Source organism: Saccopteryx bilineata, chromosome 10, assembly GCF_036850765.1.
Source record: "Saccopteryx bilineata isolate mSacBil1 chromosome 10, mSacBil1_pri_phased_curated, whole genome shotgun sequence".
In the NCBI taxonomy this organism is placed as follows: Eukaryota; Metazoa; Chordata; class Mammalia; order Chiroptera; family Emballonuridae; genus Saccopteryx; species Saccopteryx bilineata.
Window position 1 is genome coordinate 10,532,940 of NC_089499.1, and position 288,358 is coordinate 10,821,297.

Here is a 288,358-nt window from a genome sequence, read left to right on the forward strand (position 1 = left end):
AGAGCAACAGCCTCCTACGGGCAGGAGGGCAGGGGCGCAGGAGGCCCCCTTCCTCCGGAATGGGGACCCCAGGGGCGGCAGCCAGCTTCAACCTGGGGCACAGGAGCTGGGCCAGTCCAGGCCTCTACTGGCTGCGGGCTCTTCTCGGGGCTACAGGATCTTGAAACCGAGTAGCAGGGCTTTTAGTGTGGGCACTGCAGGGCCCACTATGTCCACTGTGCCATGGGCATGGTTCTGCTGCCTGAGTGGTGGGTAGGGCTGAACCACATGGGTGTGCCACTGCTGAGGGGCATGTCACCTCTGTGTAGTGAAGGCATGTCACCACTGTGGAGCATGTAACCTCTGAGAGGCATGGCACTTCTGTGGGCCATGTTTCCCAGAGGGTTATATCATCTCTGATGGGGACGTTACCTTTGAGGGATATGTCAACTGAGTGGAAGATGTCACCTCTGTGGGCCACACTGCCCCTAAAGGGATGTGTCACCCCTGTGGGGTGAGATGCAAGTCACCTCTTCAGAGCACCTCACATCTTCAGAGTATGTATCATCCCTGGTATGTGACATAGCTTCTGAGGGATGTCTCATCTCTGACGGGCGTGTCTCAGGACTCAGAGTCCCTTGATGCCTTTCTGTCACAGCTGGAAACAGGGCCAGCCTGGGTCCCTCCTGGGGCCCATCCTGCTTAGAACAGAGCCAGGGAGGAGAAAGACCAGCCAGCCGAGCGCCCGAGATGCCAGGTGTCTGTGCCCCAGCCCGGGAGGAGATAGATCCCTGCCCTGCTCTCGGGCACGGCTTCCCTGCAAGTCTGAAAGCCTCTACCACCCGAGGAGGAAGGAGCCAGGGCTACATCGCAGGGGGCCTGGGAGGAGCCGGAGGAGGCCTGATCCCTGATCCGGCTGGGCTGCAAGGGAGTGAACCCAGGAGGACTGTAGAGAAGGACAGGAGAGAGGTGCCTCCCCCTGCTGGCCACAGTGGGGAACAGTTAAGCAAGAAGCGGGTAGGAAGTGATCAAATACACTCAAGCTACTGAGATGTTTAGTTTGGTAATGCGTGACTCCTACTTAGGCCATGGGTCAGGGACACCCCAGCAAACAGCAGTCTGTTTGTGTGAGGAGGTTTTCCTAACCGGAGCTTACTGGGACTGTGCAAAAGTCACCCTGACATCTTCCCTGTCCTCTGAAGGGCTACTGTGTTGCAAAGGGGAGAGGAGGCTGGAGCAGAAGTGGGGACGGGGTGGTGAACTGGGGAAGTGAACAGCTCCGGGGTGTGCTGGGCCCCTACCAGCAGGAAGTGGGCACAGGTCCTTACATCACAGGTGAGTGCCGCGTGCTGCAGGCCTGCCATGTGCCAGCTGTACCCGCGCTCTCCGAAGCCGGCGCAGACCCCATACGCATTTCACAGATCAGGAAGCCGAGGCCCCGCAAGGGACTTGTCCAAGCAAGTGGCTGAGCCAGATTTTATCCCAGGTCTGAAGAGGTTCAAAGCCCATGCTATATTCACATTGCCACGTGACCTCTGAATTTGGGCCCGGAGACCCGGAGCGAGCTGTTATCTCTCTGTGGCCGGCTGAAGCAGGTGTCTGCAGCGCCCTCTTGGTCTTGCCACACTGTCCTGGCTACGCAGCTGTCCTAACTGGGAGCAAGGTCAGATTTTTCCATATTCTCAGTATCCCAATTCATGTCCACTTTGATTCTCGGATTTGATCACTTCCCACCCCTGCCTCTTGCTTCACTGTTCCCTGGGCGACATTCCAGTCTTAGCCAAAAGGGCACTGTTCCCACTGAAGCCAGAAGTCAGACCTCCTCCCTACAGCTTACCCAGCAACCACGCAGCCGGCTCACAGACTCCGCCTGGCCCGTGGCTGACATGCAGAGATGGGGTCCCAGCCTGTCACAGGCACTCTCTGGGACCTCACAAGCCATTTGACTTGACGCTGATTCTTACAGCTTTGCAAATAGTTGCCTTAGTCCCCTTTCCTCTGAATGCATTATAAAGTTACAGGGAGAGAGAAAGAAGTCTTTTAAGAATCCCACAGCTCTCTTAATTAACATGCAGAATGCCTTTCTGGCAGTGCGCAGGCTGTGATAAAATGGGAAGCTTCTTCACACAACGTATATTTAATCTGTGGCACTCGTTTGCACATGAAATTCAATCAGATATTTTCAGGGCGTTAACAAGGGCTCTCAGAGCGAACTGTGAAACAAATGCAGGTGTGACAGAGACACCCAAGCTGCTGAGGGGCTTCATCACAGGAGGAAGCTGCAGCGTGGGGTGGGACAAACCTGAAGGACAAACCTGACTTCTAATTCTGTACGTGGTCAGAGAGGCTGCGAGAATTTACTAGACAATGCCCAGGCATCTAATGACCCACTGCCTTTGAGAAATCAATGGAACTTGCTCATCCGTTCTGTTCCTCTCATAACTCTGATTCGGGCTGGCTGAGGCCGTGACCGATGAAGCATGCAGTTCAGGTCTCTGGCCCTGGAACTCATATTCTAATCGAGAGAGATGGACAATATGCAGGTAAACAGATGAAAGCAGTAATTTCCCAGCGGGTTAAGTAGCAGGCAAATGACAGGGCATTCAGACCAAGCATCGGTGAGGAGTTATTTGCGGAGCGACCTGAAGCATGAGGAAGAGCCTGCCTGGCAAAGAGGGAACAGCCTCCGCCTGTCCAGTGTCCCTGAGGCTAGAGGTCCTGGGCAGGGAAGCAGAAAGGAGCCCAGTGGGGCTGGGCGTGGTGAGCGCTGAGAACCAGCACGCGGCTGAGGAAGAGAGCTTCCAACCTGTCCTCTTCTGTTTTCCAATTAAAGGTTCCTTCTGCTACAAATCCGTGGGGGAAAGGATGGTCGGCTTGGCTGCTGGTGGGAGGGAAGTAGCTCATTATGGAGAGGAAAACAAAACTGCGTGGCACCCAGAGGGGAACACCTGAGTGGCCCAGGGCCTCAGCTGCAGTGAGAGCCGGCAGAACTAGGGAGTTCATAGGAAGCAATCAAGTGCGATCTCTCTGTGTGGTTGAGATGGGAAAGGGGGTTTTAACATAATCCTCAAAACATAACCCTGCAGCGGATAGTGAACAGGACTACATCAAAATTAAGGATTTTTGAGGGAAAAAAAAAAAAAGCTTAGACAAAGCTAACGGCTGGATAAAGACTCAGAGAAGATTTTTGCATTGTCTAAAATGAAGGGATTAATATTTAGAATTAGAGTTGGCAAACTCCAGCCCCCAGGGCCAAATCCAGCTGGCTGCCTGTTTTCGTAAACAAAGTTTTATTGGACACAGCCAGGCGCATTCACTCATGCCTCCTCGATGTCTACCCTTGGGCCACATCGCCTAAGCTGGGGAGTTCTGACACACCCTACATTTAATATCTCACCCTTTACCAAAAAAAAAAAAGTGTGGACCCCTGATCTAGACTTATATATAGGGAATGGGCAGGAAATACACCAGAAAAAAAATGCAAAATCTATAACTAGATAAACTAGAGAGAAAATGGACTGGCCACCTATACCTGATAAAATGAAAATCCTGGCAAGAATTCAAGAGTACAAATTAAAACAACACTGAGATTAGAAAGGTAAGTAATACCACATGCTGGTGAAGATTAAAAAGAAAAAAAGAGGCCCTGGCTGGTTGGCTCAGTGGTAGAGCGTCGGCCTGGCGTGCAGAAATCCGGGTTCGATTCCTGGCCAGGGCACACAGGAGAGGCGCCCATCTGCTTCTCCACCCCTCCCCCTCTCCTTCCTCTCTGTCTCTCTCTTCCCCTCCTGCAGCCAAGGCTCCATTGGAGCAAAAGATGGCCTGGGTGCTGGGGATGGCTCCTTGGCCTCTGCCCCAGGCACTAGAGTGGCTCTGGTCGTGACAGAGCAATGCCCCGGATGGGCAGAGCATCGCCCCCCTGGTGGGCGTGCCGGGTGGATCCCGGTCGGGCGCATGCAGGAGTCTGTCTGACTGCCTCCCCGTTTCCAGCTTCAGAAAAATACAAAAAAAAAAAAAAAAAGAAAAAAAAAAAGAAGAAACCGTCAAGCCCTCAAGCCTTCAGGTTAGAATGTAGTTGTATAACCATTCTGCAGAGCACCCTGGCTGTGTTTGATGGGGCACCTTGAAGTTGCAGACATCAAACCTGAGAAGAAATCCCTGGGAAAGCCACCCAGGCCCGGCCTCCACCACAGCCACGCCGACAGCAATGCTGTGTGTGAACACAGACAGCCGTTCGCCCTGCACGAAGCCGGCCCCGCCCTCATTTGTAGGGGAACCCTATGCACTGTTCATAATTCCCCTTCCATAAGCAGCACGAGTGTGAGAGAGGGAAGCAGGCCCCTTTCCAGCTCCAGGCTGGACCAGATTGGCTCAGAAACGGCCATGTGGCCATTAGATTTGAAGCAAGGTTCTCAGCAGACATGGGGGAAGTTTTTCCTTCCTCTGCTGGAAGAGCTCCAGGGGTTTGTCTCTGTTTCTCTCCTTCCTTGGACGTGAGCTGTAGACAGAAAGGCTGCAGCATTCCGGACCTCACCTCTGCTTCTACAGGAGATGATGCCACTGCCTGGAAGAGGGTAAAGCAAAACGAACCCTAGGAATCTGAGTTGGACTTAGACTAGGTTAACATGAAAGTCCAGGCCCTGGCTGGCTGGCTCAGTGGTAGAGCGTCGGCCCGGCGTGTGGAAGTCCCGGGTTTGATTCCTGGCCAGGGCACACAGGAGAAGCACCTATCTGCTTCTCCACCCTTCCTGCTCTCCTTCCTCTCTGCCTCTCTCTTCCCCTACTGCAGCCAAGGCTCCATGGGAGCAAAGTTGGCCTGGACACTGAGGACGGCTCCGTGGTCTCCACCTCAGGCACTAGAATGGCTCTGGTTGCAGCAGAGCATCGCCCCCTGGTGGGCATGCCGGGTGGATCCTAGTCGAGTGCATGCGGGAGTCTGTCTGTCTGCCTTCCCTTCGCTTCTCACTTAGGAAAAAAAAAAGTCCACCCATCATTTGAGCTTCTAGTTAAATGATCCAGAAATGACTGAAGCTGGTTTGTGTCTGGTTTTCTTATCTGCTGCTCAAGGTGTAGGCGCAGTTTGAGAGCTGTGGGGATTTGAGAGGTGAGGGAATCTACGTTTATTTCCAGGTGGAGATCTGAAGGTAGCAAGCCTCAGAGACCCCTCCACCCCACAACCAACACACACGCACACACACGCACACACGCATGCATATGCACACACACATACAGGGCAGCATGATAAGGGAGACAGAGAGGAGAAATGGCTAAGGGTGCATCTATGCCTGAGAGCTCCCTGCATCCCTTGCCCTCATGGGATAGAACAGGGTCTCAGCTCAGGCCTCTACAGGCAGAGATTAAGAGGGGATTCTTGTGGCAGCCATTTATCCACAGTGTGACACCCATAAGAAAGTGAAGAAAGCAAGACAGGGCAGAGGAAGGAGCCACGTCAGGACGTGATCCCAGCTGGTGTCCAGCTTCCTCCTGATCCCACAGGGAGCTCTGAAGCATGAAATGCACCTCAGACGTGGTTCTCCCTGTAGTATAATAAGAAATACACATTCGATCCCGGTTCCTGATGCCTGGCACAGAGCTCCTAACACCCACAGAATCTCCAGAGTGACAAGAGTGTCTTTGGTATACTAATGTGATGACCGGTGAACTGGGGCCCCCAGGTGGCTTCAGGATGTGTGACCAAACCAGGATTAGAGGGTTGGAACTTTCAGCCCCACCCCAGACCTCTGGGGACAGTGTGGGGGGAGGGGGAGAGGAGCTGGAGATAAGTTCAATCACCATTGGCCAATGATCGCTGCAATCATGCCTATGTAACAAAACCTCCCGGAGAGCTTCCTGGCTGGTGAACGCATTGCATCGAGGTCCTGGGAGGGTGGTGACCCAGAGGGGCGTGGAAGCCCTTTCCCTCCATTTCCTCGCCCTGTGTATGTCTTCCACTTGGCTATTCCTGAATTGTATCCTTTATAATAAGCCAGTACAGTAAGAAAAGCACTTTATTGAGTTCTACGAGTCATTGCTGTGAATTATTGAACCTGCGTGGGGCCGTGGGAACCCTTAAGTTTGTAGTCAACTAGGCAGAAGCGTGGCGGCCTGGACACTCCATTTGTACTTGGCGTCTGAACTAAGGGCGGTCCTATGGGACTGAACCCTTCAGCCTCATGGGGTCTGCTGTTAGCCCGGGGAGTTAGTGTCAGGATTGAACTGACTTGTTGGTCACCCAGTTAGTGTTGGAGAACTGCAGAACTAGTGTTGGAAAAGACAGAGGTATTTGGTGTCAGGAGAGAGGTTATCACACCATCTTAAAGCAAGGCTTTCTGTGCACTGATCAATTAGTCACGTCCGTAGGCTGCTCTGGAGAGGAAGACCTAACCCAGGTGATGTGTCTGTCATTGGCTGAGGGCAATTCATGAGGAAGACAGCTGTCAGCTTTTAGCTTCCAGTGCCCAGGCACCCAGAAAATGAGTGCACGGGGCCAGAGAAAGGGTCCTGGGCGGGGCACAGTGGCATCCAGTGTAGTCGGGGCAGTCACACATTCCTGAGTCCCTCTGAGAAGGCACTGAAGGAAGTCACAAGAGAAACTGGTGGTAAAGCTTTGTGGTCAAAACAAGGAGAACACTGCAGTAGTTCAGAGGATGTCTACAGGCCATGGAGGACAAGGACACCACAGCGGATGTCAATGTGCATTGTCCCATTGGGAGGGTGTCATCCCAGGGAGTCCAGTGTGGACCAAGGAAAGGAACCAGATGGCCGCCTCTCCACCACCAAGGCCTGGACATCACATACTGTCCCCTGTGGCACTCCTGCAGGGACAAAGGGGAAAGAAGGAAAGGCCTGAACTGACTAAAATTAAGTTTTTCACCACCACGCAGATTGGAGCTCCAGGACAGAAATGGGAAACAGTTAAAATAGAAGTGACGCTGTTCTGCCTCGGCTCTGATTGGCAATCACCACGTGTGCTCCTACTAAAACATAAAAGAACGTCATTAACAGGAAAACACTATTAGCAAGTTCATTAATCATGGTCATTTTCACACTTCCATGATCAACTACAATCCTGGTGACTTAAACCAGGGGCCTCCCTATTTAATGAGAGTGTTTTATCAATTAACAGCTCATCCCCTACCCTGGGCCTGCCCTGGCTTTCAGTAAAAGATAAAGTGCTTGAATTTCACGAGTGCTCTTTGTAGGGGTTCCCGTTCCTTGGGCAAAGGGCCGTGTTTGGTGTTACTAGGACAATCATTTGTGGCTGAGTGAACAGGTCCGTTTTCAACAGCGTTGCTAATGACTCGGCCTTGTCTCTGAACCCCGAGGTGATTAACAGCGTCGGTGATTTCCGCGTCCCACACAGGTCAGCTGGGTGACCCCAGAAAACTGCTTTCCTTAACCTCAGTTCTCTCATCTGGACAGTGGGGCGAATAATAGAACCTTCCTCAGAAACTCAAATGCCACAACGACATAAAGTGGGAAGGAAGGTAGGAAAGGGCCTGGCATGTACGCTCACTTAACGCTCGGTATTAATGTCGTCCGTGTTAAATATATTTGTAAAACTTTTAGTGGTGCACCCAGACAGAAAAGTGCACATCCGCTCATTGTGCAGCATGACGACTCTTTCCAAACAGGACACACCGGTGTCACTGGCACCCAGGCCACGGACGGGAACAGCCCAGACACGCCTGCTCCTGGCCCCTCCCCTCTGTCAGAAGTCCCCGCAGGGGCAGCGCCTCTCCTGACCCGAACAGCACAGACTTCTGCCTGGTTTTGTAGTTCTATAACTTATATATAAATGGACTCATCCCGCGTGCACTGTTTTGAGCCCGGCTTCACTCGCATTGCATCGAGTTGTACTGGGTGCATATTCGTTGTTTTATACTGGTCCATTGCGTAAACACAACTTAATTTACCTATCCCTGCTCCGGTTTTGTGGGCTTTGAGGAGGTTTTAAGTTCAAGGTGATTATGAATAAAGTTGCTATGAAATCCTTGCCTTTTTAAAATGTAAACTTTTCATCTTGAGATAACTGTAAATCCACATGCAGAGAGGGACCCGGTGAGCCTCTTAACCAGGTTCCCTGGGTTGTAACATCTCGCAAAACTGTTGTACACTGTTGCCACCAAGACATTGGTGTTGACATAGCCCACCGCCGACCTTGTTCAGATTTCTCTGGTTTTACTGGTATGTGCACATATGAATGTGCGTGTTACATTCTATACATTTACTTAACATGTGTAAGTCCACGTATTCACCACCAACCACCACAGTTAAGGCCCTGAACAGTTCCATCACCCATAGCCAGTGAGGAACACGTAAGCCACGTGACGGTGAATGACATGTCGACTGTCATTTTGTGAGAAACCTGAGCCAGAACCACTCAGCAAAGCCACCCTGGATTTCTGACCCTTAGAAATTGGGTGAGATATGTTTTCTTGTTTTAAGCTGCTAAGCATTGAGGTAAGTTATTACACAGAGATAGAGAACTAATAAAGATCCCTTGTATCAGACGCTTGCTAAAAATGCGGACTCTGAGCCTCGCCCCAGACCTAGAATCTACCTCTTATAACTCCCCCGGGCAATTCTGACACGCATTCTGTATTTGAATCAGGCTCTGACGTTAACTTCAGGCAATTTACTCTCTTACCCTCCGTTCCATACCTCAGAGTAGGCATACTCATGCCTGCTTCTGAGAGCTCTCGTTTTTGTTTGGTTTTCTGTTTGATCTTTGGGGTAGGGATGACACACATACAGCAAGGAGCAGGCCTTCTGGGTGCCCTGCCCAGGTCCCCTCACCATTTCGATGCATGCCTGCCGGGTGGTGGGAGGCTGAGATCACCTGCTCTGCTTTGTCTGAGACCTTTCTCTTTCTTCTAGAACTCATGTTGCTGCCTCCTCCCACAGCCAATAGCAGCTCCCTTGTCCCTCAGATGGGGTGACCCAGTGCGGCGAGTTCTACACTACTCCCAGAAGTCTGCAGCAGGACCAAGCTTCACTCACCTAGGTGGCACCTTGCTGGGCAGCATACCATTTACTGACCGCCTGTCCTTCTCCTGGTCAGGCCCCATGCTCCCGCAGCAGCTGCCTTCACTACCCAAACACGTGACTTACACCTCCATCCTGTCTCAGGGTCTGCTGGGGAATCAAACTAAGACAAGTACCTCACACAGCGTTGGCACATAGTACGTGCTCAGGTAACGTTTTTGACTATATTTTTTAACCTGCTTGTCCGGTTAGTGAAGGACGCAAGAGGATATCACTAGGCTAATGACAAACTTTGAGAAGGTAACTGCAATGTCAAAAACTCAAGGGCACCTATCCAGACTTTCAAATATACAAAGTCAACTACAAGCCAGCACCAACAATAACAATTTCAAGAAGAAATAACTAGAAATTGGTCATCAGGCAAGTGCAGGAGAGGAGACCAAATGGTCAAGAACTATGAGAAGAGAAGTTCCAGATCAGCAGTGATCAGAGGAATCCAACTTCAAACAAGATGTCCTCTTCCACCCACCAGGAGGGCAAAAGTTAAAAATGAGGGCAGGTGGGAACCTTATACTGCTGAGGGGTCTGAGCTGGACCCACTTCTCTGAATAAGTTTTGGGCAGCATTTAGCAAAATTTAAATTCCTTGGCTCCATCACCTAGCAAGCCCACCCCTGGGCACAGAAATCTCATGGAAATTCTCACAAAGTACCAGGTGGTTCGACGTGGTAGTTACACGTTGGGGAGTTGGAAGCAAGCTGGTGTCATTCACGAGGGAAATGGATACGTAAACTGTGATAGTGCATACTTTAGAATTATACACAGCACCCAGAAGAAGCAAAGCAGACATCTAGAGATCGACATGCAGAGCGAGAAAAGAGGAAACCAGGATGAGATTTATAGCGAAATTCCATTATGCAAATCAAAAACGAACGCAAGAGAGTCCTGCATATTTTACAAGGCAGTATACATATGCAAGGACATATATCAAACACATCGGAAAGGGCGGCTGAGGGTGGGGTGGGATGGAGAGTAAGCATCAAAAAGTTTTAAAATGACCCAAAATAAGAAGAGCAAATTTTACAACGTAAGATGACAACATAGGAGAGTCCCTTTATGACCGTGGAGTAGGGAGAGATTTCTTAACTAAGACAGGCAGAGCACAAACCGTAAAGGAAAAGACTGTTAAATCTGGCAACATTAGAATTTAAAAACTTCTATACAATAATTACCATGTAAAAAGCGAAAAGCTAAGCCACAGCCTGGAAGAAGATCATTGAAATGCATGTAATTGAAAATGGATAGGTATTATTTATTTCTTGGTATCATTTTCTTGGTATTATTTGGAGAACCCCAAATAATAGTTAATATTTGTTAAATATTTACAAGGCACTGGTCTAGGCATTTCATGTGGATTGGATTAATTATTGTACATGCGATAAGGAAGCTATAAATAGGCAAAAGATATGCACAGACAGCTCATAAGTTACTTTGTCACACTGTGTCCTAATATCACAACACAGAAATTGTTTCCTCCTTGCTTGGCATCTCCTAATTCTTCCCTAGATCTTAAGACATAACCAGACTTCATGAAAAAGAGCAATGTTTACCTTAGGGATCCAGTATCTCCACCCAAGATCCTGATCCACTCTGACCCTCTGTCTCCTCTTTGGTAGGATGGTAAGAATTGCAGGTGTGGTTTAAATTGCTTAGCACAGAAGTCAACACACAATAAATATTCAGTAAATGATAGCTATTTTGATGATGCAAAATAATAGTAGCTTACATGTAGTAAGGACCTGGTCCTGATACATATATTCTCATTTAATTTCCCACAGCAGTTTTCTGGGGTAGGTGCTGTTATTCCCATTTCACAGATAAGGAATTTGAATCCTGGGGAGGTGAGCAGGCCACCCAGGTCCTGTAGTGGGACCTGAAGCCAGGCTCACACCCCGAACCCCCAGACGGCACCCTTCTTCTGTTGCAAACGTGTAGGTTTCCTAAGTCCATTTCCTCAACCTACCTTTTCTTTCTTAACATAAAAAGTATCGGGAAGTCTAGAAATTTTGTTTATGAAGTTAGATGTGTGTCTGAGTTGGTGCTCCTCTGACTTTAATGTGCAAGTGAATACCGGGGGAGGTGGGGAGCTGTCCTGTTAAAATGCATATTTTAATCCAGTAGGGGTGGGGGAGGTACATTTCTATCAAGCTCCCAGGCGACTGGAGGCTACTGGTCCTCACACCTCACTGTGGATATGGTCCTCATAGTCACTAACCCACTTATTACACACCCAGATGGACTTGTGTTACTATGGTAATCACAATGTCTGTGCTTGTATTGTACTTGGGGACAAAAAAGAGTTCTACAAGCTTTTAAATAATGGCTTGGGTCATCTCACAATCAACAGAGGCCCAAATTCAACGCACCGAACAGCAGATTAAGTAAAGTCCTATAGAAACTGTATTGTTGGGATACAAAATTCCTCAGGGTGACATGGTGGGGGTGGGGGGACTATTCTGGGCCCTGATCGGGTGGCAGCTGATTTACAAGATGAATAAAGTGACTTGAGAGAGTCACACAGTCTGTTCACCAGCCCCTGGTCGTCCCACCATGAGCCAGACCCTCAGTCCGGACAGTAAAGGCCAGGACCAATGCAGGAGCCTTTACGTGTTTGTAGAAATGCCCATGGTGGACAAGATGAAGAGAGTTGGAAGGTCAGGCTGTCCTGGGCTTTGCCCGGGGGGAACAGAGTCAGGGGTCACCTGGACTGTGAACCCTCTCAACCTGCACCCCGGACGGAGAGGGGTTAGCTCAGGGAGGAGAGGCGCGGCTCAGGGAAAACCACGCAGACACGGTGCAGAGAGGCCCCAGGGCCTGGCAGGAGAAGGCGCTGTCCAGCCCGCCAGCGCTCTCAACTCTTCCTCCTTCCCTCCGGCCCTCCGGCCTGGCTGGCCCACCTTACCCAGGTTCCTGTGACAGGGCCACGCACCAGCCTGGCCACACCCCCGCCACCGACAACTGAGTCTGTGTCTCCTTGTTCAAGTGCAAAGCTCACTGGCCGTTCTGCACGGCGGGCAGGGTAGCTGAGGCAGGCCAGGCTCGGACACCTGTCCACCACACCTGCCACCACACCTGCCACCACCTGTCCTCCGCCGGCCAGGCCCCCGCCCCTCCCACACCTCGCTTCCGAAGCGGCCCGAGCGCACGCACGCGCGTGAACACCCACCTGCCGGGGACGGTGCCCGCCAGTCCTCGCCGGCGACCACAGCCAGGGGCGCTGGTCGCCCTTCCTCTCGGAGTCCACGAGCTCCAGGGTCTGCTCCTCTCTTGGCTCTCAAACAGCCAGACGTGGTGTGACCGCCTCCCCGTTGTGCTACCGAAGGCCTACAGAAATTAATTTAACCTGCCCGAGGACAGCTGACCCTGCTCGGACACCGTGGTTTGGCCAGGGCAGGCCCACCGACACGCACTCCGCCCTCGGCAGATGCGGGGGTTTCACAGCTGCCGGTTTCGCATCCGCAGATTCAACCAACCGCGGGTTGAAAACAGTATTTTTGCATTCCCAATCGCAGATTCCGTGTGTGTGTGTGAAGGACCAACCACAAAGTCAGAACTTACAGGCAGGTTTTCGGCTTATAGGGGGCGGGAGGGGTTGGTGCCCCTAACCCCCAGCGTTGTTTAAGGGTCAACTGTACACCCTAAATACAATAATAAAATGCAAAGAAGGCAAGTTCAGAAACACTTCCCACTTGGAAAGGAGGGAGGCAGATAAATCGCCAGGACTGCACCTTACCCTGGCCCCTAGTTCACAGTAAAGTTCATACTTTCATACAATATCATACAGCAGCATGGGTCCCGTCAGCCCAGCTGTCACTGAGGTTCTAGTGAACAACCAGGAGTGTAATTGGACTAGGCCGTACCATGAGCATCACTTGATGACTGGCCTCCATGGCAGAGGGTGGGAGTGGGGGTGGGGGTGTTCTTGGTCAGCAAACCTGGCTCCCCAGTGGGCCGGGACCGTATCCTAGTCATCTTTATATTCCTTGCAGTGCTCACTAAGACATGGTTCCCGTTCCCATGGGCTTTGGTACATTGTGAAAATATCTTTGGCAGAAAGGTTGAGAAAGTGCAGAAACTCAGTGCTTGGTGTTCAGGATGGAGAGAAGAGGAAAGGAGAACGGCTGATGTGTGAGTCGCTTTCTGTTGGGCGGTGGACAGATGCCTGAACCAATTAATTGCCAGGGAAGGAGGCAGGTGTGGGGTGGAGAGCTGGTGCCTGCCTCGAGCTCATCTGCACTGCCAGGGGCCAAGCGAGGCAGAAGCAACGAGACTTTGAACCTGTCTCCCCCGGGACAAGCACCCTTCAACTTCAGAGCCAGAAAATGGTTTCTGTCCCATCTGGCTCAGGCAGGTTGATAAAGGCTGCCAGGATTCCAGCCCTGGCAAGGACGTGGAGGCCACGTGCTGGGTCAGGGGAGGGATACCATGACTGATTAACAGTGTCTTCCATGAAGACAGGAGAAGGGGTAGAGCTCACATCTGCCATCCCCCCGCTAGGGTCAACCTTACAGGCTACAGACCCAGAATTTGTCTGTGCCATTGTTCGACACAATCATAATATTATTTAGTGAGTGTTTACTGTGTCCGTGTATGTATCATCTCTTTTAATGATATCCCAATCTTGTGAAGAAGCTACATTATTATCGCCATTTTCCAAATGGGTCTCAAGGACCTGGGTGGATTACTGGAGGTCACCTGTAGCAGACATGGTCAGCGCCCATCAGCTGTGTGAACGCCATCTCCCATATGCCTTAACTTCAACAACAGCCTCTAATCACTTGGCACCGCTAACTTCAGAGTGCCAGAGCCCACTCTGTCTACCACAGAAGCGCCTTGGGGCATTTAGGAGTTTAGATCTTCTGGGGAACCCCTAACCTGGGACTGTTGGGTGCAGAGGTGTACATATTCTAGCTCCCTTGCTCTAGATAGGGATACTCTGAGGTATGATTTGCACAGACCAGAGTTCCTTGTGGAACTAAGCCACGTGGGAGCCCTCCTTCTGTGGGACGTTGTTCCGTGCACCACCTTGCAGCCCTACCTGGCTCCTTTTCTGCCTGATCCCACTTTCCCTACTGGCTTTTCCTGGGAACATTTCCCATTAAAAAACTTGTATGCAGCCCTGGCCGGTTGGCTCAGCAGTAGAGCTTCGGCCTAGCGTGCGGAGGACCCGGGTTCGATTCCCAGCCAGGGCACACAGGAGAAGCGCCCATTTGCTTCTCCACCCTTCCGCCGCGCTTTCCTCTCTGTCTCTCTCTTCCCCTCCCGCAGCCAAGGCTCCATTGGAGCAAAGATGGCCCGGGTGCTGGGGATGGCTCTGTGGCCTCTTCCTCAGGCGCTAGAGTGGCTCTGGTCGCAACATGGCAACGCCCAGGATGGGCAGAGCATCGCCCCCTGGTGGGCAGAGCGTCGCCCCATGGTGGGCGTGCCGGGTGGATCCCGGTCAGGCGCATGCGGGAGTCTGTCTGACTGTCTCTCCCTGTTTCCAGCTTCAGAAAAATGAAAAAAAAAAAAAAAAACTTGTATGCAAAAGCTCACTTGGGGGTCTGCTTCTGAAGAACCAGACCAGAACATCACTTGGCTGTAAGTGTCAGAGCCTGAATTCAAATTCCGATTCAACGATTCACTGTATGAACTGCCTCAAAAAGAAACCACCACCACCCCCGAAACGACAACAATGTAACAGCAAACCTGCAAATAGAAAGAAGTCCTACGCTAGAACCCTCACCAATGTCCTGCAGATGCTGATGTGTCTTCCTCTGACAACACACCCGGCATAACGATGGTGGAAAAAGTCATTAGAGTTTTGGAAGCTAGAAAGACTTTCCTTAGCCTGGTAATTTTTTTTTTTTTCAAACGTCTCTGCAAAGGCTGTAAGTTAATTGATCAGTCTAAAGCTCCATGCATTCTGTTGTTCCCTTCTCCACAGCCAAATGAAAGTGTGCATCTCTGATGTGCGAATTAACATCTTCCGCTGCTTCTCCCACTCACGGAGAGGAGAAAGAGACACACCCGCCATGGCACTTGCAGTTCCTAGTCTCACACCAAAGTGGCACTAAAGAAAATGCCTCGAGTTGGGGGGGGGGGAGGGTCAGAGTGAGGAGGGAAGCATTTCCCCTGTCTCACCATTCTGGGCAAATTATCCCAGACACAGAAACAAATAGTATCCTTGTTAATAGGACTTCTCATCGAAAGGAGGAAACAAGACTTGTGACTGTCACATGTGCCTGAAACTCCAGGACACCCTGGATCCACGTGTCTGTTTTTCTAGCCGTGGGGGCATTGGCTTGCCTGTGTCCCCCATGTTTTTATGGATCCAAGAACAGTTATTGATTTTTTCACTCTGTTCCGCTTTCTGCTTGTTGTTAGGAAGGAAGAGCAACATTCAAGCTCCTTTCACATGGGGCAGAAACCCCAAATCCCTGCGTATTTAGAGAGAGAATTTTCTGATAAAGTGTTCGGGAATGGACGTAGAAGACGGTGTGGGGTGGTATCCATGCCCCTGTTGTTACATGGTTTTTATGGCTTTCGGAGGCTCCACTCATGGCTGCCTGAGCCCCCTTCCACCCCTTCCACCCCTTCCACTCACCACAAGCCGCTGTGTGGGTGGAGTGCCATCTTCTCCCCCAGAAGGCAGTGGCAGGAGCCAGGAGGAAGCCATGATGTGTGGGGACAAATGGCTTTCTCTGTGCTTTGAATAGATGTCAGTTTTCTTTCCAGACCCTGAATCAGGTGGTAATGTGGAGCCCCCTGCCCGGTGCTGGATTCATTATGTGGCCTGCTAGCAGTTAGGGGTTGCAGGGTCAGGAAGAGGAGACGGACAGGCAGCCAGAAGCTGAAGGTGAACTTGAGCATGACTTAGCCAGGACAGGAGGTTGCCTGTTCTCCAGAAGTCCATAGGTCACCAGGCCCGAGAACTCTGCCTCTCCCTTGTCAAGAGACTCACATGTGTAAGCAAACCATGCCTCACTCTCAAAAGAGAGAAAACAAATACTACAGGAAGTATTCAAGTTGGGGAAGCCCCTGACTCGTTTTTCTGTGCTAATAACGAAAGCAGCATGGAGAAGATGCTACGTAGAAAGCAAAGCTCAGCTCCCAATCGCAGCCTCCTTCTCCAAGAATGGTCCTCACTATCCAAAGACTTGATCTGGTCTGCAGAGGGCTCTGCAGTGAGGATCACATGGCGGCATTCCCACCAATGGGAGCTGTGCTAGGGGGCGACCTAGGACCAGGCAGGTGCGAAAGAGCCCACAGCCAGAGGCTGCCGGCCACAAGCACACAAGCGCACAGCTGCTTATCAAGTCTCGCTCGGAAGGGGATGTGGACAGCTCACCCCCGTGTCCACCGGGCAAACTAGCGCACGCCGATTCTGTGTTTTGGACTGAGGTTCTTCTCAGCAGGGCTTTGCTTGCCTCTCCGAACAGACAAGAGTTTAAATGCTCGCTTCATCATTTCCAGCTGTGGGACCTGAGCAAGTTACTTTATTTCTGACTCGAAGCCTCTGATTCCTGTTTATTTTGTAAAACAAGATATGAAGGCTCCATGAGCTCAGGACATTGGAGGCCCTGGGCAGACGGGTGCACCTTTGTCCTCCTCCTCCTGTCTCTTGTCCTCACTCTCCAGGAGGTGGCCAAGACCCTCCTCTAAATTCTCTGCAAACAAATTCTCTCCACCCTCATTTCTCTTACTGCTTCGGGTCCAGAGACCTACCGGGGCTGTGGGCCGAGGGCTCTGTCTGCAGAGCGGCTGCCCGGCTCCCCACGTCCCAGGGTCAAGATCAGGGGTCCCCAAACTACGGCCCGCGGGCCACATGCAGCCCCCTGAGGCAATTTATCTGGCCCCCGCCGCACTTCCGGAAGCAGCACCTCTTTCATTGGTGGTCAGTGAGAGGAGCACATTGACCATCTCATTAGCCAAAAGCAGGCCCATAGTTCCCATTGAAATACTGGTCAGTTTGTTGATTTAAATTTACTTTTCTTTATTGTAAATATTGTATTTGTTCCCGTTTTGTTTTTTTACTTTAAAATAAGATATGTGCAGTGTGCATAGGGATTTGTTCATAGTTTTTTATATAGTCTGGCCCTCCAACGGTCTGAGGGACAGTGAACTGGACCCCTGTGTAAAAAGTTTGGGGACCCCTGGTCAAGATCTTTAGAAGAACAGTTGACGAAGCCCCCTACCTCTGCTCCTCCCCGCTCCCCACTTCACTCCTCAACGGAGCCCTAGAACTCATAGGCTCTGTTAGCCCCCTCTGGCTACTGTACAAATGGCCACAAAGTCAGTGGCTTAAAATTACACCAATTCATTATCTTCTAGTGCTGGAGTTCAGAAGTCCAAGATGGATCTCTCTGGACTAAGATCAAGGTGTCCCCAAGGTGACGGCTCAAGGGAGAATCCATTTCTTTGACCTTTTCAGTTTGTGGGGGGCCACCTGCTTTCCTCAGTTCACGGCCCCTCCCATCCTCCGAGTCGGCAACGGCAGGTCTGGTCTCTCTCATCCCATCCTTGTGACGTTGACACTCTCATCTTCCTCTTCCACATTGAAAGAGCCACTGGGCCCAATTCCACCTGTCCCTTTAAGTTCCCATTGCCATGTAATTAATGCAAAACAGTCCCAGGTTTTAGGGATTAAGACGTGGACGTCTCTGAGGGAACTCTGGTTCTGTCTGTCACACAGGCTAAGGTCAGGATGTCCTCCCTGGGGGCTCTCCACACACACACAGCCAGAGGGAGCTTTCAGGAGCTGAGTCTGTCAGTCGTCCCCACGTTACACCCCTCCACTGATACTGAGAAAAAGACCTTTAGCCAAATCCCCCAGGTGTGGACTCTCTAGCCTCTGCCTCTCCCTCTGGCCACATCTCGGGCCACTCTCTCCTCTCCCTCCTGCTGACCTCCGAGCCCTAGCTAGTCCCCGCTCCTCACCTGGCCCCATCCTGCCGCCTGTTCCCCTCCACCTGTTGCGTCTTCCTCAGCCTCCGGGTCTCGGCGCAGGGTCACTTCCTCAGGGACGGCCCTGACCTTCCTCACGAGACCCTCCACCTTGCATTTGCCACGATTTCTTTAACTACTGATCACAAGTGGAAAACTGCTTTTGGGGACAGTGTGGCAAGCAGAAAGATGCGCCCCTCCCCGACAAATGCCCACATCTCAATCCCCTGAACCTGTGACCATGTCACCTTAATGACAAAGGGGCTTTGCAGATGTGTTCAAGTTAAGGCTCTTGCGATGAGGAGCTTGGCCTGGATTACCCATCACAAGGACCCTTATGCGAGGAAGGCAGGAGAGTCAGAGATTGAAAAAGGAAAGGTGAGGCCAGAACCGGAGTTTGGCGTTTGGAGTGGGAAGGGAAGGATGGGGGAAGGGGCCCCAAGCCAAGGAAGACACTCTTCCCAGCCTCTTTCTAGACACAGACTCTCCCCAGAGGCCCGCAGAAGGGATCAGCCCTGAGACACCTTGATTTTAGATTTCTGACCTCCAGAATGATCAGACAGTAAATGTGTGTTGTTTTAAGACCCAAGTCTGTAACAGTTTGTTACAAGAGGAAGAGACAACCAATCCAGGCAGGAGCTGATTCTGTGTCTGCTCAGCACGGTACAGCCCCAGCCCAGAACAGGGCTTCCTACAGAGCAGAGGCCCCACAAATCTCTGATGAATGAGCACACCCGGCAGGCACTCATGAACAAGACACCCAGCATTGGTGGGTCAGGCTGTCACAGCCCCTGGCCCTTTCATGAGTCTGTGCTTCCGTGACACTCCCAGTGCCCAGAGGAGGAAGTGGGGGAAACCGCCTGTCAGAGTTAGCATGAAAAACACAAACAACGGAAAATTAGGAAAACAGGTGCACTGTTGGCAGGGACCCGGAGATGCTACCTATCTTACTACTCTTCAGGCGGAAGGGACCACAGCTCACAGCCCAGGTTCCTCTGGTTCCAAGGAGGAGGCTGTCCTGCAGGTGAAGACTTTCCCAGGTCACACAGTTATGGCAGCGGAGCAGGGGAAGGTTTCCCTGTGGGGGCGCCCTTGAAGTACATGGTCACGGGGGGGGGGGCACCTGGCCAGGTTGAGGTTCCCCTCATAAACGGGCTGGAGGTGGGGGCGCCCCTGCACACCACCCCCCACCATATTGGAAGCACCAATGAATAGAGCTCACAGCCTGAATTTTGCCAGCACCTTCTCCCAGGTTTGGAGAGCAGAGAATTGACACACTGGTTTCTACAGAGGCTAACAGCCCGCCCCTTCCTCCCTTCTCTGCCATTTCTAAATGATTTTCTCTGTGTGTAGAATTTATATGATTACAGTAAATAGTCATCCTGTTTTTTTAAAACTCAATGAGTTTTCTTATCAATTTAATTATTTCAACACATTGTTCCAGTTAATTAACTTTCCTTAAGTTGATTTACTTTTACCATAAAAAAAAAAAGGTTTTTAAGCTCAACAACAAAAAAGATTTTTTAAAAGTCAACAGCAAAAAAAAAGCATGCTTATTATTGAAATTCCAGTTTAAAAAGATATTTATCTGTCTTTTCCAATCACCTTACCAGCCACTCCCCAGACATAAATTTTTTAATATTTTGCATATTTCCCTTTTATTGCTTTTATTTATTTATTATTTTGGTTTTTTATATTTTTCTGAAGTTGGAAACGGGGAGGCAGTCCGACAGACTCCCGCATGCACCCGACCGGGATTCATCCGGTATGCCCACCAGGGGGCGATGCTCTGCCCATCTTGGGGTGTCGCTTTGCCGCAATCAGAGCCATTCTAGCGCCTGAGGCAGAGGCCACAGAGCCATCCTCAGCGCCTGGGCAAATTTTGCTCCAGTGGAGCCTTGGCTGTGGGAGGGGAAGAGAGAGACAGAGAGGAAGGAGAGGGGGAAGGGTGGAGAAGCAGATGGGCGCTTCTCCTGTGTGCCCTGGCCGGGAATCGAACCCGGGACTCCTGCACTCCAGGCTGACGCTCTACCACTGAGCCAACCGGCCAGGGCCTTTATTGCTTTTAAATACAGGTGAAAATATGTGATCTATACAAATTTGTATTCCCCCCCCACTTCACATTGCACCATAAGCGTGTTATCCTATCATTAGGAATTCTTTTTAAGTGTAATCTTAAGGGCTCCTCAATATTCAGCTTAATGAGTATACCATGAACTGTTCGCATGCCCGTTGCTACTGTGCTGAGGCAAACATCCGTCAGTGTGAATCTTTGACCCCATCGGTGTTTATTTCCTCGGGCAGTTTCCTAGAATTGGAGTTACCAGGCGAAAGGGTGTCCCAGGGCTGAAGGTCTTCATACCAGAGGCCAAATTGCCTTCTAGAAAGAATGTAACAGCATAATGTGGCCACCAGAGAGAGTATCTGCGCTCCAGTCAGCTCTGTTTAGTTATTTATTTATATTATTTTTTGGCAAGAATTTTGGAAATCTACGTCATGGGTCAAATTTGCTTTTCGTAGCTCATTAGTGAATTTGAACATTTTTTCCCCCAACTGTCTTGAGCATTTTTGTCTACTTTTGCATGTTTTTTTGTTTTGTTTTGTTTTGGTTAAAAACACTTTATTGCTAAAAAGTGTTCCCCATCATCTGAGTCTTTAGCAAGTCAGGGTCTTTTTGCTGTTGGGGGATCTCGCTCTGATGTAGATGGAAACGCGGAATCAACACGGAGAGTCAGGAAGAGAAGCCGCGCTGGAGAGGCCAAAGGGGAGTTTGATTTTGCATATTGTTGGCAACGTAAAAACCGTCCAAACACATAGAGAATTTCTGTAAGGGTTTACCTGGGCCAAACTGACAACATATACTGGGGAGAAAGATTTCGAGTGGTCCTGCTTTTGCTTGTTCGTAGTCTGCCCACGCGATCTCTAGAGACTGAGCTGTGTCCTGAGTCACAAGTGGAAGCTCTTTATCTACCCAGAATGGCGTCCCTTTGTCTAATTCATCTGTGAAAGTCCTTTTGCCTCAGTTTACCTTCTGCTTCTGCATTGAGGTAAACAGATCTGGACTGTGATTCTTTGGGTTTGCCTATCTTTCCAGATTTGGGGGTGGCAGTTGGTTCTGGGACCTCAGTTCTGTGATGGGTCCAAGAGAAGTCACTGATTTTCTGATCCCCTCCCACACACACACTTTTTCTTGGTTAAGGATGGAAGTAATAACTTGCAAGTTCTTTGCATGTCAGAGATGAAACCAGAAGAGATTTATTTTTTTCAGGAGCATTTAAATTCTGAACTCAATTTCTCGAATGGTTTTAGGACTATTCAACCATTAAAGAAGCTGAATGTGTAATTAAAAATCTCCCAAAAAGAAACTCCAGGCCTACATGGCTGCACTGGAGAAGTCTCCTAAACATTGAATAGTTTTGTAACTTTTTTTTTTAAATGCTCTGCCTGAATGGTTTTGTAGATCTAATCCTCTTTTTCCATTACCACAAATTTTCATTTTTACCTAAAATGAATTTCTCGTTTGTAGATCTAGTAATGTATTTCTTGATGGCCTCAGTGTTGACCGCTGGGTCGGGGGCGGTGATTATTTTAGCTTGGCCCACTTCTTAAACCAATCACCACATTCCCTTCACAGTTTAGCATATTTTCTGAATCTTCCATTGGAAGCTTAATTTCCTTTCTCTTTCTCTGTTATACACTAGGACTTTGCTTTTAGACTTTTACACCTATGAAGATACAAATGAATAAGTGGTGTGACGTGGCCCCTTTGGATTTTCACCAGCATCAATTAAAAAAATAAAATAAAAAGAGGTCAGCAGGACAACTCTTAACCATGGGACTGCTTCACCATGTTTACTCCATTCAAGGGTGGGTTTCCCTAACTTGCTCTCTGTGGCTGTGGAAGGGCATGTTCCTGGTGCCATGATTGAAACATTGCACTGGGGGCGCCAGGAGTCGGGATGTCCTAATCCTGAGTACTTGGTCTCCCTCTTGTAGACTGGGGGGGTAGCACAGTCAGGCAAAAAGGCCAGGAGCAGGGGGCAACGTGGGCACCATTTGGAACAGTCCTTTCAGCTCTGCTCTATGGACACCAATGGGACCTTGGGTCAACGTAAGAGATGAAACATTTGCTTGAGAGGTCCTAGCCAGGTGGCTCAGTTAGTTTAGAGCATCACCCTTGTATACCAAGGTTGCGGGTTCGATCCCCGGTCAGAGCACACACAAGAGTCAACCAGCAAATGCGCAACTAGGTGGAACAAATGGATATCTCTTTCTCTCTCTCTCTTGTCCTTCCTCTCTCACAAAGTTGTGGGCTTTCTATCTCCCACTAGGACCTGCCTTTCTGGCTCCTAGGCCATTTGTTCAGCCTTGTCTAGTTAACCCCCAACTCCTGAGAATGGCACCCTGTCCTGGCATTTGCTGGGCAACCTCCCACCTAAAACAGAACTCCTCGAATTGGTGTTTGCCAGCAGCCTGAAGCTTGTCAGATAAGTGGGTTTGCCATGTTCCTTATTCTGAGCAGTCCTGATCAGATCTGTTCAAGGCAGCATCTGCTTCCCTCTCGCTCCTGCCCTTTGTCCCACTTTTAATCTGCCTGAGCAGTCAGAGCCCAGAGCAGCCAAAGGTGAACTGGGTTCACAGCCCAGCTGCCAGCCAGCTGCCCTGGCAACCCAGGAATGGAGTTCCGAGAAAGTGAAACTCACGACCTTCCTAGTCTATTCTTAGACGTGTGGTTCTGCCTCACAAGGGTTTTCCTTCTGTCACCAGACCCAGCCACACCCAGCTGCCACGGTGGCACAGTGCTGGCCAAGCCCCACGAAGCAGGGCAGCCAAATTCCATGAGCCCGGGTCACCAGGTGTGTCTGTCTGCCCTCCTCAGCCCCAGAGACACAGGATATCACATGCTTTTCTCGGGATGGCATCACCTTTGGGCAGCTAAGTGGCCCTTCCTTTTTTTTTTAATATCTTTTTTTTTTTTTCCCCTGAAGCTGGAAACAGGGAGAGACAGTCAGACAGACTCCACATGCGCCCGACCAGGATCCACCCGGCACGCCCACCAGGGGGCGACGCTCTGCTCACCAGGGGGTGATGCTCTGCCCCCTCCGGGGCGTCGCTCTGCCGCTACCAGAGCCACTCTAGCGCCTGGGGCAGAGGCCAAGGAGCCATCCCCAGCGCCCGGGCCATCTTTGCTCCAATGGAGCCTTGGCTGCGGGAGGGGAAGAGAGAGACAGAGAGGAAGGGGGGGGGGTGAAGAAGCAAATGGATGCTTCTCCTATGTGCCCTGGCCGGGAATCGAACCCCGGTCCTCCGAACGCTAGGCCGACGCTCTACCGCTGAGCCAACCGGCCAGGGCAGTGGCCCTTCCATTTTGCTCTCCAAGGCCCTTTCACAAGCTGTCACCCATCTGGCTGAGGAGAAGGGTGCTGTGCAGGGCCCAGCACTTGGCCATTCTCGGGGTTGGACAGTCTAGATGGTAAGGCTCACCCTCGGGGCTTCCACATATGGATGTGTGGTCTATGCACGATGCCACTCCCGGGCTGCCGTTTACACAGACTGAAGGCCCAGCTAAGCCCAGGCCTTCACACTTCTCTGTCTCAGCCAGGTCCCTCCTGATCCATCTGTGCCATGTGACTCTAAATCAGGGTTTGGCACACAATGGCACACAGACCTGCCACCTGGTTTTGTAAAGTTGTGTTGGCAGGTGGCCACACCCATTCATTCACATATTGTCTATGGCTACTTTTGCACTAAAAGGGCAGAGTTGAGTCATTCCAGCAGAGACTGTATGGCCCCTACAGTTTTTTGGTTTTTTTTAAAGAAATTATTCTCTGGCTCATTACAGAGAATGTGTGCCAGCCCCTGGCACACATAAATGCAGGGGACCGGTGTCTTCGTTCTCTCACCCGGGCGTCCCGAGGCCCCTGCCGACCTCCCCAGTGCTCCCAGGTCACCAGGGAGCTCAGACACTTAACTTTGTCCTTAGGCTCTGATTACATCTCACCTTGCAAGTCACTTCAGCTCTCAGGATTCTGTCTCCTCGTGAGGATGGTGACAGCAGGCCACGCATGGGTGCTGGGAGGATCGGGAGAATGACCTACGAGACCTTCACCTGGTTATTAAGCACACGTCGTATGTGACAAAACTGAGGTCTGAGAGGTGATTTCTCACCGAGGTTGAGAAGGGCAGGCGCACGACGGGTCGTGGAAGCACACGTGGCCTGCAGCTGTCACTCACTCTGTGTCTCTCGCTCGCTCGGTGCTAATTTGCTTAGTTTCCTTCCTCTGCCTCCTTCCCCTCGCCCCAGCTTACCATCCTCACGCGCTGCATGAGGATACGGCCAGGGACCCCACGCCTCCATTTCCCACCACGTGGCGGGCCGACCCTACACTATTATTTATAATGTTTGTGGAAACCATGCAGGAGGAAGACCGAATGAAAATGACTCTGAAGGGGATGGGCGGACTTCGGCTCCAAGGTCCTGGCTGACTCCTCAGGAGCGGGGTGATCTTGCGCAGGTCCCTTGGCCTCTTTCGTCTTCATTTTCTTCCTTTGTCAAATGTAGATGATTTGGCCCTGGCCGGTTGGCTCAGCAGTAGAGCGTCGGCCTAGCGTGCGGAGGACCCGGGTTCGATTCCCGGCCAGGGCACACAGGAGAAGCGCCCATTTGCTTCTCCACCCCTCCGCCGCGCTTTCCTCTCTGTCTCTCTCTTCCCCTCCCGCAGCCGAGGCTCCATTGGAGCAAAGATGGCCCGGGCGCTGGGGATGGCTCTGTGGCCTCTGCCTCAGGCGCTAGAGTGGCTCTGGTCGCAACATGGCGACGCCCAGGATGGGCAGAGCATCGCCCCCTGGTGGGCAGACCGTCGCCCCATGGTGGGCGTGCCGGGTGGATCCCGGTCAGGCGCATGCGGGAGTCTGTCTGACTGTCTCTCCCCGTTTCCAGCTTCAGAAAAATGAAAAAAATAAAAAAATAAAAAAAAAATGTAGATGATTTGGGGAGGTACCTTTCCAGTGTGCCTGGTCCCATCCCCCACCTTCCCCTTATGCACTTTCATGTTTGCATGTTGCCCTTGGGATAAACTTCAAAATCTTCAAGTACACAGACCGCGGTAACCGGAAGGATGAAAGAAGGTGTTTGGGAACCTGTGCTCAAAGAGCTGTGCATTCTCTGTTCCTCTTCCTCAGTCATCTGAGATGACTTTCCCATGACTCCCATGCACCGGGTTCTCCCTGTGTTCTCTGCCAGCCTCCCCGTGAGGTCACCGCCATGGTGCATCCTTTTAACTCTTCATGACCAGGGAGGGGAGCCGACTGCTTTTCCCAGGGAGATCTCTTGGGAGCTCCGGCCAGGGCCCATTATAGTTAGCCATGAAAGCTTCAGAAAGCTCCTGTTTCTAGAAGAGCCAGCTTGTCTCTGCTGCTCTTTGCTGTGCAGTCTCTCTCCCAGCCAGCACGTTAGAAACCGGGGGACCCTTGATGTTACATGGCAATTTGAAGCCACCCAGCAGGTTAAAAAGAGCAATTTGGAAGTGTGGTGAGAACGCCCGCTGCTTGAAAGCTGAGGGAGGGGTCCCCACGACTTCCTGCGCCCCGGGCTTTACGAGCAAGGCTCGGGGTGTCCACTGGAGGGCTCAGGCTGTATTCCTCCTCCTTGGTTCTCTCAGCTGTGTTCTCGATAGTGGAGGTTGCCCAGCGGGGATGTGCGTGTGTGACACCTGGCTTACTTAATGGCTGGCTGCCGTCTCCACGGGCCAAAGATGAATGGATGATGAGACAGATGTCAAACTGCCAATTTTCAGGTCACAGGGCTGTGACTCTCAGAATTCCAGATCCCACTTCCTCAGCCTCAGCGTAGTAAACAAACCCCGTATTAGAGTCAGCTGATGATTTTCAAATTCCTTCGTTATCCGTGTCGGGGAGTGGGGACATGAAGGAAATATATATCAGGAGCATCGCTTGTAGGGATTTTATGGGCTCGTTTTAGGGAATCATGAAGAGTTTCCATCAGCAACACACACATTTAAAAGCACGTATCCCTCAAGGTCTTTGCTGATTTCTGGACTACTAAAACATCACTAATCATATCTGATCGTCGGTGCCATGGGGTTCTGAGTAATGCAGAATATTGAGGTCCTGGACTATCTAAAGTTGTTGGAACCCTCCTGAGTTATGGGCATTAGGCATTTCTCAAGAATGTAGTCACTTTGCTTTGGTTGACCTAGTAAAAATCTACAGCAGTAAGGCTATTAGATTACAGTGAGGCAGCCTGGCTCCAGTTGGATGGGAAATACAATTCCAGACGGGGCAGAGGCCTCAGGCACCGCCGACCGACACCGTGCTGCAAGCGGCCAGCGAGGCCAGCGAAAGCTAAAGAGAGAAGAGCTTCAGAGGAAGCGGCTTTCCAGAGATGAGACAGAAAGGGTTTCCAGGCAGGGAATATATCGACTGCAAGCTATATTTGGTTTTCATGTCAGCTAAGTTGGGGGCTGCTTTCTCTAGGAGCAATGCAAATCGCCCCATTGCTTTTCCTGCATTGGCTAATTAATCCCTGTTTACATTTCTGCAGGAAAGTGAACTATCCACAGATTGCTGTATGTGACCACCACTGCTAATACGAAGTGTAGGTACAAAAATACGATGCAAGCACGCCTTTGAGCGAGACAAGCCTCCACCCGGCCAAGTCTCAAGCTTGTACAAAAAAGAACGCTAGAAAACATTGATCTTGAAGTCCAACCCAGGAGTTCCATTTCTAGGACAGCCAGGCAGGATCACATGGTTGGAGGTGGGGGCAACCCAACTGGGGGGGGGCACCCACCCGGGGGGGGCCACCCACCCACTGATGACAATCATAAAGTGGACAACTAAAGAACAAACACATAAAGGCACTAGAGAACGAACAAAAGCAAGCAGAATCAGGGAGGGACTTGACACTTGAATTAGAACATTTTCACAGCTCTTAGCCTGAGAGAAGGTCACAGATCAAGGCCACAAGGCAGGAAGGGGACCTGGACTCCGGTAAGAGACCAGCGGTCTTTCTGGCTTCAAGAACCAGAGGACAGAGTTCAGGACAAGCACAGCCGCTGAGAAATGAGGCAGCGTCTTGGAAAGGAGAGAGCCAGGAGCCTCCCCGTCTAGATCTAGTTCTGCCCACATTTCTGACTATCTGGATGGGACGGACTCTAGCTCAGGATAAAATACTGGAACTGAGATTTCAGCTGCCACAGAGAAACAGCATTTGTAGCTTGAGCCCAAGCAAATGAACTGTCAGACAAACCAAACAAACAACTGACACTCCCACGTCAGATGTATGGGGGGGTGGGGAGAGTTGGGATGCTTGTTGAAAATGTAGATTCCCAGGCCCTGCTGGCTCACAGACCTGCAGCATCAGGTCTCTTGGTGTAGGGCCTCAACTCTGCATTTGTGATAGGCGGCCTCGATGACTCGGGCACACTAGCGTCGGAGGCGTGCTGCTCGGAGAGTTGTGTCGTCCACATCCCATGCTCACGTTTTGCCGAAACAGGCTGCCTGTCGCTGTCCGCCAAGGAACATGTGTCAGCTGCCTGCATCTCTGGTGCTGGCCACGTGCAGCTGAGAGGTCACTCAGACACGCGGAGGATGAGCTTCGCTCCTTAAGATCTCCACTGAAAACTGCTTGCTATTAAGGGAGGCTGCGTGGAGACTGGACAGCTGTCAGTCATCTCCTGTAGGTCAGCCTGAGGCCTTCCCCTGCCATCTCATTCTCCATGTCCCCTAGCCACACTGCCCCCGCCACCCCATGGAAAAGAGCAATTTCAAGTCTCAAACAGATACACGTTAGAGATCTGCGCCGGGGTTTCCACAAATCAGCAGAAATACAGCAAGCCGGTTGGCACAGGACGGTGACATACGTCATTTGCGTCTGGCATCTTGGTCTCAACCTTTGTTTCTTTCGCTGTAACTTCCAATTATAAAAACATCCATCAATTATAAAAACAGTCATAGGTAAACACTAGGGAACAGCTCTTAATGAACATGACAAACACAGCAGCAATGTTTGTAATGCCCTTCTGTCCCTGCCCTGGTCACTGTGGCTCTAAGTCTCCTCCCATCACCAAGGAGCAAATGAGCCCACAGTCATTACCTGTCTTGCGACAAGTGTTCATATAATGTGGCAAACTGGAATCAGAACTCTCAGCCTTCACGTCTGTGAGCCAAGTGACCCCTCTCTCCAGTGCTTGCAATGTTTAATAAGGAAAAAGTAGGCTTGGGTTATTCTAAATTTTCAAACAATTAATGGGCACTTCATGGAAACCTTTAAAGCCTTAAGGGAGGATATAGAAACTTCCTTAAGGGTTAAAATATATGGTGCAGTCAAATTTCGTACCCATTCATTTAGATAACAACCTGCTAAGAATGATTTTCCAATCTCAAACCTGGGCCTGATCTAATTAAGGGATCCTAATGTCAGTTTACAGCCAGAAAACACAAATAAATATACAGTAACCAAGTTCTAATTTAATGTAACATTACATTGTTTTGTTTTGCTTTGTTTTTCCTAAGGAGAGTTTTCAGAGGAACTAGCAGGAGATACATGGTGATACAATCTCTCCTGAGATGGGCGAGGTAGAAATAGTTAGTGGAAGAGCTTAATAGATCTGGGGAAATACATATTCTAATTCAGGTGCCCCTTTTAACAAGTTTAAGCAAAAGAAGGCAAATGAAGAGGGTGGTTTTGTGTTGGGACTGGGTTTCTAACTTAGAGAGAACAGGGACAGACCAGTTATAACTTCGTAGTATAATTTCCGATAACTAAATTCCTGAGGCTCCCAGCCTTCCGTGTCTGAACACCTGTCCCTCTTCTCCTAGTCCGGTCTGTACAGCCACACAGGTGACACCATGGCCGGCACGCCCCGTCAGTCATTTTCTTACCTATTGCGTATTAACCAAGATCTTTTCCCCTATATTTTATATGGTTTCCATTCAAACATAATGAATGCACAAGAAACCAAAATTTACAAAAGCATATACAACAGCATTGTCTCTCTTCAAAACGAACTGCTGTTAACAAACTCACGTACATGTTCCTACTCCCCCAAATGTCTATTTATATGAGCACGTGGGTATCTTTATATAACCGCAGAGACACACACACACACACACACTATTCTGTTTGTATATATTTATATATGTGTGAGTACAGATATATAACTATATAGGAAATACTATTCTGGTATCTTTTTTATTTTCATTAAAGGTATTTTGGAAGTTTTCCATATTGTCACTTGCTAAGAATGATTTTTTTCCCATTTTAAATATGGGTCTAATCTAATTAAGTGATCTGAAAGCCAGGTTACAGCCATAAAACAAATAAATTTAACCAGTTCTAAGCACAGACTGTCTCATTTCTTTCCAGATTATATTGAGATATGATTGACATATAAGTAAGTTTAAGGTGCAAAATATGATGACTTGATACACATATATATTGAAATCTACCTCATTTTTAAAGCTGCCTAATATTCCAGTGTATGAGTGACTGGAATTCACTCATTTTGAATGCCAGACTTTTAGTATTATCGTGTTGCAGTGAACCTCTTGTAGATGCCTTTGCACATCGGTGCAGATGTATTCATGGGACTGAAACCTAGAGACAGAACTGCTGTGTCCAGGGGTATGGAGCGCTGAATTTTTCCATCGATTGTAAATTACTTGTCAAAGGGGTAATACCTGTGTAGGGAGAGCGCAGAGCATTTACCTGGCAGCTGTGGCCGATGCTATGCTGTGAGAACACTCCATCCAGTAAGGATAAACCCTCCCCGGCACACCCCGGAAGGAGCTCGCCCGCTATACGGAAATGACTCGGCGCTAGCCAGGCAGCCTCCTGACCTTTTTTGGCCATTTGTCCTAGTATAACATCCTATTGGCTGAACCCATGTATTATATATAAGCTAGTTTACTTCCTGAATAAAGTGGATCTGCGTCACTGAACCTGGTCCCCGGAGTCGGGTCTCTGTGTCTCCGTCGTCCTCACCCCCGGCAGGACTTGTCCACATACCTGTCCCACCAACACCTCATAAGAGTCCCTATTTGCCCTTAGCCTTGTGAATACGTCACCCCAACCGTTCTCTACTCAGGAGGTTCCCCCTCTAGCTGTTGCCCCTTGTGTGCTCCTTCTTTACTAGTCCCCCCACCTAAGTTGTCCATACTAGCAGTCTCCAGTCTTTCTCCATATTCTTTCATCTTTAAATTCCTATTGTGGAAATGCCCAAGCACGCAGACAAACAGAGGAAACAGAATACTGAGCCCCAGCCTGACCTGTGGTGGCGCAGTGGATAAAACGTCGACCTGGAAATGCTGAGGTCGCCGGTTCGAAACCCTGGGCTTGCCTGGTCAAGGCACATATGGGAGTTGATGCTTCCAGCTCCTCCCCCCTTGTCTCTCTCTCTGTCTCTCTCTCTCCCTCTCTCTGTCCTCTCTAAAAATGAATAAATAAAAAAAATTTAAAAAAAAAGAATACTGAGCCCTATTCTCTGTCATTCAACCTCAACCTAACATTCTGCTCATTTTATCTATTTCCTGCCCCTATGTTTTACCCTGGAATATTTTCAGGTAAACACCAGTCATAATTTCAACCACAAATATTTTTAGTATGTATCTCTGCTAAGGGCTTTAGAAAAAGAAATGGAGTCCGTACACGATTATTTCTCAACAAACAAAATGATTAATTTAATATCATCTGACATCCAGTTCTTCTTTAATTTTTTCTCTAACTGTCTCAAAAAATGCCCAACTTGGTTTTGGTCAAGTCAGGATCCAAACAAACCCTTTACTTTTGTCTAATTTTTAGGTCCCACCATCACCATCTTTATTTGACACCTTCAATTTGTTGAAGAAATTGAATTATTTGTCCTATGGAATTTCCCACACTCTGAATTTAGCATGTGAACATATTCCTCAATATCTCACATTGCCTGACCAGGCGGTGGCGCAGTGGATAGAGCATCAGACTGGGATGCGGAAGACCCAGGTTCAAGACCCTGAGGTTGCCAGTTTGAGCGCGGGCTCAACTGGCTTGAGCAAAAAAAGAAAAAAAAAAAAGCTCGCCAGCTTGGACCCAAGGTTGCTGGCTCGAGCAAGGGGTTGCTCGGTCTGCTGAAGGCCCACGGTCAAGGCACATATGAGAAAGCAATCAATGAACAACTAAGGTGTTGCAATGCATAACAAAAAACTAATGATTGATGCTTCTCATCTCTCCGTTCCTGTCTGTCTGTCTCTGTCTATCCCTCACTCTGACTCTCTCTCTGTCTCTGTGAAAAAAATAAAAATTAAAATTAAAAAAAATATATCCCACATTTTCAAAAAACTGATATAGAGGCCTGATGAGATAGATTCAGGTTCAATTTTTGTGCTGGGTAGTAATTCCTCGTGGCTGGTTGTTGAGGTCTTGCTATCGTAACAAGTCAGAAGCAAGTGTCATTAGACTGTCCCTTTTTCAGTAGCGCTGACATTGATCACTGGGTTCAGAGGTTATCAATTTGAACCATCCAATAAAACACTCTCCATCGTTTCACCTGATACTTTTCACATTAGCTCTATTATTTCACTAGAACTGACAAAGTGGTCATTTCTTAGTCCAGTTGTTTCTCTGGCATTTAGCTGATTCTCAAGTAAACTTTCCCTTATCAGGTTACCCTGACAGACAAAGTCAGAGTAAAGGGTTTTCAGTTAGAAATTTTCAAAATAATGGATTGTTGCTTAGTAATCTCCAAAGGTGACCAATAATTTGTATGTGTGTGTGTGTGTGTGTGTGTGTGTAACTATCATTACGACCTCATGGATTTTTGCCTATTTCACGTTTCAGCCTATTCTTTTCGGTGCTCAAACTGTTCTATCTTTGGTGAATGAGGTGGGGGTGTGGGGGGGGGGGTCCCTTCAAGTTGGCTCCTGGGTCTGTTTGACATGACCTGACTGATTGCTTCCTTGCTTTCAGACACAAGACATCCAACCTCATGTTGTCCTTACCCTACTCCTTCTGGTGGGACAGTCTGGGTGCTAGGGTGGGCCACACTGCCAGGTTGTGATCGCTTCTAGGCCCTTTCCATGGACAAGACTACGCAATATGTGTCTTTTAGAAAGAGAAAACTAGGTCACCGTATTTTACTGGTATTTCCAATTGAAATATACAATGATAGGATTTTTACTTGATTTTATTCTTGTATTTCTTCTCTCTTGTGCTAAAAATCTTGGATCTGAATTCCATTGACACAATATTCACTTAATAATTTATAAACACACAGTTTCAGTTACCAATACCACTGCTAAAAATAAAAATATGGAGTTTAAGATTCCTTTATAATTTTTTGGTCTGTAGGGTACACTCCATTAGGAAATAGGCTTTAGAGGCACTTGAAGTAATTCTTCTAAGTGTGGTTGTACCTCCAACATGAGAGATACATTTATTTTAGCTTTACTAGTTGCTTTTATTTTTAAGTGGAAAACACTGGCCAGGTCCCACAGCAAAGTATAAAACAAGATTCAGATCTAGTTGCCATCCCTGTCCTGCCCCCTACTCCCACTCTCAAGGGAAGCGATTTATTAGTTACTGATATAAATAATCCTTTCATTGCATTAAAAAACAAACAAACCCAGGAGCAAATGCATACTTTTTTTTTCTGTATTTTTCTGAAGTGAGAAGCAGGGAGGCAGAGAGACAGACTCCCACATGTGCCCGGACCAGGATCCACCTGGCATGCCCACCAGGGGGCAATGCCCTGCCCATCTGAGGCGTTGCTCCATTGCAACCAGAGCCATTCTAGCGCCTGAGGCAAAGGCAATGGAGTCCTCCTCAGGCTCGGGCTAACTTTGCTCCAATGGAGCCTTGGCTGAGGGAGGGGAAGAGAGAGATAAAGAGAAAGGAGAGGGGGAAGGGTGGAGAAGCAGATAGGCGCTTCTCCTGTGTGCCCTGGCTGGGAATCACACCCAGGACTTCCACATGCCAGGCCAATGCTCTACCGCTGAGACAGCCAGCCAGGGCCACAAATGCATACTATTATCACTTGCTTCCTCCCTTCCTTACACACAGCCTCTTCTGTACTTTGACTCTGGAGATAACTCAGAATAGTATACAGAGTCCTCATTTCTTTTTATACCTGGGCAGTATTCCATTGTATGGATGTACCAATTTCCTCCACCAGCCCTTTCTCAATGGGGACTTGGGTGGCTCCCAATCTCTAGCCGTTATAAACAGTGCTGTTATGTTCTCTGTGCACACACCATTTCATAGTTTTGCCAGTGCATCTCAGATTCTCAGTGAGACTGCTGTGGAAGGATAAACTCGTATTTAATTTTGCTAGTTATTAACAAATTTCACCCACAGAAATGTGTGGTTTAGAGTGCCTGTTTTCCCACTATCTCACCAACAATGGGAGTTGAATTTTTCAAAACAGTCTCAGGAGTTCCAACTTCTATTTCTCTTATTATGCACATTTGCAAATATTTAAGGGCCATTTGCATTTTATTTCCTGTGAACTGTCCATATCTTTATCCCCATTCTTCTCTCGGGTTCTTCTCGGTTTAGAAATTCTTCCTTCAGTCGGGTTCTATTTGCCTTTTGTGATAAATGCTGCACTTTTGTCAGTTTAATACTTTTTGCTTTTTATGGCCATCCAAAACTCCATTTTCAGTTAAAAATATAAACTTCCCTTTTATTACTTCTGAATTTTCAGTCACAGGGAAGCTGTCCCTACTTTGATTATAAAGGAGTCCACCCGTGCTTTATTACTCAGAAGGTTGCATTTTTACGGTTGGGTGTCTGATCCATTCAGAGTCTGTGTATGGCATAAGAAATAGTTTTAATTTTATTTTCTTCCATCTAGTTAACCACATTTGTCTCAAACCACACTTGTCTGAATTTCATTTTTTAAGTCTTTTTCTCCATCAGTAAGATACTTCCTTTTTCATACACATTTCTGGACTTTCTTTATATTGTTTATACGTCATCCTTCCCTCCCCACTGTTCTTTTCTAGGGTTCTTCTAGTATTATTATTTTTTCCAATACCTTTTTATATGTTTTATTGGATCTAGTATGCCCTTCAAATATAAAGAATACTACATATAAAAATATATATAAATGAAGATGTCCCCAAATGTTCACTAGATAATATTCTGAAACCAATTCTAGACAAGTTTAATAAAAGGAACATTAGTTTTAGAAGAGAACAGAAATTATACAATGGGACGTGTGGACACAGGTGTAGCCCGGTGCAGCTCCACAGCGCCGCAGGGCCGCCCTCCCTCCGAACGCCAGCGAGCAGTGCTGCACTCTCACCGCCTCCACGGTCCTGTTCCCACACTAGAAACAGACCGGGCCGTCCTGAAAACTCAAGAAAACATACAACAGTTGTGACTATCAGTAAAATTTATTCTATAAAATAACGTTGAAGTACATTGTGCATGAGTTCGCAAAGATCAAATACTGTAATAGATTCAAAAAGACATTTAGCACCCGCTCTATTTCCAGGAATTTGAGGACTGTGACTTTGTGCTAGCTCACCTTCAGAAAATTACATATGCTACAGCCGAGGTAACCTTAACTTTTAAAAAAAGAATTATGACAATATTTTTCTAATAAAGCCAAGTCAGTCAGTAGGAAAATGAGTTCCACCTGACATCTGGGCACATCTTTTTCCTGAATCAATTGGCACATTTGTGGTCAGATACCCCATTCACTAAGTGGACCCAGAAACTTCCCTCCAAGGACTGAGACCAAGTTTCCTGCACAGAAACCCTCCTGTCAATGAAAGCTGTCATTTGTCCAGCAGAAAATAAAAGCAAACACAAATACAAAAATAGTGCCCAAATTATTTGTACCACATATAGTTTTGAACCTGGTCATCAGAAAGACAACTAAAAAGTAAAGGCTATTTTTGTTCTCAAGGTAGAGAAATGTGGCATCTTGGCTCGCGTGTTACCTTTTGCACTAAGCTACTTAATCTGACCAGTGAGACCAGTTCACTGGGAATCCACCTATTGTAGTTCACTATGTATATATTACCCATTCTTCTGTGGAGGGGATAATGTTGAAAACAGGACATTCGGAGTTTTTGGCAGTTAACCAACAGTGATACAACCTTTCTTCTAACAACTAGAAATTTCCTAATTAATTGGGTTAAAAATGCAACAGTCAAAACCATTAAATCATTATTTGCTCTAGGTTACTTGTTTTTATTTACATAACCACCTTTCTCCTAGACAAGCAACATTACCAAAACATAAGTTAAAAATGCCTTGTTGGTGACAATCTGTTTTCTTTTTCGGAGGCTGTTCTCAGCAGCCCACTGTTCCCCAGCCACTTTTTAAAAAAATTTATTGATTTTTAGAGGAGAAAAAGGGAGAGAAAGGGGGAGGGAAAGAGGGAGAGGAAGGAAGAGGAAGAGAGATGGAGGGAGGGAGATGGAGGGAGGGAGATGGAGGGATGGAGGGAAGGAGGAAGAAGGAGATAGAGGGAAGGGGGGATGGTGAGGGAGAGAGACATCAATTTTGTTGTTCCATTTCTTTATTCATTGGCTGATTCTTGTATGTGCCCTGACCGGGAATAGAACCCACAGCCTTAGCGTGTCGGGGCAATGTTCCAACTAACAGAGCTACCCAGTGAGGGCTGCTTTTTCAGTTTCAAAGAGGTTTTCTTCATTTTAAAACGGCAAAAAAGTATGACAGTTGATGGTAGTTATTGTTAAATAGATCAATCAACCTTATAGAATTTTAATATAACTTCAAGCATGTAAATTATTTAATCAACACACAACTCTTAAAAAAAAAACAAACCACCCCAAGAGCTAGCCCATCTCTGGTGCCCTGAGACATACCAGCACTAGCTACTTATGTATTTTAGTGGTAAAGATACAATGGAGTCCTAGCACCCATCTAGCAGAGTTAGAGGTGAGTGAAGATACATGGTGTGGCTTACTGGAAGGTAACAGTCAGCACTCCCTCAGCGTGGAAATCCGCTGTGCTGATCCTGGCTCACAGGAAAGACCAGGACTGATATGAGGAAAAAAGACAGGCTTTCCCTTAAGGCTTCCCAGCACTCGGATCACTTAAGTATTAATGCAGTGTTTTGCTGAAGTGTAGAACTGTATCACACACAGAAGATTCCCAGGAACTTTACAGATATGTCAGGATAGACCACGTTTAAAATGCTGACCATGGCTTTGCAGCCTTAAGTGGAGAACACAGGAAAATAAGAAAAATTAATGCTCGTAAGCAATTCCTATCTTTTTAACCAAAGTGCTGACTCATCACTCCATTTGAAAAGTGAAGTATTCTAAAGAGGTGACAAATTTTTACATAAGAACACTGAATTCTGATGCACTGTATCAGTTATTAGACATGGTAAATTCAAGCAGAGAAAATAAAGTGCACCTTTACAGTATATAAAAGATAGACTCAGAAGTCACTTTTGAAAATAGGCAATACAGACCAATATAAAAAACACCTGACATAGCAAAGTTAGAAATGAAAACCATTTCCGTTGAAAAATTACCCTTTTCAGTACAGCAGAGGAACAAACAACCTTTTATTAAAGCTATTGGACTGGGAGACTCCTGCATATTCTGACTGTGTAGGAGGCAGGAAAGGTAGTCTAGAAGGCACTAACTGGGCTAAGTGTGCAAGCAGCTTCATAGAGAAAACACGGGCGAGGACAGTCGAGAAGACCGCCCGGCTGTGCGGACTCTGCACCTTCACCGCGGAGGGCGCTGCTGCAGGAGCCGAGCAGAGTCAGCTGGCAGGCTCCTGGGTCCCCGCCGAGGCTCAGTCCACAGTGTCACAGATCTCCTTCACTTTGTGGTTGAAGTCTTCCGGCTGATCTGCGTACACATAATGCCCCGCCCCGAGGATGGCCTGGGAAAGGAAAGGCAATCAGATGGTCCACTGCAGGTAAAAGCATTTACTCCTTGGACAAGTGACTTAGGGTATTAAGTGTCGCCCCAGCTGTGCCACTGGCCCCGAGTTTGACCACTGTTAAGGGTAAGGAACCTACACGAAGCAATCAATGAGTGCACAACTAAATGGAACAACTGGGTGAAACGAGTTGATGCTTCCCTCCCTGCCCCCACACCGTCCCCCATCTCTCTCTCTCTCCACCACCCTTCTCTCAAATCAATGTGGGAAAAAAGCATTTACTAAAGCAATGACATAAGCAAAGACACTGAGCAATGAAAGTGAGAACTGCTACATATAAATAATGCATAAAAGAATGAGCAACACTCTTCTGTGGCAACTATTATATATTTCTATAAAATAATCTGGGAATAAAGAGAAAAATCCATTAAACTTTATTAAAAATTTTTTTGACAAAGACAGAGAGAGGGACAGATAAGGATATACAGATAGGAAGGGAGAGATGAGAAGCATCAATTATTCATTGCAGCTCCTTAGTTGTTCATTGATTGATTTCTCATATGTCCCTTGATCGAGGGGCTACTGCACAGTGAGTGACCCCTTGCTCAAGCCAGTGACCTTGGGCTTCAAGCCAGCGACCATGGGGTCATATCTATGATCCCATGCTCAAGCCAGTGACCCTGCGCTCAAGCTGGTGAGCCCCCGCTCAAGCCGGATGAGCCTACACTCAAGCCGGCAACCTCGGGGTTTTGAACCTGGGTCCTCCGTGTCCCAGTCCAACGCTCTATCCACTGTACCACCTCCTGGTCAGGCTAACATTATTGAAATTCTAACATGCAAAAAAATAACCCATTGCAAACTGACCGCAGTGAGAAGGTGCTGCCCCATGAGGTGGCAGCCCGTCACAGCCCCCCTCCAGACTCCCCCCCCTTCAAACACTACGCTCCAGGGCCAGGTGGGGCTCGTGAGAAAGGCAACTCCCTGCCTGGACAGGAAGACAGCCCTACGCCACCACAAGTGACCCAGGCCTCGGGTGGGGCTGCAGTGTGCAGTAGGTGTGAAGCCCCGGGGGGGGCCTGCGTCTCGCTAAGGCAAAGGGACAGACCTGACCCACAACCGAAAACAGCAGCCACACACTTACTATCGTCTTCACGTACGAATGTGGTCGCAGGGACTGGATGCTGGTGCCAGAATTGCCGTCGATGCAGGACCGCGCACCGTAGATCACCGAAACTGGAATGTCAGGGTCCATTTTCCCGATTCGCTGCAGCATTGGCCGCTTTGCCCACCCATAAGGAATAGTCATGTTTTTGAATGCTGTCTCCCCACTTTAAGGACAAGAAGAAAAGCACATGAATGACTTCTGGGGTCCAGCGTGCATCACACACCACCCGTCAGAACAGACTCATTAAGCTTCTGCCCACTTACGGAAAACCTCAGCTTAAACACAAAACAATTTATCAGGAAGTACAAGGAACAAACCCCAGAGAAGATACATACTTTGTTAGATAAAAAAGTATGTTCAAAGTCTAGTTAATTTTTAAAAAGTCATCACCTAAATTGAAACATGCTACCCTAACTCCCTATCACTAAATGTTTAAATTTCCTATGAAGATGGTTAAAATGTATCTTTTCACTCTAATTCATTTCAAATGTAGAAGATAGCTTTTCCACAAGTTCAGGGCACCAGCTTTTATAGAACAATGGCAAAGACTGTACCAAGATAAGAAAAAATTCAAATTAAGTCTTCTTCGTGTATTGTTTATATTTTTAATTTTCTGCATGTTAGACATTTGACATCTTAAAACCTTTCTGGCTGAAGACTGTCCCTCCTGGAGCTCCTCATTTCTTAGAGATGGCAGAGGACTCAACAGGGGACATGCCTTTGATATGCAGACGAACCAGTGTGGAGCCCGCCTCCCCTGCTGGCCCCAGCACCCAGGAGACAGCCCTTCTCTGCCTCCATCAGCCCAGCACCTGGCCCAGGCAGCCGGAGACTCTCCCGGGATCTTTGAGACCGAAATCACTCAACAGCCAATCCCGAACTGCTCGCCCTGCCCTGTCTTTCCCTCTGCTCCTGTCTTCTGTCACCTGACCAAACTCTGCTTTTTCTGTGCCTCTCTGGCATTTGGTGACCCCCTCTCTAGAACCTGTGTGAATGTAATAAACTTCGTTTTCTTGAGCCTTTCCTGTGTCTTCTCTTGTAGCCATGCCTGACTGAGTGATCATCACAACTCCCTTTTGCTGTCATTTCTGCTTCCCGTACAGTCCTAGGCATAATTTTGAACTGCCTTTTATGAAGACAACACAAATAATCACAAAGTGTAAGTTAAGTGAAGAATAAGGGAAAATATTTATACATGCTATACCTGGAACAGACACTAGAAGAAACTATTGGAATAAGTCAGTAAGGCATGAGACCTAATCTACCGGATCCAACTGCCTCTGAGTCACAAAACCCCTTGAGGACCCCAAACCCCTCCTGCCTTCCTCTTAACCTACTTTATTGAAAAGACTGAGGCTGCAACTCCAGCTCAATAGCTCCCAGGGCCCCACTCTTTAATGAAGTAAGTGTGTCTACTCTGCCTCTCATCTCTGGGTCTTTCCCCAAGTCTCCATCTGAGAAGGGATGAGGCCCCACTTCTGTGCTGGGTGTAGACCTGGTCCACCCACTCCAGAATCCCCTGAAGTATCTGTAGAGGATGCAGCCCAGGACTGCTAAGTCAGATGGGACCCGGGGCTCCGGAGTCAGTTCCCACAAGCCCCCTAGGAGTTCCAGTCCGGTCTGCGCACTGGAAGGCAGCGAGCTGCAGCTCCGCCCTCACACTCCGCCCTGAGCCTCTCCCTCCCGGCTTGCAGGCTCCTTACATATACATATATTTTAAGTCATATTTAAAAAAAAAACAATACCTTTGGCTCTCTTGCTTCCTCTGGCTACTACACCATCTCTCCTTCTACTTACTGTCAGATACATGCAGACCCCTCCCCACGGCCTGCCTGCACTTACTCCTCACCCAGGGCAGGCATTAAGAGCTGCTGCTGAGTAATGAGAGGTGCAATCAGCAGATGACCTTGAAACCCGAAGCACAGCACCTCCTGCTCCTGGGAGACCTAGTCCTCCCGGTAGAGCACACGGTCTGAGAAGACCCAGGTGCAGAAGCCACTCACATGTGTCGGCCAGCACCCCCTTTCTGGGAGAGCACTCCTCCTCAGTTTGGGAATGCTGATTTATCTGAAATCTTTCTCTCTGAACCCTAACCACCTCCTAGAGATGCCTGAGACTAGGACTTCCTTCAGTGACCCATCAGCACTGTAGGGGGGAAACTATGCCTTTTTCCATTTTAATCTCCCATCAGGCCCAGGACAGTGTTTGACACAGAAGCTGCTCCATGAATAGATGAGTAAATTAAGAATTAGTCATTTAATTGCTGATAGTCTCTTATTCACATATTTTCAAAGCAGAAACGTCTGACACAGAAGCAGAGCGCACGAGGACCGAGAGCCCTTACCTGGGGGTCTGCACGTTGCAGTGGTAGATGTACTCCGTCACGGTGTCGTCCTCAAACATGGAGGAATACTTCCGCTTGAAATCGGGCCTCAAACGCTGCACTAGGCTCAAACCTAGGAAATAGAAAATGCGTGCTTTAAATGATAACTGACGTGTTGACTAATACAGAAAGTTTTAGTCTCTGCTTATGTAATGAGTACTGTGTGCTTACAACATATACTATACATTGAAATAAATACTTTAGGTGGAAGAAACCACCTCTCTAGAAGCGCCTCTCAAATTCCCTAAGAAGAGCTTCAAGTGCGAAACTCAAGGTCTCACACACTGACTTACAGATGTGCTTTGGTTTAAAAACATGTCAGTTTTCTAAGACTTGTTTTTGTAGGAAAATAAATTCTATTGAACATGGTAGATGAACAGAGCAGCTGGTCCATAAGATTAATTTATTAACTTGTACGTCTCCCACAATATATATATTTCTATAAAAAAAACAAATTCTGGGTTTCTGCTCGGCACACTAGCATACTCCCTGCTCAGGCACCCCGTGGCTCCCGCCCCCGCATCCTGGGGCCAGGAGAGGGCGGGGCCAGGCAGCCGAGGAAAGAGGCTGCAGGGCAGAGCAGCCAGGCCCTGGTCAGGTCACTGCCAGTCACTGCCATCCGGGACTAGCCAGTTCCCCTTCTGCTCTCACTGCCTACGATTCCAGCAAGGCCTGGCTTCCTTAGTGGGCTTCCTTCCTACTTCTGAGGGAATCACACAGCTCCATCGCCTGGCCTGTGGTGGCACAGTGTTAAAAGTGTAGACCTGAGCACTAAGGTCGCCAGTTCAAAACCCTGGGCCAGTTAACGCACAGACAACAAGCAACCGATGAACAACTAAAGTGAAGCAACTATGAGTTGCTACTTCTCGTCTACCCTCCTCCCTCTGTAAAATCAATAAATCTTTAAAAGAATCTTTTATGAAGCGGCTGACAGTCTACACTGCTCTCCACCACCACCAGCACCATGTGCAAGCAATAACGACAGGCACACTTCCTCTACCACGTCTCCTTATTTCTTTTCGTGCTTTCTTCTTACCACAATTGCTACTTGTGTAACTGTGATCAAGTCAAATCCATTACTGCACAGACTCTCCGGTGGTTCGGTCCGGGGAAGACCACACTCCTGAGGAGAGGGGCTCTCCTGGGGGGGGGGTGTGTGAAAGGCTGTCTGTGAGAGCAGGAGGCTGCAGTGTGGACAGTCCGGTCCCTGTGCCCCGGTTCCTGCAGGCCCACTGCTCTCCCACCCCACAGGGACGGCCGGCCCCAGGGCAGGGAGGGCCAGGCCGGCAGAGGGGGCAGAATCTGCAGTCCCCGACGCAGCACGTATTTCCACCCCTCACCCACCCCCAAGCCTCTCTTTTCTTGCGAGCGGACCCTGATTCTTGTATATTGATTAGGTGGCAACGTGCCCAAGAAAGCAGGCCCCTCACTCCAGCCTGACAATGTATCATGGTTGATCGTCCCAGAAATGTTTCTTTTTGCTGGTGAAAGAATCAGGTGGGCAGACACATAGGGGAGGTCTGTTGGGACCTTTCTAGGAAGGCTTCTTCCCTGACACAAAGCACTGTGGAGAAAGGCCATTTTCGTGTTTCCCCTTCCTGCTCAGAGCGAGACGATGCTTCATGCTACTGTAGCCATCCAACAACCGTGAGGAAAACGTCAGGAGAATCCCAGTTGCAGGCCGAAGCCCAACACCAACGAGCTGGCTACCAGAACAAATGCTAAGACCACCTGCCTCCAGACTGCTTGCTAAGGAAATAAGGAAAGGCCTTCCAGTTCAAACCACTTAGGTATTCACCGACTTGCAGCTGAAAGTACTCTTAACTGATACATGTTATAAGAGGGTAAGACAAGGGTCCAGACCATCAACAACTGTGACAAGGGAAGAAAACTCCCTTGGCTTGAGGACTGAAACAGAGGAGCTGAGTCAAATGAACTTAAATCAGAGATTAAACACTGGCCTAAATATATGACCAGAAACACAAATCAGGAGTCCCTAAAATCTTTGTGGAAAAGAATGGCTTCATGTTCTTAACAATGACGTTATGGGACAAGAAAGGAATCCGAGTATGATGGTGCCCGCTGTCGCCACGGTCAGTCAGGTCAGGCTTGTGATCTGCGGCTGGATGGCACCAACCCGACAAGTGCTGCCCACGCTCACCAGCAGGTGCACATGCGCTTCTCCCGGGACCTGGGCTGACTAACCTCATCCTCGGCATTTCCACCTTCTCGGCTTTGCTAATTACCTGTAACGTTGACACTATAAAGACTCCTCTTTGAGGAGAAGGGTCTAGTTTCATTCATTTTTCGGCATGGACTGGTACTTTTCAGAGGAAAAGAAAAAGGAAGGTTCAGTTTTTCTGCTTGTTTTAAGATTCCGACTAGCAATGGTGATAGTAAGCACTCCGCTACCACTATCTATAAGCACATTGCTTTCCTGGGCACAGAGCTAAGCACTCACCGAAGGGTCCTGCAATCCTGAGGCCAGCTAAAGGGTTAAATGGAGTCAGTGCTGCTCCCAAGGCCCGGATCCACACTGGGATTGGTCTGTCCTGATCAGCAAGGTCCGGCCGCTCAGGGAAGCCCCAGGGCTCCACTAAGATGAGGTGACTCACCCTGTTGGGAGACAACAGACTTCAGTTCATTTGGCAAATTCACCCTAGGATTGTGAAGAATTAGACAATTTATAAAGTAAAGACAAAATGAAACACCTTCTAAAACCTTCACAATGAAGACAAGACTATGGCTGGACAGGTCACACCACGTTCTTCTCACATGTAAACTTGGGATGCGGCAGGATCTGCGAGGTGTGTATGTATCTGTGTATGTGGTAACTGTGTGACTCCTCCTCACAAATTTGTTTTTTAAGCTACACTCTGGCAGACAACCATTCAGAAAATCCAATGGTCCCATCTAACTCAGAGCTAACACTGCAGAAATGACAGTCACAAAATAGTTTCACCAACAATAGTTATCTCCTATGAACCAATCATTCTAACAATTTAAGAGGCATTAGGGCTTTAAGTGGGTACAAAAGAACTTTAAAAGGACTTCTCACAAATATAAGGATAATGTAATAATATGGGCTGAAAAGATACCCCTTAGTTTTGGGTTCCAGCTTGGTGAACAGGAGCACACTGACCCCTACCCATGACATCACACTAAAGTGGCCTTGGACGCTATCCTTTCCTCATTTTCTTCCTTACAGATAAGAGGTAGAAAACCTTCAGCCCAACCGCATATAAAATTGTCTCATATCACATATCCTGCAGTCCTGAGGCCAGCTAGAGGGTTAAAAGGCAGGGGTAGTCAACCTTTTTATACCTACCACCCACTTTTGTATCTCTGTTAGTAGTAAAATTCTCTAACTGCCCACCAGTTCCACAGTAATGGGCATTTATAAAGTAGGGAAGTAACTTTACTTTATAAAATTTACAAAGCAAAGTTACAGCAAGTGAAAGCATATAATAATTACTTACCAAGTACTTTATGTCAGATTTTCGCTAAGTTTGGCAGAATAAATCTTTATAAAACAACTTACTACAGTTAAACCTATCTTTTTATTTATACTTTGGTTGCTCCGCTACCGCCCACCATGAAAGCTGGAACGCCCACTAGTGGGCAGAAGGGACCAGGTTGACTACCACTGGTTAAAAGGAGTCAATGTTTATTTTTCCATCCTTCAAAACTGCTTCTGCTGAGGGAAAGTGGCAACTATCCGCAGTGCTTCCTCCTGTGTGGCCGCGAGGTTACACAGCCTGCAGAACCCAGCACAGCAAAAGGCTCCTCCAGACAGAAGATGACTGTCAACTGTGAACAGCCAACAAATGCCAGCAGAAATCTCCCAAGGAGAAAGTGACAATGATTCTAAAGTCCTTTTCCTAAGTCATAACTGAAATAGAAAAAAACCAGAACATGGGTAAAGATGGCTATTATTCCCAATAGAAAATGTCTTACTAGTTTTGCCAGTATGATGCATTTTTTTTTTTTTTTTTGTATTTTTCTGAAGCTGGAAACGGGGAGAGACAGTCAGACAGACTCCCGCATGCACCCGACCGGGATCCACCCGGCACGCCCACCAGGGGCAACGCTCTGCCAACCAGGGGGCTATGCTCTGCCCCTCCGGGGCATCGCTCTGCCGCGACCAGAGCCACTCTAGCGCCTGGGGCAGAGGCCACGGAGCCATCCCCAGCGCCCGGGCCATCTTTGCTCCAATGGAGCCTTGGCTGCGGGAGGGGGAGAGAGAGACAGAGAGGAAGGGGGGGGGGTGGAGAAGCAAATGGGCGCTTTTCCTATGCGCCCTGGCCAGGAATCGAAACCGGGTCCCCCGCACGCACGCCAGGCCGACGCTCTACAGTTGAGCCAACCGGCCAGGGCCACGATGCATTATTAATCAGCCATTTGTTTGCATTTTCTCTAGCAGAAAGTACCCGGCACAGACCCGGAGCATAGAGCTCCAAGGGCCCTTGGAGAACTCAGCCCAATCTTTCTTCACAGACGAGAAGGGAGCTGAGATGTACTATGTGACCTGCTCCAGGATAAAGCTAGATAATGTAGAACTAGGAGTAAAACCCACATTTCCTGAGTCCAGTATACAAACAGATGCCAACGAGCGACTGGCAGAGAAGGTAGTCTCTCCTAAGGACAGGCTAAGTAACATATAAGAAATATAATGACAAAGCACCTGACTTTTATCAACTCTGGGCCACTATACTCTAGATTTTATAGCATCAAGATTTGTAGACTGTAACCACAAATCTGTGTAGAAATATGTGACGTGAGATTTCCATAGACTCTGAGTGTCTTTGCTCACAGAAGTTTTATGAGACTCTTACTTTCTAATAGTGTATAGAACAGGAATGAAAATAAGGGCTTTTTTTTTTTAATGTAGAAAAGAGTTTGTTTTAATGGCAGAGACTATCTCTGATGCTCTTGACTTCCTCCTTAAATTCCTCTTACACAGCCCACTTTGAAATCTGAGAAAGGGGGAGGTGTGTTAGAGGTATGAGTAGAATTTATGATACAGCCACTGTGTTGAAAGCAGCAAAAATTCACGTTAGAAAAGAATATTATTTACTATTGACTTACCTCTTAAAGAGAAAAATTAACTCTATTAAAACATACTGTACCCTCAAAGATGACTAAATTATTGTTATAAATCTGTAATGGGATCTTGCCCAATCTACTCCAGGCTCTGCGTGCTAACTCACGCAGGAGGAGGACAAAAGAAAACTTGAGGGAAGGAAAGTCTAGTTAGTCTAGTTGAGTGACTATTCTATTTGTGCCTTAGTTTTGGCATGCCTTGTTTAATAGGGATCTGCAAAATATCATCTCCAGGTAAAAAGGTCACCTTAGCAAATTATGCAAAGTATGTATACTGGAGTACATGACCTTTTTTTGTTTTGAAAGAGTAAATTGTTCCAATAATTGTTTAATCCTGAGTCACCCGCCTAGCATGGTGCTTAGCACATGATGATCGGTAAACATTTGGAATATTGTTTTTCCACATTTCTGTTTGGTTCTTATCTATAAGGATACACAAATTTTATAAAGTATAATCAAATAGTAAGCAAAGGAGTTAGTCCAGTCTGGATTTTTCTGGTCCCCAAGATGGCATCAGAACATCACCGCAATTTCCTACATTAATCTAGCAGGTCATTACTCAATACTTGGTAGTAAAATCCATTTAGAGACTCAGAGCCAGTCTGATTGTTTTTTAATAAAATTATATAATGTGGAATAGAAAAATATGTAACAAGTGTATCATTCCACAAACTTTGTTTCAGACACACATATAGACATATAATTCTGAGGGTTATAGTAAAAAAAGCTTGAAAATCATTTTTTCAAATGTTCTGCAACAATATCTGCTTTTACTACATGCAAAAAAAGTCTCAGAAAATAATTGTTCCCTATTTTTGGTTGTACGGCTTTTAAATGAGATAGACTGTGTAAAACTATTAAGTAATAAATATGCCATCAAGGTTAGCTAGCCACAGTAGGCAAAATAGAGAGACTAGCAGAGAACTCATTCCAGGGAATGTGGGAAGACAGCGGCCAGAACCACGTGAGCAGTGAGTCATCTGACTCCCATTCTTTATGAAGGCCAGATCACAGGACTTGTCTCACAGGTTATTATAACCTTGCAGGAGACCAAGTTCCCAAGCTATCTTCTCACCTTCTTTTCCAACGAAAAAATTATCTCATTTGATAGGAGTTATTTGGTTTTGAAGTGTATGTAAATTAGTATATTAATCCAGACCCTATCCTCTAATATTCCATAGCCGACAGCACTGATGGGTTGTTAGCTCATATATAGGATCTTAATGGGTCTGCCAAGACACCATATGTGAATCACTCTACCAGGCATCTTTGTTAAGAATCAAAGACTGATTCAAATTACAGGAAAAACAAATAACCAGCAGAGCAGGTACAAGAAAACAGCCCATCAGTTTCAAAACAGAGAGAGGCATTCCTCTCCAGGTTAGTCACTAGACAGGTCTGGAGCTGGAAGAAGGTGAGCAGACTCCAGTATAAAGGACAAAGTGGTGGACAACACGCAAACTCTACCATGGGACCACCAGGTCTAAGCACTAACAGGGGTGTCTAACCTGACTTTCATCAGTGTTAAGTTCAGCCACCAACAAGACATAACAAGGAGAATATTCCATTAGAACTAAAATGCACAAGGGAGTCTGCAGGACCTACTTACGGAACAAGGCCAGAAACAAAAGGACCAGAAAGAACTCGAGTCAATGCACAAATGAGGAACTCTCAAGGTGGAGCTAGCCACAGGTACTTCCCATGATGTGCAAGCCACTGGGGGAATGGGGCAGGTCCAGAGCACAAACTAAGTACCTCCAACTTCAGATCAAGTCAAACAGCCCTTCTCAAGAAAAGCAGAAGTGCTCAGCCCAGCTCTGCAGTTAGAAGATAGAGCCAGGCAAGGTCAAAGGTTAGATGACCTGAAAACCCTTTTAATGGAGAGGCAAAGACCAGTTGTAACCTATTCTGTTTAACTTGGATGAAATGGATCTCTTTGCTAAACACTTTCTAGGTAATAAAAGTTCTTTTCTTTCATTTTTAACAAATACCTGAAAGTTGGATAAGAGACATACAGAGTAGATAGTTCCATACTTGCTTAGTTGATACTGGTAAAAGATAAAATGAAGCACATTAAATTTTTAAGCGTTTATTTGAGCAAAAATCTATTTTAATCAGGCAGCATCAAACCAGAAGTAGTTAGGAGTACTCCACTAAGCCAGATGAAATATTGGTTCTGTGTGATTTGTTGTCCTTACGTTTTTGTTCTTTTCCAAGTGAGACGAGAGGAGACAGAGAGACAGACTTCCGCATGTGACCCACCCGGGATCCATACAGCAACCACCATCTAGGGCCAATGCTCTGCCCATCTGGGGCCATGCCTCAACAGAGCTATTTTTAACACCCGGGGCCTATGGGCTCGAACCAATCGAGCCATGGCTGTGGGAAGAGCTAGAGAGAGAAGGGAGAGGGGGAGAAGTGAAGAAGCAGATGGGCGCTTCTCCTGTGTGCCCTGACCAGGAATCAAACCCAGGACTTGCACACGCTGGGCCGAAGCTCTACCACTGGGCCAGCCAGCGAGGGCCACCCTTAGGTTTTGATTTCATAACCGTGAGGTGCTTATAGGTTTAGATTATGGTTGCTTACACAGGTCATGGTATTAAGAGCCACATCAGTCTAGTGGCCTCCTTGTTTCATTCATTTAACATTGGGCACCTGTAATGTGCCAAGCACAGAGTTCTGACTGAACTTCATTTATAATTTGGGATATCTGGAAATCCAGAGAACCTTGCTAATTTGAAATTAATTTGTATTTAATAATTTAAGTTAAGTGCTTAAGAACATAGGCTTGACTATCCAACACTCTACATTCTGTAAAGTTCCACTTAATATCTGGTAGCGATCAGTCAATTTAAACATGCTATTTTTCAAGCATTCTCATATTCTTTTATTGTTAATATTTGGTGGTTCTTGGTCCTGACACCTTAAGTATTGTATTTCAGTTTTATTTCTAATATTAGGCACAAACATTCAAAATTCATTTTCTAGAAATGTAGTCAGGCCAAGGCAGGGATCACTGGTTTTGTCTTAGATACTCGTTCTGTCTACATGTCATTCAAAACATGTTGTTATTCTCTTTCATAGGTAATTTTAAAGTGTTCATTCCCTTCTGAATTAATGAAATCCCATATTTCTTCAAATATTTCACAACTGCAAATTAAAATCTTCCCAACTAACCTAAACAGCAGATTGCCATGAAGAGTCAGGATTCTAAGACTTAGGGGTTTCAAAACCAGAGCGAGGCCCAGAGACCCATGTCATATCTCCAAGGGATAAATACCACAGAATAGACATAATAAATATCTGTTACAAAACACAGGAAGTCCAACCCTCACAAATAGCCCTATTGTCTTATACCAGAAAAGTTGCTTTTGTCTCTTACTTTCGCAACAAATGTTTGTCACTGAGAAGAGGACACAATCAAAGCCTACCCCAACCAGCCGACCAGGAGAGGAAAATCGGAATTTCTTTTGAAAGAACGGGTCTGCTAGTTGACAATTACAGCCTAGCACACACAGGACTCTGCCTCTTCCCAGAGGTCCAATGTAAATGCTGAATAAAGAATCTGCAGAGGAAAATTTGGCTCTTCCAGAGGAAGAAATCCTCAGGTACAAAAGGGCTGATGTCAAACTCCATGTCAACAGCACATCTGGAGTGACGCAATAGGCAGACTCACAGGTACAGGAATGCACTCTGGAAATGACCACCATCCACTGTCTCATTCACCAACCTCCATGTTACAGTTGGCTGCAATTTTGGATTTAAAAAGGAGTCCAATGGAAAAAGTACATTGGCAAGACAAAAATGCTGATCTTTTTTCTTTCCAAAAGATGAACAAAAATGAGCTTTTCTTCTCATTTTTTTAGCACTCTAATGTGATCTTCCCTCAGAGAAGTAACAAATAATAGGAAACAGCATAAGAAAATCATAGTAAAGGAAAAAGGAGATGCTATAAAGATCTTGAAGCAAACATTCATTAATTTGATGACTATAAAAAATAGTTCTATAACAATAAAGGCTAGGGCACAGTATATTAAAACCCCTGTATGATACACTATGCAGGTCTATTTTCTGTAGTGTAGAGGAAACTAAAGCTTACAGATTAAGTGACTTTACTCTAAGTCAGAGATAGCACTAGGTCTTCTAATTCCTAACCTCTGGTTTCCAATACAGCTTATCATAACCTGGAAAAGGTTAAGAAAAACCTATTGGATCCAAAGGCCTAATGATAATAACAACAGTAAGCAATACCACAATTTTTACTTGTGGCTTCAGTTCTATACATTCTAAGTTTAACAAATAGAAAGTCCTTTCTCTTCTATAAATGTGTAGCATGTGTAACAGAAAAATCGACATTTCAGCTACTAAACTGGCCACTAGTTGTGACGACTGGTCTATGGGGTCCTTGAAGAGGATCTGTCTTGTAAGGCTCTGATACCAGCCACCACCAAAGATGGGAACTAGAGACTAGGGCTCGGTGCCTCTCTTCTGTCACCATCGCTTACCTTGATGGGTACTTCAGGGAGTAAGCAGCAGCCAAGAACCCACCCAGGTTGTGTCCAAGCAAGATCATTTTGTCCAGTCCGAGGGCACACCTCCACTCCTCAATGGAGTCCACGAACTGATTCTCGGCTTCCTCTGCTTCGCTGTCAAACACGGGTCTACTACTTCGTCCAAAGCCCAGCAGGTCAAAAGCATAGACGGGTCTATTGGTGCAAAGGTCTTCAAAATTCAGTGCCCAGAGTCCAAGACCTCCTCCAAAACCATGGAGCAGGACAAGTGGAGTCTTATTTGAAACATTATGAGATAATTTCAGTGTCCATATTTTATTTCCATTGGATATACGAACAGATTCTTTTTTGTACGTGCAGGGGACACCTAAAAAAACATAAAAGAGAAACTCTGCTTAACTTCACTACCTCTTAGAAGAGGAGTATTCTCAGAGCAATCTGAAATTAATAATCTAGAAATCACCTGGTATCCATTCATACGATCTTAGCCTTTATTATGTCATCACTAAAACATGTATACATTTCAGCCCTGGCTGTAGCTCAACTGCGTAGAGCAAGACTCTGATATGCCAAGGCTGTGAGTTCAATCCCTAGTCAGGGCACACACAAGAATCAACCAATGAATGCATAAATAAGTGGAACAACAAACTGATGAATCCCTCTGTCTCTCCTCCCCACACTTCTCTCTAAAATCAATAAATTTTAAAACAAAGTCTACATTTCCCTGAAGCAAAACAAATCATATTTTTTACATCTAAGTGAGACAATCCATCTCACACAAGTCTCAAGTTCCCATGGTCAAGGTCTTCTGTAAGTCATGTTGCTCTTCGTAGTTCTTTCCACAACTATCAGAGAGGGTGTCACACCCCTAGAACTGGAGAGGAACTCAGTGTTCACTGAATCCATTACTTGGAGGTCTCTATGTTTGCAAACAAAACAAAAGAATGCCACCTTGAATTTACCCAACACTTAAAAATTAAGCTTTGAAGACTAAAGTTCAGCCTGACCTGTGGTGGCAGAGTGGATAAAGCATCGGCCCAGAACAGGGAGGTTGCCAGTTTGAAACCCCTGGGTTTGCCCAGTCAAGGCACATGCTCCTGCTCCTGCCCCCCACTCCTTCTCCCTCTCTCTCTGTTTCCCTCTCACTCGCCTTTCTAAAATGAATGTTTTTTAAAAATATTTTAAAAAATATTGAAGACTAAAAGTTCAGATTCAAAAACTTTTTCCCTAAAAAGTAAATCATAAATTAGGAAGGATTGACAGTATCTGTATAACATACAACTGAGATGTGAAGTCATTTCAGAGCCAGCAGAGAAAGGGGACAGGTTATGGTGGGGCCTCCACTACATCTCTCTAGAAAGTGCAAGCAATCGAGTCATCATCATTTTGTAGAAAAAACTCCTACTTTCCTTCAATGCCGTGAGACTAAATACTTTAACTCTCCCCCAGACTAAGGATGAAGCAAATCTGGAATGGATTTATATTAAATTATCAACTGCATAGCGATACACCTAAGACACACCCCTTAGTTGTCTGTAATAGTCCTCTGCTGTGGACTAAGCTGGAGAGCCAGGGGTTCCTGCCCTTTAACTAAAGAAAGAACCTCAGGTTTTGTACCCACATAGTGGCAGTCAAGAGGAAACGCAGCATTCATTCAGAATGTAACAGAGTCCATGGCCCCAAGTGGGGGGAAATGCCACCCATTTAGAAGAGGAGAGGGCCCAGCATTATAGTGCCAATCAGACCACGTCAGCTTTGTGAACACAATGCCTGCAGACTCGCACAAAATCTACCTGTGCCCTCCACTGCAGAGCTCAACCCCTGCAGCAGGCACGTGCTTTATGTCTGATACTGGACCAGGGGCCGATTCTCACTCCTGTTTGCATCCCTAGTACCTAGCAGCAGGGAATCGGTGTTTGTTACATGTATGAATTGAACATCGACTACCCTTACTCATCTCCTGACAAAGATTTTCATTCTGTTTTACTTCTGAACTTTTAATGAGGAAAATAAATTTAATACTGAGCTCAATAACAGTGTGTTTACTGTGTCACTGGGTCAAGGTATGGGGACACATGACAGGACATGCATATACAAAGATGCACACGGCTACAGAATAAAGAGCCAACGCCCAGCACCACTAGGTCTCGCAGTCCTCACTCACAGTCAGCAGCATGCTGGGAAGTCCGAGCTATGGCAAACAATGTCCAGACTCTGGACACTGCGGGGTGACCACCAACACATCTACTTCCTGCAGCACCTGGCACACCTTCCTCAGAAACCTCTCACCCCACTCATACCCCTGAGTCGGCCCTTTCGGTACCTCGACCAGATGCAAGGTTATCAGTCACCTTGAAGTGCCAAGAACACAGGGTCCGGGCTGAACTCCACAGGGTGACGAGGGCCTAGGCAGCCTGAAGGCACAGGGGAAGCCACGCCCTCCCATGTGCGCTCAGCAGCTTCTAAGAATTTTTTTTATTTGAGTAAACCACAATGACTTTCCCAGCTTTGTAGAGAACCGAGATTACTCAAGCAAACAGAGTAAGTAGAAATTTATTTTCATGCTAAAAATCCATACAAGATGACTAATTGTTTCTTGCTTTGGATATATCCAGTAATGATCACTTACTGGATATATTCACTTACTGAGTCATTCAAATGCACAAAAGAGAAAATTCATCTGTGGTAGGAAGGATAAAAAACATACACTACAAACATTACACACATACATAATGATCACCTAAGTGAACTGCACTGCTCTACCCATGCCTCTGAATTGTATCAGCAGAACAAAACTGTAACAGGTGCTATCGCTCATAAGGGTACTCACAGATACCGGAACTTCAGTGTCCATAAGAAACAAACAGTTTCCACACCAGTATAAATGTAGAATTAAAGGACTCCAGAGGCCCTGGAGGTGGTTCAGTGGATCAAGTGTTGTCTTGGTGTGTCAAAGGTCATGGGTTCACCCCCAATCAGGGCACGCATGAGAAGTAATCAACGAGTACACAACTAAATGGAACAACTAAGTGAAACAAGTTGATGCTTCTCTCTCTCCCTTACCCCTGCCCATGTTCCTTCCTCTCTCTCTCAAATCTATAGTAAAATTAAAGAAGAATCCCAGAATACTGGAACCAAAAGGAATTTTAAGGCTCATCCTACCCCCTTGTTTCACGGTAGAAAATCAGGAAGCTGAGAAAAGTCACTTGCCCAAGACCCTGCGCCCTGACTGCAGATCTGGGCCTAGACCAGGTCACATTGTTCTGATCCGGGATGTGCTCCCCTCTACAAGACTCCCTGCTCTGGACTGCCTAGAGCTTATCTCTGAGCGATCCCTGAGGCCCTTTTAGGAGATCTACGAGGTCAAAACTATTTTTATAATAATTCTAAGACTTTATTTGCCTTTTCACTCTTATTTTGATGGATATATAATGGAGTTTTCCAGAGATCACAAAAGAAGTGGTGATCAACAGTCTGAACACAGAAGCAGTTACAAGACTCCAGAGGCCTTATATTAAGCCAGATAGTAAAGAGCTGGGCATGCAGACAATGCTAGACTTCTTACTACAATTCTGTTTGAAAACATATTTTTAGAAAATATGTTATTTATTTTAACCAGTAATGAGTTTATAACTATTATTTTAAAATTAATAAATTAACATATTTTAAATTATTCGGTTTTAAATTCAAATACTGTAAATGATGGCTATTACCTATAAACAAAGCTCCTTTAGGGTCCTTACTAATTTAAGAGTGTTGGCCCTGGCCAGTTGGCTCAGCGGTAGAGCATCGGCCTGGCGTGTGGGGGACCCGGGTTCGATTCCCGGCCAGGGCACATAGGAGAAGCACCCATTTGCTTCTCCACCCCGCCCCCCTCCTTCCTCTCTGTCTCTCTCTTCCCCTCCCGCAGCCGAGGCTCCATTGGAGCAAAGATGGCCCCGGGCGCTGGGGATGGCTCCTTGGCCTCTGCCCCAGGCGCTAGAGTGGCTCTGGTCGTGGCAGAGCGACGCCCCGGAGGGGCAGAGCATCGCCCTGGTGGGCGTGCCAGGTGGATCCTGGTCGGGCGCATGCGGGAGTCTGTCTGACTGTCTCTCCCCATTTCCAGCTTCAGAAAAATACAAAAAAAAAAAAAAAAAAGGAGTGTAACAGACACCCAAGACCAAAACATTTGAGAACCCCTGCCCCCACAGTCGAGGCACTTGCTGATGACACAGAAAGGAGGAAAGTTCTTTGGCCAACCACAACCACTAACACACCGCAAAATCTTATGTTCAGTTTCAGGACACTGTGAATACTGGACCTACTTTAGCAAAGAACTCAGTTAACTTATAAGAAGAAAACCTTACATTTTAATATTTTCTCTTCAGCTTCTTTAAGGTGTGATGTAGACGTAGGGCACCACGTGGGAAGCCAAGCAGTTAGCCATCCTGACCTAGAGCATCGAAAACAAAATACAAAGAGGTGAGGTAATGTCCTTCCCAACTCCCACCTGTTACACACAGAGAAGAAAGCAGGCTGGGAGACTTACTGTCTGTGCGACACTATCTAGGTGAGAAATTCACCTAACAGGTACAAAGCATTGCGGTCAATTGCTGGGATACAGACATTCAACTGCAGCTGTAAACCTATGAGTAGATATCAAAATCCACCTTATCTTCATAGTCAGGTTCCAAATAATCAAGCACAGATTTAAAATGGGCAGAACAAGAAAAAGACAAAAAAGGCATTCCCCTGCCTCACTGCAAGACAGCCCCGTACAGGGTGGAAGTGCAGAACAGCCAGAGACCGAGAGCACTGCGACGGCAGAGTCGCAGCAGGTATAAAACAGGCCTGCTATGAGGCTCGAGAGAAATCGTATTACCATGAGCTTGCTTTTATAAAAAGGCTGTGAATCTCATAGTTACCAGTAGAACAGAAAAGTCATTTTCTTTTTGTACTTCCCCCATTTTTGCAGGGATGGGGGGGAGAGGTAGAGTAAACCTATAGGTGCCCTACGGTGGCAATTTCCAGAAAACCCCTTTCAATGCAGCTGAAACGATAATGAAAGTTACAGGCTCAGAGCTTTAAGTCCAGAAGAAGGGGACCTCAGGACTGACCATGTCTGGTGGCTCTGGCTCCATTTCTCTGTACTCCTCTGTTCTCTGCCCTTCCCAGGGATTGGCCCATATACAATGTGCCTAGGGTGAACTGTTCAAGGAAAGGCTTTGGGTTCCAGTAAACAGTAGATGAAAAGAATGACCCACACATCTGGCAGAAGACAGCTGAACAAAGAGAAAAAGGAAGCAGGCCTGAGGCAACAGGTGAGGAAAGGTGTGGGCAGGCTGGAACAGACAGGCTTTGCTAGTAGCCAGCCAAAGAGAGGGTGAGCCTTCAACTCCTGCCCTGGAGTGAGCAGACCGCAGGCTTATTACAACCATCTGAGGCCATGCAGAGCTGCAGCAGTTGGCTGACAGCTAGCAAGGACACACGACCAGTATTATTTAAAGTGAGCACTTTCTGATGAAAGAGAAAATGGATTAAAGGAGGAAGAGACTAACTATTGCAAATTCCAGATGAGAGGAATGGGTCTGAACCAAAGCTGTGGCAACAGAAATGGAGACAAGATGAGGCCAAGGATTATTTAAAACAAAACAGGCAAAGGGTGCAACCTTACAGCTAGAAGATCAATAAGTTCTAGAGATCTAATGCACAACACAGTTGTATAGTCAATACCATATTCTATACTTCAAAACTGCTAAGAGAGTAGATCTTAAGTATTCTCTCCATTATAAAAAGCCTACTATAATTATGCGACATGATAGAGATGTTAGCTAAAGCTATAGGTGGTAATCATTCTGCAACACATAAATGTATTAAATCAGCATGCTGCACACCTTAGACTTACACAATGTTAAGTCAATTATATCTCAATTAAGAAAACAAAAGAAAAAATCTAATAGGGAAAACAAGTTATTCAACAACTATAACACATGATAGGATGAATTCACTCCACAAGTATTTACTAAGAACTTACTATTTGCAAGGAACAATTCTAATCACTTGGGACATACCAGCTACCAAACAGAGGAGAGATACAGTCTATCCTAGTTCTGGAGACCAGAAGTCTGAAATCAGTATCATCAGGCTAAAATTAAGGGTCATGCTCCCAACGGAGGCTCCAGGGGAACATCTATCCCTTGCCTCTTCTGAGTGCTAGTGGCTGGTACCCCTTAGCCTGTGGAAGGGTCACTCCCAATTATCTGTCTCCGTTACCACACTGCCTTTTCTTTCCTGTGTGTCTTCTCTTTCTGCCTGTAATCTCCCTCTGCCTATCACTTGAAAGAACACTAGAGAATGCATGCAGTGCCCACCGAGATTATCCAGGATCATCTATTTATTTTTTTCTTCTTTTCGAGTGAGAGGAGGGGAGATGATAGACTCCCGTATGCGCCCTGACCAGGATCCAACCAGCAATCCCCTTCTGGGGCCATACTCACAACTGAGCTAGTTTTAGCTCCTGGGGCAGAGGCTCCATGGAGCCACCCTCAGCACCAGGGCCAATGTGCTCAACCTAACTGAGCCATGGCTTGTGGGGGAGGGAGAGAGAGAGATGGTGGAGGGGTGGAGATGTGCCTGGCCAGGAACTGAACCCGGGACTTCCGCACACCGGCCTGTCGCTCTGCCACTAAGCCAAGAGGCCAGGGCCATCTCACAATTTCTAACTCAATCAGTTAAAATTCTGCAAAGCCTTTGCCACGTAAAGTAACATTCACAGGTTCCAAGTATTAGAACAAGATCATACCTTTGGAAACCATTATCTTTGGGGACAACTACTACAAATGGAAAGCATGGAGTGTGTGCCAAGATAAAATATGCAGAAACTTTCAATAAATGGTAGTTGACATTTTACAGATGACAACAATAATTCACTAAAATTGTGCAGCATTAATTATGAAGTAATTCCTAAAATAAGAGTTTTAGCTAAGGTTTAGAGGGGCTTCAAAAATAGGAATTAACAAAGAATTGTCATTGTGTCCTTGCCTCAAAAAGCTAAGGCTACTTTGAGTTGACTTACAATGGGTAACTCAGCCTTTTACTTGACACTCGGTATCATTTTTGTCAGTTCTTATTCTCTGTCTACTCTCTAGCCATACAATATAATATACCCTGTTCTCTTGCTTCTTGCTTCTGAATATCCTTGGAATATGCATCTCCCCTTCCTTTCATGATTATACTCTCACCAACCTCAGATTAGATTTCACTTCCCCAAACAGGATTAGATCAAGGCCACAGGATGGCACCCTGTACTCAAACTTTATTTTCTTCTCAAGTTGTTATAAAGTTCTCATTTATTCATCAGTTTCCTTACCCAACTGTAATATCCTTGAAGGAAAGGACTTTGTGCTCATGACTGTATTTTCAGTTTTTATTCCAGTACCTGGCATATTTTCACTGATGATATGAATGGAAAAAATTACTGTTTCATCTAAAATTAACTGGTTACAATGAATTACAAGTGGATCACTTGAGCAGTAACAGAATTTTCTGGAATGATAATGAATTTCTCTATTTTAAAAGGTGACTGAATGACAGATGCATGCATATGCAAAAATTCAACACACAAACACTTAATATTTAATAAGCAATTCAACATTAAAATTTTATACCAAAAATTAAGATAAAACAGGCTGGATCTGATTACTGGTTGGGTATAAATGTACAATAGAGGTTTCCTAGCTTTCTGAGGCGCCACTACTCACATCACAGAACAGAGTAAGAACGCGTGTGGGAAGAGAAATGTGCTGAGTTTTGGACGGGCTGATCCAGAACCCAGCTTTTTCTCAGCTCTGTAGCTCATCCTTTTACATTTCCCTCCCTGTAGAACTCCTCTGGGCGTTATGTATAACAGGCAATCAATAAACGTTTGCTGAACAATTAAGTCACTCCCAATCCAGGGTCTTCTCAGTCCAATTTACCCCTATTTCACAGATATGAAAACTGAGGTTCAGAAATGGTAAGCCCCAGGCAGGTCCAAGAGGATACAGCTGTCAGTTAAGTGACACAAGTAGAGATTTGAGTTCAAGCCCCTTTTATCTCAGGTGACTACCTTACTTAAATATATGAGGCCTTCTCATTACCTACAGGATCAAGTCACATTCCTTAGACCTGGATGGGGTGGAAGATAACCTTATAGCCTGTATTATAATGAGGCTCTACTCTAACGTTCTCTGCTGCTAGTTTCAAACCTTCTGCATTAACAGGAAAAGATAAGACCTCTCGCATCCCCCAAAATGTTCCATATAACTTATTATCAAAATATAAATGAATAAAAAATTTATTAGTATTAGCCTATTTATAAATATATAAATCTATTTACAAATTATCAAGGAAAGACAATTTAAGGCTTCAGCAATGAATTGGTCAATTTACTGAACAATATTTCAATTGTTGGAAAAAGCAGTTAACAAGCAGTTAAAAGAATTTCATGATCTTTAGAGCTTAAAATTTTTAAGTAAACCATTACTAAAATGAAGCTCTTTTGTCCTTGCCCAGAATGGTCATCAAGTTCCCGGTGTAGTCACAAACATGAACTAGTACCAAGAAGTTAGTTACAACTCATTATCATCAATTTTCTGAAATATCCCTCAACTCGTCCACAGTTTTTTTGGCAGACAGAATCAAGTCAGTACAAAAGAGGGAAAATTAAGGTGAAATAAACTATAATCTACTATTACTCCAACTGACATCATAGATATGTTGGGGAAAAGAAAATACAAATGAAATCTTTGTTTCAGTCTTGAAAAAAAATCACCTTCTTTGAATACCTACAGTGTACAAGGCACTAGCATTTCAAATGCTATATGCCGGCCTGCAATACAGGATTTACGTCTACCTCTTGTCATAAAGCCAGCTTTCAAAGGATAGGATGTCTTGTCCATGCATTCATCTCCTACTGATGGGCAAAGAGACAGGGAAAAATAATGTTTTTATGTTTGCAAGTCTAGTGCATGACATTAAAAATTAAGGCTTTTCAACTAGAAGAGCCGCTAACCTCTTATGTTTTCACAACCTATTCATCAAAGCAGATAGATAGTTTTTAAGTGGAATTTTTAAAAAGTATATTTAAAACTAAAAAAAAAATTTACATTTAATAAAATATAGTAAAATATTTTCTTTTCACCCATAATGGAACTGTAAAGATATATACCTTTCTTCCCCTAAGTCCTGACGTTTCTGTCTAATCAGCTTTGCCTTAACCAAATTTTATAGAAACTGTCTCCTACTTCTTTCTTCTAGGTCGGTGGTCCCCACCCTTTTTTGGGCCATGGACCGGTTTAATGTCAGAAAATATTTTCACGGACCAGCCTTTAGGGTGGGACGGATAAATGTGTCACGTGACCGAGACAAGCGTCAAGAGTGAGTCTTAGATGATGTAACAGAGGGAATCTGGTCATTTTTTAAAAATAAAACATCATTCAGACTTAAATATAAATAAAACAGAAATAATGTAAGTTATTTATTCTTTCTCTGTGGACCGCTGTTGGTCTGCAGCCCAGGGGTTGGGGACCACTGTTCTAGATAATCACCAGAATTGAGCACTCTGCACATTATTAGCTCAAAGGAACATTTCAGAAGGGTCAGGGCTCTATCTTTTAGTTGATCACCCTTTGTTCACAAGTTCCCACCCTTAGCTTGCTCCCTCTAATGCTCTAAAACACCCATACAGCCTCATCTATTCTTAGGGCAAAACAACTTCAGCCTCAAAACAATTTTGCCCCATCCACATGATCTCTCCTGTCACTCAGAGTTGTTCTGCATTTCTAGTCTAGGAAGACTACAACTAAGGACATGATGTTGTAACTAAGGACATAAGACTGAAGCTTGTCAGATATACAGCCAGTCATTCTTCTGAGATCACAAAACCCAAAGTAAAAATTAAATTCATGTGGCTCACATATAAGAGTGAACAAAATCCACAGATGCTGCTTTACAGCTTTGGAAAATAAATAGAAAAGCAAATTTTAACTTCCCTATTTTATTTCAGCAGAAGATATCAATAAACACTATCATCTCCTGCTGAGGATCTACCATAATTTCAGAAGTGACCCAAGTATCAGACACAATATAAAGAAAAGCCATTCATTAGAAGACATTTGGAGATCCTATATATAATAAGGGGTTAATATCTGAAATATATAAAGAAAAGATATAACTAAATAACAAAAAAAAACCCCAATCAAATTACAAAATGGGCAGAGGATCTGGATACACATTTTTCCAAAGAAAACATACAAATGGCCAACAAGCACATGAAAAAATACTCATTGCAACATTATTTACAATAGCCAAGATATGGAAACAAGCTAAGTGCCTAATGGTGGATAAATAGATAAAAAAGATATAGTAGATACTGCCAATGGAATACTGCTTAGCCATAATAATAAAAAAAAATTAAAAAGCATTAAATCTTGCCATTCATGACAAGATGGATGAACCTTGAGAGTATAATGCCAAGTGAAGTAAGTCAGAGAAAGACAAATATGGTTTCACTTATATGTAGAATCTAAAAAACAAAACAAATCCATCTCTTAGATACAGAGAACAGGTTGGTGGTTGCCAAAGGGGAGGGGAGTTGGGTGGAATGGGTGAAGGGATCAAGAGGTACAAGTTTCCATTACAAAAGAAGTCAGTCATGAGAATGTAATGTACAGCATGACTATAGTCAATAAAATCATAAATTTGAAAGTTGCTAAGAAATTTAATCTTTTTAAAAATTTATTGTGTTTACATAGATTCTAGTGTCCCCCCCCGAAAACATCCTCCCCTCTCCCCCGTGTTCCCCAGTACATCCCCCTTGTCCCCCTCCCCATAACGCCCCCCTGCCCTCCAGGGTTTGCTTTTCTGCTCTCATCCCATCCTATCCTCCTGTCATCCCCTTTCCCTCTGTCCGCCTTCCTTCTGGATCCTTTGATCCCACCTCCGTCTCTATTCCGCTCCTCAGTTCATATTGTTCGTTGGATTCCTCAGATGAGGGAGGTCATTTGATATTTTTCTTTCTCTGCCTGGCTTATTTCACAGAAATTAAATCTTAAAAGTTCTCATCACAAGAAAAAACATTTTGTAACTATGTATATGGTGACAGATAATAAACAGACTTTGTGTGATCATTTTACAATGTACACAATTGTCAAATCATTATGGTGTAAACCTGAAATTAGTATGTGGCATATCAATTATACTTCAATTTTTAAAAAAAGCCATTCACAATAGGGACCATACCTATCTATAACAACAGAAAGGCTCACCAATGTACATGGAAGGTTTTCTACACAACCCCATGAATTGAGCACTGACCTTAGCACAGTTGAGCATTCAAGCCCTAAAGCATCTAATCAAAAAAAACAAAAGGAAATCTTGTTTTATAATCTCAGTGAAGAATCTTTCCAATGAGCAGACTTCTGAGTAAGAAAAGTTTTAAACAACTATACTAGATGTGGCAATTCTAAGGAAAGCCAAATAGTGCTTAACATAAAATATATTAACTTGAATGATTTTAAGTATCCTGAATTTGAGAGACAATGGAAATCTTCTTTTAACTTTCTATTTAATCTTTGTTTTTAAAAAAAGAACATTAACATTGTACTTATGTCCTATGCCATCAACATTTAAGTTTCCTGGTAATGCCTGTTTTGTTCTCTAAGACACTGGACTATCTATAGTATTACTAAACTTGAATTGCACAATCTAGAAATATTGTGAAACCGTGAAAGAGGTTTCAAAGTATTCTGAAGAAAATATACAGAAACCTGGCCCATTTCCACACACTCTTGGCCACTTAAATAACATTTCTAATTAGGTTATAAGTAAGGCGAGTTTCATTATATCACACTTTTATAAATGGTATCCCTCCCTGTGCTGGCACTGTAAAGAGAGAAAAATTAGGTTTATGCTTGCTCTCTGTAAGCTACTCTAAGCACAATATTTTCTCATTTAGAAAAACTATGAGGTTTTGATTTTTGATATAAATATTCAAATTAGAGGTATATATACACACAATCCTCTGAAATAATTCCTCAACCAGTGAATGACTGAAAACTTCCAAATTGGACATTATGAAACTTAGACAAATAAAAGCCTTTTCTGAGAACTGACTTTCTAAATCCCATTCTAGGAAAAGAGAGGGGAAAAAAAGAGTATGTCTCATATCACCACACTTTAAGGGATGAATATGTCATTTTATTTTACATAAATGCTTAAATTTAAATACTTAAATGACTTAACACTAACCATTAGATTATGACAACACAGGCACTCTAATATATTTTAACACATTAGTATTCTTTTAACTTTTTTTTTTTCATTTCTAACCTGTAACTTTTAGAGACCCAGAGTTGGAGAACCAGTGCTTTAGACATAGCCCTGTGCTGGTAATACGTTCTCCCAATTGTTTCCGACCTCTTCTCACACAGTAAGCAGAGCCCTCTGGAATCAGACACAGCATCAAATATAAATAACTACAAGGCCTTGGCAGGGTAACTCAGCTGGTTAGAGCGTCATCCCAATATGCCAAGGTTGTAGATTCAATCCCCAGTCTGGGTACATACAAGAATCAACAAATAAATGCAAAAATAAGTGGAACAACAAATCAATGTTTCTCTCTCTGCCATCCTCTCTCTAAAAGCAATAAATTTAAAAAGCTACACGTGCAACTGTGGATTATCATTGTAATTTAAATTGCTTAACAAATTCAAGTGGCATTGTTAGTTCTAAAATAAGTTCATCCACTAGATAAAGAATTAAAATCCTGAGTCTCAAATTGAGTAATATTTCTTAATAAAATCATCTTTCCACACAATTTTTTATGATTCACAATCAAGAGTGGAGAATTATAGAACCATGAGGCTAGACTAAAAACCTAATAATATAATGTTTCTGAACTGCTATTATAAATAATAAATAATACAAGTCACATTTTAAGTACTTGTTCAAAGAGATATATAATTCTAAAATGCATTATCCAGGGTTCTTTTTATTAAACAGACCACCCTGGGACTTTACAATTTTTGTTAAGTTCTTTGTCACAGGACTGAAATCTGTATTTGCTGGTCTGTGATTGGCATTTTGGAGAACAGGCAAAACAGTGAAGCACAGGTTGGCTCATCCAAGGTCAAGAATAGAATCATATTCCCAATCTCCCTAATATAATTTAAGTTCATGATCCTAACTGTTGTTCTAGTCAAATTCAAACTTTGAATTCTTATGAATATATATTTGATGTTCTTTGAAAATCTTAGGGACCTGTGGTGGCGCAGTGGATAAAGCGTCGACCTAGAAATGCTGAGGTCGCCGGTTCGAAACCCTGGGCTTGCCTGGTCAAGGCACATATGGGAGTTGATGCTTCCTGCTCCTCCCCCCTTCTCTCTCTCTCTCTCCTTTCTAAAAAAAATGAATAAAAAATAAAAAATAAAAAATAAAAAAAAAACAAAACAAAAAAACGTTAAAAAAAAAAAAAAAAAAGAAAATCTTAGGATGAAATAATTTAAGTCACACAGATGCAAAATATATAATCAACTACTAGGCTTTTTATCTTTATGTTTGTGCCAGCACAAATTTATTTAATTCAATAAAAATTTATTGAACTTTAATATTTATAAAGCCCCTTTAGGCTCCTACCAGACATTTGAGTAAAACAAAAGCTGTGTCCTCAATGAGCTAACAAAAAACTATACAAATAACTACACTAGAAAATATGGTCTAGGCCCTGGCCAGTTGGCTCAGTGGTAGAGCGTCGGCCTGGCGTGCAGGAGTCCCAGGTTCGATTCTCGGCCAGGGCACACAGGAGAAGCACCCATCTGCTTCTCCACCCCTCCCCCTCTCCTTCCTCTCTGTCTCTCTCTTCCTCTCCCGCAGCAGCCGAGGCTCCAATGGAGCAAAGATGGCCCGGGTGCTGAGGATGGCTCTGTGGCCTCTGCCTCAGGTGCTAGAATGGCTCTGGATGCAACAGAGAGACGACCCAGATGGGCAGAGCATCGCCCCCTGGTGGGCATGCCGGGTGGATCCTAGTCAGGCGCATGCGAGAGTCTGTCTGACTGCCTCCCCGTTTCCAGCTTTGGAAAAATGCAAAAAAAAAAAAAAAAGAAAGAAAGAAAATATGGTCTAAGTGCCATAAATAAAGTTTAGGAAAATACCAAGCACCTTTAAAGAAGGGAGATCACAATCTGTTTCGTATCTGAGACACTGACTTGAACTAAGCCATGAGGAGTGGAGGCGAGCAAGGAACACGTTTAGGAAACAAAGACATAGCTTGGCTGGAACCCAGTACACAGAAGGAAATACGACACCAAAGACAGACAGGAGGCACGCTGCCTGCAAAGGTTCTGAAGTCAGGCTAAGGGCATAGAATAAAGCCACTGTGTGTAGCTGTAATACAGACAAGGCTGTGCCTCCTGGGGATTAAAAGTATGTAATGAGATAAACCATGTTCAGAGCATACCAACAGAATGTGTTGCTAAAGCCTGCAATAATCCAGGAAAGAGATTAAGGAGGGTCTGAATGAGGTGGCTCCCAGGTGACAGTGGGAATGGAAAGGTGATATTGTACTTAGAATCTACTGGACTTGGTAACAGATTTGGCACTCAGTGCAATGGGGGGAGGGGGTCTGAAAGATCATGCCATAGTTCTGAATCTGGATGACCAGAAGAACCCTAATAAAAGTGTCCTAATGAAAACAGGAAAGTCAAAAGGAAGAACTGAGCATTCTGTATTGTTCAGTTCAGGGAAAGGAAGGTGGAAATAAGATCCTGGTCTGGACACCCATTACAGGAACCAGGTGTAAACATCTGGCACACAATTAGACATGTCAAGAGGGCTCCATAATGAGGATGAGTCAAGGAGTGTGAATAAACAAGACAAAAAATGGGAACGAAGATGAAGATAGAATCTTGGGAAATGCCTACTTTTAAAGAATAAGAAAAAGAGAACCTAATAAAAGCAACAAGCAGAATGTCATGAGTTAGGGAAGTCTGGTAAGAGTTTTAAAAGGAGTAGCCATCTTTGAGTGTCAAACACTGACGTGGACCCGAGAAAGATAACTACAGAGAAAAATAAAAGCCCACTGGGATAGTAGTTCTGTGATTTTTTAAAGAAACAGACAGTGAAGGTCTGGGAGATAGCAACAGAGAAGAGTCACTAAATTTAGCAGTCTTTTAAAAGACAGAAATCCACTCTCTTATCTCCAAGAACTACAGTTAAATTCTAACATAAATCCTGTAGGGGACTGGTAAATCCAGTGGAAGGGAAGAGAGGGGGAAAAATCCCTTATTTATACTACTTGATGATTCCCATGGTGTAAATATTACCACGTGGCCGATTTCAAGCTGCCAATGGGTGTCAAAATTCCTGAAAATTTAGCAATGGCTGCCAGTACAAGCCAACTACAGCACCGCAAACCACCTATTTTATCGTCTACTCTGCCACTGAGCAAATCTGTGACAGCTTTCCTCAACACTCAACTGATAATCATTCTCTGGGACAACTGTACGGCAATTCACAGAAGTCTACGTTACTCTCGTTATATTTAGCTCTCTGAACTGTATTGCAACTAAAAAGGACCAGATGTTGAAAGCCAATGGCTCCCAGGCATGTCTGTCTGCACTAAGTGAATCACAAAGGAAAAAATAAGAATCATAGGCTCCAAAAGACATTCCTAAGACTTTTATAATTTTTTTCTTTGTTAGTGTCATCTTTCCATCTAAACCTGAAATGTCTTAGGGATAAGAAACTTGATTCAAGACTTCTGTTTTTCCACAATCCACTTGCCTGTTGAGATAGTTCTATTGTTGATTAACCAAAACACTTCTTTTAAAAAGAGAGTTCTGTCAATGCAAGGGTTATATAAGTGTCAATTGAGAAAGCTGAAGAAACAAGAACCAAGTACCCCAAACGAATTCCATCCTAGTAAGAGGCAGCAGAGATATGGGGAAAGCACCTTAAGACTAAACCCAACCCTGGCTAGTTGGCTCGGTGGTAGAGCATCGGCCAGGTGTGGGGATGTCCTGGGTTTGATTGTAGATCAGGGCACACAGGAGAAGCGCCCATCTTGTTTCTCCACCCTTCCCACTCCCACCTCTGCGCCTCTCTCTCTCTCTCTCTCTCTCTCTCTCTCTCTCCTCTTGCAGCCATGGCTCCATTGGAGGGAGTTGGCCCCAGGCACTGAGAATGACTCCACGGTCTTCCAGCTAAGAAGAGCTTGGTTGCTGAGCAATGGAGCAACACTCCAGATAGGCAGAGCATTGTCCCTAATGGGCTTGCTGGGTGGATCCCAGTGGCAGTGTATGCAGGAGTCTGTCTCTGCCTCCCTCTCACTGAAAAAAACAACAAAAATGACTAAATCCAGACACCTAGGGGCTCCAATTCAGCCCTCCTACTTACGAGCAGGGTGCTCATAGCCTCCCAGTCGCAGGTGTAATTGAAAAAGGGGAACAGCAATACCTAGCACACAGGGTCAACCTTAGGTTTAATATGAGCACATTCAGGGAACACCCAGCAGGAGCACGTACTTGCTGTCCTTCTTGGTACAGTTCAGAAGGCCATACTAGTTTGGACACTGCATACTGCTCAAGTGTACTTATTGCCAAGAGTACCAAGAAGGCTCACTTGAGTTGTGGCACTCTAACTAGTCAGCTGCTAAGAAGTTTTTATAGTCTGTCCCCAGTGACCTCCAGCCATCACCCAAAGCCACAAATTCCTTTCATGGTTGAACCCTGGACTCCTGAGCCCCACAACAAGGAGACAAGAGTCCACATAAAAACAGTCTCAAAACAGCTAAAAACAGTATGACAAACTACAAGGAAAGAAGCAACCAGTTAGGTTCCTACTTGTGTCCACGTGACATTCAGTAGCTCACCTGAATAAGGAAGTTCAAAACAAACCAAAACAGTGGACTTATTTACATTAATTGAAACGCAGGGGAAGAACTTACATAGTTTCTAATATTTCACAACTCCCTCTCCCACATAAACATGTTTAAAAAAAATTTTATTGATTGATTTTAGCGAGAGGGGAGAGAGACAGACAGACAGACAGGAATATAGATCTGTTCCTATATGTGCCCTGACCAGGGATCAAACCAACAACCTTTGCACCTGGACACGATGCTACAACCCACTGAGCAATCCTGCCAGGGCCACACATCTTTCTAAATACCCTTCTCTTCCCAGAACTTCACGTTATTTTCTATCATTTAGATTATGTTTCATATGCAAATTTATCCAGACATCAGTAAAATTGCTATCAAAATTTTATACATAGGGGAGCACAGAAGTAGATTCACTCTCTGACATAAACAACTAGCCTTGAGAAATAAGGAACTAATGTTCTTGGTAGTTTACCTTTTCCACTGATTAGCTACTACTATACCACTCACAAAAATTAGGGGATATTTCAAAATGAATATGAAGCAATATAAAAAAAGCAGCATTTGATTTTTTTTATTAAATAAGAACATCAGAAAAGCAAATGACAAGATAAAGAAAGTTGTTCAATTATGCAAATGTGATGCAAAACCAACTTTTATTTCATTGGTGAAAATGCACTAGACAAAAGCCTGTAAGTACTACCTGCCCGTTCCCCATCCCCTAATTTTTGTGAGTAGTGTATTTTGTCTACATGAAATTAGTTCGAAGTAGAAAAGAATAACAGTATATTTGTATAGCCAAGAGCTTCACATTTGACATGTCTTCCAACTTTCATATAGTTTTCTGCTATTTGTGGGGCGCGCGCGCACACACACAGTTCTCTAGTAAGCCAGAACACTTACTTGGAAGCAAAGGGGAGATAGCGATTTGAAAAATTATCAATTCTGAACCTGCTATCCACCTTGTGTTAAATCTAAAACGTATTTGTAAAGTAAACGTTTTCTGAAACCCAAAGCATATATCCACTCCCCTCACGCCCTTTCCCTCACGACGGGCTCCGCCTTCCCGGGACCCTGCTCCGGCCCCGCGGCTCCGAGGCTGAGCCCGGTTCTCCATCCTCCGGGGCCCCCAGGGAACGCCGGCGCTCCTCCAGGCGGGGGACAGGCGCGGCCCACGCGGCACTTTCTGGCGGCCCGGGCGGGACAGAGCACAGCGATTATCTGAAGAGGGAAGCCGCGCTCGGAGGTGGGCAGAGCGACTCGGCCGTTTCCTGTGACCGAGTCAGGTGCAGGGACGGCCGCCGGCCGCGCTGGGGCAGGGCCGGGGTCCGAGGCCACGGTGCCCCGCAGGAGCGCCTCCGCGGGCGCCGAGCCCGGGCCTGGGTCCCGGGCCACCCTCGCCGCCGTCCCGCGGAGACGCTTACGCAACAGGCGGCGGTCCCTGCACGCTGGGGTCCAGCGGCCGAGCGGGCCGGACTTCTCCCCCGGGCGGCGCGAGGGACGGCCAAGCGAGTCCTCGGCGCTGCCCGCCCGGCAGCAGCCCTGGCTCACGTGGAGGACCCGAGCCCCACCAGTCCCGGCCGCACTCACCTTTCACCAGTGTCCTCGTCCTCCGCCGCCATTGCCGCCGTCGCTACGCAAGCACGGAGCCGTGTCTCCTAGCCGGCTCACAGGCCGACTGGGCCGCTCCGGCCACCGCCGCCGCCCTTAACGCCGCCGCCGCCGCCCACGCATGCGTCGCCCCTCCCCTCGCACTACCCAGCGGCGCGGCCGCGCGCAGGCGCGTGCCTGGCCATCCTCCCCCTGCCCCCAGCCACCTGCCACGCCTGCGTCATCCTCCCTTACGCGCTCTGCTGTGGGCGCGGTGTGGGCCAGTCAACCGGAGGTTCTGGTGGGACTCACCTGGCAGTTATGTAGTAACTAATTTCAATAATGACTGTATTAATGCATCATCCGCTGGTACTGACTGTCAGGTACCAGGCAGGCATCTGCTCCTACCCTGGGACTGAGGCCCGACCTTGCCCTGTTAGAGCCGAGATAGTATCCGATTGATGCTTAATGGCGAATGGAAATGTTGAAATGGAAATGATAGCGGCCTCTGCCAACCCTTCCCTGCAGGTGGGTAGCCAAGGGGTGGAGGAAGACTCCCAGGACCCTTCAGTCAGTCCATATCCACTGCGCTAGACGCTGAGGATACAGGAGTGGTCAAAACCAACTCCTGTCCTCCCCTGCTCTGTAAACACGGAGGGGTGTAAAGAATGCTTATAGGCACTAGAGTTCTTGAAGGGGAATCACTAAGGTAAACGTCAACATTTTTTGGTCTGTTTTAAAGTCGCTGAGCCATCGCACAGTGCCTGCTTTTGTAATTATACCACGCCTTACCATTCATCTGTTGTATTTACTGTGTGCCTGCTATGTGCCCACTCTATTCTAGGTGCTGAGAAAGTATTGAAATAGGGGTTGTGCTTTTAGGGAACCAGTGCTAATGTATTACCCTTTATTTTATTTTATTCTAATTTTTACTTATAAAATTTAGAGGGAGAGACAGAAATATCAATCTGTTTCTATATGTGCCCTAACCAGGAATTGAACCTGCAACCTCTGTGCATCAGGATGATGCTCAACCTACCGAGCTATCCGGTCAGGACACCCTTTATTTTTAACGCACGCAGTTCATTGCTCTCTTTCCCTAATTCTCCTCCCTCACTACAGCCTTTCTCTCCTCTGAGTCCCCATAATTCAGACTCTCTTTATTGCCCTTAGATTCTCAGCCTCTTACCTACTTTTTAATGGACATTAGTGAATATCCTCCCAGCTATACTGCAAGTTCTTTGAGGATAGAGATGGTGTTTTCTGTGATATAGAGAAATAAACCACTCATAATCCTTGAGCACATAGTCATAACATATATTTTGTGGTATTTGATCAAATTTATAAATATCTTAGGGAAGATTAGGACATACAAAAACACTTTTATGGTATTACTAGAGACTTACAGTGTATCTGCGCTATAGAAACTGACCCTCTACAATCTCCACCTCTCAGAATGTATCTAGATTAGGGGCACCTTCTTCTCTGTTGGATAGGCTGGTTGTTGGGGTTACTATTGCCTGGAGTACAGTCTGAGCCCAGTGGTACTGAGTTCAGTAACAAAACCCAAAGATGTGGTGGCAATTCTTGCAGCACCTTAAGACAGAGATCTTTGTGGACCTGCAGAAAGCCACAAATGGACGATATCAGGTTTGAAAAAGGATTACGGATCCTACCAACATTAAAATAATAGTGAAGCAATATTACAAACAGCTTTATGCCAGTAAATTTGACAACTTAGATAAAATAGACAAAGTATTTAAAGGAAATAACTTGCCAAAACTGGCCAATAAAAAAGAAAATGTGAATAGCTCAATATCTATTTTTTTTTCAATTCCCACAAAGAAAAGATTTTTGTTTTTTGTTTCTCAAATAGTTCATTAATTACTCCCTGTGATGGAGTTAGATGGTCACAAGTTCTTCCGGCCTTTAGCTCCTTCCTGGCACCATACCAGCCTCATGCCCTTCTGAGGAAGGCGCACATCTAATCATGGACTAGGTTAGGATAGAAAGGACCAACTATTTCCACTCAAATCAGAACGAGTCTGATGAGCCAGTTTCTGCTCCAGAACTCTCTGTGGCTGAGGCTGTCAAGCCTGTGTCGCAGCTCAACTTTTCTCTCCCCATCCCACCCTCTCCCTCCTTCCCACAGCTGCACTCCCTGAACGTGACATTGTGTCAGAGACCGCTTCCTGCGGGTTCCAACCTGGGACGCACCTTCTCATTTTTATTTAATGACCAGCACGACCATGGGGCTTAGGTACCGAGAAGGGTGGAAAGGTTATGAGGTGTGGTTTGTATATATATTACTGTTAGAGTCGGTCACAACAGGCCGACGTTCATAGGAAAGTGTGCTCTCTCTCACAGCACACGCCTGCAAAGGAGGAGAGTTGCTGGAATGTAGGGGAAGGATAGTTGGGAGCGGTTAGATGAGCACAAGCGTGCATGTGGGAGAAAGGGATCCCAGTGACATAGAGTGACAGTTGCATGATGCCGTGTCCTCCTCTGCCACCACAGTTTGTAGCAGTTCCGACTCTAAGAAGGGAGGTGTGTGGTTGAGTGTCTAGAAGTACAGCGGGGCCCAAATCTTTGCCATGAACACCTGATCAAAAATCAGCTAGTCATGACCCCGTAATCGTCCCCAAGCTTGTACCAGCTCCCATTCTAATGTCCTCCTAATACTTCTCATGACTCCTAAGGAAAACCAAACTTAGAGAAGAAAGTCATAGAAGTGTTTGTCCTGTTTCAAGCTCAAATGCCAGTGGAGAAAAGAGAGAGGCAAGGAAGGGACCAGAGGGGCTAGCGTTCCGTTTCCAGCCCTATCGCTCGGCCCCAGGAATTTGACGTCATGATTTGAGGAGTGAAATTTAAGTGACCCTTTTTCTCCACCTTTCATTTCCTTTGATTAAAATGAGAAGTTCTGGGTTTTTATTTTCAGTAGAATTAGTGCTTTTTAAAAGGAGTTTTTCCTACAATATTTCAGCTTTTATTTTTTCTTCTGGTTGTTTTCTTTCTGATCAGTCCATGCTGAAATAATAGGCATCCTCATTAATCAGGAAAGTGTTGCCCTCCAAAATGTTCATGTTGAAAATGTCAGTTGCCTTTCTCTGTATCTGAACTCCCAAGAGCAAAACCTGCCTATGTGGTCATTATTTATGCCACAAAACACTGTAGCAGGGGCAGGTTTATAAAGTAGCGGGACGTGTTCATACGCATAATTCTCTCTGACATTAATGTTGCCTCACCATTTTGAAAATGCATCCTTCGGTTTAATACAGCTTATTGACTATCCATTCTGTTTAGTCTGCACTTGTGGCAGGAAGCAAACAGCAATTGTTGTCTTGGCTCTATTACATTTTATGACAAGTGGGAAATATCTGTTTGTGATGCAATAAATGCTTGGTTTAAGTAACTCAGCAAATTGGCTTATTTGGCTTTAGCTCTGCAGGGATGCACAGAAGGAACAATTTTCACCCACCATCGATTCCACACTGAAATATGTTATGATTGCTGATACCCATATCTGGAAGAACTTTGTGGTGGTCTGAGTGAATGAGCAGTTACTGAAAATGCTATTCTAAGTCAGTGCAAAACTAGCCAGGATCTTGTTGCTTACCTATGTGACCGGAGCTGGCTCTTGTCAGTTCGTGAGAGTCTATTGTTAAATAGTCAAGAACTTTGTGAACTAGATGTTAAGCCTTGGAGCTTTGAAATTAGGAGTATTTACACCACAGAAATTGGCAATTACTTCAATTGGTGGGTTTTTTTTTTTTTTTGAGAGCTGGTCACCAACACACCACTGCCTATTCTGCCTCAGTGTAGCGGAGCTACAAAGGAGATGGCAGGCTAAGGAAGTTAAGTTTCACAAGGAAAAGTGAATAAACAGATGTAGACTGAAAACACAAAGAAATAGATGACAAAGGTATAACGACTTTCTGTAACAGTACCCAGGTATAGATAAGTACATTCAAGCATTTGAAAGGTAGATACTGGTTATTAGAACAAGCCAGTATGGTAATGACTCATGAAAGTGAGTCTCAAATAAGGCTTGTTCTCTTTTAAATACATAGCACAAAGCACAGTGGTTATCACAAACTAAACACCCACATAAGCACAGTCCAGTGTTAAGCAAATTTTCTGAAAGAAAGGACACTCTAGTAGAAAGTAATGGAAGGGGCAGCCCAGGCAGGAATGCAATAGAAAAAATGACTTGTAGCTCCATAACAATGATGAGCTTCAAGAAATTCAGTCGAACAGCATAATTTGCTCTGCACTTTTATTTTGATAGATGCTACAAATCAGTTTATGAAGACTTTTTTAGTTGTGCTGATGAATGTACATTTAATAGCTAAATTTAGGGCTTTCCTTCTTTGAAATCTGGTGTTACTTAGCTACCCTTCCCTCTTCTTAGTGTAGTCTCTGATATAACCTTTCAGCTGCAGCTGGGGGAAATAGACTGTTATTAACTATCTCTTGGGTTCAGTATAACGTACAGTGTCTGTATTGATGTATGCTACTTTTGTACTATTAACTAACTCATCAGTTTCATTTAGGCCATCATTTATGTGCACATGTTCATTCTTGTCCTGGGGGAAAGTTATCTGTACACAGAAGTGATAATCTTAGTCATAACTAACACATGTAGCTATACTATATTTTTGTATTAAAAGTTCATTTTTTAGGCCCTGGCCGGTTGGCTCAGCGGTAGAGCGTCGGCCTGGCATGTGGGGGACCCTGGTTCGATTCCCAGCCAGGGCACATAGGAGAAGCACCAATTTGCTTCTCCACCCCCCCCCCCACTCCTTCCTCTCTGTCTCTCTCTTCCCCTCCCGCAGCCGAGGCTCCATTGGAGCAAAGATGGGCCCTGGCCGGTTGGCTCAGCGGTAGAGCGTCGGCCTAGCGTGTGGAGGACCTGGGTTCGATTCCCGGCCAGGGCACATAGGAGAAGCGCCCATTTGCTTCTCCACCCCTCCGCCGCGCCTTCCTCTCTCTCTCTCTCTTCCCCTCCCGCAGCCAAGGCTCCATTGGAGCAAAGATGGCCCGGGCGCTGGGGATGGCTCTGTGGCCTCTGCCCCAGGCGCTAGAGTGGCTCTGGTTGCAACATGGCGACACCCAGGAGGGTCGCAACATGGCGACGCCCAGGATGGGCAGAGCATCGCCCCCTGGTGGGCAGAGCATTGCCCCCTGGTGGGCGTGCCAGGTGGATCCCGGTCGGGCGCATACGGGAGTCTGTCTGACTGTCTCTCCCTGTTTCCAGCTTCAGAAAAAATGAAAAAAAAAAAAAAAAAAAGATGGCCCAGGCGCTGGGATGGCTCCTTGGCCTCTGCCCCAGGCCATGGAGTGGCTCTGGTCGCGGCAGAGCGACGCCCTGGAGGGGCAGAGCATCGCCCCCTAGTGGGCAGAGCATCGCCCCTGGTTGGCGTGCTGGGTGGATCGCGTGCTGGGTGGATCCCGGTCGGGCGCATGCGGGAGTCTGTCTGACTGTCTCTCCCCGTTTCCAGCTTCAGAAAAATACAAAAAAAAAAAAAAAAGTTCATTTTTTAATATAGTAAAACCTTTTGAACATGAGATTACACAAAAATGATTTACCAAAATAATTAAACTCTCAATAATGAACTTGTCTATAAACCTAGTGTTCCTTCCTGAGTCCAGCCAATCCAACAGATCACTACATCTGAATCTGGTCATGGACCATTGAAGAAACATCAGCATCCTTGTCAGTGGCTGCAGTTGGTTATACTTTAATTAATATGCTTACCAGCTTTGACTGGGTTGTTGGTCCTATCTCACTTGAAATATAATAATTCCTTAAGAGTAGAGATGTGTTCTCCACTTCCTTTATAAATCCCAGAAGTACTTAGAACTATATTGTCATCTGTATACTGTGGGGACCAAATCAACTCTTTTTATTGAGTTACAGCTCAAGTTTAATACCTGCAAAGAATTAAAAATGCTACCTGATTAAGACAATTGATCTTTTCATCACTCTTAACAGCTAATATTATTTTCATTATATAAATAGGAAATCAGAGAATAGAGAGGTTCTCTTACTTATCAACAATTATACAAGAGAGATGATAGCAAGAACTTAGAAGACATTTCTGTTTCTTTTATGCCCTAGAATGGTGGTGGCTGTCCCGTGAGGTGGTAGTGGGTTGATAAAGGACTGTCCTACTATACATCCCCGTTACTAAGTGTCGGGATCAAGGGAGCATCCAAAAGAAGTCACTCACACACGTTTGTGTCTTTCTACAATGCCAGGTTTATTAGGGGAGACTTCTCCAATAAGCCAATAAATTCACACACAGAGGAGGGGAGCTTATGTGATAGAAGCCAACAGAACCAACATCTGGTGTGAAGTCCTGGTCACTGGCAATGTCCACAGGTGGAGGGGGCGGCGTGGGTTTCAAGCCAGGTAGCTAGAGTGGCTGCACACATCAGGTGGAGTGGAAGTTGGGCAGGTCTCTGGGCATGACCCATGGTACAGTCAAGCTCCAACATGGAATGGTTGGAGCTCTGAGTTCTGATAGCCAATAATGGGTGGAGAGGTCCCACTCCTATTGGTCCAGATAGAGTCCTTATCTGGGTGTCTAGACTTGTGGTTTTGGGCGTTCCAGGCACCTCCCAACGGCACTCCTGTTATACCTCATTACCTTAGTCTTGATATAGCACTTGACATAACTGTCATGGCTGACAGTGACTCTATATTGGATTGTCCAAAGTCTCAATAAGTTCACTCTGCTCTTGTCCTATAAACTAAAGCACTCTCCTGGAATTGTGTTTCTAACAAGGGTGACAGATTTGCCTCTTTTGCAGGGCAGTTGAAAGGAGTGAGCAATGTGACTGTGAACCTGACACGACTAGTTTCGTCAGCCTTCTTAATGTGGAGCAATAACCATTGGGCTACCAGCCAAACATATACTTTGGAGCCATAATGTGACTCTCACCAGCCAGGCACTCTCATCCCATTGCCAGTCAGCCCCTCCAAGTAATGCTGTAACCAGTAAATTAGAAAAACTGAGACCACAGCTATCGTTTACGTTTGTAAATACACGTGGGACCTTTAATTGTAAGAATGCTGCGTCCACTGTTTTTGCCCAGATTCAGTTCTGAGGATCAGAGCCAACGGATTCTTTTTCACCCTAACTGGAAACTTGGAAATCAAGTTGGTCCAGTCATATAAACATGTAAAAGTAAAACCAAATTCTGCTAAAAAAAAAAAAAAAAAAAAAAAAAAAAATTAGGCTCCTAGCCATAAATCTTCCAACCTATTAGGAAATTAAGAATGATCTCAGATTTAGGCCATAGAATTTCATTTAAAAAATAAACTAGCCTGACCCATGGTGGTAGTAGATAAAGTGTTGCCCTGAATGCTGTGGTCACCGGTTCAAAACCCTGGGCTTGTCTGGTCAAGGCACATACGGGAAGCAACTAGTAGGAGTTGATGCTTCCTGCTCCTCCCCCCTTTCTCTCTCTCTCTCTAAAATCCATAATAATAAAAATAAAATAAAATAAATTAAAAAAACAAAATTTGCTTTGATTATGATAGATGATAAATAGATACATAGGTATAGCCTCTTTTTTTTCTCCTCTCGAGTATTTTCCAAATAACTGTAATTATGTTATTTTGTTGAAAACAAATGAAGAGAAAACAATTGTCACTCTAGATAAAAGATATTAAATTCCAAAGCAAGAGAAAATAAAGGTCTCGTATTAATTTTTAACCATTTTATAACTTATGGAAGAGTGATTGCCAGGCTTAGTTAACAATTCAGGCCCCTGAATCCAGAATGAGATGTTTTATTCTTCACGTAACTGCAATTCTTAATCTCTTCTTTTCCAGTTGTGTGAATTATTCCTGCATCTTATTCTTTTTTCAAATGGAATATTTTTTTTCTCTTGAGAGAAAAACAATGAGACATTAAATACTTCCTTTTGAATTATTTTTTAGCACTTGAAATATAGATTTAATTCCAAAACTAATGTTTGCACTTCAAATAGCATACAAATCAGGATTTGAATTAAAAACCCTGGAGCTATGACAGAAATATAGTATTGTTTTAAATTGAAATGTTTTTAACATGTAAATGACTTAAATTACATTAATATAATTTTTTGTCATCTATGTATACTCCTGCTTCTTTGGAGTTGTTAGAATAACAATGTATTAAAAACAAAAAAACAAAAAACAAAATATTTAACATTAAAAGCACATGTTAGTACCTCTTTATAATTATATAATTAAAAATATAAAAGTAAACATATCATAATCAGTTTCCCATTGCTGTTCCCTATTGTAGACTTTATAAACACTATACACATAGGCTGCACTGAATTGATAAAGTTTTTCTTCAATAATTAAATTAACCTTAGCTTACTATACCAAATTCTATAAACTTGACATTTTTTTAAACGTTCAACTCTTGTAATAACACTTAACCCTAAAACACAAACACACTATTTAGCTGTGCAAAACTATTTTCCTTAGCTATATTATTCTATAAGCTTCTTTCCTATTATTTTTTATAACATTTTTCAGGGTCAGGATCTCAGTATCCCTGTCTTCCACCTCCACATCTTGTCCCCCTGGTCTCCAGGGGCAATAACACACATGGAGCTATCACTGCCAAAGACAACAATGCCTTCTTCTGGAACACCTCCCGAAGGACCTGCCCAGGGCTCTTCTAGAGGAGGTGTCTCTCTTTCCAGAAATATGTCCATGGTGGTCTCCTTGGTTTGTTTCTTATTTCCATCGTAGACTTGCTTGTCAGCAGTTAGTGCACCATGCACATTCCTCTTTATTCATGAAAACCTTTCAGTGTTGGGGTCCATGTTTTCAAACTTTTTTTTTTTTTTTTGTATTTTTCTGAAGCTGGAAACCGGGAGAGACAGTCAGACAGACTCCCGCATGCGCCCGACCGGGATCCACCCAGCACACCCACCAGGGGGCGACGCTCTGCCCACCAGGGGGCGATGCTCTGCCCCTCCGGGGCGTCGCTCTGTTGCGACCAGAGCCACTCTAGCACCTGGGGCAGAGGCCAAAGAGCCATCCCCAGCGCCCAGGCCATCTCTGCTCCAATGGAGCCTTGGCTGCAGGAGGAGAAGAGAGAGAGAGGAAGGAGAGGAGGAGGGGTGGAGAAGCAGATGGGCGCTTCTCCTGTGTGCCCTGGCCGGGAATCGAACCTGGGACTTCTGCACTCCAGGCCTACGCTCTACCACTGAGCCAACCGGCCAGGGCTGTTTTCAAACTTTTAAAGGAGATTCTTGAGGTCTACGAAAGCTCCTGCTAAATCCTTCACTGTGCATTTTCTTGCGGGGGGGGGGGGGGGGGGGGGCGAGGTGTCTTCTTGTCTTCTTTTTCTTTTGTAGTCTCCTTTTTTCTTGCCTTTTCTTCACATTCCTATTCCAGTTCCAACAACTTCTCATTATTCAGTCCGTCAGGAACCACCTCTAGGAACTCCTCAATGTCACCATCATCCACACTCAGGTTAAAGTCGTTTGCCGCCTCAACCACAGACTTGTTGGTTTTTTGCAACCTCCTCATCCTTGGCCAATCCTTTGAACTCATGGACAAACTTCTTGAGTGTTTTCTTCCAGATGCCATTCATACATTCCTTGATGACATCACCCCAAGCACAAGCAAGGTTCTTGATGCAGCCATCGATGTTGTAATTCTTCCAGAATTGCATCAGTGTCTTCCTCCGTTGCAGCAAAAGCCTGGGCAAAGGTTGTCCCCAGGTAGCAGCCCTTGAAAGCTGCTTCGATCCATTGGCTGGATCAAGAGGTACTGTTTGGAAGGGGAAACACACTTTCGATAATGGGATGAAGATCACCAGTAAAAGGAGGCTATCTGGAAGTCTTTTCAACAATGTGTAACATCTAGAAAGGCATGTTCTCTAAACAATACTTCTTCATTTTGTTGGCATAACAGTTCAGAAGGGCATCTTGGAAGAGCAGCCAGGTCACCCATGACTTCTTACTGCCCCTGCAGGACCCTGGCAGTGTGTGCCCACTGATTCACTTGGAGGCCCTGGACTCTCACTGCGCCAGGTGACAAAGGGTTTCAATCTGGAGCTGCAACACTGACCCCAAATAAAACTCTCATCCTGTCCTTAAAAGCCTTGAAACCTGGCACAGACCTGTCCTCCTCATGGATGCAAGACCTTCCCAGCATCCATTTCCAGAACAGGGAGTTCTCATCCATAATGAACATTTGCTCCGGCAAGTAATTTTCCTCCTTGATCGGCAAACATCTAGAGTTTCCAAAAATTATTCCGCTGCCTCCACATCAGCTCTCACAGACTCACCGCTCACTTTCACGTGATGTTATGAATAACAATTCTTGAACTATTTAAAACCCCCAACTTCATAGTCGGGTCCAGCCTTTTTGTTCAGCATGGCAAACAGACTTTTTGCTGTGGCTGTGATTGTCATGACGCTGAGAGGGACACGGTTCCGGGTCAGGTCCTCAATCCAGGTCATCATCTCCATGTCTGATACAGGCCCTTCTCAAATGTCTGATGGTCTTATTGCCTCAGTGAAGCCTTATTGACTCAGTGAGGCTGATCCTCTAACAGCTCCCATAGCTTAGTTCTTCAAGGGTGGATCTGGGGCGGAATGGGACACACTTGAGTGGTGAGCAATAACCATCACTGGTTTTCCAACATTGTAGTCCTTAATCAGTTTTAATTTTGTTTCCAAGTCAATCACTCAATGTGGCCTTACTGGCAACATTAGTGGTGCGTTTTGTATGCTAATGATGAACTGAGCAACACGAGAATAAATCAAGCACAAGATAAAATGATGCAATCAAGAGACAGCACACGATGTATGAGGCTGCTGCCTCCGTAATATAACTAGAGTACACTCTAAAGTAATGATGAAAAGTATGGTGAATCTATTAACCAGTAACATAGTCATTTAGTATCATTATCAAGTGCTATGTGCAGTACAAAACTATGTGCTATACTTTTATACAACTGGCAGTGCGGTAGCTTTGTCTACACAACCAACACCAAGCACACTGGAGTGTCGTGTTTCATTGCAATGTTACAACAGCTACAATGTCACTAGGCAATAGTAATTTTTCAGCTCCCTGATAATCTTATGGGATCACTGTTGCTGATGGAAACGTCATTATGCAGCACATATCTGTATTTGAATAGGTTTTTTTTTTGTATTAGCTTATTGTTCTTGTGCCTTGGTGACCTATTCATTCCCATGGGCTTTAAAAGTACACCTTAATTTAAGATATATTCATAAAGACGTAATTTTTAAAGTTAATGTTTCCAATGTAACCTATACTATCATTAGTACGTATTTTTTCCAAGACTGTTTAAATAGAAGCACTTGTATGCTTTTACAGTGGGTTCTGGCTGGCTGGAAGGGGGGCTAATAGGCAAAAGAGAGAAGAAAACTCAAAATACAAAACTAAATATTTATAACCCGAGGAAGAAACACCAAACTGTCCAGACTGAATACACATCTTACAGGAAAGAAGTAGGGGCTGTGTAATTCGCTGAAATGCTTGAATCGTCCCATCAGATGAAAGGCATAGCTGCTCTCAAAGTGGAATTTGTGAGGCACCGGCACTCTCTATTAGTTTGTTTCTTTCTAGTTTGTTGGGTTCAGCCATAGTAACCGCCTTGGGCCATCTTAAGTAAGAAGACATGTGCCCAAAGGATGCCAGCAGCAATAGGCCAAATGGGAGGCTGGTAATGAGGTCAGAGTGAAGGCCTTCCTAGAACCTGGAAAGATAAAGCCTTGGTAGCCATCTCATAGCAAGAAGAAGATGACTAAGTATAATATAAACAGTCAGATGGAATTAAGCTAGTTTTCCGTCTCTTTATTCCGCAGGTAAAGATCCCATAGTCCAAGAAGCGAGCAAAGAATTGCTTTGACTTGGGTCAAATACCTACCCTTTAGCTGGGCAGCGGGGTGGTTGGAGGAGAACTGCAGTGACAACCCCACAAGACCTAGTGCAGTGGTTGAAGGGAATCCTAGTAAGGGAAACTGAAGGGCAAATAGGAGAGAGAAGTTGATGTAAGGAAGCCCCAGACCAGTGATGTCTACTGCATCCTCCTACAGCACCTCTTCCATTCGGGACCCAACATGGGCCGACGGAAATTGCAGCCCCTGCTTTATATATAGATAGAGTTTGGGAAGTGCACAATTATGTCATTATATTTCCGCCTTCTTCAGTCTTATGGACTGGATCATTGCTATTCACAGACTTCAGGGCATCTCTGTCCTGATCATTCAGACGTACGTACATACGTACGCATATACATTATACATTCATACATACATACATACATACATACCAGAAGTTGCAAAAAGTCAGTGGAGCTCCTTGTAGAGAAGGAAAACTGGAGAAGGAACCCATAATAATTATTATTACACTTCTGTCAGTTTCATCCAATCGTTCTTAAAATGGAAAGATTCATTTATTTTTGGATGGAGAGAGTATTTTCTCTTAAGGTTTTGTTTACAAAATACTAGTAAAAGATTGAAAGGCAGGCTTTGTCCTGTAGGCTTTAACTATTACCTATAAAGAGTGAAAGCCCTTTCCTTTTATTAGTATCATTGTGTGACCTTTAAAAAAATTTCTCTGTGATCTCACTGTGCATACATGTAAAAAGAAAATGATTGTTAAGAACCTTTCTAATGTAAACAAAGCGTGCAGTCTGTGATCACTGTACTTTATGGAATTAATCTGAAGCCTAGATTTTCCTTCCTGGAAAAAAAAAAAAAAAAAGGTGACCGAAGTAACATTTTTCATCTCTGGTGCCTCAGGCTATAAGGCACATAATCATTTTCCTTAGAGCAAACTGATACTTGTGAACACACAGACACAAGGAAGAAAATCCAAGGGCTGTGGCCCATAGAGTGAAGTCAGAGGTAGGACCAGTTTTTGCCACCAGTCCGGTGCATTGGTTGTTTATGGCAGGGATGTATTGTGCCGAGTCACTGCCTGTTCTCGCTGTGGGAAATCAATGAGCATGACCATCACTCCTCCCCACCCATCTTCTGGCTCTCCCATAGTCAGACTAGGGATATGGAAGAGTATAAGGAAAAGGGCAATTGTGTTACTAGTGCTTGCTTGACTGATGTTGGCTGGCTGTCATGACTTCCATTATGGCAAGCATCCAATACCAGCTCTTTCATAAGAAGCATCTGTAGTTCATTGGAAACCTCTACCCAGGGGACCACCACATTGCGATATTTCCTGATGTAGGTAATGTTAACTTTTAGTTAGAGGTCAGTGAAAATAAAATGTGATTCTTTTTCTCATTCAAGCTCCCACCCTCTGACTTCTATCCTCATCTAAAAAACAATAGTGTCTGCCTGAGATGTTGTCCAGGGGTGTTTTTGTGTCTTATTGACCCATATTTAAGTGTTGTGCTTATCCATAACCAACCCACTTACACAGTCTGCCACCTTCTGTCTGAGGGGTTGGGGGATCCTCTTTTCTGGACCTTTGGCACTTCTTCAGATTCTAGAAATTAAAAAAGAACCGACACAATATCCACTCTTAATATCCCTCCAAACCACTTTCATGGCTAGATCTAATGTTCTATTGTTAGGCATTTAGATTCTTTATAATTCTTCACAAGGATATATAACCCTGTACACATTCTTGTGAATACCTCTTGCACTATTTCTTGGAATATAATTCTAGAAGGTAGATAAAGTATTTATATATTTTTAAAACATTTAATTTATATTGCCAAATTACCTTCAACCTGGTTATTGCAAGTTGCAGCCCCACTGGAAATGTGTGAGACTCCTGTTGTGCCAGGTGTTCACCAGCCGCGGGTAGTCTACGTCTTCTGAATCTTTACCGGTCTAATGGGTGAGGAGAGGCATTTCATTGTGCTTTAAGTAACATTTATTTGACTGTCAATGAATATGAATATTTAAAAATATGTTTATTGGCTAGTTCTATTTCTTATCTTTTTAATTGTCTGTTCATATCCTTGACTTATTACTCTATTAGGATGTTCATGATAATATTGCTGATTTTAAATACTCTTTATATATTAAGGATGTTATTAAAATTGTGGTACAAATTATAAAATTTTAGCCTGACCAGGCGGGGGCACAACAGATAGAGCATCAGACTGGGATGCAGAGGACCCAGGTTCAAGGCCCCAAGATCGCCAGCTTGAGCGCGGGCTCAACTGGTTTGAGCAAAGCTCACCAGCTTGGACCCAAGGTCGCTGGCTTGAGCAAGGGGTCACTCGGTCTGCTGTAGTCCCACAGTCAAGGCACATATGAGAAAGCAACCAATGAACAACTAAGGTGTTGCCACGAAAAATTGATGATTGATGCTTCTCATCTCTCTGTGTTCCTGTCTATCCCTCTCTCTGACTCTCTGACTCTCTCTCTGTCTCTGTAAAAAATAAATAAATAAATAAATAAATAAATAAAATTTTATTAATGGTAGTTTTAATATTGAAATGATAAAAATAATTTATAATTAAGCATAAACATTTTTTTACCTTGGTAACAAGCTTTAAAAGTCCTTTGACTCTAGGTTATTTAAATATCCAACTGTATATATTTTTTAGTAACTCGTTTAAATCCTTTTTAGCAGTTTTATTGAGCTATAGTTCACAAACCATAAGTCCTCCCATTTAAAGTGTAGTATCCAATAGTTTTTAGTGTATTCATGGAGTTGTGCAATCATCATCATCATTGTATTCTTTTAAAACATTTTCATTACCCCAAAATGACTACATTTAAATCTATGATTCATTTTGAATTAATTTTTTAAAGACTTTATTTATTTATTCATTTTAAAGAGGAGAGAGAGAGAGAGAGAGAAAGAGAGAGAGAAGGGAGGAGCAGGAAGCATCAACTCCCATATGTGCCTTGACCAGGCAAGCCCAGGGTTTTGAACCGGCGACCTCAGCATTCCAGGTTGATGCTTTATCCACTGTGCCACCACAGGTCAGGCTTGAATTAATTTTTACATATGGTGTTAGGTAGGGATACAACTTCATTCTTTTGCCTGTGAATAGCACCATTCGTTGAAAAGCCTATTCTTGGCATTCAAATCAATTGACTAGAAATATGATGGTTTATTTCAGGACTCTCTATTCTGTTTCGCTGATATATATGTCTATCTTTATGTAGGTACCATACTCTCTTGATTACTATGTATTTGCAGGAAGTTTGGAAATAAGGAAGTGTGAGTCCTCTACCTCTGTTCTTTTTCAAGATAGTTGGCTATTATTAATCCTTTCCACATGAATTTCAGGATCCACTTACCAGTTTCTGCAAAAAAAAAAAAGGCAGCTAGTGATGGAGAGAGAGCAAAGTAGGTCAACAGGGTCAAATATCTGGCAATGGAAGGAAACTAGACTGGGTGGTGAGCACCCAGTAGAGTACACAGATGTTGAATTATCATGTTATACACCCGAAATCTATATAATGTTATTAACCAGTGTTAACCCAATAAATGTAATAAAAGAAAGAAAAGAAAAAAGATAATGGAAATTCTGATAGAGGTTACATTGAATCTATAGATCAATTTTGGGATGTTGACATCTTAACAATATTAAATCTTTTGACCCAAGAACTTAGGCTGTCTTCCATTAATTTAGATCTTTAAAAAAGGTAGCCAGTTTAGTAAGAAATGCACTTTCCTTATCACTCCTGGCCCCTTCCAACTTCCAACAGAAGAGCAGAACCAAAAGAGATATAAAGCAATCTTGCTTCAGCCAGCTTTAGCCAGTGCAGGGGAAGGGAAGAAGTGATTTGAATCAGACATTAAGCTCTGGACTGGGTTGGACTAAGTATTATTCGCTAAAAGGGAGTGGAACAAGATAGAATCTACCCCCGATGTTATTAAGGGTCAGGCAAGGAAGATTTGAAATGGAATGATTGAAGCATGATTGGGAAAAGTTAAAAAAAAAAAAGGTTTTCACATTTATAACTCAATGGCTAAAGACCTCAATAAACTTGCTTGCACAAAGCTGAATAAGAGAAAAGCGATGTTCTGAAGACTTTATCAACTTGCCGGCACCAAATGACCTTGCTCAGGCTGCCTCTAGCCCCTGTGGCATCTCTGTGCTACTTGGAGCCCCTCCTTCCTCAAGACACTTTACTTCCATCTTCCAAACGCTGTTGTAATAAATTACAAATCTACCGTCTTTCCCACATGAATGGTGCCCCTTTCCACGTGATGTAGCCGTGCACCATACAACTGAACAAACAGCTATTCTTGGGGCAGGAATTTTGTTAACTTTTACATCATGTTTTTATGGTGTGAGTTTATATACCTTTTTATCTTGTTCTTTTCATCGTCTTGTGTAAGTTTTCTTCTGCGCAAGACTTGAGCTTGTGAAGGTGAGGACAGTGTAGGACACATAGTGTTTATCTGTTAATTATTTGTAGATTTGGGTTAGATAAAACTGAATAACATCTTTTGAAAGATGCCATGAATAGTGTGTTTATCTTAAACTTTGTCCAAAGGTTGCATCCATTATTTCATCTAAATTTTACTGTCCTCCAAAAATATGACCTTTATTGGCACACTGTTTTGTGCCAGTAACAGAGTGTTAATTGAAAGGAACCACATTGCTGGTACCTCGGAGGGACAAGGAATAAATGATGTGATGAGCACGTTAGTATTCGTTTTGCCAAAGTTGCTGCTTCGAGGAGGATGCTAGTGTACTTCTTGTGAAAGGAAATTAACACAGGTGTTTCTTATTATCAGTACACTTGCACAAGTACATTTGCGGCTGTTGACTTCTTTCAGAGATAGTAAATTGCTCATTTATTCCATTAATGTTAACACACAACTTAATGCATGTGTTTTATCAGATAGGAAGTAAAAGGAGGCAAATAAACACAAACAATACACACCTTACCTAAGATAATTATTTCTTGCATGTGTACTTTTCCCTAAGACCTGCTCTAATCCCTACTCAGAAATCCTTCCATGACAATCTTCCTTTTTACTGAAGTTGGGTTTTTTTGACATCTTCAAGTATAATTTCCAATTGCAGTTTTTTCCCATGATTCTTCATAATTTACAGAAGAACATCCAAGCATCTGCATTTTGGTTTTTCAAGGTTCATTTCCTGTTGCTTCCTTTTCTTATCACCCAAAAGAGACACCAGACTTGATATCCTTGATGACTTTGCTCAGTAACTCCATATCTTTTCTCAAATTTAAAAGCAGTTTTCTTTCAACCACCTGTTTAATTTTTCTTATCTTGCACCCGTTAAAGACCTTTCAGCTAAGGACATTCCTAACACTCCTTGCCTCCTACCCAGGTTCTATGGCACTCAAATTCCAAATCCCCAAAGAACCTCTCAGCCCCACTACTTCTGATAGTCGCTATCCTCAGGTGGGTGGAGGTGTGTCAGCCACAGAATACTGTGTATCTGTATGGGTGAGGGGGATCTTATCACCATATGTGTATAGACAGCACATAACAGGTGTGTAGCTAAGTCAAAGTGGAGTGGACGAGGGACTAATCTTACAGGCAGACATCAGCCTGGATACTTTAGTAGAGAATACACATTCTTCTTTTTAATAAAACCAGATTTATTGCATATAAGCTACATGCCATAAAGTTCATCCTTTAGAAGTGTCCAGTGGTGTTTAGTTTAATCACAGTGTTTTGAGTGTATCACTACCATTGATTTCAGACCATTTTTTATCTTCAAAAGAAATCATTAGCATCTCTCCCACTAGCCTTTGCCGACTGCTAATCTATATTTTGTCCCTCTAGATGTACCTTTTTTTGCATAGATCGTATAAATTTAGCCACATAATTTGGCCTTTTATGTCTACTTTCTTTAACTTAGCATTCAGCCATGCTTTACCATGTATCAATATTTAATTCCTTTTGAAGGCCAAATATTCCGCTGTACGGGCATATCACAATTTATCCACTTGAAGCTGATGGGCATCTGGGCTGTTTTCATGTTGTGGCTATTGTGAATAATGCTGCTAGGAACATTCATGGGCACATTTTTATGTGGCCAGAGGCTCTAAGTTCTTGAGTGTGTACCTAAGAGTGGAATTTATGAGTTATATGGTAACTCTATTTTGGATATTTTGAAGAATTGCAAAAAGGTCTTTCAAAGTAGATACAGCATTTTACATGCCCCACCAGTACTATACATTGTACAAGGGTTCTGATTTCTCCTCATCCTTAGAAACACTTGTCATTGTCCTTTCTGATGACAGCCAAATGGTATCTCCTCATGGTTTTTTTTTTTAAAGTGTTACTTGTTTTTTTTTTTATTTTTTATTTATTTATTCACTTTTTAGAGAGGAGAGGGAGAGACAGAGAGAGAGAGAAAGGAGAGACAGAGAGAGAGAGAAGGGGGGGAGGAGCTGGAAGCATCAACTCCCATATGTGCCTTGACCAGGCAAGCCCAGGGTTTCGAACTGGCGACCTCAGCATTTCCAGGTCGACACTTTATCCACTGCGCCACCACAGGTCAGGCCTCCTCATGGTTTTGATGAGCATTTTTCTAAGCACTGAGGATGTTCAGTGTCTTTTCATGTGCCTGTTAGCTATTTGTATACCTTCTGTGAAGAAATGTCTGTTCAAAATCTTTGTCTATTTTTAAGTTGAATTGCCTTTTTTTTATGTTGACTTGCAGGAGTTCTTTATAAATTCTTGACATAAGCCTCTTATCAGATAAATGACTTGCAAATTCTGTCTCCATTATGGGTGAAAGCTTTATTGATGATATCATTTGCAGCCAAATTTTTTTAAAAAAAATGTATAAATACCAATTTATCTGTTTTTTTTTCTCTTTCTTTTGGTTATGTATGCTTTTGGTGTCACGGCTAAGAGATCATTTGTAATCCCAGATCATAAAGTTTTACTCTTATGTCTCCTAAGAGTTTCACAGCATTAGCTATAAAATTTTAGTTAATTTTAGCAAATTTTTAGTTATTTTTTATATATGGTATGAGGTATGGTTCCAAGTTTATTCTTTTGCATATACCTGGCACCATTTTTTGAAAATAATTGTTCTTTCCTCATTGGCTGTCTCCTTGCCAAATATCAATTACCCATAAATGTAAGAGTATATATCTAGATTCTCAATTCTATGCCACTGATCTGTCTGTCTAGCCTATGCTAGTGCCACACCATTTTGATTACTATAACTTTGTAATAAGTTTTGAAATCCAGAAATATAAGTCCTCCAACTTTGTTCTTTTTCAAGATAGTTTTGACTCTTCAGGGTTTATTGCATTTCCATATGAATTTTAAGATTTCTTGTCATATATGGTAAAAAAAAAGGGGGGGGGGCAACTGGAATTTAAATAGGAATTGTTTTAATCTGTGATCAATTTAAGGAATAAAATATGAAAACAAGATCCATTTCCATTTATTTAGGTCTTCCTAATCTTTTTCTGTGATATTTTATAGTTTGTAGTGACCAATCATTGAACTTCTTTTGCTAAATTAAATCATAAGTATTTTATTGTTAGGTTTAGTTGTGTCTGAAATTGTTTTTGCTAGAGGATAGAGAGACCATTGTTATTTTTGCATATTAATCTTGTATCCTCTAACCTTGCATCCTCCTAAGTAGTATTAGTCTAGTATTAATTCTAATTGTTTTATTGTGGATTTTTCAAGATTTTCAATATAACAGATCATGTCATCTGTGAATAGAGATATGTTTACTTCCTTCATTTCAATATGAATCTCTCTTATTTCTTTTTCTTGCGTAACTGTCCTGATTAGAACTTCTAAGGCATTGTTGAGTAGAAGAGGCAAGAATGGACTTCCTTGTCTTGTTCTTGATTTAAGGGTGAAATGATCCAGTGTTTTATCATTAGGTGTGATACTAGCTGTGGATATTTCTTACATGTCCTTTATTAGGTTAAGAAACTCCTTTGTATTTCTAGTTTGTGGAGTATTCTTATTTATAAAGAACATTGGCCTTTTCCAAATGATTTTTCTGTATTCATTGAGATGATCTTGTTTTTTTTCTTTACTCTATTGATATCATATATTACATTGATTAACTTTTATATGTTAAGCCAATTTTGTATTCCTGGGATAAATCCCAGTTGCTCATGGTACATATTTCATTTATATGTTGCTGCATTTGATTTACTATTTTGTATGGAATTTTTATATCTACATTCGTAAGGACTGTAGGCCTAGTTTTTTTATAATGTCTTTTTCTGGTTTGTTTTGTATCATGATAATATTGACCTCATATATTTAGTTGGAAAATGTCCCTCCTCATATTTTTGGAGTTTATAAAAGATTAGCACGAAAACTTCTCTGAAGTTTGGTATAATTCACAAGTAAAGCTATCTGGGCATGAGATTTTTCTTATAGAAAGTTTGTAAAATTACTAATTCACTCTTTTTATTTGTTATTGGTATAATCAGATTTTTTTTTTCCCGAAGCTGGAAACGGGGAGGCAGTCAGACAGACTCCCACATGCGCCCGATCGGGATCCACCTGGCATGCCCACCAGGGGGCGATGCTCTGCCCCTCTGGGGCGTTGCTCTGTTGCAACCAGAGCCATCCTAGTGCCTGAGGCAGAGGCCACAGAGCCATCCTCAGTGCCCGGGCCATCTTTGCTCCAATGGAGCCTTGGCTGCAGGAGGGGAAGAGAGAGACAGAGAGGAAGGAGAGGGGGAGGGGTGGAGAAGCAGATGGGTGCTTCTCCTGTGTGCCCTGGCCAGGAATTGAACCCGGGACTCCTGCACACCAGCCGACGCTCTACCACTGAGCCAACCAGCCAGGGTCTATAATCAGATTTTTAATGTCTTCTTGAGTTAGTTTTTGTCTCTCTAGTAATGTATCCACTAGGTTATCTGATTTGTTGTCATACAATTGTTCATTGTATTTTATATTCTCTTTTCTATTTCTGAAAGGTCAGCAGTAATAATTACTTTTCTGGTCCTCAAATTGGATAATATCAATTAGCTGAATCTTCTTGACCAGTTCTAATATTATTGAGTCTATCTGGTGATTTTTTAAAATTTTAGTTATTGTACTTTTCAATTCCAGAAATTCTATTTGATTATTTTTGATAATTTCTATTTCTTTTTTGATATTTCTTATTTGGTAATACATTTTTCTTTAATTTTTTTAGACATGACCTTTAAAAAAAACTACTTATAATATATTTATGATACTTGATTTAAAGTCTTTTTCCAGTAAATCCAACATCAGAGTTTCCTCAGGCACGGTTTCCATTGACTGCTTTTCCCCCTCCCCCTTTTTTCTGTTTGTAGATTATACTTTCCTGTGTTTTTCTTTGTTGTTGTTGTTGTTGTATTTTTCTGAAGCTGGAAATGGGGAGAGACAGTCAGACAGACTCCCGCATGCACCCGACCGGGATCCACCCGGCACGCCCGCCAGGGGCGATGATCTGCCCACCAGGGGGCGATGCTCTGCCCCTCCGGGGCGTCACTCTGCCACGACCAGAGCCACTCTAGCGCCTGGGGCAGAGGCCAAGGAGCCATCCCCAGCGCCCGGGCCATCTTTGCTCCAGTGGAGCCTTGGCTGCGGGAGGGGAAGAGAGAGACAGAGAGGAAGGAGGGGGAGGGGTGGAGAAGCAGATGGGCGCTTCTCCTGTGTGCCCTGGCTGGGAATCGAACCCGGGTCCCCCGCACGCCAGGCCGACGCTTTACCGCTGAGCCAACCGGCCAGGGCCTTGTTTTTCTTTCTTTTTTAGATGGCATATTTTGTGTTGAAAACTTGAAATTTTATAGAACATGGCAGCTCTGGAAATCAGAGTCTTCCCTCCTTCCCCAGGGTTTACTATAGTTTCTGCTGTTTACTGTTGTTGTTGCTGCTGCTGCTGCTGTTTGTTTCATGACTTTCCTGACCTAATCCTGTAACACTGGTATTCTCTGTCATATGTGGCCATTGAAGCACCTGCTTGGCTAGCTTAGCGGTGAGCTAATAATTGAACAGCGACTTCCTTATATTCTAGGATCCAATAAGTTTTCTGGCCTTTCCCCAGGGGCCTTTGTGTGTGTGCTGGGACAGGCACGTGGGTCTTAGTCTTCCTCACTACACAGCACCTCACGCTCACCTCAATGCATGAAGTTCTAGACTCCCAAGAATATGTCAGAGCTTTACAACACCCCCAGTTTGTATCTCATTTCCGGTTTTTCCTTTTAAGATTTTTGGTTGGCCCTAATGTTATCTGTAAATGACTTCCAGAAGCTTTAATGTTAAATAATTTTTTGTTGGCCTTAGCCAGTTAGTTCAGTTGGTTAAGTGTTGTCCTTGTTATGTTGTCCATAACAAGGTTATGGGTTTGATCCCCGGTCAGCACACAGGAAGCAACCAAAAAATGCACGACTGAGTGGAACAGCAAATGCCTCCTCTCCCCCTCCTCTCTCTCTCCTTTCCTCTCTCTGTCTTTCTGAAAATCAGTAAAATTAAGCCCTGGCCAAATGACTCTGTTGGTTGGAGCGACGTCCTAGAGCACGGAGGTTGCCGGTTTGATTCCCCAGTCAGGGGCACATGCAAGAACAGCTCAGTGTTCTTGTTTCTCTCTCCCTGTCTTTCTCTCAGAATAGATTGTTAGTCATTGTATTTATCAAATCCTTTGTGTTTGGCTATTTGCAGAGTGAACTCTGAGTTAAGTTAAATAACAAATCCTGAGAATGGACTTTTCATTGTGCTGCCAGGCAGGTCAAATAATGAGTTCTGTGGGGATAGGGCTTTTGGGAAGCTCCATCCCTGTCCTTCCCCGTTAGTGGCCGTTCAACTGCTAGTTTTCATGGCTAATGTAGTTGCAGGGCGGTTGGTTTTCAAGGCTCCTGTGGAGTTGGGGAAACGGAAATGGGATTAGGGCACAGATCTTACTTTTTCTTACTGTGACTCAGCTGTTTCTCTTGTATAAACACTCATTAGACTGTTACAAGGCTTTAGTTCATTTCCAGAATTTGAAAGAGATTTTGATTGTTTTTGCCAGTGTTTCACTGGTCGTGGAGAGCAGATTCTCAGAGCTCTTTTCTCCAGCAGTCCTGGAGTCCGAACAGGTTATACATTCCCGGTACTTCACTCTCCACCCGATTCTCCAATCCGGAGGTGGGTCACAGTAGCCTGAATTCAGGAAAGGCAAGTATGTGTGTGTGTGGTGGTGGTGGTGGGGAGTTTATCTTCTGCAGTGGAGCAGGGAGGAGGTGGCAGGCAGGAGCTATGTAGGTTCTTGTCTTGGCTTTAGCAGCTGGTGACATTGTATAAATAACTACCTGCATTTGGCTTTCTTCTTTTGTAACACAGGGGATAATGTTGTTTACCTCACAGAATACTAACTGAGAGGGTTAAATAAATTACCTCATGTAAGAGAGGGAAGACACAGTGTAAACTAAAAAGCAATTAATAGATATTCTTTCCTAATCCACTTGACACAGTTGCTAAACAAATGTTGCAGAATGAAGAAATAGCTAGAGCATGTGACTCCTAATTAGCACAGTGATTAAGGTTTGGGATCTGAAGCCCTGACAGCCTGAGTTCAAATCCTACCTCTGTCACCTACTCCCTATGTTGACTTTGGGGAATTAGCTACTATTACTAATACCTGTTTGCTTTAATTTTGCTCATATGTTGGGTGCACTGTGGTCTCCTACTCTTTCATTTCCCTGCTTACCGCCACCTGGAACAGTTGTGTTAGGTGCCTAAGGGAAGGTCAAATAATTTGTCCCTTACATGAATGCCCAGTGAATTTATGCCATTTATTCAGGTAGCGCATCGGGTTTTCTAAGTTTTGGCACACTGTTTCCCTACAGAACTATGGCTTCTGTCCTTTTGCTTACATGGGTTTGCATGGGGAAAGATAGAAGCAGCGACAATAAGCATACATTATCTGACATTTTTAATAAAGGTTAAATTTTTGTATTTATGTAAATAAAATATAAAGTATTTAGTAGGATCCTAAAGGATGGTCAGATCCTGGGGACTTGCGTGGATGATGAGGAAGGCGTCCTGGGGAGACAGGCTTCAGCCTGGCTCTGCAGTCGATAGGCTGGTTCCCCAGGGAGAGGGGATGCAGGGACCTTACGATAAGGGGGGCCCAACAGCCGGAATGGAGACATGGGTGAAGACATTTAATGGTAATAAAAGTAGTTGTTGAGGCTACCACTATGCTAATTGTGAGGTCAGTCAGCAATGGGGGAAGGTCATGTGAGGAACCAGACCTGGGAGGTTCGGCTGGAACCGCCCACACCCATGTGCATCAAAAGAAACTTCCCAGGAGTCCTTTGGAAAACAACCCTAATGACCCTTTAAATTTTCCCCACACGGTTTCCTCCATGCGATTTCTCTGGCCCCTGTCCCCGGACAAGAAAACTTTGTTGGGTGGGATGCGCTGTACTAAATAAAGCTTTTGCTATTCCACACTTGGTGGCTACGCCCTTCCTTCTTCCTCGGTGGGGAAATTACCTTACACTCATCACTGTTCATGTATTAGCCTCATTGAATCCCTATACAGATCTGTGCGTTCTGAGCTACTATGATCCCCAATTACAAATGAGGAACCTGAGACCCAGGAAAGTTAAGTCTATGCATACGCGTCCCATGGCTGGTGATTGCATCAGCATCTGAAATTATGTCTCCTTCCAGAGCCCCAGAGAATAAGGCTGCAAATAATTTGGAATTGGTAGCAGCATCTGAATACTTTAAATATCGAGTAGTCCAGCCTCCTGGACTGGACTCAGTGCTTGAAGGAATGGTGCTCCAATGGCAGGATTCTAGACATCGACAGCTGGAAGGTGGATGGCGGTTTTCTCCTTCGGGAAGGCGGAGTGCTTTTCCTCTTCCCACTTTTCACAGCAAACCAGACTACCACCCAGACCTTGAACCTGCCGGGATGACTCTGCAGTACTTGAAAGGAAGGGTTTTGTGTCACCAGTGCCAATTTCCCCTTTCAGAGCTGTAAGTAAGCACTGGAGGTAAACACTCATACTGGTCCATACCGGAAGCCTCTTAACTCGGCGTGACTATGACTCTCTGAACGATGTTCTCTGAGGGCTGCTGTTTCCTCCCTGTGAAACATGGAGACTGGATTCTATGACTTCTAAGGTCCCTTCCACCAGAACATTGTTATGTTAATCCTTTAAGTCAGAGACAGATTCAGAACTAGAGTGACACCCACTGTAAGATTAGGGCCCACCCACTGTAAGATTAGGGCATAAAAGGAGCAGGACCGGTAGCTGGCAGGAGCACGTGGTGTTTGCTCTCTCCTCCGTCACTCCTGTTCCAAATGGGGGGTGGAAAGTGTCCTTCTGATAAGCACAGGAAATAGAACTCCTCGAACCTTTCGTTTTTTACATTATATTATAGTGAGACAAGTTAAAACTTATTCCCAAGGTTAGTATTTACTAAAACAAAGCTGTTATAACTTTGAACATGACTCAGCATGAAAGTTTCCCACCAATCAATGAAGCAACTACTACTATCAGGCACAGGCACTTAAATAATTTTGCCAGAGACTTTTAAAAGCTAAATACAAAAGAAATGTTTGTAGGAAGTAACACTCGGGGCCTGGCTGTAAGAAATGGGAATAGGATGTTTTGTTTTTTAAGCCAATGGACGGGAGCCTGCACATGCTGGAGTCTTTCAAAGTAGTCGCCCCAGCAAGAACACCAGCTCAAGGCATTTTAGGAATGCTTTTAGTGGGATCGTCTTCAGAAGTAGAAAACATGATCTTTGATGGCCTAGAGGAGGAGTTCAACCATAAACCTTTGAGGATGGGCTTGATTTGTGAAACTAATCACAAATTACCCCAGAACCTTGAGGTGCTAAGGAAGACAATTAGGAGAAATGATACCACTCTGGATTTCTAAGTGAGGTGTGACTTCATCGAGCGTTGCTGGCTTTACTCAGTTCACTCTCCGGTGTGGGGATGCTGGAGTTGGAACCCTGTTGTGCCTATCTTTTTGCTGATAGGCCACTATGTACTTGTGATCTGTTGGGATCAGTCAGGCTCTGGCAGGACACAGAAAGCCAGTCAAAGGCCACAAGGGCATAAGAGGAAAGGGTTTAGGAAGTTATTCTTCCAGTGGTGTGGGTGGAACCGAGGAAACAGCTGGTCAGGGCACTGGACCCAGAGAGGCCAGTAGAAGATGGTGCGCATGTACGTTGTGAGCATTGTTCCCTCTGTTCCAAATCGCGAGGGCGCAGCTTTCTACTCCAGGGTAGAGTCAAATGCCTATTTGTGGGTCGCATGTTCACCCAGATGTTTGCTCCTCAGTCTCCATGTGCGGCATCATATCACATTAATGTCCAATGGTGAATCAAGTTATTCCTGTCTGAGGAAAAGTGGGCTTTTCCATAAATGGTTGTGGGACAAATAGAAAGCCACTTAGAAACCTCACACCGAAGTAAACTCCAAATGGATCAGAGATACAAATGTAAACCATGAAACCAAAGTATTATCGCATGGGTAAATTATAACCTGGAAGTAAGGAAAGCCTCTCAAAATCTAGGGATAAAAATTGAAAAGGGATTGATAAATTTTACTACCTAAAAAATAAACAAAATGGAACAGCATATAATCAAGTCAAATAGACAAGTGACAACCTGAGAGAGAACATTTGCAAGTTATCCACGGGTGAGGGCAAAGGGCAAGCACCCAAAGTGCTCTTAAAAAAAATATGAAGCTCCCAAACTGGACATAAATAAGCACAAGAGTCACGAAAAGAGAGAAATGTGAGAACGAAGAGGAACAGAGCTGTCAGTCTCCCCTTACACATATGAAAGGATGCTCACTTTTCCTGAAGAGAAATACGCATTAAAACTCCCAAATCTAAAACGTTGATAGTATTCTCCGTTGAGAGGGGAAGCGCAAAACAAGACAAAACCTTTGAAAGGAGATGGGGCAAAATTTAGCAGAATTACACATGCATTAATTAATCTTTGAGCCAGCGATCCCACTTTTAGGAATCCACCCTGGAAGTGCATCTCCATAGATGTACACGGTGTATGCGACACGACATTGTAGTAGCTAACCATTAGAAACAACCTGATGTCCACCAACAGGAGACGGGGCGCGCACACTGCGGTCCATGCACACACCGGAGAGCAGGCAGCCATAAAAAGACAAAGTACAATGTCCGGGAACTGAAATAAGCTCCGGAATATACTTCTAGACTTGAAAAGCGAGTGCACATTATATATAGTACATAGAGTCTGTGATATTTTATGTTTAAGAAAAAACCCCACAGATATTTATTTAGGTGTTTGCATATATATATATATATATATATATTTTTAAAAAGAAGCAATAAAAATGGTTACCTGTAGGAGGTGGGGGTGGGAGGTGGGATAGAATGAGGGAAGAGGGTTGGAGGTGAAACTTCTGTGCATTTGGTTACCTTTTCATACAGTTTTTACTTTGGGATTGTGTAAGTGTTTATCATAGGCAAAAAATTAAAATGAAAAAGAAAAATAGATTTTTTAAAAATGAAAAATAAATGGGACAAATGTGCCTAATTTTATTTCAGATGTGTCAGTCAACACAGATAGATACACAGAGAACAGAATTATTTCAGTATTCTGATTATACACCCTTTGTGGGATATGGTCTAAGGGTACTTCACTAAGAAATTTATTGTTAGTAAAGTAGAAATCAAATGTATGATTCTGCAGTAGGAGAAAACAAATATATTATTACAAACCAAGATTTTTTTCAGCGTAAAAGAAAGAAATGCAAAAACAAATATTAAATCAAAGAAATTAAAACACAGCGAGGTTAAATTTGAATTGTGAATATCCACATGAACTTGTCTTTTAAAAATGTATTTGTCGCCCTGGCCGGTTGGCTCAGTGGTAGAGCGTCGGCCTAGCGTGCGGAGGACCCGGGTTTGATTCCCGGCCAGGGCACACAGGAGAAGCGCCCATTTGCTTCTCCACCCCTCCGCCGCGCCTTCCTCTCTGTCTCTCTCTTCCCCTTTCGCAGCCAAGGCTCCATTGGAGCAAAGATGGCCCGGGCGCTGGGGATGGCTCTGTGGCCTCTGCCTCAGGCGCTAGAGTGGCTCTGGTCGCAACATGGCAACGCCCAGGATGGGCAGAGCATCGCCCCCTGGTGGGCAGAGCGTCGCCCTGGTGGGCATGCCGGGTGGATCCCGGTCGGGCGCATGCGGGAGTCTGTCTGACTGTCTCTCCCTGTTTCCAGCTTCAGAAAAAAAAAAAATGTATTTGTCTTTCCTAGATCTGGCCACTGAAAGGACCTAGAATGAATGCTACCCTAGTGGGAGTGAGCACATCTTGCCCCCAGATCTTGGTTTCTAAGTACCATTTCTCACCAATAAAGAGAATGTTCTTATTCTTAGGAAATGCATGTTGAAATATTTAGGAATGAATTAGGGTGAGTCTACCATTTATTTTCAGAAGCTTCAGCTGTATGTGTACACGTGCATGTGGGTTGGTGGGTGGGTGGGTAGGTGGATGGGTGGGTGAGTGATAAGTATCTAACTGTTGCACAAAGCAGTCCCCTTTCCTGCACCTGGCCTAACCTCTGGAGAACTAGCTCCAGCTGCCCACACTTGTTTGTGGACATGGCCTCCATTCTGAAGACGCTCCGAAGCCTGAAGGGACACTCCTGAAAAGACCTAAATGACTAACCTGCATGTCCCCGGTGCTTAGAGATCCTAAAGACAGACAATGTCCTGTGTATTCTAATTTTTTGTTTAAAGCGACTTAAATCCTTTCAAATCAGGTATTCAAAATAGAACACACAGTAAGTACTTTAGCCTTACCGGTCAAATGAGTTTATTGAAATACATTGTTTTGTTTTCCTGGGCTATGATAGGTGAGAGCTTTCGTTAGCAGTTACTGGCTTTTCCGTGGAGCTGAGAGAGGGGTCATAAACTATGACTGCTCCCCCCAAAACACAAACCTAGAAGGCTCCCTACCTCCACTTTTCTTTACCCCTCCCTCCAGCTTTCCCCCCCCCCCAATAGCTGTTGCAGCAGGACCATCCGGTCCACACCCGGCTCGGGATGTAGGTCAGTAGAGAAGCCAACCTGAATCTCAAAATAAGTAAGTGAGCAGCTTCCAGTCAAGATGGCGGCGTAGGTAAATGCGGTACTCACATCCTCTCACAACCACAAAAATACAACTAAACTATGGAACCACCATCACTCTGAACCGCCTGAAATCTAGCTGAATGGTATAGTCCTACATAAAACAGAATATAAAGAAGCCACGCTGAGACCGGTAGGAGGGGCGGAAAATGGAACAGGCTGGACTCCTACCCACTTGTGGTGGATAGAAATTGGAAGGGCCGTCTGGGCTGCAGAGCTCCGCCCTCCACTGAGGTTCAAGGGTCCCAGCCCCACACCAGGCTCCCCAGTCCAGGGGTCCAGTGCTGGGAAAAGAAGTCTCCATAATTTCTGGTATAAAAACCAGTGGGGCTTATGGCTGACTGCGACCGAGGGTGGCTGGAGTCCCTGGCATTCCTCTTAAAGTAAGGTGACCCAACTTTTTTACAATGAAAAGGAGGACAAAAATAAAGAAAACAATATTGTAAATAAAGAAACATTTTATTCATTGCAACAATAATACACTATAATATAATAAATGCATAAGACATTTGTAATATTTTATATTGTATAATAATTATGCTTACATGCCTATTAAGCCTTAATAGTAATTGTAAGAAAAAAGTACTCATTTAGATACAAATACGTCACATCACATGCAATGGATCAACTCTGCATCGATCGAATATGGACGTTTACAGATCAGTCTTCCAATATCAAAAAGGAGGACATGTAGGAGGACACTTTTCGAGGGAGGACGAAGCTTACAAAGGAAGGACTGTCCTCCCTAAATGAGGATGATTGGTCACCTTACTTAAAGGGCCTGTGCACAGAGGTATCCGGACTCACTCCCACTGAACCGCAGCGCTGGGGCAGCAGCTTGAAAAGAACCAGGGACATAGGGGCAGGAGCTGACTTGTCTGGCATCAGAGCAAGAACTGGAGGGTTAGTTTTCTCCCAGACAGAACTGCTGGCAGAGGCCATTGTTCCTTTTCTGAGCCCTTCCTCCACAGAGCCAGCAGGCGGGTCCATATCTGAGTCTCCATCAACCTGGCTAACTTTCGTCCTGGCCTCGCGGTGCCTTGAGACCCCGCCCCACCAACTTGCCGGCCCATCCAAGCTGTGTCCAGGGGCTTTACCGCTGGAATGGCCTGTCTCGGCTCATGCTTCAGACTTCCTTACAATCTCTCAAACCAGCAGCATCTGGCCCTGTACCTCTTGCTGTGTGGCTCCAGGCCCAGCGTCAGTGGCAGCCAGCCTTGGTTTATTTTTCACTGTATATTTTTGTGATTTTGACTTTTCTCCAAACACAGTTTTGCATCTAAGCATAACAGGAGTGGTGTGTGAGAGAGAGAGAGAGACAAGAGTAAGGCTTCATTGGGCTATGTGGTGGCACTGGGAGAAGGATAATTTTTCCAGATGACTTTTTAATTTTTATTTTATTTATTCATTTTTTTTTTTAGAGAGGAGAGAGAGAGGGAGAGAGAGGAGAGAGACACAGAGAGAGAGAAGGGAGGAGGAGCTGGAAGCATCAACTCCCATATGTGCCTTGACCAGGCAAGCCCAGGGTTTCGAACCGGCGACCTCAGCATTCCAGGTCGACGCTTTATCCACTGCGCCACCACAGGTCAGACCTCCAGATGACTTTTTGACATCAATCTTGTGTCATTATCTTTAAGCATGTTAGAATGGATAAGGCTGACAAATGGTTTTTCAATTATAAGAAAAACATTTTGGTATGTGATTTTATTTATAACAGTCCTTAATTCCGACAATTATCATTATTATTTTTAATCTAGAAGAAAAAGGATGGGTCCTGAGTGGTTCCAGCTATACAGCACTTACCCACGGCTGCCACCCCCAGGGTACTCTGTACAGTGGGGCAACGGATTTGTAACACACCTCAGGTTTGGATTTCCTATGTTCCCGGGCATGTGGAATAACTTAGCATGGCAGGACCGTTGAAACGCGGTAATTCCTCCGTTTACTCGCATGACTGCGGATAGACAATCAATGGTGACTATCTATCAAAAGTGTTAGAATACAAAACGCACCAAGCATGAAATCCTATTGAAAGCCATTTCATCCTCTTAATTATTCATTAGGGTTGCTCAGAGACTGACGACCTTCAAGGTTATTATTGTGAACATTAATTATCACTGTAAATGTGACAGTGGAAAAAAGTGCATTTTAAAAGCGATCTTTCCATTTAGTAGAAGATTACAAGTAAAAGAAGTCACCATTTTATGTGGGTGTATGTGAATCCAGCCTTCTGCTACATGGTGAGAAAATGGGAATACTGGAGGCAAACCTTCCAAACCTTTTTGATGCCCGGGGTGGTTACCCACGCTCCATAAATCCCTGTGCAGAGGCCTGATTGAGGTGGGGGAGGGGCTTTGTGCTGGCTTGCAAATGTCATCAGAATGGAATTGGTTAAGTGGAATAGCTTCAAATGAACTCTTCACAGTATAAGCTGGAAGCACACTTTTCAACCATTTTCCCCCCAACCCCCTCAAAGCACACAACGGGTAGTGAGAGGTACTGCAAAATTCAAACCCACTGAGGCCCTGGCCGGTTGGTTCAGCGGTAGAGCGTCAGCCTGGCGTGCGGGGGACCCGGGTTCGATTCCCGGCCAGGGCACACAGGAGAAGCGCCCATCTGCTTCTCCACACCCCCCCTCCTTCCTCTCTGTCTCTCTCTTCCCCTCCCGCAGCGGAGGCTCCATTGGAGCAAAGATGGCCCGGGCGCTGGGGATGGCTCCTTGGCCTCTGCCCCAGGCACTAGAGTGGCTCTGATCGAGGCAGAGCATCGCCCCCTGGTGGGCAGAGCGTCGCCCCTGGTGGGCGTGCCGGGTGGATCCTGGTCGAGCGCATGCAGGAGTCTGTCTGACTGTCTCTCCCTGTTTCCAGCTTCAGAAAAAATACAAAAAAAAAAAAATCAAACCCATTGAATATAAATGTATCTAATGGCTGAGATGTTTAAATATTAGTTCTTCAGGCAAAGTGTTGTGAAGTGGTTCATTTTGGAGTGACTGTCCAGCAACACTATTTTCAGGCTGCCTCAAGTGTCCTCCCCTCCCGGGGCTATAGAATATACACTTCTATAGCCCCAACTCTCAGGACTCGGACTGCTCAGGTTAGGGACACTCCTATGGGTTTAACTGATTGTGTTGATTACATAAGGCTGAAGTCCTCTGAACTGGGCTGCCATCCAAACAAGCTCACTGTACTAGCAAGCTAGAGTCTGTTTTCTGGAAAAGCAGAGTTGTCTGTATTTCCATCACAAACTGATTCCCTACTGATTTTAGATGTGCGGCATTAGGGTCTATGACTTAAGCATTAGTTCTGGGAATGCATCATAACATCATAAATACCCAGAAAGGTATGGATGTGAGTGAGTGATTGGTATGGTGGCAAAGCTGGCAGAATCATCTGATGCCTGGGCTTTTTGAGTGACTTACAATGTCAGGTTCTTTGACCCTCCCGTCAAAAGATGGAGCTGAATTCTCCTCCCCCTGCCTGTGGGCTGGACTAAGTGCCTTGCTGCTAACCAGGAAAAGGGAGCATACACTATGGTGTGACTTTAGAGGTCAGGCCATTAAAAGGTGTTACAGCTTCCTGCCTGCTCTCTCTCTGCTGCGTCCCTCTGCTGGACACCAGCACAGGCACAGCTGTTCGATGAAGAGGCCCACCTGCAAGGGACCAAGGCCTCCTGCCCACAGCCGTGTGAGAGAGCCGCCTTGGAAGGTGATGACCCTGCAGCCCTGCTGATGCCATGACAACCACCTCAGGAGAGACCCTGAGTCAGAACCACCCAGCTAAGCCACTCTTGCATTCCTGACTCTTAGAAACTGTGTGACATAGCAAATATTTCTTGTTTTAAGTTGCTCTGTCTGGGACTAATTTGTTAATCAGCACCTTCTGGATAGCACTGTTTGTTACACAGCCACACACACTGAAGAGAACTGTCTCACCCTGCAGAGGATGTACTACTCTGGCCCAGTGCACTCTGGGAATTGGGCTCTTGATCATGGTTTCACACTGAGTGACAGGCAGCTGCTCTCTGGATACTCGTGAGTTAGGTACTTTAGCCCTTTAAAGACACATTTCAATTTTAAGAAGCATTTTATTTTTCAGAAATACTAAGGAAAAAAAGATTCGTCACCACTTCCCATCCGTATCCCATTGAGCCAACTAAATATCCAATATTATTAATATATGTATTTATTGTTTTGACTTTGACAGTTAAAAATTCCATTAAAATGACAAATGCTTTGATAGGAAATCCAAATTGTCCACTTTGTATTATTTTTATTAATATTATATAAAACTATTGTGAAAAAGCTTCTCTTCTGACCTGTGGTGGCGCAGTGGATAAAGCATCGACCTGGAAATGCTGAGGTTGCCGGTTCAAAACCCTGGGCTTGCCTGGTCAAGGCACATATGGGAGTTGATGCTTCCAGCTCCTTCTCTCCTCTCTCTCTCTCTCTTTCTCTGTCTCTCCCTCTCCTCTCTAAAATGAATAAATAAAAAAAAATTAAAAAAAAAATTGGGGATAGAAAAAAAAAACAAAAAAAAAAAGAAAAAGCTTCTCTTCTTAACTTTTTGTAAATTGATATCAAAGAAGATTAATACAGATTGCATAATTTCAACAAATGCCAGCTACTTGCTTGCCAAAGTATTTCTCTCTCAATTATTCATGTCCTCAATTGTAGTACAAGTTAGAAGGTTATCCTTATGAACCAAAGGACTGCGGTGGCCCTGTAATGACCATTGGAGCAGATGAAGGCAGACCTACCTGTATCTCCTCAGGACTGTCCACCTAACGTGATGCCCAGCAACCAGCATTATCTCGCTGCCTGAGGATCACTTCTGAGCCAGCCCCCTCCCCCACCCGGCAGGAAACGCTGAGCTGCATTCTCCACCGACTCCCAGAGTTGCCCAGTGGGATTCAGCCCCGGCCACCCACAGAAGTGACCTGCTTAACAACACACCCTTCATTGCCAGACTTTCCTCTCCACTCCCCTACCTCTGTTTCCTGGCTCTTCTCCCAAAACCTGCTGGTCCCCGAGTCCTTGTCTCAGGGTCTGCTTCTGTGGAAACCTACTCTAAGACAACCCCCTTTTGGGTTTATGGGTTTTTTGTTTGTTTATTTATTTTTTAAGGGTTCTCCACATCAAAATATTTGTGTTTTACACACTGGACTACCCAAAGAGAAGGTATCATAGTTCACCAAAGTATAGGAATTAAATAAACCAGCACTATAATTTAATCAGACCAAGTCAAAGACCTTTAAAACATTAGCATTTTCACCCTGGCCATCTAAATGACTCTGTTGGTTAAAGCGTCCTCCCAATAAGCAGAAGTTGCTGGTTCAATCCTCAATCAGGGTACATACAGATGCATATAGATGGTTCTGTCTCTCCCTCTTCTCTCCCTAAAAATCAATAAATAAAAATAATTTAAAACATTACCATTTTCTCTATTGTCATATAGATTAAGGAACTGTGTTTCCTTTGTGAGTCACAATTTGCTTTCATCTATAGACTAGGTTAACTAGACAATTACTAAATAGCAGAGTAATATCTGTAGGGAATATTAGAAGAAGTCAGATGATGGGATTTCTATTTACGCCCAGAATACACAAAAGAGGACTTGAAGCAATGTTCAGGGCCTTCCAAGGTTCCGAGCACTAACATTTGGCATGAATGGAGAGCTACAATTAGACAGAGGTGAGTTACAATTAGACCAGGGTTCTGGGGCTCGACGTAGATTCAGAATGTTTTGCTTGCTGTGAAGGAAGGAAGCAGATGCCAGCAAGGAGGTGCCCTAAATCATACACATGGGTTCTGTGTCGTTGTCTCATGGTGGGGCCAAAGAAGAGCCCGGGAAAATGGTATGGGCAGCGAGCTACATCACATTTGAAGCCCTCGCCATGAGGGATTCCTGCTTCGCTCCCTTCCTCATAACCCTGCTGCTCCTTGTTTCCCTAGCTTTGCTTTCCTGCCTCTGTCCATTTGATTGTGGCTTTCTTCTTCCTGAATGCCTGTCTCCTCCACCCCTATGCCCCACTCAACTCACCCACATCCACAGGACACATCCTCTCCTTCCCTCAAGGGCAGCCCGTGTGTTACATCTGCCATCTATCCTCCCAGCAGTCCCTCTGGCTACAAGGAATGCATCCCTCCTCTGACCTCCCATAGACACTGACTTTCCCTGCTCTAATTATTAATCTCATAATTATGTGTGTAGAGGTCCTGTTCTCCCAAACATGTGTGAGCTCAGTGGGTGGTCACCATTGAATTACTCCTTTATCCAGCGAATAAAGGAGTGCAGGATTTTGAAAGTCACTGGATGAAACTGAAATGGTTTTGGTTTTAGATTTTTCACCTGCCTTCATTTTGATTGTTTCTGCTGGGAGGGGAAGTGTGGAGTAGACAAGAATTTCAGGTAGAGGAAAGATACATACACACTCTTCCCGCCCAACCCATGTGTGTGTGTGTGTGTGTGTGTGTGTGTGTGTGTGTGTGTGTGTGTAGACAGACAGATAGACAGACAGATAGATAGTCTTCAGGAAATTCAAAATAAGCTGGTTTCCTCCGAGGAGAAACACTGAGTGGTTTGGGGACAGGGAAAGAGACCTACGTGTCACTGCCTACTCTCTAATAGTTTTTATTTTGTACAAAGTACCTGTTATCTATTTAACTTTTTTAAACATCAGAAGACATGTAAAAAAGGAAATCCAGTTATCTTGTGTCTTTTTACAAAGTCTGTGTGACTCTGAAGCTCCGCCACTTGTGTAGGCTGCAGAATATACTTCAGTTAGGAAGACTCAGGAGTTGTGCTGGTAGCAAGGTGACTCCTAATTGTTGGGAGACAATCCCACAGCGGCTTTTGTGTGTAAACGCATCTATTGAGTAAAGGCACTGACATCCTTTGTTCCAAACTATCTATTGAAAGATGTTTGCATAGCAAATAGCTTTTAAGAGAGAGCTAGTTTCTGCCTGTGGAGCAGAGGGCAGATTTGTTTTCTGTCTAGGATGGCAAAGATAATGTCTCTCTCAGAGCTAAGGGTGAGCAGGTTTGCTAACAGTCCCTTTAAAAGACCAGGATTTCTTAGCCATGTTGCAAACCCAGTGAGAGCGCAGAATCCATCTGGGCTACTCCACGTTGCCCCCCTGGAACTTGGGTGCAAAGGGAGGTGGTGCAGACATGGAGCTCACACCGGTTGCTAGGCAGTGAGTAACGAAGTCCTCCGTCTCTGACCCTGGAGTCTATTGTGTTCTGCTGGAATCCATGAAAATGTGACAGATTAATTTATTAGCTCACAAGTATGGTAGAATGTCATATTCGTTGTACTTGACACTAATGATATGGATTTTGATAGTTGGAGATAACCATCTTAATCAAAATCTAGTATTTAGGATGAGCAGTTCTCCTCAGGTGAGCAGTTTCATAGAGGATTCTATTACTTCAGTGGCTTTATTCCAGGAATGTATTAGATACACAGAAGACCCCGGGAAGACCCATTAGCCATTTAGCCTGCTCCCTGCTAAGACAAGAAATTGAAATAACACTGGGAGCTAAATTGTGTCCTTGGTTATTTGGCAGATGTCAAATGGTCATTATGTTATAGGTTTCCAGTAAAATACAGTGCAAGTAAAATAACAATTTCCCCAGAATATTCAAAATACTTATATAATATTTCATCAACTTTAGCAAATAGTTGTTTATATTCAATAGAGTGAGGATGAAAACAATTTCCATATTTCTAGGATGAGACAGGTCTTTTAATATGTGAAAATAAATTTGTTTTTTTATTTCTAGTAATCTAAAAGGAAAACATTAAACATGCTTTTTTTTTTTTTTTTTTTTACAGGGACAGAGAGAGAGAGTCAGAGAGAGGGATAGATAGGGACAGACAGACAGGAACGGAGAGAGATGAGAAGCATCAATCATTAGTTTTTTGTTGTGACACCTTAGTTGTTCATTGATTGCTTTCTCATGTGTGCCTTGACCGCGGGCCTTCAGCAGACTGAATAACCCCTTGCTCGAGCCAGTGACCTTGTGTCCAAGCTGGCAAGCTTTTTGCTCAAGCCAGATGAGCCCGCGCTCAAACTGGCAACCTTGGGGTCTCAAACCTGAGTCCTCTGCATCCCAGTCTGACGCTCTATCCACTGCGCCTCCGCCTGGTCAGGCAACATGCTTTTTTTTATTGTAATAAAGTTTGTAAACATGATGATATATTTCAGGTATACAACATTATAATTTGATATTTGTATATACTACAGAGGGATCATGACTAAGTCTAGTTACCATTTATCACCATATAATAGATCAATTTCACCCATTTTGGCCTTCCCCAAACTCCCTTCCTATCTGGTAACCACTAATCTGTTCTCTAGCTATGAGATTGAGTTTGTTTTTTGTTTTGAGTTTTAGATTCCACATATAAGTGAAATCATACTCTATTATTCTTTATTGGTCTGACTTATTTCACTTAGCATAATACCCTCAAAGTCCATGCATGTTGTCAGGAATGGCAAGATTTTCTTCTTTTTACGACTGAGTAGTATTCCAGTATATACATGTGTACCACATCTTCTTTATCCATTAATTCATTGATGGACACTTAAGTTGTTTCCATATCTTGACTACTGTAAACAGTGCTGCTGTGAACATAGGGGTATATATATCTTTTGAATTAGTGGCTTTTAATACCTAGAGTGAAATAGATAGGTCATATGATAGTTTAAGTCTTAATTTTTTGAGTAATTTCCATACTGTTTTCCATAGTGGCTGCATCAGTTTACATTTCCACCAATAATGCGTGAAGTTTCCCTTTCCTCCACATCTTCACCAAGGCTTATTCTTTCTTGTCTTTTTTTGATAACTGCCATACTAACAGGTGTGAGGTTAGATCTCATCGTGGTTTTGATTTACATTTCCCTGATGATTACTGATGTTGAACATATTTTCATGTGCCTATTGGCTATTTGTACGTCTCCTTTGGAAAAATGTCTATGCAGATCTTCTGCCCATTTTATAATCAGGTTGTTTTTATTTGTTGTTGAGTTTGTCAGTCCTTTATACATTTTAGGTATTCATTTGCAAATATCTTCTCCCATTTAGGAGGTTGCCTTTTCATTTTGTTGATAGTTTCCTTCATTGTGCTGAAGCTTTTGAGTTTGATATAATCCCATGTGTTTATTTTTGCTTTTGTTTCCCTTGCTTTTAGAGCATATCAAAAAAACCAGAAATCACTACGACCGAAATTCAGGAGCTTACCACCTATATTTTCGTCTAGGAATTTTGTGGTTTCAAGTCTTACATTTAAGTCTTTAATCCATTTTTAGTTAATTTTTATGTGTGGTGCAAGACAGTGGTCTAGTTTCATTCTTTGGTATATGGTTGTTCAGTTTTACCAGCACCATTTTTCGAAGAGACTGTCCTTTCCCCATTGTATTTTCTTGACTCCTTTACCATAAATGAATTATCCATATATCTGTGGGTTTATTTCTGGGCTCTCTATTCTGTTCCATTGATCTGTGTATCTGTTTTTATACCAATACCATACTGTGCATATATATTCATAAGGATGCTATTTCATGGTTAATTCTACACTTAAGTGTTTTAAACTGTGACGCCCCCCCCAACCCCCGTGCTCCTTGGTTAATGCTTTTTGCTCTAAATCCAACCTTACTAAGATCATGATCTTTGCTTTGTGTTTATATTGCCTGGTATGCCTTTGCCAATTCTTTTATTTTAAGACTTTATTTTGTTCTAGGTAGTCTCTTACATAGAGTATAGAGCTGAGTTTAAATTCATCCAATTTGAACACCTTAGCTTATATGCAAGCGATTTAGACATGTTTATAATAATTGATAGTCCAAACATGTTCACCTTAGTGCTGTCGTATTATGTTTACAGTTCTTACGACTTGACCTATCATCAAATCGCAGCACAACTTCTTCTTAATTCACATTCTTCACTTGCTTCTAAGACAATCCCCACCCTTTCCTACTTTCTTGGTTTACCTCCCTTCTCACTGGTCAGTCCTTACGAAGCTCCTTTGCCTTTTTTTCCCTCCTACCTCCAACTCTTACTGTTGGATCTCAGGACTAGGGCTCAGTCTTTGGTCCTCTTCTCTTCTCTAACTGCACACACATCTCTGGTGAACCCATCCAGTCTCATAGTTTCAAGTACCATCTCTGTGCTGATAACTTGAAAATTCATACTGTTAGCTGTGACCTCTCTCCTGAATGCCACAGGCTTATATTCCAACCTGCATTTCCAAAAGGCACCTCAAACTCAGTGCGTTCAGCACAGGATTCCTGACTTTCCTCCAAATCTACTACTCCCCCCCCCCAGTCTTCCCTGTCTCAGTTAATGGCAATGCTATTTCTTGACTCCTGTCTGTCTCTCATAGTTTACATCCAGTATGTCATCAATGAACCCTACCCTCAGAATACTTCTAGAATCTGCTTCTCACCACTTTCCTGCTCCCACCCTGTTACAGTCCATCTCTCCTCCATTGCTGCAGTAGTCGACTTCCAGCCCCGTGCCTCCTCTGTGTGTTCTCAGCACAGGAGTCTGAATGATCCCGTTAAGGTGAGAATTAGATAATGTCACTCATCTGCTCAGAATACCTCAATGGCTCCCTGTTCCTTTAGAACAAAAGCTAAACAAGGAAACCTATTAACAATTCACTGTAATAACCCCCCTCCCACATGAATATCTCCATAGATGATGCAAAGGCATATAACACAGTTCAGCATTCATCCTTGATAAGTAAAAACTTTCAGTAAAATAAGAATTCATGGATTCTTACTTAATGATAAAATACATTTATTTCAGATCCAAAGCCAATCTACTTATTGAGTAAACATTAAGAAATATTTCCTTCATGTCAGAAACACAGAAAGGAGGGAAAGTTGTGATTATTTTTAGATTTTGTAAGGTAGATGATGGGATGGGGTGGAGAGCTGGTATTAAATACGATGGTCAGAAAGGACCTCAACCAGAAGGTGGGATTTAATTTTCTTGAGGAATGGGAGGAAGTAAACATCTCTGTAATTAACAAATAGCTTTCTATGCCGAGGTACTGGATAGGGTAAAGACTCCGAGGTGGCAGGTGGGAGGGTGTCAGCTGAGTTCTAGGAAGAGCAGGGACATCGTGTGGCTGGGACGGAGAAAAGGGGCGTGTGGAAGAGGTTTTCTGAGATATAGGAATGACAGGGCTGGGAGACCCGACCACTGTGAGGAATTTGCCTTTATTGGATGTGAGGTTCAATAATAATTTGAATTTGGGGTTTCACCACCTGAAAGTGAGTTACAGATAAACTGATACTTGTTTTTATATTTTAAAGTGACAAAAAAATTGAATTCTGGACCGTAAGAGATGTAAACGAGAAAAATGTTAAGGGGAGTATTCCTCTCCTGGCCGCTGTACTAGGTCCTACCCGCTCCAAGTGCGACAGCCCAGCGAGGCCCCGCCTCCATAACTGTGGGCCCGCCCCCACTCAAAGTGACAGTTCAGCAAGGTCCCGCCTCTCCCACCGTGATCCCGCCCCCTTTCGGAGTGACAGCCCAGCGAGGCCTCTCCTCTCCCACCGTGGTCCCGCCCCTTCTCGGAGTGACAGCCCAGCGAGGCCTTGCCAGTCCCACCGTAGTCCCGCCCCCACTCAGAGTGACAGCCCAGAAGGCACGCTTCTCCCTTTCCCGGCTCTGCTGCCACGCCACACGACGGCCCAGCTAGGCTACTCTCTCATTTCCCCGGAGCCGACCCAGTCCCCGCCGGGAGCGACACACTGCTGGGTCCCTACGCCCCTCGGGGCGACACTGCGCTAGACCCCGCCTCTCCTACCATGGTCCCGCCCCCGCCTGCGCGTCGCCGTGTCTAGGCTGCGCCACGCCCGTTCCCGCCCTGCAGGACCCGGTCCGCCCCTTATCTGGAGCGTCCGTTCGCCCGGCCTCCCGGTGTCGCCGGCTCTCGGGTCCGCCCCCAAAGACGTGCAGCGCCACTGCGGCTGGTGAGTGGGGGAGGGGACCTGGCCCCCCCCCCCCTCGCTCTCCTTAGGGCACCGAGCGGGTTGCCTGTCCCCGGACACCGGGAGGCGGTGGGACGCCTGCGGGGACTCCTCCAGGCCGCCGCCCTTCCTCCCTGGGTACCTCCCGCCCCTGGCAATCCAGGGAATGGGGAAGTGGATTACGGGGTGTTCAGGTTGGGAGGGGGGGGTGAAGGTGTGTGTGTGGGGGTGGCGGTTGCAGATGGGGGCTGGAGACCACTCAGTTTTGGGGAGGCAGTTATGAGTCTGGGAGTGGCGGGTTGAGTAATAGAATGAAAGAAAGGTGGTGAGGCCGAAATCCGGGGCTGGTGGATTCAGGATGGAGGGTTATCGAGGGGAGAGGGAGGTTTAGAACTTTGGGGAAGGTGGTCGTGAGTGGGATGGAGGAGTCGGCCAAGCATAGTGAATGGCGTTTTGGGGGAAGGACCACTTCACAGAGCTGCCCAGGCTGTCCAGGGACCAGGGAGAGTTTGGGAATCTCAGAACGCGTGGCCGGGGCGAGCTTGCAGGATGATGCGCTCTCTTACGTCGGGGTGATAGGGTTTCCAGGCTTCTGACTGGGACACATCCTACATATGAAATAGAGGCAAGTCAGGGGCAGTGCTTGGGACACGTGAGAAGTACGGGTAGAATGGGGCCCTGCTGCTCTAATTTTCCTGGTGCTTTCACAGAGCCAGCACTGGCGTGTGCTGTCTTCTGCAAAACCCTATTTGAACAGATGAGACAGTGGATGAAGGTCTTGGGTTTTAAAAGTACAGTTGAGGTATATGCAGACTCAAAAACAGTTGTAGTATATTCACTTAAATCCTGTGTTGTAATTTAAAAAAAATTTAGTCCTGTGGGGTTTAAAAAAACTAGATCTTTTTAAACTGGTAGCTACTTTTCATTTAAAGTCACAGTAACCTAGAGGACTAGATGTTTTCTAAGGGACGTTCTGTGAGTATTATACACAGTTTTGAATTAATTGTGGAAAGTATACCATGACCAGCTACTGCTGAAAGAATCATTGAATTGCAGGTAAAGAATGACATTTAAAAGATCTAGAATAATGAAAAGGGATAGAAAAGGCCTGGTAAATTAGAGAGTGTGTGCACTTAAAAAACAAACAGTAAAACTTTTTTTTTTTTTTATTGTAGAAAACTTTGAAGATAGAGAAATGTATAAGGTGAAAATGAAAACCCCCTGTCATTTCACCAACCCTATTCACATTTTGGTGCAATTCTTCCCAATTCTTTTTGTATTTTTTTTGTGTGTGTATTTAAATATACATATTACTTAGTGGGGATCATATTATATATTACTTTGTATTTATCTTCCTATTTCCTCACTTAACATTTTCCTGGATCATTAAAAATTCTCCTTACATATCTTTTCAAATCATTGTATAATACGTAGTTCATTGTATTGATTCTTTGGTCACATATTAGAGTTGCAACTGTGTGCCGACTCATGTGTTTAGAGATGAGATACAGTGTTGCTCCATCCAGGTTTTTAGGTTTTCAGACATTATCCAGCCAAAATGACCAAAATCGTGGTAGTGCCAGGGGTAACAGCAGTAGACAGAATGTATAAGTAAGAGGAGGACATATTCTTGTCTCGCCTTTCTGGTCACTGCATGCAAGACTCAGTTGTGTAACTCTGTGCAGAGGTGGCCGTCAGTTTGTGCAGCGTCCAGGCAGGCCTGGGCTGCTGTGGCCAGGCTGTCTTCAGTGTGTCATGTCTCATCTCTCCTACGACTTCCTGTTGAGTCCTGAGGGCACCAGGTTCCCAGATTACTTTCCTCAGAGAATGGGCCTTACCAGCTTCCGTCACTGTCCCTGTGCCTGAGACACTCTAGGGAGGTGGGTGTGTGCATTTCTGATTTTCCACTCCCTTATCTCTTGTAACTGAGAAGCAGCTGTCCTACATCTCAAGGAGAGAGAGTCTGGCAGTTGCTCTCAAAATTAACTGCCCATTAGAGGTTTTAGAGGATACCTCTACGTTGTCTCTGGAGGAATCCTGTCCCTCTTCTAGCCCTGGCCATGAAAATGACAGCTTTCCTCCTGAGGAAATCCCGCTCACCTTCCAGCTTGACCAGTGTGGCCCTGAGTTTTTCTCTCTCTGACATGTTTCTGTTTTGCTTCATGACTTGAGAGTAATTTTGTAATTTTACTTCATGTTTCTCCCTGAGTTGATTTCTAAAGACAGCCTGTTCATTTTCTTTTTATTATTGATTTATGATAATTCCACTGATTTTTCCCCCTTTACCCATACTCAGGAAGAGAGTAAAGGTTCTATTATAATGTTCTTGTTCCTTGATAAATATGCACATAAACCACTCCCTTCCTCTCACCGGGCCCCCATGGTTGAACTCACAGTGTGTTTCTCTCCCTGAGTTTCAACCACCACAGGCAGGATTTACCTCTTACTGTATGTAGCCAGATGATTCCAGGAGCTAATGGTAAAGCTACATGAAGCCAGTAATCCAGTTCCTTTGTGATCTCTCTTTGGCCTTGCGTGCAGTTCACATGATAAAGAGGAATAGAGTTTGGGGTGGCTATCTCCTGATCCTGTGCCCCAGAGCCTTCTCATTCTGGCTGCTGTTCTAGATGACAGTCTTGATAAAGGGGGAAATTGGCTGTGGCAGCGGAAGTCATTCTACCCTCCAGTGCCCAAGACGTCTGTGTATGTTGAATATGCTTGTTTTTAGATTGGTCCCAACTGAACTCAAGAGGCCCTTTTCTGTACCCACACTTAAAGCCCTAATGTGTGCGCATCTGGTGTTTTGATCCCATGTAGTAGTCTGGTGTGCGTAATGATGGCAGAACAAGCTCCCATTAAGACCCTCTGGTAAGAGTAGATTGCAGGCCCTGGCCGGTTGGCTCAGTGGTAGAGTGTTGGCCTGGTATACAGGAGTCCCGGGTTCGATTCCCGGCCAGGGCACACAGGAGAAGCGCCCATCTGCTTCTCCACTGCTTCCCCTCTCCTTCCTCTCTGTCCCTCTCTTCCCCTCCCACAGCCGAGGCTCCATTGGAGCAAAGATGGCCCGGGCGCTGAGGATGGCTCTGTGGCCTCTGCCTCAGGTGCTAGAATGGCTCTGGATGCAACAGAGCGATGCCCAAGAGGGGCAGAGCATCGCCCCCTGGTGGACGTGCTGGGTGGATCCTGGTTGGGCACATGCGGGAGTCTGTGTGCCTCCCTGTTTCCAGTTTTGGAAAAATGAAAAACAAACAAACAAAGAAACAAAAAAACAAAAACAAGAGTAGATTGTAGAACTCAGCTTCGGCCAACGCTGCCATGGGGCTTCTTAGGTCCGTCATCTCACACAGGATATTCACCTCCCTGGGGAGAAGTAGAGTTAGAGCAGGCCTGGATTCCGCTAGCCAGCACACTGCAGAGTGTGAGTCTGCCTTACCTGCACCCTGTTGCATGCCCCACCGAGAGAGGGGCAGGGATCTCCTAAGCGAGGGCATCCCCAGAGGTGTTACTGTGTGGTGACAGAAGTCCTGAGCAGAGGGCTCAGAGTTACAGGGATAGGACGTAGAGCACAGGTGGTGTAAGAGGATTCCTGCCTCTTAGGTAACCCAGACTGTAAGTACACTGTGGCCCAATGGATGGCGCAAATGTTGTATCAAATCACCTCTGTCATCAGTTGTGTATAAATGCCTGATTTTCTGCACCTATGCCAAAATTGGGTTCCCTCCATCTTTCAAGTTCAACAAATCTGAAAAGGGAAAAGTATCTTGTCATTACTTCTGCATTTCTTTTATTAGTAAATTTGAACATCTTTTCAAATGTGTATTGGCCACTTGCTCTTTTGTGACTTGAGATTTTGTTTTATTGTTGAATTGTAAGAACTCTTTGTATATCAAATATCAAGACACTTTTGTCTGTAATGTATTGGCAATCTTTTATTTATTTATTTATTTATTTATTTTACAGAGTCAGAGTGAGGGATAGACAGGGACAGACAGACAGGAACGGAGAGATGAGAAGCATCAATCATTAGTTTTTCATTGCGCATTGCGACACCTTAATTGTTCATTGATTGTCTTCTCATATGTGCCTTGACCGTGGGCCTTCAGCAGACTGAGTAACCCCTTGCTTGAGCCAGTGACCTTGGGTCCAAGCTGGTGAGCTTTTGCTCAAACCAGATGAGCCCATGCTCAAGCTGGTGACCTCGGGGTCTCGAACCTGGGTCCTCCGCATCCCAATCCGATGCTCTATCCACTGCGCCACTGCCTGGTCAGGCTGTATTGGCAGTCTTATTAAGGTATGTCTGCAGTGATCATAGGGGAGTGCATCTATTCTCTCAAATCATATTCTTTTGAGTTAGTACATTGTGTATATATGTTGTAGAAAAAACTATGGAATGACTAAAATTTCAATTTATTTGTCAAATGCTGCATTTCCAGTTTAATATATATATATACTCACAAGTGTATCTAGCACTTATGGGTCATCTCTCTCTCTGGATGGAGTTTGAACAAAATATTCATATTGGTCACAGTTAAAATGCTCTAGTGGAAAAGAAAATGTTGTACCTTGAGTAATGAAAGGCAGATAGTATTTCAAATTGAGAATAAATCTACGACCCAATATTTATTATGCATTTCTCAATAGTGCTAATATACATGTTTAGAACTGAAACTGGCTTTTAGTGTCTCAGGAAGATTGTTTTATGACCTGGTCATTATGAGTAAGGTGGGCCTTTTATTACAGGAGGCAATGCATATGTGGTAAAAAACTGTGACCTTTGATGCGTGGCCACATATCTCCTGCCGGACAATTTATTGTTCCCGTCACCTAACCAGTCTTTCCATCTTCGCTGTTTGTTCACGCACAGTTATGCTCTCCATGCCCCAGGTCAGGTTCCCTGCAGCAATCCATTCATCTTTCCAAGTTGAAGGCTGTCTGGTTTTCTCCCTCCCTTCCAGAAAATTCCCCCTCCGCAGGCCAGCCCTACACCTCAGGTTATTGCTGATGTACTTAGCCCACGTGTTAGAACGATTTGATGCATACAACTTTCTGTTATTAGACTGGGAACTCCTCAAAAGGAAGACATAGATAGATAGACCTTACTTAGTTTTGTACCTTCAAACTCTTATCAAAGCATGGCCCACAGTAGGCACGCAATTAATGTCTGTTGTGTTTGATATTTTCATTTAAAAGATGATGATGCTTATCTTATATTCTACTGGTAGGTTAACACTTTTTTCCAACTTTTTTTAAATGAAACATTCCAGAAGTTCAGGGGAATTGAAAGACTATCACGAAGATCACCCGTATTCTTGTTCCCTAAATTTACCAATTGGGAATTAATTATATCACTCTGACATATAGCTAGTTAGCCCTCTGCTCAGAAACCGTGACTCCTTACTGGCCATATGCAAATTGTAGCACTGATCCTTAAATGGTTGTATTGTAGCTTACTAAACGTAGCTGCTCTGCTCTGGTCAGACCAGTTTTACTGTTCTGCACTGTCCTGATTCTTGCTTCATTGGTTTTATACATGTTATTGCCCCATGTAGTGCCGCTTTTCCCTTTTCTTGATTAAAAACTCTTATGCGTTAAGTGTTCTGAGTTCTGTAGCTCTAATTACTGTCTATTATTCTTTCATTCTGTATAATTCCCTACTACATCATTGGCTGTTTGGAGGGGAGCAGTAGGTCCTGTTTTGATCAGGTTTCCTTTATAGAGCCTAGCAGGCTGACTTTTTATTGAGCTGTTATCTTTAATTGTGTTCCTGATATATTTGTAGTATAATTTGAATGTAACATTGATTTAAACAATACTTATGCTCCGGGAGAGAAAAACAAACGCTTCTAAATCTGAGCCAGACAACGTGGAACTTGTTGATCAGCTTGCTGCAGGATTTGATCAGGATTTCCCCTGGAGAAGGAAGACGGTCTGCAGTGTGGTGTTGGTCACTCTTTTTGTGATCGTTCCCAAGAATCGATCTGTACTTGTCCTTTGGAGTCATTAAAATTTATACCAAGTACAGAGTTAGAATTACTACTAAGTTTAAAGTCTGAAAATCACCCCTGTTGGGAATCCCTGGACCAGACAGATTCACGTGAGAAACATTTTATAGGGAGGCCATTAGGCCTTAGTGACCGATACCTTTGGTGGGTATCCAAGTTGACTCTTACTTTACAAGCTTGGTGACAGAGATAAAGGTGATATATCCTTGAGCAAGGTAGGGAAGGTGGGAACGAAAGCTGATGCCGAGAGATCAACTCTGTACTGAAATGTGAAATTGGACTGTGTCGGTTCCCCGCTCATAATAAATTCATGACTCCCAGTATTTACTGGACAAAGCCCAGTTCCTCTGTAATCAGGAGCCCTTGTCAGATACAAGCTCATCCCTCCCACCCCCACATAGATAACACTCCAGCCATACCTAATCACCTGTACTTCTCAGAGTCTATTGGCTATTTTTCATCGTTATTTTGTAGGTCAGTACTATTTCCTTGACTTAGAATGGCATCCATTGTCTGTATGACAAACTCCTATATCTTGTTCAGGTGTCACATCCTTCGTAAATACTTTCTTATTCCTCTTGTGTGAAAGCGCCTTTGACACTGTTACCTTTCCTGACCTGGATGCCATGCCACGCTGCTGTGTTCTGAGCTGCTTCGTAAAAGGCCTGCCTCGTGCACACGTGCTGGAACCATTGGTTGAGCCTGTCATATACCCATCTGGATCATGAGAAATTTTGCTTTATTTTGGAAGCCAGAGTTAGATGTAAATAAGAGAAAATACAAATACAGTTTATGTATTTCTCTTTTCCATGATAACTCCTCTTTGTTTTTTTATATATTTTTTTTTATTTTTCAGCAAGTTTGTCAAAGATGAAAGTGACCTTATCAGCTTTGGATACTTGTGAGAGTTCTTTCACGCCTTTGGTAGTCATAGAACTTGCTCAGGATGTCAAAGATGAAACCAAGGAATGGCTGAAAAACAGAATTATCACTAAAAAGAAAGATGGAGGTGAGTAAAATAAATATCACTCAGATTTAGTCATGCTCAGTGACTAAAAATGTATTTTCGGATATATCTTACAGTTTTTTCAAAGGTATATTTCTTAAATTAATATTTGTTTCTTTGGTTTTTATTATTTATCTAGGGCCGTGATGGCGAACCTTTTTATAAAAACTGTCCACTTTTGCAATGCTGGTCAACCTGGTCCCTCCCGCCCACTAGTGGGTGTTCCAGCTTTCATGGTGGGCCAATCTCGGCACCATTTGGTTGCTCCACTACCGCCCACCAGGAAAGCTGGAATGCCCACTAGTGAGTGGGAGGGACCAGGGTTGACCAGCACTGCAAAAGTGGGTGGATTTTTTTTTTGTTTTTTACAGAGACAGAGAATCAGTGAGAGGGATAGATAGGGACAGACAGACAGGAACGGAGAGAGATGAGAAGCATCAATCATCAGTTTCTCCTTGCGACACCTTAGTTGTTCATTGATTGCTTTCTCATATGTGCCTTGACTACGTGCCTTCAGCACACCAAGTGACCCCTTGCTGGAGCCAGCGACCTTGGGTCCAAGCTGGTGAGCTTTTGCTCAAGCCAGATGAACCCGTGCTCAAGCTGGCAACCCTGGGGTCTCGAACCTGGGTCCTCTGCATTCCAGTCCAACGCTCTATCCACTGTGCCACCACCTGGTCAGGCAAAAAAGTGGGCGGTTTTTGTAAAAAGGTTCGCCATCACAGATCTAGGGTGTGAAAGAAGGTCTTAAATCAACATTAGACTGTAAGTCTCCATTAGTTTTTAAGCAACATGAGTGATTTTGTTTACAGCTCTAAACTCTGTGCCCAGCACAGCACTCCGTGCATTGTAGGTGCTCAGTAAATATTTGTCAAATGAATCAACATGTATTTCCCGAGTGTTCTCTGCGTGTCATTTATGGTGCGAAGGTAGAGATCAATACAGTGCCTGCAAGTATGTGACTCTGAGGGTAAGGGGACTGAATGCCTGTTTCTGGAAGTTGAAGTAACAGAAAATAAGAGCTAATGAAAGAGCTGTTGTAAAGCAGTTCATGGTACTTAGAAGTGGATTATATTTATACTTGTTATAAAAGTAAAGAAGAGGAAGGGGTGATCCTTGGTGATGCATTCGGGGTGGTACGGGATGGCGTTCTAGAAGAAGCCAAGCTCAGCCCTCTCCCGAAGGACAAGCAAAAGGGGCCCAGATAGGGGTGGAGGACGTTTTCCATGAGCAGTCCCTTCATAAAACTACATGAAGCAACACCTAAAATTTCACTAAGTCTCCAGACACCAGATAGACTGAAATACTTAAAAGATTTGACTGTCCCTGGCTGGTTGGCTCAGCGGTAGAGTGTCGGCCTAGCGTGCGGAGGACCCGGGTTCGATTCCTGGCCAGGGCACACAGGAGAAGCGCCCATTTGCTTCTCCACCCCTCCGCCGCGCTTTCCTCTCTGTCTCTCTCTTCCCCTCCTGCAGCCAAGGCTCCATTGGAGCAAAGATGGCCCGGGCGCTGGGGATGGCTCTGTGGCCTCTGCCCCAGGCACTAGAGTGGCTCTGGTTGCAACATGGCGACGCCCAGGATGGGCAGAGCATCGCCCCCTGGTGGGCAGAGTGTAGCCTCTGGTGGGCGTGCCGGGTGGAGCATCGCCCCCTGGTGGGCAGAGCGTCGCCCCTGGTGGGCGTGCCGGGTGGATCCCGGTCGGGCGCATGCGGGAGTCTGTCTGACTGTCTCTCCCTGTTTCCAGCTTCAGAAAAATGGAAAAAAAAAAAAAAAAAAAAAAGATTTGACTGTAAACTGAAATGCAGTATGAGACATGACAAATAGCATATTGGTGTCATTTTTGCATTTATCTAAATATGAATAAGGTTAAGGATTTTGTATTAACCAGCTGTTTTTATTTTCTTTCAATTGAATGTATCTCATTGATTTTTTAATTAAAGTCTTTAATTCCTCTATTATAAATTACCTAAATAATACATTAACCTTAATATATTAATCCATTTGGTCAGTGAAATATAAATTATTCTCATTATCCTCTTACCATCTGATGAGTATTTTTGTAATTTCTGTCAATCCTCTCTAGAAGGTAAATAGTAAAGAAATACCTTAAAAAGTTTGAGGTAGCCTGACCAGTGGTGGTGCAGTGGATAGAGTGTCAGCACTATCCTGGACGCTGGGGACCCAGATTTGAAACCCCAAGGTCACCAGCTTGAATACAGGTTCACCAGTCTGAGTGTGGGGTTGCCAGCTTGAGTGTGGGATCATAGATATGTCCCCATAGTCGCTGACTTGAGCCCAAGATTGCTGGCTTGAAGGTCACTAGTTTGAGCAAGGGGTCATTGGCTCGGTTGAAGCCCCCTGGTCAAGGCACATATGAGAAAGCAATCAATTAACAACTAAGGTGCTGCAACTATGAGTTGATGCTTCTCATCTCTCTCCCTTCTTGTTCCTCTATCTAAAAAAAAAAAGTTGATGTAAGTAGAAATAAAAAACTAGAAAAAATTATTTTTACCATAATCTTTTAAGTAACAATTACATATACAAGATCAAATCTTAACATCCACTCTTAACATTTGGAAACCTACTTAATAAAACTGTTTTTGAACCTAATTGAATGTAGACATTTATGGGAAAATCATATGAAAATTACATTGTTCGGTAACATTCATACAATCTGTTGTATAGTTCAATGTAATTGTGTTACATTTGTGGCATTTTTACTGGGATATTTTATTTCAAATTAATTTTCATAAATTTTGATCTGCCATCTTTTATATTAGAAACTGTATCCTTATCCTGCATACATAGGGCAAATTTATACCTAGAACTAATAAATATTGGGATCTTGCCTCATATTTTCTAATTTGGGTAGCTAGCAAGCCACGTACTGTATTTTCCAGTTTGGGCTTTTATTTCAAAGAACTGTAGGGAACCTTCCATCCCCAATTTACTTATACTTCCTATTTATTTGTAAGATGGATTTAAATTGTTAATATAAGTAAGGTGACCAACGTTTTTACCATGAAAAGGAAGACAAAAATCAATTGAAGAAAACAATATTGTAAATAAAAGAAACATTTTATTCATTGTAACAATAATACACTATAATATGATAAATGTATAATAAAAATATTTATAATATTTTATATTGTAATTATGCCTACATGCCTATTAATTCTTAATAATTGTAAGAAAAAAGTATTCATTTAGATACAAATACATCATATCACACGCAATGGATCGACTGCATTGATCAAATATGGACGTTTACAGATTAGTCTTCCAATATCAAAAAGGAGGACATGAAAAGAAAAAAGGAAGACATGTAGGAGGACACTTTTTAGGGAGGATGGAGCTCACAAAAGAAGGACTGTCCTCCCTAAAGGAGGACGATTGGTCACCTTAATATAACTTATTTTCTTTCTACCAAAGTAGAAACATAATATTTAGAAGGTTTTCATTTCTGAAACTTTTTTGTTTGTCTCTTTCTAAGATTGTGCTTATCTTTTGTGTTTGAAGGTGCCCAGCTGTTGTTTAGACCACTGTTAAATAAATATGAGAAAGAAACCGTGGAGAATCAGAACTTGTATCTTGTTGGCGCCTCCAACATCAGGTTGCTGCTGGGGGCGGAGGCAGTGGGCTTGGTGAAGGAGTGCAATGACAACGCCATGAGGGCCTTCACCTATGGAACCCGACACAACTTCAAAGGCTTTGATGGTGAGTCCTGGGACGGTTTCTCTCAGAGGCAGTTTGTTAAAGCAGAGTTTTTGATGAATAGATCAGGGGTCAGCAAACTTTTTCAGGAAAGGGCAGATGGTAAATATTTGAGGCTCTGTGGGCCATATAATCTATGGCCCACAGTAATTGTAGTTCTTAGAATGGTGAAGTCATATAGAAAAGTGTTACAATAAGAAACACAGCAGTAGGTCGGTATCCTGGAATCCCCATTTCCTGGTAGGTCATTGGTTCTGTTCTGGCCTCAAAGGGTATTCCAGAAGAGCATAGTTTCTAGAGAAAGCCAGCCAGGGTGGCCATGACTTCAGAATGGGAGTTTATATTTGACTTGATTCTAATCAGTAGCGTTGAGGGTTAGAAGATGTGGTTAGACTCTTCTTCAGACTCACTCGTTCTGGATTTTTAAATAATCTTAGTGAATAAATGGTCAAGGTGAAATTCACCTCACTGAAAAGGATTTGGCTGTCAAAAAACACTGTTTTCTTACCAAACTTTGTTCTCCCTGTTTATGGGAGGGATGTTCAGCTCCAGAAGGGAATGACCTGGATGTTAGAGTTTGAAGGAGCATTTCCGCACAGGCAAAGTTCCGCCACCCTAGTTACAGATACTGTTAGGACTAAGGAAGATACCAGCTTCTGCTTAGTGGTATCAGTGAGATCAAGCAAGTGTCTGCCATTTGGATGTTGGTACCATATTATACGTTAACTAGTACAGTGATTGTTTTTAGAACTGTATTATGTAAAGGCATAACAGAATACTTTCATTCTTATAAAATATCTAAGGAGCTTTATGTTCTGTTAAATTTACTAGTTTTATGCTTTGCTTACTTCTTATGTTAATTATTTATTGTTTATATCATTCCCATAGCCCCAGGTTATTTGAATATTACTAACTTTATTTTGGCTATTACTGAGACAATAATTGGAAATTTTTGTTTTATTTTAGATAACAATGATGATTTTCTCACAATGGCAGAATGTCAGTTCATTATCAAACATGAACTTGAAAATCTTAGAGCCAGAGATGAAAAAATGATCCCTGGTTACCCCCAGGCAAAGTTGTATCCAGGAAAATCATTATGTAAGTGATTATGTCAACCAGCTTCATGAATACACATTCTGATGCAATTTTTCTTAGTGGCCATAAATAACACATTACAGAAGCTTAATTTTTTTCCCTCTTACTGAGAAAGTTACATAACTTTATAATAACTTATTTTTTCATAAGCCTATCTTTTGCCATTAGAGCTTCATTATATTGCATGTTTTAGATCAATGTATTTGTTCTGCGTGGTTTGCTACTTATTATGAGGTCTCACATCAGTCAGTCAGTGTGAACACATACACATTGTACTCAGTTAAAATTAGCAGGGTTTACTTTATGCTCAAACATTGTAGTATAATGAAAATCTGTGGGGGAGAGAAACCCGAGACCTGGTCATTTCCTGGAGCACTTTTCCCATCTCATCTCACTGGGTGAACACAAGTGAACACAGAAAGGCTTAGGAAGAGTCACAAGGTGGTAATACCTGAATGAAAGTCAGCAGTTGGCCACTTTTTGATCTTACGTAATTCTATTTGAATGAGAATACTAGTTTGCAGATGAAAGTGTTTATTACTACACTGTGTAATTCCAAGTTTTCCTCAAACCTAGGTAGTAGCAAGGCCTCAGAGTATTTTTACTGCTTAATATACACTTTAAACATGTGAGCTTTTGTGTACTCTAGTCTGGTTTCCTTTTAACAGTCAGTTTAATACTTTATATACTTTAATGCTATATTATTACTGAAGTATTGTTGAAGTATTAATATCTTTAATACTACCTTCTAGTCTTCACCCAGGAGGACAGATGCCCAAGAACCGGTTCATACTTGAATTTTCCCAGTTGTCACTAATTATGTTTTAGAGCTGGTTTGTTCAAAGCATGTTTTATCTCTTCAGTCTATCCTCTCTCTCTCTCTGTGTCTCTCTCATTGTGATAAAGTACATATAACACAAAATCTACCAAGACTAAATCAGGAAGAAATAGAAAATTGAATAGACCTATAATTATTTAGAAGATTGAATCAGTAACCCAAAATTTTCTGACAAAGAAAAACCCTGGACCTGATGCCTTCACTCTGAATTTTACCAAATATTTAAAAAACTAATACGGGCCCTGGCTGGTTGGCTCAGCGGTAGAGCGTCGGCCTGGCGTGTGGGGGACCCGGGTTCAATTCCCGGCCAGGGCACATAGGAGAAGCACCCATTTACTTCTCCACCCCCCCCCTTCCTCTCTGTTTCTCTCTTCCCCTCCCACAGCCAAGGCTCCATTGGAGCAAAGATGGCCCGGGTGCTGGGGATGGCTCCTTGGCCTCTGCCCCAGGCGCTAGAGTGGCTCTGGTCACAGCAGAGCGACACCCTGAGGGGCAGAGCATCGCCCCCTGGTGGGCAGAGCGTCGCCCCTGGTGAGCGTGCCGGGTGGATGCCGGTCGGGCGCATGCGGGAGTCTGACTGTCTCTCCCCGTTTCCAGCTTCAGAAAAATACAAAAACAAAACAAAACAAAACAAAAAAACTAATACGAATCCTTCTCAAACTGTCCCCAAAAATTGAAGAGGAAAGAATAAGATTAACCCATTCTATGAGACTGGCATTACCTTGATACAAAGCCAGACAAAACACTACAACCAGAGAAAACTACAGACCAGTACCCTGTATGAACACTAATGCAAAAATACTAAGCAAAATACTATCAAATTCAATTCAGCAACATATTAAAAGGATTATATACCATAACAAGTGGGATTTATTTCTGGAATGCAAGGATGGTTCAATGTATGAAATTTAATCTATGTTTCAAATGCTTCACATTAATAAAATAAAAGAAAAAAACACATACTCATCTCAGTTGATGCAGAAAAAGCATTTGACAGCATTTAACACTTTTATGATAAAAAACACTCAACAAACTAGGCATAGAAGGAGACAACCTCAACATAATAAAGTCCATGTATGAAGAGCCCATAGCAAATATCACCTTGAATAGTGAAAGATTGAAAGCTTAACCTCTACGTTCAGGAGTAAGACAAAGATGTCCACTTTCACTACTTCTAATCAACATAATATTGAAAATTCTAGCCTGAGCAATTCAGTTAAAGAATTAAAAGAAATAAAAGTCATCCCATTATAAAGGAAGAAAAATTATATCTCTCCACAACTAGTATTATCTTATATGTAGAAAACCCTAAATTTTGCACAAAACTCTCAGAGCTAATAAAAACTCAGCAAAGTAGCAGGCTACGGAGTTAACACAAATATCAGCTGCATTTCTATACACTAACAATAACCTACTTGGAAAGGTAATTATAAAAACAATTCCATTTATAATAGCATCACAAAGAATAAAATACTTAGGAATTAACTAAGGAGGTAAAAGATTTATATAATTAAAATTACAAAGCAGTGCTAAGTGAAATTAAAGGAGAAACGCAAACACATTTCATGTTTGTGGAACTTAATATTGTTAAGATGTCAGGACTTCCCAAAACAGCCTGACCTGTGGTGGCACAGTGGATACAGTGTCGCCCTGGAATGCTGAGATCACTGGTTTGAAACCCTGAGCTTGCCCGGTCAAGGCACATATGGGGGTTGATGCTTCCTGCCTCTTTCCCTACCCTTTGTCTTTCTTCTCTCTCTAAAAATAAGTTAAAAATCGAAAAAAAAAAAAAAAAAAGACTTCCCAAAACAATCTGCAGATTTAATGCAATTCCTATCAAAATCTCAATGACATCTACAGAAACAGAAAAACCCACTCTAGAATTCATATGGAATTTCATGGTGCTTCAAATAGCCAAAACAGTCTTGAAAAAGAAGAACAAAACTTCTTGATTTCAAAACTTACTCCAAAGCCACAATAGTCAAAACAATGTGGTACTGGCATACAAACACACATATTGACCAATGGAATAGAATAGAGTCCCCAAACAAACCCTGCAAATATGGTCAAATGATTTTGACCAAAGCCATTCAATGGGGGAAAGGACAGTCCTTTCAACAAATGGTGCTAAAAACTGGATATCCACATGCAAAAGAATCAAGTTGAACCCTGGCCTAATACCATACCAGTGGGCGGCAAACTCATTAGTCAACAGAGCCAAATATCAACAGTATAACGATTGAAATTTCTTTTGAGAGCCAAATTTTTTAAACTTAAACTATATAGGTAGGTACATTCCTTATCGAGGTAGCGCCCGCACGTGGTATTTTGTGGAAGAGCCACACTCCAGGGGCCAAAGAGCCGCATGCGGCTCGTGAGCCATGGTTTGTTGACTACTGCCATATAAAAAATTAACTCAAAATGTTTTTTTTTTTTTTTCATTTTTCATTTTTCTGAAGCTGGAAACAGGGAGAGACAGTCAGACAGACTCCCGCATGCACCCGACCGGGATCCACCCGGCACGCCCACCAGGGGCGACGCTCTGCCCACCAGGGGGCGATGCTCTGCTAATCCTGGGCGTCGCCATGTTGCGACCAGAGCCACTCTAGCGCCTGGGGCAGAGGCCACAGAGCCATCCCCAGCGCCCGGGCCATCTTTGCTCCAATGGAGCCTTGGCTGCGGGAGGGGAAGAGAGAGACAGAGGGAAAGCGCGGCGGAGGGGTGGAGAAGCAAATGGGCGCTTCTCCTGTGTGCCCTGGCCGGAAATCGAACCCGGGTCCTCCGCACGCTAGGCCGACGCTCTACCGCTGAGCCAACCGGCCAGGGCTAACTCAAAATGTTTTAAAGACCTAAACATAACACCCAAACCTACAAAACTCCTGAAGAAAACACAGGGAAAGCCTTGTGACATTGGATTTGACAATGATTTCTTGGGTGTGACACCAAAGGGACAGGCAGAAAAGACGAGAGATGAGAAGAGTGCTCCAGCAAAAGATCTCCACAGATTTTTATTATATAGTTCAGTTTGGGGGCATAAAGTAAACTTTGCTCATTTTAACTGGGCCGATGTTCTTTACCATGATTTCAGAAAAATGTTCTTCATTTAGAGTTATTTGGTTGTATTTGATGTGTTCTCATCTTTAGGTAATAACTTTCTTCATAGCAGGATGAGGCTTGTAAACAAGGTCTGGTCTGGTCTGGTCTGGTCTCCCCTTCCCTCCCCTTCCCTTCCCTCCCTCCCCCTTTTTTCTCCTCTCTCTTTTCCTCCCTCACTCAATCTCTTTCTTTTTTATATATTGTATAATAAATATGAAAACAGTAACAATCACCTAAATCATGGTCATTTAAAATTTTTTATAGCATCTGAGATAAGAATCATTAAGTTGCCAAGTCTGGATTTTAAATTTCTGCATTATTCTTTTTTCTTTATGTCTTTGAAAATTATAATCTCTAATATACCATCGTGACTTCTGCATCATCTTAATTTTCTAATCATAATATTTGTGGAAGAAGAGGTGGTCTATGCCCCATTCAGTGTGAGCCCCAGGGCTTTGTCAGCTGGCCAGGGCTTTCATGAGAAACACTCTCCGCTGTCTTAGCTTTAATCTGATTTTTGTTTTATGTGCAGTGATTATAAATTTGCTTGCCATAATGTTGTGTTTTGATAGAAAGCTCTCGTTAAAATGGATAGCAACGTGTGTCGCTGTAAACATGATTTTGTGGCAGGTAGGTGGTGCTGTGACCTGTGCACTTCAGGGCTCTCCCTCACTCCATCAAACAGCAAGCACTGCGGAGACCTAGAAATTGGCTCTGTGTGTCTTAACAGTGTTCCCCTTGAGGGCCTCCCATCTCTGGTTTCTGTGTGAGCTCCGACCTCTTTAGACTCTCAGACTCTGCCTTCTCCCGTTGATTCCTCATAGTTAATAGTCATGCAAATGACCTAATGAAAGATTTTCTCTAGAAAAGGAGTGGAAGGAGCCAAGAGTTTCTGTGTGTTAACTGTATCCTCAGGGATGTTATTTAGGTTACAGCTCTGTCTCAAGATGTCTATGTGACGATTGATGGCACATGGCACATCTCATAGTAGGTCTTTTATTATGTTGTTATTCTTTTAGAACGTTATGGTAATGTCCTTTGAATATCTTCTAGATACAAATGGTTCGAGTGTCAGGTATAATCTACCTTCTAAAATTATTAATTTTCCCTATAAGAATATTAGAGTAGATTTCAAGTAAGTATCATATAGTAGGCTTCTACATGAGATCAAGCTATTGGCGTATTTATATATGTATGATGTTGCTGGGTACATACAGCATGTATATCATAAACTTATAGATATGGTATTTTGCTACATACATAGTTGCAGTTTTTATATTTAGCAGGGATGAAAATAATACGGGAATATAAAAATGTATTTTGAAAACGCAGGTATCCTCAAGAAGTTCCTTCTTATAAAGACAGAAGTGGTCTGTTCACAGCAGAATGCTGGAGTTGGGTGGGGCCTGGGAGGGGATGCGGGGCCCCATCTTCACTGGGCATATAGTTTGCTACAGGCCTCTCTCCCTGCCGTGCTCTGTGTGCTCGTCACCCCTTTGCTGGGGTTGATGGAGACAGTGTGACCTGCCCCTCCCTGTTGCACAGAGACACTGGAAGGAGTTGTGAGAGAGATTTTTACCTTTTCTGTTTTCTTCCAATCTATTGATTGATTTTAGAGAGACAGAGAGAGGAAGAGAGTGGAAGAGAGAGAGAGAGAGGGAGGAGAGAGAGAGAGGAGCATTCATTTGTTCTACTTGGTTGTGCATATATTGGTTGCTTCCTGTAGGTGCCTTGACGGGGATGGAACCCATAGCTGTGGTGTATCGGGATGGTACACCCGTTGTTTTTTTGTGGGTTTTTTTGTATTTTCTCAAGTTGGGAGACACAGATGCTCCAATCACAAATGAGCTACTCAGCCAGGGTCCTGTTTTTACTTTTGAAGTAAACACATCACATTAGCCAAAGACAGAAGCCATACTGTGTTAGTATTATTATTGCACTGTTTAATTCAGAGGGTTCGACTATAAGCCAGGGTACTATAGTACCCCTTACGTTAGATTTTGGCTTGTTTAGGTAACTGTTAAATGGCTACAGGAATAACCCTAGTAGTTGGCAACAGATCATTCAACATTCTTTTTTTTTTTTTTTGTATTTTTCTGAAGCCGGAAATGGGGAGAGACAGTCAGACAGACTCCCGCATGCACCCGACTGGGATCCACCCGGCACGCCCACCAGGGGCGATGCTCTGCCCACCAGGGGGCAATGCTCTGCCCCTCCGGGGCGTCGCTCTGTTGCGACCAGAGCCACTCTAGCGCCTGGGGCAGAGGCCAAGGAGCCATCCCCAGCGCCCGGGCCATCTTTGCTCCAATGGAGCCTCGGCTGCGGGAGGGGAAGAGAGAGACAGAGAGGAAAGGGGGGGGGGTGGAGAAGCAGATGGGCGCTTCTCCTGTGTGCCCTGGCCGGGAATCGAACCCCGGACCTCTGCATGCCAGGCCGACGCTCTACCACTGAGCCAACTGGCCAGGGCACATTCAACATTCTTGAAGGAAGGAATCTTGGGTTAAGTTGTTTCTTTCTCTAAATAGGCCTTAACAGCATCATATTTTCCTTTGAAGGTAAGGCTCATGTTAATTACATTCTTAGCTGACATCAGAAGGTTGAAGGATTTAAAAAAAAATCCTCTATATTTAGAGGCTGAAACCAGAACCACGTTTGGCATTGAAGAGAAGCCCGGTAATTTAGGACCTGTGGCTTTACAGTCTCCCTACCGTCCTATTTTTAGAAGTATTCAAGCTGGTTTTTATGCCTGTCTGGAAAGTCTTCTGTAGTAAAATAGAGTCATTTCTTAAAAAAAGAATGTAGACATGGTAAAATAATAAGTTAGATGCTGTCGATCAAGTCAAAGCAGAAACTTGATGTCTAATTGAGAAAGATAGGAACAGGAGGGAGGAGTGAGTGGCAGCTGTGTGTCCCCAAGTACGAGAGGAGAACCGGAACAGTTGTGGCTGGTCGACTTTTCCTCATAGCAGCTTAGAAAAAGTCCACTCAAACACTTCAGAATAAAAATACTTAAAAGTGGACCTGGTAGTACCAGAGACTAATTTAACTTAAGCCTTATATGTTTTCCAGTCATTAAGGAGGATTTCATCACAACCCTAGCTTTTAAAAACTTTTCTTCTGTATAGCTTACCTATGAGATATAATTGTAAGGAGAAGCATATATTAAGACCTAGGCTTTTTCCTATTGTTTGTGTCAGATATCGCCTCTTTATTATCCTTTTTTTAATTATTATTATTTCTAAGAAGTTAGGTTTGCCTTTGAATCACTCTGAGGATTTTATGACAGAGCATCTGTCCTGGAACACACTGCCTCTCTTTGTGTAGTATTTCTACACTGAAAATCTTAATTGTGTTTTTTTTTTTTCCCATGCTGCAGGCATTTATTTTCTGTTCCTTATTGAGTGGCCTGTTGACTGATATTCTTGTGACCTTCCTTTGGTGACTAGGTAGATGGGAGATAAGAGTTGAGCTGATCAACCTTAAAGAGCTGAAAGTTTATCAATGGATAAAAGCAAAAAAGCGTTCTTTCTTGATGTTAGTTCCATCCATTAGCAGCCATAATCTTCAGTGGGAGGTGTGCTAGGAACTTGTGTGGGAAGTGCTGCATCTCCCCAAACATGGCACAAGGCATTGCATTCACGTTCTCTGTGTCTCCCAAACACACCTCCTTTTAAAGACCAGCCCAGTGAGTCACTAAGTAATTGTGGACGAGAGAATGCCCTGCTTTCATTTGTTATTACTAGAGGAGTTTGTCTTTGGCTATGTTAGTTTGTCTCTTTCAGATATATGCACAAGTGTTAAAACCGTACTCGCCAAATGACTGCTGAAAGTAGGAAGTCTTCATTTGATTGATTTTGATATTTGTTGTTTCTGAATATAAGACTTTGTTATCACATTAGAAAAGATGAAAATGACTGAGAATACTCAGTATCAAGAATGAAAGAAACTAAACCATTCTGTTACTTTTACTATAGTGGGAGGATAGATTGGTAACATTTTTCTAGGAGCAGTTTTATAGTATGTGTCCAAATCTAAATATATATAGACCCTTGGACCTAACAATTCTACTTTCATATACAATAAGGAAATAGTAGATGAGAAAAGGTATATGTACAAAAGTTTTAACATTATTTATAATAGCAAAAAAAGGGAAGCAAATATTTTTTAATAGAGAATTGAGTGATAGCATTTCATACAAGGGGATATTGTGACATGATTCAAAATGACATTTTATGTCCTATTTATATTTGTACTGACAGATTCATTATATATTAATTACTACATGAGAAAAGATTACAGAACAATGTGTATAGAATACTGTTATTTAAATATATATATATTTATGGATGTATATTTTTAAGTCTGGTTATACACTAAATTGCTATTTAAAGGTTGTTTTTTTGTGGGTTTTTTTTGTATTTTCTCAAGTTGGAAACAGGGAGGCAGTCAGACTCACACATGCGCCTGACCGGGATCCACCCGGCACGCCCACCAGAGGGGCGATGCTCTGTTGCAACCAGAGCCATTCTAGCGCCTGAGGCAGAGGCCACAGAGCCATCCATCCTCAGCGCCTGGGCCAACTTTGCTCCAATGGAGCCTTGGCTGCGGGAGGGGAAGAGAGAGACAGAGAGGAAGGAGAGGGGGAGTGGTGGAGAAGCAGATGGGCGCTTCTCCTGTGTGCCCTGGCCAGGAATCGAGCCCGGGACTCCTGCATGCCAGGCCGACGCTCTACCACTGAGCCAACCGGCCAGGGCCAGTTTGTGCATTTCTTTACGGTTTAAAATTTTACATTGACTTGTAGTGCTTTGATATTAAAAGAATAGTAAAGCTTCTGACACTCTGAAGAACAGAGAAGTGCACACGTTTGGAGCAGGCAGCGAGATCGAGTTTTGTGCAGCGCTCCTGTCTCGGAGTGGCCCCGTAGCCCTTGACACAATGTCCCGGCGGCCTCTAATTCCTTTTAAGTACTTTGCACCTTTCCCTCTGCAGTGAGAAGGCTGCTCACGTCTGGCATCGTGATCCAGGTGTTTCCGCTGCACGATAACGAAGCCCTGAAGAAGCTGGAGGACAGCTGGTACACCCGCTTTAGTTTACAGTTTCAGCCCATGGGTAGGTGTCCACACTGTTCCCTTAGAGACGAGGAAGACCTACCGGGGGGAAGTCGCGATTCTGCAGGGGTGTCACCCACTCGGGCAGATGCTGAACACTCTGCCAGGCAGGGCTCGCCGGCTGCATGTGGGGAAATATGAGGGGTGGGATAAGGCGGCTGTGTGACCTGTGTATTTATTTCTCACGTGATTTTAGAGGGACTGAATTACAGGCTTTCACTAAATTTCTCTAACAACCCAGGCAGTTCAGAGTGTTCTTTGTGAGGACATATCAGAGTCGGAGTAGAACAGATCTCCTAAGCACTTAGTTTGTGAATATTTGGTGTTTGACGTTTTCTTTAGAGCTAATCATTTGGAGTGCGTCAAGTTGAGCTCACTCTTAGGGGCGGCCTCGTGGGCTGAACGTCTTTGGAGGTGGTTTAGGGGTGACTGCTATCTGTCCATTTCCTCCGACACAGTGATAAGAACCACCACCAGTTTATCTGGTGTGTGTGTAACACACTTTCTATAAATATTATGTCAATATAGATGCCCAGATTTTTAGGTTTAGTTATTTTTTTTAGCATAAGAATTCTATTTAAGCTGGTAGACTTCTCCTTAAAGGATATTTCTCTTTTCATTTTGTTTAGGGAAATCCCTCTAAAATGATTTTCTTTCTAATTTCCATTCTGAAAAGAACTATTACAATATTGTAACTGAACAAAAATTGTTTTTAAGATTAAATTTTGAAATTGTATTCTGAATTATTTTCCTGTAGGCATCGAAAGGAATAGTTTTATTTTTGAAAGTTTCAGGTGGCACAATAGTCATTTTTTGTTACTTTTATGACATTATTTTTTTAACTTCCTGTGGCATTTAGGTGGCAGTAAATTTCAGTACTGCCTCTAGGACCTGTCAGTGAGGTATCCATTAGCCCCTTTTTGGAAAGTAAGGGGAGAGAACAAGTTGATGTGAAGGCTGGGCATGTGGTGGTCGTGGGTGTGCGGCCTCTGGGAGCGCTGGGACTGCGCAGAGCAGCTGGGCCCAGGCGGATCTGGAGCTTCCCCTTGAGAGCAAAGGAGCAAAAGAGAGCGATCATCTGATTTGGAGCCCAGGACCAGGAGCACTTGCTTATACATTGCTTAGCTATTCTTTAACCTGATTCAGATTTGAGATAACTTCATTATACCCACTGCTTTATTTTATTTCATTTTATTTTATTAATTCTAGAGATAGATAGATAGAAACATTGATTGTTTTTCCACTTATTTATGCGTTCATTCATCGGTTGATTCTTTTTTTTTTTTTTTTTTTTTTTTTTTTGTATTTTTCTGAAGCTGGAAACGGGGAGACAGTCAGACAGACTCCTGCATGCGCCTGACCGGGATCCACCCGGCATGCCCACCAGGGGGCGATGCTCTGCCCATCTGGGGCATCACTCTGTTGCATCCAGAGCCATTCTAGCGCCTGAGGCAGAGGCCACAGAGCCATCCTCAGCGCCCGGGCAAACTTTGCTCCAGTGGAGCCTTGGCTGCAGGAGGGGAAGAGAGAGACAGAGAGGAAGGAGAGGGGGAGGGGTGGAGAAGCAGATGGGTGCTTCTCCTGTGTGCCCTGGCTGGGAATCAAACCCGGGACTCCTGCACGCCAGGCTGACGCTCTACCACTGAGCCAACCGGCCAGGGCCATTGGTTGATTCTTATATGTGCCCTGACCAGGGATCGAACTTTTACTCTTGGCATGTCAGGATGATGCTCTAACCAACTGAGCTACCCAGCCAGGGCCCATACACACTGTTTTTCTAGCTTCTGTGTTAGCTAGAAAAGAATAAAGATAGGAGAAAATAGCCTATCTCAGTTTACTCTAGACTTATCTGACACATAACCTTAAAAAGTTACAGTTTACTATGTGTAATCAATCAAGAAATAGTAACTTCAATTGCTGCACCTGCCCAACTCCTGGCATTCCACCCTGGTCCCAGGGCAGGATGCTTTTACAGTCCAGACACGCAGCCACGGAGGTGTGGCTGACAGGGAGTGCAGAGTTTGTGACCTCTTTCGGATTAGGGAACTGTGTCAAATTCACACACTGTTAACAGTGAGGTGGCTTGGACCTTCTTCTGCCCAGCTCCTATATGAAGGTGTAGATGAATGTGTCCCACGGCTGTTCTCTAGAAGTCAGTCTGTAGAATATTGTTTTGTGCTTTTGAATAATTTTTCTTCAGTGTATTGAAAGGTTTGCCATGACACATTGATCAAAATTTGTATTTTCAGGTGGGGGGAGCAGTATATAGGGATGGGGTCTTTAACAAGAAAATCTGTAGCTGTAATAGGAAGGTAGGAGAAAAGTGGGGAGCAGGAATTAAACCCCCAAACTAAAATGTTTTATTGGACATGACTGAATTTAAATGAGGACGTTGGAGATTTGGGACAAACCCCTCGGTGATGTGTTCTTGAAGAAGGCATCCACCAGTGTGGGAATAAGGAGGAACCAGACCCAGGGTGCCCGGCAGAGCCTGGGCCCTATGCCGGGGGACGTGCCAGGCACACCATACAGATAAGTGGGGTCTTCGTACTGCATGGAGGGTGAGTTTGCCATCACACACTGATCGTGAAGTCATGGTGCTAAGGGTTCCCACTTAACTAAAAACCCGAATAAGCTTATTTGAGATGATAAGAAAGTCTGTTTTTAAGGTCTTTTTTCTCTTTTATTATAGACAATATTCGTGGCTACTTTGGGGAAACAATCGCTCTCTACTTTGGATTTTTGGAGTATTTTACTTTTGCCTTAATCCCCATGGCGGTCATCGGGTTACCTTACTACTTGTTTGTGTGGGAAGACTACGACAAGTACGTGATCTTCGCCTCCTTCAACCTGATCTGGTCCACAGTGATCCTGGAAGTGTGGAAGCGTGGCTGTGCCAGCATGACCTACAGGTGGGGGACACTGGTCATGAAGAGACAGTTTGAGGAGCCGCGGCCAGGGTTTCACGGGGTCCTGGGTATCAACCCCGTCACCGGCCGGGAGGAGCCCCTCTACCCCAGCTACAAGAGACAGTTCCGCATTTACCTGGTCTCCCTGCCCTTTGTGTGCCTCTGTCTCTACTTCTCTCTGTACGTCATGATGATTTACTTTGACTTGGAGGCCTGGGCCCTGGGCATCCACGAGGACAGCGGGTCCGAGTGGACCAGCGTCTTGTTGTATGTGCCCAGCATCATCTACGCTATTGTGATCGAGATCATGAACCGCCTCTATCGATATGCGGCCGAGTTTTTAACCTCATGGGGTAAGACTTGATGCTCTGTTTTTTATCTTCTCTGTCTGTAAGAAATACTGCTTACTGTAGGATTCATATAACTGCTGCCTTGCAAAGCAGATAGGTGTTGCTCAGGGCTCACGATAGAGTCATAAGGGAAGGTTCATGGGCTCCAGGAGCTCTGCTGATCTCCAGCTCACGGTTGTCACAGCTCTCATTCTCTGAGTGTTAGTCACTGTGTTCGAGGTATCCCACTACACACTTGATACACATGTCTCGTGTTCACCTCCTCAGGACACCATGATAGACACATGTCACCATTTTATAGGTAAAGATATCGACATTATACAAGTTTTGGACAGCAAATGGTAGAGCCAGGCTCATCCACACCTCTCTGCTCTAACCTGTGCTCCTAATCCCATACTGTTGTGTTTTTTGCTAAGGGTGAAATGGATTGAATATCTTTCTGAAACTCTGGCCGAATGAAGTCTGCCTGAGCATCTGAAACCCAGTTGTTCCGTGTGCAGGGCACTGAGGACTGCCACGGAACTCAGGGAAGATGGGGCTTGTGTATGTGTCTGTGGGCAGAGAGCTCGTAGTTTAAAAGCAGTCTTAATTGGCCGTTTACTCTCTACTTTATTCATTTAAAAAATAAACAGATAGGTTATTATTCCCTAGGAAGAAGTCTAGGCCTTAACTTCATGGACCACAAAGATATTTTAAATTATTGTTATTAGTCATTTAAAAACAACAGCTACCATTTAGTAAGTGCTTTTCTTTGCTGATACCAGGCTAAGGTTTTGTATTATTTCTAATCCTGACAGTGACCCTGGGAGGTGTGGGTGTCAGCCCTGTTTTGTAGGTGAGGAGCTTGAGTGGCAGGAGGTTAAGTGACTTGCCCAGTTCCGACAGTGGCTGAGTTGGGTTTCAGATCCAGGTCAGCCCAACACTGCCTCCCTGTGCAAGATGACACTTCTCTCAGAATCTTCCTTTTTGTTCTTTTGTCCCGCTGTTCTAGGACCTGCTCAGTGCCTCCTGTTCCTGGCTGAGGATGGACATTTGAGTTTCCCTTTAGGTTAAGCACTCAAACCACACATTCAGGAAACTTTCTTTATTGCCCTACTCTTTAGAGTAGGGGTCCCCAAACTACGGCCTGTGAGCCGCATGCGGCCCCTTGAGGCCATTTATCTGGCCCCCGCCGCACTTCTGGAAGGGGCACCTCTTTTGTTGGTGGTCAGTGAGAGGAGCACTGTATGTGGCTGCGCCGCAAAGCGTGGCGTCGCTCAAGTACAGTACTACTTCCAGTGACGTGGGTCGCTCGCGTCACGGCTCCGGAAGCGTGTCATATCACTTGTTACAGCTAGCAGTGACAAATATGGAACCGGACATTGACCATCTCATAAGCCAAAAGCAGGCCCATAGTTCCCATTGAAATACTGGTCAGTTGATTTAAATTTACTTTTTCTTTATTTTAAATATTGTATTTGTTCCGTTTTGTTTTTTTTACTTTAAAATAAGATATATGCAGTGTGCATAGGGATTTGTTCATAGTTTTTTTTATAGTCCGGCCCTCCAGCAGTCTGAGGGACAGTGAAATATGGGATCATTTGCTGACACAGCCCACATTTCTTTATTGCAATAAGATTTTAAAATAATTTCAGACTACAGTGATAATGCAATGCCTCGAAGACTGTGTCCCAATCTTGGATTCTTCCTTGTCTGATGCTCTTAGTGGTAAGCAGTAGCCACGATTGACAGCCTAGCTCTGTGGTCAGTAAATGTTGTTGGGCATCTCTGCCCATAGCTTGCCTCGTTCGCCTCATCACAATGCTGTCTATTGCTCTCTTACCTGAGAGAACTGACCTCTCATTTTTAATATTTTAGAGAATCATAGATTGGAATCTGCCCACCAGAATCATCTAATTTTGAAAGTTTTAGTGGTAAGTAGAATTTTTGTATACAAATTCTTTTTAATTGTGAAAGTAATGCATACCATTTAATATTTAATATAAATATGAAGACTTGCTTATAATTTATCAGATAATGTATTTTGTGCAAGTAGACATGGATTGACTAATAGATGTGTTTATATATATTCAGTAGTTTTATTATAAATGTACGTGTGGTTTAAGACTTCAAGTGTAGAAATTAGTAGTACAGACAATTTCTATTTTTGTAAAAAGCTAATTAACTACTTTATCGTCATATTTCTATTTTCTTGTGATTTCTTTGGATGTTTCACTGTTCAACAATTCCTCCAGTTACTGACAGTTCATTTAGTGGTGGAACATTAAATTATTTTTTTAAAGACTTGGTGAAGAAATTTTAGAGTGTAAGTGCGTTTTGATGCGTGGAAGGAGGAAGACGGAGAGGAGGCATTGTGTGACTCACTTGCCGTTCGTGTGACAGCTCACACAGTCTGTCTCCCTCCATTATATAAACAACCAGGATGTGCCGGCCCGAAGCACCTCCCTTATCTGGAGGTGACGTCAGCCATCTGTAGCTTAACTGAGGATCAGCACAGGTGCATAGAGTCCTCTGAACTTCCACTGTAATTGATCTAACAGTTCACGTACCTTACTCCTGAGCAAGGCAACCAGGCCCCCACTTAGAAAGAATCTTCATTTTAGCTGTAAAATCATTTTGAGAAGCTTATTTGTCTGGGTTTTTAGGCCTTAAAAGACCAGAAACCCACTGAGAAGGTATTAGGTTTCTAGAAGTAGGATTTATAGAGACAAGAACAGACTTGGAAATAGCTTGTTATAACAGATGCTAATAATTCAACAGTTTTAGCAATTTGAATATTAGAAAAGGGGCAAGTGGCTGTGAATATCTAAAGAGGCTCTGCAGGCCTCATTGCAGCCCTGTGAAGCAATTGATATTCAAAATATAGATGCTGGTTCAGCAAGGAAGTTATGTTCTGTGTTCTCTGTGTAAGAAAGCAGGGGAACGTGTAATGCATTAGAAGATTATTCAAATTGATTCTAATGTGGAATCTTTGCCCGTAGCAGTAAAATACTGCATTCGTCTTGAAGAATTTAGTTATTTGTGGGACTTGATTATTCTCTGACATTTCAGATACAATGTGAGGCAACGGCCTTGTGAAAAGACTCACGGGGTAGAATCTGCTTGTTTCCTGGGTTTCCCCTTCCTTTTCAGTCATATGGGCGGAGCATTTCCCACTTCCCAGGCTTCCACTCTTCCCCTCTACTCTACCTTGGCACCCCACCCCTACCCTATGGCTGTATCAAGCTTAACTGCTCACTGTCGCCCCCTTGGCACTGCCCAGTGACTCTACATCCCCTCACTAATGAAGTGCTCACAGTTGTATTTACCGCAGTCTTGTCTCAGAAAGGGATGCTGCTACACAGGAAGTAGCCAGCACGGGTCTGGGAGGCAGAGGGCAGACCCAGCCATTAGAGCAGGGGCTAGTTGCAGATTCTTGAGCAGGGGAACTTTTTGAAGAAATGACACTTGTTATAATGGGAGCCCCAACCCAGTCCTCTGTGTCTGAGCAGGATAGGGGAGTGTCAGGCCTAGGGTAACAAAGATGCATCCCAGACCCAGCTGGTTGTTACGGCTGGTGTTCCTTGCTGGTGCCATCATCAGCTAGGTGTTGCCCTGTGAGGGTGAGGAGTGTCAGGTCCCTGGGCTGGGCTTCTGGGGTGGGCTACCTGTGGTGGTGGTGGTGGAGTCCTTCTTGCTGTGCTGCCCGGGCATCCTGTCACATCTCCATGGGGCAGCGGAGCGTCAGGCCCGGCAGGGCGGAGGGAAGGAGAGCGTATCCCCTGGCAGCTTATTGTCAGTGGGTCCTGATCAGCTCCACTGGGCTCATCTGCTGTTGTCAAGACCCCACCGAGGTTACCTGGGTTACCAGTTTGGGGTGGGGAATGGTGGGCCTTGGTCTCCCCCTTCTGTGGGAATGTGGTGGAAACATAGGGACGTAAGCTGCGCTGGCACCGTGTTGCCCCTTCAGTGCTGGGGTTCCCCGCCAGTTCACTCCCTCCGAGTTCTCCGTTGGTTGCCTCTTGCGTCCTGTCCGGAGGTTGTAGACGCGCTCACTGAAGAGCAGGAAGAAGCAAGTCCGCCATCTTGTCTGGACTGGAAGTCTCTCGTTACAGGCTTAACGCTGTGTTTACGGTCGTAAACATAAAGCACTGTGGAGCGGTACTAATAGCTGTTATCTGTTTTCGGCAGTTCAACTTTCTGAATTGCTTTGCCTCGCTCTTCTACATCGCCTTTGTCCTGAAGGACATGAAGCTTCTGCGGCAGGTGGGTGTGCGGGACGGAGCGGGTCCGTTCTCAGTTCTCTAGCTTTTAGAGGTTTCCTAAATGCAGGTAACGTAACTGGCTTCCGTAATTATTTTTATAGATAAAGTCTTTTAAATTTTGTCTATTTCTAAGCCCAATTCTAATTTAAAAAAAAAGGGAAAACCCATTAGCACTGTGTATTGTGCTCAACTGAAAAGAAGCTAGTTGAAGCCAACCAAACTTGTAATAGTAATGACATAGGGCAGGGAAACCAGATATGTAGTTCCTATAGATTTCTATTTATAGAGACTCGAAAACAGTTCTAACAGTAAAGCATATATATATTTTAAACTACTGTGTGTGTCTCAGGGTGGGGCGGTTGCTGTAACCTTACGTAGGTCTCACACATTTCATTTTGAAATTAGTTAGTCGTTAGATTTCAGAGGCCGACAGATCTTCTGCTGTGCTGCGTCTTTTCTGAAATGTTTAAGAAAGTCTGACATATACTTTGTGTGTTGCCATTTCTGGGTCACATAACAGCAGTGAGTAAGAAATGGAGTACAAGCGACAGCTTTCTAAAGTTTTTTAGTGCTTGAGTCGGCTCTCAGTGAGGGCTGCTCCTTCCTGGTCTGATGTCCTGTGATACAGCGAGCAGACTCACAGCTGAGGCTGCTGCTTATTTATGTGAGAGCTGGGATCATTTTTCAAGAAATTAAAACATTTGTATAACAGAGAAAGTTAAGATGTTGTAGTATTGGTCCTAAGAGCTTGCACACAAGTAAAATTAAATGTTGTGCTCTTAGGAACTATGCTATATATATTGCTACTTTTTGAAAATTACTGTTGAACATTGAAAAAGTTCCAAATAATACATTTGAACTTGATAAGCTGGATACTCACACCTTTTCCAGTCCCACCCACTGTATTCGTGGGACAACTTGAATAGGGGACAGCGGGATGGGAGAGGAGTCTTTGAAAAATAGAGTTTTGATGCCAGCAAAGATGGTATTTGATGGAAACTCTGCTATCCATGTGGGGAAAGTAGACACCGGCACTAACAGCTCTGCACTCCACTCTGGCAGCTTGGCCGAGGACCTTGGTTCATCCGTCAGAGGTCGTCAGAGATGGTGTGGAGATTCACGTAGATAGGTGTTCAGGAGCAGCGTTTGTCAAAGTTAAGGCTGGGAATAATACCTGCGTTTGACAACAGTTTGGGGGCTAAGTTAGAATTTTTAATGACACAGGAAAGTGCTCACAATATATATATTATAAGAGAAAAGGAATAATACAAAACCATATAAAATATATTTGATGACTCTACTTTTATTTTTATATATGATTGGAAACATTTAAGATGTTAGTGGTGGTTCTGTCCCGGTTGTGGAATTATGAGTGACTTTTTTTTTAAGTCTTCTGAGTTTTTTATGGTGAGGGGGGGATGTATTAGTTTTATAATATTTTTTAAGTTTTGGCCAAATGATTATTTTTATTTAAAATGGCAACATCATGGAGATACTCATATTTAATAGCCAGGCTGTGATAACCAAAAACACAATTTTAAGGTAATTTGTTCTCCTGCTTATTTATAACCAGTTGTTTTTATTATAATCTTATTTGTGTAATAATCTTTTTATATGTTAACTAAGTGCTCCGTATGAAAAAACAATAAATCAGAAACATCAGTCTAATACCTAGCTTTTCTGATACAGTTTTTATAGCAATAGTCTACTATTTATTGGAAATTCCATTTTGTTTGCGTAATTGGACACATACTGTGGTTTTATTAAACTACACTGGCAAACGTTTATGTGCCTCTCTTTAGAGCTTGGCCACTCTCCTGATCACCTCCCAGATCCTTAACCAGATTGTGGAATCTCTTCTTCCTTATTGGCTGCAAAGGAAGCACCACCTGAAGGTGAAGAAGAAGGTGCAGGCTCTAAAGGCGGACATCGATGCTACCTTATATGAACAAGTCGTCCTGGAGAAAGAAATGGGAACCTATCTGGTAAGTTTGAATCCTGTTGAATTAAACATTGACCGGAAATGGGCAGCTGTCACGTACCGAGTGCAGCACACATGGAAACACCCGTGGCCTAGCTAAGTGTGTTCCACCAGCGTCCTCACCACGAACTGCTTTGAAATTGAAAAGACGGGCTGCGCGTTGAGGTGCTGCTGTCTTGACTCCGAAGTTATGCCGGAAACACCAAGGGTTGAGTTTGGTGAATTATGTTGTTGCTTCTCTGCCATCAGAGGCTGATGGGAACAGCAGATTCAGAGATGGCAGAGCGAGGGGGTGGGTGGGAATGGCCATCGAGAGGCAGCAGCATGGCTTGCTTCAAACTCAGAAGGTTGAAAGTGGGGGCTGGCAGTTTCAGGGGAACACTTGTAAAGTGTATGACTTTCGAACCACTATGATGTACACCTGAAACTAATACAACATAATATCTAAACTAACAACAACAACAACAAAAAGATTTAATCCCATTGCTAAAAAGGAATGCCAATCTGAAGATTAATTTATAGTTTAAATTATTTAGTGCTATTGTAAATATAAAATAGTTCCTTTAAGACAGAATTTCTGAGTCTTTTTAGGAACTATAAAGAGATCATTGGAGGTCCTAACACCTAAGCATGTATTTATACAACAAAATTTATTGAGCTGTGACGCCATTCACTGTTTCTCTATAGCGGGTGGGGGTGTTGGGGCTGCTTTTGCTTTAGGTCATTGCTTCTGATACCCCGCACCTTCCTTCCTGGCGTGGTGTATTCTCCTTAGTGAAATAGAGCTGTCAGTGAGGGTCCATTGTTAAGCGGCACACCAGACAGACATGGTCTGCACGTCTCTGCAGAGGCTCAACCTGTTAGTTTCTGAACCGAAACAGCACTATTTTGAAAGTTGAGCATAGGCTACAAGGGTTTCTTAAGACCAAACTGTGGTCGAAACGGCTTGATTGCTAAGATTTTTCCTCTTTCCTCACTCCCGATTACTTCACTTTTCAGAGAAATAAATTGATGCTATATCACTGGGCATATTTTAAAACCACATCTGTATGCTGCAACACAACATAAAGAAACGCTTTCTAGAGCCAAATGCAACCAAAGTGTGGTTTAGAAACTGCTCACCGCTGAGTGCCCAGCTGGGCGTCCGCCTGCCAGCTCCTGGCACACGTGTCTGGCGGTGCTCTTTGCCGAGGCTTGAACGCGGCCAGCGCGGCTCACTCGAAGTCCCTGGGCTCACGCTTCGTCCAAATGCCAGAGCATCTGAGAGAAGCGCTCACTGCCATCGCCAGTGCTCTGTAATTATGTTCGGATGTTTTCTGTTTCAGTGAAATATAAAATAGGAAGTGCAACTGACCAGAAGCCGAGTCTGACATTATACCAAAGCTCTTGGCTACTGAGCCTAGTATGCCTCTCTTGGTGAAGGACTGACTGAGATGCAGTAACAGTGATTATTCATTTAGAAATATTAATGTTGCTTTAAAATCCTGTGATGCGCATCTTTATTAAACTGAGGCTGTCATTGCCTGCGCACGGGTGAGCACGAGGAGACCTGGGGATGCCAGACATGGGCGAGTGCGGCGCTCCGTCAGTCACAGCGCAGCGGGAAGCGCTGCTCAGCCGTCTGGGCTCAGGGTCACGGGGTGCTCTGAGCAGCGGGGCTCTAGGGAGGCATCCGAGCGGCATGCCACTATCCCGTGGAGAGGGGGTGATGTTACTGGGGTGACAGCTCAGCGCGTGGGCACCCTGCCTCAGTGAAGGCTCCTTTGTCCATGCAGGAAGGGCCTCTCAGTCACTCACCTCGTGCTGTTAGTGTCTCTTCCCCTCAAGTTGAGGGTGCGTACCACTCTTGCCTCCTTCTTTTTTTGGACTAAACCTTTTAAAACCTATCAGAAAGGTCCTGGAACAGTGTCCGAGGGCTTCCCCCTGCCCCCCGTCTCCTTGTTTCTGCTGTAGACCCCTTTCTTGGGCCTCTTGGATGGATCCACCACTTTTGCTAGGCTGAATATGGGAGTTCCCTTGTTACTATCAGCTTTTTCTTTACTTTTAAAATGTACAATTTAGTGGGTTTTTTTTCCAGTAAGTTCACAAGGCATGCAGCCAACACCACTATCTATTTCTAGAACATCTCCATCACCCCCCGAAGAAACCCCATACCCATTAGCGGTCACCCCTTCCTCAGTCTGGTGACCAGTCGTCTGCATTGTGTCTCTAGCAGTGACCTATCTGTGCATTTCATGTAAGTGAATCGTACAGTGTGTGGCCTTTTGTGTCTGGCTTTCTTCACTAATCATTATTCCCTCAAGCTTCATCCATGCTGTAGTATTTTATATATATCAGTACTTCAGTACTTTACTTCCTTTTATGGTTGAATAGTATTGTATTGTATGGAATACGGTCATCTGTTGATTTCATTTTGGTTGTTTCCACTTTTTTACTACTATGAGTAATGCTGCTATGAACATTTGTGTATAAGTGTTTGTATGAACATATGTAAATGCTGGATTGCATGTTAACTTACTGTAGTCAACTTTTTGAGGAACTGTTTTCAAAAGCAGCGGTACCATTCTACATTTCAACCAGTTATGTATGAAGGTCCCCTTTCTCACACCCTTACTAGCACTTACATATTTTAAATAATAGGCATCCTAGTAGCTGTGAAGTGGCATTTCATTGTGGATTTGATTTGCGTTTTCTTAATGCCTAAAGATACTATCTTTTCATTTGCTTTTTGGCCATTCACATCTCTGCCCATTGGGTTATCTGTTTTTTTATCACTGAGTTCTAAGAGTTCTTCATCGATTCTGAATATAAATTTCTTATTAGATAAGTGATTTGCAGATATATCCTCCCATTCTGTGGATTATCCTTTTGCTTTCTCAATAGTGTCCTTTAATGTACAAAAGTTTTTAATTTTGATGAAGTCCAATTTCTCTTTTTTGTTTCTTGTGCTTTTGATGTCATATCTAAGATATGCCCAATCCAAGGTGAGGAATATTTACTCCTCTATTTCTTCCTTTCTTTTTTTCTTGAGAAGAGAGAAAGTTGTTAGGGGGTGAACAGGAAGCATTAACTTGTAGTAGTTGCTTCTTATTTGACCAGGGTTTTGAACCAGGGTCCTCAGTGTTCCAGGTTAATGCTTTATCCACTGCGCCACCACAGGTCAGATGACTCCTTTATTTTTTTCTCAGAATTTTATAGGCTTAGCTCTCACATTTAGGTCTCTGATCCATTTTGAGTTATTTTTTGTAGCTAGTATAGCCTAACATATATGTCCTAAAGAATGTTCCGCGTGTATTCTGTTGTTCTTAGGTTGAATGTTCTATGGATGTCTGCTATACCTCTGCCTTTGTGTTAGAGCATGCCTTCAACATTAAGCCAGGAAGTTAAAATTCTGCCTTAGCATACATTTTCTTCTTGTGCAGAGCCTCAAGGTCAGTCAGAGGTGGTATCTTTGAGCCTTCTCAGGTCTTTCCTAAGCTTCTGCACGATCCTGTGCATGTGCCTGGTCTACTCAATCCCCAGAGCTTGACAGCGCTTCTCTGGGCATCTCAGTGCTCAGCTCTTTGTTTTGAGGTCCCTGGCGAATCTCTTATTTGCCCCAGGTGCTACCCATCATGTTGGGCAGACTGATGTTCAAACGGTCAGGGAGCACCCCTGGGGAGAGGCCTTTAGCGCTGGGGAGACCCAGAGAGGTTGCCCAAGACCAGCCTTTGGAGTAGAGTCTAACACAGTACCACTCTCCAGGTCGGACAGTGACTCCCTTCTGGAACGAGGCTTTCTGATCATCCAGCCCATGCTGCTCCCTCCTGAACTGGGAATGCCTGTTGTTATTTTTCAGGCTGCTCGAGCACTGGGGAGCAGGGGATAGAACTAGACTAACTTAAAATGCCACTCGATTGAGCTGGTTTGTTTTTACTGAAGCAGCCTGGGTCACTTCAAGCCTTTGGTTAATTTTCATGGCACTGAAAAAGCTGATTCTGACAAATTTTGCCCCTTTTTTTGTGTTTTTATAGAGGGGCGAAATTCTGGAGGTCCTTACTCTACCGTTTTTGTTGGCATCACCACTATCGGTGTTTTTGTTTGTTTGTTTTTGTATTTTTCTGAAGTTGGAAACGGGGAGGCAGTCAGACAGACTCCCGCATGCGCCCGACCGGGATCCACCCGGCATGCCCACCAGGGGGCGATGCTCTGCCCATCTGGGGCATCGCTCTGTTGCAACCTGAGGCAGAGGCCATAGAGCCATCCTCAGTGCCTGGGCCAACTTTGCTCCAATGGAGCCTTGGCTGTGGGAGGGGAAGAGAGAGACAGAGAGGAAGGAGAGGAGGAGGGGTGGAGAAGCAGATGGGCACTTCTGTGTGCCCTGGCCGGGAATCGAACCCGGGACTCCTGCACACCAGGCCGACGCTCTACCACTCACTATTGGTGTTTTTAACGGAGGGTCAGGGACGGAGATTCTGGGGTGGTCATGATGTGAGGGGCCATCGTGTAAGACTTCTAGCAGTGATGCCACACACACATCATTTTGTTATTCTTGGTCAAGAGCAAACATCTTTAGCTTTGTTGCTCTTTTCCTTAGAAAGAGAGTAATCATTCAGTAATTTGTCACTAGATGAACAGCTAAAATCATTTTTCCTTTATTTCAGGTACTTCAATATAAAATTGCCTTTGAATTTAAGTAAATTCTCCTGTTGAGAAGAAGAAATTGTTAGAAACTCTTTGCAAAAGAATTTTTTTTGCCCATGCCATGGGTGGTATTACAAAAAGCTTTTATTTTTTTTAATTAAAAAAATTAAATTTAGTGGGTGACATTGGTAAGTTAGTCTTATTATATGCTATTAAAACAATGCCTGTTTCTTCATGCGGTCCCCACTTTCAGGGCACCTTTGATGACTACTTGGAGCTCTTCCTGCAGTTTGGCTACGTGAGCCTCTTCTCCTGTGTTTACCCCTTGGCAGCTGCCTTCGCTGTGTTAAATAACATCACGGAGGTCAATTCCGATGCCTTAAAGATGTGCAGAGTCCTCAAACGTCCTTTCTCAGAGCCTTCGGCCAGTATTGGCGTGTGGCAGGTAATTATTTGAGGGAATAGTTCTTCCTTTAAAAGAAAGAACAAGCCCTGGCCGGTTGGCTCAGCGGTAGAGCGTCGGCCTGGCGTGTGGGGACCCGGGTTCGATTCCCGGCCAGGGCACATAGGAGAAGCGCACATTTGCTTCTCCACCCCCCCCCTCCTTCCTCTCTGCCTCTCTCTTCCCCTCCCACAGCCAAGGCTCCATTGGAGCACAGATGGCCTGGGCGCTGGGGATGGCTCCTTGGACTCTGCCCCAGGCGCTAGAGTGGCTCTGGTCGCAGCAGAGTGACGCCCCGGAGGGGCAGAGCATCGCCCCCTGGTGGGCAGAGCATCACCACTGGTGGGCGTGCTGGGTGGATCCCGGTCGGGCGCATGCGGGAGTCTGTCTGACTGTCTCTCGCCGTTTCCAGCTTCATAAAAATACACACACACACACAAAAAAAAAAAAAAAAAAAAGAAAGAAAGAAAGAACAAAATGAGGCAAATGAGGCATTGTGATTTAAAAAGGAAATTCCCCGGGGAGGGATTTGGGGAAACTGGACTTTGTCCTTGCTCTGCCTCAAACTAGCTTCAGATAGGCATTAACTTTCTCTGAGCCTCACTGTTCTTGTTTTGAAAACTGGGGGTAGGGGTGAGGGAGGTAAAGCGTCATCTCTCTGTTCCTTTCAGAGGTAAAACTTGGACCCTGTTCTAGGGGAGGAGCCAGCTGGACTTCCGGCTGGTAGAGAGGCCCTCCCTCTGTAGTGTCAGAAGGAAGGGGCACAGGATCTCTCAAGGGTTTGAAGAAAAGTACTTTCAATACAGAATCTAATATTCAGAGAAAATGTCCTTTAGGAGTGAAGGAGAGATCAAGACATTCTCAGACGAGGGGAAACTAAAAGGTTTTTTATTGTTAGCAGATTGTCCTAAAAGTATGACTACTCTAAGCTATGGAAATGATAGAAGTAGGAATATGGGGTCATTCTGGGGGGAAAAACATGATAAACAAAAATACAAGTAAATACAATAGACTTTTCTTCTTGAGTCTTTAGAACAGGGGTCCCCAAACTACGGCCCACGGCCGCATGCAGCCCCCTGAGGCCATTTATCCGGCCCCCGCCGCACTTCTGGAAGGGGCACCTCTTTCATTGATGGTCAGTGAGAGGTATGCATTGTATCCTGTGCTCCTGGAGTACTGTATGTGGCGGCGCTGCAAAGCACAGCGTTGCTCACGTACAGTACTACTTCCAGTGACGTGGGAGGCACGCATCAGGGCTCCGGAAGCGGGTCATATCACTTGTTACGGCTAGCAGTGACAAATATGGAACCAGACATTGACCATCTCCTTAGCCAAAAGCAGGCCCATAGTTCCATTGAAATACTGGTCAGTTTTTTTTGTTTTGTTTTGTTTTCATTTTCCCGAAGCTGGAAACGGGGAGGCAGTCAGACAGACTCTCGCATGCCCTGACCAGGATCCACCCGGCATGCCCACCAGGGGGCAATGCTCTACCCCTCTGGGGCGTCGCTCTGTTGCATCCAGAGCCATTCAAGCACCGGAGGCAGAGGCCATGGAACCATCCTCTGTGCCCGGGCCATCCTCGCTCCAATGGAGCCTTGCTGCGGGAGAGGAAGAGAGAGACAGAGAGGAAGGAGAGGGGGAGGGGTGGAGAAGCAGATGGGCGCTTCTCCTGTGTGCCCTGGCCGGAAATCGAACCCGGGACTCCTGCACACCAGGCCGCCGCTCTACCGCTGAGCCAACCGGCCAGGGCCTGGTCAGTTTATTGATTTAAATTTACTTGTTCTTTATTTTAAATATTGTATTTGTTCCCATTTTGTTTTTTTACTTTAAAGATAAGATATGTGCAGTGTGCATAGGGATTTGTTCATAGTTTTTTTTATAGTCCAGCCCTCCAGCGGTCTGAGGGACAGTGAACTGGCCACATGTGTAAAAAGTTTGGGGACCCCTGCTTTAGAGTTATGTTTGAGAATTGAAACAAAAAATAAAACACTATCTAATGATTCTAAATTACAAATAGGGCATGGTAAAGGGAAGTAAGATTTCCATATGTCACTCGAGCTAATGAATAACACAAGTAAAAGGAAAAAAAATATATATACACATATACATATAAAATATTATATATATATTTATATTATGGGCATATATATATATAATGTAATACCTAGAGCAACCACTAGAAAGCTATATAAAGGATACACTTGAAAACATAGATAAATCAAAATGGCATACCAAAAAATGTTTAGGTAACTCATAATGAGACAAGAAAAAGAAAAAACAGGGAACAAACAGAAAACTGAGAAATGGCAGACTTAAGTCCTAACATATCAATAGTGACATTAACCACAAAGGGTCTGAAGATACCAGTTCAGGACAGACTGGCAGAGGGATTAAAGCGCATCGCCCAACTACGTGCTGTCTACAAGAGACTCAATTCAAACATGATGGTATAAGCAAGTTGAAAGTAGAAGGATAGAAAAAGATGTATGGAAATACTGATCACAAGGAAATAGGAGTGAGTCTATTAATATCCAGTAAAGCAGGCCTATGGGCAAAGAAAATGACTAGGCAGGAACATTCTATGATGACAAAAAGGTCAAATTACCAAGAAAATGTAGCAATCTCAATGTGAGTTCATCAAACAATTAAGTTTTAAAATATGTGAACCAAAAACTTGTAGAACTTAAAATGTAAGTAAAAATAGATAAATTCACCTTTATAGTTGGCGACTTCAACATCACTTTCTCAGCAATTGACATAACACTGGATAGAAAATCAGCAAAGATACAGAACGTAACACCATCAAATGATGGAATCATATTGATGTTACAGATCATGCTACTCAACAACAGTAGAATACACATTTTTTCAAGTACTTACAGAACAGTCAATAAAACGGACCATCTTCTGGGTCCTAAGACAAATTTCAAAATTTTAAAGAATTGGAATCATTTACAGTTTGTTCTCTGACTACAGTGGAATTGAACTAGAAATCAGTAACAGAGATAACAGAAAATCTCCAAACACTTGAAAACTAAACAACATATTATATTTGTATATAATCATGGGTCCAAGAGAGGGCATCAGGTGAAATCAAAAGAGACACTGAACTGATTTAAAAGGAAAATACAGCATATAATCTGTAAATTATAACTCAGTGTAAGTGATACTTAAAAGTTCAAGAGCTTAGGATAGAAATGTATTCAAAATGCAGAAAGCCAGACACTCTCTTATGCTATTGTTAGAAGGGTGAACTGGTCAACCCTGTGGAGCACTCCTTTGGTATTATTATCTATCAAAATAACAAATGTGTGGCACCTTTTTACTTTTAGGAGTTTATGGTTCTTCCACATCTGTTAAATGATGTATTTATAAGGTTACTAATTTTAACATTTTTAATAGCAACGAATGCCCACCAATAAGGAAATGGTTAAGTTGTAGCATAACCATGCAATCAAATACTTTAGTAGTTGTGACAAAGAATGAGGGCGGTCTTTGAGTACTGAAAATAGCTTGTAAGACATTTCAAGTGACAAAAGCCAGGGGTCTGATTATGTATTATTATGCTGAGAAGAGAGTAATAAGGCATGTATTCAAGTTTGCTTATATTTGCACACAGAGTATCTAGAAAGGTACATAAGAGATAAATAACAGTGATTCTCCTGTAGGGAGAACAGGAGCTGGCAAGGGGGAGAGGGGAACAGGGAGACTCTTCACATACACTTAATAATGTTAGATTTTTGAACTATGGGAATGTAATTATAAAAAACAAATAAATTAAAATATTAAGCTGTCTAAAGAGAAGGGAAAGAAGGCCCTGAGTGGATTTGTTGTAAAGAAAACCGTGAAAAAAAATAACCAGATCATACAAAGGATTCCTAAAATATAAATATAATGGTAGAATTCTCCATGGGAAAAGATTTTATTACGTTTAGATCTAATCATGTTTTGTCTTCTTTTAAAAATCTATATTTCTGGCCCTGGCCGGTTGGCTCAGCGGTAGAGCGTTGGCCTGGCATGCGGGGGACCCGGGTTAGATTCCCAGCCAGGGCACATAGGAGAAGCGCCCATTTGCTTCTCCACCCCCACCCCCTCCTTCCTCTCTGTCTCTCTCTTCCCCTCTCGCAACCAAGGCTCCATTGGAGCAAAGATGGCCCGGGCGCTGGGGATGGCTCCTTGGCCTCTGCCCCAGGCGCTAGAGTGGCTCTGGTCGCGGCAGAGCGACGCCCCAGAGGGGCAGAGCATCGCCCCCTGGTGGGCAGAGCGTGGCCCCTGGTGGGCGTGCTGGGTGGATCCCGGTCGGGCGCATGCGGGAGTCTGTCTGACTGTCTCTCCCCGTTTCTAGCTTCAGAAAAAAAAAAAATCTATATTTCTAATAGTAACTATATTTCTTATAATTAGTGATTAAGTAGTGATCACCAAGTGCTGTACATTAAAACAACAACAACAACAACAAAAGGAAAGGAGGAAAGAAAGGAAAGGAAGGGCGAGGTTCACAGTCTCCCGTGGCTGTGTTCAGAGCTGTGCATCAGTCTCCCCTGGACCTGGAGTCCACTTGGTAGCTCTCAGTGGGACCTGGCATCTCTATTTGTCTGAAGTTCCACATGTTATTTGGTAAATGCCGCTAGAAAAGGGGGTCACTGTTACTCGAACCAGATGCGGTGTGTGATCTGTCCAAGTAGAAGGACAATTTCACAAAATAATTTGTTTGAAGCCAGACCTGTTTTGAATGTGAAAGGTTCTCTGGCGGGCCTCCTTCAGATTCCCGTCCGGTGTGAGTGGATGTCTGGGCCTCCTCCAGTTGGAGAGGAAGAACTTGTTGCTCTGGCATATTTAAGCCTAAAGTATCGAAGCTATATAGCATTCTAGAGGAAAGGTTTAAAAGTTGCTTGGAATGTTTAGAACTGAAGAGGACGTTTTCCCTGATTTCAGTAGTATGAAAAGGAAGAGGACATAAGGAGGTAGTCATTGCGGTTTTTAATTTCACATTTGTTTTTCTTCTAGCTGGCTTTTGAAACAATGAGTGTTATATCTGTGGTCACTAACTGTGCTCTGATTGGAATGTCCCCACAAGTGAATGCACTCTTTCCGGAGTCAAAAGCGGACCTCATTTTGATTGTAGCGGCAGTAGAGGTAAGTGAAAGTTTAGATCTATTTCAACATCAGTTTCTACCTCAGATGCCGCTGTTTTTCTCAAGCACTGATGTCGCTGGCTGGCAGTTTGGCAGCCTGCATTTACTGTAAATGAAAGCAAAACAGTTAAGGTGATGGGAAGACAGGAGGTTGAGACCATGCGGTCCTGTTTGTTGCCTTGGATGGAAAAACAGTCACAGGGGCAAACAGGAAAGCGATTTCCCAGCCTCTGTGCCTGCCTGGTCAGTGCGGAATAATCAAATCCTGCTTGAATAGAATTCTTTGGGTTTAGTGTTTGTCTGTTCTAGAGCTCTGTCACTTCTACCTTCTCAAACAACTCCTAAGAAAATGCTTATTGAGAAGGACTTGTTTAAGTCTCATTTGCAACAGGTATGGAATTCACTGTGAAGCATTCTGCAACTCCAGAGCTAAGGTGTAGGTAGGAGGACCCATAATCTCATATACAAAGTACAAGCTGGCTGTCTCTGTACTTTTAGGTTTTCATTTTATTATGTTCCTGAACATGGATTGCTGTAACATCTTAAAAATTAAGCACTTACCAATCACAAGCAAGAATTTATAGGAAATTTTTTTGTTGCTAGTGATTTCAGTTGTCAGGACTATTGTAACCTTTTATTTAGATATTAAAAAAAAACAGTTTTGAAAATTTGTTAAAGGAAAAATACAGCGGGAACATGAAGTGGTGATTCATATACCTAAGGCCTCAGGACTTAGGGTTGACCAGAAAAAATGAAGTCTGAACGTGTACATTTCCAGCAGCGGCTAAAGACACGCAGTCTGCTTTGCTCTCTTTGCTCTTTTAACGTCTTGGATAGGAATCCGTGTGATAGATGCTATATGTAGAATGTGCGTTCTGGAGAACGATTTTAGACGGCGGTGAGTAGGAGGGGAAAGAGTGCCTTTGGCAGAAAAAAGTAGGTCTGTTTTGAATTTGTCACTTCAGTAGGATTTTGGAGAGCTGTTTGCAAGGCTGATTTATTACCTGTGGAGATGAGAGATCAAAACAGAGAGAGCGCCCTGAGACAGGGTACGGGCAGCTGGCCAGGCTTGGATCGTACCTTCCTGGGGTGGGATATTGGCCCGTTACTCCGCAGATCCGGGAACTTGTCTTTGCAGGAGTTCATCTAGACTGACTTTTTATTTTCTTGAGAGAGAGAGAGAGAGAGAGAGAGAGAGAGAGAGAGAGAGAGAGATAAGAGACAGTAAGGGAGAGAGATGAGAAGTATCAACTTGTAGTTGTGGTACTTGAGTTATTCATTGATTGCTTCTCATATGTGCCTTGGCGGGGTGGGGGTGGGGGCTCCAGCTGAGCTAGTGGCCCCTTGCTCAAGCCAACGACCATAGAATCATGTCAGTGCTCCCATTCTCAATTTGTTGACCCTGTGCTCGAGCTGGATGAGCCCATGTTCAAGCCCGCAATCTTGGGGTTTCAAACCTGGGTCCTCAGCATCCCAGGTTGACACTTTATCCACTGCACCACCGCCGGTCAGACTGACTCATGCTTAAAACTAATGAGACTCACAAGGGACTGATGAGAATGCCAGGTGGTTAATTTACTAGATGAAGATACTTTCCCAATGATTTTAACAGTTGGTATTAAAGTATAAGTGGAATTGGTTATTAGAAGATTTCCTGGTAAATTCAGAACCAGGTCAAGAGGAGTGTCATAGTCCTGAGAGGCACAGAAAACCTGAAAACCATCCCACCCCAAACCAGGCAGAGCTCTGTCACAAGCCAGAGCCTGGTGTCCATCACCAGCTTCTGGGCAGTGCCCGCTGAGTTCACAGCTGCCCACGTGTTAATTTTACCTTCATTTTCTTTAGATTTCTGGCTTGCCTAGTCTTCCTTTGTATGCCCACTGATTAGCCTAAGTGCTTCTTTTGTATTGGTGATACTTTAATCAGATATGCAGGGCGTGAGTCTTCCCACTTAATTTGGGAGATTTCTTGGCTGCAGATGGCTGTCCTTAGGTGTTGCAGGCCGATTTTGCTAGTCTGATCCTCACAGATTCAGAGCATGGCTGCTTTCAGATCCTCAAATGATTCCAACATCTGGCTTATCTCAGTGCTGCTGTCTGCTGATTGACCTCAGTCGAGATTTTTGTGGTTCTTGTTATGATGAGGGATTTTTATGGAAAGTTGGACATGTTGTGTATTATGTTTCGAGAGTGTTGAGCTTATCTAAATCTTATGTTTTAGCTGCCTGCTCTGACACCACTCCCCTGTGAGGGTGAGGGTGTGTCACCTTGTCACTGCCAGTTGGTGGTGGAAGTCCCCATTTCGCACTTGGGTTCCATGGTCACCTGAGGGGCTCCTGGTAACTGCTGGAAAGAGAGGGCGTTCTGGCTCCCTCTAGGCTCTCAGTGATTCCGCTTCTGCTGGGAGGGTGAACACAGCCTCACTGCTGCTTTCCCACCTGGCCGCCGCTGGCTGTGAGGGAGGGTGAACACAGCCTCACTGCTGCTTTCCCACCTGGCCGCCGCTGCTGTGAGGGGGCGGCCCCTCCTGCCGGGTGGGAGTGGAGGTCCTGACTCTCCCTAGGCTTCTCGGGACACAACCCAGTGGGGAGCAGAAAGGGAAACTTGTTACCGTCAGGTAGAGGTGGAAGTTCAAGTTCTACGTGTGGCCTCCACTGACAAGGTGGGGTTGGGGCTGTGCTTGTTACCATTCAGTGCGAACAGAAGCCCCGGCTCCCTGCTTGGCCTTCCTTGGGAAGCTAAGCCCTTGCTATAGGCTGGCGAGGGTGTAATCCAGGCCCTCCCCCCGGCATGTGCTGGTCGGGCTGGGGTGGGGCCCAGGCCTTCTGTGCTGGTTGGCTGCGGCAGAGTGGTTCTTGTCTGGAGTTTTCTGTCTAGCGAGACTGCCCCCTCTCGGTCCTTGGACTAGAGAGCAGGCTTTTCTCATGGGTTTTTTTTGTTTTTATTTTTGTTTTGTCTGTTCCCATGGTCATTTCTGGGCTGCGAGATTCCTTCACACTAAATGTGGGATGAGTGCAGTGAAGAGGAAGCCCTGGGAACTCACTCCTGTGTTGTTCCTCAGGTCCCGGTCCCTAGTCAGTCTGCCTTCTTCCTTCCTTTCAGAGTCGCCTTATGCTTATTTTATATGTGGTGCCTGTGGTTTTTAGTTGTGCTCAGCAGGAGTGGCAGTGACAAGGACATCGACTCTTCAGAAGCAGAAGGCCTCATCTTATTCATTAACCTTTTCTGTCCCTTCAGCTTAGGACCTTTGCACGTCCGAAGTCCTCCCTTTGTGCTCAGCTGACACACTTTTATTTATTATTATGTTTCACTCAGGCCTCACCGGGCTCCCAGGCCTTTCTGGTTCCTCCATCCCAACCAGATCTTTCTCTTAGCCTCCTGAAGCCGGGTATCTGTCACCTCCGTGGCGTCTGTTCCACTCACCAGCCTGGCACTTACTTGTAGGTTTATTTATTTAATGTCTGTCTCTCCTGTGCACTGTCAGCCTCCCGAGAGCCAGACAGTGTCCACTGTTCTAGCTCAGAAAACCAGACTGAATTGTGACTAAATCAGGGTATGTATATAGTTCAGTGTTCAGATGAATATATATATATTTTTTTTGCATTTTTCTGAAGCTGGAAACAGGGAGAGACAGTCAGACAGACTCCCGCATGCGCCCGACCGGGATCCACCCGGCATGCCCACCATGGGGCGACGCTCTGCCCACCAGGGGGCGATGCTTTGCCCATCCTGGGCATCGCCATGTTGCGACCAGAGCCACTCTAGCGCCTGAGGCAGAGGCCACAGAGCCATCCCCAGCGCCCGGGCCATCTTTGCTCCAATGGAGCCTTGGCTGCAGGAGGGGAAGAGAGAGACAGAGAGGAAGGCGCGGCGGAGGGGTGGAGAAGCAAATGGGCGCTTCTCCTGTGTGCCCTGGCCAGGAATCGAACCCGGGTCCTCCGCACGCTAGGCCGACGCTCTACCGCTGAGCCAACCGGCCAGGGCCAGATGAATATTGAATTAATAAATTGAGCCATTAAAAAGGAAATGAGTATTTCAATTTTTTTATTTTAAAAGGAAAGATAGATATTATTCCTTTTTGCTAAATTCATGTTCAGTATTAATTATATGGCTATATTTGTTAGTTTATAACATGTTCTAAGCTCTGCGTAGAGAACAGAGTGGCAAGCGCTAATCGTTGTCATTCCTTAATTAAATTGCGCTCAGTCTGTACATACTGAGAGCTGCTGTGCAGATTCAGAGATCCTGAATCTGCTGCTGAGGAAAGACGAAGCCTCTTTTTATCTTTTTCCTCAAGAACTCTGCTTTCTGAAAGTGGTTGAGAAGATGTGTATATTTGACACACATGCGCACTCACCCACGTACACGTACATTGCTCAGAGCGTTGTAGCTCAGAGCACTGTAGCTCAGAGCGTTGTAGCTCAGAGCGTAGTAGCTCAGAGCACTGTAGCTCAGAGCACTGTAGCTCAGAGCACTGTAGCTCAGAGCGTTGTAGCTCAGAGCACTGTAGCTCAGAGCGTTGTAGCTCAGAGCACTGTAGCTCAGAGCACTGTAGCTCAGAGCACTGTAGCTCAGAGCGTAGTAGCTCAGCACTGTAGCTCAGAGCGTAGTAGCTCAGCACTGTAGCTCAGAGCACTGTAGCTCAGAGCACTGTAGCTCAGAGCACTGTAGCTCAGAGCGTAGTAGCTCAGCACTGTAGCTCAGAGCACTGTAGCTCAGAGCGTAGTAGCTCAGAGCGTTGTAGCTCAGAGCGTAGTAGCTCAGACCATGTGCTAGAGGGGCCGCCCGGCAGTGCACGCGAGATCCCAGGTGAGCGGTCTGTGGGGCGCTGGAGGAGAGGAGAGGCACGAACTTCATTCGGAGACCGCAGCCCTTTTGCTGTCTTTGTCTTCTTCCTTTGGTGAGGTCTAGGGCTCTGTGGCATATTTCAGGAAGGCCCCGATGTGGCAATCTTGATTTGCCAGAGTAGTTTAAGGAGACTTCTTTCTGTGAATTCTGACCCCATTGTGATCTACCCCTAGGATCTAAGTGAGGGGCACCTGGCATCCTAAAGGATGGAGCACAAAAGCACAGCCACAGGCTGATGTAGAGTCAGTCGTGACATGGAAGAAAGGCTCTCCTTAAAATTAACCCGCCTAGGCCAAAATGCTGGCAGTGTTTTAGGCTGTTTGATTATTTCCTATACATACACTTCTAAACACAAAGTATTTCTTTTGCCTACTAAGGCTAAATCTTTCTAAGGGAAGAGGAATTATTCTTGGTGTGTACTTGGTGTTTATGAGGAGATAACTGTGGTGTTATCAGTATTTATTTATTTATTTATTTGTATTTTTCTGAAGTTGGAAACGGAGGCAGTCAGACAGACTCCTACATGCGCCAGACCGGGATCCACCTGGCATGCCCACGGGGTGGGGGGGGGTGGGGGGGGTGGGGGACGATGCTCCGCCCCTCTGGGGCATTGATTTGTTGCAACCAGAGCCATTCTAGCGCCTGAAGCAGAGGCTACAGAGCCATCCTCAGCGCCCGGGCCAACTTTGCTCCAATGGAGCCTTGGCTGCGGGAGGGGAAGAGAGAGACAGAGAGGAAGGAGAGGGGGAGGGGTGGAGAAGCAGATGGGCGCTTCTCCTGTGTGTCCTGGCCAGGAATTGAACCCGGGACTCCTGCACGCCAGGCCGACACTCTACCGCTGAGCCAACCAGCCAGGGCCATCAATATTTATTACTATGAAGATAATTACGAATGTGACAGTCACCAAGAGTAAGTTGGAGGGAGGGAGAGTGAGAGGGGTGAGGAGGTTATAATAATTAAATGTGTACTGCTCAGTTTCCTTTTTAAATTGTGGTCAAGTATATATAACAAATTTACGATTTAGCCTCTTTTTAAATTTTTAATTGTGGTAAAAACACATGATATGAAATTGACCCTCTCAACCATTATCAAGTGTATGACTCAGCGGCACGGAGCACGTCCCCACTGCTGGGCAGCCGTCACCGCCATCCTCTCCAGAACTTTGTCACCTTCCCAAACCGAAGCTGTTTAAACATTACACGGCCGTATACTCGCTCCCGTTCCCACCGCCCCGGGCCCTTGGAGCCGCCACCACTTTCTGTCTCCACAAATTTGATTACTAGGAATCTCGTGTAAGTAAGTCCTACACCAGGGGTCCCCAAACTTTTTACACAGGGGGCCAGTTCACTGTCCCTCAGACCGTTGGAGGGCCAGACTATAAAAAAAACTATGAACAAATCCCTATGCACACTGCACAGATCTTATTTTAAAGTAAAAAAAAGCAAAACGGGAACAAATACAATATTTAAAATAAAGAACAAGTAAATTTAAATCAACCAACTGACCAGTATTTCAGTGGGAACTATGCTCCTCTCACTGACCACCAATGAAAGAGGTGCCCCTTCCGGAAGTGCAGCGGGGGCCGGATAAATGGCCTCAGGAGGCCGCATGTGGCCCGCGGGCCGTAGTTTGGGGACCCCTGTCCTACACTATTTGTCCTTTTGTATCTGGCTTATTTCACTTAGCCTAATGTCTGCAAGGTTCATTTATGTTGCAGCAAGTATCAAAATTTCCTTCTGTTTAAAAACTGAATGACATTCATATATATACATTACATATTATATATACCTATATTTCCACACTTTTGCTATTGTGAACAGTACTGCTGTGAATATGGGCAGACAAGTATCTGCTTGAGTCCCTGCTTTCACTTTTTTTGAGTATACAGTCAGAAAGAGATTTGCTGAATTTTGTTGTACTTCTGTTTAATTTTTTGAGGCGCCTCCATACCACTTCCATAGCAGCTGCACCATTTGACATTTCAGTGAACAAGGTTTCCATTACTCTACCTCCTTGCCACTACTTGTTATTTTCTGTTTTGGGTTTTTTTTTGTTATTGGTGTCCCCTAGTGGGCTCGAGGTGGTGTCTCACTGCAGTTTTGCTTTGCATTTCCCGAATGATCAAGATGCCTGCCGATCATCTTTTCATGTGCTTAGTGACCATTTGTAAATCTTCTTTGGAGACATGTCTATTTAAATACTTTGTCGATTTTTAAATCATGTTTTTTACCTCTTAGTTGTTGAGTTGTAGGAGTTCTTTATGTATTCTAGATGTTACTTCGTATTAGATACATGATTTGCAGATACTTGCTCCCCTTCTGGGCATTGCCTTTTCACTCTGTTGATGCTATCCTTGGATGCGCGAAAGTCCAATTTCTCTGTTTTGTCTCTTTAATTTTTTTTTTGCTTTTGTGTTATATCCAGGAAATCATTGCCAGATCTATTGTCAGAAAAATTTTGTTCTATGTTTTCTTCTATTTTTATAGTTTTAGGTCTTAAATCTACTCTACTTAATGATGAATTTTGAGTTAATTTTTGTATATGATAAGAGAGAATTCATTATTTTACATGTGAATATTTAGTTTTCTCAGCATCATTTGTGGAAAAGACAATCCTTTCCCTGGTATATGGTCTTGATATCCTTGTCAAACATCATTTGACCATATATGTGAGGATTTATTTCTGGGTTCTTTATTCTATTCCATTGGTCTATATATCTATATTTTTCTTTTTAACTACTTTTTTGAGGTATGATTGACATACAAAAAGCTGTCCATATTTTAATGTATACTCTTTGATGAGTTTGGAGATAAGTAATATCTTTTTGTCAGTACCACACTACTTTGTTACTATTTTTCAAGATTGTTTTGGCTATTTGGTTGTGTGTTTGTAGTAATGATAGTTATTTATTTTCTGATTTTTTAAAAACTATTGATCAAAAGTTGGCTTATATTGGCACAGATTGGTATTAAAATAAGTCCTCCCTTTCTACCACATTAGTATATATAAAGATTTATTTGTTCTTTCTTCATTGACTTTCATACTTTTGAGAGGACCCTAGCTTAGTTTTCTAAATTGAGAATTTTCTGTGTCAGAACAAAATCAAGCTCAGAGAAAGTGTTAGAAGTAACTAACAAATTAGTAAGTTAGCTAATTTTATTCTAGTGCTGCTGAGACCTGCACCGAATGCCATCTGGTCTTGTAATGAATCCAAAAAATACAAAGTTTACAAATTAATTTGGAAACAGAAGTTTTTGGATTATTACCACACAACTTTGTAAAATCATACTGAACTTCTATTTGAAATGTTACAGAAAAGTCATAGAAATCATCAGTGGATCAAATTAACATGTTTCTGTTTATCAGATTTTTCTCTTTGATCAGCAATGTCTTTTCAAATCGAGGAGTAAAATCTTAAAATTATATTTTATTCTATATTTTTTCCAGTGGTCTATATAAAGTGTTAAGGTTTATTGAATTAAATATTTTGCTAGTAGCATATTAAATAAATAGTATGCTATACTTTTCTGTTTTCATTCATGGCTCCTAAGAGAGTAGAAATTCAAAAAAGGCATAATAATAAGCCATAAATATATATAAAGTAAATGCTTACATAAAGTTTTAACATCTTGATGTACAAAGCAATTTAAGATATTTTATTTAAAAGTTTTTTCTTTCAAATTAAGTAACATTTAAAATAAATTTGTTATTAGAATTTTTTAACAAAGACTTAGATAACTATGATGTTTATGTTGATTGAGAATGTTCTTATATCAAATTGTGGATAAATAATCATTTCAGTAGCTTTTTTTGTTCACATTTTTGAAGCCAGCAAACTTTAATTTTTGTTTAGGATTTTTAGTTTTCAGGGTTTTTTGGTAAAACTTGATTTAGTGCTGCATAAAGTTGAGTAAAAGGCAAAAATAAACATTGCTGTATGTTAACTGTGTCATGTATTACAACTTTTGTGTATTTACTGCCATCTAGTGTTGCCTTTACAAACTACTGAAATTTCACTTTAAAAAAAAATTAAATTTATTGGGATAACACTGGTTAATAGAAATTTTAAGTTTACAACTTTATAACATCTGTGTGCACTAATATCTGTTCACATATAGGCTGGCCAAGAGATAGCCTACCAATATATGAAGCAATATGATGGAGCCATATGAAAATACTGTTTTCTAGGTTAAAAATAGTCAGCAGTGTCATCAAGTCCAGCTCACAGGATCAAATCAATATTCAAATAATTTCTTTTAAATAGTCATCATTGGCCTGACCTGTGGTGGTGCAGTGGATAAAGCATCGACCTGGAATGCTGAGGTCGCTGGTTCAAAACCCTGGGCTTGCCTGGTCAAGGCACTTATGGGATTCGATGCTTCCAGCTCCTCCCCCCTTCTCTCTCTCTCCTCCCCTCTACTGAATAACTAAAGTCTTAAAAATAGTTTAAATAGTAATCATTATCCTCATTTTTTAGATAAATTTAGTTCACTTTTTTGATGTAATTTTAAACAAAGGATCACTTTTTTTTTTTTTTTTTAAGTGAGATGCAGGAGGCAGGGAGGCAGACAGACTCACATGCACCCCAACTGGAATCCACCCTGCAAGTGCTCTACAGGGTGATGTTTTCCCTATTTGGGACTGCTGCTCTGTTGTTCGGCAACCGAGCTATTTCAACACCTGAGGTGAGGCCATGGAGCCATCCTTAGTACCCAGGACCAAATTGCTCAAGCCATTTGAGCCATGGCTGCAGGAGGAGAGGAGAGAGAGAGAGAGAGAGAGAAAGAGAAGGGGGAGTGGAAGGGGTTGAGAAGCAGATGGAAGCTTCTCTTGTGTGCCCTGACCCAGGAATCAAACCCAGGACTTCCATATGCCAGGCCAATGCTCTGCCACTGAGCCAACTGGCCAGGGGATCACTATTTTAAATGCAGAATTATACTATGATCTCCAATTCCTATAAAATAGAAATACACTAAAGTCCTGTATTAAATGTTTGATAGTATTTTGTTTTAGTATTAAATGCATTTATGGTTTTCTTTTAATTCTCAGCTTGGCAAGATGTGCCAGTTAAACAAATTAAATACTAACAGTTGACATGCTAAAGCTGTTATATTTCTACAGTGAAAATGAATTAACTACTCATCTCAGAAGTTACACTGTATTTCTAATTGTTAGATTTTGGTGACCAGCAAGCCAGTCTGCATCAGGCATGTTTAACTGGTAGTTTTAAAAATATCACTTAATTGCAGTTTCTTTTTTTAAAAAGTAAGTTAGGTAATTGCTTTTCTAGAGCTGTGTAGAAACAGAATTGACTCTTAGTTTGTAATGACTAAGGTGTCTTCTGAGAATGGACTGAGCCCTTAGTGTTCTTTTATGCTTTGACTCCTATTTTTAAAAAATAGTTTCAGACTTAAAGAAAAGTATGATACAGATGCAAGCATGATACAGGTAATTCCGATAAAACCTTTACTAGGAGTAATTGTTGTTGAGCATTTTGCCACATATGCTCTTTCTCTGTCTCTGGATTGAGTTTTATTTACATCCACGTTTATATCTACACATGGATATTTCAGATTATGGCGATTCTTTCCCTGTGCTGCCTCTTAGTGCACCATGGCCCTGGGCCAGTTACCGTGACTTGTACGCCGATTTGCTTGACTACAACACTGTGGCCAGTGCAGCTTCCATGCAGGGATGCTCTGAAGATTAGAAATGGCATGCGTGTAACCCTAATCACAAGTGTCCACATTGAGCAGACGTGTAATAAGTTGCAGGTCTTGTTACCACTTACAAGGCAAGATATGGACACGGCTGCACTTGTGAAATGTCAAACAGAGAGCCGGGCACTTGGTCGAGGCACAGGGATAAGAGCTGCAGTTCTAGCAGGCTCTGCAATGGTAGAAGGAAGCTTTTACTGTCTTAATTAACCTGACCATCGTTATCTGTTAAGTGGGCATTGTAGCAGCACAGAAGTAGCTTGGGGAGTCGGCATCAGTAGGGAGCTAAAGTGGAGTCTCAGCTCTTCCTCTGAACCTCTGCAGTGTCCTGGTTTCCTCGGATGTAAAATGAGGAAAACATACACGTGAGTGACGTGTACCAGGTCTGACATACAGGAGGAAGGAAGAAAGTGATCACCAAACAGGACCACCGTTGTCCATGAGTTAGTCCTTAGCAGTTAGCACGTCTTCATCAGCCCGTTGTCCTCTCCAGGGGCTTGCTTCTCCACAGTAGCACCGAACTGGTTTTGTTTGTGCTATTTCTTGTTTATGTGTTAATCATCTCCTCTTATGATCCTGTTTGCATCCCGCCTGTGTTGTCACTCCATTTTCCTTCTCTTCCTGATCTTGTTCCCACAGCGGAGCCCAGCCCTGCCTCCCACCCATCCATCACTCATCAAACCTTGCTGAGTCTGACTTCTGAATCTCTGTTTAGTCTCTCTTCCTGGTGCCGTTGGCATGGTTTGAATCCAGGCTCTCACCATTCCTCATCCAGACTTAGTTTTTTAAATAGCTACATTGGGTTCAAATTCTGACTCAATCTTTGACAAGCCATGTGTCCTTGAATGAATTTAGCACCTATAGTTGTTATAAGTATAAATGAACAAATGCAAGTGGTATGCTTACTACATTGCTTGGCAAGATTAAGTATTCAGTATGTTATTGTTTCAGAAAAATATATCTCTTTTCCTAGAAGTCTCTTTTTCCTAATCGAAAGATCTGATTAAACTCTGAGAATTCAACTTAAAAACTTGCCTAGGAAGGAACCCATGACCAACTGTATTCATCTGGTTACTACTTCCCAGTGTTGGAGCATGCGTTGTGTTCCTGGGAAGGTAGAGAAGGGTTTTTGACGTTTGGAGTGGGTACTTTTAAATGGAATTACTGAACTGGGTTTTTTCTTCCTTCTTTGGTTCCCTCTATTCCTGTGATAATCATGGTTAGTTTCTGGTTTTTCTATGGGCTGTCTCCCTCTTGAGTTTCATCCAAATGACACATTGCTCTGTGTTGTCTCGACTGTGTGGGAATAATTGAAGACAATCATTACTAAGAAAAAACCCAGGCTTTAGGCATGCTCACGGACAGAATCCTCCAGGAGACAAATCACCAGTGCAGTGGAAGGCTTCCCAAAGCCCCGCTGTCTCGGTCCTCCGCACAGAGCCCAGGCTAGTGCAGGCTCCCCCAGCCCCCCGGTGGGGCTGGGAGGAAGATGTTCACTCACCAGCCCAAGTGCTGAATCTGTTTATGTGTGGTATTCTTGTCACTGTAATTGGCATAATTTAATGAAATGGAATGAAAACTGATGAGATGTGTGTGCTAAAACAGATAGAGCCGTCATTTGTGTGAAAACCTTTGGAAAGACGCCATAAAGACAAATTATTATCAGATTGGGTAAGGATGAGGCAATTATGAAAGATTAGGAAAAAATCATAAAAATATGGACAGCTTCCAGCTTCTGTTTTCATGTCACTTCACACCTGTCTTTAAGTTTGCACTCTTTTTTAAGAAAGCATTTGAGGACCTTTGACCTTGAATTTTGGGTGTTCTTTATGAGTAGGAGACAACGGGCAACTCCGATACTGGATCCTTCTCAAAGGGAAGGCCGTGGCCCCACGGCAAAAGACTTGCAAATAAATGTACTTTCAATGTTTGTAAAAATAAAATGGTAAAGCTATGCATTTTCTATGAGTCCTCAGTTTAGCTAACTTTTTTTTGATTAATGGAGAAATTACTGACCTCAACTGTGCCACTGAAATGAGCTTTTGTCCTTGGGGAATGTAGAATTAGGGGCCCAGCTTTTAATTTTGTCAAATAATGGGAAATATTTGTGTTGAAGAACCCAGAACCCTCCAAATTGAGGAATATATGTATATATACATATATATATGTATATACGTATTAGCATTATAGACTTTTATATATTAATTGGATTTGGTGGAATGGTATAAATTTGACCAGTTCACATTTTTTTCTAGTTACTTTGATACATTATAATTATTTTTTCATTGTTACTTGTTTCCTTTCTCCCCTTCCCCCTTTAGTCTGTAGCTAAAAGCTTCTGAGGGGCTCCAGTTTGTTTGGTAGCCCCCCAAGGTGCCATGCTGCAGGCTGGATTGAATTAGAAAGCGAGTCAGAGTGTTTTGTAGACAACAAGGTGCTTATAAATGTAAGCTGTTGATATTACCGCTATAATTTCATCCTAATTAATAAAATGTTTTTCTAATCCCATTGTGTTATAAGTGTACTAAAGGTGAACTATTTCCAAAGATGTTAAAAACCATGAAAGGAAGAGAAGGAAAGAATTTAAATGTTGATTACTTAAAACAGTGTCTAATCTTCCATGTTTTAGTTAAAACCCTTGTCTTCCAACTGAAGGAATATAAACACCATGTTTCACGCACACGCACGCACGCACATACACGTGCATTTTATGAGCTATGCCTATTCTGAGTCTGAAGATCAAGTGCCTCCTGGGCACCTTGAGCACAAGGTGGAAGACAGCCACGGGATATAGAGATCTGATTACGCTGGAGCTGCTGTCCGTGGCCCAGCTGCGCCCATTCCTGCACGTGCAGGGAAGGTTGTGGTGCTTCCGTCATCCTTTCCATTTCAGCACTTCCCGTAGAAACTAATTGGCACCATCTGTGCTAATAATGAAGTCTATCAGTGTGCTCATTGGTGCACAAGGAACTCAGGTTGAGGGCGTATTTCTCAGCACAAAGGTGGTGGGATTGGAGCTGAAAGAGTATAACTTATTAATAGTTTATTTCACTCCTTTATTAGGAGTAGCTCCTATAGGTTTCATAATTTTAAGACATTTGCTAAAAGGACCATGCTAAGAGAAGTAGGCATCCATGGCTTTTCTTCTCTGAGCCATCATAACTCCCTTTTCAACAGAAAAGGAGCTGCTCGTGGAGAGGACTGTTGTGCTGATGAGGGGAAACTGAGCCGTGATTTGCAGGCATTTGAGAATTCACTGGTCATGCTTAAGGACAAAAATGAGCAGCTGTTTTGTGTCTTGTTGTTTTCAGAATATGGGTCATGTACATAAATTCAGACAGATGTGCAGAAAGTAATATGCTGCTGCTGCTAACCCTTGAAGGGTGCGAAGAATGATTCATGTGCTTCTAGAATCAGCAGGATTTGCACAAGGGAGAGAGGAAGCAGCAATTGAGAATTCGGGTTCTTACAAGTGAGGGGTTCAAATTGATGTCAGTGGATTAATTAAAAGCTGTAAAGTTTGTATTTGTTAACTGTTAAATAAGTAAACTGATAGTTCAATATTAGTTAAGCAGCATGTGAGTGTTGTCAAAAGTTAGAATACATGTACTCGTGACAGTAGACTTATTTTTTGTGTGTATTTTTACCTGGAGTTTAATAGTATTGAACGTTTAGGTTTTAGTTAAAAGAATATTCAGATTTTTGCCTTGTAGATACATACATGCCACTTAAGTCTGAGGCTTTTCTATAAACTCACATTGGATCATGTTTTTGAATGATTCATGTGTGCTTGAAAAGAAGATATATTCTCTATTATAAGCATGTAATGTTATCAATATCTATATCTATTTCTCCATAAGCTCCACCATATTAAATATATTGTTTAAATCTCCTAACATTACTTTTGGTCCATTTGTCTTGGTTTAAGAGTGGTATTAAAGTCTCCTATTAAATATTATAAGGCATTTGGTTTATAAATGCAGTTGCTGTTATTTGGTGCATAGAGATATATAACTACTATATATATATATATTTTTTTTTTCATTTTGAATTGTGACCTTTAATATTATAAATGTTATTTTTGTCATTTTTAGTGCTTTTTTAACCTAAAGTTTACTTCTTTGAATGTAGACAAATTATATTCAAACTCTATCCCCTGCTTTCTTAATATGTCTATTTTTTCCTAGTATACCTTTATCTTTAGCCTTTATAGATTACTTATTTAGCTATGTCTCTTGTAAATAGCCTAGAATTTTTTGTATTATTTTGCTATTTTTTTTTGCAAGACAGTTTGAAATGTTTTATTTTTAATTGTATGTTAAGTTCATTTGCATTCATTTAGGTGCCTGATATGTTTGGTCTCAACAGTGTCATGTTACTTGGTTAAATATATAATATGTTATATTTACTGTATACTTTTTCCTTGATGTGGTCTGTTTCTTACTCTTTTTGTGGGAGAAATTTAGAAAGGTTTGTTTTATTCTTTCATTAATTATCTTAACTCCCTTTGTCTTTACTTAGATTTCTGCTATATGGTTTGTCAGTTTTAATTATGTATTATCTGACAGTTAATTCTGCTTTCTCATTTCTCCTCTCATTATTTCAGTTTTATTGTTTTTACTTTGTCAGAATATTCAGCATTACTCACATCTATTTTTTAGTCCTAGATAAGCAGTTAAATCTCTTTGTGTTTGCCAGTTTCCGTCTTCCTTGTTCTCTCTATGAAACTTGTTCTCTATTATAGTGCTTCTCAAACAAAGACATACTAACGATTTGGACCTTGGGTGGGGCCTAGATTCTCATTCCTTACAAACTTCTGGATATTGATAGTGGTGTGAACCATGATTCCTACTTTGAGTAACAAAAGATTCCTCAAGAAGAGTTCTTAAGTTCTTGAATGTTTTAGACTGTTTTTCTTTATAACATTTTTACTTGAACAACAGTTTGGCTGGATTATAGTTTTTTTGGTTAATTTTCTTGAAGTTTCTTGAAATTGCTATTGCAGTATTGTTTTGCTTTATTGCTGTCAAACTCTGATGCTAGTCTGATTTTTCTCCCTTTGTAAGTGACTTGGTCATTTTGATTTGAGGCCCAGAGCTTTATTATTACTTTCCAAAATTTATCTGTAAAATCTTAATAGTTATAGATATATGTCTCAACGTTGATTGGTCTGGGTCCCAGATTCACAGTGGGCCCTTTCAGTACAGTTTCAAGTCTCCTTTGAATTCTAGAACATTTGCTTGGATAATTTTTAATATTAATTGTGTTCTATTGTTTTGTTTTTCTTCAGAATCTCCAGTTATATGTTTGTTGGATCTTCTTCCATATCAATCGCTTTTTTTTTTCATCCTGACATCTCTATTCTATTTTTGTCCTCTTGACTTTGGATGCCTTTTTTGGTGACCCTTATATTTTAATTTTTATTCATTCCTCCTTGGCCACTTTGTAATTTAATCTTTATTTCTAAGATGATTTTATTTTATTTTATTTATTTATTTGTATTTTTCTGAAGCTGGAAACGGGGAGAGACAGTCAGACTCCCGCATGCGCCCGGCCAGGATCCACCCGGCACGCCCACCAGGGGCGAAGCTCTGCCCACCAGGGGGCGATGCTCTGCCCCTCCGGGGCATCGCTCTGCCGCGACCAGAGCCACTCCAGCACCTGGAGCAGAGGCCAAGGAGCCATCCCTAGCGCCCGGACCATCTTTGCTCCAATGGAGCCTTGGCTGCGGGAGGGGAAGAGAAAGACAGAGAGGAAGGAGGGGGGTAGGGGTGGAGAAGCAAATGGGCGCTTCTCCTGTGTGCCCTGGCCGGGAATTGAACCCTGGTCCCCCGCACGCCAGGCCAACGCTCTACCGCTGAGCCAACCGGCCAGGGCCTTTATTTTATTTTTTTTAATTCTTTACTGGATGTCACTCTCATACCTTCATGTTTGTTTGTTGTCATTGCTGTTCTGAGTTTTAAAATTCCTTATTTGGAGGTTGTCTTTTACATTTGTAAATACCTCTTTAATATTATTTAGTTCAGTGTTGAATATTGAGTTATAATTTTCATCTGGTTCATGTTTTATTTGATTGCTTTTTATTTTTATTTTGTTGGGGAACAGAACCAAAACAAATACTTTGATTCTTAATGTCTTATTGTCATAGTAGCTTTGTATAGATCAGTGGTCAGCAAACTCATTAGTCAACAGAGCCAAATATCAACAGTTCAACGATTGAAATTTATTTTGAGAGCCAAAATTTTTAAACTTAAACCATATAGGGAGGTACATTCCTTATCGAGGTAGCGCCCACACGTGGTGTTTTGTGGAAGAGCCACACTGAAGGGGCCAAAGAGCCGCATGTGACTCGTGAGCTGCAGTTTGCCAACCAGGGGTATGGATGTTATCTGCTGGTATTTTGTTGTTAGTTTTGAAATGAATAATTATTCTGGACTAGTAATAGTAGCTCCAGTTACCCTAATTTATACCTAGTTCACCACAAAGTCTATTCTTGTCAATATAATATAACATCTAATATATCATCTATAAGGAGCATGCTAGGTATGTTGTAACAGTTTTATTAGGTAAGGGCATTTTGAAAATAATTTTTTTTCAATATACAAATATTACACAAAATCTGAAAAATTTCCAGAAATTAATTACACTTATGAGCCCGTAAATTCATAAACCCTTTGTAAGGGTTCCCTGAGCTGCTGAAAGCAGAATGGTGTATGTGTTTATGTGTGTAGTATAGCTGTTGTATATGCCACATGTATACATACATACATGTGTATGTATGTTTTCCCACTATTGTTGAAGTAAAAAAGTAAGTTATAAATTACTTTAGACCTTAAGAGAATTTAGGGAACTGCTGATGTTACTGCTTATCATAGGACAGAAATAAGAATACAGATGCTGTATTTTATAATATTTATAGGTTATTTTAAGTAAATATTCAAAATATTTTAGAGAGCTTTTAATTAAAATGTAACATAGATAGGTACTGGTTTTGAGTGTCAAGCTCAATGAAGTGTCTAAAATGAGCATCTTTGTAAGTCATAGCACATTTTCCCAGAACTCCCTTCTTCCCCTTCCCAGTCACTGATGACCAAAAGTAACTATTTCTTGACCTTTGTAGCCATTTAGGTTTGCTTCTTTTTAAAATTTTGTATGAATTGTAACATGCATTATGTTCTCTCAGTATATCTTTTTATTATTCCAGTCTGTTGAAAATGTTTCCCAACTCTGATGCTTCTTAACAGTTTTTTCTCTGACTTGTTGATTAATCATTTAGTGGCACCGTGTTGATGTGCACGCTGACGTTCCCACAGGCTGGCAAAGAGCCTCAGCCCTCCACAGATGCACTGTTTCTAGCATTCTAAAAATAACCATAAATATTACATCTCTAAATCCAGTGAAGAAATTGTCAAAAGGATGGCTAATTAGACAGATTAATAAACTATGAAGATATTTAAAGATCTGGTGACTGAGCAGGACAATTAGTATGTTGCTAATCCTGAAAGTGAATCTAAAATGGGTAAGACAATTTTACAGCCCATATGTTAGTCATATCCCTGACTAAAGAGATTAAGTTGGCAGTCTTTTAAAAGCTTCATCGTTTTCATCATTCAATTGGTTTTATTTTCCAAAGCATGCTGATTTCAATGACATTTTTTACTTAATACTTTCTAAGTATATTATGTGAATATGCTAGAATGTATTGAATGTTGTCATTTGAAAATAGGAATGATCACTTTGTTGCAGAACAAACAAGTACAAAGCGGAGAGATGATGTTGACACACTGTAACAGATCCTTGGATTTTGGAAGGCATGATACCCAGAAAACCTGAGGGTTGACGTGACCGCCTCCACTAAACTCCTCATCAGTGCTGGCATGTTGATATTGAGAACAGAAGAGTTTGCAGTGCAGAGGAGCAAATTTGAAAACTGGGTCTCTGCTCTTCCAAATGCACCAGCTCCCGTCCCCTGCCACCGCCACTAATAGGGTCATTTTAGGAGCGTGGAAAGGGGACAGAAGAGAGACAAAGCATCTTCCCATACCTAAGAGTTCTGTCCTCTTTACATTACTTCCTCCTCACCAGATTCATACGGAAATGCAAGGGACCCAGTGTATCCAGAACAGGTTTGAAAAATAATAACGGAGAACGAGGACTCACACTTCCCAATTTTAAAACTTTCGGCAGAGCTACAGCGATCAAGACTGTGCGATGCTGCCGTTAGAATGGACATATAGATCAGTGGAATAGAACTGAGCGTCCAGAAATATGCCTTCACATTTGTGGACAACTGGTTTTTTGACAGAAGTGCCAAAACAGTTCAATGGGGGCCGGGATAGTCTTTTCAGTACGCAGTGCTGGAACAACTGGGTGTCCGCAAGAGAATGGAGTTGGGCCCCTGCCTAACACTATGGACAAAAACCAGCTCAAAGTTGATAGTGACCGAAATCTAAGAGCTGGGATGGAGGGCAGGAGGGGACATGTAGGGTGGCTGGAGGGAGGATTTTATAGATCGGGCCTGGGAGGAGCACATATCACTTCTCATATTCTACTGGCTGTGGAAACCTGTCATGGCCATTAGGAGACGACAGGGCCACTGGGAGGCTGGGAAATGTGGTCAGCTATTTGCCCAGGGGGAGGAGGAAATGATTTTTTAAAAAATTTTTACCTGTGATTTAAGAGAGAGAGAGAGATGAGAGAGAGAGAGAGAGAGAGAGAGAGAGAGAGAGAGAAGCATCACCTCATTGTTCCACTTCGTTTGTTGTTCCATTTAGTTGTGCACTCATTGGTTGCTTCTGGTATGTGCCCTGTTGATGGAGCCCGTGACCTCGGGGCTCCTGGATGCTCTATCTACTGAGCAACCCAGACAGGGCCAGAGGAGGAAAGATAAACAATTAGCCATCTCTGTAACAAGCAGGTTGCCGTGAATTATTTGTTTGAACCTTTACTGAAATTCTGTTCTATGTTAGTTCTCCCTCATTGAACCCTACAGTTATAAGAAGTGAAAGGACATGAGAAAATAACACCCAATTACCTTTTCCTTGGACATAATAAAGAGTCAAGTTCAGTCAGCAAAGTTCACTTCACAGCAATCATGCTTTCAAAAAATAGATCCTGTGATCTTGTGAACATACCCATTTGCCAAGGTGTGATGCTGGCCCAAGACCATGATGGCCTCTGCTGATCACTGGCCTGGGTCCGCGTGAGCTGAAAGGTTAAGCGTGGCTCTCATGTGTGATTTGGAGACTACATGAAGCTTTTGAAGATGAGTGAGCACTAACTTACAGGAAAATACAGCCCAGTAATGGCTCAGAATGAAATCCAAATGTATGGACTAGATTTCATTGCAGACCCTCTGGAATTGCCATCAGAAAGTTGGACATCTCCACACTGGGTCCTCCCTCAGTGGCAGGGCCACAGGAGTTAATTTGCTCATCCATCTGAGTCAATCTCTTGAGGGCGTCTGTTTTGTGAGTTTGGTGTATATATTGCCAATTGAAGAAGAAATAATACTCTGGCTGTGAGTTTGTAATCTAATTGTACTGTGCTCTGTGGATATGATATGGAGACTGATGGAAGTGCTAAAGAGAAACAATTCAAGGGGTGCTATAAACAAGTTACAGTGGTGGTCACTTCTAAGAACGTCAATTCTGCAGTGTCTTGGGGATCTTTCCTATATGATAGAATCCTGGCTTCTCTGTAATTCCTCTCACCCACAACATACATCTGTTTTCTAATGTGTTTAAAATTCATGCCCTTATATTGTTTTATATTTGAGCTAAATGTTGCATAAAAACAAAACAAAACAAAACACAGGAAGACTGTAAGCCAGTTCTGGTTGAAATGTGGTCTGCAGACTATTAATTTACAAGTGTTCCAGGTGCACAGTGAGATCAGTACAGAAGTAGAGGACAAGCATTTGGAAACTTCTTTTTTTTTTTTAACTTTTTTTAATAATTTTTGAAATTTTATTTATTCATTTTTAGAGAGGAGAGAGAGAGACAGAGGAGAGAGAGAGACAGAGATAGAGAAGGGGGGAGGAGCTAGAAGCATCAACTCCCATATGTGCCTTGACCAGGCAAGCCCAGGGTTTCGAACCGGCGACCTCAGCATTTCCAGGTCGACGCTTTATCCACTGCGCCACCACAGGTCAGGCCCATTTGGAAACTTCTAAGGCCGTCTGATATTGCTGCAAAGTTGAAGCATGTGATCAGTAGTCTTATCCCGTTGAACGAGTATACACCACTTAGAGTGTTCAGTTTGCATGGTGAGCTGCAGGTGTGCATGCAATATGTATTAGCCTATTCTGGCCGCATAACAGAGTACCATCAATTAGATGGTTTAATCCACACAAGTTTATTTATTTCCTATAGTTCTGGAGACTGGATGTCCAAAGGTGTCAGCAGGGTGGATTTCATTCTGAGGCCTCTTCCCTTGGCTTGCAGGTGGCCACCATCTTGTTTTGTGCTCATACGACCTCTTCTTTGTGTGCACATGGAGAAAGAGAGAGAGAGAACTCTTTGGTGTCCCCTCTTATAAGGACACACTAGTCCTATCGTATCAGGGCCCCACTCTTATGACCTCATTTAACCCTAATTACCTCCATGTAAGCCTTTTCTTCAAAAACAGTTACATTGGGGGTGAGGGCGTCAACACATGAACTTGAGTGGGGCACAATTCAGTCCAGGCACCGTAGGACCATATATAGATAGGTCCATAATGGGCTGGGAATTTTAACAGTTGGTCCTTCTCCACAGATAAGGTTTGAGAAGCTGTGCTGTAGAGCTAATTAACCTAATCACAATGAAGTATTACTAGTATTAGGTTTAGGTTAAAATGTTTAGCTCTTTATGAATTTTATGTAATTTCACATGCAGTAAAATTGTTTTGTGTGAAATGTTGACTCTAGAAAAGATTTTAAAAAACAGAGACGATGTATTGGATAGTTCATTCCTCCCAAGGCCTGGCTTTAAGCTTAATGTGATTGTAGTGCGGTAGCTGCTCCGGAGGACATCTCCCTGGGGGGAGGACATCTCCCTGGGGCCCCTCTCCAGGCGTCACCATCTCAGTCGGTCACAGGAGAGAGCTGTGTCCCACCTGGAACCCCACTCTTGTGCTACCTTTTCGTCTTCGTATTTTATATCTCAGTGAATAGGATCGTTATCTTCATAGTAACTCCTTTGGACACCATGGAACATTTTTAAGTTTTCCCTTGGAGATTTCTTTTGCCTCCCACCTGCTGATTCTGCCTCTGGAATGCCTCCTCCCTGAACCCCCTCCTTTTTAAGGTGTGGCCCCCTTTGCACCAGGCTACCGCTGTCGTGCCTTGCTGGGTGGGACATTTCAGTGAGCCGCGAATCGCTCTCCAGTCAGGAGTGAGATTCCCGCTTCTTCCTCTGCAGCCTCCTGTTTGCCAAGTGTGGGCCTGTTAGTATGATATCCTTTTTAAAAACATTTTACTTGTAACCTGTTTGTGTCTGAATGTTTTATGTGGGCCAGGTTCCATTCTGCCATCTTGTATGTTCATACCTGCCCCATTTGCTATTTGTTCTCTTTTCTGCCTTCAGGATTCATAGAGGTTTGTCTCGTGCATGCGTGTGTGTATTTCCCTATTTTTTATCCTTTGGTGGAATTAGCTGTAGCTCTTTATCTTATCTCACTGGCTGCGTTAAGCTTTCTAAAATATATTTTTATTTTATCACAGTCTGCCCTCAAGAGGTATTGCATGTACAGTGTAAGAACCATACAGTAATCATTTCCCAGGATTGAGTCTAGACCCTCTGGAATCTTCTTTCTTGTGCTCAGGGATCTTGGCTCTTTATTGCCTGATGTCCAGTGCCTTGAAAACTGTTTCCTAAAATTTTGGCTGTTGTTTCAGGTAGGAGGGATATTTCATCTTGGAAGAAGTAGAAATTGCCCATCAGATATTTTTACTGAGGAAAAATGTAATATTTTAAATAAAGTTCAGTGTGTAAGAAGAATGAAGATAAGCTCTTTCCCATTTCTATAAGTGCCAGCTCCATTGTTCTAGTTTTAAAGGCCGGAAACCTTTGAGTCATCTTTGAGTCATTTCACTTCAACCTCAAATCTGAAAGTCTTGTTTAATCAAAGTATATCCAGAGTCTGACTGCTGTTCACCACGTCTGCTGCTGGCACTGTGGCCTGGCCACACTGTGTCTGGACAAATTGCTGACCCTCTTTCAGCTCCGCTCCTGATCTGTAAAGTAACGGTGATAGTACCCACCCTTAGGACGTTGTTAGGAGGAGAAAAGGAAGTCAGTGTCTGTGAAGTGTAGACGGCGCTGGTATGTTAGGAGCTCGGACCCTCGTCCCCACTCCAACCTCAGCCGACAGCCTGGCCGTCCTTTCAGGAAGGCACAGCCAGAGCTCGTGACCCTGGGTTTAGATGACAAGACTGTGCTTCTTTACCGTTTAGCCCTTGTGCTGTGGACCTCATTGTCGTGTGCCCTGGGGGCCCTGAGGATCCGGTGCCCAGTGGGCACCCACAAGCCCGGATTTAACCTCGCCACGCAGAGCCTGCCACACTTTGTGAGTGGTTTCCGAGTTCAAGAGGACATTTTCATCCCCCAGAGAAGGCTCAGGTCACATTCTTTTCAGAGTGCAGACATGAGCCTCTTCAACCCCCTCGGGGAGGAAGGCCAGCTCAGGCTGCATGTCCCCAAGCTAAAAGTGGGGTGCTAAGGTGGCAGCCCAGAAATGAAGGGCGATGTCGCCAGCAGATCCAGGCAGAAACCAAGCAAATGTCCTCTGCTTGACTCTGTGGTAACCACAGCCATGATTACATGTGAAGAAAAACATTAAGGTTATTTTATAAAAGCTTATTTTCAGGCAGGGGTAGGGATTGGATATTAGGTGGACGTTAATTTAATATGGCGGAGTTAATGTAGGCTCCACTCAGGCTCAATAGAATTGGAAATGCCAGTCTAGAGCTAGGAGCTTGTGAAGACATTTTTCTAAGGTTTTGCAGATACTATCAAGTCAATAAGTAAATTGATACATGGACTGTATTTTGTGAAATTTAAAAACAAATTTTCATTGATTTTGAAAGAGAGAGAGAAGCATCGACTTGCTGTTGTACTTAGTTGTTCATTTACGTCTGTACTCAATTATTCTCGTACATGCCCTGACCGAGGATCGAACCTGCAACCTAGGTGTGCCAGGCCGATGCTTTTATCCACTGAACCACCTGGCCAGGGCCTTCTGTGAATTTTTAAAAAAATCTAATTTGCGTTACTACAGCAGCAGTAACAAAGCTGAACACAGTACGCGTAAGCAAATTATGTTGGAAATGTAAGAAGGCGCCTTTTTCATTTTGCGCAGGTTACACGCCATTCTGTTATTGCCATTGACATTTTTGCAGTAACCATCTTTGTTTCACTTAAAGCTATAGTCTTAAAAAATGAAGTCATTAAAGTGATAATGAAATTTTGAATGTTGCTTATAAAAATTCACTAATTGGTCACATGAATTAGACTGTACTGTTCTTGCTTAGTAGCAGTTTTAATTAAACCATGAAGGGGGTAGCATTAGGTGGTTAATGTTTTTCACCTTGAGAGCAGTATGATTCTACTAAAACTAAATATGATTGTGTCCTACTATTTAAAAAGATAATCTTTTTTTTTTCCAGTCTAGCTGGAGGTATGAATAGCACGCAGAATGTGACTGCTGGCAGCCTCAGTAGGACATCAGGGAGTGTTTATGTAAATCTGGTGGGTTTAATTAGCCATCAGCTGAATCGCATACATTTTCCAGTTCTACAAGTCACTCCCTCACACACAGTGGCAGGTTTAGTTAGGTCCCCGGGACTCAGTATAAGGTGCCTGTCAGGTCACAGCCAAGTAATGACTTCATCATTTTTTTCATTGAAATTTTTGTTAAGATAATTGTAGGTTCATGTGCATGTATAAGAAATAATACACAGAGATCCCATGGACCCTTCTCCTGCCTCTTCCAGTGGTAACCTTTTGTAGAGCCATGTGACAAACCAGGATGTTGACATTGATATAATTTGCTGATCTTGTTCAGATTTTCCCAGTTTAACTTGTACTCATTTGTATATACGTTTGTATTTCATTCTATACAATTTTATCACATGTGGATTTGCATATTCACAATCACAGATAGATACAGAACAGTTCGATCACCACACCCTCCTCTCATCCCTCCACCCCGCCCTGTCTTAACCCTGGCAACTGGCAACTGCCGATCTGTTTCTATTTCCTAGTCGGACAGTATGTACCCTTTTGAGATTGGCTTCTTTTCACTCAGCACTGTTCCCTGGACATTCACCCAAGTTATGGTGTTCATCGATAGCTTGTTCCTGTTTACTGTTGGGTATTGTGTCCGGGTACTCATCAATATGTGCGGTACATGTACCACAGTGTATTTAAATGTTTATTTTATTGACTTTAGAGAGAGGAAGGGAGAGAGACAGGAACATCTGTTCCTATATGTGCCCTGACTGGGGATTGAACCAGAAACCTCTGCTCCAGGACGATGCTCTAAGCCATCCGGTGAGGGCTGTACCACCGTGTATTTAACCACTCACCTGCTGAGGGACTGCTAGACTTACTCCAGTTTCAGCACTGCTACAAACAAAGCTACCATGAGCGTTTTTGAACAGGTTTTGGGTGAATACAAGTTTTCATTTCTCTGGATAAATGTCCAAGAGTCACATTGCTAAGCCGTAAGATAATCCACGTTAGTTTTAGAAGCTGCCATACTTTGTCAGTGACTGTTCCATTTTAAATTCCCACCAGCAACGTGTGAGAGTGATCCAGTTTCTCCTCCTCCTTGGCACAATGGTGGTGTCACTAATTTTTACTTTAGCTGTTCTGATGGGTTTGTGTGGATAGCTTATTGTGGCTTTAATTTGCATTTTTCTGATGGCCAATGAGTTGACTACCCTTTTATGTGCTTATTTGCCTCTGTCGTGTCCTCTTCAGTGGAGTGTCAGCCCATGTCTTTTGCCCATTATCTAACTGGGTTTCTTCTTTAAACAGTTGGGTTTAAAAGTTCTTTTTGTGTCCTAGATTGTCCTGCTTTGTGGGACGTGTGGTTTGCAGGCATTTCCTAACGTTCTGTAGCTTCACATAAACTTTTACAGAATAATAGTTTATTGTTTTGATGAGGTCCTTGTTGTGACTTTCTAAGGTTCGGTCTTTTTTGAAAAATAGGGAGAAGTACCATCAATAGAATTAGAACATTTTTCTCTTTTAATTATTTTTATTCTTTTTTATTTTCTTTCTTTCTTCTCCCTCACTCTCCACTTCTGCTCTCTCTTCAGCATCATAAACGTTTTCTTGTTGTGAAAAGTACTGTAAATTATGCAAATTATAATTTATTTCCAGCGTTGTTAAATATATACATTTACGTTTTTCTTCTGCCCTGGACAGACATCTGGAAGATCTCCTCTTCGTTTGAGCACATTATCTGCCCCTGTTTGGTGGTGATTATTTATTCGCTTCAGCAGTCACAGACTTCTGTGGAATCTCCCCTTTCTCTCGCAACCGGACCCGCGTTCCCCCAGTGCCCGTTCTTCTTTATCGCGGGTCATTGTGACGGAGCGGCTCCCCAGGACCCAGAGAGCAGAGCCCGATGTGTTTACTTTCTGTACTTATGAAGAGGCGTCCCCATCCAGCGGGGTCTAGAGACATCCTTTCCTGAGGGTCCCTGGTCCCCACGCCACCAGTGGCTTGCAGGTCTAGAGACATGCCTTTCCTGAGGGTCCCTGGTCCCCCGCCACCAGTGGCTCGCATTCCAGCCACCATCAGAGGTTTATGATGTTTCCCTTGCTCAGTCCCTTTGTGACGGGCTTGACCTTAGCGGGCAGTGCTGTCCGGTCATGTGCAGCCTCCCACCTGCCCTGGCTGCCTGCCATGCTGATTGAGGGCACAGCCCGGGGTCAGGAGGACGCCCTGGTCCAGCATGAGCCCTTGAGCCATGGGGGGTGCCTGGCCTCACTGAACATACCTGTCCATCCCTCCTGTAAGGCGGGGGTGGAGGAGGATGACGCCCACCCAGTCTCCTGTAAAGGGTTTCCCACCTTACCTGGAGTCCGGTCAGGGGAGAAGCTACCTGGTAGCTTTCCCGGCTGCTAGGGATGCAGAGAGAAATGTGTTTGTCAACTTGGGAAAAAAGGTGGCAACTTGTTAGCCAAAAGAAAAAAAAAAGCACTGTTTTTCTTTTTAAAACCACAGTAATCTCTAGAATCTTCCAATAAATAGGAATTATAACGCGTCCAGCTCACTCAGAAAGGGTTATTACACCTGCTCACCGCCTGACACTTTTCTGGGCCGTGATGACACAGCAGCAAACAAAACAATGGAGAGAAGCCTCTGTCCTCGGGGAGTGTATGGTAGGAGGATAAGGACGTGGGTAAGCCAAGTAAATAAGCATGCAGTGGTGGTAGCGGAGGGTGCGGAGGGGAGAGGGAGAGGGCCGTGTCCTGATGGGACGGCACGCAGGTCTAGGAGGCTGGTCTGAGGACACCTCCCGGAGGGGCGGCACTGGGTCTACACCTGGAAGAAGGCCTCGAGGTGGGCCTGGGTGCAGGACGCGCGGAGAGGCACGTGTGGCTGCACCGAGCGAGCGAGGGATGTAGCAGAAGGCAGGAGTCCAGAAATGTGAGGGAGGGGCCGGGAGGGCAGATCATGTAGGCGTTTCAGGTCATGGGCCAGACTGCCTTAGCTCTCGGTGACATGGGGGCTGCTGGAGACTCTGAGCAGAGGGTGCGTGGCTGGATTTGTGTGTCACTGTGGTGACGAGAGAGGGATAAGGACCAAGGCTGAGGGACCAGTTAGGAGGTTGTGGCAATGATCTTGGCCAGGGTTGTAAACGTGGAGGTAGCAGCAGTGATTGGGTTCTGGATATATTTTCAAGGCAGATTCAGAAGGATTTGATAACAGGTTGCAAGTGGGGTGTAACAAAAGCAGGCCTGAGGATGACCCCCAGGTTTGGCCGAGCAGCCCAGGATGGAGCTGCCATCCCTGAGATAAGAGCAGCACTGTGAGTGAGCAGCCCAGGATGGAGCTGCCATCCTGAGACATCTCCGCTGGAGATGCTGACATCTCATGACATACTCTTCAGTCACCCTCACTAGTGAAGTCATGTCAAGGGAGTCCAGCCTAGGCAGTCCTCCTGCTAAGCAGGACACGTGCTCTGATAATTGAAGCAGTTTTAATCTGAATCTGGTTTGCCCATAGAAAAAGTGATGCGAGGGAGAATTGTATTCTGACTAGGGATGATCAACATTGGATAGATTTTACCAGACACATTACTTAGCTGTATTTGTTTTCAATCATAAATGGCATGCTATTTAGTGTAACACTAAATAGTTTTACTAAAGTACATCAGAGAAACTGTCATTGCACTTAGAGACTCCAGAACTTCATTCAGATTTTTACCATCATTGAAAGAGACTTTGGATTCGTCGGTAATTTGTTGAAAAACTGATTCAAGAATAATGATCTGAAAAGACTTTTTTCTCTAAACGAGGTGAACTACCCTGATTTTTAAAAAACAATGGCTCCCTTACCAATGGCAGAAAATAGATTCCATCAAGCACAGCCGCAGCTATAATTAGTTAGGTATGAATGACATTACCCAGCTGTGTCGTAATTGTTGTTTACATTTCTTAGTGGAGGCATTTCATGCTTTTTCTTTGGTCCCTCTGCCTTTGGCTTTTGGCTGGTATTGACTTCTCTGACCTGTAGATCTCCGACACTTCATTGCATCGTTCTGTAACAAGCCTCAGAGCTTCTGAGCAGAGGGCAGCCGTGCTCAGTGCTGCTGCCCTGCAAAACCCCTCCTTTCTCAGCCGTGAAATTGCCTCGCTGGAGTGTCATTTTCCATAGCACGCATGACTGTGCAGCGAGGCAACCTTCTTTTTTTTTTTTTTTTCATTTTTCTGAAACTGGAAACAGGGAGAGACAGTCAGACAGACTCCCGCATGCGCCCGACCGGGATCCACCCGGCACTCCCACCATGGGGCGATGCTCTGCCCACCAGGGGGCGATGCTCTGCCCATCCTGGGCGTCGCCATGTTGCGACCAGAGCCACTCTAGTGCCTGAGGCAGAGGCCAAGGAGCCATCCTCAGCGCCCGGGCCATCTTTGCTCCAATGGAGCCTTGGCTGCGGGAGGGGAAGAGAGAGAGAGGAAAGCGCGGCGGAGGGGTGGAGAAGCAAATGGGCGCTTCTCCTGTGTGCCCTGGCCGGGAATCGAACCCGGGTCCTCCGCACGCTAGGCCGACGCTCTACCGCTGAGCCAACCGCCAGGGCCACGAGGCAACCTTCTTTAGGGGACAGCGCTGAAAACTTCAAGCAGGTCTCACTGTTACGGCGACCACGGCATCCTGCAGACTTAGCCAGGACCAGCATAAAGCCTGTTAGAAACCAATCCTTTCACATGTCTTCAGAGATGATTGTGGAGCCTTTTGAGAACATTAATTTTTTTTTTTATATGTTATGACTACAGCTCACTTCCCTTTGCCTAATAGCATTCATTCTCTTTTCAGCCCCCAGCGTCATGCGGCTTAGCTGTCCGTCCCCATCTCTTCCTTTCTTGCTGCTTAAGCTTCTGATTGATCTTGAAGGGAGCAATAAACTTGCTTTGTGACTTTAGACCTCTGGGCCTACTCCGCTATCCTCGCTACTGGGATGAACCTTGTAGTTAGCGCTTTGTAAGACTGGTATTACCCAAGAGAAAAAGGACTAGGTGGATACAAAATAAACAAATAAATAAATGATCAAAACAAAGTAGAAACTTCCTTTAGTATCGAAGGGTTGTTTAAAGGTATTTTAAACCACTAGAGGGAGCCCAATATTGTTCTGATTCTGAATCCTATAAAGTTGAACAGCTTGAGTTGATTGGCTGTAGGAAAGGGGACCTCTGAACAGTGATTTACACATGCATGATCTCCTTCAGTTAGCTTTGAAGGTGAGCCTGGGAGGTCACCAGAGCGAGACCACTCACTGTCTGCCCTGTTGTACTCCACGCCACAGAACGCCATGCGGGTGAAGTCACTTGAGCGAGGACCCTGCCCGGCCCTGGCTCGCCTGCTCCCCTTCCCCAGAACACTGGCCATCTCCCACCCCCTTCCTTCCATTCTCTGGGCAGATTGAGATCCATCCAGCAGACTGTCAGCCTGTGTCGACATTGTGCTGGGCTCTGGGCAAACTGGAAGGTGGATAATGCCGCTGTCTTTCGCGGCACGCATCCTTCTTCCTCTCAACACCCAGTTTTCTGCACCTCTGCTGATTCTGCTCCCACTCCTGGCAAATGCCCTCTTCCTCCACTCAGCTCCCACGTGCCTGCTGCGGTCCTGTGCTTCCTTTGAGGACCCAGCTAAGAAAGACTTACCCTGCCACGTCCCCCTCGGTGCATGCTTCCCTATCTAGAGCATTTCTTAATATTCAAGGTCGTTGTATGGGAGTATATAATTTGAACCACACTTGAATATACATTGCCATGGAAATGTTTTGTGTCATGCCTGGACTCCTCACCTGTAAAAGATCATAAGGTCTTTGTGACAGGGTTATTTCTTCTACATTCCTGTTATTTTACCCACAATGCCTAGCATTGCTAAGGAACTCACTTGGTAAATACTTACCGATTTTAGCCATGCTTTAAATTTTACTAGACGTTGCCAGGACCATAGTCAGAAAGGCAGTGGTGACAGCTTCACTGGGAGCCCAGAGAGGTGGATCTTTCCTGCTGAGGGAATAGGAGCCTGAAAGAGAGGCCCCGCCTTTTCCTGGACTGGGCTTCCTGTGATCAGGAAAAGGGCAGCAGGAGTGACTTCCTTGTGTGTGTTTGGTGTCCTATTTATATTTAGATACTTAAGTCATCTGGAAATGTTTTTGTTTTTTAGGTAGGAGTCCAACTTTGTATATTTCAAAGGAATAGCCATTTACATTTGTTTCATTATTAAATAAGCCATCTTTTCCAGTAACCTAAAAGCACTGCCTTTATCACCTATGTTTTGAGAGAGTCTGTTTTATTTCACTGGTCTTTTTGTCTCTTTTTGAGCCAATCCATATTGTTTTGATTGTGGTTGTTAGAGTAAGTTTTAGTGTTTAGTTTTTTTCCCCCTAAATTTCTTCTTTCTACTTTTTTCCCCTAAAAGTTTGTTGATAATTTTTATATACTTATTTTTCCATATGAAATTTAAAGTTATTTAGTTTAGTTTCAACAAAATCGATTTATTGGCTTTTGGTTAAAATGGAGTTAAATTTATTTGTGAATTTTGTGATAAGTTTGCCCATCTAAGAACACTGTATTCAGGGTCTCCACTTATTAGTACCTTGTTATATGTTCTTCAGTAAAATTTTGCTTTTCGTCCTATAAGCTTTGTACCTTTCTTGTTTTTTTTTCCTTTGGTAATTTTTATTGCTTTTGTGAATAGTATTTTTCTAAGCAATTTCCATTTCTAACTAGTATAAAGAAAGAGAAGCTTTTAAAATATATATCCAACAACTACTAAGTTCTCTTATTAGTTATAGTTGGTTGTTAATTGTTCCTTGGGTTGATATTTACTGCTCCAAACATAGATGTCTTCTCTGCCAACATATATACCATTTATTTTATATCTTCTCTTATTGCATTAGCTAGGGTCTCTAAAACAATGTTGAAAAGTAAATATCCCTGGGTTAGTCTTGACTTGAATGGTAATGGCCTCACTATTTCACCATTACCGTAAGTTGTTTTTGTAAGTTTGTAGTAATAGGCCTTGATCTTATGTATCTTTTTTTTACTTCTATTTTAGGTACTTGTTTGTTTGCTTTCTTGTTTTAATTAGGAATGACATTTGAGTTTCACCAAATGCTTTTTAGCCTCTATGTTTTATTGATATGGTTTTTATTTCTTCACTTAAAAAATATCAATAATAAATTATGTTGGTAGCTTTTCTAACTGAGTGACATCTGCGTCCCTGAGATAAACGATGCTTGGTTGTATAATATTATGCAGTTAATTCACTACTGGGTTCTGTTTGCCAGTACAGTATTTAGAATTTTTGCATCTATATTTATTGTGAAATTGGCCTTTATTATTATTATTATTATTACTGTTTTTGGTCAGGTTAGCATTAAGTATATTCTAGCTTCTTAGAATTAAGTGGGGTAGCTTTTTATTCCTTTCCATGGCCTAGACATGTTTAGTGTCCAATGTTAATAAGAGCGTAGGGTATTGCCATGCTTTTAATCTTGACCACTATGATTTTAAAATATCTTAGAAGCTCTCTGCGATGATTGTTTCCCCCTCTCTTTCAGATTGCCAGGATTTGGTTTATTATACTGTTTGGCTCTTTATTTTGCTTGTGTTCACATGAAAAGTTTTAGAGTTTCAGTAATAGGCTGGAAGCTATTGCAACAGGAAGGAACAGACAGACGGGGAGCGCTACACAGGCACCATCCAAGGCTTTGGTGGTTGCGCAGTCAGTGTGAGAAGGGGAGGGAACTAGATTTAGCAAGGAGAGGAGGGCAGGGCTGGTCGCTCCAGCTCCAGCTCTCGGCAGACTGGGTGACTGATCACGCAGTCTTCTCCTGGCTTCAAGTTGTTTTTTTTCCTCGTTCATGCGTCATGTTGATAACTGCTTAATACAACTGCTGTGAGGATCAGAAGAAATAATATCCCAAAACTTTTAAATCCTTAAAGCACTATATTGATACAAAGATATTTTTATAGGATTATTCTTATCAGATGATTCATATAATAGGAGGCCTTATGTAAGTATCTTTTTTTTTTTTTTTTTTTTTTTTTTGTATTTTTCTGAAGTTGGAAACGGGGAGAGACAGACAGACTCCCGCATGCGCCTGACCAGGATCCACCCGGCATGCCCACCAGGGGGCGATGCTCTGCCCCTCCAGGGCGTCGCTCTGTTGCGACCAGAGCCACTCCAGCGCCTGGGGCAGAGGCCAAGGAGCCATCCCCAGCGCCCGGGCCATCTTTGCTCCAGTGGAGCCTTGGCTGCGGGAGGGGAAGAGAGAGACAGAGAGGAAGGAGAGGGGAGGGGTGGAGAAGCAAATGGGCGCTTCTTCTGTGTGCCCTGGCCGGGAATCGAACCCGGGACTTCTGCACGCCAGGCCGACACTCTACCACTGAGCCAACCGGCCAGGACTGTAAGTATCTTTAATGAAAGGAAATTTTTATTTGCAAATGTTTATATAGTTGTTGATTCATTGTAAGAGAGTCTATTTTGATCAGGATCTGTAATGACCGTGAGATAATTAAAACAGGTTTTAAGTTTTTTAAAGTAATCTAAGATTTAAATATGTTACACTATACCCAGTGAACCAGGCCTGGTTACCCTGGCACCATTAATAATACTAAGAAAGTGAACAAGACACTAGCTCATTGATTTTATGGGCATTGCTATACTTTCTGCCTTTTTTTCTTGTCCTCATAGAGAGAGAAAAAAGCTTTTCCTATGCCTTTTATTTAGTCACCTGGGAAGGAAGACCCCCCCCCCCTTTTGGTAGCAAATGCTATTGTAGCACAAAAACAATGAAAAGGAAGGAAGGGAGGAAGGGAAGGAGGCAGGGAGGGAGGAAGGACACTGAAGAATTTTGTCTGGTATGTACTTATAATGCCAGCTAACTGAATCATGACATGTTTTGAGCACCTGAAGTGAAAATTATTGAAGAGTTTATTCTATCAAACTGTCATCTGCACAGTGTCATGATGAAAACTTGCTGCATCCTCTTTTGCCCCTCGTGTCTCTAGTGGTCCCCCTGAACACTGTAAAATCAGCCCCTTTAGTTCACAGCAGGGCCCTTCTCAGCTGTGCAGTCAGCTGCAAACACATAAAGTCCAAATACTTAAGTCGATCGGGCATGCCCACTGGGGGAGAGTACAGCCTTCTCCCCCTACACATCCATAATCAATCATAGGTCATATTGGCTTAGGGACCCGTGGAGCAAGGTGCTGAGCAATTGAATTTAGTCATTCGTGTCTATTGCCTGGTTAGGAGCAAGGCCATGTGTTGAGCGCTGTCCAGGTTGCAGCAGCAGGAACTGGGAATGTAGTTGCCTAGTGAGGGTCCTCTGATGAAATACCATGTTGCAATGCAAACAAAAACGAAGAAACATGCGCCTGAAGGAAAGATGCAAGGCCCCCAACACTATAAACATTTCCGCTTACTAAACTCACGGAGGAAAGGGCCCAGGGCCTGGAAGCCAGTCTTTTTCACACGAATAGAGTCACTTGGGAGATCATTCTTTTCACAACAAATGAACACAAAGAGAGAGAAGAGAATGAAGTTTGTCTGTTTGTTTGTTTTTGAAGGAATGATCTTGTTGGATTTCTGCTTTGTGGCATTTGGGGCTGCTCACTCACCAGTGCCCAGAGAAGATATAATTAAATAATTCCTAAACATGACCAAAAATTGAATCTCTTAAGAGACAAATTCAATAACCATCTCTTTTTTCAACATCTATGTCCTATTTATTAAATTGTCTGCCCATTTCTCATTTCTCCTGGAAACTAGCCTCCCTCCCTGACTGCAGTGGGCACAGCCATGGCTCCTGGTGGGAGCTTGCTCCACCCCTGCCCAGTGCTGAGCAGTAGCACCCAGCCTGGGCCCGCTGTGCCACTCTTTTGTGGAGGGTTTGGAATTGCCACCAAGAGGGCTCGTCCTGGCCTGGCCGCTCCTGGGTGGAGCGGGGAGCTGAGAACTTGGGAGCTGCTATTGGTGGGTTTTGGTCACACTGCCTGGGGAGCAAAGAGAGCCCCTCTGGAGACAAAGCAGCCAGAAGTAGGAACTCAGAAAAGAGGCTTCAGGGGCCGTGGAGGCTGAGCTTGTCCATCTGGTGTGTCCTCCAGCGCGCACTGTACAGGAGGGCACGGCCGCTCTGGGAGCAGTTCCTGTGCAGAGTGGCTGTGAGGTGGCTGGGGTCACATTGGGGAGCAGGTGGCATATATCAGATGACTGTTCAAGTGCTTCTAACCCTGAGACCCTGGTTCCCTAAAGGCACAAAGTACATACCTCTTAGTACTTGCCAAAACGTAAAAACTAGAATTTACAAAACATTTTGCTTATGGTTGATCAAGCATATTCAGTTTCCCTTGATAAACATTTTATTTTTTGAAAGTAATATATATTCATAATTTTAAAGGTCACATATTTCTTTAAGAGTACAGTAATAACAAACTAATAGGTCACTGCTTTGTTCACATTTCTTCGTGTCAGTGACTCAATATTTTAGCCCTTTCTCCTATTTACATCTACATTTCTAAACACGGTTTTCAGTTTTACTGACTCCTTACTAAATACTATGAGTGTTTCTTCACCCAACACATACTTCGTTCCTCTATCCTCCCAGTGTAGTTAGTTTTACATCACAGTTTTTGGTGAAGTTAATATTTAATGATAATTATGCAGACATTACTTACAGATAAGCATGTAGGGTGCCCTGATTGTTTCCTTAAACATAGTAGAGTTGATGACTGCCTTATTCTTTATTCGCTTGGTTTTCTATGCACCTGTTGTTTATTATATTGATTCTTTCCTAAACTTAGTGAACTTAAACACATCAGATAACTTATCCGTGTTTTGTTCTGTTTCTTTCCTTGGAGAGGTCACTCCTGGAATCGTGTTGTCCTGTCCGGATGTTGGCAGTGTACTCTCTGAATGTGCCACGCGGCTCTTGTCCTCTTCCCACTTCCTGAGACCGGACTTTGCCGTGCTCACACACACACACTCTTTCTTAATCCCCTTGCTTATGTTGGGTGGCTGAGCCCAGAAATGGTGGTGGCTTGTGTGTCTGAAACGTCTCGATGCGCATTTCCCTGCAGGCGAGTCGTTCAGTTGCTGGCAGCGTTGTGCTGAGAGCTGACGCCGCTCTGGTCCTGGGTTTCACGTGTGATCTGCTCGGTCTGAGATGCTCTCAGTCTTCTTTTCAGCCCAGTCACTTTGAAATTTCATAGTGATGTATATGCCTTTGTGGGGGGTTTTCTTTCCCATCAATTGAGCGACACGCTTGCAAACTCCTGTTCGTTAGTTCTATGAAATTTTTTTTTTTTTCATTTTTCTGAAGCTGGAAACAGAGAGAGACAGTCAGACAGACTCCCGCATGCGCCCGACCGGGATCCACCCGGCACGCCCACCATGGGGCGACGCTCTGCCCACCAGGGGGTGATGCTCTGCCCATCCTGGACATCGCCATGTTGCGACCAGAGCCACTAGTGCCTGAGGCAGAGGCCACAGAGCCATGCCCAGCGCCCGGGCCATCTTTGCTCCAATGGAGCCTTGGCTGCGGGAGGGGAAGAGAGAGACAGAGAGGAAAGCGCGGCGGAGGGGTGGAGAAGCAAATGGGCGCTTCTCCTGTGTGCCCTGGCCGGGAATCGAACCCGGGTCCTCCGCACACTAGGCCGACACTCTACCACTGAGCCAACCGGCCAGGGCTAGTTCTATGAAATTTTTTGAATTATTTTTTTGAGAATTATCCTTTCTCTATTTCTGGACCTCTGTTGCATTATCTGGATTTCTCATCTGTGCCTTTCCCCTGTTCTGTCTCCTTTTTTGCTTGTTTTGATTTGGGTTGGTCTGTTTTGATGTTTCCTCAACTGTATTTTCTAACTCGTCTGTTGAATTGATTTCTGCCGTCATATGTCTGGTGTCTGTTCTCTGAGTGTGCTCACCCCCTTTCGAACCAGTACTCTGCTCTTGGTTTCCTGAGCGCCCTGTTGCTTCTCTGAAGCTGTCTTCTGTGCCCTGCCTTGCCTCTGCCCCTCTTAGTGCCCGGTCAGGACAAGGGCATCTTCATTGTGGGGCGGGGAGAGAGAGGCCGGGGAGCCTTCCCCGCATCACTGGGTCTGGGCACTGTCAGCTGTCATTTCAGTGAGATTCGGGAGGAGAGGAGAGCAGAAGCAAGTTCATCTCTTTATTCCGGAAGTCTCTCAGATCCCAGTATTCATCTTGGTTTTAACCATTTGATAATTAACTTTTCTCCTACTCAGCCTATCTAACACTTACTTAGAAATGCCTGCAGTTTGTTGAAACTTTATTTTTCTTTTTTTAAAAGCTCTCTTCAGGGCAGATGTACTCATCATATTTCACTAAATGTCATCACTTCTCTAGTTTGGTTTTTATCGTGGAGTCCTGGGCATTTGATAATTTTTACTACATTATTTAATGTTAGATTGGCCAAATTCTGATTATTCTAACCAAGGCTATATTTATTTTTTTTATTTCTACCTCCACCTACTTGAAGAAGAAAGTAATAACCAAGTTAAGAATGTGTACAGGAAATTCGGTTCAGGGACAGTATGTTCCTGCCCGCCCACACAAGGGACAAATTTAATACGGCTGGGCCTTCAGCCTTGCCCTTAGGCCCTCCTCTCAGCTGAAGTAAAAAGGGAAAGGTAGTACATCCTTTTGTTATTAAACAAAAGAAAGCATAAACATTCTTCTGTAGAAACACCTTTGTTTGAATTCCTGGAACAGGGAACCTTGGTTTACATAATGATCAGTGTCCCTGAGGCTAGTTTTAGAGAATGTGCACAATACACCAGTCAGATGGTTCAACGTAGTTTCTAAAGTGCCTTAACTTAGTAGAGACACTTCTGCAGGGCACTGTCACCCAGGCACTTGGCTTTGCTTTTTGAGGCTCTAACCTTGACATAAAGATAAGAGTTTGGAAATCTTATCACCTACTAGACTTTTCAATCATTTGATTTCTCGAGCTTTTGCCAAACATTAGGTCATATGGCCAACTTATTTTTGAATTATCTGTGACATACTCATGGCACAAGAATTTCATATTGTTTAAAAGGAGAACAATTATATCAAGCAAGAACACTATCTTGGGGTGAAAGTTAAGTATTGATGAAATTCATAATTTGTGACTGAAAACTTCTCTCCACCTGGAAAGCCACCTACATCATCATCGGCGTAGGCCATTGAAGCTGATAGAGCTACTGTGAGGCAGGAACCGAACCTCCGCTTTCTCATCTTTCAAATGGGAGTGTGGATTATACCTCAGAGGGTTGCTGTGAACATTAAATGAGTAAATACATACATAGCAGGCACTTAGAGGAGGGTCTGGCACGTGGGAAGCACTGTATTCACACATTAATTTAAAGAGCAGGAACTGCCCCCCCAGGGACTGGCAGTATGAAATAGCTTCAAGACTCTCCCACCCTCGCCCACGTGTGCCCGTGGTGGTGGGCAGGTTGGCTGTAGTAAATCTTTCTCGTTGGAAAGAGGGCCATGACACACTAAGGGAAAAACATAAATTTATTTATTTACACATATGCATTTCTGTAATGGAAGGCCTGGGTGGATATAATCCAAATGGTAACAGCAGTAGTTTTCTCTATTAAGATTTGGATAATTTCTTTTATTTTTATTTTCTTTTGTTTTTTTTTTATTTTATTTTAATAGTGATTATATATTTAATTAATCAAGTCTAGTTAAAGCCCAAAAGACAAAAAAAGTTCTACAAAATAATTGGTGCTAATGAAATTGGAGAGGAAACAGATGTGAACGTCCCTCTTGACTAGATTAGGGAGCTGTCTTTGAAGGATATTTGGTTTTATTGCATTATAACAGTGTTTCATTACATGACAACTTGAATCTTTCATTACCACAAATGCATATTTCTTTAAACATAAAAACTGAATTATGTACTTCTTCCAAAATAACTCTAAAAGACTGTATTTTGAAGTGATGGTTTCTTTTACTATGGCTGATATTTGATTTATATGTACATTCATTCTTTTGAACCAGTCTTTGTTTTGTTTAGTGTCTGAATTAAGCAACAAAGAGCGGTTTTAACATAAAAATTCATTATAGAGAAGCAAAGTTAGTGAATATGCCTCTTAATGAAAGCTTTGGTTTAGCCAATTTAAAATGTTTATAAGTAATAATTATAATCAAGGAGAGATTGTTTTAACTCATCTACCAAGAAGCTTTCAGCTGCCAACAAGAAAAATTCCTCATTTTTGGAGAAATGTTGCCCCTTCTGCTTTGAGTCCTCTAATGGTTTATTGACTTGGGGAAAGAGTTGGTTTTGGATAATCAAATCTGATGGAGTCCTCTGAGCCCATCAGCCTTTTCTTACAGCCATTGCATTGACAACCCTCTAATAGGAAAAAGGAACACATTAGAAAAAGGAGAGTTCAAACTTTCTCTGTAGTCAAACCTCCACTTAGCCTCTGGCAACCAGTGATCTATTCTCCTTCCCTAGTTTTGCCTTTTTCAGAATATTGTATTTATCCAATCATATAATGTGTGGCCTTGTAAGTGTTTTCTTTCACTTAGCATAGTGCATTCATTGTAGAGATTCATCCATGTTATTGTGCTTATTAAAAGCTTCTTTGTTGTACTGAGCAGTATATCATTTTGTGGATGTTTATTTATCCATTATGTAGAAGAGGGGTATTTTAATGTTTTCAGTTTTTGTGATTTTTGAATAGAGCTGCTATAAACATTTTGCCTACTGGGTTTTGTATGAATATAGGTTTTCATTTCAATTTGGGTAAATACCTAGGAGTAGAATTGAGCATTGTGTGAGAGTTCCAGTTGCTCGCATCCTTGTCAACACTTGGTATTATCGTGTGTTATGGTGTCTACACTTGCATTTCTCTAATGACTAATGAGCATCTTTTCATGTATTTATTTGTGATCACATAGTTTCATTGGTGAAGTGACCGTGACATTGACTTTTGAAGCATCTAGGTCAGTTTCATTGTAGACTGTTTTACAGTGTGCATCTGATTGTTTCTTTATTTTTTTTTCCTTTTCCTTCCCTTCCTCTTGACTTCTCTTTCTTTCTTTCTTTCTTTCTTTCTTTCTTTCTTTCTTTTCTTCTTTGTGACAGAGACAGAAAGAGAGAGAGAGGGACAGACAGGAAGGGAGAGAGATGAGAAGCATCAATTCTTTGTTGAGGCTCCTTGGTTGTTCATTGATTGTTTTCTCATATGTACCTTGACCGGGGGTCCAGCAGAGCAAGTGACCCCTTGCTCAAGCCTTGGCTCAAGCCAGTGACCTTGGGCTTCAAACCAGCAACCTTTGAGCTCGAGCCAGCAACCATGGGGCCATGTCTATGATTCCACACTCAAGCCAGTGACCCCACTCTCAAGCTGGACAAGCCAAATGAACCCATACTCAAGCCAGCGACCCCAGGGTTTCTAACCTGGGTTATCTGCGTCCCAGTCCAACGCTCTATCCACTGTACTACCGCCTAGGCAGGCATTTAAAATTGGTTCTTCTGTCCTTATATTATATTGGAAATTAGGTCTAAAGGCTTGATGAGATTCAGTTTAAACAGTTTTGGCAAGAATGTTTTATGAATGATGAATATATGAAGGATTTTAAAAAATAAATTGAATTGGAGCAGATTCTAAGCCACACCTTGATGCTGCCACTCACTGCATTGCAGCAGCTTCCCCAGGGTGAGAACAGCTGGAATGATACCCTTAACTTGAAATAGGGATGAATGGAATCAAACACAGGTGGCTAGGTTGGGCTTCAGTCCAGAGGCAAAAAGTAGGAGGGTATGAGCCCAGGCAGGTAGAGCTATATTTAATGGTGGGAGGTCAGAGCTGTTCTCACCTGAAAGCTTCTCTTCTCCACATGGACAGCAAGTAAGGTCAGTGCTGAAAGTGAGGAAGTAGAGAGGGGGTGGATGTTTGGAGAGGAGAAAGTATAGAATCAAATAGGAAAATGGGAGATTGAAGTGGACCAGGGAAAAGTAGCAAATGTTAGCCCTAAGGGCCCTCCTGAGGTTATGAACCTAAAGTGAGGTCAATGGAGGTGTGTCTTTCTCCAGCCATTGTTGTGGGTGTATTGTTAATAATTAGAACAATTTTAATTCATCGTGGGCCTTTGTATTTGGGGATTTTATGAGAATATGGGAGTATCCGTGGGAATGTATCAAGTACAGAAATTTTATTAGTAAAACTGGCTATAGTGTAGCATTTTAACAGCCCGATGTACACCGTGAATGTCGGTCCTCGGCAGGGGAGGCACACAATGGGGTTCAGATCAAGAGTAGAAAGTCTAGGCTTGCAAGGAATATCCTATTTCCTCAGCATAGAATTTTGAAGTTTTGAAATTTTGTACCCCCAAAATATGATATGTCTTATGGTAAATAATGGGAAGAATACACGTTTATTTATACTTGATTTCTTAATATTTCTTGTGTAATTGGATGTACTTTTACTGTTAGTTAAACGTGGGATCGAATGCTTGATGTTACTTTAAATAGGTTTCCACCTGGGGGAAGTGTTTTCTGGCCTTCACAGCAGTGTTATGTAAGAGGAAATCACAGCATCCTTCTGAAAATATTTTACTGGAAAATTGTTCTGCAATTCAAATATGTTTAAAGATGTAATATTAAAAACTCCACAGTATTGATTTGCAATATACATTTTTTAATTAATAGATTTTATTTTTAGAGCAATTTTAGACTTACAGAAAAATTATATTGAAAGGACAGAGTTGCCCTGGCCGGTTGGCTCAGCGGTAGAGCGTCGGCCTAGCGTGCGGAGGACCCGGGTTCAATTCCCGGCCAGGGCACATAGGAGAAGCGCCCATCTGCTTCTCCACCCCTCCGCCGCGCCTTCCTCTCTGTCTCTCTCTTCCCCTCCCGCAGCCAAGGCTCCATTGGAGCAAAGATGGCCCGGGCGCTGGGGATGGCTCTGTGGCCTCTGCCCCAGGCACTAGAGTGGCTCTGGTCGCAACATGGCGACACCCAGGAGGGTCGCAACATGGTGACGCCCAGGATGGGCAGAGCACCGCCCCCTGGTGGGCAGAGCGTCGCCCCCTGGTGGGCGTGCCGGGTGGATCCCGGTCGGGCGCATGCGGGAGTCTGTCTGACTGTCTCTCCCTGTTTCCAGCTTCAGAAAAATGCAAAAAAAAAAAAAAAAAAGAAAGGACAGAGTTACCATGCACCCCTATTCCCTCCGTCTCCCCTATTATTAACATCTTTCACTAGTCTGATCCATTTGTTACAATTGCTAAGCCAAGATTGACCCGTTATTTACCCAGGTCCACAGTTTACATAGGGCTCACCCCGTGTGGACCGTCTCTGGGTGTTGACAAGTGCGTCACGCCATGTATCCACCTTTACAGAGTCACATGCAAGAGGTTCACTGTCGCCCAGCGTCGCCTGGGCCTCACCTGTCCCTCCTGCCCTTCTCCTGTCTCCAACATGCCCATGGCCACCACTAATCTTTTTATTCTCACTACAGTTTTGTTTAATCCAGAAGGTCAGATCGTTGGAACCGTATAGTTTGTAGCCTTTTCAGACTAGTTCCTTTCATTTAGTTGTATGCCTTTAAGGTTCCATTATGTCTTTTCGTGACCCGAGAGCTCATTTCTTCTCCTCCCTGAATAATGTTCCATGATGACGACGTACCACGTTCTGTTTATTCAGTCATCTACTGAAGGACATCGTGGTCGCTTCTAATCTGGAGCAATCATGAATACAGCTGATGTAAACTATAATTGAATCATTAAAATACAAGTGTAATTGTTGATTCTTCTCTTAAGTGAAGCGGCGCCCACCTTTGACAGACCTTGCACGGGCTGGTCACCTCCCCACAGAGGTTTGGAGAGTGTTTCCGGGCAGTGCGACAGGAAGCACGCGCCAGCCTCTGGTGCTTGTTCAGGACTGTCACCACGCAGGCCCCACTCAGAACCTGCCCTCCCCGCTGCCTCTCGGTGGAGTCACCTCCTTGTCTGCCCCTGCCCCACTCCCTGCGCTGAGCTCCTTCCCTGTGCCATTTTCCCACGGGGGCCCACCGGCAGATATTGTCACAGGCCCTCTAGACCCGTGTTCTGTCACCAGCAAGCCTCCCCCTCACCCTTGGCTTCTTCACAGAAGACTCTGCCCGTGGAAGCCTCACCCCTCCCTGCTAGTGGCACCCGGTCTGCTGCCCACCAGACTGGGCGATGGTCAGGCTTGTTAGGCGCCCTTGCCTGGGGAAGTGTGTGGGGCGGAACTGGGACCTGAACGCAGGCCCGTCCTTTCCACTCAGCAGCACTGACTCCTGAAGGTGAATCCTCACATTCTGGCTCCAGCAGAACAGAACAGAAGATGGCAGTCGGAGCTGGGCGTGGTGGCCGGGCAGAAGGTGGGCCAGGCCGCGGGAAGGAACAGCGCCACCCTCTGGGCTGTGACCTGGCCAGCCGCCGTTGCTCTCGGCTCCTCTGCTTGTCTTCGGGCTACAGTGTACCGACCGTGCCCACTCCACTGACATGGCTGTGCGTCTGCCTAACTCAGTGCAGCTCGGGGCTCCGAGGCCCTGGCTTACCCTGCAGGAACACGGGCCCGAAGCTCACGGCGTACCAGAAATCGGTCTAACGGGAGATTTAGTACTCTGCATCTCCTGTCTGCTGCTCCTTTTTTATAGGAATTCGTAATTCATAAAGGAATTCATGTGGAAATATTTTTGATGTAGAAATAGTTTCAGGAAATTTTATTGTTACAATAAGTAAGTGGAGACATGTAGGAATTTTGGGGAGCAAATCAAATTATTTCAGCTTAAATTTGCAAATTTGCAAGGTTGCATTGTCTCATGCTAAGAACATCTTGCCAAGAACGGGAAAATAGGTATCATGGCACCTTTGTTAAGCTTCTTAGGACAGGCTTTTCTAAAGTGTGTCTGTCCTAGACCTTTGAGGAGATTCGCCTGCCGGGTGCTGTGTGGACCTTGGTGAACAAGTCTCCATTGTAAGGGGCTCTTGACAGGTCTCCAGGGTTTTAATATTTTTATAAGTAACAAAGGTCTCATATAGCACAGTGGGTGGTGGTGGTGGGGTGTTGTCATCTCCCCTTTTATAGGTAATCAGCTGCTGGGAACAAAAGGGTTCCCAGTGTTTATTCACCTGCTGTCTTCGTGGCCAGGAGCTCTGTGTCACTCAGTGAAAGGAGGCAAAGAAACTCGAGTGATTATTCCCAGATCCTCAGACACTCCCCTGGGAGGAGTGGGAGGGCCATGAGTCTTGGCTGATGGATCCTGAACCTCTCAGGCGCAGACGCCCCACTGCAGGGCTTTCGCTGTGGCGCTGAGCATCGCTGCGGCCGCTCTCAGAGTGCCTGAGTTCATTTGGTTTCCACCAGGGCTGGTCGCCTCCTGGCAGTTGATTTTACACTGCTCACAAAAACTAGGGGGTATTTTATAGCTTCATATTCATTTTTGCAATATCCCCATATTTTTGTGAGCAGTGTATTTTAGAATGTAATTTGTAGTTCAGAGATGAAGAACAGAAAGCATGTTACGAACTAGGAGCCGGCAGGAAACATACACTTATTCTAAAGTGACCCATGAGCCCATTTGCAATAAGCCCCGGCAGCCAGCGGAAGCGAGCTCTGATATCTGTGGGTAGGTAGCAGTCTGCTAGGAGGTGTTTTGTGTGCTAAGTTATTAATCACAGTGACAAGTTCAGTTCTATCAGTCTTTTCATCTGTTTTTCTCTCTGAATGTATTTCAAAGCAGGATCAAACGTTTATTCTTTATTAAATACAGCATTAGCTAATTTAGTTTTTGGCAGCTGTTAACCTAGTTCCTATTAAATACTATCACAAATTGTGATCATGATTGTACCAAACAAAACATGTCAGGTTTATAGAATGGTGATATACTGTTGGGTGCATAGACATGCTACATTATAGATGTCTCTGGAGCAAGATTCACAAGTAGCAATACCAGAAAGCTTTAGGTATGAAAAAGATGCACCTACTAACTTTGTTTCGTCCCTAAGAACGCTGCTCTTCTCTTCCCCTTAAGGCCACCAGCACCACAAGTATACAAAATCCTACTCCTGATTCATGGCAAAGCCTCTCTGCTTGTATTTCATTTTATTTGCTTCCACTTCTGCCCGGTCCCAGGCTGGTATAGTCAGTGTGTGGCCTTCTCTTCTCCTCGTTTATTTAAATTGTGTTGTTTTGGGTGTGTGTTTTAAATTTATGTGCATAGATTTGGGCTCTGAATCTCTAATTATTTCCCACTCAGTAGTGTGTTTATATCTGTGTTGCTGTACAGAAACCTGGCTCAGTGCTCCACATAAATCTCCATCTTCTGACTACGCCAAACTTCACTCCCCCATCCTCCTAGGGATGGACACCTTCTGCCTGTGGTGCTTGGCTTCCAAAGCCGTTGCTACACCGGCGTGCGCAGCCTGATGTTTGCTCCCGTGGGTGTGTGCCAAAGCCAGAAAATGCCCAGGGTTAGCATCTTGAAGGTAAAAATTAGTGCCACCAGTGTAATATGAAACTTTGGGGGCTTTAAAATAACACATTTTGTATAAAAGATGACATTCAGAAGTGCAGTGGAGACTACTGTTAATTACCAGCTGCTGCCTGAAGGTTCTATTCTTGCAGCCCCCTCTCCTCTCTCCTCCGGACTTGGCAGGTGCTGGTGACGCGCTCCCAGCTGCTGCCTGAAGGTTCTATTCTTGCAGCCCCCTCTCCTCTCTCCTCCGGACTCTGCAGGTGCTGGCGACGCGCTCCCAGCTGAGCGCCAGGCTCCGGGGAGGGAGCCAGCCCAGGTATCTGAGGAGTGGGCAAAAGTAGCACATCAACTTCTATTTAAGGAAATTAATTATGTCATCATGTAGCAGGTACTTAAGTATTTTTAAGTGTTATTTTCTTCGCTTTTCTTAATCTCTGTGCACCAGAAATCAGCGTTATTAACTCTTTGTTACTGTCACACTCTGACCTGCTCTAGAATAGTCTGCCTGGGTGTTACTTTACTGAGGGAATACTGCCTCATGTGCCACAGAATATCGTCACTTGTTGTATATGTTCTTCATCTTTGTGCCCTAAGACCTGGAGTCAGAGTCTGGTACCAAGAAAGAAAAAGCAGTTTGGAACCAGTGTTTGATTGAGCATGTTACTCTTACATCTGGTAACATACTCTTACAAATCGTACAAGCACCGCCCACTCAGAGACTCCGAGGGGAGGCCCAGACATGCGGCACCCGTGTGGTTCTCACATTAACCTCCCCCCACCCTGGAATGCTTCCCCCCACACGCCACTTGCCCGGCTCTTTACTTTCTCAGGTCTTCAGGTGAAACCCGCCCTCTGGGCGAGGCCCCCCTGGCTACCCCGTCTATACCTGAGCCCTCCCCCAACTCTTTTTTTTTTTTAAAATTAAATTGAGTTTATTATTGATATTTATGGTTATATTTCTGTGCTTTTTTTAAAAAATTTATTCATTTTAGAGAGGAGAGGGAGAGACAGAGAGAGAGGAGAGACAGAGAGAGAGAAGGGGGGGAGGAGCTGGAAGCATCAACTCCCATATGTGCCTTGACCAGGCAAGCCCAGGGTTTCGAACCGGCGACCTCAGCATTTCCAGGTTGTTGCTTTATCCACTGCGCCACCACAGGTCAGGCCTCCCCCAACTCTTCATACCCCCATTTTGGCTTCCCAAGTGGTACTTGTCCTTCTCTGACATGTTAGATGTGTTACTTATCCATAGTTTAATGACCTGTCTCCTGCATAAAGGGGAGCTCCAACGGAGCTTTAGTTCAGCTTAGATTCTGCACAACTAGAGCAGTGCCCGGTACGCCATGGTGCCCAGTGAGCGTTTATGGATGAATGCGTACAAGCGGTCCCCTTAAGAAGGGTGCACTGTGTTACTGGCACAAGGATAGGTTCAGACCAGTAGAACAGAATTGAGAGTCCAGAAATAAACCCTTACATACAGTTTTTAACACATACAGTGCCACGACAATCATTGGGGGGAAGCATGGTCTTTTCAACAAATGGCGCTAGGACACCTGGATAGCTAACTGAGAAAGTGCACATGAAATGAAGGCCCAGTCTCAGCGTGTCTGCTGCCAGGCATTGTCGGAGAACAGTCCCAGGCTCCTCGTTAACTGTTCCTTGGCTCTTTCCTATCCAGTGATCAATAATTGTGGGAGAAAACAAAACAAACTCCATAGGAAACACAACCCTCCTACAGATTGTACGTCCTTTCGCAGTCTTCAGATCCGGCCCCAAACTGCGCCGTATGCGAACTGTGGCTTTGCTGGGAGAACTACCGTGACACGTGTGACCCGCTCACACGCTGGGTAGGATGTGCTCTTTGGAGATGCAGGGGTTGCCAAAGCCTTGGAGGCCCTCTTTCTCATCCCAGTGACGAATGACAACCCCGTCTCTAGTGCCCTTTCCTTATTGATGAGCTGCTTCTCTTAGCGAATCCCTACAATGAAGGTTATGTTTTTAAAAGGAAGAGAGGGTAAGACATTCAGTGTAATTATTTGCAACCTTTAAAATTATTTCCTTGTATTCATTTGGTCTAACTGACTTTTTTTCCCCCCAAGCCATTGTTCTGTTAAGTGGTGAGATAGAGGAAGAAGAGGTAATGTAACTTTTTGAGTTTTTACAGTAATCACTCTTACTTCTCTCATAGTTTTAATTGACTCTCCTAAGATTGGCCCATTGCTTTTTTAAAATTTCAGCTTTCCACGAACCTTTTAAGCCCAACTTCTCATTCACTTGACTGATCTTGGGAAACGAAATAGCCCGTGCAGACAGAGCAGTGGTCCAGGCTGGCGGCTCCCGTGATGCCTGTGTGCACACTCGGTGCTCCAGGTGCAGACCTCAGGCAGGAGCACAATGAGCTGGTGTCGCAGGTGCTGCCCGGCCCGATGGCATCTGTCAGCCCGTCAGTGACGCCCCAGGTGTCAGGATCTGGAGACACTGCACGCGGAGCCTCCTTTAAAACTTCACAGAAGACTCTAATCTATTGTGTTACTGAGACAAAGCCAAATTTGTGATACTTCCTCCTCTGTTTGCAGGGAATATCTTTTTTCCATCCTTTCCCTTTTATTTTACGTGTGTCTGTACTTCTAAAAGGAGTCTCTTGTAGGTAGCATATAGTTAGATCTTGTTTTTATATCCATCCAGCCACTCTGTGTCTTTTGATGAGGGAGTTTATTTACATTTTAACTAATTACTGATAATAACAAAGTTACTATTACTTTCATTAATTGTTTTTTGTATGTTTTATAGTTACAAAACATACTATATGTTTTGTAGTATAGTATGTAGAGGACAAGGTCCCCTCTTGTCCTCTCTTCATGCCTTCAAAAATTGATTTTTTTTTGTAGTGACTTGCTTTGATTTCTTTGTCGTTTTTCTTTTGTGTATCTTCTGTAGGTATTTTTTTTTGTGGTTACCGTGGGGAGCACCTAAAACATCGTATAGTTATAACCATCTATTTTAACTGATAAAAACTTCAGTCACATACAGAATCTCTGCTCCTTCACACCTCCCCCTATATAGGTTATCAGTGTCACAAATATTTATATTTTGTATTCATTCACATACATATTATTGATGCTTCTCTCCTTAAAATTCTACACCAGAATTAAAAGTGATGTAGACACCATCATTACAGTATTACAAGACCCTGTATGTTGATATATTTACCTTCACCAGAGAGCTTTATATTTTCATATACTTTTGTGTTGATGTCAATCATCCATCCTTTCATTTCACTTTGATGGACTCCTGGGAGCATTTGTTGTAAAGTAGGTCTAGTGGTGATGCATTTCCTTAAGCTTTTGTTTATCTTGAAAAACCTTTAATGAGAGAGAGAGAGAGAGAGAGAGAGAGAGAAAGGGAGAGAGATGAAAAGCATCAACTCATAGTTGTAGCACTTTAGTTGTTCTTCATTGATTGCTTCTTATGTGTGCCTTGATGGGGGGGGGGAGGGCTCCAGCTGAGCCAGTGACTCCTTGCTCAAGCCAGAGACCATGGGATCATGTCTATGATCCCACACTCACGCCAGCAACCCCATGCTCAAGCTGGTGAGCCTGCGCTCAAGCCAGTGACCTTGGGGTCTCAAACCTGGGACCTCAGCATCTCAAGTCAACACTATCCATTGTCCCACCACCAGTCAGAGACTCTTTCATTTCTGATTGATGGTTTTGCTGGATATAGCATTCTTTTTTTGGCAAGTTTATTCTTTCAGCACTTTGAATATATTATCTCTCTTCTGGCCTGTATTATTTCTGCTAAAAAATCCTCTAATTTATGGAAGCTCCCTTACAACATTTGTCTTGCTGCTCTCAAGAGTCTTTCTTTGTCTTTTAACAGTTTGATTACAGTATGTCTTGGTATGGGCCTTTTTGGGTTTATCTTGGAATCTTTTGAGCTTCTTGAATTTAGATTTTATTTCCTTCCTCAGATTTAGGGAGTTTTGACCATTGTTTCTTTAAATAAAAGCTTTTGGCATCTTTCTCTTTGTCTTCTCTTTCTGAGACTCCCATTATGCATGTATTGATCTGCTTGTTGATGTCCCTAAAGTCCCTTAGGCATTCCTTATCTTTCTTCATTCTTTTTTTTGCCTTTTACTCTGTAATTTCAAATGACCTGTATTCAAGTTCGCTGATTTTTTCTTCTTCTTGATCCTGTCTGCTATTGAACCCTTCCAGTAAATTTGTGACTCAATTATAGCACTCATTCTTTGGCTTCAGAATTTCTGTTTGCTTCTTTTTTATAGTTTCTATCTCTTTGTTGTTGTTCTCATTTTTTTTCATGTATCATTTTCTTGATTTCAGGTAGTTGTTTGTGTTCTCTTCAAATTTGTTGGGCTTCTTTAAGATGATTGTTTTGAATTATTTGTCAGATCTCTATTTTAGGGGGGGGTTGTTCAAAATTTATTATTTTACTTTGATTGTATATGTTTCCCTGTTTTTCTATGTGTCTTGTTATTTTTGCTGAGATTTGGGCCATTGAAGAAATGGACACATCACCCAGTCTGTATAGATGATTAGCTTTGTACAGAAAAGACCTCCATCAGCCAGCCCAGCCAGAGATCTGGGGATGCCTCAAACTTTTTCTGGGTGTGTGTCTTCCCTGGGCTTGTGCATGTAATTTCTTAATTAGGGAGGTTTGGCAGTTTCCTTTTTAGGAGTTTGTGATCTTCTGCTCCCTCTGGTGTCTGTGTGCAGTACTGCGGGTTCTCCAGTACTTTCAACAAGCCACCAAACTCTCCTTTGTTCTTGGCAGCCTCCAAGCATCCAAAGTATGCCAGGTCCTCTCTAGTACTCCAGGTCTAGTGAGAGAGAAACCAGTCCCTAGGGCAGTTTGCTGAAAAACTGTAAAATTAGATGGCTGTCCTGCTCTTCTCTTTTCCTCCTTAGGGAGAAGCTGAGAATTGGGTGTTTTCTCCCAATTGTGCTCAGCTGTGCCAGCTTGGAGAAAGGGCTGTCATAGGTGAAAGCCAGTGGTTTTTCTTATTTCAATGAAGCTGTTCTTGGCTTTGTGCTTGCCTGGGGTACTACAACTTCTTCACTAGTTTCCGGAGCTCCCATATATGCTTATTGGACCATATATTGCTGTTAAGTTGATGTCTCTGTGAGGGAACAAGGTTGGGCCTCTCATCCTGCCATCTGCTAACATCACTCTGGTCTTCAAGTCTTTGAGTAGGAGTCTACTCTGACCTTGGGCTCATCTTCTCTCTTGGGTCTAACACCCCTACACAAGGGAGTGGAGGGCGGTTACCTCTTTCATGGACCGGCACAAGATGTCGGGCAGACTGGTGTCAGTCCATGGATCAGCAGTGGAAAAGCACTGCTCTAATGTATTCACTTTGGTGCTGACTCCCTGGCCCACTCCTTTCCTTCTGGGGGGTTTAACATGACATTGGCCCCAATCTGAGGCTCCTTTGGGAAGTCGTTCCTTTATCTCAGGAGACTAGAGCTACACTTTCTACTCCATCAAGTTCTGGCAAAGTCTCTTGTTTTCCAGTCTCAGATTTTTCGATTATATTCTCCTGTCATTGCAGGGGGCCCTGGGGTGGTCAAAGAAGTAGACGTGAGGGCTACCTTCTTAAAGTGAAAACTTCTGAAGTTTTTCTCCTTAAGATACTAATTCTATGTATTTTTTTCAATCTTGGCTCCATTAACCATTTGTTATTAATTCGCATGTAATTTGCCTGGTGAGGATGCTTTTTTGAAGGAGTGTCTTTTATTCAGTGCTGGCTGGATCCAAGTGGAAAGAGGTTCTGTGACAGACACACCACTGTAGAAATCAAATTAACTTCTCAGAATTTCAAGAATTCAACTCTGATTTGCATTTTCTATTTCAGAACAGAGGGTTGGGGACACGCTGCTATAAACACAGCTGCTACTGCTGCTACTGTCGATCAGATCATGAGTTTTCTAGTTTTTGTTAAATAAAATGGTTCTGCTCACTCCTTGTGCACCTGGCGTGAGACTCCCCAGAGTTTGACAGTCCTGCCGTGACAAAGGTGCGGGACACGCTGCTGGCGGAGCAGGCAGGACTTGGCTGCTGGCACCAGGAGGCATTTCCCCTGTGAGAGCCATTCTCCTCGGTCCTATTCTTTTTCCTTTCTCATCTAAGGCACCCTATCATCAGTGCTTGAAGAGGATTGTTATAGAGAGCCAACTTCTTTGTATTTATTAGCTTTAAAATTCTGCCCCTCTCTCCCCTCCATCGTGTTTCTTTTCTCCTTTACTTTGTTTAAGATAATAATTGTGTGAGTTTTACTTGAAAAGGAGATTGTTGGTGAAGAATCACAATCGAGGCCCAGAACTTGTCATCTTTTTTCATAGGCTATGGAAAGCCCACCCAGCTATTCATTTCGAGTGTGTTTTTCTTCGAATCTGTGCAGATTCGTGTTTCATCTTAGGTTTTCTTTTATTTACAGAAACAAGTAAAAATAGCTAAACTGCTTTTTATAAGTTTTTTTCTCAGTTCCGGTAGCATAAAGCCGTTTCTAGTCTTGAAACAGATTTGCTGTATGGAAAATGTAAACAGAGATTTTAGATTAGCCCTTTGAAACTTGGTGGAGGCTGAATTCTCTTTCTGACCATTGAGACAATGTTGGCTCTTCTGCTTCTCTTTAACCCTCTTCCTTCCCATAAGGGGACCTGCTTCAAGGTACCTACTGAAGCTATGGTGTCCTCCCACCCCACCCCACCCCTCCCCGCAGTACTCAGAGTTGTTGGGGGTGGGGGCAGGACACAGAGAAAGAGTTGATTAGCACCAGCTAATGAATTCATTACTAGGTATCTGTGAATGGTGATGCTCCTTAAACCTCTCAAGGGTGTTCTCATTTCTCTAAAATGATGTGTTTAAACCAAACCCACCTATAAAATCAGGGGAACTTCTGGATGCGTAGCCAAGTGGGGAGGGCGGGGAAGAATAATCGTGACAGGAGCTGTGCGAGGTAAGGATGCGGTGGGAGAAGGCCACCATCGGAGCAGCCTGGCCCTTTATAAGTGCTGTCTGTGGGTTTGTAGAATGAATGAGTGAAAAGTGATTGCCAGACTCTCTCAGTCACAAGTCGTCTGGCTTTGGTCTGTTGACTCATCATATGTTCAGTTGTGACCAGATGGGCAGGTTGGGAGCCTGACGGGGCGTGTGTAACTCATTTGTTCAGTGAGGAAACCCTGTGTTCTTTGTCACATGGGTTTTTTCCATGTAAAAGAAACAAATATAAAGAGATCACCCACTGTGCCACCATCCAAAGAAAACCGATGTGCAGGGTTGACACAAGTTGCAAGCACCTTTTGTCGAAGGGAAACAGGGCCTGTTTCCTCGCCAATTCCCACTGAGACTCCGAAGAAGAAAAATGGGTACAGATTTATTAGGAGAGATTGAAGGAGGCCAGAGACTGGGTCCTGGTGGGGCGCTGGCAACAGGAGGACACACAGTTTCAGAAAAATATGGAAGATTTCTTTTCATACACTAATTTGTTTATTTCTTGTCTAATATTTCCACTGCAGAGCTTAAGTGAAATTGTATCTCAGTATTCTAGTGGAATGAAATAATGGCGCAGTATATAACCTTTTCTGAATTATTCATTTTTTCTTTGTAGATTACATTCCAGTTTCTGTTCATTTAATTCAATTAGTTGAGAATTGTGACATGACGTTGTCTGATCCGTGCTGTATTTCTACTTTTTTCTCACAATAGGCACCAGACCAACACCTTCCAATGCCTTCTTTGGTCACGGCTGTCTTGTTCCCGTGAAGGCCGCCCCTCGCTGGGCTGCGGCCGGTCCCTTGTTGATAGCGGGCCGTGCCTGGCCTGCCCGAGGCTCTGCCGACTTGAAGTCTTTGCGTTGAATTACTGCCTGTTCTGGTGTGACACTGACTCTCTTCGTTATCTCATGCATCTCCCCAGAGATAGTCCTGTGTTATTGCTTGTTCTGTGTGATGGTGACTCTCCATTACTTCATGCATCTCCCCAGAGATGGTCCCATGTTATTGTTCTTGGCCCTTCATCCTCCTTTTGAAAAAAAATCACAGTAAAAAAATTCATTTAATTTTTTTCAGTGGTCACTTTTTGTTGTTGTTAGTAATTCAATGTAACATTTCTTAGAGGCTGTTCCATCTCCTTTACTGGTTTTTCTTAATGCCTTTTACTTATTTCTTACCTTTAAAAGTATTTCCCAACTTTCGATATTTCAAACTTGATTTTCTTGATAGTTCGGATTTCTGTGGGTGTTGATCCTGGGTCACAGAATGATGCCGGAATTGTAAAACCATCAGTAAGTTGAGGCTGTGCATCTCGGAACAGGCTTACCAATGGAAACAGTCCTGTTGGCTAATTTCTGTTCTGCAGAGAAAGAAGCATAATTATAAACCTCTTATCTTTGTATTATAGGGAACTTCTCTGTAATGTTGAGGTAGAGGGGAAATAAAATGGCCAAGTTGTAAGTTTCCCACGGTATAATAGGTATACTCTACCAATTACAAAGGATACACTCTACATTTCTGTATATGTGCCCTATAGTATTTGGAGTCCGTAGCATAAAGTAGTATATCACCCCATCAATCAATTCATCAGCATTTATTGATTATCATTTCATGATATATCAGACACTAATGAGGATACAGAAGGTTCAAAGGCACCTGGTGTTTAAGAATGGCCCTGGTTGCAACAGAGCAACGCCTCAGATGGGCAGAGCATCGCCCCCTGGTGGTCATGCCAGGTGGATCCCGGTCCGGCGCATGCAGGAGTCTGTCTGACTGCCTCCCCGTTTCCAGCTTCAGAAAAATACAAAAAAAAAAAAAAAAAAGACACAGATTGAAAAAAAAATTGTGGAAGACTTCCCAGAATAATCTTTATTTTTTCTATAAAACATTGAGGGTAGCCTATGGTTTCAATTTAAGGGAATAACTGATTTTTAAGAGAATAAAGCAAAGTCAGTCAGTAATTATTGAATGAGCCAGAGTGGGGAGGACTAAATATAACTCATGGGCTTGATTGATCTTTGATACCTTACAGGCCAGTAATTAGAAACTGCCTGAGATGAATGGGAAGGCTCTCAGAGTGCTTAGCTACTAATCCGTTCCCTTGCACACATGGTCTGATGGAGCACACCAACACGCGCTTTTTCTTGTTTCAGCACGCCCTCCTGGCTGTTAAGTTCATACTTGCGTTTGCCATCCCCGACAAACCACGGCACATCCAGATGAAACTGGCCAGACTGGAGTTTGAATCTTTGGAAGCGCTAAAGCAGCAGGTAAGGGCAGCCGTCCCGTCCGGAGAGCAAAGGTATTTCTTTAGCCAACGCCAGGAGTGGGCCAGGGAGTTCAGAGGGCTCTCTCTCTGCTTGCCCTTCCGCCTGGACCTTACCAAGTGACATGAATATAGAAGACTCCAGGTGAGGATGGCAGGATGGAACCAAAATCCTGATCATCTGAGCGAACAACAGGATAGGTTTAGTGCACCAAATAAGCAAGACAAAAATAGTCAAGCCATGTTACATACAGGATGAGCTGGCATTCAGCAAACAGGAGAGCTTTCCAACAGTCACCCTGGGGCTGCTCCCCGCGGTTTCTAAATCTGCCTGCCCCGGAAACAGGAAGCAGGAACAAAAGTGTGGGCAGAAACAGCAAAAAATGCAAAAAAGTAGAAGCCTCTTCCCAAGGACTTTTACATTATACTAGAGACCCAGAATATATAAGTATATAAAGAAAAGGGGGGGGGGAGAAAGAATAAAAATGCCATGTTGGGATTCGCCAGTTCTCCCTCAGGTCCCTGTGAAGAGCTCAGCTTCCCCAGGGCCATTCCAGACTCCCGGGCACCTCCCTCTCTCACATTCCTCCCCCCCCATCTTTTCTTTTTTTTTACAAATATTCATATACATGTTTTTAAAAAAATATTTAAACATCAGATAAAATCTTTAGAGTAAAATTTATTTTCATACAATATGTATTTTCCCCGTAAAGCTTGAGGCCGCGAATCAAGTGGGGAAACCCAGATGTGATATTAAGCAAGTGGAGTTTGCTTGTCAGTTCCTCCCGTAAGGTCAGAGGGACCCAAGACAGGACAGGCCTGGAGGCTGTTAACCGGGTGCCCCCTTCAGTCTCCTAAAGGATTTGCTCAGCTCTCACGTAAAGGAGCGGCTGAGACCGCAGGGGCGCCGGGCAGGAGGCGGAGAGGAGTAGGCCGAGTACAGCCCCGACTCTGCCGGGAGCACGTGGCCGCAGACGGTTGTCCGGCCTCGGTGTTCTCATCCTCAGCCTAAGCGTGTCCTCCTTCCTGAAACATAGTTGCCTGAGGATGCCACGTGTCCTGGCTGTCCGTGTCACCTCCCCTTTTACACTTGTCCTCCTCCCACTTTGTAGAAGGAAGGCACACACCTTACTGTCTTGAACCCTGTCATGTGCCTTGTCCCCAGGGTGAAAGCCAGCCTCCCAGGTGACAGAGCCTTTCAGGACAGAGGTGGCAGGGGTGAAGCAGCATTCAGTGAAGGCACCCCAATCTCCCGCCCACCAAAACCAGATCGTCTTAAGAATTGCGTTTCCAAAATGTATCTAGAAACTTACATCCAGTAATTGTTCATCAAATGTGTATTATATTTATATAATTTAAAAAATCACTTATGTGTCAATAATAATTGTAATGATCTGTCAGTCCAGAAGAAAATTTTAAACACTTATAGCACAAGACATTTTTTAAACTTATAAATTCCCATTTATGAGCATATTATTGATGTATGAAAAGTGATTGATACTTTCAAGCATGTTTTGGTAGGATAAATTTCTTTGGGAGAAGTGGAAAGAGTGATTTCAAATAGGAAAAAAAGGAAAGATAAAATTGTTACCATTAATTAAGCATATTCGTGTATTTGTTAAATGTATGATGGTAGATATCACATTACTGTGATATTTATTAGACTTTGATATCTTTAAAAGTAATCTAATAATTTATTTTTAAGTGTTGCTGTTGGCCCTGGCCGGTTGGCTCAGCGGTAGAGCGTCGGCCTAGCGTGCGGAGGACCCGGGTTCGATTCCCGGCCAGGGCACATAGGAGAAGCGCCCATTTGCTTCTCCACCCCTCCGCCGCGCCTTCCTCTCTGTCTCTCTCTTCCCCTCCCGCAGCCAAGGCTCCATTGGAGCAAAAATGGCCCGGGCGCTGGGGATGGCTCTGTGGCCTCTGCCCCAGGCGCTAGAGTGGCTCTGGTCGCAACATGGCGACACCCAGGAGGGTCGCAACATGGCGACGCCCAGGATGGGCAGAGCATCGCCCCCTGGTGGGCAGAGCATCGCCCCCTGGTGGGCGTGCCGGGTGGATCCCGGTCGGGCGCATGCGGGAGTCTGTCTGACTGTCTCTCCCTGTTTCCAGCTAAAGAAAAGTGCAAAAAAAAAAAAAAAAAAAAGTGTTGCTGTTTACAATATGCTAGAAAATACATTTTTGCAGCTATTTAATTTTTGATGAAAATTTTAGATACCAACTTAAAATTGTGTGGGAGGGCACGTAGCACCCCAAAATTTTAGGGGGTATGTAAGCAAAAAAATTTAAATTGTAAGCACTGTCATTGTCCATTGGCTACACTCCTAGGAAGCTTCCTGGCTGGTGGGTACACACCTTCTCCAGGTCAAGACCAGAGCCGGGGCTCCTCAGTGCTAGAGTAGCGTTCCTCTCACTAGAATGTCACACTGTCATGAGGTTGTAAGAGCACAGGGTCTTTACTGATGTTGGGTATTAACATGTCTCACGTTACTAAATATACTGACCTAAAAGTCCTACTACAGAGCTGTTATGTTTGTTTTGGGGAGACTCACAGATATTCATGTTTATGAATTTGGCTAAGTGATCTCTCCAATCATCTCCGCCCCTGGATTTCCGAACCTTCAGATTCGCCCTACCTGACAGTGAAGCAAAGCCCAAATTCAAAGACAAACCATATTTACACTCATCTTCGTTCAGAACTGCTAACTAAAGACCAATCTCCTATTATTTAAAAAAAAAAAAATCTAAAAGATTTTAAGTCTCTCTGGGCTTTTTTCTCCTGAGGACATAGATGTGATTCTCTGATTAGCATCACCCTCTAAGAAAAACGTGATTTGGATGCAGATTTTGCTGTTAAAGTTCTGGGCGGACAGAGATGTCTAAAAGGTTTTGGCTCAGCCTGTTTATCAAATGCCTCCGAAGAGGATGTTCCTAGCTTGCACTAAAGGTAACTTTAGATTAGTGCGTGTGTGGCTCAGATGTCTCTGTTCTGTCAGTTGAGCAGAGCAGGAGTCAGGGTTTCTTAGGACCTTGACTGCAAACCAGGGAAACGTGTCCCTCTGGTCCACTTCTGACTGGTTAAGATTACAATCTGGAGCCCTGGCCGGTTGGCTCAATGGTACAGTGTCAGCCCGGTGTGTGGAAGTCCCGGGTTCGATTCCCGGCCAGGGCACACAGTAGAAGCACCCACCTGCTTCTCCACCCTTCTCCTTCTCCTTTCTCTATCTCTCTCTTCCAGAGGGCATTGCTGGGTGGATCCTGGTCAGGCACATGTGGGAGTTTGTCTGCCCCCCACCCCTGTTTCTCACTTTGGAAAAATTAAAATAAAAAAAATTACAATCTGGGATATAGTTTCCAGGGTGGAAGCTGGGCCGAGGATCTGTCTCAGCCGCCCCCTCCTCTCTCTGTGCCGGCCCATGCCACTGCTGCGTGGTCAGGTGCTGGTGTGTGGTCGACGCTGCTGTGTGGGCCCACGCTTAGGCTGCTGTCGGTAAGAGACAAAGATTGTCATCACCTTTCCCACCTCTAGAGGTCCCAGAAAAGTCCAGGTGGTTCTAAGTATGAAAGGTCACCTGCTTTGTGCTTTTCAGAAACTCAAATTAACTGCCATGTCCTTCAGTTTACTTGCTGAACTATTGACATTTCTAGGATATAGAATTTTTCTTATTTTTTTAAATCTGGCATTTAACTATCTGCTTTGTAAATAAGCGACACCTTGACTCCCTGGACTCTTCCCAAGGCAGAGGGAGCGCCTGCCCTGTCCTCTGGTCAGTTGGCAGGACCCAGATCAAAAACGGAGTTATTGAAGGCATGTGTAGGGACAGATCTCATTAGTGCCTAGCCTATCTCCAGACTCACTATAGAGTGGCCAGAAATTGACAGGAAGTTTGTCAATAGAAATTATTACATATGATCAACTTACATTTGATCCCATTTGCTACCTTTCGATTCCCATTTTATAGACAACACACACTTGACAAATTGAAGTCATCAGAGTTCTTAAATTGGGCTTTGCATCTTGAGTGATCTTTTGGAAAATATATGTGCCTGGGCCCCACGTCATGAAGTGTCTTGTTCCCTAGATCTGAGGTGAGGGGCAGGTACCTACGTTTATAGAACCCTTCCAGTTGCTGCATGCCCCAGCTCTCAGCGAAGACCCAGGCAGGGTCTGGTGATTGCTGAGAACAGGTGAGTTCTAGGCCAAGTTCAGCCACTGGAATGAGCCAGGTAGCCTCTTTGCCCCTCAGGCGTTGTTTTATTAAAGAAAGGCTGGACTACATGGGGTGTGGGAAGGCTCCCACAGTGCACGCCCACACTCAGCACCTCAGAGGTTCTCCCGCAGGAGCCCGGAGCCCACGTGGAGCAGTGCTCTGGGTCCCCCTGCTCATCTCTGCAGTGGCCGGTCCCTCTGGGTGTGGCAGGGCACAGGGAGGGTGGGAGTGATGAGCAAAGGCTCAGAAAGCAGTTCTCTTCAGTGTCGGGTGGGAAACTGCGGTGTTTCTAAATATGTGGGTAAAATAGATCTACTTAGCGAGGCAGCTGTTTGCTTTCAAAGGGCATTTTCAGCGATGAGACCTTTACAAAGAATTCTAGACAGTAAATATCATCTTAGTGATTCCCTTTTTTTTTTTTTTTTCATTTTTCTGAAGCTGGAAACAGGGAGAGACAGTCAGACAGACTCCCGCATGCGCCCGACCGGGATCCACCCGGCACGCCCACCAGGGGGCGACGCTCTGCCCACCAGGGGGCGATGCTCTGCCCATCCTGGGCGTCGCCATGTTGCGACCCTCCTGGGTGTCGCCATATTGCGACCAGAGCCACTCTAGCGCCTGGGGCAGAGGCCACAGAGCCATCCCCAGCGCCCGGGCCATCTTTTGCTCCAATGGAGCCTTGGCTGTGGGAGGGGAAGAGAGAGACAGAGAGGAAGGCGCGGCGGAGGGGTGGAGAAGCAAATGGGCGCTTCTCCTATGTGCCCTGGCCGGGAATCGAACCCGGGTCCTCCGCACGCTAGGCCGACGCTCTACCGCTGAGCCAACCGGCCAGGGCTTAGTGATTCCCTTTTATTTCTTTTCAAATTGATTTATTTAACTCGCAGTAATTTTAAGATCTAATTAAAAATAGAAAGGAGTCGCTGGGTGGGTTGACCTGGAGGGACACAACGCCCTCTGTTAAGTGGCCACTTGAACTGGCCGCTGGGCAGCCAGCCCTCCCTGAGTGGGGAGGGAGCCCGGAGCCGGAGGGAGCAGGAGCCTGGAGGGAGCAGGAGCCGCACCCACAGAAGCCGAAGGCTGGGTCCAAATGGAGCCTTTGAGAAAGAGAACAGCCTAGGAAATCAGTTGAAAGAACAAGATAAGGACTGAGAAGATAGCACAATGCTAATTATAGCCCTCAGTGGCTGTGGATCGGCCTGGGACCCTTGACAGGGCAGGCACCGGCCAGCCTGCATGAAGTGAGGTCTGTTTTCTAGGGCTAGGTGTAGTTAACCCGTCCCAGCAGTTCCCGGGAGCCTCTGGACTTTTCTTTCCCTGCATCTGTGCTTTCAAGTTATGGTAAATAAGCATTTTTAATGGAAAGTTAGAAGCTCCACACAGAGTCAGGGTTTCAAGTCTTTGACTATTGAGTATGTAATCACATTGATCTGTCCGAATGAAATGTTGCATCCACATAAAGAACTGGCTTCTGAGAAAGCCAGGGGTGGGCATTGCGGGCCCCTTGGTCCTTGGGGCAAAGGTGGTCCCTTTCCCAGCACCGAGTCAGGTCCCAGCCCAGTAGGCGCAGGTAAAGGTAAACCAGAGCTTAGTGTTTCGGGAGTTCGGGTGGCCCTCTGAGCTGGTCTGTCACGTTGTCCTGTGCCAGGTGTTTGTCTCACAGCGCTGTGCAGCTTCCGGATGAGTGACTACATCTTTCTGTGTCATAATGTCCCCAACACTGAAACGAATCCAAGGAAAATGGTGCCTCCCTGTAGGGTCGAGTGAGGCTGGAGTGAGACAGTGTGAATAAGATACAGTGGGAGGAGGGCAGGGCAGGCAGAGAGGACAGTGGTGATGGTGATGGTGATAGCGATGGCGATGGAGGGGAGGACCACCTCCTGCATGGGTGCCCTGCATCACTGGGCGAACCCGGAGGAATTCTGGGATAAAATGGTACCATAAAACTGCATTAGATGACAGTCACAGTCCCACCTTTGTGGCAGCCCGACATTTTTCTTGACCTGAGTGGTTGGACAGTAATAATAATGGAGGGCAGTGAGAGCTGGCGAGGGGACTCATGAGCGAGACAGTATTCTGAGCCTTCTGCCTGAGCGGTGACTCCTCAGAACAGGCCGTGGGGAGGGTCTTTGGCCATTTGCACATGATTTATTTCCAATTCCCAATGCTGACTTCCTTCAAAGGTGGTGAACGCTGTAACAAGTACTGGCCCTGGCGCCTCTTCAGCCCTCTCCTGCCACTTCCTCCTCTTCCCATTGGCTGGCAGCTTGTGTAGCTCCTGGGTTCCCAGCCCTGTGACATCAGGACCCTGCCATCAGCTTCCCAGAGCCGCCCACCCCGGGGGCAGCCTTCCCTTCCTGTGTGAGGGAGGGACCCGGTGCCATTTCTATGCATTCACCTCACTGCCCTTGGCCAGGTGACGTCTCACTGCTGCGGCCCCACCAGCGCAAGGGCTGATGCCCAGTAGACGCTGAATACTCTCCACTGAATCAAACTGAATTTGTTGGCGCCTGCCTACTTGAGAAGCTAATATATTAAGTAAATGACAAATGATGTCCTGGGACAAAAAAAGAAAAATCTCAAAATAGGTACTCTGGCAAAAATGGGAACAGTGAGGTCACATGCCTTCCTGGGATCACTAGGGAAGAGAGCGCATTCTGAGGAATTGTATGTGAGCACTTTATAAGGACCCTGCATTCAGCCTTGAGAAAGCTCAGATTCCCCCTTTTCTTCCCCCAAAAGACTGTGATTGACATTAGTAACAAATGTGGCTCCCAAAAAGACTGTAAACCCCAAATCAAGCCAGATAGAATTCTAAAGTACAGTAGTTTATTTTGCACAAACTCAGTCTTTGGAACAATCCTTTCCTTACACTTGTTGTGTAGACCTTTTCCCAGCATTCTTAGTTCTCACTAGAGAAAAGTTCTGTGACGTACACAGAGGCATCCAGACGTTAAAATAAGATGCTTCCCTAAAGCTCTAGAAAGCTTCCCATCATTTTTGACATTGCTGGTAGATTTCTACTTAATTACTACCCATTTTCCTGTTTTTTTAAGAAAAATTGAAAATGTGTATATCTTATTTTCCCACGTGTAAGAAACATGGCCAAGTCAGAACCAGATTTCACTTATAAAAATTACCGCATAGGCCAGGAAACAGAATAGAATTTAGCATTTTCCTAGTCCGCGTGTGACAGGTCAGGAGCAGGGCTGGCGGAGGGGTGTGGCAGCCCCGACTCTTCCCACAGAAGGGCCCCAGGTGGACTGTGCTGGGGAAGTGACACCCCGTGCTTTGGACCTTGCTCACCATGTCATTATAATGTGTCTGTATTTGTGAAGAATAAAAGTCACCCTCACCCTATAATAAATTCTAGAGATTTCAGAAATGCTTAAACCTATATTTATAAAGGAAAAAATATATCCTGGTAAGATATTAAAAGTTTTGAGGGTTCCAATATCAGATTCTGTTCTAGATTAATAATTCCATTGCCTTGAGATTAATAATTCCATTGCCTTGAGATTAAAAATCTCATTGTCTTGAGGGCAAAAATAGGTGTAAGAGCAGAGCTCCTTTTTCCAGGTAAATGCCTGGACAGTTATATATGCATCTGTTTGCTTGTTGTTTTTACCAAACGTTCTAGGATATTGAAAGACTATATTGTTGCTTCATCAAGGTGAAAGATATTTGTCTGTGACCACCAGATTAAAAGCTTTCTAAAGACAGGGTTACTCTAGACACAGAATTTATAGTTGTTGAATGAAGAAGTCTAATTAAATAACATGAGTCAAAGCCCCATTCTTTTGTGCCTTTTTCTATTACTAAATTCTAGTCCTTTGACTTTGAAATTATCCATTGTCTGTTATATTTAGGATTCAGGAAGTCACTATTGAGTACTTACCATGTTAGGAAACCACAGACTTTATTTTTAACTTTTGCTTTTAATTACTAGTAAATTGCTAAGATAGAAGATCTTTTATTTAATGCAATAAATAGTATTATTTTTCCATTGAATTCCAATGCTACAGAACCTCAGATATGATTGAATATTATGTTATGCAATGAATGTAAACTGTTAGAGAATGGGATGAAAATATAATGGTTGATAGACTAAGAAATTTAGACTTTAAATCCCTAAGAACAGGACATTTAGTGATTTGCCTCTGCTCACAAGAATAGAATGCAGAAAACAAGAATGGTTTGAATTTAAGAACTTTTTGAAATACTACCCAACTAAAGGAAAATAATCACTTTTCATTAATAATAGCTTGAAGAACACAAATAATAAATTATACTGAATTCATAACGTGAGTCAAAATTAAAATACAGATATTTAAATTCAGCAACAAATATTGAATACATTCTATGATGAAGTGAAAAAACATAAATTATCAGAAATTCCCTGCATTATATAATTGTCAGATATTAGAGTTGAAAAAAACCCACAACCCTTGATCCTGTTCCAAACTCTGATTTAATAGATTAAGGAAAGTGTCATTAACTGTGGTTGTCTGCTTCCAAGATGGTCCCCAATGTCCCTGCCTGCCCTCTAGTATTTATTCCCTGGTAGAGTACCACACCACCTTGCATCTTGGTTGGTGTCTGTCACCAACAGAACGCTGCAGAAATGTTGGTATGTGTCCTCTGAGACTGGGTCATAAGAAACACGGTATGGCTCCTGCCTTCTTCTCCCTCTCGGAGCACGTGCTCTTGGGTAGCTTGCTGCCATGTTGAGTGGAGAGTCAAATGTTAGAGGAAGTCATCAAGAGAACATGATGTCTGAGCTGGACCGGGGCAGTCAGAAGCTCACCCCTCCCCGTCCTTGGATTGTACGTTCTGCCCACTCTTCCTACAGTGGGAGCTGTTTTAAGGACTCAGCCTTGAGAGAATCATGTGGTGTTGAGCCCATCTAGTCTGTGTACATGACTGAATCCCATGACGACCTCTATGCAAACTTTTAGATCCTGGTGGGCTGGTACAGAGAGCCACTCGTCTTGTAGCCTCCCAAGATAGCTGCCACCTACCAAGCTGGAATGGTCTGCCTCTTTCTCCAGCGCCACCTTGCCCTTTGTGCCTGGGTGCATTTTCAGATTTCACCCAGGGAACTCCCGAGGTTGCAGACTAGCACTCGGGCAGCCAGTGGAGAAGCCCCATGACTAGAACATGGCCTACTGCCAACAGCCATAGGAGTGACACATCTTGGAAGCACATTCTGTAGTCTAAGGATTGGTAACTTAACTTTTTCCGTAAAGAGTCGGATAGTAAATATGTGAGGTATGTGGGCCATACAGTCTCTACCACTAGTCCTCATTTCTGCTATTGTAGTGCAGAAGCAGCCATAGACATTAACATAAACGAGAGAGGCTGTGTTTCAATAAAACTTTATTTATAAAAACAATCAGTGGGCCAGATTTGGCTTATGGACTGTAGTTGGCCATCCCCTCCTTGAATCCTAGTCAATCCTTCAGGATGCAGGTCCTGCCTACAACCTAACTACAGCTTTACAAGAGGCTCTGAGCCAGAGCCACCAGCTGCTTCCAAATTCCTGACCCATGGAAAGTGTGAGATAAGAAACGCCTGTTTTGGCCCTGGCCGGTTGGTTCAGCGGTAGAGCGTCGGCCTGGCGGGCTGGGGACCCGGGTTCGATTCCCGGCCAGGGCACATAGGAGAAGCGCCCATTTGCTTCTCCACCACCTCCCTCCTTCCTCTCTGTCTCTCTCCTCCCCTCCTGCAGCCAAGGCTCCATTGGAGCAAAGATGGCCCGGGCGCTGGGGATGGCTCCTTGGCCTCTGCCCCAGGCGCTAGAGTGGCTCTGGTCACGGCAGAGCGACGTCCCGGAGGGTCAGAGCATCGCCCCTGGTGGGCGTGCCGGGTGGATCCTGGTCGGACGCATGCGGGAGTCTGTCTGACTGTCTCTCCCCGTTTCCAGCTTCAGAAAAATACAAAAAAAAAAAAAAAAAAGAGAGAGAAATGCCTGTTTTAAGCCACCAAAATTTGGAGTAGTTTGTTACATAACAATAGATAACTAATGCCCCAATCATCCAGGAAAGGAGGCTGGGTGACAGACGAACCAAGTTTGTGAGTTCATAGTTGTTGAAGCTAGTTGATGGACAGATATGTGAGAATTCATTATATTAATCTCTCTACTTTTATGTAATAAGAAGTTGAAAGGAAAAAGGAAACTGTTAGGTGCTCTGTCTGAAACCAGACCATCAATGAATCACGAAGTCCGAGCCACATAGCCAGGTCTCCGCCCTGGAGCCCTATGTTCTCTTGGCTACGTCTTCCTGCATCAATAGCAGTAAGACCAGTAAAGATTTAGCGATTTGCCTCAGTTTCCCCCTCAATTCTTTTGCACCTTTGTACTCTTAGCAACACCCAAGAGAGTTCTTTGGACTTTAACACCGTTGCTGTTGCTGAACCATCCTGGAGCCTCTCTTCCTCTTTACACTGGACTGTAAAACTCACTGCTGGGAGGGGGAGCCTCGTTCAAGGACCTACCAAGTCCTGCCTCACTGGCCTGCGTGCAGTAATACTCACTCTGGGCACTGCTGTCAGCAGAGCCCTGGCAAAGCCATCATCTCAGTGACCCTCCCGTGGCCGAGGACAGGCCTGGCGGGTTTCTCTCCTCCATTTTCTAGCTGAGGAAACAGACTCAGAAACTGGAAGTCAGCCAAGTACAGTGTAGAGGGTCCGGAATCTGGCGCCTGTTCCCAGTGTCCCTTCTTTCCCCCACATTACCTCTCTTGCGCTTGATGAGAAGCAGATAGTATTTGACAATAAGAAAAATCAGATCACTAAGTACCTAGCACAGTGCCTGGCACAGGGTAGGTTCTAAAACAGTGAGTTTGCCGTCTCGTTAAAATCCCTTTGAAACTGGAAATCACCCTGAAAGGGCTTTCACTGACAATACAAACAACTTGCTGTGTTGATTGCTGGGACCTGAAATGGGTATTTGGACAGCTTGTCTTGTGATCCATTACATTGAGTGCATGTCCTCACCTCCCCGGCGTGCTGGGTGGGTTGGATTCAGAGACCAGGTCTGGATTGTTCTGCTCCTGTAGTTCGCCAGGATAACCAAGAAATGAGGCTTAGTGTTGGGTTTTGGACCTCTTGTGCTCTCTGTGGATGTCCTTGGTGATGCAGTTTACAAATGAGATAAAACGCTGTGACCGGGTGAAGAAAACGGTGACCATGGCTGGGACCAGGGCGCCAGGCCTGATAAAACGCCATTGGACCCTGGAAGTCAATTCAGAAGTCCACTGTCTTCTCTCTCCTTTCAAACCCTGATTAATGTCGTATTCTCCTACCCGAAACTTGTGGTTGGGAGGAAGTGCATTTTTTCATAATAAACTTTTGAGTTTTTGTTTATTTTTTTACTGGTGGCTGTCCTTTTAGAGTCTAAAGGGGGCAGTTGTTATCTGCCAGGGGACTATGTGGTCAGGGATCTAACTTTAAATTCTTGACTTCATCCCCTATCCCACTCCCCCAAAACAACCAAGTTGGAAAAAAAAACACCTCATTTATTATTTGGAAAATAATTGGATCTTAAGATTCTCCTCTTCATTCAACTTGCTTCTAGCAGTGTTTGTGTGGGTAGAAATGCAGGCTATTTGGTAGAGTTGTCTTGAAAAAAATGATAGGCATATTTTTAATTTGCACGTCTGGTTTTAGTCACAGACTGAAGGAGGACGGACTGCCAAAAGTCTGGGGAACGCAGCTCCCACCCCCCTGCTTTCACATGTGATAGATACTGTTTTGATTGGAGACAGAGTAACTCCAGATGGCTTTTTTTGACTTCTTGGACTAATGGGTTCACTAATTTTTAATGTATGTTGTAGAAAACAATTACCAAAAACATCAATCTGAGCATTTAAATTTTATTCAGGATAGCTGTGCGCAGATCATTTCTGAAAAATGATATGTGCTTAAACAATTATAGTCGAAGAAACTGGTGAAGGAATTGTCACGCTTCTTCACAGTCTATACCAAAACACTGACTTTAAATAAAGCACTTTGGTTGTCTGAAAATATTGTATATAAAATGTGTCCGGGGCAGGCAGGGTGGTTTGCGTGCCTTGGGGGTTCCGGGGATCCTTTCGGAATCAGGTATACAGGTCTCAGGAATCCCAGACTCATCGTCACTGAGTATCCCTGGGCCAGTCCCCAGACCTCTCTGAGCCTCAGTTTCTCCCTCTGTAAAGTGGGCACCATAACAGAAACAACCACGCAGGGTGAGCAAGCAGAGTCAGGCCCAGGCTGGCAACTCCAAGTCTGTGGCTTTGCCACCATTTTCTACCACAGCGCAGGGGGACAAGTCACAGAATTCCCAATTAAATGCAACAAAGAACTTCTTGACTATTAGGAGATAAAAAATACTCCTTTTTAATACTCCATCCTTGGAAATAGATGGTTTTCATACTATGCCTCGGAGATCTTGCAGAAGAGAAGTAACCATGTGCTTTGGAGCTCACCTGCTTTCTGGCGATGAGCACTTGGAGTTCTCCAGGCCCGGGATTTCTAAAAATAGTTGCTAGTTGCTATCCAAAACCAAGTCCTCTTGGAATGCGAATCAATCAAAACGAATTTGGATTTCAAATGAAGTTCTGGAAATGAAGAGCGGTGTCAGGTCATTGGGCAGTGGCCTTCCTTCAAAAATGACAATGGGACTCTTGTTGGATAGTTCTTGGGCTCCTGCTTGAAAGGATTAGTCTTTGCTCTTTCAGTGACAGAATTCACTGAGTAATAGATTTGAAATAAATCAGAGCATAGATTTTCTACTAAGAATAATGGTGTGAGACCAACATGGTAGAACGGGCCTCTGTTCCGCGGGCTGTGTGCGGATGACAGTCGCCACTTCCCTCTTCCCCCTCCCTTCCCCACTTCCCATCTTCATGTGGCTTTATTTTTTGGTTTTTCAAGAAAGGAAAGGGTCTAAGTGCACAGTGGATGTTCTTTGAATTTGACTCTCCAGCTGCCCTCTGTTTAACCTTTGTTCTTTGTGCTGTGTTACTGTATGCCTTCTCATTTATTTTTCTTTTTTGCTTCATTTCCTTTTAGCAAACTATCTTGCTTTTTCTTCTGTTTATCTTTGCAGATGCTCACGCATCTGTTTTTGTGTTCTGCTGGTTCTTCTTCCAGTCTTCAGAGCACGTGGTCTCCAGCCCTTCCCCGATGGCCGCTGGCCGGCCGTGCGGTGTGCGGTTGGCGCTGTTCGCCAGCATTCCTGCCTGGGAAGCGGTGCTGAGATGACCTCCCTCACGAAGGCCGCCTCTCTCGCTGGTGGGGGGCGTGTTGTTGGGGCCTCAGAGCCCTCCCACCTCAGCTGCCAGGGGCCCAGGCTGCCCGGCGTGCTTGGTGAAGCCCCCCTGGCATAGCCGGTCCCTTTGGGAGCTGGGGGACATGCAGGCTCCCTCTCGGGTAACAGCAGGTAGGGCGGACATAGAGGCAGATGCGGTCCTGCTGCCAGCGTCCTGCTGTCCCCAGTGTGGCCACACAGCTGTTTTGACTCCCTGTTCTCCTGAGAGACTGCCGTTGATCATAAACTCGTTCTCTCTTAAATGTTGCCATGCTAGGGGGCGAACAAGGAGCCCACCCTAAACTGAACCAGAAGCTGAAGGCACACGCACTCCAGGGAGAGAAAACCTCTGTCTTCTCCCGTGGCCTTTTCTGGAGACTCCGCCCGAGGAAGGGGAGGGGGGAGGTCTGAGCTGTCTCCTCAGCAGGAGACAGCGGAGCATTCAGAGCGTTCGAGAGCTCGGGCAGAAGCTGCCCCTGCATATCTGGATTGTTTTATTCCCGGACGGGCTTTTCTTCTGGCTCCCCATAGTAAAGACTTGTTAGCACTCATCCTGCACATAATTTCCATTGTTCAAACAAGGCTGGGAATAAAGAGGATTTTTCGCCATTTGTATGGTTTCCTTCATATGATCAAAAAAGAATGCTTTACCCAGGACTGAGTTATACATAAGGTTTAGGCAGCCCCGGCCCTAGAGATGAGCAGTTGATTCAGAAGCGCTCGAGTGCTTCTAGAATGGGAACAGTAACAGCTGCGTGGGGCTGGGATGGGAAGTGGGTACTGCTCACCGCAGCTGGTCCGCTGCCGGCCGGCCGTGTGGACTGTGTTCTCGGCCGTTGTCAGCAGCCAGGCCTGGGACCGTGGGAGACCATCCGGAGGAGTCTGGGCAGTTATGTCTAGCTGCCTTCTTTTCCACATGTTATTAAAACCAGCCGCGTCAGCACTGGCCACCAGTCATGGAGCCCGGAGTTCCCCACCACCCTTCGGCTCCACTGATCCTCTCTCAAACCATGTGCACTTTTTCAGAAGTGGTTGAGTGGTTGGGAGTTCCTATCCTTGTGGGAGGGTGGAGTGGGTTTCATATCCTTTTATGTTTCGTTGATGGCCAGGTTGTTTTTCCATCCGTAGCTGTAAGAATCTTATTTGAGCCATCAGATGTCGCCTGTGAGGGTTCAGATACCCCTGTTATTTGGGCTGATTAGTTAAAAATGCATCTGTCTGTACATCTTCCCCTAATCGGTGCTTGGGCCTATTCGGTCAACAGATGCGAGATGCTCACATCGAACAGCTTACCTGTAGAGAGAATAAAAAACTAAGTTCTTATAAGTTAATGACATCTTACCACAGTGGCAGTCTCAGGAAGAAACTGCTGGTTGTCACATAGCGAACCCCCATGAAACTAATTTTTCTGAGAAACAGTAATTCCAAAATGCAGTTGTGTCTGAGCCTTAAAATACAGACTGAGGCGTCTTTAAACGCTCCTCCATTAGACATGAAACCATCTGCTTGTTTGCAGGCAAAGTATAAATTTTCTGCTGTTCTGAGCGCCGTGACGATGGCGCCCCTCCAGAGAGGAGCGGCCTGAGCAGGAGCCCCGGAAAGCTCCCGCCAGCCGGCTCTCTGAGGCTCTCCGGGTTCATTTCAGCTGATTTGATTAAAGAACAAAGAGCCAAAGAAAAATAGAGTGGCTTTTTAAAATTGAGCTCCACTCCTCTGATATCCTCCTGGGTTTCCAAGGGATGAAGTCTCCCTTAATCGGCCTTCGCCCCTACCCGTTCGCATTCGGACACTCAGAGTAATTAGTCAGCATCAGTGTGACCTGCCTCTGAAGGGATGTAAATAAAACAGGGAGGCACGTTTCCCTAACAGGAAAATTAAGGTTGGCACCTCAGTGGGCTGTGCCCCGCTTTGATCTGTAATGTAGTAAATGCTGAATTAATGTCGTAGTTACACTGTACTTGTGCCTGTCCAATTTCCCACCTCCCCACATCACTGCCTGTACATGCGATAGGGAATTAGAACACTTACTGCCCAGGACTCTAGACGTGGGGGTTGAGGATAATGATTGATCTTTGGTGCATACAGAGAAAAAAAAAGTGCCAGAAATTTGCTGTAGAACGTTGTGGAACTTTTCTCGTAGGTAAACCAGTAAGGAAGATGTTGGCTTCTGTTTGCCCGGTTAGCAGAACGGCAGCCATGTATTCGAGTTTCAGAGAAAAGTTCCTCTTCCGACCACTTGGGATCATATTCCCCACTGGAAAACGCAGAAAACATCTTTTCCACACAGCTAGCAATGTTGTGCTCAAAGTATCAATATCATCTCTATTTCACTGAGTGCAGTGGGCTCACCTGGACTTCCAGGGGGCTGAGTGAGTGGACAGGGCTTGCTAGTTTCATAAATTACACAATGTGGATCGAAAGGCACATTTCGTTTTCTTAGGGTTTTCAGAGTACATCAAAATAGTTTACTATGCTGCAGGCCTGGAATGTGTGGGGGTTTTTTGTTTGTATTGTTGTTGTTTTTTTTCAAAGAAAATATAAATACAGAGGGACTCACAATATTCCAGTCAAAAAGGAATTCAGATAGCATTGCCCTGTGGGACCAGCAGGAAGATTTTAATGTTTTAAAGTAAAATTTTTAAATGACAGTAATAGGACATATTTAAAATTACTTAGAGGAAAAATCTTTTTGCAACAACTTAGTAAAATACAGTTAAAAAACACAACTTGTGCAGTTTCTTATTCTCTTTGTTTTACCTTTTCTCAGCTTATGTTAAATGTGGCAGATTCTGTGAGGCAGGACAGTGGTAGATAACCTCACAAAACGTCCTTTTTAGAAGACAAGTCTTCAGGAATAATAATGCTGAAAAAGGAAAGACTATATTCAAGTGTCATGTAAAAAGTTGTAAAAAGTCAACTCTCCTTAAAACTCTAGTGAGACACTTAGCTTTTTTTTTTATTTTTTATTTTTTGTATTTTTCTGAAGCTGGAAACGGGGAGAGACAGTCAGACAGACTCCCGCATGCGCCCGACCGGGATCCACCCGGCACGCCCACCAGGGGGCGATGCTCTGACCCTCCGGGGCGTCGCTCTGCTGCGACCAGAGCCACTCTAGCGCCTGGGGCAGAGGCCAAGGAGCCATCCCCAGCGCCCGGGCCATCTTTTGCTCCAATGGAGCCTTGGCTGCGGGAGGGGAAGAAAGAGACAGAGAGGAAGGAGGGGGGGCGGGGGTGGAGAAGCAAATAGGCGCTTCTCCTATGTGCCCTGGCCGGGAATCGAACCCGGGTTTCCCGCACGCCAGGCCGACGCTCTACCGCTGAGCCAACCGCCCAGGGCCGAGACACTTAGCTTTGAAGGTGCTTTTTTTTTTTTAAAAAATTTTTATTTTATTTTATTTATTCATTTTAGAGAGGAGAGAGAGGGGGAGAGAGAGGAGAGAGAGACAGGGGGGAGGAGCTGGAAGCAGCAACTCCCATATGTGCCTTGACCAGGCAAGCCCAGGGTTTTGAACCAGCAACCTCAGCATTTCCAGGTCGATGCTTTATCCACTGCGCCACCACAGGTCAGGCTGAAGGTGCTTTTTTTAAACCTCGTATTTTGTTAATGATTAACTCCGAGTGTGAAATATAAATTAGATGGGTTGGTTGGTTTTTATCTTACAATTTAGTAATGTAACATACATATGCTTTTGAATTGTTTTGGTTGTAATTGTTCTTTTATTGTATATTAGAATTAACTGGTGAAATTCACTCCAGCTCCCTGCAGTAATGAATCGTAAGTAACGTGAACTACATTGTACATCTGGAGAAGCAAGATTCTGAAAGCTATATAGATGTTCAGCACCAGAGGAGGGAAGGACATCTTTTCCTTCGTCCCTGGCGGCCATGACCCCACGGTCTGCCCCATTTCCTTCCTCCTTCATGGATGCCGGGTATTGTCTGGCCAGTGGTGGTGGTGATGTGTGTGATTAGACCAGCTTCACCCAATACTGGCGCCTAGCGCCTAGTGAATGTAGCCTGAAAGCAAGATGGGTGTTGGAGACTGTGACTATTCAGAAAAATACCTGGAGCTACAAAACTGTCACCCTGCGATCTGTCCAGAAAACAAGAGTGCAGCGCTGGTGGGAGGGTGACGCAGTCCTGACTTGAGGGTAGGGTGCCCGCTGCTGACTTGAGTGAGGTCAGAGCACTGAGCCCAGGAGTTTCAGCCCCAGGTTTGACTCGCTCTTCAGCAGACCTTTAATGTACCTTCTCTGCTTCTTAAACAGGGCACTTGGATTGGGAAGTGATACCTGCTTAGTGAACTTGTACGTGCTGGTTATAATTGTTCAGTTGCCAGACTCTTAAATTACACCTTTGAATTCCTCAAAGGAGCAGGCACTGAGTTGAAAATCAAACCCATTTTCAAAATCACAATATATATATATTTTTTTCATTTTTTTTAGAGAGGCGAGAGAAAGGGAGAGAAAGAGACAAGAGAGGGAGAAAGAGGAGAGACAGAGAGAGAGAAGGGGGGAGGAGCTGGAAGCATCAACTCCCATATGTGCCTTGACCAGGCAAGCCCAAGGTTTTGAACCGGCGACCTCAGTATTTCCAGGTCGATGCTTTATCCACTGTGCCACCACAGGTCAGGCAAAAATCACAATATATATTTATATACTGCTGGTTTCCCTTATGGCTCGATTCTCATTTGGTACTTTAACAAGTACAGAAATTATCATTAAGAGCAGTAATAATGTCCCCTGGCCGGTTGGCTCAGTGGTAGAGCGTCAGCCTGGCGTGCAGAAGTCCCGGGTTCGATTCCCGGCCAGGGCACACAGGAGAAGCGCCCATCTGCTTCTCCACCCCTCCCCCTCTTCTTCTTCTCTGTCTCTCTCTTTCCCTCCCACAGCCAAGGCTCCACTGGAGCAAAGTTGGCCCGGGCGCTTAGGATGGCTCTGTGGCCTCAGGCACTAGAATGGCTCTGGTTGCAACAGAGCAATGCCCCAGAGGGACAGAGCATCGCCCCCTGGTGGGCTGCCGGGTGGATCCCAGTAGGGCGCATGCGGGAGTCTGTCTGACTGCCTCCCCGTTTCCAACTTCAGAAAAAGAAAAAAAGGCCCTGGCCGGTTGGCTCAGCGGTAGAGCGTCGGCCTAGCGTGCGGAAGACCCGGCTTCGATTCCTGGCCAGGGCACACAGGAGAAGCGCCCATTTGCTTCTCCACCCCTCCGCCGCGCTTTCCTCTCTGTCTCTCTCTTCCCCTCCCGCAGCCAAGGCTCCATTGGAGCAGGGATGGCCCGGGCGCTGGGGATGGCTCTGTGGCCTCTGCCTCAGGCGCTAGAGTGGCTCTGGTCGCAACATGGCGACGCCCAGGATGGGCAGAGCATCGCCCCCTGGTGGGCGGAGCGTCGCCCCTGGTGGGCGTGCCGGGTGGATCCTGGTCGGGCGCATGCGGGAGTCTGTCTGACTGTCTCTCCCTGTTTCCAGCTTCAGAAAAATGAAAAGAAAAAAAAAAAAAAAAAAAGAAAGAAAGAAAAAGAAAAAGAAAAGCCTATGAGATACACTTAATAAATAAACTGACCCATGTCAGTAAATCAGTCCTTAGAAGAACTAAGAGCGGCTTTTTACATCATCTTTGAATTCTGTGACCAAGAAGAGCTCATTGTGGTAACAGCTGTGTTTTGAGGTTTCCTTTGCTAGGGTTAGGACTTAAGTGTCCCTTACTTTTGACTTTAAATGGTATCTGGACTTTGTCAGCATTTTATAGTGGAACTGTTGTAGTCAGGAACATGTGAATGGCTCTCACCCTCCCACCTGGGCTAGTCTCCCTGCTCCATCTCTCCTCTCTCCTACCCAGTTTCCTGTTGGTAGCCACACTTGCTCTCCCAAAATAAATATACATCCATGTTCTGCTTCTGCTCAGAACCTCAGCATCTCCGCATTCCTCCAGGGAAACCCGGCCCTCCCCACGGCTGTGTTCTCAGCCGCATGTCCCTGTGCAGGCGCCTCTATCCAGCCCCGTGGAGCTGGGTCCTATTCCCAGGATACCCTGTCCTGTGCCTTACACACTCTTCACTCTTCTGGTTCCCGTGTCCACTTGTGCTCCTGGAAATGGTTCCTTCTCTTTCAATACTCACGGGTCACCCACTCGGTGAGGCTGTCCTGCATTGCACGGGCCCTTCTCCCGTGTGCCGGCATGCACGGCCCGATCTCTGCGTGCCTGCGCACACGCACGGGCCCTTCTCCTGTGTGCCAGTGTGCACTGCCTGATCTCCTGCGTGCCGGCGTGCCCAGGCCATCCTCCCGCGTGCCAGTGTGCACTGCCTGATCTCCCGCATGTCGGTGCGCCCGACCCGATCTCCAGCGTGCCGGTGTGCCCGGGCCATCCTCCCGCGTGCTGGCACGCATGGCCCGTTCTCCCGTGTGCTGGCGCAGGCCGTGGGCCAAGGGCGGCCTGTCTGTGTTCTCTCAGTGCCTAGCTTGTGGTAGGTGCACCTTAAAGAGTGACCTCAGCTCCCTCAACCTGCGGATCCCAAAAGTGGTGCGTGCACAGATGCTTGAGGAGGTGAGAAGGTGAGGAGGTGCCCGTATCCTAGCACAGGATCCTTAGGGACAGGCCCTGTCCCTGGGGGTCAGAGAAGTGTGGGAAGGGAGAGAAACATGTCCTCTGGGGATAGAATACCTACAGTGGCCATTTCTCTCTCTGTTTCTTTTTCTATTGAGAGAGGGAGGGAGGGAGGGAGGGAGGGAGAGAGAGAGAGAGAGAGAGGCATCAGCTCACAGTTCCACTTCGTTGTGTACTCACTGGTTGTGTCTCACATGCCCTGCTCGATGGCAGCATTGGGGTCAAGCTGTTGACCCCGGGATCACACTGGCGACCTCAGTGCTCTATCCACTGTGCCACCGGCCAGGGCAGTCGGACAACCTCTTCAGGTCAGGGGACCTTTGCTAACACTCTAGGAGTTTATGAAACTGAGGCTTGGATCCCACTCCGGACTCTGGCACGGGGTCAGCCGTGGCAGCCTGGCCGTTCACGTACACTTAGCTTGTGTCCTTAACGCTAAACTGGGGACTTGGACCTGGCGGTCCCTGGGGGGCCTGCGTGGCTGCAGGGCAGCTCTTCTCATGGAGACGGCAGGGAGGGCTGACCCCTGGGCTCCTCCCCTTGGGGCTCATGTGATAGCCACATGACCATCTGCACCATTGTGTGAAAATGCCTGTGCATTTCACACAATATGGGATTTCCCTCCCATAGACAGGGAGGGAATCAGGCATGTTGGAAATGTAAGTTAGTGTTCTCGTCATCTCTTTTGCTGTTGGGTTATGAACTGATTTGAACTTTTCAGGATACAGCTCAGCTCTGTGGGGAACTAGGAACATAGGGAGCAGTTTGCTTTGGGGAGAGTCTCCCGGCACAGCCGTCTTTAGAGTGCTTTCTGCACATTGAATGTCATGAATTGGGTATCACATGATTCATCCTGTAAGCCCCTCAGTGTCATTAATAACTGGTGTTCTGTCAGTCATCTGTGTGCTAGAGACAATTCTCTATGTACCTAATACTATAACAAGGTGACTGGTTAATTAGTAATAAACAGGAGGTGATGGTGCCCATTTTTGCCTCTTAAGATTTCAGTATTAGCTCACAACATTTAAATTTTTGCTGCTAAAAATATGGTCATGGTTCATCTTAACGAAATATGCTGAGATCTGTGAATGAGCTGAGTTGGGTGAGTGAAAGCACGTGCTAGTGGCGTTTCGATGGCATGTGTGGGCCGTGAAGGCTGGGACTCGGCGTGGCCCAGGCCGGCGGGCTCAGCACGCGGCACATACGGCCCCACGGGGAAGCAGCCCCGCCCCCCTGTGCCCGGCACCAGGAGGTGGCACTGGGCGGTTGCCATGGCTGATGGACCTCTTCCTGCTCCCTGGAGAGCTGCGTGTCTGCAGCCGTGACGTGTTCGTGTGCATCACAGGAACAGCGTGGTTAGCTGCTGGCTGGCGGGCGGGCCCAGCGTCAGTGGCGTGGTTTCTCTGTGTCCTTTTCCTCAGTGCACTTCCAAGGCTGGTTAACATAATTATTTCACCTCGCCTTCCGTGCCACTTGTAGTAAATCAGAGGGAAATTGTTCTTCAGGCCCAAAGAAGTAGATAATCACCTTTGGCAAAGCGGCTGATGAAAATTTAGCAGTAGCAGATAAGTTTATCAATAATTAGGCAATGGTAAGTATATAATATAGGTTGAAATTCTAGTTGTTGGTTTTTTTAAAAAGCTACCAATTAAAAAGTGTTAAGGAGTGGTTTATAGTCTCCCATAAATGAACAGTTACACTTCAGAGATACATATTTGCAAGTTGAAGGCAATCCCTCCACCAGCAAAAGGCTACATGTAGCTTGCTTTATTGAAATATCTGCTTTATTGAGATGCTCACTTTTCTGCAGGGCTGTGGGGCTGAGCTCACACATCTCCGAGCTGTGCTGTGGTCACTTGTCCCTCCTCAGCACTCGCCCTGGGCTGGCTCCTAGTCCCTCATGCTGGGGGCACCGTGGTGACAGCATGCAGACACAGGAGGCGGGGGAGCAGCCTCAGACAGGACCAGGACCCTCAGCCTCCAGCGAGGTGCTGCCGTTCCTGCGGCACGCTGCGTGAGGGCTGCTGGGGGCAGGGGTGGGGTGCTGACCGCCCCGGAACAGGAGGGGATCAGGGGCCCAGCACATAGGTAATAACTAGACCACTCTGGAGCCCTCCACAGGAATAAGTACCACATCCGGGGAGTGGTCCCCTCAGAGGGTGGAGGGGTGAGGTCCAGAAGGGCCAATGGGAAATTGGCTGTTATTAGTGATGTTCTTTTTTTTTTTTGAAGTGAGAAATGGGGAGGCAGAGAGAGACAGACTGCTGCATGCCCTGACCGGGATCCACCCAGCAAGCCCTCTAGGGGGCATTGCTCCGTTGCAACCAGAGCCATTCTAGCATCTGAGGCAGAGGCCACGAAGTCATCCTCAGCGCCCGGGCCAACTTTGCTCCATTGGAGCCTTGGCTGTGGGAGGGGAAGAGAGAGACAGAGAGGAAGGAGAGGGGGAGGGGTGGAGAAGCAGATGGGCACCTCTCTTGTGTGCCCTGGCCGGGAATCGAACCCAGGACTCCTGCCCGCCAGGCCGACGTTCTACCACTGAGCTAGCCAGCCAGGGCCTAGTGATGTTCATTTCAACTCTACATCTTTGTGAAATATTTTATAGTTTTTAATGGGAAGAGTGATAACTTCATGGATTTATGAGAATTACACAGTTTTGTTTGCATCCATTTGTTTCAAGGAAAAGTAGTAAGTGAGCAGGTGTACCCAGGGCCCCCTGTTGTTACCATGTTTTGCAGCCACTGAGCTGAGGGGAAGCCTGCTGGGTAGCGTTCGAGAGTCTGTGTCCCCAAACCAGCCTGTGCCCACAGTGCCTGCTTCCACCCTGGACAGGGGGACCTCCGTCTCGGAGTCTTCTTTTCCTCAGGAAAACGGGGTGGTGCTGCCACCTTCTCGGAGCCGCTGTGCTGACTAAGGAGAAGTGAGAAGTGGCAGTGGCCAGACCAAGCTGGGCACTTCAGACCACAGAGGAAACGTGCTTCTGAACGGGCGTCTAGGACTGGGACGGCCTTCGGACACGTCCGGGACGCAAGGGGAAGGCCAGGAGGTCGAGGGAGCCGCGTGGACTTACCTTACCGATCGTATCTGTTAAACCAACACTGAGCATTTCTGCATCTATGGGAAGGACACCATTCTGTAATTAGAACCAAAAAGCCATCATGTAGACTCATCACAATTGCAATTTATTAATTTTTTCCAACCTGAAAATAGGGGTGTTTTGTAACAGTCCATTTTGCCTGAAACAAATTGAAGCATGAAACTGCTGGTCTGTGAAATGATGGAACAAATTGAAAATGTGTGTAAATAGCCAGATGAAAATTAGCCAGAGTCTAGCGGCAGATGCACGCTCATTAACAACAGTGGAGCATCTCGGGCTGTGTTTGTGGCAGGGTTTTGTGTTTGCTTTTCCCCTTCCTCTTAAAAAAATTTAATGTGTCCTTAGGCAGAGTGATTTAATGAGAGCACTTTAGCTTAGATGAGAACCTGACATTTTAGAGTTTGATTTTAGTGTTTGAAGTGGAGCTCTGTTCTCCTTTAGATCATGAGTGATTGCGTGTGCTGGAGCATGCGTGTTTGATGATGCCGGTTCCCGTGCTTGGCCCTGGCAGTTCCTTCATCCATGCTGTGGCCAGCCTGTCTTACTCAGGGGTGGGGGGAAATACTATGGAAACTTTAAAAAATAAGTGTGCAGGAACAAGATCATAGACAATTTTAGGACAAAACAGGATTTCTTAATATTGTTTTTAAAAAACCCTCGTACTATGAAGTACCAACTAGACATTGGAATACAGACACACGTGTATGATACTTCTGCTCTGGGACACAGACAGAGGCAGACTCCAGGCCGTCGTGACAGATGATGAAGAAAAGTTCTCTACAGAGCACGTCGGACCTGACTTGCGGTGGACAGTCCCTGCTCCCCATTAGCTGTGCCCGTGCTCCTGCACAGAGCGTGGAGCCAGAGCCATTCTTGTAAGGATGTCACGTTTCACAGGCGGGGGTGAGACGGCAGGCTCTCGGGACCTTCCCAGCCCCCTCAGCCAGCCAGTCGCTCCGTGCTGTGACTCCGGCTGGCCCGGCGATGTGCCCAGTTCTGCCTTCCGTCTCTGGAGACGGTGACTCCGTGGACATTCTGTGGGGAAGTGGCTCCATACTCCCCTACACTGTATACCATCCGGGAGGACTTCCCAGCTCAGACATACTCCACTAACTCTTGCCTCCTTCAAAATACCTCTATTTTAAAAAAAGAAAATAAGAAAAGCGTAAATCTGTTAAACATGTTGGAAAACAAGAAAGCGTACCATCCGCTAACTAAAAAAGGTTGAGAAATTCCTGTAAAATAGAAACAGCAGGAAAGGTTGACAGAACTAGAGCGGAGAAGCTGCAGCCCCGTTGGACACAGCCAGGAGGCGCGGCGGCCCCAGGTGGGGGGCTTTGCTGGGGAAGGGACCCAGGCCGGCACCGCAGCTCATCGTGGGGGCTCCACCTCCCCACAGGGAGAGCATCACAGTGGGGGCTTGTGGAAATCCTTGGAACTGGGAGGGACCTCCAGGTCACTCTGGACTTCCCAGGAAGGGGACACAGGAGAGGTCATGGTACCCAGGCATGGAAGGTGCTAACCCTGCACACCTGCGCCTCTTGCTGTGGCTCCTCATGGGGCCCTGGATCCACCTGCCTGGTGCCTGCACACACACCCCCTAGAGAAAAACGGCCCGTCATACCTGCCCTCTGTTTATACAGAGCCTACACAGAGCTCCTCCTCCCCGCTCAGGGAGGATGAGGGGGGGACAGACGGGCAAGGAGAGAAGAAACTCTTGAAAGCCGCTGTTCTTGTCACCCAGTCTTTTTCCAGCTGTGAGTAGACCACCAGTGATGGTGGGAAACCAGCTAAGCACATCAGATATTTGCAGAAAACCAACAGCATGAGAGACAGCAGGATGTACTACTGATTTTTTACAAAGGCACAAAGACAGTGTAGTAGAGAATGACTAGTCTTTTCAACAAAGGTGCTGGGACAATTGGGTATCCAGAAGCAAAAAAATAAACGTGGACCCACACCTCACACCGCAGTGACTCCCGGACCTAAACGTGAAACCAGACTGTAACTCTGGGGGAAATGGCATAAAAGCTTCGTCACTTGCTTTAGGGAGACTTCTTAGATACAGCTCTCAAAGCATAATACTCGAAGGAACAAATGGATACATGGTGCTTCATCAAAATTAAAAACGTGCTTTTCCAGATCTGTCATGTAGATAGTGAGGAAGCCGAAAGAAAAGCCGGAGAACGTTCTGGGAAATTGTCCTTGCGGCTCTGCACACAGATGGCTGTGCGTGGGCGGGCGAGGCCACACCGGAGCCTTCCGCTGCGCAGCCCACAGCCCAGCCACACCCCCTTCTCCTCTGGGTGGGGACAAAAGCGTGGTGAGACTGTGGTTTCCTGAGATCAAAACTCCGGGTTTAGGAAAAGCCGCAGAGGAGTGTACCTTCCCTGCCAGAACGGATGGAAATTGAGGGAGTCGGGAAGAACAGTGATTTAGAGCCAGGCAGTTCAAGTGTATATCCTAAGATCTAAGCCTGGTAGCTGTAGGCATGTGACCTACCCTTTGTGCAGGTCTGTTGCTGTGCCTGGGAAGTGGGGAGCACCGTGAGCAGGCGAGGGGAGGGATGCCAGGTGCCCCGGCGCCAGCGCATGCGCCCTCAGCCCGCCCTGCCTCACGCAGGTGTGGATGTTAAGCCTCCCGGGTATCTTCGCTAGTGTGGGCAATGATCCTGTCGAATGTGAAAGCATGTGCAAGTGTAGGGTTTTGTTTTATTTTTTATAATTGTTTTCTCTAAATTCTAGCAGATTTTCTTGCTAGAAGAGAAGGTCTGGGCTCTCACATTTTAGAGGGGATTAAACATTCTTGTGCAGGATGGAAAAAATTCAAGAAGGAAGCCAGGAAAATGTCCTGAAAAGGCTGAGAGTCAAGAGGTGAGAGTGGAAGAATTTGACACAAGGGAAAAAGAAAAATGCAGAGCTACTAGCGGTGTATTTATGACAGGAAAGGTCCCCACCAAGGGCACATCCTGTCACGGGGACGCTGGACAAGGAGGAGGAAAGTCGCAGGTCAGAGGAAGCCTGCTTCTGACACAGGGGCCACGGCGCTGGGTGTGGGACCCGAGGCCCCGAGCATACAGCCCGCTCTGCCAAGAGAAAGGATTCGCTTGGCACGTTTTTCCTCAATATGAGAGCGAATGCGCCAACACTTATCAGCCCTACCAGCCACTCTGAACTTCCTCTGGTTCCTGTGAAAATAAAGTGTCAAAGGAAAAACCAGTTACAGCCCCCGTGAGCTCTCACCCTGCCCTCCCTAGGAGCGCTCTGTCTCTGAGTCCCCAGCGCCTGCCCCAGTGCAGAGCAGAGGAGTCGAGTGAGTGGGGTGGAGGGGGCAGGTGAGAGGGAAAGAGCTGCAAGCTGTGGAGTGGACCAGAGGGCTTGATGGAGGGGGCGGGGAGAGGGCTCCCTGAGGTCAGCAGCCTTGTGGAGCTGAGATGGTCACAGGGGCCCAGTAACTTACAGGAGAACATAAGAATGATGAGATGCAGGGATTTTTCTTAGCCTGATCTATTTCTTGGTTTTCCCATGTAAAGAATAAAAGTTATTACAGTGTACTTGTGCACTATCACAATAAGTCCCCGAGGAGGCCTGCCCGGTTTGGGGAAATAGCCCAGTGATGCCATTGAGGAACTAGGTAGGCTTTTTCCATTTTTCCATCTAGCCATTTGCAATATGCTGGCTTTCGTCTTGGACACAGGTGGATTCCACACGTTTTCATACTTGTCCAGAGGCAAGGAGGGTGGGGGAACGTGGCCTCTCTTTAGAGTCTCACTATGAGGGAGCAAAACCTTGCCCAAAAGTCCCCTAACAGATTTACCTTCAGGCCCCACTGGCCAGGGTTGAGTTACCCGCTGACGCCCAGCTATCGGGGAGACAGGAAAGGTACCTAGCATCTTTTACTTCTAGGGTGGAAGCCAGGCTCTGACAGGGCACGGCGGAGACCGGCAGGGAGGGAGGGCACTAAGCAGCAATAGAAGGAATGCATCTCCTCTGGTAGGTCAGTGTTTGCCACAAGCTCCGAGTGTCAGATAAGTGTATAGCCGGTGGGCGATGCATAAGGGGACAGAAGGTGGGAGGAGGTGGTCATGCATGCTGGGGGCACTTCAGGGCTGACAGAAGAGGTGAAGGCTTCACATTTAATTGTCTTTAAAAAATCAATCACAAAAGAGAAAAAAGAAAAATGTCAATTACAAAAAAAAAAAAAAAAAAAGTAGAGGCAGAGCCTGACCAGGTGGTGGTGCAGTGGATAGAGCATTGGACTGGGATGCGGAGAACCCAGGTTCAAAACCCAGAAGTCGCCGGCTCAAGCAAGGGGTCACTCAGTCTGCTGTAGCCCCCCAGTGAAGGCACACATGAGAAAGCAATCAATGAACAACTAAGGTGCTGCAACGAAGAATTGATGCTTCTCATCTCTCTCCCTTCCTGTCTGTCCCTATCTGTCCCTCTCTCTGACACACACACACACACACACACACACACACGAAGTAGAGGCAGAAAGATTGTGAGCCAGCGAAGTGCATGTGAAAGAGGCAGGCCAGCCTCCTTGGCTGCGAGTTCCAACGGGCTGGAGGCGAGCCGGCCCGAGAAGCTTATGTAACCAGAGGCCACAGCAAGAGAGTGACGTCCAGATGGAGGGGTGTGACCCGGGCCTCCGGGGGCCCAGCCCTGGCCGCCTCTCCTGCCCAAGCCCGTGCTCTGGATTTTTCTACCACCTTCATTTCGTGGTGTCATACTGTCACTGCTCAGAAAGCCCCTTGGTCAAGGGCTTGCTTCCTCAGCCTTTCCAAACCCCCAGTTCCCTGGCCCCGATTCCCTTGGCCCCCAGCCTCCTGGCCCCAGGCCCCCTTGCCCCCGGCCCTCTCACCCCCTCGCCCCTCAGCCCCCTCGGCCCCCAGGCCCCTGTGCCCCTTGCCCCCCGGCTTCCTGGAACCCTGGCCCCCGGCCCCCTCTCCACCTGGCCTCTGGCCTTCCCCGGCCCCCCTGCTCCCTGGCCCCCGGCCCTCCGGCCCCCTCGCCCCCTGGCCCCCAGCCCCCCAGCCCCCTTGCTCCCCGGCCCCCGGCCCCCTCGCCCCTGCCCTCTGGTCCCAAGTAGAATCGCTCCCTGGCCCCCAGCCCCCCGGCCCCCTTGCTCCCCGGCCCCCTCGCCCCTGCCCCCTGGTCCCAAGTAGAACCGCTCCCTGACACCGGTTTCCCTGCCAAGCTACTGCTTATCCCTCACCAGCCCTTTCAGCCCCGCTCATCTGGCTGCTGGACCCAAGCTCCACCTGGAGGGGCTGGGAGGGTCCCTGGTGTCTGCAGAGTGCCTGGCAGAACAGTAGTCTTCGTGACTGGTAGTTGATCTAATGAATTAATAAGTGAGTGTTCCAGCTGTGTTCCGGGCGCACCGAGAGTAGCATCTCTCAGACGGATGTGCCCCTGGGGTCTTGTTCAAGGGCAGGTTCTGCCTGCGCCCACCCAGCCCCTGCCTCAACACAGGCTCCAGTGAAGCTGCGCACTCAGAGCTCCCCACAGCAGCCTGCCCTGAGGGGCCGAGGAGGGCAGTGGGAAGGCAGGAGGGGGCGCCCACGGGTGGGCTCAGGGTCCAGTCCAGGAGCGTCGCCCTGGTGGCCAGAGGCCCAGGGGTCTCCCGCCCCCTCCCGGGCCTGCTGCAAGTCCCTCCCGGCAGGCAGCACGGGTCGCCTGGTGTTGAAGACCCGAGGCGGGTTCCCAGGAGGCAGGACATCCCCTGGAGGGCAAGAATGAAGGCCAGTCGGCAGAACTGCTGGCAGAGGTCTCTCTCCACGGATGAGGACTCAGTTTGGGAAAGCTGTCCCCTCGCGTGAGGCCTCTCAGCCCCGACTCGCCTGCTGTTCTGTTCTGCTCCACCTCTGTCTAGTGCGCTTTCCCCTGTGGGCACGAGGCTGCGGAGTGACAGCTCCTCTGTGCCAGCACCCTGAGGAAGTTTCACACGCTGCCAGGGCCTTCCTGAAAAGGAGGATGCTTTCTTCCCGCCCAGCGGTTCTTGTGCCCTTTCTACTGAGCCTGCATATGTGAAAGCATCTCTCCGACTGCTCTGCCGTGGACCGCTCTGGAACGCTTGGGTCAAAGGGCAGAAGTACACATGTACACACAGACTGGTACATGTGGACTGGTGCAAGCTTGTTTGTTGGATTTGTCCAAAACGACTTACAGAGACTTTGGTTTGCTTCCCCTCCTAGAGCCACTTAAATGAACTGAGTCAACTGTGGGCTTTGCTAAGGTGATACGGAATCACTTCACCACACCCTGGCCATGTGCTCCTAAGACATTTATTCTGTCTTCTCTTAACAAGATGACTTGCGGGCCATGCAGAGTAACGGGCAGGAACTCATCTATAGTTGATGATTTTAGCAGGGGATTTCTTGTTAGCAAACAGCATGCCACATGTGCACATGACCTATATAAGGCTGTGGTGGTCACAGCTGCGTAAGTGCTGAGGGGGCACACACCCCATTGCCAGCTGGCGTCGGCCCCCGGGCAGGCACTGCCTGCTCTCTGGAGGGAGATGGCGCACTCGGTGGGATAGAGCATTTAAAGACAGCCCCGAGGCCTGACCTGTGCTGGCACAGTAGATAAACTGCCAGCCTGTGGCCCTGGCCGGTTGGCTCAGCGGTAGAGCGTCAGCCTGTCGTGCGGGGGACCCGGGTTCGATTCCCGGCCAGGGCACACAGGAGAAGCGCCCATCTGCTTCTCCACCCCTCCCCCTCTCCTTCCTCTCTGTCTCTTTCTTCCCCTCCCGCAGCCGAGGCTCCATTGGAGCAAAGATGGCCCGGGCACTGGGGATGGCTCCTTGGCCTCTGCCCCAGGCGCTAGAGTGGCTCTGGTTGCAACAGAGTGACGCCCCTGGTGGGCGTGCCAGGTGGATCCCCGTCGGGCGCATGCGGGAGTCTGTCTGACTGTCTCTTCCCGTTTCCAGCTTCAGAAAAATACAAAAAACAAACAAAAAAAACCTGCCAGCCTGTAATGCTGAGATCGCCAGTTTGAAACCCTGGGTTTGCCTGGTCAAGGCACATATGGGAGTTGATGTGTTTCCTGCTCCTCTCCCCTCCTCTCCCCTCCTCTCTCTCTCTCTCCTCTCTAAAATGAATAAATAAAATCTAAAAGACAAAGACAAAAAACCACCCTGCAGAGAAACACTTAACCAGATAGTATGAGTGGACCGCAGGAATGAAAATAGGGGACACGACGGTGACAGACAGCTCCTCTGGGCTGGGTGGTTAGGGATGGCCGCTCCCGAGTAAAGTAGGGGCCTGAGTTTTACTCGAGAGCCTGTGGGAAACCTGGGTGCGGTGTGTTCTGGTCCCGTCTTAAAACATGGCTTAAGCTGCTTGTGGACAAGTGCGGGCGAGTCTGGGCGGTGGCCCAGCGTAAGGGAGGTGGCAGCCCTGAGGGGGCCGGGGGAGTGAGGTGTGCGTGGCAGGTGTTGTCAGCACGGCCCAGCAGCAGACTGAAGACGAGAGGGGTGCCAGGCATCCAGGTGACATCTGAGGTGTTGGGCGGAGCAGCCAGGTGGGAGTGGGCCCTGAGATGGGACAGCTGGGTGGAGAGGTGGGCTGCAGAGCCCTGGCATGCCGAGTGGCCAGCAAGCTTTTCCATGTTGTCGGTGAAATGAACCAGGCAGCCCCGGGAGGGAGAGGTGTGGGTATGACCCCCCACACAGCCTGAGGCACGCTGCCGGTGCCTTGCTGCCCCTACTCCTGCCCTTGGGCTCTGGAGCCCGCTGGCATCACCCGGCCAGGGCAGAGCCTGCGCTTGTAATTGCTGTATTAGAATACGTTCAGAGCCTGACCAGGCGGTGGTGCAGTGGATAGAGCGTCAGACTGGGATGCAGAAGGACCCAGGTTCGAGACCCCAGGATAGCCAGCTTGAGCGTGGGCTCATCTGGTTTGAGCAAAAAAAAAAAAAGCTCACTAGCATGGACCCAAGGTCACTGGCTCGAGAGGGGGGTTACTCAGTCTGCTGAAGGCCCGCGGTCAAGGCACATATGAGAAAGCAATCCATGAACTAAGGTGTCACAACGAAAAACTGATGATGCTTCTCATCTCTTTCCGTTCCCGTCTGTCTGTCCCTGTCTCTCCCTCTCTCTGACTCACTCTCTGTCCCTGTAAAAAAAAAAAAAAAAAAAGAATACGTTCAGAACGCTGATGTTTGAGTTCAACTTTTCTCTGGATCCAACAAATAAAAATAGTCTCTGTCAGACTATGTGCTTGGGAAGCCCGCTCTTTCCTTCCCTTTTACCCGAATTGCCAGACCCTCCCTTCGTTCTGCCCCCACTCGAGTTCATGGCCTCAGACAAGCTGCTTAGCCTTGTCGGGGCCACGGCCCGAGAGGCCCCTGCCCGCGCTGGCAGCGGTGCGGTGCGTGGGCGCAGTTGTACAGGAGGCGGGCTCAGGCCTCCGGCCTGTGCCTTCCTGCTCCGCCTCTGGCCCAGGTGGAGAAGGGGCTGCACGGCAGAACCGCCTGGAGGGGCTTGCAGAGGCCCTGTGCCAGGCACACCCCAGCCCCCATAAGTCAGGGTGGAGGGGTCGGTGTAGGGACTGGGGATTGCTGTGCTCTTTCGGCACCTGCGGGGGTGGGGGCTGTGTGGGGGAGGGGGGGAGTGGCGGTGGCAGCCCCAGGTCCCAGGTGCTGATGCTGATGCTGAAACTGAGCTGGCCTGAGAAGCCAGTTCCTGTTGAGCTGCAGGCCGAGGACAGTCAGGCCCGGGCGGCCAGCCGCCAGTCTCCACCCCAGCCTCAGGGCTCCACCCCAGCCACCGAGAGCCAACCCCAGCCGTGTGGCCTCCAGCGAGCGGTAGGAGATGGATGCACGGGGTCTTTCTGCCTTTCAGCCAAGAGCTTCCCGGATGGAGACTGTAGGTTGTTTTTGCTTTGGGGAAAGGGTAATGGAGCAGTTGCTAACAGGGGTCAGACTGGGTAGTATATAATCAGTTGGTGGTGGTTTCCTGAGTGCTGTGAGCAGGGGATCCCAGTGCTGACTGTGACCCAGCCTGGGGGCGTCTGCTCCCAGCCCCCAACGGCAAGGGGCTGGCCCAGGTCTGCGGGAAGCACTGCAGGTCTCAGGAGACGTTTCTGTACTTCACAGGGAAGGGGACAGGTCACACATTCTGTCTCAGGTGAAGCTGCACTATGGCCAACACACTTAGTGATTAGGTTCCCATTATAATCATTGCTAATAATGGTGCAAACAGTCTGTGCTTTTGAAAGAGCAGTTTGGAATGTGTTTTAATGAGTCATAAGTTGGAGATTTCCTTCTTTTTGTAGGAAAGAAGTCAGTACTATTATCCTGCTTACATGTTTAATCAGGTTTTAATTTAAGAACCCCAAATAAGCCAGATTTTTTTAAAGTGGGAGGAAAGGAGATAGACTCCCACATGTGCCCAGACTGGGATCCACCCAGCAGCCCCCTCCTGGGGCTGATGCTTGAACCAAAGGAGCCATGGCTACAAGAGAGGGAGAGAGAGAAGGGGGAGAGGGAGGGGAAGAGAAGCAAATGGTCGCTTCTCATGTGTGCCCTGATCCGGGATCAAACCTGGGACGTCCGCATGCCAAGCCGACGTTCTATCCACTGAGCCGACTGGCCAGGGCCCCAGACTTATTTTAAAGGGGATAAAATCCCTGAGCAGGGTAGGTAAAGAGAAGAGCCAAATGGGGGAGGGGGGCTTGCACCTCGCAGAGCCTCAAAGGCTCCTTTGAATCAAAACTCATTTGCTCAAACCCAGTTGGTCCCCCCCGCCCCCACGTGGACTGCTGGGGAACAGTGCTGGAAGACTCGGTGACACGCTGGGGACGCTTTATCTTCAGATGGTTATAGTTTAGTTAAATTTATTTAGCCTTTAATTTCTTACAGTTGTCAGACCAGAAATAGATTCATCTCTTATTTCTCTCTCACAAAAAGGCATTTTTAAAGGTCTCATCAGTATCAGATGATAGCAGCTAGAAGAGTCTGCAGCGGCTCTCTGCTGGAATGCTGCTTGCCCCGTGGGGGGTGTCTTACCTCAGCAGTCAGTGGCGCGGTGGGCTCATGTGAGGACAGCAAGTGTCAGTCACAGGGAAGGCAGCAAATGCAAAGAAATACCTCGCGGGGAGGCTGGGTGGCATGCCGTTGTGCATCTCCGGTTTGTGCACCGAGTCGAACTGTTTCGATCGCCCCGCCTGGCGGAAGCCACACAGTGTGGCTGTGGGTCATTTGGGCAGGCGTGTTCTTAGGCCAGTGTCACCTCCTGTGGCCACCTTCCACGCTAGGCTTGCGGAAATGCTGCCCCACCTGCAAACTTGTCACCATGACCCTGCCCGGCCCCCTTCCCTGTCAGAAGCCACCTGCTGAACCCTGCTTCCGTGTGGACGTGTGAGGGCCAGGTGGACAGGGCCAGCCTCCAGGGGCCGGTGTCTGTGCCAGCCTGTGGGAAAAGGAGAGCTGTCCGAGGGAAGCGTCTCCGATACTCCCCGAGGTCTGGAGGAGCCAGACGAGGGGGAAGAGGGGCCAAGGCTGTCGCTGCACGGCCTGTGGAAGGGCCTCCGCTCCCTGGAGCCCGGCGGGGGCATGGTGACGCCTCCAGCCCTGCGTGGCACTTGGGGCTCCCAAAAGGGGCAGTCAGGTACCCAGGGCACCAGCAGTGTTTGTCTCAGAGTTTTGTTTTTCCCATAAGTAAATAGTTATCAAAAATCTTTGTGTTTTAAGCCAAATTCCAAAGTAGCTTTTATTCCACAAACAGGGTGGAACTTGTAGTCGTGTTTGCAGCACCTGCGGGGGCTGCGGGAGGGTGTCACTCGAGCGCGGTGACAGGGTCCTGGGTGCAGCTCCTTCCTCCTGCGCGGTGACGGGGTCCTGGGTGCAGCTCCTTCCTCCTGCGCGGTGACGGGGTCCTGGGTGCAGTCTCCTTCCTCCTGCGCGGTGACGGGGTCCTGGGTGCAGGCTCCTTCCTCCTGCGCGGTGACGGGGTCCTGGGTGCAGGCGACGGGGTCCTGGGTGCAGCTCCTTCCTCCTGCGTGGTGACGGGGTCCTGGGTGCAGCTCCTTCCTCCTGCGCGGTGACGGGGTCCTGGGTGCAGCTCCTTCCTCCTGCGCGGTGACGGGGTCCTGGGTGCAGGCTCCTTCCTCCTGCGCGGTGACGGGGTCCTGGGTGCAGGCTCCTTCCTCCTGCGCGGTGACGGGGTCCTGGGTGCAGGCGACGGGGTCCTGGGTGCAGCTCCTTCCTCCTGCGCGGTGACGGGGTCCTGGGTGCAGCTCCTTCCTCCTGCGCGGTGACGGGGTCCTGGGTGCAGCTCCTTCCTCCTGCGCGGTGACGGGGTCCTGGGTGCAGGCTCCTTCCTCCTGGCGGTGACGGGGTCCTGGGTGCAGGCTCCTTCCTCCTGCGCGGTGACTGGGTCCTGGGGTGCAGGCTCCTTCCTCCTGCGCGGTGACGGGGTCCTGGGTGCAGGCCCCTTCCTCCTGATCCCACCCTCTGAGCCAGGCGGCCTGGGCCTCCGTCCAGGTCTTGTCCTCAGGAGACTTCATTGATGTCCCCAGTGGTACTGGATGGCTGTTGGGCCCTATGGCTGTAGGGATGTAGGGATGTTTCGGACTACCTCTTCTGGACTGGGGGCCTCTTGTGTAGGGACCCCCACAGCATCCTGCAGAACATGCTCCCACAGTGCAGATATGTGACCAAGGCTCAGAGAGGTCACACTGTCCGGTCCGCTCTGTCGGCAGAGGCAGAGCAAGGACTCGGGCCACGCCGGTGTCTCCCCTGAGCCTCAGGTCCAGCAGCAGGGGTGCCGGCTGCTTCTCATTTCAGTGTCTGACACCCCCACTGAGCCAGCTTACACATTCCCACCCGCGTGTCCTGGTTCCCATCTCATCAGGTCCAGAAGGGGGGTCACGTACTCAGAGGACACCTCAGACAGGTCAGGGGTCACGGCTTCTCGGGGTTCTTGGATAGCGCTAAAGGGACTCCCTGCCCAGGGCCTCCTGTGAGGGTGGGAGCCCGTGCCACCACCGGGGTGCCACCACTGAGCTGCCACCACTTGGCCTTGCTTGGCTCACACGGTGTCCTGTGTTCTCTCAACAGCAAATGAAGCTTGTGGCCGAGAACCTGAAAGAGGAACCGAAGGAGGAGGGCGGGAAGGCGCCCTGAGTGCGACAGGGTCCCCGAAGTGGCTCGCAGCTCCAGACCCAGACCGCAGGCTTGGCCACACGCAGCCACTCCACGTGACAGGCACCAGCTCCTCCCTCTGCGCTCCACATGCCTGACCTTGCTCCAGAGCCACTGCTGCCCTGAGCGTCTTGTGTGGACGAATCGCCAGCTCTCTACAGTGCCCCTCACGGTGACAGTCACCCCCACCCCGCTGCTGTTTGGGGGGTCCGGGGGGTAGGGTGGTGGGCGGGGTATGAGCCATGCTGCAGGGGCTTCTGCCCAGCCTCGGCTGAGAGTGAGGGATGCACAAGAGGCAATGTTTTCAGCACCTGAAACTACCTCTTTCCTGGTTCTATTTTGCAATGTTAAGACTTTGTCAGCAAGAGCAATAGTAACTGAGCTATTAAAAGCAATACGCACTCTCTGACTCCTCCTTCCCATGTGTGGACTGAGCTGGCCCACCGGGTTCTGGAGGAGCTTGCGGGCGGGTCATTCAAGACGGAACGGGGGGGGGGGGGGCTCTGAGCGTGGGGCTGGTGCCACTTCCAACGCCTGCAGCGGAGCTCGGGTGGTGCTGCCACTGGGGCCTGGCACGGGGTGCCTGGCAAAGGCCATGGTGCCAGGCCAAGGGCCGGGGCTTCCCCTGGCACCCTGGTGTGGGCGACACTTGCAAGGGAGGGCCCAGTCTTGGCCAGGGCTGCTTTCCCTTCCCTCGCTGGGCCCGTGGGGCTGCCCCTTTCACAGGCAGGGGAGCTGTGCGGGCCCCCGGGGACGGCCCTGCAGACCTGAGGCAGGGACTGCCCGCCTCCGCTGGCCCTGGCCACAGGGAGGAGGCTGGTGTGGGGACCGGGCAGGTTGTGCCAAGAGGGTCAGCAGGAGGGGGTGCTCTGTAGATCCGCTGGGCCCTAGCATTCTTCTCTGTGTCCCAGCACTCAGAGGGAGTGGCATCGAGCTTGTGGTGGCTCAGGAGTGGGGGTGGAAGGGGCCACGGCGTCCTCCACTGCTCCACACGGCACCTTCACTCAACTGTGGAAGACAGCCAGGATGATGCCGTCCCTCCCGCACCCACACCCTGGCCTCACGCACGGGAAGAGGGTGCTCACGCACGGGAAGAGGGTGCTCCCCTCAGACTGGTTACTGGTGTGTGGAACTCATGCAATCAACTGAAAAATGTGAAAGGGGTGTGATGGGTTAGTTACCCTTGTGCTTGTGGCACAGGTGGTGCTGAGGACAAGCGGCCCTCAGAGGTCACGGCCTCCTGTCACAGGGCTCGGGGAGGGGAGCACACAGCTCCGTCCTGCACATTGCCACCCAGCCCCCCATTTACGCAGGAGAATGCGGAAGAGGCAAAGCTGGTAGGTCCAGCTCTGCTGACCCCCTCGGGGGAGCAGCCCCACCCCCATCTGCAGCAGGCACAGGCCTGCGCTGCCCCCGGGCCTGAAGAGCTAGCATTCAAGTCCTCACAGTGCCGCTCGGCACCAGGAGGACCGCATGGAGTGCTCGGTAATTAACCAGAGGGGAGACGGAAACACACCTCCCTCTAGGTTGCCATCTGGCTCAAAAAATGGAAACCTCATGTGTCTCCACCCTACTAGGAACTGAAGAGCCACTTAGAGTGACCTCTGCCCCTCCCAACCGCAGAACACGAGGCCGAAAACGGGCACCAGCTGCAGAGTGAGCTCGCCCTGGAAAGCTGCAGTCTTTGATTGAGCGCGGATCAGTACCGCCTGTGAGAAAGCTCCCTGGGGCTGGAGACAGCGGCCCTGGACAGCAGTCGCTCACTGCTGCTCAGAACTGCACAGCCTGTGTTCCCACCAGCCCGAGTGCAGACTTCGGCGGAGCGCTCAGAGGGTACTGCCTCAGCGGTGGCCAAATTAGCCCGAAAGACTGCTCTGGCTCTGTCCTAGCTCTTCACAAGCAAAACCCCAAAGGGGCCAACTGATTGCATAACTGTAGGCCGGAACAAAATCCAACACTTCTCCATGACTACAAAACCCAGTGCTCAGCCATGTAAGATTCAGTGTCCAGCCCTGCAGTAAAAAATAGCTGTCCACCTAGAATAGCTGTCTGCACCCAGTGGAAACGGCCTTCATGAATAAAGTAAAAGTACCCTTCAGACAAGCACAGCTGACAGACTGTATTGCAGCAGCCCTGCGCTGTAAGAAGTGCAACTTCTCCAGGCAGAAGGGAAGTGTCGCACTGAGGATCTACACAAAGAAATGAAGAGGGCTAGAAATGATTGAGAGGATGTGAGTGAAAACAGTTTTCCCTTCAAGTTTCACCCCTTGCGATAAAACTACTCAAAACAAAAATATATATGCATATGTATAATATAAAAATGTGTGACAAAGGCCAGGAGGAAAATGGAAGCACACAGTTGTGAGGTTCTCACATTCTACATGAAGTAACACTATTTTAAAGTAGAATACATATATATACCTTCCCTATGGCAACCACTAAAAAATAGGCACAACGAGGAAGCCAATAAAAAGTGCTGAGTTAACCCCAAAGAAGGTAGTAAAAGCAGCAAAAAGAAACAGATGGATGAGACAAATAGAAAACAACTAGAAATATGGTAGATTTAAACTCAACCATGTGAATAATTACACTAAATGTGATTGGTCCAAACACTCCAAATAAAAGGCAAAGATTAGCAGATTGGATAAAAAAGTAAGAACCAATTATATATTGTTTACAAACAAAACAAAAAAACCCTACTTTATTTAAAATATAGAGACACAGTTCAAAAGTAAAGGCTATCGTCCCACAAGTCAGAGAAAACTACAGGGGCTACATTGGTATCACACCATGTAGACTTCAGGACAAAGAATAATTTACCAGGGACAAAGAGGAACACTTCATAATGGTGAAAGGGGAATTCGTCTTAAATGTGAATGTACCTAACAGAGCTTCAAATTTCATGAAGTAAAACCAACAGAACTAGAAGAATTAGGCAAATCCACAAGTAGAGTTGGATTTCTCCACTCCTCTTGGTAATTGATGAGACAAAAAAAATCAGGAAGGACACAGAAGACTTGAGTAAGATTATCAATCGACTTGAGCTAATTGCCACGCATACAGAATACCAACAACAGCCCTTCTCAAGCACTGGCACAAACATTCACCAGCACAGGCCATGGGCTGGGCCATAAGAGAAGTACAATAATAAGTTTTAAAAGATTTAAAATACATAAAGCATGAGTTCCGACCAACACAGAATTAAACTAGAAATCAGGAACAGAAACTTATATGGAAAATCCCAACTATCTGGACGTGAAACACCTGTCAAAATGTGACACGATTCAGCTTTCAAAAGGATCACTAACACTGCTGAATGGAGAATAAAGAGAAACAAGGGAAAGCAGCAAGACCTTCTGAGAGGCACTTACAGTTGTCCAGACGAGTGATGATGGTGTCACGGATCCGTGTTAACGGTGGAGGCAAGAAGTGTGTGAATGGTTAAGGTTTACTGATGGATTGGATGTTGGGATGAAAGGATAAAGAATGACAACAAGATTGTTGGCTTGTTGCAAAACTAATGAGGGTTTAGTTTCCATTTGTAAGATGAGCATTAGGAGGGTAAAGATTTGAGGGGGAAAGAGTAGTTTTAGACTTGCAAAAATTAAGGTGCTTACTAACACATCTGAGGATCTAAGTCAAATAGGCAGTTGGAATCTGGTGATCCTGGGAGAAACGTGGACTCTGTATTTTTGGATTCTATGTTAGGCTTCATGGGCTCAAGAGACTGAGTGCAGAGAGAGTAGGACCAGAGCTGAACCTTGGGGGATTTCAAGATGAGAGGTTAGAATGGGAAGCCAGTGAACTAAAGAAGCGGGGTCCTGAACAATGGCAAGTGTGCTAGAAGAGGGGTCACCAAGTGCCAGCACGGGTTTGCAACTACCCTCTGCAGAGTGGTTGCCGGGGCCGGGGCCGGGCTGGGAGTGGAGGAGCAAGGCAGAGGGCGCCAAGGTACAGGACTGAGTTTATGGTCAGGGTTGCACGACTCTGAGATTACACTAAAACTGGTGAATTGTACAATTTAACGGGTGGTGTGTGAATTTTCTCTCAGAGTTCTTAAAAACTGCCCACTGGAGTTGGCACATGGCGGTCACTTCTGAGCTTGAGTAGAGCAGATTTCGGGTGGAGTGACTGCAGCGAAGGCCCGATGAGAAGAGGAACTGCAGCACAGCTACAGAGAGGGGAATAAATGTTTATTTGCTGTGAGGAATGATCTAGTGGAGAAGCAGATGTCAGTGGTGCGAGAGGAGGAGGAGAAGGACAAGTCCAGCCCCACGCTGCCTCACGCACAGCTGTGCAGTCTCAGGGCGCGAGCGCAGGGCTGTCCTCGGAGTCACCACCAGGCAGGCAGGGCTGTGGGTCCGCACGAGGCAGGAGGGGAAATGGCTGCTGGCGGCAGTTCTAATTGCTTCTGTTTATTCCATTTTTAGGGAAGCAGATGAGTTGGGAGAAATAAAGTATAATTACTGGGCAGTCCTGGGCCCACCTGGGACTGTGATCCTGAGGTTAAAGAACAGTCAGGACTGTTTCTCGGTCAGCTGTGGTGGTGCAAGGACACAGTGCGTGGAGCTGGGCCAGCCCGGGCCGGCACACTCACAGCTGCATTCAGGGAAGAAACAGAACGTGGGACGCACTGTATATTGCTGAACACCAATATGCCACTTTATTATTTGGATTTTTTCCCATTTGTCACATACCTGTCAATGTTTTTACACAATGAGGAAAATCAACCAGCAGTGGAAACAACTGAGCAGATCAGCTGATAATTCTGTACCCTCTTAACACTTCAATTCTTACTTGGTAGAAATTTCTTTAATTTGATTCAGTCTCACGGCTGTTCTTAAAATCGGTGTCGAGATTGTCACATCTTTAAATATAGATATAATTGCCAGAAGTACATAATTTTTATATATATACATATATATGTATATATATACACACACACACATAGAGAAAAATACAAGACTAATTATCCACAATATTGAATGTACACACTACTGTAACTAATGCAACTTCTGAGGACAGTTAAGGGGCACAAGAAACTGTTTAGAGCAAGTAAGTAGTTTGGTCCAATATTATCTTAATGTAATGGTTATTTGCTCCCTCCCTTTTATATGACAACATACTATGACATACAACACATGCACAATCATTCACTTATAAACACGAGTAAGACACCACTCAGACTAACATTTGTACACCCAGAGGGTCAACCAACCACACACAACTAATAAGGCTATAATACAGCGATGCAGCATAAATGGTCAACACTGCTGATCCTAAAGTGAGCACCATATATACATTGGAATATAAAAAAAACCATTGAAAACTGAATACACATGGGTTAAAAGGTGCCATTCCAAGGCTATACATAATCACAGAAAAAAGTATTTACATTACTTGGAAAACAGCTGCAACAAAGAGTTTATTGCCAATGCCCTTTATAAATTTCTCTCCTACGTTTAATACAGATGTTACGCTCACTATCTATGTGAACCACACATCTTATTTCTGGCCCTTTATAAGATCCCTGCTCAAGAATTTCAAGCAAATATGTTCTATGGCTTCACCCACACATCTATTCTCGTAGCTTTCAATTATAAATATCACAATGAACAAGAGCTATAGCTTAAAACATATCTAGCCTAGGTCTAGAAAGTGAAAAGTATTTTAAGTATCTTTACTTAGTTTAGTAAGTATACAGTGAAATTCAGAGTTCTGAGTAAAATATACGAATACTAACATAGCAAGATCAGTGTATACTTGGAGAAACCGTGACCAATGGAATGCCACCCTTTGGTGCTCTGCCCACTCCACGGACCAGGAGACCAGAGCTTCAGAGACAGGACTGGAGGCTGATGAGTGGGGGAAGCCCCCAGGGTCAAGCCACATCCTGTCATCAATGTGGCTAAGCACTGCTTTTAAGACCCCCTCAGGGCAGAGCATAAAAAGTAGCACCTGACCCCTTCCAGAATCAGCAATCTACTGTATCCTACAGATAAAATGTCACGAAAGATGGTTATCTGGTCAAAAGTAGTCTTTGTACAGGAACAGGTTAAAGCAGGAATTCTTTGATTATTGTTTTGGCAGGAAGGCAAAGTGGAAAACACTTCCAGCAACAAAAAAACAAAGCAGGCTTTGTGCATTTTTGTTTGCTGTATGTGTGACTTCTACCATTTTATGTGTATATTTTTGATCAGCCAATTCCCATAGCTAATTGAGCTAAAGGGTGTAAAATGGAAATAACAAGAGACAACCTAATTACTAAAATCAACACTATACATATGGTTTTTGTTTTTTTTTAATTTCTGGGGTTTTAACTTTGCCAACCTCTGTGTGCACCTTTGCCTCCGTATTAGGCCCTACAGTGTCTTCTGTCTACCTGGTTCTAAAGGAAACCCTGGGCTGTGCCCACCAGAAATGAATTTACGTTGAGCATCGTTTGTTCTGTTAAATACACTCTATCAGTAGAGTGAAGACATCAGTTCTCTTTACCACATTACAAAGTAAGATTGTCTGCTTGTAATTTACCACTACGAGGGAAGCTGCCTTAAAAATCTAAATACTTTATCTCACCTATTACAAAACAAAAATTTTTCAGTTAAATTTTAAGAGCCCAAACATTTTACACACTGTAGCTTAAGACACACAGGTGTGGGTATGCTGAAATCACGGGTTAAGGTTCTAGTGCCGCCGCTGTCGCCGGCTCTACTGACCTGACCCGCGGAGGGCTGCAGTGCGCGTGCGCGTGCGCAGGCGGCGTCGCGCCGTTATTGCTTTGGTTCTGTCTCGGACACCAGTGTCTCAGAGCAGAGTTTCCGTATCACAGGTCAGGACAGGAATTTAGATTTTTCAACAAGGAAACAAAAGCATTTTTTGTCTCTAGGTTAAGTGCGGCACATTGAATTTCTAAGTGCTCCATTTATATTAGGTTCCAAATATACATTTTAATTTGATCCTGATCATCCACATTTAAAATTACGAATGTAAAAATGACACAGTAGACTTTTCGGCTGGAAAAGAAAAGTAGTGTCTAGCAGCAGCATGCACAGACCATGCATTGTCACGTCGCCAGGCGAACAAATGAAAAAGTAATAAATAACTGCCCGCGGTAAAAGAGTAAAACCAGAAAGGGAACAGTGAAGGGGGCCGGTCTTCACGGCTGAGCAGGACGAGCAGGGCGCGACGAGCGCCGGGCGCAGGAGTCAGATGACGTGGCAGCAGCTGGCGGGGCTGGCGGCGCACAGCAGCCCCTCCTTAGGGTTCCGCTGGATGTTCACAGAGATGGTCTTTTCACACAGAGGTAGCTGCAGCACGTTGTTTTTCAGGTTCTTGCTCCTTATCCGTTCTAACTCAGTGCTGCTGTCCGCCACGTGGTCGGAGAAGAACTTGATGCCGCCCACCGGGGCCTGGCCCGGGTTCCCCGCGGAGCTGATGCACATCTTCCACGTGGACTTCTCCTGGACTTTGACGCTGGAGAAGGACAGGCCATGCTGAGGGTCGATAATGTACTTGGTGCCACCGTGGAGCTGGGAGCCCAGGCACAGGCCCATGAGTTTGAGGCTCTGGACCAGCTCCCCCGCGCTGCGCGCGGCCAGCTGTGTGGAGTTGGCAGGGCCTGCGCAGCGGCGTGTGCTGCCCGAGGTGCCCCCCGGGGTGCCGCCCGAGCCCCCCGCCGGGCTGCCGCCACCCGCGCTGTTCTCGCTGGGGCTGGCCTTGTCCGCCCCGCCGCCGCCGTTGCTCGGCTTGCTCTGGCCCCCGCCGTCGCCCTCGCTGCCCGGCGGGCCCTCGCTGCTGTCCCGACGATGCCAGGAGTAAGTGAAGCCGCTATCTTTATCGAGCCGCCGCCGGCTCTCCGAGTCGTCGTCGCTGGTCTCCGAGCTGCTGCAGCTGGAGCCGCGGCCCTGGCTTTTCCGCCGATGGTAGCGTTTGTGAACCGTGCCCGGGGAGGCGATGTTCATTTTCAACCTGCTCAGCTTGGGCGGCAGGTTCTCATCCATGTCGAACTCGTCGTCGGACTCCCCCTCCTCAAAGATCTGGTTCAGGACTGGGGCGCTCTTCCTGGATGTCAAGCGGTTGGTCACAGAAGGCTTCCGGCGCAAGACAACTTGTGTTGAGAGAGACATGGGCTTCTTGTCCTCCTCATCTTCCTCTTCGTCTTCTTCCACCCGGAACAGGCACTTCCGCCCACTGGCCGCAGGCTTCAGGCTGGCGGGCGGCCCCGTGGACAACGCGGGTCCCGCCAGCTCGGGGAGGTCGTCCTTCTTAGACGAGTCACAGAGGCCTTTGCTCCTATGCCCATTGAGGACGTTGTCGGCAGCCCGCCCAGGAGGCTGAGGGACAGTCGCGTGGGACAAAGGCGTGGCCGTGAGGTCATCCTCAAGGTCCTGGGGCACATCAATCTTGGTTGGCCATGACTGCCTATGTAACAGATTGGAAAAAGAAAAGCCATGTAATTGCACACGTTGCTAAAGTACATTATATAAAACTGGGACAAAATCTACAGACTTAACAAGAAAAAAAGAAATGGCAGCCTTGCAAATCCATTCAACATCTTGTAAACATCAGCAAGGACACCAGAAAGGCAAATGTGATTTCAAAACATGGTTCAGTCTGTGGCTTACTGGCTAAGAAAAAAACTTCATCTCATAGTCAGAAATGGGGCAAAGAGCGACTCTTTTCTATACAACAGTTTATACTACACATACACACACAAAAGCACATTTTTTAAAAGCACAAGAGAGTTAGTTACCAGCAGAGCAAAACCTGAACATCACACATATTCTATTCCTTTGTGTCTCAGATGAAACCTGTGAAGGTATATTATTGCTAATAAAATCCACCTGAAATCCTCAGCCCTCCAGTTAGTATAGGGTAGGGCAAAAGTCTGGCATTTACAAAAATAAATGGAAATAGTTAAATGGATTTAAACGTGAGAATTCTGGAGAGAAGAGTCAGTGTACACAGGCAGATATAATAAGTCTCTTCTTCACCAATTAAAAAAATGCAATAAGCAAAATATAAATGCATCTATTTTAAATGCTCACACAAAAGTACTAGATAGCAAAATCCACTATCATTTAAATTTTGATTTTATTCCCCAATCTGGAGTCACCCAAGTAACAAGAACACTGGTAGCCAAAGAAAAAGACTATTGAAAATGAGGTCTCTGGCTGTTTTGAATAAACATATTGAAATTCTCAGCTGTCCTCTCTGCCCAGGGGACTGTCCTCTCTGCCCAGACACATTTAAAAGAGCCACTTCCACACTATGACATTTTCATTTCACACCAATTATGTTATCCTGGAAATAAAACCCAATTAAATCTGTAGCTTGATAAAACTCGTAGGAATTCATGACAGACATCTTCCCTCCAAACTCAGCGCCTTATCATAGTCTCTCGAGGATGGGGTGGGTCCATGTGCTAATGTCACTGTTGCTAGTTCATAGAGGCTGCATGTTCAGTAGTATTTTTGAGGTCAAGCAGTATCTCTGGACGAGTCCTCTGTCTTCCAACAAAGCCGTACCAACTGCCGGGGGAGCTACCCAGTGCTTTCAGCTGAGAGCCACCCCGCACGGTGCCCTGCCAGCACCAGGGTGGGGACACCCTGCGGGGGGCGAGGGCTGACAGTCCATTTGAGAAGGATGGGGAGGGGCACAGATGTGAGGAAGGCTCCTCTCCCTCCCCGCCCCCAGAAACAAGATCGGCAAGGGCTACAGCTGTGGTGGTCTCTAGCAGCCCCTCTGACCCAATGGCTTGCATTTACACGAGTTAATCAAATTGTTAAGCAGCTCACATCTACTGAGCACGTGTCTGAGCCCAACACACCTTGTGAGAAAAGTGTGGCTTACTATATAACACAGGAGGCTGCCAACAAGAACTACTGCGTGAGTCACACTGAGAGTGCAGGTCACATGACTGGGTGCTCACTATAGCCAGCACTGCCCACAGCCGGACAGGGATTAATTCATTAGTCCCACAATTCCCTGAGGTAGGTGCCATTATCCCCTCTCTACATATGAAGAAATCTGAAACACAGAGAGGGCAAGTCACCTGCCTAAGGTCACACAGGCTTGAAGACAGTGACATCTAGGTTAGGTTTCATGGTCACTAACCCGCAGGGCAGTGCCTTCTTTCTGCAGCCTATGAAGTCCCCAAATGAATGCCTGTTGACTGGATGGGACCGTGTGGGCCTCAGTGGCTCTCACTTCCCGTCTCCCTCTGAGAGGAAGCGGGCACTGAGCCTCCCTGTGCTGATGGCAGCTCCCCGGAGGCCTTCAAGGCCTTCCGACAGACCCGTTTCCATCCCACACGGACACGAACCAGGGAATGTTCCCACCCTGTGGCGTGCTCTCCCTGCCCAGCCCTCCCTGCAGAATAACCACGCTGGTTTCAACACCAGTCTCCTGACTCGGCACAGTTTCTGCACCCAGGTCACTGGCCACAAGGCTTCCTCAGCAACAGAACCAAGTTAGGCCCAGGGATTGGACACTGAAGTCACAGTGACATAAAGAGAAGGCACGTACGCAGACGCCCAGCAGGGGACCCCCGGCCACAGGAGGGAGAGGCCTTCACCGTCTCCTCTCCGAGTCCCCAGGAGGGTGAGAGGAAAACTGGGGCCGGCTCTGACACTGCACGGCTACTGCTGGCCTTGAAATTGCTGGAAGAAAGGCCAATTTAACTTGGTTATTATCTGAACACCTTTAGATTGAGCTCTGTGCTGTCTCACTGAACAGAAAACAGCTCAAATCCAAATATTCCCTTCTCTGAAAGGCTGGGGTGGCTCCCCCTTAGGGGCCTGCCGTGGGGGAACACTCTGAGGTTGTGCCTTCCCAGTGGAGGGTCGGCTCAGGACCAGACTGACCCCCACCCCTCAGTGTTACTCTCCTGGTCGGTCTCGGGCCCAACCCTGGCTCCCTGGGCCCAGTCCTCTTCCAAGCAGATACAGACTGTGTGCCCAGTGTCATTACAGAAGAATCATCCAGGACACAAAGCTCCTGAACTGAGTTTCCAGTTCAGACTCCTAACTTTCACTCCTTAGCCACCAGGGCTGTCTTCTCTCTTCTCTGTCGCTCCAGCCCAAGCAACAACCTACATGTGCAAGATGATGGCAAGTAGTTTAAGATCCAATGGCTTTCTTCCTTTTATAAACAATAATTACATATTCACACACATATAGTCACATATAGCTGGGTATATGAGTAGAGAATTATTCAGAACTGGGAGCATCTTTGGTTTTGAATCACTACAGTTCCATGGGTTACTCTGTCTGGATATTGAATTCTAATTAAATTTCAAAATGATGGCATAAATATAACCCTCCTATGCTTTGGTTATAAATGGAAAGCTACCATGGCAGAAGGAACAGAATCTGGGGAGGTGGCATGAGAGAAGAGGGGACAGGGAGGGGAGGGAAGGCACGAGGGCAGTGGTGGTGGGGACAGTCCCCGCGACAACAGCAAGCACAGGGACCTGGGCTGGGGCACCGCACTCGTGTGCCCTCCCCACGCTCCAGAGGTGGTCAGGGCACAGAGCACGGAGCTGAGTCAGAGTTCAGTGACCCCCCAAGGTCAGGCAGCCCATAAATCAGCTGTCAAATCCCTGAAATCCTCAGATGACACCATGGCCCAGAAATGCCCTGTAATTCTTTTAAATTATTTGAAATAATTGAGGAAAATCTGGACTTGTTCCTGGAATATAAAATTAAATGAAAGAATACATTAATACACGTCAGACCTAGAAGAGCTGGATGAAAATAACTGGCAGGCAGCCCAGCTTGAGACTGCACCTCTCCAAACGTGAGCTCTGGCCGGGCCGGTAGGCCGGCAGCCCCGCGCCCAGGGCGGGCGGCATCCCAGTGACAGAGGACCCAAGACCCCACGCATGGCCTCTCCAGTGAGGCCACCATCACCGTTCACGTGCTCTCGCCCTAGGGTTAGGAAGCGTTACACAAACAAACAAAAATCATTATTTCAAAACGTTAACTTACTAAAATCAGTGAAGATTTTTTCTCACCTAAACTGGGCCTTGATGTTGCTGGGGCTGGCGGACCGGGTCTGGATCTCCTTCTCCTGCTTCTCCCTCAGGATCCGCTCCGCCAGCAGGAAGTACGTGGCCGTGATGTGGTTGTACCTGTTGGTTTCCAGGGCTCTGGGGAAAGTAGGGACAGGGGACCTCATCAGCAGACTTCTTATAAGCAGAACTAACTTTTAAAAAGTACCAACCCAAATAAAAAGTACCAGCCAATGAAATCCAATGAAATGGAATCTTTAAAATTATGAATTGTTTTATAAACAAGAAAAAAATAACTAGTATTTAGATCACTCTTGAAATTCTAGAAAATAACTGCATAGAAATATTCAGTTAGTAAGAAAAAGCCACAGTGCTGACGGCAGCAAGAGGTCAGCTTTAGACGCGTGAACGGCAGTAACGGGGCTTCTGGGAATGTCCACAGCCAACACTGTCCCTGGTGTCCCAGTGTGACTCACAGTAAGCTGACTTACTGCTTCCACCGGGACTAGGAACTGAGTTACAGGAATGTACACTGAAACACTAACACCACTGACAGAGAGCAGGGAAGTTTTCACTTTTACACTCCCCGCATTTATTGGAATTTCAGACATTAATGAATGACGGAACTGAGAACCTGTCCTGAGCTTCCTCTTGGTCAGTGGATCATCTGTCCATTTCAGAAGCAATGCTCTGGGTACCGAGTCCAGCTGGCCCGGCCCACGGCCCACAGCACACACCCCTGCCTGCTCTGCGGGAATAGCACGAGTGTGCGACAGAGGGGCCACGGGCCCCGGAACACGCAACTAAGCCTTTCTGGAATTTCTGTGGTTAGTGAAAATACACAAGGAACACTTAGGAAAGAAGCAATATGGGGATCACCTGTCACAACATGTATGGGGGCCACAGCTTAACAGGGGCAAGGAGGCTGAGGTTAAGATTCCCACGTCAGAGCCCAAAGTGAGCCAACATGCACGCGTCCCCACAGCGGTGGCGAGGCTCACATGAGGCGCGCAGGAAGACTGAGGCCACCCGGGAGCCAGGCTCGGGGCTCCACTGCCGCCTCGCTCAGGTGCGGGCTCCTAGTGGACGGGCACGTGAGCCCTCCTGAACCATACGATAACAGCACCTTTATTCTGGATTTACACCTGAATATATACGCGAGTTCAACAGCTCTGTGACACCACAGCAGGGATTTATTTAAGCCGGAGGTCCCCAAACTACGGCCCCGTAGGCCGCATGCGGCCCCAAAGGCCATTTATCCGGCCCCGCTGCACTTCCGGAAGGGGCACCTCTTTCATTGATGGTCAGTGAGAGGCGCATAGTTCCCAGTTTGTTGATTTAAATTTACTTGTTATTTTAAATACTGTATTTGTTCCCGTTTTGTTTTTTTACTTTAAAATAAGATATGTGCAGTGTGCATAGGAATTTGTTCATAGTTTTTTTTATAGTCCGGCCCTCCAACGTTCTGAGGGACAGTGAACTGGCCTCCTGTGTAAAAAGTTTGGGGACCCCTGATTTAAGCTAAGAACATTAAGCCAATTCAGGGAGACAAAATAGCCTTTATCCACGTGAAAATGCATCCATACATTCCTACAGGGTCCTTGGCAAGACACTCTTTCCATGATATCCAATTGTTTCAACGGGTTAAAGAACTCTGGACTCTTCACTTGTGGAAATGCTTCATGTTTTTAGAGACCCGGAAATGAATCATTGTTAAAACAAAGCAACTACATCTTTATGCTATCCTTGATTCCAAACTCCTGAGGTTATTATAAAAAAGTTAGGTGATTTCCAAACTTCTTAGGTTATGAAATCCTTCTTTGGCATTAAAGGACTTAATTAACAACGTGTGTATCTTATGAGTTCCAGATTGTGGCAGCAGGGGCTCTTAAGGACCAGATAATAAATATTCTACACTTGGCGAACCGTGTGGCCTCTCTGTAAATACCCTGACATCGTAGCACGCTGCAGCACGGGCAGAACATACAGGAATGGGCGTGTCTGTGGTCCTCACAAACTTCACTTACATAACTGTGTGAGCCGCCAACCTGACTGGGGAAACTGAGGCTCACCGCGTTCTCCCTGCTCACTGTGGGAACTAGATGGAGGCCCAGGGATGGGACGACACTACTGTGGACAAGGTGCGTACTGGGCGACAAAGCAGGCTGTTCCAGCCCACCCCGGCAGGAGGAGGGAAAGGCCACAGTGCTCGGTGACATGCCCCTTGGCGTGTCACTAGGACAAAAATAAAAACAAAAAACAACAAAACCTGTAAGCCAGGCCCTGGGCCAGGAACTCTAGAGATAAATGGCACGCCCCTGCCAACTGGGATCTCTACCCATGACGCAGTGTCCGCGGGCCCTGGCAAGTACAGAGAGAGCCCGTGCCAAGAACCCCAAATGCGGCCCGTCCAGGGAAGTGTGACATACTCAACAATGGCGTCCCGGTCCGCTATGTCCCCGAGCACCATGCGCTGGATGATGCTGTTGTGCTCCTCCTCCGACAGGTTCTTGTAGGACACCAGGGGGATGTTGTACTTGGTGGCCGGGGAAGGGTCCACTCCCTGAAGCCAAGGGTGGTTCTCAATCTCCTCTAAAGAGGCCCTTCTCTTGGGATCTCTCTGGAGCATCCGTGTGATCAGGCTGAAGAGGGAGGTAAGTCCGTTGTTAAAACAAAGGTAGTTCTTTGAAAAAGACTAATAATAAAATAATAAACCTCAGGCAAGATTGCTCAAGACAAAAATAAGAGAAGGTAAAAAGTGTCAATATTGGAATGAAAAAGGAAACACCCCCACTGATCTATAGACTTCAAAAATATAATTAGAGGTATAAATACTTGAGTCCAATGCATTTGAAAATTTAGATAAAAATGAATGAGTTCCTTGTAATATACAACTTAGCAAAACTGACACAGGATAAAGTAGAAAACAGGTCCTATGATTATTAAAAATAATTCCTCTTGAAAAAAATAAAAATAAATAATTCCTCTAGTAGGGAGACAGAGAAGGTTCTAAGATATTAGAACCATTGCAATTCTTAAGCTGGATAACAGGTACAGAGCTATTCACTTTATCACAGACACATTTTAAACATTCCTGTGAAGAATATATTTCAAAATAAAAATGAGTTGAAGTTTTAGTTTTTCAGCAGGGACTGTGGAAATACTTCCTGACTCCCAAGCATTTAACATGCACACAACACATGCCCTGCTCCCTGGGGTCGAGAGTTATCACAGGGCATAAGCGTTACCATCAATATTCGCATCAAGTGCTTCCGATGTGCTGTGAGCCAAAAGGCTTATACACATGAATTCATTTCATTTTCACAATGAACTCTAAAACTAGGTTTAGAGTAACTCTAAAAGCTAGGTTTTCTCATTCTCACATCACTAGTAAGGGGAGAAGCCAGTATTTAAATGCAGAGAGTTTGACTACCGAAGTTCTTAACGATCCACCACAAGGCCTAAGATTAGGCCAAAAGATTCTTCAAGCTATCAGATCTTTCACTCTCTGTTCTTTCCAATCACAGCTGACACTTATCATTATATTAGTTTGGGGTGCACAGCGCAGTGATTCAACATTTATATAAACCCAAAGTTATCCCCCCCGACAAGTCCAGTACCCACCTGGCACCATACACAGTCAGCAGCTGATCGGAGAAACTCTAACCAGTGTGCCCACAACAAGATCCTTTAAGTAGTAGCTATACTCTCAGCTGAGCTCCTTGTAAAATATCAACTGATCCAACAGTTCTTTTCTTCTACTGTAGTTCTCACCACACATCTCACAGTACGTACTGTGTAGCGCTTTGGATTCCAAAGAATCAACTTGAGTGTGTTTTGGTTGCCAACTTCCCACAGTCGCATAAACCAAAACAGAGCTCTTCAGTCACCAGGGGGAGGGGTGTGAATAAAACGATGAGACACACCATGTAAACCCGAAAGTGGTGTGTCGATGGTCTGTTTCAGCAAAGAAAATGCCCTAACTCTTCTCTGGCACTTAAAACAATTCTGGGGGACTGTGCTTTTAGCTGATGCGAACAGAGAGAGGCGGTTCTCGTGCTGATATCTCATTCCAGGGAAAAGAACCCCACTCCTGGAGACCGAAGCAGCATGAGTTTCTTAGAAATGGGCACATTTAAGAAAGAAAGCAATGCATCTTAATATTAAATTTCAAATCATATTCTGGGGTTAACTCCCCCAAACACACTTAACAAGAGCAGAAATATTAAGTTCAGAATGAAAGCGACCCCCGGTGCCCACATCCTTTACTTACTCCTTACACTCTTTGGACACATGGGCGGGCACCGTGTACTTGCAGTCCATGATCATCGTCAGCGTCTCGCTGTCGTTGGCCTCCTGAAAGGGCGGCTGCCCGCACACCAGCATGAAGAGGATCACTCCCAGACTCCAGATGTCTGCAAAGTCAAGATGCACTGTTAAATGCCGGACTGGCCGGAACACCCACGATGCCCGAGTAAAAGTAGATGATAAGAGTATCCCATTTTGAACAGCTGAAAGCATTTACATCTTAAAGTAGAAAGATCTAGAGAAGAAAAGTGAAGACCGAATAAGGCAGAGACGATGTCTGTCTTGTTCACTGCTTCTATATTCACTACGGCCCAAGCAAGTGCCAGGCACGCTGTGAATGGTCAATAAATGTTTAATGAAGAGATAAATTAATTCATTTGTTAATGGCAGGAATGTCAGCTGGAAAGTACCTATCAAGGTTTCCAAACCCGTAAGGCATGCCCAGCTGTTTCCCCATCACATTATACATGGGAGATAAAACTGAGAGCTTAATACTCTGAGACACGAAAAGATCACAATTATCACAGTTGTTCTTTGCCTGAATCCTGGTGAGATAACCAGATCATGTAACTCATGATCAGTTTACAGACGAGAAAATTAAAGCGTGAAGCAGAGAGAAATACTCCTGGCTATCAATGAGGAAGAAGGCTGGTTATCTATTATTTGAGAGGCCAGAACTAGGACAAACGGTATAAGTAACCAGAAGGCACATTTTGGCTTAATTAACAGTAGGACCTACTGACTGCAGCTGTTAAAACGCTGGGAAAGGTAGTGAGTTTCCCGTCACTGTAAGTATCCCAGAAAAGGCTGGGCACCATCTCTCTAATGCTCTGCATAAGGCATTCCTGAACCGATTGTAAGGCTGGACCAGGTGAGAGCTGAGGACCCTCCCAACTCCAGCAACAGACTAAGTCCTATAATAACAATCCCTTCTTTATTAAATAGAAAACAAAGCCATCAATCAAATGGAAAAATGTGGGTTTTTTTCAGATGAAAAAAGAATACATCCATTTAGGAAGGGTATCATGGAAATTAATTTATTCCAAAAACTAAAGTACAGACATGATTCTATAAACATTCATATAAGAGAGAAATTCAAGAAGTTTTCTAGACCACAAAAGGCTTAGAAGAGAATGGAAGAGCAGGTCACAAGACCTTTGTGACCATATCTGTTAACACTCAACGGCTATTTTCATTTAAGCTTAAACACCCCAAATGCAGATTCCATGTTGTTTTCCAAGAGAATTAAAACTTGTTAATACAAGACCTTTCCTTGGCCCAAACGAAACAAAGAGGATAACAAGAGCACAAACACAAAAATTATACATGCTGTGGTTTTTTTACATGCACAATAAATTTTACTAAGGACGCTCCAATGGAAATTAGTGAAGCAGATGGGAAATCTACTAAAATTAAGACATGTATGTAAATGAGAACGAAAAGAATCATTCCGTCCAAACAAGCCCCTGGCTCTGCAGTGTCCCTGCGAGGTCTGCCTGGCACTGCTTGTTGGATACTTGAATTGTCGGGCAGTGGGCTGGCTCAGCACGCCATCACCCCACTCGTGGGCCCACATTGCTTTACCTTGACCTTGGAATCAGAGGGCCGTCCCCATTCAAGGTCAGACACCCTGAGCAATGGTGGCTAGTGCCGCCTGTTCCTTACCCCTCCAGTGAGAAGAATTTATTACCCCAGTAGTACCTTAAGATTTTTAAAGGAAATTTATGTATGTTGGTGTTTAACTTAAACCTTCTTTGTACAACTTGAACCTCCTAGTTTTGGTCAGAAGCCACCACCATGAACAAGTGACAATTACAATTATTCTCCCTTTAATGCATATGTCCCTCATTTTACAAAACAGTTCTATTTTAGAAATTAACTATAATGTACACCCGCCTTTTCACTAATGTTCATTACCCAAGGAGGGATTTTTCACCAAGATTTTGTTCATAATACACACTTGGCTATCTCTTCCCTAAAGAAGGGAGGATTTTAAATGGCTTATACAAAAGGCTACACATATATATATATATAAAAATTATGGTTAAAATAAAAATTTTCTTCAGTTAAAATATTAACAATGTCTTATACTACTTACTGCTATACCCAAACCTAACCATGAATAAGTATTGTATTTGAGATATAATACGTTCATCTTTCCATATATATCCTACGAAAACAATTGTTATTCAGTGGTTTTAGTTACATTATTTCTTCTACCACCTCATGCTTTGTGGATACACTGGTTTGGTTTTTAACTTGTCTGTATGCTAAACTGCAGATGGCATCTTACAGTGCATCTATACAAACTGATGCTTTAAAAACATGATGAGTAACGTAAATATCGACTAATGATTACCCCAAACCCTTATTTGGTTAAACAAAACTTTCTTTTTCTGTTAAACATTAACTTCAACAGCAACAAGGAAGTCCAGTTATTTGGTACTGTTCTCTTCGGGATCATTTGCCCAGCAAACTAACGCGTTTGGCTTGTCAGGAAGTGGTGCGTGATTAGGGGAGGTAAAACCTAACACCAACGCAAATATATAGACTGTTTCCGGTTACGGCCCAAATCATTTCTGAACATGGAACGCTTGAACATGGGGAACTGAGACATACAAAGCTACGCCAAGTGCAGTGACACCGTCGGAAGCATTTAAACAGAAGAACAGTGGTGTCGCCGAGGGCAAAGTCCGCGAAGGCAACTGACCCTCTCACTGAGGCCGCGGGATTATCCAGGGGCCATTTATTCCAGTTACTTAGTTTGCAGACTGTCTATTTCTCTTCGTATTCTACTTTTTGTCTCTTAATCATTTTACTTTTTCATCCTAAGGGCAAAAGGAAAGAGAAAGTGCTGCTTTTAACACACAGTCGTGTGACTTCGACAACGTTAGGTAAAACCAGATCCCCATCTCTAACACGGGACTGGTGACAGTAATCCACTTCCTCTTAAAGCTGCCGTGGGCGTGAAAAGGAATTCACGCGAAGTCGTCAGGGGGAGCTGCCCGTGCACACGTGCCCAGCCCTGTCCCAGCCCAGGGACACAGAGATGGAGGTCGCCTTGCCCTGGGGCTCCAATGCACTTGGAAACAGCCCACAGGGAAGCTTGAGAAGGCACGAGGCCGGCAGAGAGAAGACAAACTCACAGAGACGGGGACAGAGGAACCCGGAAGGCTATAAAGAGTCATACAGGTTAAAAAAAAAAAGTGATGACTCAGGGGCCTGGGTCTCCAGGACCAGACATCTGGGTTTACCAGGCTAAGAACGACATCAAGAAGGATTATCTATTATGTTCCCTGCTACAAATGGGCAGGGAGGTGATGCTTATCTTAATAAAAATTCTTTTTAGTGGATATTTTTCATTATCTTTTCCTATTTAAAAAAAAAAACAACTTGCTAATAAAACTACAAACTCCCCAGGTATAGATCACAGCCTCAGCTTGAGATCCTAGGACCACAAGAGATCCACTGAGTGTAAGGGGGGGGGGGTGTGAGAGAAAGAGCATAAAATGGGGATCTCACATTATTTTATTTTTTAAAATTTTTCATGGAGCTCTCTCTTCATAGTAAAGGTAAACAGGTTAACAAATATCAACAACACGAAAAAATCAAACTCACTGCTGATACTATTTGAAGCATATGTTTTGATTTCAGACCGGGCTATAGAACCTTGGTTAATAAAAATGGCAAACGAAAATATGATTTAAATACAGTTCTTTTGCTTAAAAAAAAAAAAAAAATCTTCCAACTCATGAAACTGTGGGAAAGGGTGGACAGATAATGCAGGCTTTGTTTGTATAAAGGGCAGGAGTCACTGGTCCCCTAACGGGCTCTCGAGCTGGCTGGAAATAAAACCACAGAAGCAAGCACTGAATCTCACCCGCTAACACTCAGCAGGTCCAGTGGCAATCCAACTGAGCTGTGCTATTTCTAGTGCGAGAGGTGTTTATATTACAAAGTTCATTTTACCTAGGCTAACAAAGGATCCAAATGAAAACAAAAGAACACACTAATGATTAATTTGAAGATAAGCAATTGCCAAAGAGGGTGGGTAGGGAGAATGTCATTACTGCTGAAAAGTTTTCTAAAAATCATTTCTGAAGTGAGTTATCTAGACAGTGAAAGTGGAAAGAACAGGGATTATAAAGTAATAAAAATGGGAACACCAAAAGTAAGGTTTTAAGTAGAAGCCTCTATTTTTTCTCTTTTATCAGTGTAGCCATGAGTCATGGAAGAAGCAACAGCAACAGAATGTTCTAAAACCACTAAGATGAAGTGAGGACCAGCACCTTTTAGCACTTAGAGCCGGCGAGATTTACGCAACCACTTCTCAGTTCCAACTGCGGTCACCAGCAACTGCCCTGTGACCCGATGCTGACATGAAAGGCAGTGCTTTCTTAGAATAGCAAGAACTGCAGACGTGTGCAGGCCCCAGAAGTTCTATGACAAAACCCAGGACCTTTGTTTCCTGTATACTCAGAACCTTAATGTCGATGGTCCAACAATGTGAACTCCTGCCCACACAGTCAGAACGACTCATCTGCATTCAGCACCACCTGGAGCTCTAGTTACTAAAGATTCTTTCCGAACAAGATCAGTCCTTGGTTCTGAGGGACATGACGAGACCGTTCTGAAAGTAGAAAACTGTCAGGTCACCTGAACTAACAGTGTCTGAATGAAAGCAGATATCTATGTACCCCTGTTGATCAATGTCACCCTGTTAAATTTAATTTTCTAAATAAAGAAAATAACAGAAAGCAGAAGAGGAAGGAAGAATTTGGACAAGTCCGTGTTTTAAGGATGTCTCTATTATTCCTGGTTTTATCAACATTCTAGTTAGAAGAAAAGTTTTACTACTTAACAAGGAATTCTTTTTCTCTTTAAAAACAAGTAAGAAGGGAGTGCTGTCATCTGAAAATGTCTTTCCCAGACCTGCATCCATTTAGTGCTCAGTGGGGAATTCAAAAATCAGTGCTGCCCAGACTAGTTTATCATCCTTTACCCAATCCGATTTGTCCCCATTTGTGTTCTAGCCTGGTCAGCAGCAACTCCACCCAGTCAATACTTAGGGGACAGGCCAGACGCGACCTTCTGCGGGTTCTCTGACTTCCAGATCCGGGAGCTCTGCGGCCCCTAGCAGGTCCTGTGTTAGAATCCTCAGAGGGCCCCCCGGGATCTCCCACACTACCCTGCACCTAGTGAGCTGGGCAACCAACCTGCTGACTCAGCATCACCACAGTGAGTTGCAGTTCCCGATGTTCTCCGTCCCCGTTACCCAGAGCGCCCCGAATGCAGAGGCAGGCCCCTGCAGGAGGCAGTCCTGCCCCCACCAGGCACTGAAGCGAAGGTGCAGGGTAGGGCAGTGGGCAGTCCGCAGGCCCTTCAGGGACAGCGAGAGGGAAGAGAGGGAAGGGCGAGGAAGGTGTGCGGGAGTGAGCGGGCTGTGCGGGGTGTGCGGAGTGAGCGGGGTGTACAGCAGTCAGCAAAGACGAGCTGCAGTTTGTTCTAGTGTTTAAGGCCTTGTGCAAACTTGTTCTACAAGTCAAAAGAAAACAGGAAAAAGTTCAAGGAGTCAAAAGGTTATCACTCACCCCATGTGGGGCTGCCCAGGTTAATGCAAACCAGAGTGCAGGGGACACCTCTCTGCTCAGCACCTTCACAAGGAACTGACAGATCTGGTCTTGGCATCGGCCCAGAAGTGACCTTTACAGATGGGAATGATAAGCTAAGCTAGAACATGATCCTTGTCTGACGTCTTTCACTAGAGACCTGGGTTCAAGTCCCACGGTGGCCCTTTAATTAGCTGTGTATTCCTGGCTGGCTTCCATGCATCTTAGTTCTGTCTTCTGTAAGATGTGGACGACTCTTCCACTTTTCTGGTAATTTCTGCGAGGGTGTCTGGGCAAACAGTGCGACATGCACCATGGCACAGCCTGCAAGGACTGACAGAAACGGTGACTTCCGAGTACAGGAGAGGGGCTGGGAGGGAAAAGCAAAAGGGAGTTTATACTTTTTACTCAAAATATCCCTGTAGTATCTGAATTACCTTATGAGGACATTCATTTACTACTTATAAAAAATTAAAAATTATCTGTGCTAATGGAATATTATGGTGCACAAACTTTAACTGAATAAGCACGAGGCTCTTTGTGGGGACATAAAAGGCAGTAAAAGCCTGGCCACGCCCCTCCCGCACTGAGACAGTGGTTCTCAACCTGTGGTCGGGGGACACTGGTCGGCAAGGTTCCCTGCATGGGTTCACGGACCAATCTCTCTCTAGCATGAAGAGTGACAGCAAGAATTACTTTGTCACTTTTAGCACAAATAACTTCCTTCAAGGATTTAGAAAACTCAAATATTCAACTCCTTGATGTTTCCTAAAAATCCGAAACAGTCTTATAAAATGTGATGAAAGAAAAAAGGGGTCAGGATTATGAGGCCAGAGTCTCCGGCTAAAGCCCAAGTTCAGGCGGGGTCTTGGTCCTGGGGACCCGGGAAGGGCTCCAGGCAGTGCTGCTGGCCTTTCCCCCCCCGAGTTCCAGGTCCCTGCCTCCAGACAAACCTGATGGTCGGTCCTAAGGGATGGTGCCACTGAAACAGGGCCACCACAGTCACCGACCTCGAGCACATTCCCAGACAAAGCCCGTCTGTACGCTCTGGCTGCCTTGAAATTCCCACCTAGCCAGGACAACAATCAGTGCCAAGTTTGTACCTTTCCAAAATCAGAACCTGAAAAATACTTCCTGAGGAAGGGCTTCATGGTGGGGCACACCACTCCTGTGACTGCGCCCTGCGCCTCTGGACAGAGGGACCACAGCTTTCATCAGCCTCACGGTGAGTCTAGAGCTCGTTAACCGTACACAGAGAAGGCGAGACAAGGGGACGGCGACAGGGAAGAGCACGGAGGGCAGCCACCACGGGACTTTGTAAAGAAGCTCGGAAGAATGTCGTTTCATTTCTCTAGTTCATCTCTGTAATATTTATTCACTGAAACAAACATGAAGAGCTCCTCCTATCTGGCAGGTGATGAGGACGTGACACAGATAAGACATACACACACAGTTCCCTCTCTCAAGGGGCACGAGTGAGCCGTGGGCAGCGTCCAGGCCTTGGTGCTCCCCCGCCCCCCGTCCAATTCCAAAGGGAAGCGAGCCCGGCTGTATGCCCTCTGCACTTCATCAGCCTCTGTTATTAGCCATCTACTGCCCTGTATTACTTTTATCCGACAAGCTCATGTGCCCACTCTGTGCCTGGCTGTGGCCCGTGCACCGGAACTTAGTGCGTCTACAAAGAGCATCTCGCTCCACAGTCTTGTTTGCCTACTTACAGAGACTGCCACTGTCCTAACATCCACAGGTCCCAGGTTTAAAATAATTCTGAACTAAAATCTTTATTAAATTAGGCGCTGTTTTGTACTCTGCATCACATCACTGTAAGGCTACTAAATTGCGTAGGTTAGGTAAGTCAATGTCTTCCGAAGGCGAAGTAGGCGCTGTAGAAAGGGGGTCCCCTAGAACGGTGGCAGTAAGCAAGGTACAAGCGGTGACGGAACCACGTCTGGAACCAGCTGTTACGAAGCCCCAGTTCCCGGTGCGGACTCTGCAGACCCGGCTCGGTCCCGGCCCCGCGGTGCCCTGCTCTCCACCCCTCTGCCAAAGTCAACAGTGACATACGAGGGGCTGGCTGACAGAGGCCACAGCCCTGGAGAGAAGTTAACCCAAGACGTGACTCTGTACGTTAATGCTGCTGTGTCCCAAGAAGCCACTGTGGGAGTCAGGACGGCTCCAGGACCACATGTGCGACTTCCGACGTGAGGGCCGGGCTTCCCAGAAGCTGTCGCCCCTCTCGGCGTGAGCGCGGAGTTGGCAAGCACAGCACCCTTCATGGAAGCAGACACACATGTGCTTCAGTTCTTAAAGACTGCAGCAACTCCAATGGCCACGTGGAGCTGTGTCTCTGAGCAACGTGTGTTTGAACAGGACTCCCAAACTGGCGGTGTGAAAGTTTGTTCTAACTGCGGGTTTTCTGTTCTGCAGACCAGACTTTCCTCAGCAGGCTCCTGTTTCCCCCCAGCCCCACAGAAACACAGAAAACGCTTTAAGAGAGCACCTGAGCAGCCCGATGTCTGCAGCCCCCTAGAGGTTTCCGATGCTACAGCCCGAAGAGAATCTAAGCGGTTTCAGTTTCTACACGTATTTCTGCATTAAAATAGCGACTGCCGGGGGGTGGTTTGGAAAGCTCTTCTGAAGATCCAAGAAACTAACCGGTTGTCAAATACCAGACCTTCATGTTTTCTGTGCCTCACATTTAGCACTCAGAAAAGTGCCTGTGCTATTTCCTAAATACAAACACCCCAACACCCTGACACGACTGGACCGTGCAGGGGAAAGGCAGGAGCAGAGGCCCCGGGCCTGCCCTTCCTCCCCGTTTCCCCACATTTCAGACAAACCCCTGAAGGAGAAGCAAGCACCTCGGAAGGCAGACGAGGCCACGACCCTCAAACACCTCTGGGACCGAGCCCCAGCCCCAAAGACACAGAGTCGTTCTGTGACGCTCCAAAGAGGCTGTCCAGGAGGGGGCATGCTGACAAGAGTGGCCAAGGCGGAGGGACGAGCGCTGGAAGGGACCTGAGGCAGGCGCGCACAGGGAGTGTGACCGACAGCAGGGAGGCAGCGCGGCCAGAGCTCAGCAAGCCACCGGGAGACAATGGGAGGGGAGAGGCGGGGCAGATGGAGCAGCCAGTCTGAGGGCCACGCTGGCCGCTGCGAGGGCTTTCGTTTGGTTCTGAACAAAGAGGTGACTTGAACAGACCAAAGGGAACCCATTAAAAGGAACTGGTGAGCAGCATTTTCCTTCTGAGCGGTGGTTACCTGAAGCTGTCACCGCAGTCTGCGGACCCGTGGCGTCCCCCCTTACAGCTGTCCCCGCAGCATGCCGCGCTGGCCCTGCCCAGAGCCCCCGGGCTGCTCGCACCTGGAACTGTGGACATCTGGACATGCTGGCAGGACACAGGAAAGGACACCTGCTTCTAAACCCCTCCCTCTCTTCTCTCCTTCCTGAGAGGCACACAGGCTGTGCAGCCCAGTGTGGATACCGCGGACAAAACACCCAACGACGCGAAGCGTGGACTGCAGTCTCAAAGGAACATAAAGAGTATCTCTGGGTTTTGACTCAAATAAGACCTGTAATTATGAGCCCTGCACACTTGTCTTTCCACGGAGGACACGAGAGGGAAAGAGCGAGAGGTGCACTAGGCCCACTCTGCACACACATGCTGTCCAGCTGCCAGCAGGAAGAGCCCTGAGCACAGTGCACAGGTGCTCGAGACCCCGGGGAAGACACTGGCCTGCTCGGGGCTGGGGGCCTGGAGTCACAGGCTCCCTCGGGGCTCCAGCGAATGGCAGGGGGAAGGAAGCAAGCAGGACAGTCTCTGCTCTCCTCTGAGGACAGGCAAGGACGGGGTCCCTGAGGGCAGATAGCCTGAAGTTCCAGGAACTGCCACAGCATCAGGAGAAATTCCAAAGTATCGAAACTTGTTTTTCATTCACTAAGAACAGAGTGTGACTAAAAATGGGGCAGGGGGCGCAGAGGGGGAGACCTTTACGCTCAACTAGCAGCATTAAAAAACATGTATTCTTTTCACTGTTTGAAGCTAGAGGTCACATTTTCCCCCTAACACTTATTCTTTAAATAACATTAGAATTAAAACGTTGGGAATCTACTTTTCCGCTAGTAACTAAGAATATTTGCATCTACGGGTTTAAGTCAGTGGTAGGTAAGGCTGGACGCACACCGGAAGCCCAGGGAAGCTTCTGGGTGTTGGCCTCACCCAAGACCACCCGGATCAGAACCTCTAAGGTGGGGCCCCGGCAGGGCAGGTGGGTTTTGCTTCCATCTCCCCTGGGCAAAACTGATGGGTGGCGGTTGAGAACCAGCCGTTTAAAACCTACCCTAGCACTAGCACAGTAGAGTAAATGACACCTTTCAAAATAGTGTCGACATATATTTCATTTGATTGGGTCCTCGCGACACAGTGACAACGAGCAGCAGAACTGAAGAAGCAGCAGGAAGACATCAGGAACACGTAGCCAGTTCCACCCTACTCTTCAGGTCTATCCCTGGGAACGCAACAACTGATTGGGCCTGGAAGAACTGCCTTTATGCTACCTGTAGATTATTCCACCCGCACCACTTCGTGCTCAGGAATCTTTATTAGATATATTAAATCCAACAGCAGCTTATTTATAAAACCCAAAAGACTTCACTCGAGGCACAGAAGCTCCGCTCCCTGCTTCCCGAGTAATAATCACACAGTGCTTATGTCACAAGCCTGTGCGTCGTGAATACAGAACATGAATAAAGTACTCTTATTTATGGAGAGTTCGTGCTGGATCGATGAATTCTGATTTCTGAAATAAATGTCATTTCTCACAGGCATGAGAAACTTTAGGAGAGGATTTTTGTTTTCACTTTTGGTTTTACATGACAATTGATGATGTTAACTCTGTAAAAGGTATCTTTCAGAGTAAGTGACCTTGCACTTGGTGGCTGGGTTTTGGAGGGTGAGTGCCCCATTTCTATGGATATGTTTTTCAGTTCTCGGCAACTAAATGCTACATGTGTGACAATGCCTGGGCCCCAGGTGGCAATGCAGTTTGTGCTGGGCACATACCATGCAGGCAGATTTTATGTTTACTTTTAAAATTAAACAAACAAGGTACTACATTAAATTTAGCAGACCAAACTTCCTTCCCTATGTGGAGCCAAGGCACAAATCATCCCTTAAAACGTATAATCTCAGCTTGGCCTGTGGTGGTGCAGTGGATAAATCCTTGATGTGGAACACTGAGGTCGCTGGTTTGAAACCCCAGGCTTGCCAGGTCAAGGCACATATGGGAAGCATCTACTACTATGACTTGATGGTTTCCGCTCCTCTCCCCACCTTTCTCTCTCTCTCTCTCTCAAATCAATAAAAACTTTTGAAAAAATGCGTAATGCCAAACTCTACGCTCAGACCTAAAACTGTGACACAAGCCTAAAGTCTTTTCATGTAGAACCCGTCGGGGCCCACACGTCCAATGGGGAAATCGTGTCAGAATAAGTCATGTGAAAGCCAACCGGGTTCTGACTCTGGGAAGAGAAGGTCCGAGTCAGGAAACATGACCTGTCACGAAAACGCCTGTTTCTAATGAATGGCTACTCTGCGACCTGAGACGGGGGAGGGGACCGCACACGGGCCGCAGAGCAAGGACACCAACAGCCCTTCTGGATGGATCAGAAATAAGAGCAAGGAGTTACCAACTCATGACAGAAATTATAAAAGCAGGTTTATATAAACCAAAAAGGAAATTTCCAATTTCTCTCTGTCCCTTAGGACTACTTCAAAGTTCTCCCACAAAGGTATTATGGCTGAAGTTGTACTATCTGTACAGGAAGGAGTAATCCTTTAACATTTTTTCAGAGGAAGTATTTAAGCACTTGAACATATTACACACATGATGCTGCAATCGTTTCTCCTGGCGACCGCCCATATGCTAGGCTCTCTAGCATTCTTACAGAGGGAGTGTGCTGAGATGTATCTCAGCACTAGAGTACAGCAAGGAACGGCTGCCTTAGACACATTAAGTGGGGCTTGAATATGCCGAAATTTCCCAAAACTCATCTACTGCACAAACCATAAGTTGCACATAAATGAATAGTCCAGAATGTCTCAACCCAGGTTTTATTAATCCACTCTCACAAGACACGGCAACTCTTCTCAGACCAGAGTCATTTTAAACTCCTACTGCATTTGAAGATGTCCTGAGCACGCAGTAAATTAGGTCAAAGACAAGAGCAATACAGAATGCTTCAGAAGACAGTCTGAAGACGTGTCCTTCCTCAGAACTGAAGGTGCTGCTGAACCAGATGAACAAAGAACCGCTGCTCTGAATAAACACAGTGCACCCTCACCGGGTGCAGGCCAATGCTCTCACCTCGGTGACAGAGGGCAGTGCGGGGCTCATTACCTGGCTTTAAAATTGTTTTTATGTCTAAAAATACAGTATAAGACTGACACCTGTTTGCACACATTTGAACACTGAAAAAAATGCAGTTTCCATCAGAGCAACTTTCATTCCCAGACCATAAGCAGGCATTATTTTTAAAAATAAAGTAAAACAGCCCTTCTACATCTTAGAACATCTGCACTGGGACACCTGCCTTTCAGAAACCACCTATTAACCCTTTCTTTTTCTTTCTTTTTTTTTTTTTTCGTATTTTTCCGAAGTTAGAAGTGGGTAGGAATGAGACAGACTACTGCGTGCGCCCGACCGGGATCCACCTGGCATGCCCACCAGGGGGCGATGCTCAGCCCATCTGGGCATTGCTCTGTTGAGGCTGGAGCTGTCCTCAGTGCCTGGGGCAACTTTGCAATGGAGCCTTGGCTGTGGGAGGGGAAGAGAGAGACAGAGAGAAAGGAGCGGGGTAAGGGTGGAGAAGCAGATGGGTGCTTCTCCTGTGTGCCCTGGCCGGGAATCAAACCCAGGACTTCCACACGCCGGGCTGACACTGTACCGCTGAGCCAATCGGCCAGGGCCGACCCTTTCCTTTTCAGACACATAGTCTAACTTGAAAAGCAGTGTCCTGTTGTACATAATACCGTACCTGGATGTGATCTAACTGTTTTATAGGTGAAGAATGAAGCGGAGAGACCAAGAACACTGTTCAGGGTCACACTTAATAAACGGTTCCATGCCTGAATTCTTCACACTGCACTGTAATAGTCAGAGTACCTTTCCAATATGGGTCTCACTAACTGCTACAGGTATTCACAGAAAGGAGGTGACTAGGAGAATCTAAGAAGACTGGAGAAGTACTCAGACCTTAAAATAAATTACAACAAGCAAATGAGAGCCTACCCTAAATTGTAACTCACTTATATTCCTGACACATATACTTTAAAACCTTTGCCATTTAAAGGGTAAAATGAACTAATTGCCACCTTTAGGGATATATGGCATTCATAAAACCCAAGCTGTTCATGAAGGTGCATTGAAATAGAAATTCTCTTAGAAATTATATCTAGATTAAAAAACCACTGATTTGACCAACTGCACTCTAGCCACTGGGCAAATCCTGGAAGGGGACCTACCTACTGCGGGGGCGTCGTACTCATCCCCAAGGAGAATTTCTGGGGCAGAATAAGCGAGAGAGCCACAGCTGGTAGTGAGCTTCTTCCCCGGCTGAAATTTGTTGCTGAAGCCAAAGTCTGTTAACTTTACAAGACCTTGTTTTTCAAAGAAGACCACATTCTCTGGCTTTAAGTCTCTGTGGACCACGTGGAGCTTATGGCAATAAGATATGGCGTGGACTATCTGAGCAAAGTACTTCTTGGCCAAGTCTTCAGTGAGTCCCTCCTCGTGTTTCATTATGTAATCAAACATGTCTCCTCCATCCCCGAGTTCGAGAATAAGATACAGTTTGGTCTGGGTGTCAATAACTTCATAGAGGCGCACGATGTTGGGATGCTGCACTAGTTTCATGCACCTCACTTCTTGGAAGAGATGGCCAGTGGCCAGTGTGTCCAGTTTTGTCTTGTCAATAACTTTTACTGCCACTTTTTCACCTGTAAAGACATGCCTGGCAAGTTTAACCACTGCAAAATGACCTCGGCCCAAGGTTTTATCCAGATCGTATAAGCCTGCAATCTTGCCATCATACCCGCGCTTGAACCCTGCCATGCTGGTCCCACAGAAGGACAACTACTTAGACTGTTCGAAATCAATCTTCTCATATAAGAATATCGGGTGAAAATAAGATCATCTTCGGTGTTGCCATGGACATCTACAAAACAAGAGGACAAACAAAATTAACTTTCCATAACATTTCCTTTTATAGTTTCATTGTCTAAAAAAAAATGTTAAGAGAAGCTTGAAGTAAATAAGTTGAAACTAAACTCTTATTTCAAAGCCCGCATGCTTTATAAACATTTGACTGCTCTAAACAATGTTTACATTTAGGATAATAATATCCTAAGAGTTATAATGTCAACTGTAAAAGAGGCATAAAGTCATTCTCACATGCAAATTGAAATGGTATCAATCCCATACCTGGGACTAACTCTGTCTCTCTATATAAAATTAGCCAAAATATATATTGACCACCTCAACATATATACACATATAAATAAACAAGTCAATGTTAAGATGTATACTGATATATTTATGTTTCAGTAATTATTGTAATAAAAAATATCAACTGCCACAGAATGAATCCGATACGCTAGTCACATGTGAAATGCTTTACGTCATCCTTATTTAATCCTTCCAACTGCCCTCAGAGATAGGGATTAGTAGCCCCATTTCTGGCACAGAGTCGTAAATAACTTGGCCTAGGCTACAGGGCTGGTATGGACAAGAGGTGAGCCACCAAATACCAAAATCTGTGCTTTTAACACTAGCCCATGCCATTTCTGCAAAATAATTTAGGAAACCAACACTAAATTAGGAATTGTTTCTATTAAGATTTTTAAAAATAAGAAACCAGTACTATGGATAGGTATTGGGAACAAAAGGTGTGAATTATCCTTGGCATCTGAGCTAATAATTTTAATAAGATCAACAGGAAAAACCAAGCGGTAAGACCTTGCTGTATTTGGATAGTAGGTCCCCTCCGAAAACAGTTTACCAGTCATTTGAGCATATTTAATTTTTTAAAACTAGAACACTAAGCTAACTCCAGGGGGCAGAAAACTATCTTTAAATCTTTAACTTCAATTAATTATAAGGGCAGTAATTATTCTTAAAATTCTACCCAAGTTTATGTTCCTGTTGTACAATTATGCAAATGCATCTTAAACAAACTTCTTTAGGCTGCCCCCAAGTTATATAATTTTTTTTCATCTCTCACTTTAGATATATTCTTGGAAAGTGGCCTATAAATCACATTTTATAAATAAATCTAAGTGTTTAAATTAAATTTTACTTTAATTAATTTTTAAAAATTTATTACAAAAGTAATAAATGAATAAAGAGATAAGGAAAAAAGCCTTTTTGGGGCTTCCCAGAAATAGTTACTATTAACACTTAGACAAACGAGCACTATGAAATAATTTTTAATCTACTTAGCAAGTTGATGAGAATCTTTTTTTTTATTTTTTAAATTTCATTATTGGATTTATTGAGGTAACACTGGTTAATAAAATTATACAGGTTACAGGTGCACAATTCTACAATACGTCATCTGTCTACTGCATTGTGCCCACCATCCCAAGTCAATCCCCATCGATCCCCTCTACCCTCTCCACCTCCCCCAGCCCTCTTCCCTCCTACAATCCCAATTGTTTTCCTTCACCTTTTCCACCCGGCCCCCCAAAGCACATCCCTAACAGCAGCTGTCAGTCTGTTCTCTATCTATGAGTCTGTTTCTATATTGTTTGTTGGTTTATTTTCCTCACTGGATTCCACATATAAGTGAGATCATATGGTACTTGTCTTTCTCTGGCTGGCTTATTTCACTTAGCACAATAATTTCCAGGTTGCAAAAGATAAGATGCCTTCTTTTTCAGGGCTGCATAGTATTCCACTGTGTGCTTGTGCCACAGCTTTCTTACCCACTCGACTCCTGATGGGCCCTTGGGAAAGAGTCTAACGGCAGACTGCCCTGTAGTGAAATGATTCATCACTCTCATTATCAAAGAACTCATTCTGTACACACATCCCTCTTTCAGTGTCTACGAAACTACAGTTGTATACCAACAAACAGGACATTATAATCAACTGCAGGCTGGGAGGGAGAACACCCTTGTCACTGAGCATCTTGTTAAATATTAGTCCACTGTCTAATCTCACAACCAAGTGCATTTTGAGTTAGTTTAAGAAAGAATTAAACTGGATTTTTTTTTGCTCTTTGAGGATCCTGCAATGCCTAAGAATCATGGTGAACGCCCAGGCCGAGTGCTAAGATGGGCTTCTACAAAGCAAAGGGGGCCCTGTCCTGGCCCGGAGACATACCCTGCAAACTGCACAGCGAGCAATCCTTGTTTGTCCTGTGTTTTGTTAGTTGCTTCTTTCTCCTGAAAGAAAATATAGAAAAAGATTTTACTTTATTTCTGTTTGTTTTAACTTTGCTTAAAGTCAAGACATATACCCTCAGGCTGGACCCAAACATATATATAAAAATGGCATATGTGTCGGTAGTGACCCCGTCTTTATCTTTTTCCCCCCGATAAATTATTGCAACATGTTCCAGGAATCTCTGCAGCCAACAGTGACTTCACAGTGAACAGATACTTAGAGACCTCCAGGTGGACCAGTGAGAAAGAGCATCCACTGAAAGGATGGAGCGGTAATAACAAGAACAGCAGGACACTGGCCCCTTCCTACCTGCCTCCTGGGTAGCAGGCATCTCACAGAATCCTCACTGAGAGCCGCAGGGTGGGTCCGATGAGGTTCAGGCTGCCCCTGAGCCGCAGGCCAGCCTCCCCGGACCAACCTGCCCCAGGCCCCTCCAGGCTCAGGCCAGCCTCCCCGGCCCAACCTGCCCCAGGCCCCTCCAGGCTCAGGCCAGCCTCCCCGGCCCAACCTGCCCCAGGCCCCCCCAGGCTCAGGCCAGCCTCCCCGGCCCAACCTGCCCCAGGCCCCCCCAGGCTCTGACACCCACTGCAGTGGCTGGGAGGGCAGCCTTTCCAACACAGTCCCTAGCAGGCCAGAGAAACTGGCGATAATGCCACCACCCGGGGACATGTAAAACAACTCTGCATCAGCGGCTTCCCACTTGACAGCAGAAGCAACCAGCTCTATGGGAAAGGGAACGTGAGCAGATCACTGCTGTCCAAGCCATGGCCCAGGGAGGGCGTCCTGCTGGGCTGGGGGCCTTGCAGGCCTTCCCAGGGCGCTGCTGGACCGCACAAACGACTGAGAGGCCTGAACATTCACAGGGCCAAGGTGACTTACAAGTACACTAGAGGGGAGTGTCCGGGGTCAGGAAGTTCAAGTTCACTGAGCTTGAGGAAAGGGGAGTGCAAAGGGGGGTGGGGGAAAGTCGACAGGAAAGGTGAAAGAAGGAGAGGTGGGAGTGAAAACAAGTTTACTGCTGGGACTGAGAAAATGAAGAGAGATGAAGACAGGTCCACAGCACAGAGCAGGGCCAGCAAAGTCATGGGCACAGGGGACCCCTGGGAGGCCCCGTAACCTCCAGTTCCAGGAGACATCCAGTAGCTCCTCCCATCGCCGGTGCCTGCTTCTTTCCCGCAATAGCCTCCGTTCCATCCACAGTCTCTGCGGCAGTGCAGTGCGACGGTCCCGTGTGGTCGGCACTGGCACTAAAGGCCGACGACAGGATCTGAGTGCCAGCTCACCACTCACTAGCCACGGGACAGAGCAAACCCTGGTCTCTGTGTGGTCCGCTTCCTTATTAGGCACTGGAGGAGCAAGGGTAGGAACTCAGAGGCTGAGATGAGGACTAGGTGAATTAATGTAGGCACAGCGCTCGGCACGGAAGCTGGCAGAGTAGGCCGTCATTAAAGACTCGCCGCGGCCGCCGCCGGCACCTCTGCTGTAACGACAACGGCACTTTCCTCACCCAGGAAGAAAGCCTTCCGGTCCTCCACCCCACTTCAAGAGGACGAATTGATTGAGCTATTATCTCTCTTCAGCTTTCATTAAAATCCTGCTGTTTCATTTTCCTAAAATGTATTAAATTGAAAATGGGTGCTGTAAGATTGATCAAGGAAATACTCGCTCTAGTTGAACATCAAAGTCTGGTGATTTTCCAATAAAACATTGCACAAAATCTAAGCATTTGCTTTCAAATTGATACTAAGATAATTTTCTATCAAATCTATCCTTTCAAAACAGGACTATGCCTGACCTGTGGTGGCGCAGTGGATAAAGCATCGACCTGGAAATGCTGAGGTCGCCGGTTCAAAACCCTGGGCTTGCCTGGCCAAGGCACATATGGGAGTTGATGCTTCCAGCTCCTCCCCACCTTCTCTGTCTCTCTCTCTCTCCCTCTCTGTCTCTCTCTCTCCTCTCTAAAATGAATAAATAAAATTAAAAAAAAAACAAAAAAAACAAAACAGGACTATGTACTTCTTTACATTTTTTTCCCATCAAAGTAACAGATTCTTAGAATAAAACCTCAAAAATACAGACCAGCCGGCAGAAAGAAGAGAGGCGCCCCAGCCCTACCGCTGCAGATCAGCACGAGGAGCGCTTGGGGGCTTCCTGCACATGCTCACAGACAACGTTCTCTTCCTCTTGTTTCACAAAGGTGGGACTGACCGTTCTGTTCTTTTCTGTCTTATATTCGGCTGTTCACTGGCCCTATCCTTTTCCTTTCAGTATTTTGGTTGCAGTAATAAAAGAAATACCTATGCAAAGTAGGAAAAAACACAATTAAAACCCACATACTGGCAAAAACAGGGGACTTAAAAAAAAGTCATCCATTATTCTATCCTCTGTGACAAACTCTGTTAACATTTGGCAAACAGCCGTCCAAACTGTTTTCTGAGTGTAATGTTATGTCCAGACACACATTTTTAAATAAAATGCACACACTCTTGCCCACAGACATGGGCACAAACAAACTTGGGGGGTAGGGCGGTTGTACCCATTTTTAACTATTTCTCCCCACAAAACAATATAAATTCACTTTAGAAAATTTGGAAAATGCCCAGAAGCACAACAGAAGTAAAAACTCCTCCTGTGATCTCACTTAGGACGACCCCCCTTTAGATCTAAGTACACATCCGTTGTACCAAGGCTGACTTATCAGACTCAGCTGCTGTGTATGAAGGGTGGTAACTCCTTTCTCCTCTAGGTGAGGAACATCTTCCCAAGCACTGAGTTAGAGATCAGTACTGTTGATGACTACATAGTTAAGATGACATCTGTTAAAGCAGGAAAACCACTAAATTAGGCCATCATTAAGCAGTCTTCTAACTTAGCATATGTTCACACGTGCGTATAACGAGGCTAGACGTAACTGCGGCGGTCAGGTAGTCAGGAGTGCTCACGGTCTCCGAGAGGCCCAGCTGTGCTGCAAGCCTGGGCTGATGTTCCCCCAGCGCGGAGAGCAGAAGCAGCGGCAGTGCGGGTGTGGCTGCAGCAGAGGAAGGAAGTGTGGGTGGCCCGACACACATTTTGCAAGCTGCTGAAAACAGTTGTAGAACCAGCCTCTTTACTTAAACCTCCTATCATTTGAGGATTCACGCTGTTCTTCTTGTCAGAATTCACTCTTAGCTTTTTCACTGACTTCATTGCCACTGCAGCGTGGTCCGTATACCGAACCAGTGTCTCCTACACACACCTCCCGCAGGAGAGAGCGAGGAGAAAAGGGCCCACTGAGCCAGGGCGGCTCGGCCTGGACGGCCGCTGGGACCCGCGCCACGGCAGGAGAAAGGGGGACTGAGCAGGAAGGGCCACGTGCAGAAACCAGCCGTGGTTCTACAGCCGCTCTGCATTTTGTTCCGGAGATTATACATTTCCCCACCCAGATCAGACCGCTAATATGCAAATGTACAAAAACCTCCCAAACAAATTACATGCTTAAAAAAAAAAAAAAAAGAAATCTGTGTCCTCTAATAGAAACAACTAAAAGATGAGTTTTTAAAAAGCCACACGAAAGCTGTATTTAAGCTTCTTACACACGGAAATGATCTGGTATCATCTACTAATATAAAAAAACAAAAACAAAACTGTAAGTCTTACTCAGGGGAAATATCAGACTGAATTGTATGTTTATAGAAAAGCCAAGTGAGTGGAGGAACGAACAGTCTCTCAACGAATATTGCCACCCTGACCTTACTGCTCACTGTGTCCTAAGGTGTCTATAACAAAAACGGCACAGGCGGGTGGCAGGCAGACACACTCCTCCGGGAACACCAACAGCCTCCAGGTCACGCCAGAGAAACACACCCTGCCATGCTGCTCTCTGTCCAAAGTCAACACCGGTCCACGTTTCTAGAGCGGCACCACTCCTCCTGGCAGGTATCCGGAGGAGCCATCAATCAAAGATGAAGAAACCGCAGATAGGCAACAGGTCCTCGGTTATGGAAGAATCCAGAGTTTCTCACTGGATTGGTTAATACTAAGTGGTTACCGGGTAGTATCAGTCTGCAGTCACTGGACAGAAGAACTACGATGGGAACTACAGCCCTGGATGGACAGCTAGCTCCACTGGACAGAGAGTCATCCGGATATGCAGAGGTTGCTGGTTTGGTCCCCAGTCAGGGCATATACAGAACATTGTTTTGTCTGTTCATCTCTCTCCCTTCCTCACTCTCTAAAATCAATCAATCAATCAATCAAAAACAAAAAAAAGAAGAGGAAAATGGGAACTACAAAGGAAAGGGTTAATGTCAACTATTTATTGTGAGAAATGTCCTACTAGGCAAAATTGTGCCCCCAAATGCCAAAGAAAGTATTTTCTAATGGAAAGGAACGCCTACTAAAGTGTGTTCTGAAAGTCTTCCTCTAAGTAGTCAATTTTAATGGACTCGGGGTCACAGAGGTGACCAGGAATGCCAGGCTGAAAAGCCTGCCCCAGTCACTCAAGACAGTGACCGGGTTGCCAATGCAGATCGATCCCTTGACGTGCTGGTTTAAATAATCTTTATTTCCTCTAAGTAAAACAAGCTATAGTCCAGGATATATCAAGGAATCTGCATGTATTCAGGAGTCAGGTGATTTATTAACTGATGTACAGTAGTGCTTAGTGTTTGTAGAGATAAAGGGTTAACATCCAAGCCACAGAACCAGGACCGGCAGCCCCAGTAACAAGTTCAAATTCCTAAAAGGTATTGCCTCTCGTTAAAGTGATGAAAAATGCTAAGCGTTTCACTGTGTCTACCTAAGGGTAAGTGAGACTTAAAAAATTAGTATGGTGACAGCCCTGGTATAAAGTGCTCACATAATAAATAATGACTTAAGCAAAAGCTGGTGGGCAGAAATCATTCCAAAATAAATAAAAACCCACAGTTAACTTCTTCGCCAGGAAAACAGAACGTAAGCTGGAAGTAATGGAGAATTTAAAAACTTAATAATCAAGATCTCTCTTCCAAAGCTTTAATTAACACTGTCAAAACCCATTTCAACTACCTACCTCTCCTTCCTCCCCACCCCCAGCTGAGGCCGTGACGAAAATGGTTATTAAGATATGGTCAAAAAGAATGCCGGAACAGAGAAAAATAAACTAATCCATAAACAAAAATACTGGCACTTAACGTTTTACTGACTTTGACTGAAAAGACAATCATTTGGAAATTCTCTCACACTGCAGGGACTGCAAATTACCTTTCTAAAGAGCAATTTGACAATACATGTATCAAGGGCCTTACAATAATTAATACCTTTAATTTCAAAATCTTATTAGTAGCGCTATGTCTTACTGAAATAAAGACACAAATATTCATACTCAACAATGTTCAGTGATACTTATATATGAATAAAAATCAGAAATAACCTCAAGATTTAGAATAAGAAAATGGTACAGTACACCAAACATTAATCTTATACGCCTGTATTTTGAGGAAAATTTAATCTTGGGGGGAAATTCTCATAATTAAATACTAAGTATAAAAATTAACATACCAAATGCATGGCATAGGATCCCAATTTTTTCTGAAAAAGCATATAATTTGTACATACATATTAAAAATACCAAAAGGTTAAACTGACAGATTATAGAACTTCTTTCTCTTTATGCTTTTCTGGTCAGGTTTTTGGCAGTGAACACGTACCACTCTTATAATCTAAGAGAGGGGGAGGTTATTAAAATCTTGACTTCCTGTATATAATTATTCATTCAATTTACCTTTCCATTAAGATCTAAGAAATAAACCAATTTCCCTGAAAATCTGTAGTCTAAAGCCTATTTATGTAACCTTAATAAATATAACATCAGTGAAATATTTTGCTTCCCTTGGAGAACAAGGCACCCAGTCCTTTCGGCTGAGGAAGGGACACGAACACTGAGTCTATTCTCATCAGCAAATATTTGAGCCCTAATTGTGTAGGGCACGACACAGTCCCAGTCCTTTAGAATCTTACAGATAAGTTATCTACAGATAGGAAATAAATAATGATACAAGTTAGCCAGGCGAAGTATGTGAAAGGAAAAGGAGCGGGTAGCAAAGGCAGGCTCCCCACGGGCGGGGCGGGGTCAGCCCACAGACCAAGGCCCGGCCTTCCGCGGGAGTCGTGGGACACCGTTCCTGAGAGTGGGGAAGATGGGCAACACAGAGTACACGGGGCTGGCCGACTCCGGCAGGAACATCAGCACGGGACAGCTTCCGGTTTGGGGTTCTGGTGAGGTAAGTTTTGCAGGGCTAAGAAGGCGGATCTTGAAAATGACTTAACAGCTCACCATTTTAGACAACTGTCATGAACTCTAACCTATTCAAAACTAATGGAAAATTTGCCATACTCAATAATTTACCACAGGCCTAGCCCTGAATTATACTAAAGGTGAATTAAAGCCATTAAAGAGTTAACGCACAGAAGCCACTTCTCATCACGGGGCTGATAAGAGGCCTCAATAGAAGAGAAACACTCTTTAGGTTATTAACATGAAAGCAACATAGTAAAGTCATTAGAGAATTTAAACCATTGAAAGGCTCACTATTTAAAGTTCCATAAAACATCAACTTTTCTTCTGTTGACTTACTGGCTCTCTCTCATTCTCACCTATATTACTTTCCTAAGTCTACACCTACCCTAAATAGGTCTATGTAGAGATGAGTCCTATAGCAAAACCCCAGTTGACCTTTCTTTGTCTCGTTTCAAAAATGTCTTTTACTACCAGAAATGCTCATTTTAGAATTCTATTTTGTTTAAATGCAGGTCTCAAAAGGAGTGAACAATTTAATTCCTGGGCATCCATATATATACAATTTATTCCTCACAACCAGCAACATAATGGAAGCAGCGTGTCCGTTTTACATATAAGGAGGATCAGAGGTTACAGGTTTCTCGGCCTCAGTCCGCAGGTCAGAGCTGTCGGGTCAGACTCCAGGTCCCCTGACTCCGGGCCCACATCTCTTCCAGCAGGAATATCACCTACCTTTGACCTCGGGCTTTCTAGTTTCCAGGGCAACAACTGTACTAAAATAAATCTATTTTGACATTTCTGTTTTTTCTCCAATTCTGAAACGCCAGGCAAATTACCTGCTGCAGCAACTAATTAAAAGCAAGAAATTACCTGGCGTCACCAAAGACTCGCCTAATAAGCATTATTCACAAATAATTCATTAAAAACTTTTTGAAATGTTTAGAAACTGCTTTTTAAGCTGAAAAAGAAAGTTACAGCCAAATAACCATTCAAAAGACAGTCTGAGGGAATGACTGGTCATCTCAAAATGCAATGGTACCTTGGAATTCACTTCACCTTTAGGGTCTGCTTACAACTGGGTGATGGCAAGATCCCTTCCCAGGGCCACAGAACGGCCAACACCAAGTCAGTCATTCGGGTAAAATTTAGGGAGGTTCTGTTTTCTGCTTGAGACCCGATTCTTTCCAAAACTGCAATTTTAATGTATTTTGCAAATTACATCCCCTCCATTTGTTTCTGGAAAAGGATTTTCCTTTGCAAGAGGATTAGCAAATACAAAACAGGAGATCACAGGATAAAACCAAGCCCTAACACTGCAGAGTGAATATTCTTAGTCCGAATTTCTTTAGTGGTACTCATAATACTCCCTCCAAGCCAATACAGAGAGGACTGTCTAACCTGCAGAAAATGAGGTAAAATAGAAAGTTAAACTTTCCTTTAAAACTCAACCATTCTGCTTTGGTCTAAGTAAATAAATAGATAAAAGGCAGAATGATATTTTGACTATTTTAAAAAGAGATCCACAAAAAAATATGACGCCCTGGCTACATCATCTGCCCACGAATGATCTGTTAGCAGTGTCCTGTATCTGAAATGACCTTCATCTCACTGGGATGTAAAGTGCAGCAGAGGGAATGCAGTCAATAATGCTGGAATAACTATGTACGGTGTCAGGGGAGTACTGGACTCATCAGGGCGATCCATGATGAGTTGTAATAGTGTCTAATCGCTATGTTGTACACCTGAAATTAACCTAATATACTATGTTCACTGTAATTGAAAAAATAATAAAATGAACTTTATCTAGATAAGTTATTCTGCAAACTCATATTATCTAAAATATAATTTCTCTAATATAGAAGGACCATTGTGGCTGAATATTAAATCCAGTTAGATGTATTATTCAAACATTTTCCCCTTGCTACGCAATATGAAGACAGTATGAAGGTCTAAAGGTGTGTGTGCACACAGAGGGGGGCGGACCATCAGACATCAGAGAGGAGCAGGGACAGCATCCTAAAACCTAGCACTTCAAAATACCACATGGTCTACCTTTCTGACTCAAGTCACCACAGAGGTACACTTTGAAAATGATCCAAGTTTACTGACTCGGCAAATATGAGGAGGAGCAGCGCCGCGGCACGGTGGGACAAGTACCACAGATCTGGAGCCCACAAGGTACCAACCTCTAAAGCTGGCGTGTCTCATAAAACAAAGATGGCCTGTGGTGGCGCAGTGGATAAAGCGTCGACCTGGAACACTGAGGTCACCGGTTCAAAACCCTGGGCTTGCCTGGTCAAGGCACATATGGGAGTTGATGCTTCCTGCTCCTCCCTCCTCCTTCTATCTTTCTCTCTCTCTTTCTCTCCCTCTCTCGCTCTCATTCTCTCTCCTCTCTAAAAATTAATAAAAGAAAAATTTAAAAAAAAAACAAAGATGATCGCCACCTTGGACAGTTATTATGAAAGCAACACGGAATCAATATATGAACAAGGTGTGAGTGGGACCAAAGTCACACATTTTTGCACAACTTTTCAGAACTGGCCTTCATCAAGAGAACGTACAATATTTGAGAGGTTGTATACTTAGCTCCTCACCTCATTTTAGTATGAGGACCCTCACCCATAAGAGGCCCACCGAACTGCCCCTAAACAGCCCTGCTGGACATACGAGGAGGGTCCCTGCTCAAGGTGCCTATGATCTCTTAGGGTCAGGCACCACAGAAGAGGAGTTCCTTCCCCTATATCTGCTGTGGGGAGTCCATAGGAGGGAGCACCGAGAAATGGATTTTTTCTGTGTTTGAACTAAGCAGTGAAAACGGTGAGGGTGGGAAAGAGGCTTTCCAGAAGCGACTGGAGAGAGCCTTGGGTGTCTGGGACAGAAACATATACAGGGTGCCGGAGACAAGGTCAGACAGGAGGCAAGGGCCGGATACCCACCAGTCCAACGGCCCACATGCATGCACATCAGGTGCTACTCCTCAGGCCGGGGCAGCCCTGCCTGTGCCGAGAGCCAGGCTCCAAGGTCACCTTCCCGACCACCCCTCTCCCCGACGCGCACGCCAGCTCCCTGCGCTCCCTAACTCCTCACTGTCCCTTTCCCGTGACAGCCCGTGTCACATCATGGTTATATAATTACCTGTGATCGTGTGATTAATAATGTGTCCCCCACAAGAATAAATGCAAGTTCAGAGCCTGTGTAAGGCCCATGTCTGTTTCATTCAGCTCTGTGTAGACCCAAAACATACAGATGCATTTTATTAAATGAACACACGGAAGCCGGCTTTAAGAAGCCAGAGTCGAGTCCTGGGCAGGGGTAATGCAGTTGGAGATGACAATCCGACAAACCACGCTGGCAGCCAAGTGAAGATCAGATCAGAAAGGCCAGACTAGAGCTGGGAGACAGGTGAGGAGACGCCCGAAAACATCTCCAGGTAGATGAAGCCTTCAAGACTTAACAATAAGGGCCGCCAGCAAGTGGGCAGTGGTGGCGGGGAGGTAATGGAGCAGACGCGTCAAGGAAAGCGGTCCTAAGAAGTCAAAGCATGGGGCGGAGCAGAAGGGACGCAGACCGGCTCTAGTGGAGTGTGGTCACGGAAGGTGCCATTCCCTCAGCCTGAGGACACAGGCAGGAACGGACACTTCCTGAGCATCTACTGCGTGTTAGTATAGAACAGAAGACGTGCTTCTAAAGGTCCAAGGCTGCGAAACACGTTTAACCCAACCCAACCCAGCCCAGCCGTGTTAAAATGGGCATGGCTTCTATTCACAGGCTGACGAAAATCCACAAACTCAAGTTCAGATGTTTGAAGTTTCTTCCTTGACACGCTTCTTGGGTACACTGGCAATGCCCGAGGCACTGCTCTGGTCTGGGGATGTTGAAATCAAAGAAGTGGTCCCTGCCTTCAAGGGGCTGCCAGTCCTCGGGTTTGAGGGAGGTGACCGCGTGCCCGCTGAGGTCAAGCTTTCACCGGCGGTGTGTCCTGTAACCCACTCTCCTGCGGCACTCGTTTCATAACCTACATTACTTTTCTGGGCCAATATGTAGCCGAGGGAGTCCATGTTTAGAAAGACAAACAGACCCAAGCTTGCCGGAGGCTGGAGGCACTCCAGAACTTAAAACATCACAGCGCCCGGGGCACATCATGCCCTCCGACTTTGAAATAACTACCTCGTAGCCACAGAGCCACAGTTTGGGGGTATCACATGAGGAAAGAGAGGGGGTGGGGCCTGCTTGGCCACAGAACTGCCTACCTGAGCAGAGGCCAAATGCCGGAGGTGCCAAAGCAGAATCTCAGGAGGCTCTGGAAGGGACAGCAGAGAAACCAATGTTCAGGGAAGTTAGAGCAGAATTCCTCTTTAGACGGGTTCCTCCCATACCACCAGCAAGAAATGGGTCCCAGGGGATATAAGGCCTCTACCCCAAATAGCTGTAGAGATGAGGGAATGACCCAGTGTCAATAACAGAGCTCCGCTCATCCCGGGCAGACAACACACTTCCAAGGTTCACACTGAGACACTGGACATCAGCTCTTCCCAAACCAAAACCAAATACCAGGTCACTTTCCCCTCCATACCCAAAGCTACTGCCCCCCCCCCTTCATATTCTTTAAAAAAAGAACAGCGGCCCTGTTTCTACCTCAACTCCCTTTCACCCACTTGGATCTAAGTTCTTCCTCCACCACTTGGCCTTGTCTTCTCAGCCTCCCTGAACTCGGAGCCCTTTCCCCGTTACTCTGCCTGGAAACTCTACCTGTCCTCCAAGAGCAGTTCAACTACCACCCCGCCTGGGAAGCATTCCCAGGTCCTTGGGCCCCGCTCTGCTCCCACCGGGATCTGCGTATGCCTCCCCAAAGCACTCATCAGATCCTATTGTTGTTTACCTCGGTGTCCCCAAGAGCCCGTACACTCCTGCCTATTGCTACCCTCTAACCCAGGGCCCCAAAAATAGACACACAAAGGCTCCATGAATAAATGATCACAGGTTAAGTTTACATTCAAAACTGCTCGAATCCAGTCCACATTTCCACCTAAGTTGCTCTAAGAATTGACCTGCACATATATGCTGGCTGGGAAGCCCCTATGTTCTCAAGTAATAGTTTGCCTATAAAAGCACGCTGGCTAAAACTCTTTTGGTTGTTAAACAAACAGCTGACACACAGTTCAATGAAGTTTGTAGAGATCCTTACCTAGGTTTTTAAGTCCTAAAGTTTCATTCCTAACATGTGGAAAGTTCACTGGTCCCCTTTTCTTCCTGGGCAGTGCACTGAGCTCCTAGGCTCAGACAAGCTGCTCTAGTGAAGAAATCAGGCCTTATTTATACCAAAGCCTCAAACCATGGCTGCTGGATATCTCCAAAAATAAATACCGTTTATTTTCTATTTAGTTTCAGTTTCATATGAAACACACAGTAATCTTTAGACCAACAGCCCTTCAATTTTCATAAAGACATTTAAAAGCCTTCATTTCTGGATTATGGGATTAAATTTGAACCACCAAGTCCCATCTATATTGCTGGTCTAGAAAAATAAAAATAAGCTGCATTTCTGAGTTCTCATACGTTTTAAATGAGTGGATCTCACTGCAAGAGAAATTTACTCAGAATAGTAAAGAATTAGTAGCGTGAGAGTAATTTTTGTGCACAAAATAAAATTTAAAAAACTGATTGTGTAAATTTCAAAATAGAAAGGCTGCATTCAGAGTTCTTGCCTGGAAAGCCTGAAGATGGAGTATTAGGAAAAGTCAACACTATGCACTTGATTCTCAGTTAATACACTGCTTCAATATATGACCTTGGGAATGTCATGTAACTTCTCTCATCTCTAGTTCTGTAAAATGGGAATGTCCCCTGTTCTAACAGGGAAAATCAGTCAGATAAAAGAATCAATACTTTTTTTTTTTAAGGAACTTGTCTAATTAGTATGCTTTAATCACCACTTGTACAGTACATTCCTCTTCAGGAATCCAACTGCAAGAGAAATATTTAAGCAGACATTGCAGACAGATTTCCTTAAGGGAATTATTTTATAAATCTGAGAAGCAATGTAACGAGATTATAAATTAACAAAGTGATTACATAAGCCTTGACAAACCCAGGCTTTAAAGTACATTGATATACATTCTGATAAATTAGACTGAGGAATCTGGTGTTTGATGGGAATTTGGTGGAAATTCAACAAGATGCCCAACATTTGGGGTTCCATCACTTGCAAGCCATGCTTCCACCTTTTTACCATAAAATGAGAAAGGCATTAAGTCGGCTCTAATATCGGCTTCTAAGACTTTGAGACTGCACTCAATTAAATGGGGGGGGGGGGGGTAACTTGACAGTTTGACAGGTCCCATATCCAGACATCTGGATTCCCACATACTGGACTTGGACCGAACTCCCTATGAAGGTACTCAATTATATCTGACCCGAGTGTCAGGACTAGCACAGATCCAGGACTCCCACCCCCCAGGATAAAAGACTGTCACTTTCCTAGATCCCAAGTCCAAGTAAAAGGCAGCAGGTTTTTGTAAAATGGTCCAGAAAGAAATCAACAGGCGATGACTACGGAAAAGAACGGAGGTTTCCCAATCTGAAAAATTCTAGCTCTCCCTCGGGAGTGGCAGGCACTGCTCCTCCTTCCTTCTTACCCCGTTGCCCTTTCTTCACCGACAACAATATCCCCATTCTATTGTAAGGCTGCAATTTCACCGAGGAACCCCCTTCTGCGGCCAGATTTCTAGATTCGTTTGAAAAACACATTCGGAGGATATACACTACACGAGAGGACCTGGGCGCGGGGAGCCCGGCTGGGGCGCGGGGCCCGCTCCGCGGCGGGGAGGGGATGCGGGCGCCTGCCGAGGTGCCGCAATCCCGCCGCGGCCGCAAGGGCAGGGCCTCCGGGTGCCCGCGGCCGGTCGCCGCAGTGACGGCTCCCGCCCGGGCCCCGCCACCGCCGCGCTGCCAGGCCGCGTCGCTGCCGCACCGGGTCGAAGCCGCCGCAGCCCGGGCTCCGCATCCGCCTGGGCCCGCGCTGCAGCCCGCGCGGGGAGCGCGGAGCGCGCAACTTACTTTCCGCCTGCGGCGGGCGCCCCAGCTCCGGCGCCCAGCCCCGCAACGGCGGAGGGACCCGGCGACGGAGGCCTGCCCCGCATCCTGCGCACGGCCGCCGCACCCGGCCGCGATCGGCGCCCCCCGTACCTCAGCCCGCAGGCGGGCGTCCGTCTGCAGCGGCCGCGGCTCGGACGACTCCCTCCCGGCCGCCGATTCCCCGCACCCAAAGCTAATCATAATACCGAGCGGGCGGGCGGCCGGCAGCTGGGAGGGGTGGGGCCGAGCTGCGCCTGCGCGGGCCGCGCGTCATTGTGACGCGAGCCGGGGCGGGGCCGCGGGAGGGGCGGGGCGGGGCGGGGCGGGGCGCACCTGCGGCCCCCGGCGCGCGGGCTTGGAGGGCGTCCTGGCAACCCCCGACCCCAGCGAGCCTGGGCTGCGGCTGGCGGTAGGAGGCGGGGGAGGTCCCCGAGGGGGATACGGGACGGTGAAGGAGGAAGCTCCAGGGACGCTGGACACTGGCCCAGAAAAGTAGCGCGAGCTGTCGGGGGAAATCGGAGGGAGGGGACTAAGTCCGCACCGGACTCTGTGTCCTGGGGTGGGGGCATTTCACCCTTTTGAAGGTTGACCCCATCTCCCGTCCAGGTTTAATCAAGGAGAGAAAAAATTACATATACATTCGTATATATGCATACATACTTATGTTTTTTGTGTTCGTTTGTTTGTTTCTTCTCCCTGGAAACCCAATTTGAAGGAATTTTTATTTTGTTGCTATTTAAACAAAAGGAGAAAAAGGTTCAGCATCTGAATGCCGCGCTGGCCTTAAGGGCCAGTGGAAGACACCGGTGGGGCCAGTCTGCTTCCTCCTGAAACAGCGCGGAAAAGCTAAAGGTCGTGGAAAGTATTAAAGCATATGAAGTCAGGGATTCAAACACGCCAGGCATTAACCATGGCACTGATGGTTCAGCTCCGGATGGAGTTTAACGCTGGCCAGAGAGGGGGGCAAGAGGGCTCCCGCCTCCCACCTTGGAAGTGGAAGCTTGATGCGCAGTGGAGTTCAGCAATCCTGGAAGGGAACTACGTACCTGATGCCGGGGTTCACTAACCTGCTTTTCCCTTTCTGCTTCTCCCTCCTTTCCAAACACTCTCTCCTAAGAAAGGACCCAAAGGACACAGGCAAAAAAAAAAAAAAAAAAAAAAAAAAGCGCCACTTAGAGTGTCCAAGTTTGCTTATGCTGGAGAAGAGAAATCTAGATGGCTTTAGCAAATGTCTATTGGCAATGTCAGAAGACTTTCCCTTACCGTCTCCCCATAGGACATCCACTTTGCATCCCTGAAGGCGACTGGAAGCAAGCGTGGGTTTTCTATTAAAGGGGGACTCCCAGTTACCCAAATGCCCTAGTATGTGATGATGAATCACTGACTGGGCCTCTGCCTCTTAGGGCTAAGTCAAGGCCCCAAATCTAGCATCACTGACTTAGGAAAGACCATAAGAAATAATCGCACTTTGACATTGACAGTCTCATTCATGGCGCATTTTAAGCAAGAGCTTTTAACTTGGTTTGTGGAATTTGTTCCTTTGTTCTGGGAAATCTGGAAGACCATACACTTTTTTCTTTCTAGGAGATATCAACATTCAGGAAAGTCTGTAGTCATGTAAAGGGGAAAAACATCACTCTAATGGTCTCCCAAGGGAATGTCAGTGGTTGAAGGCCTCCACCACCAGGTCTGTAACCCCTGAGTTATAGTAGTAACCACAACACAATGGCCTTAATAGATAAGCCCTTAAAAGACAGAGTATTTGTATTGCTGCTGTGTAACTCTGGTTTTGAATACATTCTGCAAGGAAAACAAGTGCATAAGGATAGCCATACAATAAATGAAAAGGAACAGCGTAATAAGTTGATTTAAAGTCAGCTCCAACTCCCTTCCAGAGAGAAGGATGCAGCTGGGGCCACGTGGTAAATCATTTATTCATCCCCAGTGTTTCTTGAGAAGCCAGAGTGCTGCTGGCAAGAACATGACCCATTTTTGGTTCCACACCATAAGTGTGGTAACACGGTCTGATTATGCTTAGGCAATATTTAAAAATATTCCAGTACAAATTAATGCATTATTACTTAATTTTGAATATAAGCAAAGGTGTTTATTGTTTGTGAAGAAACCCCTTCTCCTATCTGCCCAGGGGCTGTCTGCAACACTAACTGCTTTTTTTAATGGTAGGTCTTTTTATGGACTGGTAGGGAGCTTTAATTAGATATACAGCGCTCTGCAAAACAAGATGGAGCATGCAGGCTTGTGTTACCGTTTCTGTGATTCAGATCTCAAAAATAACATAATGCCACCAATTTAAGGAAGAAATTGTTTATTGGAGGGAGACCAGGGAGATACTACAAATTAGATCAAATCTTGAAAAGCAAGCCAATTCATGAAAGAATTGCCATTTTTTTTATCTGGGGACCCTCCAAAAGCAGCATGTGTGGCAAGGTTATCTTCTGCAGATATTGTCAGTTTTCATAATTTATTTAAAAATTTGGGTATATTTAAAACAACAGATACTGGGTATTCGTGTACGCTTCAGTTTTGAGTTGTGATATTTTATGCAATGATTTCCTTGTACATATTTAATTAGTCAATTTGTACATTGATTGCTTGTGCATTTCTAAATCCTGGCTTCATCCCAGTAGGGCCGAAATACTGCTTCATTGGAATGGACTAAAGAATCCCTCAAAGACCTTCTCTCACCACCCCCTTGGTATCAATTAGCATCTCTAACTCCTCTGTCTCAGATATCAGTTAGGCCTCTATGTGTGTGTTTCTGTGTGATAGATTTTTGATAGTTGCAAACAAGGATTGAAAATGTCAGCCATTAACTCTGTTTGCAACCAATGAACTAGGAGGCGTGGCAGACATCACCTGCCCTTAAATCCCAGCTCCATTTGCTACACGGCCTTGGGCAGGTTGCTTAACCGGCTCTGTTTCTTCCTCTAAAATGGAAACAGTGGTGATGATAATGACACCTTTATTATAAGGTTGATCTAAAGCAATGAACCAGCAGCATCAGCTTCTGGGAACTGGACTAAAATGTAAATTCTTGGGCTCCACTGCAAGCCTACTAAATCAGAATCTCTGTGTTTTCTCTGTTTTTTTTCCTTCCGTACTTTTCCGAAGCTGGAAACGGGGAGAGACAGTCAGACAGACTCCTGCATGCGCCCGACCGGGATCCACCCGGCACGCCC

General features: G+C 45.3%; 3 protein-coding genes and 2 non-coding genes across 11 annotated transcripts; 2 read left to right on the top strand and 3 right to left on the bottom strand.

Moving 5' to 3' along the window:
- Positions 1–19,929: 19,929 nt before the first annotated feature.
- Positions 19,930–20,005, bottom strand: TRNAS-GGA (transfer RNA serine (anticodon GGA)). The gene has a single exon. It is a non-coding gene; the product is annotated as a tRNA-Ser (tRNA).
- A 14,322-nt stretch (positions 20,006–34,327) lies between these two features.
- ABHD5 (abhydrolase domain containing 5, lysophosphatidic acid acyltransferase) lies at positions 34,328–68,622 on the bottom strand. Its single transcript, XM_066244812.1, has 7 exons — positions 68,475–68,622; positions 54,337–54,422; positions 49,985–50,357; positions 42,838–42,992; positions 40,338–40,449; positions 37,970–38,156; positions 34,328–36,828 (listed from the first exon to the last, which is right to left on the bottom strand). The coding sequence occupies exons 1-7, from the start codon at positions 68,504–68,506 to the stop codon at positions 36,739–36,741; spliced, it is 1,035 nt and encodes a 344-aa protein (XP_066100909.1). The 5' UTR covers positions 68,507–68,622; the 3' UTR covers positions 34,328–36,738.
- A 40,763-nt stretch (positions 68,623–109,385) lies between these two features.
- On the top strand, positions 109,386–239,851 carry ANO10 (anoctamin 10). 3 transcript variants are annotated; one of them, XM_066245359.1, is made up of 14 exons: positions 109,386–109,515; positions 116,371–116,523; positions 120,040–120,237; positions 121,201–121,335; positions 130,256–130,375; positions 133,067–133,636; positions 135,491–135,546; positions 137,804–137,878; positions 139,680–139,862; positions 144,735–144,926; positions 149,928–150,056; positions 203,984–204,100; positions 221,330–221,373; positions 239,366–239,851. In XM_066245359.1, exons 2-13 carry the CDS (start codon positions 116,385–116,387, stop codon positions 221,333–221,335), a joined length of 1,920 nt encoding a protein of 639 aa, XP_066101456.1. In that variant the 5' UTR covers positions 109,386–109,515; positions 116,371–116,384; the 3' UTR covers positions 221,336–221,373; positions 239,366–239,851. The 3 variants fall into 3 exon arrangements, with proteins under 3 accessions (XP_066101456.1, XP_066101454.1, XP_066101455.1); XM_066245357.1 differs by lacking the exon at positions 221,330–221,373; XM_066245358.1 differs by lacking the exons at positions 109,386–109,515; positions 221,330–221,373 and adding an exon at positions 109,563–109,650.
- Positions 233,908–233,983, top strand: TRNAD-GUC (transfer RNA aspartic acid (anticodon GUC)). The gene has a single exon. It is a non-coding gene; the product is annotated as a tRNA-Asp (tRNA).
- A 4,236-nt stretch (positions 239,852–244,087) lies between the features above and the next one.
- Positions 244,088–285,400, bottom strand: SNRK (SNF related kinase). 5 transcript variants are annotated; one of them, XM_066246050.1, is made up of 9 exons: positions 285,270–285,394; positions 282,335–282,384; positions 271,763–271,824; positions 269,472–269,594; positions 268,903–269,376; positions 255,736–255,877; positions 253,892–254,104; positions 251,466–251,600; positions 244,088–247,870 (listed from the first exon to the last, which is right to left on the bottom strand). In XM_066246050.1, the coding sequence occupies exons 1-9, from the start codon at positions 285,357–285,359 to the stop codon at positions 246,655–246,657; spliced, it is 2,505 nt and encodes an 834-aa protein (XP_066102147.1). In that variant the 5' UTR covers positions 285,360–285,394; the 3' UTR covers positions 244,088–246,654. The 5 variants fall into 5 exon arrangements, with proteins under 5 accessions (XP_066102147.1, XP_066102144.1, XP_066102145.1 ...); XM_066246047.1 differs by lacking the exon at positions 285,270–285,394 and adding an exon at positions 285,141–285,233 and having other exon boundaries at positions 268,903–269,594; XM_066246048.1 differs by lacking the exon at positions 285,270–285,394 and adding an exon at positions 284,720–284,833 and having other exon boundaries at positions 268,903–269,594.
- Positions 285,401–288,358: the final 2,958 nt, after the last annotated feature.

Excerpts from the sequence above, each read along its gene's own strand:
- ABHD5 (XM_066244812.1), bottom strand. The coding sequence starts at position 68,506 with ATGGCGGCGGAGGACGAGGACACTGGTGAAAG. Across the intron at positions 50,358-54,336 it reads TGAAGAGAAAATATTAAAAT|GTGTCCCCTGCACGTACAAA; the intron begins GTAAGGTTTTCT and ends ATGTTTTTTTAG. Across the intron at positions 36,829-37,969 it reads ATTCGTACGTGAAGACGATA|GCCATCCTCGGGGCGGGGCA; the intron begins GTAAGTGTGTGG and ends TTCCTTTCCCAG.
- ANO10 (XM_066245357.1), top strand. The coding sequence starts at position 116,385 with ATGAAAGTGACCTTATCAGCTTTGGATACTTGTGAGAGTTCTTTCACG. Across the intron at positions 130,376-133,066 it reads TTTACAGTTTCAGCCCATGG|ACAATATTCGTGGCTACTTT; the intron begins GTAGGTGTCCAC and ends CTTTTATTATAG. Across the intron at positions 204,101-239,365 it reads TGGAAGCGCTAAAGCAGCAG|CAAATGAAGCTTGTGGCCGA; the intron begins GTAAGGGCAGCC and ends TTCTCTCAACAG.
- SNRK (XM_066246050.1), bottom strand. The coding sequence starts at position 285,359 with ATGATTAGCTTTGGGTGCGGGGAATCGGCGGCCGGGAGGGAGTCGTCC. Across the intron at positions 269,595-271,762 it reads CTCGCTGTGCAGTTTGCAGG|ATGTCCATGGCAACACCGAA; the intron begins GTATGTCTCCGG and ends CTTGTTTTGTAG. Across the intron at positions 247,871-251,465 it reads AACATCAAGGCCCAGTTTAG|GCAGTCATGGCCAACCAAGA; the intron begins GTGAGAAAAAAT and ends TCTGTTACATAG.